This window comes from Pelobates fuscus, chromosome 2 (assembly GCF_036172605.1).
Source record: "Pelobates fuscus isolate aPelFus1 chromosome 2, aPelFus1.pri, whole genome shotgun sequence".
Taxonomy (NCBI): domain Eukaryota; kingdom Metazoa; phylum Chordata; class Amphibia; order Anura; family Pelobatidae; genus Pelobates; species Pelobates fuscus.
In genome coordinates, this window is record NC_086318.1 from 22,106,607 (window position 1) to 22,394,964 (window position 288,358).

General features: G+C 42.3%; 2 protein-coding genes across 3 annotated transcripts; one reads left to right on the forward strand and one right to left on the reverse strand.

The window, feature by feature from the left end:
• Positions 1 to 3,914: 3,914 nt before the first annotated feature.
• Positions 3,915 to 61,020, reverse strand: FBXO16 (F-box protein 16). 2 transcript variants are annotated; one of them, XM_063440806.1, is made up of 9 exons: positions 60,971 to 61,020; positions 47,560 to 47,681; positions 39,557 to 39,592; positions 30,012 to 30,218; positions 28,884 to 29,048; positions 23,001 to 23,224; positions 12,647 to 12,749; positions 6,421 to 6,646; positions 3,915 to 4,372 (listed from the first exon to the last, which is right to left on the reverse strand). In XM_063440806.1, exons 2-9 carry the CDS (start codon positions 47,653 to 47,655, stop codon positions 4,305 to 4,307), a joined length of 1,125 nt encoding a protein of 374 aa, XP_063296876.1. In that variant the 5' UTR covers positions 47,656 to 47,681; positions 60,971 to 61,020; the 3' UTR covers positions 3,915 to 4,304. The 2 variants fall into 2 exon arrangements, with proteins under 2 accessions (XP_063296876.1, XP_063296877.1); XM_063440807.1 differs by lacking the exon at positions 60,971 to 61,020 and adding an exon at positions 59,226 to 59,272.
• Positions 61,021 to 61,514: 494 nt separating this feature from the next.
• Positions 61,515 to 143,286, forward strand: FZD3 (frizzled class receptor 3). The gene is made up of 7 exons (XM_063442002.1): positions 61,515 to 61,578; positions 70,373 to 70,800; positions 105,996 to 106,192; positions 114,101 to 115,118; positions 140,123 to 140,271; positions 142,045 to 142,278; positions 142,924 to 143,286. Exons 2-7 carry the CDS (start codon positions 70,612 to 70,614, stop codon positions 143,132 to 143,134), a joined length of 1,998 nt encoding a protein of 665 aa, XP_063298072.1. The 5' UTR covers positions 61,515 to 61,578; positions 70,373 to 70,611; the 3' UTR covers positions 143,135 to 143,286.
• Positions 143,287 to 288,358: the final 145,072 nt, after the last annotated feature.

Here is a 288,358-nt window from a genome sequence, read left to right on the forward strand (position 1 = left end):
GAAAAATGTGGAAGAAAAAGGTGCACAAGCAGCAAGGATGACCGCAACCTGGAGAGGATTGTCAGGAAAAGGCCATTCAAAAGTGTTGGGGACTTTCACAAGGAGTGGACTGAGGCTGGAGTCAGTGCATCAAGAGCCACCACACACAGACGGATCCTGGCCATGGGCTTCAGATGTCGTATGCCTCTTGTCAAGCCGCTCCTGAACAACAAACAACGTCAGAAGCATCTTACCTGGGCTAAAGAAAAACAGACCTGGTCTGATGCTTAGTGGTCCAAAGTCTGCTTTTCTGATGAGAGCAACTTTTGCATCTCATTTGGAAACCAAGGACCCAGAGTCTGGAGGAAGAATGGAGAGGCACACACTGCAAGATGCTTGAAGTTCAGTGTGAAGTTTCCACAGTCTGTGTTGATTTGGGGAGCCATGTCATCTGCTGGTGTTGATCCACTGTGCTTCATTAAGTCCAGGGTCAATGCAGCCGTCTACCAGGAGATTTTGGAACACTTCATGCTTCCTTCCGCAGACGAGCTTTATGGGGATGCGGACATCATTTTCCAGCAGGACTTGGCACCTGTCCACACTGCCAAAAGTCTGGTCCAATGACCGTAGGATTACTGTGCTTGATTGGCCAGCATACTCGCCTGACCTGAACCCCATAGAGAATCTATGGGGCATTGCCAAGAGAAAGATCAGAGACATGAGACCGAACAATGCAGAAGAGCTGAAGGCCGCTATTGATGCATCCTGGTCTTCCATAACACCTGAGCAGTGCCACAGGCTGACAGCTTCCATGCCACGCCGCATTAAGGCAGTAATTGCTGCAAAAGGGGCCCAAACAAAGTACTGAGTCCATATGCATGCTTATACTTTTTAGAGGTCCGATATTGTTCTATGTACACTCCTTGTTTTATTGATTGCATGTGCATGTAATATTCTAATTTACTGAGATTGTGGATTTGGGGTTTTCATGAGCTGTAAGCCATAATCATCGCACTTATGACAAATCACGGCTTGAACTATCTTGCTTTGCATGTAAAGCGTCTATCTCATATATTAGTTTCCCCTTTTACGTTCCATTAATGAAATAACTTTTGCACGATATTCTAATTTTTCGAGTATTACCTGTATATATATATATATACGGTATATATATTTTTTTTAATGTTTTAATATTTTTTCATTTTTTCCCCCAAAAATTATTAAATCATTTAAAAAGCATATCCAGAATTATTAAATCGAGGCCCTAACGGGGAAGAACAGACACCCGATGTATAAAGCATCATAAAAAAGAATATGCAAACAAGTTAAAATAATTAAATAAAATATTACTACAACACTATCTAAAATGTGTCAGCAAAGTGCTGCAGTAAGCAAGCTCACAGAAGGACGAGTCTGGACCAATTCAGAGCCTGGGATCCTATTTTGTGAGTTATTTACTCCCATTATGAGTTAAGTACAGTGGAACCTCCAAACTAGAACTCTCCCTTACCTGAGCAATTCGATATTTAAACATAAAATAAAAAAAATAAAAAATCTTTCGGTACCAGACCAAAACTCGGTATTAGAACAAAATCACACGGCATTAACCTCGTTGGTATGACGCATCGGCGTCCTAGCACTAGACAAAGCAAACAGAGCTCCAATCTGTCAGAGAACAGAGCTGACAGGTAAAGAGAAGTTACATTTTCAATTAATTTACATTGTGTTTATTGTTTTACTGTATGATTTTATGCATGTAAGGTATTAAACTGTAAAATTTGTGTTGAAATGCTGTAATTTTGGGAGTCTGGAAACGGATTAATCTATTAATCCATGAATTCTTCTGAACAAATAGCTTCTCAAACAGCCTTCTGGAACAGATTAAGTTTGAGTTCTGAGGTACCACTGTAGTTTATTCCACTCATGACATAGAACAAGTAAAATTGAATAAACTGAGAGCTGCCATACTGTGATTGCAATCAGTTTATACACAGCCTGATTAACAATTGTGTATTAACTGAAAAAAAATTGCACTTACAGGTGGTCCTCGTTTAGCGACCTACCTGTGTTATGACGGCTCGCACTTACAACCAGGAGTAAGTGCGAGCGGTCGTGGGGATTCCCTGCTCTGGAGCGCATGTCTATGTTTGGGGAAACATCCCCGAATATAGATTAGAGGGATTCCCTGCTCTGGGGCGTTCGCTTATGTTCAGGGAAGTTTCCCCGAACATAGACAAATGCACCAGAGCAGGGAATCCCTAAACTCTTCACTTACCGACCAATTTGTTCTACGACCGGGTCGTAGGAACGGAAGCCGGTTGGTAATTAAAGAGTGTCTGTATAAGTCACACTCAGCAGGAAGCTCTCTGCACTGTACCTCATACAATTATCACAAGGTGCTTTAACATGATCTTTTGATGTCATACATTTATGCTCACAAATGCCTTTACTCAGAGATGTCACCGGCTATCTGAGCTTTCCAAACAACATGATTGCTACTGCATGCACGCCATTAGTGCTCTGAAATGGATTCTGTTGCTTTGACTGAAAGGCTAAATTCATGATTTTCAAAATTCATAAACCTCAAGTGCGGCGGCTGTATGGAAATGATACCACACACTCTTATGGAAAATAGCAGGAGCACCCTGATTGGCTGAAAGCCTTCAGCCAGTTGCTGGTTTGGGGAGAGCTGACAATAGAAGCTGCAAATCCAAGGGTTTTGCAGCAATACAGAAGCATAATATATTTCTATTTATTTATTTTTGCATTATTTGTATACTGTATTTAAAAACGGTTGACACCGGCCTGGAGTGTGTTTTTAATGCTGATATTTTACAACTCTCACTATTTCTAGCAGACACATGCCTTTGTTTGTTCGGTTTCCCTCTTGTTTCCCACCCCTCGTTTTCATGTGATTGAATAACCTTGCATGTCGTTAGAAAAGCAAAGATCCAGTCTAACGTGAGCACGGGAGATGCTGTCTCTGGCCACTGTTCAGTACAAGATCATAGGAGCTGCAGGTTAACAGCTCAAGACATATATTATTATTATTAATATTTTATTATTTATATAGCGCCATCAGATTCCGTAGCGCTATACAATATACCACTGATATCAGGGGCTATAGGGCAAGAAGCCATTTGATAGATTCAGTAGGCTTGGGTAGTGCAATATCAACCTTCAACATTGACTTAACTTACATTTTCTTGCATGGCATTGGCATAGGCATGCCAGAAGTTATTGTAATAATAAAAATGCATCTCTTTTACAATAAAGGGCAATCCTCAGGCTGCCTGAGCATACTGGGAGCTTCAGTAAAGTTGTAGAGCCGGGTTAGATCAATGAAATATGTATATTAAAAATACTTCATACTTGTTCAACATCCCACTGGCATCCAAATCTCCAGTTATTAATGTGCTAGAATCGTGTGCAATACATTTTACTACAATTTAAAGGAACACTGTATCACTATTTTAGATACCCAGCCGCCCTTACCGCTCTTTGAAAAGGTATTTTACTTGCCTTGTTTCCAGCACCACCTACTCACCGTGGATGGCCCTGTCTCCATGACTGAGATCATGAAATGTGACAATCTCAGCCAATCCAATGTTTTCCCATAGGGAAGCACCTCTAGTGACCGTCTGAGTGACTGCTACTAGAGGTGTTGCTAGGCAGCAGTATAAACACTTCCTTTTCTCTGAATAGGCAGTGCTTACAGTGCTCACACTGCAGAGACAGGCTGTAGACACCATAACCACTACATTAAGCTGTAAGTAATTCCCTTAATAGCGTAATTTTAAAAAATATAAGCCGATAATGCGTATACTTTACAACTTGGCAATTTCAGCCTAAAGTAGAAGTAATTGGTTGACAAGTCAGTGTTTGATAAGTTAAATCATTAGGGTTCAGTGACTAAAAGCCGGCTTATTAGGCAAATCACTCTATATTGTGACAGTCGTGGTATGTAATCTGTCAAGATGAGGTTAATCAATGTACTTTGAGGGTCATTAGTCACCCCCCAGGAAACTCAGACTGAGGCAATCAGGGCAGGTCATGGTGTTGTAATGTCCATTGTGTCTGTACCTTTCTCTTCCACCTTTAGGCTTAATGATGTCACGTCAATGACTGAGGAGGAACAAAACATGCAAGGAACAAGCAGACAGCACATGAAAGGGGAGATTGGATCTAAGGCACTGTAAATAACAAAACATGGTAGATGGGGTCATGTTCTGGGGACCGAGTCATGAGTTAAATCCCAGGAAAGTTAAACATGGCGGCCACCTTGTTCTCTCGAGTGCTGGAGTATACCAGCAGGTGCAGTAATCCTATTCTTCATCCGATCCAGCATTCGATGGGGGCAATTCCCAGGGCTGACTCTCGAAAAGAGGGGCAGCTAAATGGGATTTAAATAAAATATGTTACTTTGCACTGATTGTTCATATTACATGTCATACTTCACCGAAATCTTAACAGGGTCCTGGCAGCTTAATACAAATAGAAATAAAATAAAATGTAATGGCATATCAAATGTTGTATGGAATATACTGGTGCTTTATAAATACCAGTAATAATAAAATTATCATTTGTACTATAAATTGGCAATCTAAAATACGTTTAAACAATAAATGTTCTCTCTTCGAAAATGAATAAATACAAATTACAAGTTCTTTTTCATTTAAAGGGTTTAGAAAACGATTTATCTTCCCTTTTATTGGGAAATCCTGGATCTTGTGAGCTCTAAGTGATATCAAAACAAGCAACAAGGCTGCTTATTTTATATTAAAATTCTGGGTGGGTTTTAATATACGGTTTTTATTTCTTTGTATTTCTCTTTTGTAATATTTTACTTTGGTTTAGATACCATATCAATTGCATTTTTGAGTTTCCTTTTTTTATATTGCGTTTGTATTAAATGGATATGTTGCTTTTCTGTTCAAAAACTGAATAACATTTGTTTAATAAACAAAACACGCTGTTTTGGTTCTTTGTCTGGTGTGAGTGACACTTTACTTAATCAGATATGGTCCTACTTTGTACAAAGGATCAACCTGACCTCAGCTGGTGATAACTACATTCCTCAAAAACAGATAATGTGACAATTCGAGGGGCAAGCCTGGACAGCATGGTGGACAGACATGTTTTCAGTAAGCTCCTCACGATCTGCCATCAAATCCTGATTTTATGCCTATAATCCACCTTCTGCTACAGCTCTCGGGCATACTTACCTGCTCCTGCAAGTTAAGGTGTTCCTCTAAGGGAGTTTGCTACAATATGGAACCCTCGGGGGTTCGAATCAGATACGTGGCCCTGACACTGAAGGCGGCCTCTGGAAGGGAGAAACGGGCGATCTGCGTTTATGTACCTAGTCTACTACGCTTAAGATATGCATTGTTAGCCTATATCTTTCTCTAAGTATGTTAATTTGTAGCCTAGAATATGTCATGAATCTTGTCTCGCGGTAGGTTTGCCTAGCTTGTTACTACTTATTATAAAATGAGGCAGTTTACGCAGGATAAATAAATACAATAAAAAAGGCTGCGCACAAATATAAAATCCAATGGTTAAACAAAAAAGGAGAGAATTAGTCCAGCTATTATGTCCTTACAAGTGTCCTTGGATGTTGAGGTCTTCTACTTGTGTAGTGGTATCACTTGATATGAAAGATAAAAAGGAACAAGGAACAACCAATGGTGTAGTACGTAAAATTCAGGTATAGGCGTGAAAAATAATAGTATAAAACTCACATTTACCAGAGCTAATGTCCAGCTCTGGAGTGAAGTGCGTACAGCGGTTTAATCCCCGCTTATGGGATATAAAGCAGGTTCCTCTCCGTTCCTCACAGAGAGGAACCTGCTTTATATCCCATAAGCGGGGATTAAACCGCTGTACGCACTTCACTCCAGAGCTGGACATTAGCTCTGGTAAATGTGAGTTTTATACTATTATTTTTCACGCCTATACCTGAATTTTACGTACTACACCATTGGTTGTTCCTTGTTCCTTTTTATCTTTCATATCAAGTGATACCACTACACAAGTAGAAGACCTCAACATCCAAGGACACTTGTAAGGACATAATAGCTGGACTAATTCTCTCCTTTTTTGTTTAACCATTGGATTTTATATTTGTGCGCAGCCTTTTTTATTGTATTTATTTATCTTATTTTAAAGGGTTTGAGGGATTCCCTTTTTTTAAGGTTGCTGCCAAAAAGTTATCTAGCGCTGTCTTATTCTTTTTATTTATTAGTTTACGCAGGAGCCTGTTTAGAACTGTGCAACAATCATTCAACCCCTTTGTATATCCTTGCTAACACTACATTTTCTATTTTCTATAATTATACCATATTTGGCCTCAATAAAAGATTAAAAAAAAAAAATTGACATTTCAATTATCTTTTGTATCGGGATATCCAAACCACTAGAAAAGGAGAATGTATTTACTTGGGGAGCTTCTGGAGGTCCTAGTGTAGGCTTTCTTTCCACGTTCAGATATTTTGGGTACAGCAGATGCTACAGGCGCGGGTCGAATCCCAGCATTCCACTCTGTGCTATGAGCCAGACTTTTGGCGTTCGCTTTAGTCACTGGGTATGTTGTAGTCTGGTGGGCTGCCCAGCTTGGCCTGGAGGAAGCTTTAGCCATCTTATCAAAATCAGCAATAACGGACATCTAAGTGAACAAAGCATGTGATAATAAATGTTAAAACCAATGGCCAATTCTGCTATTTTCTCCAATGAGTGACATAATGGATGTTAAAATAACTCTCCAGGACCAAAATAACTTAGGTGTTTTTCTCCACATTCAAACTTATTTATGTTTGCAAAAGCTAGCATTTTTGCAGGTTTCCGCACCATACCCATGTCTCTTTAGACCTGCCTCGACTTTTCATAAAAATGTCTTCCTGCAGTTCAGCCATGAGAGATCAGTGCGCGCTGAAGACTTGACTATAATATTTCAAAGCCTTGCTAAGGGAAATAACAGAACAGTGACAGGTTGTGAGGCGGGGTCATATTAGCAACTCAGCTCACACTGATCTCTCATTGGCTGAGCTGAGTATGTACACCTGTACTCCCAATCAGGAAGATATCTTGTAAAATGTGGAGGTGTGGCTAAGTGGGAGGGTGTATGCAGCACAAAGCTGTATAAGGCATAAACTTGATCAAAACATTATGTTGGTGCTTGGAGTATCTCTTTCAATGTAAAGAATAACTGTTAAAGGACCACTATAGTGCCAGGAAAACAAACTCGTTTTCCTGGCACTATAGTGCCCTGAGGGTGCCCCCACCCTCATGGCCCCCCTCCCGCCGGGCTCTAGGGGGTGGAAGGGGTTAAACTTACCTCTTTCTCCAGCTTTCCTCCTCTTCTCCTCCTCCATATCGCCGTCATCGGCTGAATGCGCATGCGGGGGCAGGAGCCACGCGCGCATTCAGCCAGTCCATAGGAAAGCACTCTCAATGCTTTCCTATGGATGCTGGCGTCTTCTCACTGTGAAAATCACAGTGAGAAGCGCGGAAGCCCTCTGGCGGCTGTCAATGAGACAGCTACTAGAGGCTGGATTAACCTCTGAAACTGCTATGTTTATAGAAGAAAGGGTTTATCCTAGCTGGACCTGGCACCCAGACCACTTCATTAAGCTGAAGGGGTCTGGGTGCCTATAGTGGTCCTTTAATTAAGCAGTAGGGATATTCTATTGATTTCCAGAGTGACTGCTTCACTTTTGCACTTTGCAATATAATTCTGACTGTGTATACACATCATTCTATACACATCATTTTGACTGTGTAAAATGAATATACCATAACAAATGTGTTTTTTCAAAATAGATTCAATTTGTCATTTGATTATAAATTCACTGGTATTTGGGGTTTTGTGAATAAGACTATGTTTTGGGGTTGTTGAGCAAAGGAATTATGAAGCAATGGCAAAGGAATTACAAATTCTAGGCCAAAAGAGACAAATTGGACTAATTCTCCACCTCGGCTATTTTATCCCACAACTTAAAATGTCCTTGTCAATTTTCCACAATTTCCAGTTTCGTGAATAGCCCTGTGTTACCTGCAATCAATAAACCAATAACCGCTGCTCAGGGATAACCCAGCACAATGTTTTAAAGGTTACGTATCTGGTGGATGTCCGGAAAGGTTTTTTATTTGACATGCTTGTGTGTCAGAGGTTAAAAATCTGTATGAACAAAGAAATAAAAGCATTTTTCTGCATGCATCTTTGATGTCAGTGAGCTCATTCAGAGCCGGTAATGAAGGTGTTTGTCAATGACAATCTTAATCCTTCTAAAATATGACGGATGGGACACGGATATGAACAGGTGTGCAAGCTGATCCTGCATGTGAAGAGGGTATTGTGCTCATGGAATGTGGAAGCTGGACACAGTAATGAGCCAACTGGAGGGGTATTATCTATACCTGGTGATCACATGCAGTGCTTCCCAGCAAAGAGTTAAAGGGACACTATAGTCACCTGAAGAACTTCAGCTTAATGAGGTTGCTCAGGTGAGAACTATAGCTCCCTGCAGCCTCTCATGTAAACACTGTATTTTCAGAGAAAATACAGTGTTTACATTGAAAGCTAGGAACACCTCCAGTTGCAGTCACTCATATGCCTCCATCCACTCAGATCTGCTGTCAGCAGAGCACAGGGCAGCATTGTGCACAGCATCCTGTGATTCAGTATCTCCTCCCTCTGCATGCAGACACTGAACTTTCCTCATAGAGATTCATTGATTGGCCAGGGCTGTGTTTGAATCATGCTGGTTCTGCCTCTTTGTCAGTCTCAGTCAATCCTATGGGGAAGCACTGTGATTGGATCAGGCTACCACATGTCAGCAGACTGCTTCTTTTTCTGAGTCTAACAGCATGCAGATTTACAGCTTCTGGCTTGAATACAGTAAGATTTTTACTATATTTATGGAGGCATGAGGGGCCCAGGGGGGCTAGATGGTGGTGTTAACACTATAGGGTCAGGAATACATGTTTGTGTTCCTGATCCTATAGTGATCCTTTAATGTGCTGGATAACATAAATATCAATCAATATTAGCAATAACATAAAATGACAAATAGCGGCCTTGAGTCAAGGCTGCTGTGCTGCTGAATAATATGAAGGTATTACATATATTATATACTTTTATTATATACTGCATGTATTAGATTAAACTATATTATATACTGCATGTACTGAATTACACTATATTATATATAACTATTATATACTGCATGTACTGGATTATACTATATTATATATTACTAGTATATACTGCATGTACTGAATTACACTATACTATATACTACACCTCTGAAGTGTATCTATCCACTAGCCAGGCTGCAATCCAGACACCTTTAAAGTGTATCCTTCAACTAGCCAGTCTGTGATCCAGACACCTCTAAAATGCATCCACCAACCAGCCAGGCTGTAATCCAGACACCTCTAAAGTGTATCCATCAACCAGCCAGGCTGTAATCCAGACACCTCTAAAGGGCATCCATCAACCAGCCAGGCTGCAATCCAGACACCTCTAGTGTATCCTTCATCTAGCCAGGCTGTAATCCAGACACCTCTAGTGTATCCTTCATCTAGCCAGGCTGTAATCCAGACACCTCTAAAGTGTATCCATCCACTAGCCAGGCTGTAATCCAGACACCTCTAAAGGGCATCCATCAACCAGCCAGGCTGCAATCCAGACACCTCTAAAGTGTATCCATCCACTAGCCAGGCTGTAATCCAGACACCTCTAAAGTGTATCCATCCACTAGCCAGGCTGTAATCCAGACACCTCTAAAGTGTATCCATCAACCAGCCAGGCTGCAATCCAGACGCCCAGCTCTGATCACTGGAACAGATAGCAAGATTCCTGATATTCTGGTTACACATAACCTGAGGCCACAAACTAGTCAACAAGTAGTAATATATGTATTATTCTATTATGTCAAGAGGTTATACTATGCTCATTTTATTTTAATTATGTTTTGTTCAGTGCTTTCATACTCTGACATTTAACTCTAAACCTCCTAGGGCACCGCACATTTTGATCCTTAAAACAAAATAAACAAGTATATAAGGCACTAAAAATGAATCGACAAAACGAAAATATAAATTGTGCAAAATACAGCAAAAGTGCAATATTCAAAAAAAATGATGCATACATTTCAAACACAAAAAAATGCTTAACCCTCTTTGTGCAACACAGCAGTGGCGGATCCAGAGCCTGATCTCGGGAGGGGCACTTGTAGATTATTTAAAAAAAAAAAAAAATCCTGGCACAATAACCACTACAGCTCAGTGTAGTAGTTATGGTGCCAGTAGTGCCAGGATCCCACCCCAGCGTAAGTAGTCATACCGTTTAAGAACAGTTTGACAACTTACCTGGGGTCTGCTGGGATATAGGGCATAGGAGAAGTGGTGTGTGTTAGGGGTGAAGTGTGTGTGAAAGGTGCAGTGTGTGTGTGAGCGGTGAAGTGAGTGTGAGTGCGTAAGGGCGGCAGTGTGTGTGTTAGGGGGCAGTGTGTGTGTGTGTGAGCACTGTATGTCTGTGTGGAGCAGTGTGTGTATGGGGGGGGGCACTGTATGTATGTGTGGGGCAGTGTGTGTATGGGGACGCACTGTGTGCAGGGCAGTATGTGTATGGGGCAGTGTGTGTAGTGTGTGTATGGGGACAGTGTTTGTGGGACAGTGTGTGTATGGGGACAGTGTTTGTGGGGCAGTGTGTGTATGGGGACAGTGTTTGTGGGACAGTGTGTGTATGGGGACAGTGTTTGTGGGGCAGTGTGTGTATGGGGGCAGTGAGTGTATGGGGGCAGTGTTTGTGGGGCAGTGTGTGTGTGGGACACTGTCTGTATGGGGGCAGTGTTTGTGGGGCAGTGTGTGTATGGGGACAGTGTGTGTATGGGGTCAGTGTGTGTAGTGTGTGTATGGGGCAGTGTTTGTAGGGCAGTGTGTGTATGGGGCAGTGTGTGTATGGGGACAGTGTTTGTGAGGCAATGTGTGTATGGGGACAGTGTGTGTATGGGGGCAGTGTGTGTATGTGGGAGCAGTGTGTGTAGTGTGTGTATGGGGACAGTGTTTGTGGGGCAGTGTGTGTATGGGGTCAGTGTGTGCAGTGTGTGTATGGGGGCAGTGTTTGTGGGGCAGTGTGTGTATGGGGACAGTGTTTGTGGGGCAGTGTGTGTGTGGGGGCAGTGAGTGTATGGGGGCAGTGTGTGTGTGGGACACTGTCTGTATGGGGGCAGTGTTTGTGGGGCAGTGTGTGTATGGGGACAGTGTGTGTGTATGGGGTCAGTGTGTGTAGTGTGTGTATGGGGCAGTGTGTGTATGGGGGCAGTGTTTGTAGGGCAGTGTGTGTATGGGGCAGTGTTTGTGGGGCAGTGTGTGTATGGGGACAGTGTTTGTGAGGCAATGTGTGTATGGGGGCAGTGTGTGTATGGCGGCAGTGTGTGTATGTGGGAGCAGTGTGTGTAGTGTGTGTATGGGGACAGTGTTTGTGGGGCAGTGTGTGTATGGGGTCAGTGTGTGCAGTGTGTGTATGGGGGCAGTGTGTGTATGGGGACAGTGTTTGTGTGTATGGGGGCAGTGTTTGTGTATGGGGTCAGTGTGTGTATGGGGTCAGTGTGTGTAAAGGGGAAGTGTGTGTAGTTTGTGTATGGGTCAGTGTGTGTATGGGGTCAGTGTGTGTAAGGGGTCAGTGTGTGTAATGGGGAAGTGTGTGTAAGGGGTCAGTGTGTGTAATGGGGAAGTGTGTGTAGTGTGTGTATGTGGGACAGTGTTTGTATGTGGGGCAAGGAGGGAAGGGACGCTTTTTAATAAATACATTTTTTTTATTTAATAAAATTAATATATTTATGTCCCCCCTCCCTTCTTACCTTTATTGAGGACGAGGGGGGGCATTTCTGGATCCCTGGTGGTCCCAGTGGGGAATCCCCGGTGGTCCAGTGGTTACAGTGAACTCTAGCCCGCGCTCCAGGGCTAGAGTTCACTCTCGCGAGATTTGCACTAGACGGCAGGGGGGAATCTCGGGGGGGGGGGGGGGGGGTGCAATTGCCCCGTTGCCCCTCCTGGATCCGCCAATGCAACACAGCAAATAGTGTTTCACTCACAATACTTGATTAAGTTACAATATGCAAAAGAGAAAATATAAAACCAAAATAGTGTAATATTGCAAGATTCACGTATTAAAAAATCTAATATAATTTATAAAACTCACAAACATTGAGCAGGTAATAGACTGTTCAGGCTATCTGCTCATGACACTGTACTCTCTCTCGTACTTTGTGCTCCGAGTAGCTGTCAGTACTTGGTGTGTTGGTGCAAGACACAATATTGCAATATTACACTATTTTGTTTTTCTCTTTTTTCTTTTGCATATTGAAAAGCAACTTTTAATTTAAGTATTGTGAGTGAAATACTATTTGATGTGTTGCACAAAGAGGGTTAAGCATTTTATGTGCTTCAAATTTGTGCACTTGTTTTGCAACAGATTTTTTGGGGGGAATATCGCAATGATTGCATGTTTTTGTGATTCGGCACAATCACAATACGTTATGCACTTTATTGAAATAAGTATTGTATTTAATAGAATATTTTAAAGGTATAGCGCACTTTATATAATTTATATTTTTTTACAATTTGATTTTGCCAAATAGCCAAATACAGGGATGTATACCAGTGACTTTGCTTTCCGTAACTTGTAGGAAGTCGGTGAAGATTTTGTCCTTTTCTCTGAGTCCTGATGGTTGCGGTTGGATGTTCCAAAGCCAGACTTTCGTCTAAAGTTTAAAGAAATGTAGGAAAAATGTTACAAAACTTTATTATTTTGTTTCTAAAATGGCTTGTTTTAAACGTTATGTAATTTAATACAGTGTAGAATAAACAGTTAATATTAACAGACAATGCACATCATACAAAGGCTAATAACTCATATATAAAGGAGGAATTAACCCCTTATTATAAGGACGGTTGAGACATTACTACGTTCTTGTAAGCATCAATAAAGAAAGTTGGGCTTATTAGAGGTGTAGATGATTCTATAATTTATTCTGTACATTTTAATTAGTTAGCTGGAGGCAGGGGTTATTCAGACCCTCAAAGAAAGTACTTCCTGAGGATGGGTGAGATTTCAGTCAAATACCTAAATCAGGGAGATAATAAACCACTACTACTGCAGAACCTCTTGGGGGGAAATTATCCCAAGTATACTCTTATTGTTTGTGGACTTCAACACACCAATCCACGTAGAGTGTGATAGGATTTCTGCTCCTCCTGAGTTAGTTTAACGCTCACAGTCAGTTCATAAGCCACCTGACAACACTTCAGAGGACTTATGGTCACAATGTAAGCCACAACGAATATACCAGGTGCTTGTACAGCACTGCAGTTGGGATTCTGAATACAAATACTTGGCTCATAAGACGCTGACTCAGGAATCAAGTGCAGGAGATGGCTAGGACTGCTGATGTAGTGGTAAAGTGTGTGCACTTAACTAGTAAAACTACACCTTTTATTATCTCTCCCCTAGGAGCAACACGACTGCACTCTGAGCCTGCCAAGCTGTGACAAATCTGTCCAAATCTGTCTTTCTGGGACCTGCTACAGTTACTGCGTGATGCCTATACTCTTAGTAAACGTGGCGTGCCGGACACGACTTCCACAGATCGCATTTGATTCTGTCCTTCATTGTAAGTTTTGCGAGGCCTGTAACGAGCTCAGCCGTGCAATAAATAAAACCAGTTTAGCTTTCAATCCTTAGTTTGAGTGATCTATTTCAAAGCAGTTGAAAGTCCAAAAGATGTTGGCAAGCTGTGGCTAGGTGACTGTTCTACGCCTGGCAAGGTCTAAAGCTGAAGTAGGCAATAAAATGCTTTGTTCAGTTTTATTCAGTTAGTACAGGCTTGGAGGGAATTTTTGGGTAGGCTCTTCACCTACTGTAGTATATTAGCTCGGATGATGCTTTGCTAGCCTTTATGTAGCTCTTTAACCTACAGTCAAGGAAAGTATCATGGAGATTGTGGCTATGTGAAACAATGTGACATACAGGATAATCCCATTTTGCACTGATAATAAACCCTATTCTGACACAGCCTATACGCCTGATTAATAGGTGGAGCACTCCATTGGGCTCCCATGGGCTGTATGGATGTGATGATAGATACAATTTGTATAATTTGTAACATTCTGTCAGAAGGCAAGACACAGCCAGATTACCCCTGTGGAATCTCTGTTCCTTTGCCTGAACTGAAATCGCGTACATCATCATCGCCTGAATGTTCTTCGAGGTCTAAACATATATTATCCACATGTCACATAACATTTAAACGTTGTTTTTTTTAAAACAGTCAGTGCAAGACATTCTTAAAACAACACGAACGATAAGATCTTGTGGAGAAAACAGGAATGCTGATAACTATATTCATGGGCCAGTCCTTATGTCTCATATGGAAGAGAAATTATGACTGATTTGAGTAATTTGTTCCCGCTTAAGGTGATATTATCATTTAAAACTAAGTGAGGAATGCGTACAAATTCAAAATGGTTTAACCTTTTAAAGAAAACATTTATCTATCCATTCTGACCGTCAAAGACCTGTAATATAATAATTAGTACCCTTCATTCTAAAAGCCTTGTTATAAAAAATATTACATCTTTCTCTCCTAATATATCTTTGACTCTTCATTTTGAGCAAATGTAAATGTTTTTCTTTATTATTTATTAAATTTACACAAGTGCTTCCCTGATTGCTTGGTATCTCGGCCTCCATTGTCCAAGTGAAATTGAATATCAGTTCTACAAGATGTGATAACTTTCACCCGAACTGAGCTCCTGGTGCACAAATGGGGCTCCATCAGGACACGGTTGGAGCTGGTTAGTAAATCTGAATTCATTCAAAAGACAAGAGGTACTCGGAGGTGCGCAATGCCAATGACATCCAATATTTAGGCACCTATCTCATTACCTAGCAGGGTCAACATGTAGAGCAGTGTCACATTTTCAACTTTCCAAACTATTAGGAAAAAGTAGTTAGAATGGATCATAGTTATCGAAATACAGATACTAGGCTTAATTGTACACATTCTGTAAACGAACCAATGGTTTATTAAGAGACCTCAACCTGACATTAAGAATTTAATAATAATCAATTTAGCTTGTGAAACTAAGAAGGTACAGATCACAATTCGTGCCGATCACCACCGAGTAAAATGTTTTATAAAATGACCACGATCTCTCGTTTCATATTTGCAAATCCCAAATTTTATTCATTCCATCCTTCTACACATGTCTGACTCTGACTGGCACTACATCACCTTCCAACACACAAAAAGGTCCTCTGTGCTACTATCACTTGTACATCCATGATGACGAATTTACTCTCACTTGTACACCCACATTTACCACTTGATTATCCCAGCAGATTCTAACATTTCCCAGATCTTTCCATTAAATCATAATCTTTACTCACATCAATAAATAATAAAATGTTTCCAGAAACCACCTATTACGAGACGCATCTAAAACTAAGGTATTACGCTTATTTTGACCCTGACAGGAAATATTGTCTTAAAGTGCTAGATTCATAGCCTTTGGTCATGCAGTCACATCCATAAATTCTTGGATGAGATTAAACCTTATGCTGCTAAAAAAAAAAAAAAAAAACCCTAAATGCAACTTAGCTTGGACTCCAGAACTGGCAACCTTGGGCTGTGGTGGAAGACCAGGGATACCTTAGACTGCAGACAGAAGCCAGAAAATGAATCAAATGTCCAAACAAGGGTACCATCAGAACCCCCATCTAGCAATATTCTTAATGCTAAACGCATTAATTGGCTGGAGACTAGTGGTCATAATGAATAACTCCCAGGCAAATTCTTCAAATCATGGGGCGCTTTTTCACTAGAACCCCAATTAAAACTCAAATTAAAAACAATGTCTCAAAACACAAACTGGTATTTGGTTCGTACCCTCAGAAACGACATCCCAGTGACGCTTTAATTCCATACTGTGACATGGAGCTGGAATATTTCCATATTTGGACCATACACACCTTACAGTCTTTATATGTACATGAAGTGAGCCACCTAATTTATGTTTTATTAGGATTGTTGGTTTCTTTAGAATGACACTGGCATTGAAAAAGTAATTTCTCATATGTCATATGTTGATTTTTTTTTTTTACTTTTTCAGTCATTTTATTTTAGTTATTATTTTCTCATGTGTTTTGGGGGCTATATGTACACCCATACACTAAGGATACACTTATGTGTATTATGAATGTTCTGTTTTCCCATATACTTTATATGATTGAAAAACTCAATAAAAATTTTAGAAATTAAATATACGTTTAGACATTTTATTTTCCCAGTCCTAGTTTCCTCTCCCAACTGACAGAGATCAGAGATGACATTGACACCAGCCTTTAATTATTGCTGAAATGGTGTCACATTTCTTTTGAAAGCCAGGTCGAAAGGAGTGTAAAACCAATCTGACAGATGATACCTTCAGACACTGAACAAACTATGAGAAAGATCCACACTGAATGGCACAAAAGGAAGCATTTAAAGTGGTTAAATAGGTAATAATGCATTTCAACATGTGAAAAGAAACATCAAATTATCAATTACGTTAAAAAAGTAAGCAGGTAACTTCAGTAGAAGTCAATATACATTTTATCGGCCACAAATGAATATTGTCTGTGGTGCAGTGTTGTATGGCCAGTGATGCAGAATGTGAATACCAAATAGGTGCATGAACTTAGCTTGTCCAAACATTGCAAACGTCCAGGGACCAGGGATCATGTAAAGAATGTTGCACTAGTGACAGCAATATCTGCTGATAGATCGAGCATAGAGACATCCAGCTACCATCCATCATCCTTATCACATCAGTTTAGTTTTACTAGCGGCTGATTAGAGAACCTTAGGAATCCATCACTAGCCTCTTCTCACCTATACACTACATGTAAGGCACGCTCCATTGAGAAATAGCTGTATAACTATGTTTATGAATGGTTGAGTGGAGCGGTTTCCTTGATAATCTGCCGACAAGCAAGCAGTGAATTCACCAGTGATACATAATAAAATGCTGCATTTTCTATTCATATGGAAGTGTAATGATCTATATGGCTAAGACCTCTCAACATCTATGTGTTTTCATAAAGAAATCAATTAATTCAGCTAAAGAAATGTTTTTGTTAGTGGGTGGATTCAAAATGAAATTGAAAGGGACACTCTAGGCACCAAAACAACTTTAGTTTAATTAAGCAGTTGTGGTGTACAGATCACCAGTCTCATTGCTCAATTCTCTGCCACTTAGACATTAAATCACTTTGTTTATACAGCCATAGTCACACCTCACAGCATGTGACCTCCACAGCCTTCCTAAACACTTCCTTTAACCCATTAAGGACCAAACTTCTGGAATAAAAGGGAATCATGCCATGTCACACATGTCATGTGTCCTTAAGGGGTTAATGTTTAAACTTCATTTATTGCACAGTCTGTTCAATTTAGAATTCTTATCTCCTGCACTGTTAATAGCCTGCTTGAGCCTCCAGGAGCCTCTTGTACGTGATTACAGTTTACTTTACAGAGTTAAGAGTAAAGTAAGTTAAGATCTGATTGAATTGTTTCCATTTTGTCATGCAGGTTGTGTGAGTCACAGCCAGGGGAGGTATGGCTAGGGAAGCATGGACAAAGACAAAAGTGATTTAGCAGTGAGACGTCAGAGACATAATCTATACACTAAAACTACTTCATTAAACTACAGTTGTTTTGATGCCTATACTATCACTTTAAAGTCAAAATAGCCAAACTGGAAATATTCTCTAAGTCAGCTATCCTTTCAGTTCGTCTACGCTGGCATTAAATCAGAAATTTACTTTGAATTCATTATCAATTCTTACTTTAGTAAAAACTGCGGTCAGTAAAATCTGTACCTAGTCTAATGGAATCATAATCCATTGAGCTTTATCTTGAGCCTATTGGAAACATACGGGACACTAATGTGGAGGACACTGATCACCTAGTAAACATCAACCCCTCCCTTGACCTCTAATCTATTAATGGACCTTTCATGAATGCAGTCCCTTGGGAAACACCCTAACCTGCCCTCGGGGTAACTTGGACAGGTCAATAAACACACCTAATTACTTCCCATTCTTAATGGATGAGGTCTCTCTGAAATTGCGTGGGATTTCATATTTATCTCTAGGTGCAGCTTAGATCACCCCTCATTGCACTCTGCACAGAGACGTATAATTTGGAACCCACAGACGTCTCATCCCCCAGAAAGTAAAATCCTGGGTGTTAAGATTAACTTTGTAATGTGAAGGACTGTCTGTCAATATGTGGCTGGAATTCAATGGAGGAAATGTCACTCTGCATCCTGATGGAGATTTATGGCTATGGATCAAGGTGACTGATCTTGGTAAGTTACCTCCAACCCTGCCTAACAGGTGTTTATCAGTGATGTTATTTACTTATCCCACCATATCTGCATATTTTGTAGCATTGTGTGTCAATTTAGATACTGATCGAGGAGAAAAACTGACTCTGCTTGTTTACAGTTAAAGGTATAGTAACACTTACATTTGAAAGGTACAGTGACTCTAGTAGTTTAAAGGTATTTAAACTACTAGATGTGATATTTAAACAGTAAATGTCACCCACCTCCCTGGAAGGGAGCTCTGGTTGTGCCAAACAAGTCTCAAAGCTGTGTTAAGATACAGAACTCATTCTCTATGTAAGTTTGCTATAACCTCACTTCAGAAACAGCAACGTGTCAGCTCCAATTAAACTTTATTAAACTTTACATAAAGAAGGAGTGTTTATTGTTACGTCATTTATGCTTTATTTAAATATAAACACAAATGTCGTACAAAGCACATTTTGAGAGGTTGTTAAAGGGTAAATGTCACTTACCTGGAATCATTACACCTCAGCACACATGACTTATGCAGCCTGAAACTCTGTTCCGGGCAGCCTAATGTCAATTCTGAGCATATTTTAAATGTGTTTTCAGCGCACTGCAAACGTTTGTCATCCCTTACTTACTTTATGCGCTCCCTCCCTCCTTTCATTGCCGGTTACATTTTAAAAAATAAATAAATCCCTTCCCTCTTTCCCCCGCTTGCTGTCTCAGAGCGTACAAATGGAAAACGGTCCAATCAAAAGTCTCTATGTAAAGCCTAGGTCAATATTATTTGAAGTTCCAGAATGTAGAATGAATGTATATGTTATGTACACTATGTATTAATGTTCAGATAAAGGCTTTTCAATCCAATAAATGACTGTACACTAATAATAATAAAAAATGATGGTATAAAATGCCATGTGAATTTATTCCAATGTGGTGTAGTTTGTTTCTGTTACCTTGTTTCGTTTCTTGACCTAAAGAAAGGGTCCACATCGATGCACCCACAAAACCACACAGGGAGAGATTCCAAGTGCTTGTTCCTTAACTACATATTAGGCATGTTCATTCATCGACTCGTTAAAAAGAATCAATTTGTCAGGATTTGTCCAGTATAGAACCCCTTTGAATTCCTTTTTAAACTGATCTGTTTAAAATGGAAAGGGGTTCTGTGCCAGACAATTCAATTCATCAACAAATCGACACATGCACACCTATGTATATATTTTAATTAAAGCTATTCTGAACACTAGCCTGTCCTTGGCCAGAAGTCTTATCTGTGATGGTCCACCCTTGACATTCAAAAACCCTTTAGTGCATTCTCAAACATGGCCTTTCTTTCACCCTTGGTGTAGTTGTATCCAGGTTCATATATAGTTCTCTAACATGTCTCTCTCAGTAGTAGTATTGCAGAAGTCACAATACTTCACATGGTATATCACTTTTTCCATGGATCATGTCATGTCTTATCCAGAGGCTCACAGAGATAATTATAGATACATTGATCATGGACTGCATGACACTTTTTAAAACATCCAATGTTACGAACTCAGGGCACGCTTATCTCCAAGGCATCTTTAGAAAGGATACTGTACTAGTGAGCCACGTGCTCTGTTTCACGTTGGGAAGCTGTGATTTATTGAAAGGTATTAGTACAGTATATATGATCTCTTTGTCAGACTGAGCATATTTACTGACTGCCTGATGATTTATTGTACCGTGATAGGATACATATCAGTACATACATCTGCAACTTTTCAACTTTCAAGCATATATCACAAGTCATTCTTAGTCTCAAATGTTTCATTTCAGTGTTAGTGATTGTTAGTTACGTAGAGTTTACTGTTAGCAACGTGGACTTGTTTAGAGAGATGAAAGTCTGATAGATTGACCTACAGATACAGAGAGAGATAGAGAAAGAGACAGACAGATTAAAAAAGGTAGAAAAAGAAAAACATTGATACAGTGTAGGAGAGAAGAACTTAGAGAAGAAGAGAGAAAGAAATATATCAAGACAGCGTGACGCCATGTACGCCACAACAAGATTCATCGTGTCTCTGTAAGTTAAAGTCTTCCTTCATATAGCCCAGTGCTGGCTGTGCAAGATACAGTGCAGAAATTAAATGTATCATATCTTTCATCGCACAGAATATATAACGAATATACAGACCTAGCAGCAAAGGCAAATGTGTAAATAAATAATGTGATTTAAAAGCAAAGCAAAAACGGTTTGGCAGAGAAAGCTCGACTCCAAGAAAACGTTCTATCAGACAAGAAGCACAGAGACCCAAAGAACACTAAACTAAGCACAAAATGTCTCAAAAACATTATCACAAAGAATAAATACAACAATATAATGGACAAGTTGCAGGGAATCAGTAGACAAGTAGGTAAAAACTATTTTTGTGATACGTGGGATCATATTGGTTTACACAAATACTCCAAACCACTAGCAAATGAAAATAGGAGTATCTGGAAAAACTATTTTGAAAGTCTCCTCAAAGATATGCAGAAAGAAAATCTGGAAAAATAATATGACCAAATTCATATAAAACATGCAGTGTTGGGATATACAATCAAAGACAAAGAAAAGCCTTTGGATATATATATTGCAACCAAAGGAAAACAAACAAAAAAACATTACATTAATCAAACCCAGAGGATGGGTCTCCACCACAAATCTAAAGAACAGCTCCCAAGAAATACAAAAACTCTCTGTAAAGTATTTAACCTGGTCCTGACTGCTGGATATTACACAGGAGGAATGTGTGTAGCGTCATTGGGTTACTGTTCATGCTGACTAACCCGTTCCTATCTCAACAACATGTACTGAGCAAGTGTCCGGGAGGATTCAAGGCAAACCACAGCATATACCCAGCACCGTCTGATCAATCACCGAGTACACCATATTCAACTATGCGTGCCAACCAAGAGAAGCATGGTTTAGTTTATAAAAGAGTTATACAAGGTGGTGCTAATCATGGCTTTGAATTTATATTTTTGCATAAGCTTTTCAGACGATTCAATATGTTGAAAAATAATTTAAGAAATTGATTTTATATAGATATATAGGGTGTTTCAAAAAGATGGACCCGATTTGAAATCACTATATCTCTGCAACCACAAGCCGTCCATGAATGAAACTCTTACCACTTGAAAGGTAAGGGCTGGATGGGTGCAAGTTCGGTAGCGTGGTCTGCAGCCGCCATTTTGCTAGGCGCTGTGCGGTCTGTGCGCGGGCTGTGGCGGGCCTCAGGTGCCAGTGGTAGCGGGTGAGCCAGGCTGGTGGGGTCCGGGATAACACTGACAGGACCATAGGGAGGGGACGGGGATTCCTCATCAGGTAAGTCGAGGATCGTGGCGGCGGGGGAGCGGCCGTCTTAAGCTTTTCACCTTTGGACATTGGCTAGATACGATGTCAGATCAAAATCGGCGGCCTACTGGTTATTTAATAAAAAAAAAAAAAAGCTTGCTGCAAACCTAACGTAAAAAATGCTACCTAGTAGTTACCCTACCTTATAGTCCCACATGAGTGTGCAAAATGTCTGCCATCACTGGCTACTTGATATACCTTGCTCTTAGTGTGTCCCACTTTATTACTTACCAGGCAGTCTGCCTCCTGGTGCCCACAGCAATGTTTAGCAAGCCTGCTGTATACAATCGCATAGTATAAGCTACTACATTGTACCTATCATCTAACGGAGCTCCATGTTAACATTTTATGCTACCCATGCTTATCTTATGCCTAGCGGAACTCTCCAGTTGCAACTAAATGGTTAAAACCTGTTATATATATAAAAATGTGCATGATCCTCAAATGTCACTTCACGTTTAAACATATTGAACTGAAGCTTGTCCATGATGCTGTGACCTATAGAAAGCTTGTTTGTAATTTTCATAACTGCACGACCAAAATAAAGAATAAAAAAAAAAAACCAAAAAAAAACAAAACATACATTTATAAAAACATTAGCAGGTGTAAAAGGCCCTGTCTATGACATCACTTGCTGCTGCAGCCTGGCACAGGTCAGAGTATTTTGGCGGTTGCCATCTTCAAACGGTCGTATTTTAAAAACTATAAATCCTACAGTGAAGAGCTTTATATTGTGAGAATCAAAAGACCCAGACCTACATTAGGGTTAGGGCGGTAAATGTGGCTATAATAAGAATAATAATATATATGTGAGATAACAGTAAGTGGTCTTGCTATACAAGAACACTTAATTACAACAATATTTATAGAAACGATAGGTTGAAGAGGGCCCTGCTCAAACAAGCTTACAGTCTATAGGAGGTGGGGTGTAAAACACATTAGGACAGGAAATAGCAATAAAATAAGGTGGGAGTGAGGCAGAGCTGGAGGAGAGAGTATAGTGCTGCCCTGTAGGAGAGAGCAAGAGACATATGCCAATTTTTTTAAATTTTAATACTGTGGAAAATCCCTTTGAAAGAATTTCTAAGAAATATAAAATTATTTGAAAAACTTATTCAAACATTTAATCAATCTTTCTATCTGTTTTAGTGATCACTTATAAGTAGATAAAGTTGTTTTGATGTTTTTCTTGCCCAGATTGGTTTTACTATTCAAGGTGTAAAATAAAGGATGTCTTACTTACGCTTGGCGTGCTTGCTCCATAGGGTCGTAGTTATCCAAGTAGTTGAATCTTACGGTGTCTGTTGGGTGTTTATCAGAGGAGCGCCATGGTGGAAGATCCTTTCCTTTGCTCTGTTGTTTGATAGATAAGGATCGGTGGTTGAAGGCCGATGATGACTTCATATCCAAGGCTTCTTTAGCAATTGGCTGAACGTCAGTAACCACAAAGTCATCTCTTGGAGGAGTCTGTGGGAGAGAGAGCATCCAATCAACATAACATGACAAGCAAAATTCAATAGAGCCCATAAGTGAGCTACCTACAGAGCCAATTTGGAGGTGCATTGGGGATATAAGATACAATTTAAGCCCAACTCCCATCACTCCCTGCCCTTGTACCAAGTTCTGTCCCATGTCTATGACATGAAACTTTATTGGACTGTAAGTGCAAAGAGGATCACAAAACAGTGTTGCTCACGTCACATTTTAAGATTTGTGTAGATTATATTTTATGCAACAAAGGTAGAGAAAGACGTTAGCTAACATTTCCAATATACTTGAATTCATTATTTGATTAATCCATAAATAAAAGTATGCTGATTACAAATGAAACAGTTAGAATAATTGACTGCTTAACCCCTTAAGCACACATGATATGTGTGACATGTCATGATTCCCTTTTATTCCAGAAGTTTGGTCCTTAAGGGGTTAAAGGGACACTCCACTGCCAAAATACAAAAGAAAGAAAAAGCACTTTTTAGTAGATATACCCCAAATGAAAACATGCATACATAGAATTATGTATTTTTTCATTGGGAATATATCTAAAAACAGCTTGCAAAAGTTGCAGTTCTTTTGTCTGCTGCCTTTGCAAACCCTCCCCTTCTAACCCCACCCAGACTTTCTGTGGCTGTCCAATCACAGACTTCCCAATGGAGTCTGAATAATCTGATCTATCTGTTCCAAATAATGGGGATCAACTGAATCCAGTTTCTGGCCCCTGAGCAAAGAGTGCAGATTGGGTCTTCCTATTAAACCATTGGATGGAGCTTTGTGTATGTGCTGCAGAAAAAGCACAGCTAACCAATCTGAGCTTCATATTGTCATGGTTAACCACCCCAACACGCAGATTGTAAAGCTACCAGAATTAAATGGGATAACTGGTCCTTAGAATGGCTGGGTTTATGGCATATAAATAAGAGAATAATCAAGGTCAGTCCATGTACAAATGGAACCAGAAGATGAGAGAACGAGAGACAATAGCCAGGTCAAGGATACCAGATAATAGAGTCGTCAAAGACAGCCGAGTCTAAACCAAAGTAAACAATGAGACAATAACGCACTACTGTATTGGGAACACTAAACAGGGCACAGAAGAACTAACCAACACTTGGCACTATTTACATGCTACCAATGGTTGTTGAAAATGATGCAATTCCACATTACTAACCTGATGATGTCAACGCACAGGCGATACGTCATAAAAGAAAGGCAGGGATGCACCGTCTGGCATTCAAATTTCCAAAAGAGGAGTCAGATGCAGAGAGGAAATTTTGACTCCAATTTTGAGCACCAATTGACCGGCGCAAGGTAAGTATAGATATACAAACACAAAGCCATCCTTACAAATATACAAAGAGCGATACCTTAGATCAGGGGTTCCCAATTATTTTTCCTGTGGAACCCTTTGACATAGTATACCAACATCGTGGAACCCCCGAAAAAAAAATTGTGCCGTAGCACAAACCATTTAATAAGTGGCTTTTTTATTATCATTTTTAAATATTTTGCTCATAAACTGTTTAGTCTTATGATACTCCTGAAGCTTTCCATTGAAAAAGGCAATGTCTTTATCTTAGTACGCTGCGTGGTTTTGCTCAAAATAATTTAGCAGGTGCGAACGATCTGTTTGGAAATATTTTATTGCAAAGTAAGCATTGTGCTTGAGGAATATTTTTATTTCTGGCACTTGTGAATCCAAATGATAAGTAGCTGTCATTATATTCTCTTTTCTTTGTTTGAGAAGAAGATTGGGTAGCATTGTGTGTCACTTGTCTGTTATTTGAGGAACAGTAGATTCAACTATTTGGGACCTGTTTTCTTGATTTCTTGTTGTATCTTTTATCTCAGTTCAGACGAATAGTTAGAAATAGTAATACTTTTATCCCCCTTTTCTCCTGTTCCTTTTTTCTCTTCCTCTTTTACTTGTTCCCCTCCCTCTCCCCCCTCCCCCCCAACTCATTAATGGAGTACCGTGATGGAACAACAATGTGAAATACGCTGTAATGTAAAATGTGATTCCATTGCTGAATTGAGCTTTAATATTTATGATGGGTATTTTTTCTGTTATTTTTTGTTATTTCTAAAACTTTTCAATAAAAATAAATTACATTTTCAGTCAGTCTTGGAGTGTAAAAAAACACTTCAGTACAGATTTCACTACCAGACTGCAAAGTAAGCTGTTTTAACAGCTTTTAGAAAGAAATGATTTTTTTTGGTATATCACTGATTTCTACAGATAGTAAGCAGAAAAAAAAGTACCGGTATATGTAAATAAGTTTAACCAACAAAAAAATATGAGAAGCCCAATCCAAGTAATTTGATTTTAGCTGCAAACCTTTAACACAATCTCTACAAAAAAATTTAAATAAAGAAACCTATCCCCACATGCCACAATGGGCTTCTCTAAAGGGCAATTATCTGTAAATCCTTTCTCCTGTGGCCTGTGAAATGGCTGATGGAGGGCGGGCTGACAGCAGGCATGCATAACGGCACAGTCTTGCGATCTCTTTATAAGATCGCAGTTGCGCAATCTCTGCTGTTTACGACCTTCCGGGAACAGCAGGGAACGATGGCCATCTTGAATGTGGCAATTCACGGCGGAATCTCAAATTTATTCTCTCGGAACCCTAGGATTCCGCGGAACACCAATTGGGAAACAAGGCCTTAGATATTTCTAATTCTATTGCTCAATATTTCTATTGAGTTCATTTTTCACCTTTTCATGAACTCTTTCACAAATAGAGTCCCAAGTCTGTACTTGTTATACAGTTGTTATACTTAATATCTGTATTAGTCCCATGACCTAACATTTTTACAAATCTTTATTTTCTATTAAATGTATTTCATTTTTTGCCTGAGTGAAATGCCGTACTCTTACATTGTATAGGAGAATGTACTGTGAATGACATTTTTATATTTTTTTTAAGTGCTAATTAAGTGGCATTAAACATTGAATCTATATTTAGAATTTTTAATATTAACAAAAAAAAATATATTAAAACCACAGATACAGGTTTTAAATTCTCTGGCAAGCACCACTTGTCCTCCACAACTTTACATTTGTTCTAATACACCTTCACTGACCAACTCCTGCCCTGCGTAGCTCACTCCTACAAATCATCAATGACCACAAATGGCTTCTACATTCACTACCACATTCCAATAATGACTACCAAGCACCCCCACACCCCACATTCACTCCTACATACAGTTGCAAGAAAACGTATGTGAACCCTTTGGAATGATATGGATTTCTGCACAAATTGGTCATAAAATGTGATCTGATCATCATCTAAGTCACAACAATAGACAATCACAGTCTGCTTAAACTAATAACACACAAAGAATGAAATGTTGCCATGTTTTTATTGAACACACCATGTAAACATTCACAGTGCAGGTGGAAAAAGTATGTGAACCCCTAGACTAATGACATCTCCAAGAGCTAATTGGAGTGAGATGTCAGCCAACTGGAGTCCAATCAATGAGATGAGATTGGAGGTGTTGGTTACAGCTGCCCTGCCCTATAAAAAAACCACACACCAGTTCTAGGTTTGCTTTTCACAAGAAGCATTGCCTGATGTGAATGATGCCTCGCACAAAAGAGCTCTCAGAAGACCTACGATTTAGAATTGTTGACTTGCATAAAGCTGGAAAGGGTTATAAAAGTATCTCCAAAAGCCTTGCTGTTCATCAGTCCACAGTAAGACAAATTGTCTATAAATGGAGAAAGTTCAGCACTGCTGCTACTCTCCCTAGGAGTGGCCGTCGTGTAAAGATGACTACAAGAGCACAGCGCAGACTGCTCAATGAGGTGAAGAAGAATCCTAGAGTGTCAGCTAAAGACTTACAAAAGTCACTGGCAAATGCTAACATCCCTGTTAGCGAATCTACAATATGTAAAACACTAAACAATAATGGATTTCATGGGAGGATACCACAGAGGAAGCCACTGCTGTCCAAACAAAACATTGCTGCACGTTTACAGTTTGCACAAGAGCACCTGGATGTTCTGCAGCAGTACTGGCAAAATATTCTGTGGACAGATGAAACCAAAGTTGAGTTGTTTGGAAGAAACACACAACACTATGTGTGGCGAAAAAGAGGCACAGCACACCAACATCATCCCAACCGTGAAGTATGGTGCCTGGACAGATTGCTATCATCGAAGGAAAAATTAATTCGCAGGTTTATCAAGACATTTTGCAGGAGAACTTAAGGCCATCTTTCTACCAGCTGAAGCTCAACAGAAGATGGGTGTTGCAACAGGACAATGACCCTAAGCATAGAAGTAAATCAACAACAGAATGGCTTAAACAGAAGAAAATACGCCTTCTGAAGTGGCCCAGTCAGAGTCCTGACCTCAACCCGATTGAGATGCTGTGGCATGACCTCAAGACAGCGATTCACACCAGACATCCCAAGAATATTGCTGAACTGAAACAGTTCTGTAAAGAGGAATGGTCAAGAATTACTCCTGACCGTTGTGCACGTCTGATCTGCAACTACAGGAAACGTTTGGTTGAAGTTATTGCCGCCAAAGTAGGTTCAACCAGTTATTAAATCCAAGGGTTCACATACTTTTTCCACCTGCACTGTGAATGTTTACATGGTGTGTTCAATAAAAACATGGCAACATTCCATTCTTTGTGTGTTATTAGTTTAAGCAGACTGTGATTGTCTATTGTTGTGACTTAGATGATGATCAGATCACATTTTATGACCAATTTGTGCAGAAATCCATATCATTCCAAAGGGTTCACATACTTTTTCTTGCAACTGTACCTATAATGACCACCAACTATCCCCACCGCTTCCTCATTCATTCCCACACACCTATAATGACCACCAACTGCCTCCACACCTCAATTTACTTCTGCATACCTATAATGCCCTCCAACTGCCCCCACACCTCACATTCAATCCTACATATCTATAATGACCACCAACTGCCCCCACACCTCACATTCACTCCTACATACCTATAACGTCCACCAATTGCACCCACACCTCACATTCAATCCTAAATACCTATAATGACCACCAACTGCCCCCACACCTCACATTCACTCCCACATACATATAATGACCACCAACTGGCCCCACACCTCACATTCAATCCTACATACCTATAATGACCACCAACTGCCCCCACACCTCACATTCACTCCCACATACATATAATGACCACCAACTGCCCCCACCGCTTCCTAATTCACTCCTACATACCATAATGCCCTCCACATGTCACACTCGCTCTTATACACCTTCATTGACCACCTTTGTACACCTCACTCTCACATATCTCCACTGATCAAATGCCTTCAATACCACACACTAATTTCCACATACATTCACTGACCACCAACTGATCCCATCAACACACATTATTTTCCATTTCTCTCATTGACTGCCAACTGCTTTCCACATGTCACACTAGTTCCCACATATCTACAATGGTGAACAATTACCCTTTACACCACATTAGGTCCACATACCCTCTGTGAACATATCTTGCCCCCTGTGTATAACAATCTGCCCTGTACTAATCACACTCACAAAAGAATGACTTATTTGGCTTAGAAAACAGTTATAGATAACAAACATTGTTTACAGATATACTCACCCTTGGTCTGGTGACATTCAAATCTTTTACCATCTCAATGTACTGCCTCTTCCAAATACATTGTTCATATGGTGTGGGGGTAAAATTAATATACCATCCAAAACGCAGGCACTTGGGCATCCACAGCTGATCTAGTTCCGTTAGGCTCTTCCAGTGCCAACTCACCTATATAGACAGGAGAATCAGATATACCTAGATATGTTTACCAGACAGACAGTGACAGCCATGTTCTGGACATGACACATTGAAATCATGTTAGTGGCTAATATTCCTAGTCCCAAGCAAGTCTCCAAAGAAGTGACACTTGCCTGTCAGAGAGCTCTGATTGTTTGGCTTACAATTAATATTATGCATCAGGTTTTTTTTATTGCTTTTTTTGTGATTCAAATATTTTTTTTTATTAGTAGCGTCAGGAATCAATGGACTTTTCTTTGGCCTTTTATGGGGCTGAAAATAAGAAGAGGAAACAAGACATCTGACAGTAAGATATGTGCTATTTATTTGCCCCCCAGCCCCCTCACTATTATTAAGGTGAGAGGTGACAGAATAGTTTTATATTGGGGAGGGATTTGGGGACACCAAGCCTGCCTGGGGGGACTAAACACAATTTTGAAGGGGTGGACAATGGTATTTCCACCCCCTTTCTATGCATTACAAATAGCCTCCAGAGGGCTGGGGGGACATTAGCCCACCATTTATCATATAAATTATAGCCAACACATTTATCGGATTCGGCTGCTTGAACTTCTGCTGGCGTTAAATGCAGCCGAACGTTTATAAAAATCAGCCGAGAAGAGGGGATAATTATAGACTGTTTTTGCCGACAGAATTAAAACAGGGCCTAAGCTCAAACTTTTTCCCTTTTCTCCGGGCGATAGTTTTACTTTACATAAATCGTGCACTAACAGCTACGTTCCATCTGTCAAAATCGCACCATACCTTGATTGTAATAAATACACCAATAAATGTACAGTCTGTTTACAAATCATTATTCTCAGACGCAATCCATGATTACACATTCTGACAGGGACAAATTGCACGTTACTTTTGCAGGCTTTCAGTTACATATTTTTGTAAAGAAATTGTGACATGATCCCTTTCACTCTGCGAGGTTCAGATTGCACGCACCTGGGCGCAGCGGCAGAGGCTCCGAGGGTCTAAGAAAGAAAATATGTATAAAGACAATACTCTGGGGAGAAAGGTTGTGAAATCCACAGACTCCTTCGGAACTTTGCCTTGCAGGTGATTGTTACAAAATCTCAGCTGCGATATGGTACATCTTTCAAAGAGGTCACAAAGGATCCTTCGCCTTTGGGCATCAGACCACTTGTCAAACTAAAAAACAAAATAAAACAAAGAAAGACATTAGTGCTATTAATAATATGGGATTAGTCCAGTTATCTCCTCCCGATCATTCATTTTCTTAGCATTACACCTTCCCTTTTCTACTGTTAACATGGTCTGTGAGAGAAGGTTTTTATAGTGTATACATATGTTTTCTTCCCGTACCCCTTATTTCGGTAAAAATATTTTTTAAATGCGGACTTAAATACAGATTTAGATTTAAAGGATCACTATAGTGTCAGGAAAACAAACTCGTTTTCCTGACACTATATCATACTTGGGGGACCCTCACCCTCAGGGTCCCCCTCCCGCTGGGCTGAAGGGGTTAAAACCCCATCAGCCACTTAACTTAATCCAGCGCCGTGCTCCCTCTGCGCTGGTGACCTATCCTCCTCCCCAAGTGGAGCGGAATGAGCATGCGCGGCAGGAGCCGCGCGCACATACTAACAGTCTATAGGAAAGCATTTCTCAATGCTTTCCTATGGACGTTCTGCACGCTAGATGCGAATTTCGCATCCAGCGTCGCAGATGTGCCTCTAGCGGCTGTCAGGAAGACAGCCACTAGAGGTTGGATTAACCCTGCTATGTAAACATAGCAGTTGCTCTGAAACTGCTATGTTTACATCTGAAGGGTTAAAAACATCTGAAGGGTTAAAACCTGGGGGACCTGGCACCCAGACCACTTCATTGAGCTGAAGTGGTCTGTGTGACTATAGTGTCCCTTTAATATAACTCTTCGCTATATGCTTACTGGGCAATGTTATTAAAGGGACAATTCACTGCCCAAAGACACAAATCACTGTATAGTAGATGCATCCCCAATGAAAGCGTGCATGCATTTAATTAATATTGTTTTTACATCGTTATTATATTGGTTTAAACTTGTAATAAATAAATATTGCACTATAGATTTGCCGACTGATCACTGCACTCCTCTTTTATCTCCTGTTATCCTGCTCTTGCTGCACTCGTCGAGTCACCTTAAATGTGTCTGTTAGTTTCGGGCACTGCCAGTGGAATGGAAATGGCGAGCTATGTACAGAAACGGTTTGCCAGTCTGTGTGAGATATCATGTAGATGTTACTAACACTGTGGGAACAGTTCAGGATGTGTCAGACTTGTTCCAATGGACAGATTTATAAACAGCAAACATATGTCTCTTGAAGTAACAGCTTCCTCTTCATTCACTGAAATAAATGGCATTAAAGGGCTGACTGGAGGAAAAATAGAAATGTTCTTACTTCTACAGTATCTCAGTGTTTAGGGCAGGCTTTCCCAAACTCCGGCCCTCCAGATGTTGCTGAACTACAACTCCCATGATTCTCAACCCATCTATTTCATTCATAGAATCATGGCAGTTGTAGTTCAGCAACATCTGGAGGGCCGGAGTTTGGGGAAGCCTGGTTTAGGGTGACGTCATTGTCTACAGGGGTCCAGACAAACCCCTAAAAATGCTCTAGGAGTGCATGCACGTTATATGTGTACACCTTTCATAGCATGCACAGCACATTTTCATTGTAAGTAGCTGTATAGCAAGTGTGGATGTGGGAAATGGAAGCAGAATTAACAATGGCCATGGCTCAATGGTGCGTCTTCTACAATGGCTGCATGTTTACCTGTCGGCCCTTCCTGGAGCAGAGGGCCATGTTTCTAAGAGCTATGGATCTGTAATGCTGAATGTGCCCCCCACTGTTCTGCATTTGCAGATTGTACGGTACACATACTGCATGTATTGTATATTCGTGTATTTAAAGAATGCACAAATAGAACAAGACTTAGAGTGGGAGCATCATGCTGTATAACTGGGTCACTTGGCTGGATAGAGTTACAGCCCATCCCATATCATTCACAGAACTAAGTATCTTAACTTCTCTTTAATTGTCTGCAAACATTCCAGCACTGTTACCCTCTCACCTGTGCAGGGATGTTACAGGGGCCCCTACACAGAGCGACTCTATCACTAAACATGGAAAGAAAGGGAGTATTATTTGCCGATCCTGCAACTAGATCTCATGTTTAGTAATGTGATCTGTTTATTTAGCTTCCGAGATGAGGTGGATAGGCTTAGAGTACTTTGACAAAGGAAAAAGCCTGTCATTCATCCACAAACAGTAGATATTAAAACAAATCTCTTATGTCAAATAAAGCAAAATGAAAGTATTAAAAAAGGAGTATTATACCCTCTCAAGGGGTTTCTCAGCTGGAGGAGGGTTTTGGGGTGGTGTTTTGTATTCACTGTGTATATTAAAGTTCACAAATGCTTTACCGGCAGAAACTAAAAGGAAGGAAATAGCAAACGCATATTGGCAGCTTGCTAAGTAAAGTGTACTTTGTGAGTAGTGATGTCCCGAACTGTTCGCCAGGAACCATTCGCCGGCGAACATACCTTGTTCGTGGCGAACGCGGCAGGCGAACATATGCGATGGTCGGTCCGCTACCTATTCGTCATCATTGAGTAAACTTTGACCCTGTACCTCACAGTCAGCAAACACATTCCAGCCAATCAGCAGCAGACCCTCCCTCCCAGACCCTCTCACCTCCATGACGAATAGGGGGCGGGCCAACCATCGCATACGTTCGCCCGCCGCGTTCGCCACGAACAAGCTATGTTCGCCAGCGAACGGTTCCTGGCGAACAGTTCAGGACATCACTATTTGTGAGATTAATCACATTACATGTAGGATCTTTACCTTACTTTAGATGAAAGGACCCTGTAAACACCTCGGCCAGGTACACGCATGTTAAATCCATACCTTGTTTAACATACACTGCCCAGACTTCTTTGATTATTTTTCTACATAATGCTTTAAAAATGGGGGTTCTCTTTAACTGAGAACTGATTTCACAATGTAGTTAGACAGGGATAGTTATATAGGACAACAAATAGGAAAGCACGCATTCAAGCAACCACCAGAACACTTTGAAAGGTGCTCAGTAATGTCCACACTTTTGTTCACAGAGCATTACACACTATATTAAAACATAACACATAGGAGCACACCATATGCTTAATAAAAAATATAAATCTTTATTGCCTATATTAAAAATCACTCTCAAGGATAAAGTCACATAGCAGCTCATCACATGACCGTCCGTAACAACAGTATTCATATAGCGGACACAATATATTTAACAAGCATACGGTGTGCTCCTATGCCTTATATATATAACATGGAAAGGAAGACAGTCGAAGTACAAATGTAACTGCCTTTGTCTTTGGAGAGAAAAATCAGTAACAACTGCAGGTTAACCAGGTGTAAAGAAGATGTCTTTGAAAAACTAGGGGCAAGCAGAGTATATTAGAACCAAAATATAAGCAGAAACAGTGCATGTCATGAAAGAATCATGACAGAATCATGCTTAAACTACAGATTGATCGGGAATGGCCAGTGGAATATGGGGCTTTTTAAAAAAAAAAAAAATCGTAAAGAAGTCCAGTGACTGACACTTAAGTTCACCTATACAAAGCATCTATACAGATGACAGGCTGTAGTGAAACTTAAGAAAATGCCAGTTAATAGACTTGGAAGCCACAGTTTAAATAGGTTTCCTGGGCAAACATTTGTTTGCATTTTATAAGTCAAGAGACCTTTTTGGCTGTTTGGGATGGGTAGAATGCAATGGTTCAAAAGACAATGAAACTCTACAATCCTTTAAACTAAGTGTACGTAATCCTCGACTCGGCACCTAAAATCAGTTGAGAAGTCATTTTAGTGGGTCCTGATTAGCAGGATTATACACAGCATATTCATCAGGTCCCACATTGACTTATTGCCTACCATAATTTACTTACAGAAACAGCACTGTCTCCCTCTAGGCCGGCATTAAAGACCCCTTTTAATAATGGGAAGGCCTAACTACATTGTGCAATAGTTATTTTAAGGTTAGTTATGTTCCAATTAAAATAATGTGCCTCAAAGCTAATGTCATGTAAAATATATATATAGAAGTATCAGTTCCTTAAATACTTCATTTACAGCAGTTTTAAAACAAAGCTATGGGATAAAAATAAACCCAAAATTTTAATGTGTTATATGAATAATAATAATGCAAAAAAATACATTAAACAGGTAACATAAAAAAATAAATAAATAAAAAACACCCTCAAATTTGCCAAACCAATATGAGAGGTTTATGGTATCAGTAGTTTATCCCCAAAGGGCTGTTCAACTCATCATATCGGATGATTGGAACTACTTTGTAAGCAGATAGCAGCCATACTAAGTTGTGTTTATTGGAGCGGGCTATGTGTCACTCTCTTAATAGCCATATCACTTACTGTTTATTTTAGCGGGCTATGTGTCACTCTCTCTTAGTAGCCATACCACGTAATGTTTATTGGAGCAGGCCTATGTGTCACTCTCTCTTAGTAGCCATACCACGTAATGTTAGTATCCATACCACGTAATATTTATTGTGTATCACTCTCTCTTAGTATCCATACCACGTACTGTTTATTGAAGTGGACTATGTGTCACTCTCTCTTAGTAGCCATACCGTGTACTGTTTATTGGAGCGGGCTATGTGTCACTCTCTCTTAGTAGCCATACCATGTACTGTGTATTGGAGCGGTCTATGTGTCACTCTCTGATAGTAGCCATACCAGGTACTTTTATTGGAGTGGGCTATGTGTTTTAGTAGCCATACCACGTACTGTTTATTGGAGTGGGCTATGTGTCACTCTCTTTTAGTAGCCATACCAGGTACTTTTATTGGAGTGGGCTATGTGTTTTAGTAGTCATACCACGTACTGTTTAGAGAAGTGGGCTGGTCTATATGTCACTCTCTGATAGTAGCCATACCGCGTGCTGTTTAGTGAAGCAGGCTGAGCCATGTGTCACTCTCTGGCTGCCTGATTGACAGCTCTTGGAGACAGGAACAGAGATGCAGTAATTCTTTCAATATGCTGTTATTATAAGACACTCTCAGAGCTGAGAGTTGGCACTGTGTGCTCTGTGCAATTTGTGACGGTGCTTTAAGAGACATTTTAAAAGAATGCCTGGGCACAACTTTAGGATATTTGCATATTATTACACCTCTTCTATTACACATGGGCAAATTCAAAACCAACCATGTAATCTGTAATAATACCCCCAGCATGACTCCTGTGCCAAGACTGTCAGCTGCTAAGGCTTAATCCTACATTAGTAAGGCTGGATGTGCGTCCTTGTTTTATAATTATCTGTGAAATCAAAATGTAACATTTAATAATAAAAGAGAAACGCTAATATTTCCCTGCACATTGGGATCAGGCTATATTAATAAAATTACAGAAGGAACCAGTCTCTGCCCCCCAGCAGGGCCGGATTAAGAGCACACTGGGCCTGGTGCTGACAATTATGATGGGCCTAATTACGGAATCTTATCGACCAAAAACATTAAAACAATCATACCTCCCAAGCGTCATGTATCTGATGGAGATGGTGCTGGAGGGAAACTCATAGGATGCAGCTATAAGAAAACACATACTCTATGCTAATATCTCTCTAATTTATATCTTTCGATTAAATCAATAACCCTTAACAGCAGTGTCCAGTGAAGCAGGCAGTCAATGGGCGGGATAAAAGGGTGGCCACCGGTGCGAATCACGTGACCAGACCTGCCAAAAGGGGAGAACATGCCCAAAAAGGGGGCATGTCTGTCCAAAGAATTTGAAGGACAGCCTGGCATGAATGCATGTCAGGCTGCCCGCCAATCATGCAGGCTGTCCAACTAAGGGCATACTATGCAGCACCCTGAGCTTGACATAAATGCGTCTAATGATGCGCTCACTCAATGCTTTCTAAGGACTGTCCCCTAGCACTCGCTGGTCCACTTGTCTCCTTACCTTCTTACTAGCAGGCAGAAGTTCCTGGTATATAGTCTGAGACAGATAAAAGGTGTATGTAGTGAGTGTAGCTGAATGGGGACATGCCACAGTGTTAGAGAGACCAACGTCTGCATTACCTAAACTAATTTTATTGTCAGCCAGTCCACACAAGTTTTGTTCCCATACATCCCTCTTAAGCTTCCAAACTTAAAGGGACACTATAGTCACCAGAACAACTACAGCTTATTGTATTTGTTCTGGTTAGTAGAATCATTCCATTCAGGCCTTTTGCAGTAAACACTGTCTTTTCAGAGAAAATAACTCCACTGGCCACTCCTTAGATGGCTGCTAGAGGTGCTTCCTGGGGCAGTACTGCCTAGTGTGCAGCACTGCTATTCAGTGTCTCCACCCTCGGCATGCAGACACTGAACTTTCCTCATAGAGATGCATTGATTCAATTTATCTTTATGTGGAGATGCTGATTGGCCAGGGCTATGACTTGTGATGGCTCTGCCCCTGATCTGCCTAGTTGACAGTCTCAGACAATCCTATGGGGAAGTATTGTAATTTGCTCAGACCACCACTTCTGATGATGTCAGCAGACAGTCAGTTCAGAGGCAGAGCCAGCAGCTGCAGACTTGAATACAAGTTATATTTTACTATACTTAGGGAGGCAAGAAGGGGGCAGGGTGGTGGTTTTAACATAATAGGGTCAGAAATACATGATTGTGTTCCTAACCCTATAGTGCTACTTTAAGCAAGAGTATGTGAAGAGTAGTTAAGGTTGCCACCTTTCTTGGAACAAAATACTAGCCTTAATCCTTTGTATAATCACAAGGAGTGACATCAGAGTGACATCTGTAAAATCACCAACAAACTACTCACAGTTTGATTCTGCTGTATAGATGGATTGCTCCCAGTGTCTCAGTCTCGCAAGTCACCCAGTGTCTCAGTGTCCCTATGTACCACAGTGTCAGTGTCCCCATGTTGCCCAGTCCCCTAGTCTCCCAGTGTCTCAGTGTCTCAGTGTGTCCCCATGTCACTAGGACACTGAGCGACATGGGGACACTTAGACCTGGGGACACAGAGACCCGGGGACACTGGGAGACATGGGGACACAGACATTTAGGGAAACTGGGAGAAATGGGGACACAGACACTAGGGACACAGACACTGGGAGACATGGGGACATTGAAACATTTGGGGACACTAAGACACTAGGGACACAGAGACATGGGAACACAGACACTGAGAGACTATGGGACACTGGGAGACTAGGGGACACTGGGAGACTAGGGGACACTGGCTGGGTGACAGACACTTGGGGACACTGGGAGACATGGGGACAGTTGTGGACATAGACATGGTGACACTAGGCACACAGAGACATGGGACACAGCCACTGGGAGACTTGGGGACACTGAGACACTAGCGACACTGGATGGGGGACACTGGGAGAAACAGCGTCCCCATGTGTCTCAGCATCCCCATGTGTCTCAGTGTCCCCAAGTGTCTCAGTGTCTGTGTCCCCATGTGTCCTAGTGTCTGTGTCCCCATGTGTCTCAGTGTCCCCATATGTTCCCTAGTGTCTCAGTGTCCACATGTGTCCCCTAGTGTCTCAGTGTCCACATGTGTCCCCTAGTGTCTCAGTGTCCACATGTGTCCCCTAGTGTCCCCATGTGTCCCTGCTGCCTTTCCCCCCCATCCCTCACTTATCTGAGCTGTCGAGCTGATGTCTGGACTCTGTGCTGTGTTGCTGGTCCCCACGGGTCAGTGAGTAGTACAGAGAGGCAGGGATATGCATAGACATAAAATACTAGACGCCGCATTGACTTGGATCGGTCACAGTGTGATCTGCAGCATAGACATGTCTATGATCTGCAGAGCAAGGTCCTCAAAGTAAACATGGTTAGTCTTAAAATCCACCTGGAGGGTGTATAGATCCAGTAGCATGATGTTTAATCCTGGGATATTAAATAAAATTAACTGACATTTGCTGCTTTAAGACCTCTGTGGTTATTTACGTTATCGACTAAGTTTACTCAATACATTGAAATTATTTGAATTTCCTGATTGAAACTATGCGTTGCATTCGGATTTAGGTTTGCTAAAATTATAAGTTTAGTGAACTAACCCCACAATCTATCATCTTAATATACATGTTTTAAACTGGGACTGGATCTTTGCCTGATTTCTAATGTATTTACTTTTCACCTATTTTTAACTAATATGGATTTTGGAACTGTGCAAAATAAAATGTAGATATTTACAACTCTTTATTATTGTTAGCTCTGTCTTTTGCCCTTTGAAGTCCGCATGGAGATAGCATAAAGAGAATAGGAGAACAATCACATCACTATTTACTAAAGTGAGATTTGTCACTAAGGCAAAGTAAATTAAAAAAAATTAGGGACAGAAGTCCTAATATATAAACATATAATACCACACCGGGTGACCGGCCCAAAATGGCGCCCGCATTTCATGGCCCCCCGAGGTCAATGCGGCGTCTAGGTATTATATGTCTATGGGGATATGCTGTAACTTCCTATCCCTGCCTCCCTCCACACACAGTGACCCCTACTGGCCGGTGCTGGTATTGCAGAGTAATCTCCACTTATTCTGAGAAAAATACCTGCATTTGTATTGCCAGTATTACTGCAATACCGGCACGGCCAGGCAGTCTCAAATACCATCTGTGCCAGTAAAATACCAGGCAGGTGGCAAACCTAAGAGTAGTGTGTGTGTAAAAAAAAAAAAAAAATTTAAAAAAAAAAAAAAAAATTTTTTTTTTTTCAATGGGCCTATTCCATGGGCCTGGGCCTGGAGCTGCAGCTCCATCAGCCCCTATGTTAATCCGGCCCTGCCCCCCAGTCCTCACCCACGGTCAAAATACGGTGGGTTAAATAAGTCATCTGTAACTGCCCACTGTTTAGCATAAAGTCGTTCGATGGGGGACTTTAATTAATAATGGACAGGAAGCTGCCAGTGATTCTGCACGTGCTACTCATAGCAGACTCAGACCTTTAACATTAGCATTCCTATATGAAGCGCTAAAGGTTGAGCCTGCTATCAGTGGCTCAGCAGTATGTGAGTGGAACCAATATACTCTTTATGTACGTCTATGTGAATATGTGATATACTGCAGTATGAATTGTTCTATGATCTGAATTGGTGGTAATATTTTGTGCAGTTTTGTGTGCGCTTATATTTGGTTCATTGAAATTGTATTTTAAGATGTTTAGTAGCTGTCAGTCTCTTTCCATGAGTGGACTGATACTAATAAACAGAGTTATGCACTAACGTGTCAATTGTTTGGAAATTCAAAGTGAATTTAACATTTTAAGTCACAAGAGCTGAATTGGGAGCTTTTTCCACATTTGGCTATTTTGTCTCTAATGTAAAATGTGCTTTGAATTCCTGATTATTCACACATTAGTGATTAACCCTAACAGACGCCAACAGGGTGAGTGAACGTGATAGATTATAATTACAGCTTTAAGCAGGACACATTGCAGCTTACCCACTTTCCGAGTAAGGATCCTCTTTCTTCAAACACCTATGGAAACACAGATGTACAATTAGCCGAGATGGATCGCGCAGAGTTAAAATATCTGTGATGGCTTTCACCTTTCCCGTAATACATGCATTTTGAATATAGCTTAAATTAAAAAAAAAAGCTTATTTCCTCAGTTCGGGAAACACGGGGGGCTAGCAAAGAGATCTTTACAAGTTGTTGTTGGAAATACCCCCTAATGAAAAAATAAATGCATGCATGTTTTCATTGGGGTTGTATCTCCTAAATAGGTTTATTGTTATTATTTTTGCACTGTGTGCAGGAAACATGTCTTGTCATCAAAATGTACCTTCATCAGGAATCCCTCATCACCTGTCGGCTGAACGTTTTGCCGTAATAATGTGTGTCTTGTATATCCCCTGTACAGCATTGTAACATGTAGCATTCCTTATACACATTAAAGAAATCTGTCATAATTTGTTTACTAAAAAAAACTGAAAATGAAATATTACATGAAATATGGTCATTGGTATTACTTTGCTACGGTGTATGCTTATAACTAAATACCAAGCTTCAGTGCATTTACTGGTTAATCCACTGTTTTGCACATATAAGGCTTATCAATAAACTGTTTGGATTCCAATATTGTTGAATGGGTAAGGCAGTGGCTGAGTGACAGGCAACAGAGGGTTGTAGTCAATGGAGTATATTCGAAGCTTGGGCTTGTCACCAGTGGGGTACCTCAGGGATCTGTACTTGGACCCATTCTCTTTAATATTTTTATTAGTGATATTGCAGAAGGTCTTGATGGTAAGGTATGTCTTTTTGCTGATGATACCAAGATTTGCAACAGGGTTGATGTTCCAGGAGGGATAAGCCAACTGGCAAACAGTGGAGGATCCAGGGGGAAGGGGTGGCAATGGCCGGGGCTATCCAAGCGAGCACAAAGCATTGCCGTGGTTACCATGGCAATGCTCCGAATGTCTAGCCTCAGGAACTGCAGGTTAGAGTTCACTCTCACCACTAGGACCACCAGGGATTGCAGGAAATATCCCCCGTCCCACAGTAACGGTAAGAAGGGAGGGGGGGATATAAGGTATTAGTATTATTATAATTAAAAAATATATTCATATTTGCTTTAAGCTACATGTTCTCGCACACACTGCCCCTCCACCCAAAACACACAGTGCCTCCCCCACACACACTGCCCCTTCACACACACACACACATTCTGCCCCCATACACACTGCCCCCCACACACACTACTCCCTTCACACACACAAACACACACATACTGTGCCCATACACAAACACTGCTTCCTCACACACACCTATACTGCCCCCATACACACTGCCCCCCACACACACACTGTCCCTATACACACACTGCACTCCTCACACACACACACACACACACACACACACACTTCACCTCTCACACACACTCTCACACACACTCTCACACACACTCTCACACACACTCTCACACACACTTCACCCCTCACACACACACTTCACCCCTCACACACAAACACACACATTGCGCCACTCAACACACATTACTGCCCCTATCCCCTGCTACAGGCCCTATCCTGGCAGACCCCAGGTAAGTTGTCAAACGGTTCTTAAAAGGTTTGACTGTTTACTCTTGGAGGGCGCCACAGCACTCCTGGAACCATAACCATTATAAAGATATAAAGAGCTGTAGTGCCTGGACTGTGCCTGTAAATAATCTCCAAGTGCTCTTCCCGAGATTCGGTTCTTAAACTGCCCCTGCTGGCAAATGATTTGGGTAAACTACAAAACTGGTCAGAGCTGTGGCAACTGACATTTAATGTGGATAAGTGCAAGATGATGCATCTAGGCCGTAAAAACCCAAGGGCAGAGTACAGAATATTTGATAGACTCCTAACCTCAACATCTGAGGAAAGGGATTTAGGGGTGATTATTTCTGATGACTTAAAGGTAGGCAGACAATGTAATGGAGCAGCAGGAAATGCTAGCAGAATGCTTGGTTGTATAGGGAGAGGTATTAGCAGTAGAAAGAGGGAAGTGCTCATGCCATTGTACAGAACACTGCTGAGACCTCACTTGGAGTATTGTACGCAGTACTGGAGACCGCATCTCCAGAAGATATTGATACCTTAGAGAGAGTTCAGAGAAGGGCTACTAAACTGGTTCATGGATTGCAGGATAATAGGAAAGGTTAAAGAATCTTAACATGTATAGCTTGGAGGAAAGACGAGACACAGTGGATATGATAGAAACATTAAAATACATAAAGGGAATCAACACAGTAAAGGAGGGGACTATATTTAAAAGAAGGAAAATAGGACATAATATTAAATTAAAGTGGCAAAGGTTTAAAAATAATTTCAGGAAGTATTGCTTTACTAAGAGGGTAATGGATGAGTGGAATAGCCTTCCAGCTGAAGTGACACACAGTGAGGGAGGTTAACAAAGTGAGGGAGTTTAAGCATGTTTAAGCATGCGTGGGATAGGCAAAGGGCTATCCTAGTTATAAGAAAAGGCCAGTGTCCAGGGACTAATGAAAGTATTTAGAAAATTGCGCAGACTAGATGGGCCAAATGGCTCTTGTCTGCCGTCACATTCTATGATATTTCACTATACAGTGAGCAGCTGTAGAAATATAAGATCAAGATTTTATATTTGATTTCCACTATTTCTTAACAAGTGTTTTAACACATATCACCTGGCTTACCCTGCCTCGCTAAGAGAAGCCATCTTTAAATTCTCTTTGGTCAGATACACTGATTTGATATTGATTATGCACAACCTGAACTGGATGAGCCACAATATGCACTGAAGAAGTATTTAGTTATATGTAGGCATTACAGGATATTACAGGACAGCAATCCTTTACCAGAGGCAGACTGGCCCACCAGGATACCGGGAAATTTCCAGAGGGGCCGCGGTACTTGGGGCCGGGGAGAGAGCCCTGATACCTATTACTAATACCATTTGGTAATTTTCCCCTCAGACTGTGAGAGTCCGAGGGAATTATGAAGGGAGGAGCTTGGGGCCGGAGGGGGCCGGTGCGGCCAATGTGGCGGCCGGAGGGAGCAAGCAGGGAGGGAGCTTTCCAAGCCCCGCCCCGATCTCAAGCTGCTGACCTTAGGGCAGTAAGAGGCCAGGAAATGGAGTCCTCACCTTCCAGGGCTTCCACAGCAGCAGCCTGCAATGCTAGGTAGCCTTCAAAAACACTGCAGCTAGTGAGTGAGAGTGATCTTTTGTGTGTGTGTGTTTGTGTTTGTGTGTGTCATGTGTGTGTCAGTGAGCAAGTCTGTAGTAAGCATGTAAGTGTCAGTGAGCATGTCTGTAGTAAGCATGTAAGTGTCAGTGAGCATGTCTGTAGTAAGCATATATGTGTATCAGTGAGTATATCTGTAGTAAGCATATATGTGTATCAATGAGCATGTCTGTAGTAAGCATGTATGTGTGTGTCAGTGTGCATGTCTGCAGTGAGCATGTATGTGTGTGTCAGTGAGCATGTCTGTAGTAAGCATGTATGTGTGTGTCAGTGTGCATGTATGTTTGTGTCAGTAAGCATGTCTGTAGTAAGCATGTATGTAAGTGTCAGTGAGCATATCTGTAGTAAGCATGTATGTAAGTGTCAGTGAGCATGTCTGTAGTAAGCATGTATGTAAGTGTCAGTGAGCATATCTGTAGTAAGCATGTATGTGTGTCAGTGAGCATGTCTGTAGTAAGCATGTATGTGTGTCAATGAGCATGTCTGTAGTAAGCATGTATGTGTGTGTCAGTGTGCATGTTTCTAGTAAGCATGTATGTGTGTCAGTGAGCATGTATGTGTATCAGTGAGCATGTCTGCAGTAAGCATGTATGTGTGTCAGTGAGCATGTCTGTAGTAAGCATGTATGTGTGTCAATGAGCATGTCTGTAGTAAGCATGTATGTGTGTGTCAGTGTGCATGTTTCTAGTAAGCATGTATGTGTGTCAGTGAGCATGTATGTGTATCAGTGAGCATGTCTGCAGTAAGCATGTATGTGTGTCAGTGTGCATGTCTGTAATAAGCATGTATGTGTGTCAGTGAGCATGTCTGTAGTAAGCATGTATGTGTATCAGTGAGCATGTCTGTAGTAAGCATGCATGTGTATCAGTAAGCATGTCTGTAGTAAGCATGTATGTGTGTGTCAGTGTGCATGTCTGTAGTAAGCATGTATGTGTGTCAGTGAGCATGTCTGCAGTGAGCATGTATGTGTGTCAGTGAGCATGTCTGTAGTAAGCATGTATGTGTATCAGCGAACATGTCTGTAGAAAGCATGTATGTGTATCAGTAAACATGTCTGTAGTAAGCCTGTATGTGTATCAGTGAACATGTCTGTAGTAAGCCTGTATGTGTATCAGTGAACATGTCTGTAGTAAGCATGTATGTGTGTGTCAGTGTGCAAGTCTGTAGTAAGCATGTATGTGTGTGTCAGTGTGCATGTCTGCAGTGAGCATGTATGTGTGTGTCAGTGTGCATGTCTGTAGTAAGCATGTATGTGTGTCAGTGAGCATGTATGTAGTAAGCATGTATGTGTATCAGTGAGCATGTCTGTAGTAAGCATGTATGTGTGTCAGTGAGCATGTCTGTAGTAAGCATGTATGTGTGTCAGTGAGCATGTCTGTAGTAAGCATGTATGTGTGTCAGTGAGCATGTCTGTAGTAAGCATGTATGTGTGTCAGTGCGCATGTCTGCAGTGAGCATGTATGTGTGTTAGTGAAAACAAAAAACAACAAATACAGGGTGCGCTGGATAAAATAAACGAAAATGATAACACAAAAAGGAAAGTCTCTATAGGTACAGTGTAGACCTTGAGTAAATGTTCTTCTGTTCTCGCTTTGGAATCGCAGTGGTTGGATATGAAACACAAAAGCAGAGAAGGGGGGGACCAATAGTGCAAAACCGTATGGTAGAGAGGATCACGAACAACACAGACGTAGAGAAATGCCAACTTACAATTTTTAGAGCTAAGCCCAGCTCTAGGTAAAACAGCTTACAGTGGTATTTGATACTCCCCACATGTAGGATATAACTGGGCAATTGGAGTCACCACACGATTCTTTAAAACTTCTGAGACAGACGTCAGCATATAAAATATATAAAAGAAAAAAACCCAATGGTGCAATAACTTAGGTAGTACTGCAACAACAGACAACACAGAGGTCCTAAGAGTGCCAACTTACAATTTAGAGAGCTATAACCAGCTCTGAGTAAAACAGCATACAGTGGTATTTAAACTCCCCACGTGTAGGATATTCCTCTAGTGATGCTTGTAGTGCCGGTCTTATGAAAAATAAAATCACAAGAGAGGGCCCATAGTGTTTTCCTTATGTAAAAATGACAGTGATAAAAAGAAACGTACTTACAGTGTTCAGAGCAGCCACACTGCTCTATGAACCAAGCGTAGGTGGAATAATCCCCACCAGGGATTTCTTTTGCAGTACTGGATCTTGTTAAAAATGATGATAAAAAGATCAGCCAGGATAAAACAGCAGCATATAAAGTAAATGAACTAACCCAAAGTAAAAGTACAAAATACTTTAATATAAAAACAGAGTAAAAATACACAACGCGTTTCGCCAAACAGTAGGCTTTTTCAAGTGTAGAAAAAGCCTACTGTTTGGCGAAACGCGTTGTGTATTTTTACTCTGTTTTATATTAAAGTATTTTGTTACTACCTTTTACTTTGGGTTAGTTCATTTACTTTATATGCTGCTGTTTTATCCTGGCTGATCTTTTTATCATCATTTTTAACAAGATCCAGTACTGCAAAAGAAATCCCTGGTGGGGATTATTCCACCTACGCTTGGTTCATAGAGCAGTGTGGCTGCTCTGAACACTGTAAGTACGTTTCTTTTTATCACTTTGTCATTTTTACATAAGGAAAACACTATGGGCCCTCTCTTGTGATTTTATTTTTCATAAGACCGGCACTACAAGCATCACTAGAGGAATATCCTACACGTGGGTAGTTTAAATACCACTGTATGCTGTTTTACTCAGAGCTGGTTATAGCTCTCTAAATTGTAAGTTGGCACTCTTAGGACCTCTGTGTTGTCTGTTGTTGCAGTACTACCTAAGTTATTGCACCATTGGGTTTTTTTCTTTTATATATTTTATATGCTGACGTCTGTCTCAGAAGTTTTAAAGAATCGTGTGGAGACTCCAATTGCCCAGTTATATCCTACATGTGGGGAGTATCAAATACCACTGTAAGCTGTTTTACCTAGAGCTGGGCTTAGCTCTAAAAATTGTAAGTTGGCATTTCTCTACGTCTGTGTTGTTCGTGATCCTCTCTACCATACGGTTTTGCACTATTGGTCCCCCCCTTCTCTGCTTTTGTGTTTCATATCCAACCACTGCGATTCCAAAGCGAGAACAGAAGAACATTTACTCAAGGTCTACACTGTACCTATAGAGACTTTCCTTTTTGTGTTATCGTTTTCGTTTATTTTATCCAGCGCACCCTGTATTTGTTGTTTTTTGTTTTCTCCATTTTCTGAAGGGTTTGAGGGTAGCCCTTCCTTTCAGGTGTGCAGCTTTTTTCCCCCTTGTGATCAGTACTGTAGCGCTGTTCCCCTCCCACCTTTTCTCACATGTGTGTTAGTGAGCACATCTGTGTATCAGTGAACATATTTGTAATAAGCATGTATGTGTCAGTGAGCATGTCTATAGTAAGCATGCATGTGTGTCAGTGTGCATGTCTGTAGTAAGCATGTAAGTGTGTCAGTGAGCATGTCTGTAGTAAGCATGTATGTGTGTCAGTGTGCATGTCTGTAGCGAGCATGTATGTGTGTGTCAGTGTGCATGCCTGTAGTAAGCACGTATGTGTCAGTGAGCATGTCTGTAGTAAGCATGTATGTGTGTGTCAGTGTGCATGTCTGTAGTAAGCATGTATGTGTGTCAGTGAGCATGTCTGTAGTAAGCATGTATGTGTGTCAGTGAGCATGTCTGTAGTTAGCATGTATGTGTGTCAGTGTGCATGTCTGTAGTAAGCATGTATGTGTGTCAGTGAGCATGTCTGCAGTGAGCATATATGTGTGTCAGTGAGCATGTATGTGTATCAGTGAACAAGTCTGTAGTAAGCATGTATGTGTATCAGTGAACATGTCTGTAGTAAGCATGTATGTGTGTCAGTGAGCATGTATGAAGTGAGCATAAATGTGTGTCAGTGAGCATGTATGTGTATCAGTGAACATGTCTGTAGTAAGCATGTATGTGTATCAGTGAACATGTCTGTAGTAAGCATGTATGTGTATCAGTGAACATGTCTGTAGTAAGCATGTATGTGTGTGTCAGTGTGCAAGTCTGTAGTAAGCATGTATGTGTGTGTCAGTGTGCATGTCTGTAGTAAGCATGTATGTGTGTCAGTGAGCATGTCTGTAGTAAGCATGTATGTGTATCAGTGAGCATGTCTGTAGTAAGCATGTATGTGTGTCAGTGAGCATGTATGTGTGTCAGTGAGCATGTCTGTAGTAAGCATGTCTGTAGTAAGCATGAATGTGTGTCAGTGAGCATGTCTGTAGTAAGCATGTATGTGTGTCAGTGAGCATGTCTGTAGTAAGCATGTATGTGTGTCAGTGAGCATGTCTGTAGTAAGCATGTATGTGTGTCAGTGTGCATGTCTGTAGCGAGCATGTATGTGTGTGTCAGTGTGCATGCCTGTAATAAGCATGTATGTGTCAGTGAGCATGTCTGTAGTAAGCATGTATGTGTGTGTGTCAATGTGCATGTCTGTAGTAAGCATGTATGTGCGTGTCAGTGTGCACGTCTGTAGTAAGCATGTATGTGTGTCAGTGAGCATGTCTGTAGTAAGCATGTATGTGTGTCAGCGAGCATGTATGTGCGTCAGTGAGCATGTCTGCTACCCCAGACTGAGTAATTCTAATTCATAAACATAGATTTTATATATATATATATATATACACATATATATATACACATATATATATATATATATATATATATATAGATAGGCAGTCACCTTGTCATTCATGAGCTGGTGGTTTAATGGAGTCCATGTGCTCATTTTGGTTTGTAACTTGGCTCCATCTGTGTTCTTCGGTGCTGCAAACGCCATAACTGTTTAAATACCTCCAATGCAACCTGGAAAGAAAGAAAAACTAAATTACAAATCAGGTCAATGGCAAATCATTTATTTAATCAGTGAAAGTGTTTACAGAGTGAGCATGCACGCCTTTGCTAAGTTTATACAAGTAGAAGATTTTCTTTTCCGTGCAGACAAAAGAGGAATTTTGCTGGGTCATCCTTCACTGATTTCCCAAGCCGTAACAGTAACTTATCTCAAGTGACATGTTTGGATATACCACGAAGTGTAATCGCGAACATGGTTAATGTAAATTTACTGAAATGGAAACAAGGCCATAGAGACAATCTGGCCATTTTTGCCACAAATTTGCAATTTTCATTTAATTTTCTATAGTTTGGTTTTTTAGTGAATAATCTATTTGGGGGTTGGCAATACATTGAAGCCACTAGAAAGACTTCCTGGATGAGGTCCTACAAAGATTGCAGGACTGACCTCTGGCGCCTCCATGCTCTGCATGTAAACAATAGACACACCCCTTAGAGATGTATTGAGACTGACGCAGCACAGCAATCGCCACGCAAGTACACTATGGGAAAGCATTGGATCGGCTGAGATCATCATTATTGTTGATCTTAGCCAGCTGAGGAAGGGCAACTACCAATACTTCCAATACCGCAAGATAGAGCAAATCTTTTTCTTCCTTATGCTGTTTTTTACGTGCACTAATAGACTGAGCCTGGTTAAAGAAGGGCACTTGTGTTTTCTTTATAACTGAGGGATATAAAGCATTTATTTTTGTATAACTAAATGCACATGTTAAAAGGTTAACCTTGCTGACAGCTATTCCTGGGTAAATCAGCAGCTGTGGTTTGTAATGTGAGACTTTATTTGTAGCAAGGAATGCATTGGAAAAGCTTCCACAGGTGTGTGTGCAACATCCATTACAGACTCTTACCGTGCAGTCTCTACACCATTTAAATGCTCTTTGAGCCTGGTAACAAACACACCAGCTGACAGACAACATGTTCAGCAAGCTTCTTCCTCCCCCCAACCCTCCTCAAGAGACCACTCCAGATGGATTAACCTTGCATTTGTGAGACCTGCATCTGTCAAAAGATCACCATATCACCATAGAAAAAGAAACCACACTGGACAGCGTTAACAAACCACCAGAAGGGGGCAGTGCATACTGACCTTTAACATATATGTATAGCATTAAATAGAGAATTTGACATATTCTAGAACGCAGTAAATCAGCACCAAACTACACAGGAAGGAAAACTATTTATTTATTTTTATAAATTTTTATTGAAACATTTTCCTTTTTCACAATGAAAGACAATTATGGTGGGCCTAAGAGATTCAATTCATATATAATGTTACAAACAAATATTTAGATAAATTATTACACATTATTTGGCATTATACAAAAACATATTATCACAATAATCCCCTAGGAACCAGCATAAAATAACACTTAAAACAAAATAAAAGACAAGAACCATGACCAAATTTTAGAGCACATAATTTAGAGCACATGATCAATTATTTTTTTTCAACATTGGTCTATATATCACCACGTCTCTTTTATATTCTATTTAATTTGTCCCTTAGTGAAACCAACAAATATATCGCAATAGAATACAGATATAAAAAACTATCTAGATAGAAGGATGTCCAAATAAGCCCTTATATTTTTTTAACCAATCTTTATACCATTGTTTCCTCTTTGACATAAAAGTCGAATTGTGGATCAGATCATATTCCATTGTCATTTGAAACATGATCTGGTCGATCAATAGCCGCTTATCAAACGGCTTTGATGATTTCCAGTGTCTCGCAATAATAATTTTAACAGCGACTAGGCAATGAATGGCAAAACAAACATCCTTCTGGGAGTTGAAAATCAGATTTAGATGTAAGAGGTCCGAAGCGGCATTCTCCTCAATTCTAGTTGTCGTCATAGCTGTGAAAATATTAAAAGCCCATGACCATAGATATTTAACAACAGGACAAGTCCACCATATATGTGTATAAGTACCTGGGTGACTTCCACATCTCCAACACGTTGGATCAGTAGAATCATATATTCTGGCCAGTCTGGCTGGAGTGTAGTACCATCTATATAAAACTTTAAAATGGCACTCAGACAGGTTAAGGCAGTGTATATATTTGTTTACCAGACTTAGAGAGGAATTCCACTCTTCTACAGAAATCTGCAAATCTAATTCTAATTCCCACGTTTTAATCAGTCTATGAGGGGATTCTTTGAGCAGCTCCAACAAGGACGCTGCAACAGACGAAATCTTTCTAATAGATTGACTTCGAAATATAAATTCCACTTTCTTTGCAAACATATTAGATGTTTTAATAACGTTTTTATAGATGACATTTTTTTTTTTTTTTTTATAATTCTTTATTTTGCAATGACAGACATAAATGAATAGTGCAGTTACGTGGCTTGCGCAGAAGCCTAAGTAAAGTATTAGAGAATTGCATGACAAGCCGTTTACATCCATTGTATAAAATATCAGTCTGTCATCGTTTTTCAATAATGTGAAAAGATCAACACTTAGAAACATATATAACTTAACATGTAACTTTAGATCAAATAACAAAGTTGTCGTTTTGTTGGCGTGGTGTTAGTGTGTCGAACCTATAGGCCGGGTTACCGGTAAACTCGGCCTATAATCAAGGAAAGGGGGTAGCGGAAAACTGGGTGTAGAAAGGAGGGGGTGGGGGGGGGGGGGAAGGGGGAAGGTCCTGGACGTTACCTGTGGCTAATCAGTCGTCGGTGTAGTTATCCCATGGTTCCCATACCTTCGTGAATGTTGTCATAGTGCCTCTCAATTGGGCCGTTAGTTTGTCCATGAGATGGCACTCTTTGATTTTGTTGAGCACTGTGGATAATGGGGGGGGGGAATAGGCTGCAGCCAAGTTTGGGCTAGAGCCTTTCTAGCAGCTAAGGCTAATCTTGTTGAGTAATTGTTGTTCTGATCTGGGTAAGTCGTCTAGGGGTCTGGCCAGGAGGAAGGTCCAAGGGTTTAGGCCTATCGGTCTGTGTAGAATCCCTGATATAAGCTGCTGGATATTTTTCCAGAATATTTTGATTGTGGGACAGAACCACCACATGTGTGCATAAGTCCCTTTTTCTCAGCAGTTATGCCAACAGAGATCTGTGGGTGATCTTTTCATATGATAAAGTTGGACCGGAGTAATATACCACCTCATCATCGTCTTATATGCCTGTTCTTGCATCGTTACACAGATGGAGGTTTTGGAATTGGCTTCCCAAATATCCTGCCAGTCTATACCCTCTAGGGTTTCCCCCAAGTCTGTTTCCCATTTCTCTGTGTAATGTAAGGTCCCCCATTCCCGTTTGGTTGAACAGAGGTGGGAGTACAATTGGGTGATTAGGCCTCTCTGATATCGTTCTGTGAGGCAGATGCGCTCAAAGAAGGTTGGGTTGGCTTTGGCGGCTGTTTTCACTGTCGCTTGGGTCGCGTAATGCTTAAGTTGTAGGTATCTAAAGAAGTCGGCTGGCTTTAAGGTTGCTTTGGCTTGTAGGTCGGGGAAGGTGATTATCGTGTCCCCGTCATAAAGTTGGTAGACCCTCTGGAGTCCGGCATGCTCTAGGCCTTTAAAGTCCCAGGGTCTCATGCCTGGTGTGAATGCCTTATTACGGTATAATGGAGTGAGGGGGGAGGATGTGGTGGTGAGTCCGTGTTTGATGGCGTAGATGTCCCATAACTGGATTGAGTTAGTAATAGCTGGGCACGCCGTTCTCGGGAGCGCTCTGTGCTCCTTCGGTGTCCAGATATAGAATTGTGGGAGATCCGATCTCATTAGTGCTGATTCTAGATCTACCCAACGTCTAGTCTCTGGGGGGGGGTGCCATAGGGCTATTTGTGCCATTTGTGCAGCTATGTAATAAAAGTGCAGGTGGGGCAACCCCAGACCTCCTTGCATTCTAGGGCGATACAGTATGTTACGGGCTACCCTGTGTCTCTTATTTTGCCATATAAATCTATCTATTGCTCGTTGTAAGGGAATGAGGTTATGTTTCGCGATGGGGATGGGTAGAGCTTGAAAAAGGAATAAAATTCGGGGTAGAACATTCATCTTAATTGAATGTATTCTCCCTATCCAGGATATGGGTTTGTCCGCCCAGGTCTCCATGTCCGAGATGAGTTTTTCTATCATTGGTGTGTAATTCAGTCTATGGAGTGCGGTGGTGTCTGCTGGTAATTTTATGCCCAGATAGGTAAGGTATGTTGGTGTAACACGTATGTGGTAGTCTGAGGTGATTCTGTGTATGTCCGTCTGCGTGAGGTTAATTGGGAGTGCGCTGGATTTGTCTACGTTGACTTTGTATCCCGAGATCGTCCCGTACTCACCCAGGAGTGGTAGTAGGGCCTGTAGTGTGGGGGTGGGTTCAGTGATGGTCAGCAGGATATCGTCTGCATACCCCGAAACCAGGTACTCCTGGTTGTCAACCGTGACCCCTTTGATTCGTGGATGTTCCCGAACGGCTTGGAGAAGCGGTTCGAGTGTCAGTACAAAGAGTAGAGGGGACAGGGGGCATCCCTGTCGGGTGCCATCGGTAATTGTGAAGGACGGGCAGGCCGTCCCCGTAATCTTTATTTGCGCTGAAACGGAGGTGTATAATGCGCGAACGGCTGTTATGTAAGTATGGGGCATGCCTAGGTGTTCCAATAGGGTAAACATATAGGGCCATTTCACACGGTCGAAGGCTTTCTCCGCGTCGAGAGAAAGCGCTAAGGATGGTGTTTTTGTGTCAGCTAGCATCCCTATCAAGTCGATGTTGCGTCTTGTGTTCTCGAACAACTGGCGTCCGGGTATGAACCCCACTTGGTCTGCGTGGATTAGACTTGTCAAGTATGGGTTCAGCCTACCCGCTAAGATCTTGGCGAAAATTTTGCTATCGTGGTTTATGAGTGAGATAGGTCGGTATGCTTCTGGCTGTGAGTGGTCCTTGCCTGGTTTCGGTAGGAGGATAATGTTTGCCCGAGTCATGTCTCTGTCTGGCGGAGTTCCCGTCATTAGGTCCCTGAATAAGGATTCTAGATGTGGGACGAGGGTTTCTCTGAAGGTCTTATAATAGCTGCCCTCAAAACCGTCAGGGCCGGGGGCTTTGTTGCTTTTAAGAGAGGAGATGGCTGAGTCGATTTCCTCTTTTGTGATCGGTGCTGCTAGTTCCGTTATGGCTGTATTATGCAGTTTTGGTAAATTTAAGCGGGTGAGGATGTCGGCTATTTTCTGTTTCTCTATTGCATTTGTTGCGTCGTCTTGTGGGGAGTGGTTGTATAGTGCCGTGTAGAAGGTTGTGAAAGTTCTGGCTATTTCGGCCAGGGAAGTTTTCAGGGTACCGTCAGGGGCTCTTATCTTGGTGATATGTGGGTGATGCGTTCTGGGGCGTAGTGTGCGGGCCAGAAGGTTGTCCATTTTATTGGACTTGTCATAATACGTTCTTCTTGTCCAGGTGAGTGCTCTGGCTGTGTCGTCTATGAGCAGTTGCCTAATCGTAATGCGGGTGTTCTGGAGAAGTTGTAGTGATAGATGAAATTTTTTAAGCGAAGATAAGTAAAGATTTCTCCATGTGGAATGTGGAGAGTATCTATAATGATTTGGAAAGGTACAATTTTATCTCCCTGCATAATATCTGCAATCCTAAGTTTATCAACATTATTCCAATACTTTAACGAGAAATCTTCTATCAGAATTTCCAATATATCAAGTGTACATGTTTTGGGTATAAGATTATTTATGCCTAGTTTTTTCTTAATATGAAGCCATTCTTCCAGAATCTGAGATAATATCAACGAACTGGTTAGGGGTGAGTTCATAAGGGTGGTCCTTGTGATTGTCCACATAGAATGTTGTAATTTATCCAAATGATCCACTTTAGATTCTATAATATACCAGGGCTCAGAAACCTGTTTAGGATCCTGGAGAAGATAGATATGCCTAATAATATTCGCTTGATAACTGTATACAATACTAGGGAAATTTAGACCGCCGTTACTCAATTTTTTGGTTCGAATCTTTTGAGTAATTCTAGGTTTTTTGTAGTTCCAGATAAAATTATTAAAACTTGATTGAATCATTGCTAACCAAGGTACAGGGACTTTAAGTGGAATCATGGAAAACAAGTATAGCCATTTAGGTAGAATATATGAGTTAATAATATTGATTTTGCCTTGCCATGAGGTTTCTAAATTTCTCCATTTTTTAAGTTTGAGATTCATGTTACGAATGAAAATCAATATATTCCTCTCCATTATTCCAGCCGGCTTAGCAGTTATAACTAGTCCCAAGTAGTTTATTTCTAGATCTGTCCATATGAATTTATAAGTGTCGGCTAAGAAAGTGACTTGTTCACTGTTCATATTCATGAACATTACTGTGGATTTGTTGATATTTAATTTGAAATTTGAAATAATGGAGTATCTGTCAATTTCAGACATTAAAGATTTCAAAGACGACTCTGGAGAGGAGAGGGTAAGTAGCGCATCATCCGCATAGAGAGATATTTTAACATCCAGAGTATTCATTTGAACACCTCTAATCAGTGGATTGTTCCTGATATTAATAGCCAAAGGCTCAATGGACAGAATATACAACAAGGGGGAGAGCGGACACCCTTGACGCGTGCCATTTTTGAGTGCAAACCACCCTGCGGTAATATTAGGGCCAACAGTGCGTGCAGAAGGGGCAGAATACAAAGCCATTATGGCCTTGTGTATCCAGCCTGTAAACCCGAAAGCAGTAAGAACTTCAGCTAAGTAACCCCACCCGACCCTGTCAAATGCTTTTTCGGCGTCTAGAGACAGGGCCAGGAGGGGAAACTGATCTCTATTAGCCAAGTCTACGATGTCTATTATTCTCCTAGTATTGCTGGATGCTAACCTACCCGGTACAAACCCAATCTGATCCGGATGGATCAAGTTCGTAATTATGGACTTGATTCTCTCCGCGATTATAGCCGCATATATCTTCATGTCTACGTTAATTAACGCTATAGGTCTATAATTACTAGGATCGGTGCTAATTTTATTTTGTTTTAGTATTGGAATAATATTTGCTTGTAATAGTTCAGTTGGAAAGGACTCATTTATGGCTATTTGGTTAAACATTTCCGTTAAAGGTTTGGTCAATAAAAACTGCATATGTTTATAATATAAATTTGAAAAACCATCCGGGCCCGGGGTTTTATTAATGGGTAATCTGTCTATTTGAAACTGAACTTCGTCCTCCGAAATGGTTTTATTTAAGTTTAATAAATCCTGGTCAGTAACTTTTGGTATCTGCGTATCGAGTAAATAATTTTTAATATCATTAACCTTGTATGGAAGGAAAACTATTTATATGTATAGTCCACCACCTAGTCTCTTCACAAGTGGTATGTGTACCCCAGGGGGTATGCAGATCGCATGCAGGGGGTAAGCCAAGAGCAGGCCGGCTGGCCAGCTCGGCACCCACGCCAGTAGTAGGGCAGCTGAGGGAGAATAGAGGCGGAGAAGCAGCTGGACTCTTCATCATCTTCCAGCACTGCTCCCTGGCGCGCCATGCTGTGATGCCCCGGCATCACAGCATGTGTTTTTTCAGACTCAGTGACAAATATTGAATGCTAGAATGTTATGATGCAGTCAGAATGTTACTACTGTATACGTCAGGGAGTTAGAATGCTTTTGTGACGGACCGCCTGGCACCCCGACCGGGTACCTCCATCAATCGCTGCTTCCTAGTACTTGCGAGCACCATAAGCACTGCAATGGAACACCATAACCACAGTAAACCCCACAAACCGCCGCAGCTTGGTTGGGATCTCGCTGTCCTCCACCCACCCTGGACCCAAGACCAGGATCCAGCTTCCAGTGGGTAAACCTCTACTAGTCAAGAGAGCGAAGCAGGCTGCTCTTATAAGAGCAAGTGTTGTGATCCAAGGGAGTATAGTGATTATAGCAATCCCCAGAGCAATCCCCAATCCCCCAAATATGAGCCTAGACTTCATGAAGGGTGAAACAAATCTCATTTTAATTGTAGCCACAACTGGCCTTACATGCAGGTCTCCATGCAAGGGGCACTCCCCCCTGGACCTGTGACTAAACCACAGTAGAAATAAATGCACAATCACATTGGCTCTCAGGTCCTGGACACTCCCATACAAAATCAGATAATCCCTCCTCTGTGCCTGGGAGATAATTGGATCAGGAACTGTAATAATCTAATCCAATTATCTCCAAGAACAGAAAAAACACACTTTTTCCCAAACACCCCAAAAGTACCCTGAAAATACATAAAAACCCCACAAATCTGATCTGGGTGACCAACATATCCAAAAGTCACCCAGATCAGTTCAGGAATTTCCTGGAAGTCATAGTTTGGACTGCAATTAGTCTTAACCATTCGGCTCCAGGAAGGAGTGGTTCCAGGGCCCCAGTCAAGCTATGGCGACTGTGGGCAGAAGTGCTGCAGTTTGTCCGCTCTTCCAGCTAAGAAGTGGTCCTTGGCGGAGGTGCCCAGTCGGGGTACAGGGAGCTCCGTTACAATTACTATAAGTTATGATGTTATGATGCAGTTAGAATGTTACTATAGGCCGGGGAGTTAGAATGTTATTAGGCAGTCAGAATGTTACTATAAACCGGGGAGTTAGAATGTTATGATGCAGTTAGAATGTTACTATAGGCCGGGGAGTTAGAATGTTATGATGCAGTTAGAATGTTACTATAGGCCGGGGAGTTAGAATGTTAGGATGCAGTTAGATTGTTACGATAGACTGGAGAGTTAGAATGTTATGATGCAGTCAGAATGTTACCATAGGCCCAGCTAGTTCAAATGCTACTATAGGTCAGGAAGTTAGATTGTTATTATAGGCCAGGGAGTTAGAATGGTATGATGCAGTTAGAATGTTACTATAGGACAGATAGTTAGAATGTTATGATGCAGTCAGAATATTACTATAAGCTGGAGAGTTAGAATGTTATGATGCAGTAAGAATGTTACTATAGGCCAGGGAGTTAGAATGTTACCATAGGACAGAAAGTTAGAATGTTATGATGCAGTCAGAAGATTACTATAAACCGGGGAGTTAGAATGTTATGATGCAGACAGAATATTACTATAAGCCGGGGAGTTAGAATGTTATGATGCAGTCAGAATATTACTATAAGCCGGGGAGTTAGAATGTTATGATGCAGACAGAATATTACTATAAGCCGGGGAGTTAGAATGTTATGATGCAGTCAGAATATTACTATAAGCCGGGGAGTTAGAATGTTATGATGCAGACAGAATATTACTATAAGCCGGGGAGTTAGAATGTTATTAGGCAGTCAGAATGTTACTATAAACCGGGGAGTTAGAATGTTATGATGCAGTTAGAATGTTACTATAGGCCGGGGAGTTAGAATGTTATGACGCAGTTAGAATGTTACTATAGGCCGGGGAGTTAGAATGTTAGGATGCAGTTAGATTGTTACGATAGACTGGAGAGTTAGAATGTTATGATGCAGTCAGAATGTTACCATAGGCCCAGCTAGTTCAAATGCTACTATAGGTCAGGAAGTTAGATTGTTATTATAGGCCAGGGAGTTAGAATGGTATGATGCAGTTAGAATGTTACTATAGGACAGATAGTTAGAATGTTATGATGCAGTCAGAATATTACTATAAGCTGGAGAGTTAGAATGTTATGATGCAGTAAGAATGTTACTATAGGCCAGGGAGTTAGAATGTTACCATAGGACAGAAAGTTAGAATGTTATGATGCAGTCAGAAGATTACTATAAACCGGGGAGTTAGAATGTTATGATGCAGACAGAATATTACTATAAGCCGGGGAGTTAGAATGTTATGATGCAGTCAGAATATTACTATAAGCCGGGGAGTTAGAATGTTATGATGCAGACAGAATATTACTATAAGCCGGGGAGTTAGAATGTTATGATGCAGTCAGAATATTACTATAAGCCGGGGAGTTAGAATGTTATGATGCAGACAGAATATTACTATAAGCCGGGGAGTTAGAATGTTATTAGGCAGTCAGAATGTTACTATAAACCGGGGAGTTAGAATGTTATGATGCAGTTAGAATGTTACTATAGGCCGGGGAGTTAGAATGTTATGACGCAGTTAGAATGTTACTATAGGCCGGGGAGTTAGAATGTTAGGATGCAGTTAGATTGTTACGATAGACTGGAGAGTTAGAAATGTTATGATGCAGTCAGAATGTTACCATAGGCCCAGCTAGTTCAAATGCTACTATAGGTCAGGAAGTTAGATTGTTATTATAGGCCAGGGAGTTAGAATGGTATGATGCAGTTAGAATGTTACTATAGGACAGATAGTTAGAATGTTATGATGCAGTCAGAATATTACTATAAGCTGGAGAGTTAGAATGTTATGATGCAGTAAGAATGTTACTATAGGCCAGGGAGTTAGAATGTTACCATAGGACAGAAAGTTAGAATGTTATGATGCAGTCAGAAGATTACTATAAACCGGGGAGTTAGAATGTTATGATGCAGACAGAATATTACTATAAGCCGGGGAGTTAGAATGTTATGATGCAGTCAGAATATTACTATAAGCCGGGGAGTTAGAATGTTATGATGCAGACAGAATATTACTATAAGCCGGGGAGTTAGAATGTTATGATGCAGTCAGAATATTACTATAAGCCGGGGAGTTAGAATGTTATGATGCAGACAGAATATTACTATAAGCCGGGGAGTTAGAATGTTATGATGCAGTTAGAATGTTATTGGAGGCTGGTGGTTTTGGGGGGGCGGGGGGAAGGTTAGAATGGTATAATGCAGTCAGAATGTTATTATGGGCCACGGAGTTAGAATGTTATGATGGATGGTTAGTATAATGGGTGGAGCGCAGCTATTTTGACATGAAATTTGCAATTTGTGAACCCGCCAGCCAATTCCTCCATGCACTATACAACACAGAGGAACATAGCAACGATTGACACAGGTAAGCAAACGGATTTAAAAGCTAGAGTAGTGCTTCCTGCTCAGAAAGCTTATTATGTAAAGCCAATAAGAGCAGTTTATCAGAGCCAATTAAAATGATCTTACTGCTAATGAAGATGCTGCTCTAGTAAATCCAATAATATAATTAGAGTGGTTTGGGAAGTTTATCTTTTAACATAAGTTTAATATCCTTCATAGGTCAACTTAGTGTAATATGAAGGAAATGCAGAAAATGTATTGAAATATAAAAAAAAAATGCCAATCACTGAACTTCCTGCAAAACCGCAGCCTATACAGGGACCAGAATGTAACTAATCCTTGCTATTCGACTGCTTTTCAAATTATGCTGAGTGCATTCCATAAACCTCTGACTAAAGGAATTCTAAGACATGAGTTTACCAATCCAAAATTGCTCAATTCATGAAAATGAATAAATGAAGTAAGAGCGCTGCTTCAATTTGCTTGTTGAATAGCTGTATTCTTGTTTTGTTATTTTTTTATGAATGAAATTATTTGCCACTCATGCATGTGATTGAAGCACAGACAAGCCCATTGAAACACCAATAAGAGTTGCTGCTTAGTGCTCTAGTTGGTTACCTGATCTCTTCTCTCTATACCTGCAAGCACACTGACCGAGGAGAGTTGCTCAGAGATGTCCTGATAGGAAGTTAATCTAAGGTTACAGCGAGGTTTAGGATTAGGGAGTATGCTGCAGCACAAGGAGTTTGGAAATGTTGGGTTAAAGTTAGGGTTCAGCTTAGGGACTAACTTTAAAGGGAAATTCTAAACACCAAACACACTTCATCTTAATGTAATACTGTCTATAACCTTGTCTCAGGATCCCTATTACAAGTTATATTATTAATGAGTAGTAATAAGGTAATACAGTGCTGTTCCGGGATCCCTATCGTAATAATAAGGTAATACATTGTATTACCCTGTCTCAGGATCCCTATATTAAGTAATAATAATAATAATATAATAATAATAATAATAATACTGTCTATTACCTTGTCTCAGGGTCCCTATATTAAGTAATAATAATAATAATAATAATAATAATAATAATAATAATAATAAAAATAATAATAATAATGTCTGTTACCCTGTCTCAGGATCCCTATATTAAGTAATAATAATAATAATAATACTGTCTGTTACCCTGTCTCAGGATCCCTATATTAAGTAATAATAATAATAATAATAATAATACGGTCTGTTACCTTGTCTCAGGGTCCCTATATTAAGTAATAATAATAATAATAATATAATAATACTGTCTATTACCTTGTCTCAGGGTCCCTATATTAAGTAATAATAATATTAATAATATTAATAATAAAATAATACAGTCCATTACATTGTCTCAGGATCCCTATATTAAGTAATAATAATAATAATAATAATAATAATAATAAAAATAATAATAATAATGTCTGTTACCCTGTCTCAGGATCCCTATATTAAGTAATAATAATAATAATAATAATAATACTGTCTGTTACCTTGTCTCAGGGTCCCTATATTAAGTAATAATAATAATAATAATATAATAATACTGTCTATTACCTTGTCTCAGGGTCCCTATATTAAGTAATAATAATATTAATAATATTAATAATAAAATAATACAGTCCATTACATTGTCTCAGGATCCCTATATTAAGTAATAATAATAATAATAATAATAATAATAATAATGTCTGTTACCCTGTCTCAGGATCCCTATATTAAGTAATAATAATAATAATACTGTCTGTTACCTTGTCTCAGGGTCCCTATATTAATAATAATAATAATAATATAATAATCATAATATAATAATAATAATACTGTCTATTACCTTGTCTCAGGGTCCCTATATTAAGTAATAATAATAATAATACTGTCTATTACCTTGTCTCAGGGTCCCTATATTAAGTAATAATAATAATAATAATAATAATACTGTCTATTACCTTGTCACAGGGACCCTATATTAATAATAATAATAATAATAATACTGTCTATTACCTTGTCTCAGGGTCCCTATATTAAGTAATAATAATAATAATATAATAATAATACTGTCTATTACCTTGTCACAGGGACCCTATATTAATAATAATATAATAATAATAATACTGTCTATTACCTTGTCTCAGGGTCCCTATATTAATAATAATAATAATAATATAATAATCATAATATAATAATAATAATACTGTCTATTACCTTGTCTCAGGGTCCCTATATTAAGTAATAATAATAATATTATAATAATACTGTCTATTACCTTGTCTCAGGGTCCCTATATTAAGTAATAATAATAATAATAATATAATAATAATACTGTCTATTACCTTGTCTCAGGATTCGAAGGCGGCCATTATACAGTTCCCATTGCGTCGTTACTATGGAAACAGAAACACACCACGCCCCCAAGCTGGCAAGCGACCTGCCTGTCATCGCGCTCATTGGCACGTCCTGTTCTCATGGTTACCATTCATGGCGGCTCCGCCCTCACATCCTGGCAGTTTTACTGGCTCCCGAGCCCCGCCCTTAATGAGCTCGCGACATGCGCGCGTGCCCGGGGGATGGAGGGCGGGTAGTATGGTAGTATGGGCGGGGTTCTGCAGACAGATAGTCTCGGATTATCCCAGCAGGCAGGGCGCGGTCTCGATTGAAGGCAGTGAGGGGCGGGGCCTACAGCCTTAGAATAGGGGTGGGACTTCGTAAGACTGATAATGGGCGTGCCTAGCTTTCAGGAGGCGGGGCCTGGTCATAGCATTAGAAGGAAGACAGGGGTTTGTTAGGCAAGAGGCGTGGCTTGTCCTCCACGAGGCGTGGTTACGTGCTGCCAGGGGGCGTGGTTTGTTCCCTGAGCTGTGCTTGGAGCTCGGTGCCCGCAGTGTGTTCCAGCTGCCGTGAGGATCGCAGGGTGTGAGGGGAAGGTGGCCAGCCAGCCGGGGTGAGACAGAGAGAGAGAGCTATGCACAGAGATAGTGTACCTTACTATATAATATATAACCTGCATGAGGACATTATTATATTATACACTGTGACATAATATGATCTTATTATATACTGTGACTTCATTATATTATACACTGTAACATAATATGATCTTATTATATACTGTGACTTCATTATATTATACACTGTAACATAATATGATCTTATTATATACTGTGACTTCATTATATTATACACTGTGACATAATATGATCTTATTATATACTGTGACTTCATTATATTATACACTGTGACATAATATGATCTTATTATATACTGTGACTTCATTATATTATACACTGTGACATAATATGATCTTATTATATACTGTGACTTCATTATATTATACACTGTGACATAATATGATCTTATTATATACTGTGACTTCATTATATTATACACTGTAACATAATATGATCTTATTATATACTGTGACTTCATTATATTATACACTGTGACATAATATGATCTTATTATATACTGTGACTTCATTATATTATACACTGTGACATAATATGATCTTATTATATACTGTGACTTCATTATATTATACACTGTAACATAATATGATCTTATTATATACTGTGACTTCATTATATTATACACTGTGACATAATATGATCTTATTATATACTGTGACTTCATTATATTATACACTGTGACATAATATGATCTTATTATATACTGTGACTTCATTATATTATACACTGTGACATAATATGATCTTATTATATACTGTGACTTCATTATATTATACACTGTGACATAATATGATCTTATTATATACTGTGACTTCATTATATTATACACTGTGACATAATATGATCTTATTATATACTGTGACTTCATTATATTATACACTGTAACATAATATGATCTTATTATATACTGTGACTTCATTATATTATACACTGTGACATAATATGATCTTATTATATACTGTGACTTCATTATATTATACACTGTAACATAATATGATCTTATTATATACTGTGACTTCATTATATTATACACTGTGACATAATATGATCTTATTATATACTGTGACTTCATTATATTATACACTGTGACATAATATGATCTTATTATATACTGGGACTTTATTATATTATACAAAGTGACATAATATTATCTTATTATATACTGTGACATTATACTATACTGTGACATTATAATATTATACACTGTGACATATGCTCTTATATAATGTGACATTATACTATACTGTGACATCATAATATTATACACTGTGACATAATATGATCTTATTATATACTGTGACATTATACTATACTGTGACATCATAATATTATACACTGTGACATAATATGATCTTATTATATACTGTGACTTTATTATATACCGTGACATTATAATATTATACGCTGTGACATAATATGATCTTATTATATACTGTGACATTATACTATACTGTGACATTATAATATTATACACTGTGACATATGCTCTTATATAATGTGACATTATACTATACTGTGACATCATAATATTATACACTGTGACATAATATGATCTTATTATATACTGTGACTTTATTATATACCGTGACATTATAATATTATACACTGTGACATAACATGATCTTATTATATACTGTGACATTATAATATTATACACTGTGACATATGATCTTCTTATATACTGTGACTTTGATATATACTGTGACATTAAAATATTATACACTGTGACATAATATGATCTTATTATATACCGTGACATTATACTATACTGTGACATTATATTATACACTGTGACATAATATGATCTTATTATATACTGTGACATTATAATATTATACACTGTGACATAATATGATCTTATATACCGGGACATTATAATATACTGTGACATTATAATATTATACACTGTGACATTATAATATACTGTAATATATTATACACTGTGACATTATTATATTATATACCGTGACATTATAATATTATACACTGTGACATATGCTCTTATTATATACTGTGACATTATGATATACTGTGACATTATATTATACACTGTGACATAATATACTGTAATATATTATACACTGTGACATTATTATATTATATACTGTGACATTATAATATACTGTAATATATTATACACTGTGACATTATTATATACTGTGACATTATAATATACTGTAATATATTATACACTGTGACATTATTATATTATATACTGTGACATACTGTGACATCATAATATACTGTAATATATTATACACTGACATTATTATATTATATACTGTGACATAATATACTGTAATATATTATACACTGACATTATTTAATATACTGTGACATCATAATATACTGTAATATATTATACACTGTGACATTATTATATTATATACTGTGACATCATAATGTACTGTTACAAATTGAGTAAGGAGCACAAAGTCTTTATTCAGTGGGTACACAATACTGGAATATCTCATTACATGAGAAACCAAGATATAAAGTCATATCATATTATAAAGTAACAGCCAGTACAATTCTGGATGTATATATAAACGCCAAATGCGCAATGTATAAATAGCAAAGTATCAGTACAATAGGTAGTTAAATGAAATACCAATACAATCCATTCCCACAAATATAAGTACATATAGAATAAATACAACAAGCATACCAGACCCAGTGAGAAGCAGGGACAGAGTCAATCACCAAAGCACCAACTGTGACATTATAATATACTGTAATATATTATATACTGTGACATTATAATATTATATACTGTGGCATTATAATATACCGTGACATTATATTATACACTGTTACATTATATACTGTAATATATAATATACTGTGACATTATTATAATATACTGTGACATTATAATATACTGTGACATTATTATATTATACACTGTGACATTATAATATTATATACTGTGGCATTATAATATACTGTGACATTATATTACACACTGTTACATTATATACTGTAATATATAATATACTGTGACATTATTATATTATACACTGACATTATAATATACTGTAACATTATACTGTAATATATTATACACTGTGACATTATTATATTAAATAATGTGACATCATAATATACTGTACTATATAATATACTGTGACATGATAATATACTGTACTATATAATATTATACACTGTGACATTATATAATACACTGTGGCATTATATACTGTTCTATATAATATACTCTGTGACATTATATTCTACGACATTATACATTGTGACATTAATATACACTAAACAGAGAAAGGATAGGGGGCACTCCCAAGACCTGAATTTTGCATGAAAGGTGCTGCCGCTGTGACCAAAATTTCATGAATGATAAAATAAATAGTTGCGGCGCACTCAGACTACAAAAAAATACCAAAAAACAAAGAAGGCTACTAAAATGCCTAACTAAGTATAAATATGGGGATTTGGTTCCACCATATGGCCATATGTTGTTAAGCCCACCACTACTTTCAAAGTACCCCATTATTGGTGGGTCCTACACTACAATGTGGGAGACAAATAAATAGTAATAGTGTTATAAATAAAACAGTGTTAAATACTAGTAAGAGCATAGTGAGTATACAAACATAAGTGATGAAAGCAATTAAAAACAATTATTATACACTGTGACATTATATCTTATAATATACTGTGATATTATCTATCTTGCATGATGCCATCATATAATATACTGTGACATTATTTTATATCCTGCATGATGGCTTCATATAATGTACTGTGACATTATTATATAACCTGCATGATGGTTTCATATAATGTACTGTTGCACTATTATATAACCTGCATGATGGCTTCTTATAATATACTGTGACATTATTATATAACTTGCATGATGCCATCATATAATATACCGTGACATTATTATTTACCCTGCATGATGCTATCATATAATATACTGTGACATTATTTTATATCGTGTATGATGGCATCATAACATATACTGTGACATTATTATATATCCTGCATGATGGTTCCATATAATAAATATACTGTGACATTATTTTATATCCTGAATTATGGCTCTATATAATATACTGTGACATTATTATATACCTGCATGATGCCAACATATAAATATACTGTGACATTATTATATGCCTGCATGATGCCATCATATAAATATACTGTGACATTATTATATGCCTGCATGATGCCATCATATAAATATACTGTGACATTATTATATAACCTGCATGATGCCATTATATAAATATACTGTGACATTATTATATACCTGCATGATGCCATCATATAAATATACTGTGACATTATTATATATCCTGCATGATGCCATCATATAAATATACTGTGACATTATTATATACCTGCATGATGCCATCATATAGTATACTGTGACATTATTATATAACCTGCATGATGCCATCATATAAATATACTGTGACATTATTATATACCTGCATGATGCCATCATATCAATATACTGTGACATTATTATATATCCTGCATGATGCCATCATATAAATATACTGTGACATTATTATATATCCTGCATGATGGTTCCATATAATAAATATACTGTGACATTATTTTATATCCTGAATTATGGCTCTATATAATATACTGTGACATTATTATATAACCTGCATTATGCCATAATGTCATATACTGTGACATTATTATATAACCTGCATGATGCCATCATATAAATATACTGTGACATTATTATATGCCTGCATGATGCCATCATATAAATATACTGTGACATTATTATATACCTGCATGATGCCATCATATAAATATACTGTGACATTATTATATACCTGCATGATACCATCATATAAATATACTGTGACTTTATTATATAACCTGCATGATGCCATCATATAAATATACTGTGACATTATTATATAACCTGCATGATGCCATCATATAGTATACTGTGACATTATTATATAACCTGCATGATGCCATCATATAGTATACTGTGACATTATTATATACCTGCATGATGCCATCATATAAATATACCGTGACATTATTATATATCCTGCATGATGCCATCATATAAATATACTGTGACATTATTATATACCTGCATGATGCCATCATATAAATATACTGTGACATTATTATATATCCTGCATGATGCCATCATATAAATATACTGTGACATTATTATATATCCTGCATGATGCCATCATATAAATATACTGTGACATTATTATATAACCTGCATGATGCCATCATATAAATATACTGTGACATTATTATATAACCTGCATGATGCCATCATATAAATATACTGTGACATTATTATATACCTGCATGATGCCATCATATAGTATACTGTGACATTATTATATACCTGCATGATGCCATCATATAAATATACTGTGACATTATTATATATCCTGCATGATGCCATCATATAAATATAATGTGACATTATTATATATCCTGCATGATGCCATCATATAAATATACTGTGACATTATTATATAACCTGCATGATGTCATCATATAAATATACTGTGACATTATTATATATCCTGCATGATGCCATCATATAAATATAATGTGACATTATTATATACCTGCATGATGCCATCATATAAATATACTGTGACATTATTATATAACCTGCATGATGCCATCATATAAATATACTGTGACATTATTATATACCTGCATGATGCCATCATATAAATATACTGTGACATTATTATATAACCTGCATGATCACTATTATGTGACACAATAATCATAATGTAAAGTTACAAGGATTTCAAACAGTGCCGGGTCAGACTGGGTGCATTTTAGGACAATCATTGTAATTGTTATGTTAATTATATACGAGTAGTTCATAAAATATAACTTTGAGTAAAAGGAGAATTTACATTATGGAATTTAATAAGGAGCATTTTTATTTTATTTTATTTTTTACTTTTGTACAAATCTAAAAATGATTTTAAAAATAATCTTTTTGTCCATTTTTTTTTCAAAGCCAGTATAATGTACAATTATTGTAAGTGACATAATTGTGTGCCAAGAAATCAAGCCCTTAACTCTTTGGATTGTAAAATACAATCCTCTGATAACTGTAGCCAAACTTTATCACTGGTGTTGTTCAAACATGTCTTTATTAAATCCATTGGTACAATGTGCTTTTAAAGTGTTAGATGAGAAATGCATCCATCTGCCATGTTGGCTCACCCTAAACTGAAGCCATCGTGTCATTAGGATGCACTGGTTAATCATTTCCCATGATGCTGACCCAGCCTCCCTCTAATTGGTGCAAGCTGTTCTCATTTTTGTTTTGTTTAATTTTTCCAACTTATTGGAGGCCAAAAATTGGCCCCATTGCATTATATGTTTTTCAAATAGGCAGCTGTCACATCGAAAACTTTAGAATAATTGTAATTATTAAATATTATTTAAGTCTTCCAAAGAGGACATCTGCGAAGAATGGTCAAATCCTAATTTTTTACAATGAGTCCCGTGACTGATCGGGCCAGAACTCAGTCTATTAATGCCGCCCTGATTGCATGTCATTTAATATAATCTGGAAGTTAATATAATGTGTTAATTCCGCAATATCAGCGTGGCTTTGAAGTGAAGTGTCTCTTTGCGTTTTCTATAAATCGCTATTCCCAAACGTGTACGGTTTCCAAAAACAGAACAATTTCAGGATTCGGTGACATTATTAGTCCACTGATCTCTGATTGTTTCTTTAAAACGTCATAATGACTATTCCTCATGCACCTGTACACTTTGTTTACTAATCCTTTCGTGAATAGGTTTCTCAATGATCCACAAAGACTTTTTTCTTTTTTTAAAAAAAACAAAAACAACCTCCTTTGCATGTAGCAATTTGTAATGTGATACTCAGGCAGCCAAATATCCATTTATGTGCTGTGTTTGGCCTGATCAGACCCTTGCTACTAACCATTGAGCAGAACGATGAATCTCATACCAGTGAAACCTAGCATACCCTCCTCCTAAAATGTCATTGCTGACATTGTATCAACCAGTGGTTCTTAAAAGGACATTCTAAGCACCATAACTACTGCAGCTTTTTGTATTGATTATGGTGCAAGGAGACTTTGAGCACAGACCCCCGAAAAGTTTGAGAAAGTAAATAATGTGGTTGGGCTAAAAACATGACCCAAAACCTCTCCCCTCTGCTTCCGCTGAGATAATGCAGAATTTTTACTTCCACATTATTTGCACAAATCTGTGTATGCAGAGATGGCAATGATAAGCTGCAGGCGAGGGCATTGATAATATTTGCCGCTTCCCTGTTTCTGTTATTTGTGACTCAAATGTTACCCTACAGCTTTGTGACCCTTTGTCAGCCACAGGAATAGGAGGGATGTTTGATAATACAGTATAATCTGTCAGCACGCTTTATTCCATAGTGAAGGGACAGCGAAGGATCACTGAGGATCACTGTCACTTTATGGTCTCGTATTGAGGCTTTTTTTATAGACCGCCATGCTATCGTCTCCCCTGGCTGTAAATAAAGCTCAGTGAAACTAACATGACTTACTCAGAAGGTTGTGTCCCGGTGCCCAGACACATGTCTTGCTTGCTTGCAATTCTTCCCACATGGCGTATAGATTCTTTACATTTATGAAATAAATCAATAAAAAATATATGTATTGATTAATTTTTAAAGGAAAATTTATGAACAATATTTGTTTTTTTTTGTGTTTGTTTTTTATATGATTTCTGGAGACACGTTTGGAAGAAGCTGTTGCTTGAAATAGTTTATGCTGCTTATTTTTTAAGTTGAAAAGGCCCGAGGCTCTTCGAGCCATAGATGAATCAGTTCTGTAGTGCTTGCATGTCGACAGACCATCATCACCCTGATGTCATTCATCATTTGTACAATTGGACATCAAAATGTACGTTGCACTTTGGTGTAAAGCCTGGAGCCGCCGCTGTAACCCTTTAATTGCCAGAGGAAGATTGGAGTAGGGCAAAAGTCTTCCTGTCAGAACTAAAACATTATTAAAGCTACAGTCTAAGCTGCAAAATCACTTTAATTCTGTTTCCTTAAAGGAACACATTGGGCATCATAACAACTTAATCGGAATGACGTTGTTTTGATGTGCGTCGGCCCCCAGTGGCCAGAGTACCTCATCGGAATGACGTTGTTTTGATGTGCGTCGGCCCCCAGTGGCCAGAGTACCTCAAGAGGTTAAACCGTTAACAAATTGTTTGACCCACAAATTTGAAATCCTCGGCTTTTAGCTCTTCCTCCCAACTTCCACTGCAGTCCGAGGCTTAAAACAGGAAACCTTGGACAGGGGCGCCGCTGATTGGCTAAGAGCATCAGCAGTTTAGGAACAGTTTAATCCCGTAAGGTAAAACGGCACCCGGGGACTGTCTCACACCATAACAACTTAATTCTGATGATGTTGATGTTTATTATGATGGAGTACCCATTTAGATGGATGTGATTTAAAATTCACTTTAAAAAAGAGCTCTAGAAAGACTAATTTAATATTAGTTAATTTAATATTATTAATATTAGACTAATTTAATAATATTGGACTAATTTAATATTCTTAAAGAAAGTGAGTGTGTGAAGTAGTTAGGGTACACAAAATAAAGCGACTACTTGCTAAATATTTGGAATATAGAGGCAAACTGTTCAGGATTAGGACATTCTGATTTACCTTATTTATTAAGATCTCATAGTATCGTTCCATTTCTTCTTTTTCATGTTGTATTTTTTTTTCTCCCCCTCTCTGCTTCCAGTTTAGGAAGACATCGTGGGCAGTAAAGGAAGATGGATACTGTTGTTTGGGAGTGTGGCTAAATAAAGGAATAATGCAGCTAACACGAGCCAAAGATGATTGGCATTTTAAACAGCTTGGAATTGGAGAAGAACTCTACCCGATTTACAAGCATTTAAAGAGCTCTCTGTGATCAATGCAAAAGGGAAAGAACATCGCGATTCAAGCTGTCTGTGAGCCGGCGTCCCGTGATTCCACATCATGGCCTATTCCTGGATTTCACGCTATTTCTGGATATTTCTGGCTCTCATTGAGCACACCTTGGCACACAGTCTCTTTGCTTGTGAACCTATTACATTGAGAATGTGCCAGGATCTTTCGTATAATTCCACATTTATGCCCAATCTTCTCAATCACTATGACCAACAGACAGCAGCGCTAGCAATGGAGGTAAGGAATGGATATAATAATAATATGACTTAAAGTTTCATAGAATGTCATCATTCTATGCCAACAGGGACATTGGAAAGTGTCCCGAAGTCTTCTTCTGTCCTAGTTCTAGTCGTTTCATGGTCCTTGGAGAGCTGTCCGTGGTTTATTGTCTTTGGGTCTGGATATTTCATTGTTTAAAACTTTTTGTTTGAATAAACTTGTTAAATCCGGCGCTGCTTAAATGGGAGGTTGATTTCGAGCTGATAGAACACATTGCATTGATGCTTTTTATAGGAGGACATTGAGCAATGATCTAAAGGTTAAAGGTGAAGGGAGAGAGGTAATGTTTTACAGAATTCCCTGAAATTTTAATGGATTTTGGATCAAATGACACTAAAGCCTAACAGTTGTGCGACCTATTCCTCCAGAGAAATGACTAGTCGGCAACAAATTGACGCCAGCCCTCCAAGCTTCTACATTATACAAATATTGCATTAAAAAGATGCAGAAATAAATATATAAAAGTGGCCAATCTATACATTTGCAACTCTGCAGCCTCTCCAATGCTGAGAGTTTTCAGCCAATCCTGTCCTTTTCGATGTTCTGAATAGGAACACTGAGTATATCCAATAAACCCCTTTAACCTCCAACATGCATGTCTTTTACATATACTTTAGATATGTAATGAATTTTTCCCTGGGCTGTTTTTGGGTTGTTGTTGTTTTTTGTGCTTTATGAAGTCTTATTTATTACTGTCTGTTACACTGCTACCCAGCAATTTAGTTTTCTTTGCTTTTATTTGTAATGCAAATGGCTCAGTTGAACTCCCGTCTGCCTTTTTCCCCAGCCTGGCCCACTCCCTTGATACCGGGACGACACGTTTTATTTTCTGTCTATTGTTTCCTGGTATGTCTGATCTCTGATGTTTGAAGGAGCCTGTAAGAGCTTTAGGACATCTCTAATCAAAGTGTAATAAAACAATTCACTTTGTGTGTCTTTGCAGCATTGTCTCTTACCTTGAAGCTAAGAGTGTTTGTTGGAAACCATGATTAGAGGCATACAGTGCTGCTATATTATCTGACTATTTGTACGGCTTTCAGTGTTGATTCTGGTTTGGACTGGCCGGAACCTGTGCACCTGCAAAAATGATCAACTAGCCAATGGGGGCAAGTGGCTAGTTCGGTACACTTGGTGGACTCACACTATGTGCGTTTCCTTGGTAGGGAGCCATTACAGCATAACGGGTTGCAGACTGCTCTTGTAAGAGTTCATTTAAAGGGACGCTCCAGTCTGAGTTAATAAATTTTTTTATTTTTTTTTAATCAAATCATCGTGCAGAAAATGCATGAAACAATGCGTGCAATAACAATAAATTTCATAAAAAAACAAATCAATTTCCTATTTCTAGTTTCTGCATTTACTGTAAATGCTCAGGCTTTGCCGCTTCTGTAATTGTTGTTTCTGAGAGTTAATTTTTGGTCGTCCGCTTCCTGCTGTAGTGATGACATGATGTACAGCTGTATTACTGGCGCAAAGAGAACACTGCTGGTTTGGGGAGGTGTGCGGAAATGGTGAGCTTACAGAGCACAAAAAAAAACTGATTCATTCAAACACGTTCAGCCTCTGGGTTTTGTAAAATCCTTTTTTTGAGTCTGTCCAATCACCCAGCTTATGGCCTTTAAAGGGTTAATCAAACCCATCAATTAGCATAGTTCTGCATATGCAATGCTTAGTACAGGCTGGCCATCCCCTGTATTAAAATGCACTCGCTTTGAAGTCTGGTCACCAATATCCTGGGATCTCACCCAGTTCGGTGGAATGTGTATTCCATAAACTCGAAGATCACCAGACTGGGGAGGCTGCTCGAATACGATGATTGGTGATGTCTTCGTAGTGCGTCAGTCTAACAAAGAGGTTTGGATTGGCTCCACTGTCGTTAATACATTACAATGTATCGGCAAGGGCTATAAGAATATTCTATACATTATACTGTTTATCACTAGGGATAATCTATAAGACATTTCTTGTGCATCATATCATTGATAAAACTTTGCATGTATGGTGTCATCAATCATGTCAGTGACGCGTTCATGTACATTCGTGCCATAAATTGTGGATTACTCAGCCGACCTAAACTGTAGTCAGAATAATTTTATCAATCCCTTAACATAAAAGTCGGCTCATCATAGGGGCAGGCTGGGAAAATTGAAATGTATGCGTAAAATATCCTAAACTACCGAGAACTTCCACTGACAAAACATATGCGTGTTCTATGTAATACTGTGTTATGTTGCTACCCATTACATGTATATCATTGCACAGGATGTAGATGATTAATTAACATAGGCCTTTGTAGAGTACGCCATGGGTTAATGAATTGTGTATCCTCAGAGCAGTCATTGTTTATGTGGCCAATTTTCGAAGTTTCCCCATGGGAGGAACGTTAATGCACAGATGGAAGGAAATCGGAGCATCCTTGCACCTGTGTCATTAGTAATCCTGAGCTGGGTGCGGCTGGGGGCTGGTCAGAATACAAGGAGAAGGCCTCAGTCAGCGAGGGGTTATTAACCCGGCATAATATTTTGGGCTACATCCGGAAATGCTGAAAGTCAAACCTTTGATCATGGCCCATACTGGGTCACTGCATTTTACTTACCAGAATCAGCCAATCTCTGAATTTGGGACCATTGGTGGTCATTGAGGTTTGGTCTAAGACCCATATAAACATATCTATTGCTGAAACAAATTTACCACGTGGCCTTCTTACACAAAGGAGGCGGCAATCATTGACAAAGGCAGATCTGTCACATAAACATGCATGCATAAAACTCTAGGCCCAAATGTCTCTCAGGGTTATTAATTAGAGTGTGAATTGCCAGAGATTCAAATCGAATTCCACATTGTAGGCCGCAATATTTAAACTGAAAATCTGATTGGGAGAATATTTGTTGAATCTGTAAAAATGCCTAAAGATCGCGTTTCCGAGTACATCATGCACTAGCGCCGTTCCAGTAGTACAATGAATGGATGCAATGCGCTGCGCTATAACGCTATTAGAATGTGAATTGTGGTTGGCTTTTTGGTACCGGGTTATTCTTGATATCGAGTTGCATTTGAACCTGCTCAATCTTGTGTTTGTAACTCTGTAAAGCCCATTCATTAGAAAGCTGTTAACCCTTGCGTGTGTTTATTCCTCCGTATACGTTGATTTATGAATTAAACGGCTGGGTGCCTTGCCCATCCCCAGGCTGTATGATCCATAAAATACACTGTATAGTTTGCTGCTGGCTGGACATAAAACAAGGGAAAACCGTGACTTGCCAGAAATGGGGATTTAATGGCTTTTGTTCTGTAAAACCTTAAAACAAAGTAATCGTGCAATTATTAACCATTGCTATAAAATAACGTTAAACTAATTAGGCAGTTCATTATTAAGAATCTCTGCTCTCTATTTGGGTAATTCCTAGAAGGGCATTTCTCCTGCCCCCCCCCCCCCCCCCAGTTATAGTTCTGCTGCACTTTGCACATGTAGGAGAGCGGCCCATGAAACTGACTATTAATTGAAATATGGGTTACAGGGCACTGATCATCTAAATATTACATTACAGGTAGATAAAATATTGCTTGTATGCAATTTTTATAACATATAAAATGTAATTCCAATTTGATATATTTTAATGAGGGTTCCAGTTGGTTTAGATATATATATTTATATATATAAATCACTACAGCTGGCTCCTGAAAAGGTACAAACATGGCAGTTCATGCAAATACATTTTAATTCTCCCCCAGTACTTGCCTGAAAATGTGCCTGGCTCTTATGGTGTTCAATTAAAGCAGCTATGCCACCCGAAAAGAAAATGAAACATTTCATGAAATTTAAAGGAACACTATGGTGTTAGATATATGCAAGCGCTGTAGTTTTCCCCGTTGGGTTAATCACCGCTTTCCTACGGGAGATTTGAAGACGCTGGATGTTCTCATGCACATTGTATCACTGAGTCAAACGTTGTGAAAGAGCAGGAAACATCTCTAGTGTTTGTCTGGAACAGAGTCACTAGACGCAGTCTAAACCATGCAATATAACGCCGTCTAAACCATGCAATATAACGCCGTCTAAACCGTGCAATATAACGCCGTCTAAACCATGCAATATAACGCCGTCTAAACCATGCAATATAACGCAGTCTTAACCATGCAATATAACGCCGTCTAAACCATGCAATATAACGCAGTCTTAACCATGCAATATAACGCAGTCTTAACCATGCAATATAACTCCGTCTAAACCATGCAATATAACGCCGTCTAAACCATGCAATATAACGCCGTCTAAACCATGCAATATGACGCAGTCTAAACCATGCAATATAACGCCGTCTAAACCATGCAATAAGACGCCGTCTAAACCATGCAATATAACGCAGTCTAAACCATGCAATATAACGCCGTCTAAACCATGCAATATGACGCAGTCTAAACCATGCAATATAACGCCGTCTAAACCATGCAATATGACGCAGTCTAAACCATGCAATATAACGCCGTCTAAACCATGCAATATGACGCAGTCTAAACCATGCAATATGACGCAGTTTTTAACGTGCAATATGACGCGGTTTTAACATGCAATATGACGCAGTTTAAACCATGCAATATGACGCAGTCTAAACCATGCAATATAAACATTGCCATTCCTCAAAAAATGCAATGTTTAATTTTGCAGGGTTAAGGGGACAGGAGCATTGCAGTTAGACCTTCAATGAGATTAAGTGGTCTGGTTACCTATGGTGTCCCTTTAAGTCTATGAAATGCTCGTGAAGACCTGAGATTCAAATTCCAGTGCAGTCAAAATCTATCCTAAAATTAAGTAGGGGCTACTTTGTGTAATGACAAATTCTCAAATTGACAAAACCTGACAATAGGCAGAGCTACCACCGTCAAGCTTTGTCACTCCCCACAGTCTGTTAGACTAAGGCATTATGTTGCTCATCACATGTGAACGCGTACAGCTCCGACATGGGCATCTGGCGGATGAAGCACCAGGAGCTGAAGGTTGAAGATGGCGGCACCTGTGTGTGGTGACATTGCCTGTGTGATATACACCAAGAGGCAATGTCAGCATCGGTGGTCTTGGCATAATAACAGATATTTTCCTTCAGTTGGAAAGATGCTAAAGCATTTTTATTTGTACCCAATGAAAGGGATACTGTTAGTGCCAGGAATACAAAGCTGCATTCCTGGCACTATAGCTCCCTGGCACCCACCCCCAGTTGGTGCATAAATGGTTAAAACCCTTTATTTATTTACCTTACCCAAGCGCCAATGTCCATTGGCACTGGGTCGCGGCTCCGCCTTCTTCTGTCCTGCGATGAGCAGGCTCTAATGTGCATGTGTTGACAGCCACTAGAAACAGACTAAGTGCTGCAATGTAAACATTGTAGCACTAAGTGCAATAGGGACACTGTACCCAGACCACTTCAATAAGCTGACGTGGTCTGGGTGCCTACAGTGTCTCTTTAACCTTGGTAAAAGTAAAATATTATTTACAAAAAAATGGCAGCATCCATAATGCCACTCAGTCAGCAAATTAAATTTGATATTAAGTACACCAATAATGTATCCTGGAATAAATATACAAACTGAGATTTGCTCTTTGTACTTATTATTATTATTATTTTATTATTTATATAGCGCCAGCAAATTCCATAGCGCTGTACAATGTGTGGACTAACAGACACGTAATTGTAACCCAGACACGTTGGACACACAGGAACAGAGGGGTTGAGGGCCCTGCTCAATGAGCGTACATGCTAGAGGGAGTGGGGTATAGTAACACAAAGGGTATAAGTAGGGGTAATGAAATGGGTTGCTAGAAAAGTATTCACTGAGAACTTAGTAGGTTATTGTGAATCCAAACCCCGCTAACAGTTTAAATGATGTGCTTTCCTGAAGAAGTGAGTTTTTTTGAAGGTGTGGAGACTGGGGGAAAGTCTAACGGAGAAGGGACGGGAGTTCCCCAGAAAAGGTGCAGCCCTGGAGAAGTCTTGGAGGCGAGCATCAGATGTGGGAGTACGGACAGAGGATATACGTATTTCTTCGGCAGAGCGCAGGGGCCTTGATGGGACATACTTGTGTATTAGGGAGGATAGATAGGTTGGAGCAGCATTCTGTAGGGGCTTGTAAGCAAGCACCAGAATCTTAAATTTAGCCCTATATTCACAAGGTTATAAACTAAATCTTGAAATGTCAGGCATTCAAAGTAGATGTCACATTTTAGTCCGAAATTCTCCTATGCGGCTGTGCTATTATTTCATATATTTTTTGGGCCTGATATTTGAAATTAACTTTTAATTTCTAACAATTCACTCTTTAGTGAATGACTGTTAGTGTTCATATTAGTGTTATGATTTATTCAATAATTTGTGAGTTACATATTTTCCCAAACGGACTATTTTGCAATGAACAACTCACTCCAAAAAAATTTATTTCGTCTGAAAGTATATAAGGGGTCGAACCCAGTATAGGCACAGCTGTGTTCTTTCCCTAAGCTCTGCATTGTGCTCCAGAGTGACTTTCTCTTCACTCTCTCTAGATCAGAAGTGTAGTCCTTGTGCAAAGAAAAGGTTTTCTGCACGGTTTGCATTTTATTTACCATTTTTCTGAAATGTGAAAGTGTTTTTAAAAAAAAAAAAAAAAACTTTAACACATCTGTACTCTGCTTTCCCACATCTAGTTTAACAAAAAACAAAACTTTTTCACATGATTATTTTGAAATCGGGGGTTTAACTTTTTACTGCTTCAACGAACTCTAACAAAGTCTAGCGTGACCACTCTAACCATAATTAATGGCTTCTTTTTCAGTGTGTCGTGTGAAGGAGTTTCTAGGACTACAAAAAAATGGAAATTCAACTAGTAATTTATCAGATCTTTTAGTTAGTAAATATTTGCTCTCCAAACCACATCGGACACAATATTTTGTGCTCATATGGCTCAAGTTGTCTTTCACTTGCAGTCTTTTCCATTCTCGAAACAATTGTAGACACTATTTATGTTGTGAGATCTTGCCGTAGCTGGGTGTAACCAACCGACTGATCCAGAAGACTTTGAAATAGAAAAAAACAATAAAAAACAAGAATTCTCATTTTTCGCCTTGAAGGCAACCTGTTCTAAATATTCGCTGCCAGTGGCTACTTCCAAAGACAGTTGATTCACAAGATATTTGACACTGGTTAATTCGCTGAACAGCACGTTGACATCTAAAGAAAATTGTTACAGGGTAGATAGAACAAACAAGAGACTGCACAAAAAGTTGCTGTGTGCACACCAAGGTGCAACTGGTATTTATTTAAAGAACAGAATATCACAAACGTTTCGGGTATTCCCTTTCTCAATGCACCATGTCCCTAAATTCTACAAAAGCAATTAAATAATAAATAATAGAATTGTTACATTTAGAACTCAACAGCGAAAATGTGGAAAAAAAATAAATTTTCTATTAATTGCAATTTCTCTTCAACTGCAATCTTCTTACTAATTACTGTTAAAAAGCCCCACTTGTCTGAGTCCACATAACCTTTCTAAAGGAAGAAGACGTTGCATTAAATTTACTAAACTATGCACTGTGACAAATCGTAAACCAAACTGAAAAAGTTGGGCTAAAAAAGGAGATATTTAAAAAAAAAAAAAAAATCCCCCTAATTTTGAATCTGGCATGAATTTATTCTTGGACACATTCATCATCACATTTGTAGAAACGTTGTTAAATGCAAATTTGCACTTGCTTTAGGCGTTAATATTAAAAAAACAATTTCATTCCTTTTATGTATTTTTTTATTGTTTTATTCAGAAATAGTGCTAGAATTAGGTTAGTTGAGTTACTCCTGAAATTAGGTTTCTGTTTGATAATTCTGGTCTCACCGGTTTGCTAATTGTAGAATTTGTTGTGACTTCACAGCTACATTATCTTTTTTTTCTGTGCATTCTTAGCTTTGCTTTGTTCTAAAAACAAATAACCCACTTGTCTTCGGAATCTATCTTGTCGTGTGGCTGTATGTTTCCGGTAGCAATCTTGGACTTTTGCACTTCCTTTTTTATCCTTTTCCACGTGACTGCTGGACCGTTCTGTTAGGTCTTTTCTGTAGAACCGTTGGACTACTGCTAGATCTTTTTCATAGCACTGCTGAACCATTGATCGGTCAGCCAAATTGTTCTTCTAGATCTTTTCCATCATACTAGTGGAATTCCTCCATTCCTCTTCTGTAGTATTTTATGTATTTCCACCATATTGTTTTCCTAAGTGTTCCCTTTGCTGGACCGCTCATCCTGATGCTGCCCATATCTTGTCTGATCTGTTCCTTTCATGTCGGGTTCTAGTCAATAAAAGCAAGTCGTTACAGATTTTTTCCAAGTCTGCTATTCTTTAGTAAATAAACCCTTTAGATCGTGAATAGGGTTATTATCTTTTCTGTCAATACTATATAGTCTTGGGAATGAAGGCTCTTGGATGTTCCATTTTACTTTGAATTCTAAGAATCATTGAAAATTATTGTTTTAATTCTTTCTTCGATTTTTTTTTTTTTTTTTTTTACGTTCTCATTTTTGTTTCTCATCTGTATCTTTAATATTTTGCTGTTAATACAACTTACTTTGAAAAATATTGTAGTAAATATCCATCACACGCAACATATCCCAGCGGATTGGCCTATCCTAGAGGTTTTGGTTCCGACAGTGTCACTGCAAGTCTAAATCCTAGTAAAATTAAGGATGTTTCAAATAGAACAAGTTGGAAAAAAATAAAAGTCACAAAACATGAAATCTTTATTTATCCCTCAAAAAAGAATGAGATGTTTGGGAGCCACCAATTCTCACCCATGTTAGGAGGAGTTTTGTACAGCGTTCCCTTTTTTCCTCTTTAGTGAAAGGGCTTATTGAGGGGGAGATGTTTAAGAAGGAAGCCTTTTGTTTGGTTAGTTTCCCTCCTTTGGTGATGAATTGTACTTGCCTGTCATGCTGAGCCTAGTCAGAGGTCCCCGAGTCATTGTGGAAAAGGATGGGGTGTGAGGTTTCTTTTCTTCTCGATAGGAGAATCAGGCTTTGTGTCTTCACATCTTCCTTGCTTCGATAATTCCCTTCTTTGTGTAGCCCCTAATCAATACCAAGAGCGCGCCTAAAATCGGTAGGAAAGTCTTATGTCCAAATAGTGATGGATGTTACCTATTCAGCAAAAGTGGGATTGCAACCCCTTTCTGAGTTCTCATGCTGTCAATGAAACACTTTCTTCAGCTGAATTACTCAACCTATCGTTCCTGTAAGTTTTCTTGTAGTGGTCCTATTTATAGTTATATCCCCCCACTCATAATATTGTACGCTGCGGAATCTGTTGGCTCTATAAATGGCAATAATAATAATAATTGGTGTCTAGCTTTGGAGCAAGCAATGTTGCTGGGCTTTAAATAAACCACCAGGTAGTCATGGCTTCAAGGGGAAAAATTAGGAAAAACATGAATCAACCTATTCAGTTCAGGTATAGACATCTATTAGTCTGACAGGGGTTTCTGAATGTTTTTTTATTTCTTCCATTAGTGTCATTTGTGACTACTAAAAAAACATATATTGGGCTTTGTGAGATCTTTGTAGGACCAGGATTGGCCGCAGCCACTTCCTGGTCACTGCAGAGCCTGAAGATTTGAAGAAAATGGTGGACATTCTTTGGGAAGAAAACCCAAACCACACTTACATTTTTTTTTTTTTCTTGGGTAGATTTATTTTCTTTTTTTTGGCATAATAGACTAATAAAGGGAATCAGACACTTCCTGTCCTAAAAATGCTTTCAATTATTGTTGTCCTGCGGCATTCATCTGTAAAAAGCATCCTTAGTTAAAGGGCATCTCACATTAAAGGCAGCTTTTAATAACAGGTGAATGTGACTGTATTCTTTGTTTATTTAGTTAACTGCATGGTCACCCATAATCTCTACTTAGTAAATTGTGAGAGACATCAGCCACCTAAAAGATCATTTCCTTAATCGCAGGGTAAATATCCTGCCGCCCACATGCAGGGTGGTTTACCGGTGTTGTTTAGCCAGTGCAGGTAATCATTTAAAGACTAGGTAACGCCAGCAGCGTTTTACAATGATCCATTAACTAACAAACATACAATTACCTGCTTTATGGAACACCTTCTCTCCATTGTAGGGAAACAACTCGGTATCTTAGCTGCCATACCACAGAGATTACTAGAGATTGCTTTACGTCTGCATTAGGACAACACACTGTATAAATGTGTATAAATTAAATAAAAACTATAAATGCACAACTTTACCAGTTTCCAAAATATTGTTTTTGGAGTTTTTTTGCAGGCGGTGAGGGGGGTGGTGGGGGATTCTCTCCTCATCTAATCCAGCTCAACAGACGGATATGCAAAGTGTTCTTAAATGGCTAAATAAACGCTAACATTAATATAATGTTTGGGGGTGCAAATTACATCATTGACTGCAAGTCTTTTCCTTGTATCTACTACTGTTTCAGTTTTTTGATTCCTTACTTGTTAACTTATCATAGCATATGCGACCAATTGTAGAAAACGTGTTCTTAAGAAATGGTAAAAAGCTATTTATAAATATTTAACAGGTTTTTACAGGTCTGTGTGTGTTTATCTAAGAAAAGTAGCTATACATGGGTAGGTAGGTAGTTAGACAGACAGATATAGGTGTAATGGGTTAGTATCTATAAATGGTTGGTAGGTAGACAGATATTGGTGTAATGGGTTAGTAGCTATAAATGGTTGGTATGTAGACAGATATATGTGTAATGGGTTAGTAGCTATAAATGGTTGGTATGTAGACAGATATATGTGTAATGGGTTAGTAGCTATAAATGGCTGGTAGGTAGACAGATATAGGTGTAATGGATTAGTAGCTATAAATGGTTGGTAGGTAGACAGATATAGGTGTAATGGGTTAGTATATATAAATGGATAGGTAGGTAGACAGATATATGTGTAATGGGTTGGTAGCTATAAATGGGTAGGTAGGTAGACAGATATATGTGTAATGGGTTAGTAGCTATAAATGGTTGGTAGGTAGACAGATATAGGTGTAATGGGTTAGTATCTATAAATGGTTGGTAGGTAGACAGATATATGTGTAATGGGTTAGTAGCTATAAATGGTTGGTAGGTAGACATATATTGGTGTAATGGGTTAGTAGCTATAAATGGTTGGTAGGTAGACAGATATAGGTGTAATGGGTTAGTAGCTATAAATGGTTGGTAGGTAGACAGATATAGGTGTAATGGGTTAGAATCTATAAATGGGTAGGTAGGTAGACATATATTGGTGTAATGGGTTAGTAGCTATAAATGGTTGGTAGGTAGACAGATATAGGTGTAATGGGTTAGTATCTATAAATGGGTAGGTAGGTAGACATATATTGGTGTAATGGGTTAGTAGCTATAAATGGTTGGTAGGTAGACAGATATAGGTGTAATGGGTTAGTATCTATAAATGGTTGGTAGGTAGACATATATTGGTGTAATGGGTTAGTAGCTATAAATGGTTGGTAGGTAGACAGATATAGGTGTAATGGGTTAGTATCTATAAATGGGTAGGTAGGTAGACAGATATATGTGTAATGGGTTAGTATCTATAAATGCTTGGTAGGTAGACAGATATTGGTGTAATGGGTTAGTAGCTATAAATGGTTGTTAGGTAGACAGATATAGGTGTAATGGGTTAGTATCTATAAATGGTTGGTAGGTAGACAGATATATGTGTAATGGGTTAGTAGCTATAAATGGGTAGGTAGGTAGACATATATTGGTGTAATGGGTTAGTAGCTATAAATGGTTGGTAGGTAGATAGATATATGTGTAATGGGTTAGTATCTATAAATGGGTAGGTAGGTAGACAGATATATGTGTAATGGGTTAGTATCTATAAATGGTTGGTAGGTAGACAGATATTGGTGTAATGGGTTAGTAGCTATAAATGGTTGGTAGGTAGACAGATATTGGTGTAATGGGTTAGTAGCTATAAATGGGTAGGTAGGTAGACCGATATTGGTGTAATGGGTTAGTAGCTATAAATGGGTTGAAAGATAGTTATAGGTAGATGGTTATGTATGGATTAAGGACTATGGATACATCTATATAGAAGGTTATAGACGGTTATAAAGCTAGCTATAGATAAATAGATAAATAACTAAATCCTTTTTTTTTTTTTTTTTTAGAATTTTTCAGAAAATAGTTTGTAACATACTAATCAAATAATTTTTCATGTATAGGTTATTTTGTTGTTTTTATTTGTGTTACCCATGGAAACGTAACCTCTGCACCAGGAAACATTGTGAGAAGATTTATTATATTGTGAAGTTACTGTTCCTATAGAGTTACTATATACCACCAGGGTGCCTAGAGCAGGCTACCCTCCCTGAAACTAAATATATCGCAGAGTTCTGCCCACTGAAACCGTACCTCAAGGATGTACGTTTATTAATGATGGGTATGTTAGTGTAATAAAGAGCTGTGTTGTTCGTCCAGTGATATCTACAGCGTCTGCGGGGCGGGTTTCTGTTATATATCCCGGCGGGATTATATGTACAGCGGGAAATATCCAGCCAGGCCATAAAACAAAAATAGGATGGGAGCAACAGCACGGTGGGGGCACTGCACAGGGATAGGAGTGGGCGCAACAATACGCCACTCAGGATTGGCGCAACAGCGCGCTGGGGGCATGGCACAGGGATAGGAGTGGGCGCAACACTCAGGATTGGCGCAACAGCACGCTGGGGGCACGCCACAGGGATAGGAGTGGGCGCAACACTCAGGATTGCCGCTTCAGCACGCTGGGGGCACGCCACAGGGACAGGAGTTAAATGGCAATCTGACTGTGCCATCCCAAAACGGAGGAGCAACTACTGAACTACTATTGCATTGCGTTCTACAGAACAGAATCATTTGTCCTATGTGTAGGATAGAAAGTTAGAGCTTCATGGATCTAATAAACAATTACTTTTTTCTTAAATTATCCTATAAAATTATTATTATTTTTCACGCTTGTTTAAATGTTTGTACTAATTGCAGTAGCATTTTCTAGTATCCATGCTTGTATTACAAGTGGTTAGAGCAAACCAAGTCTAATTATTAAGCACCTTTTGTGCAACGAGACACCTGCTAATAACACTGTAGAGTGAGACTGTCCCAACTGCTTGTGCTGTTTACTAGGCCCTGCATTGTAATCACCTGCCCTGGGCAAGATAACATCATGATACGGGCAGAGATAACAGGGGAGACAATAACAGCAGCTCTAGACAGTCACAGACATCACACTCTGCTTTGTAAGCAGGAGTCGTACTATAGAGACAGGTCAGACTGCCCGTGTCTCATCTACAAACCAACCAAACCTGCTTCGAGCCTCATGATGACCAAAGCTGGGGATGTCTGTCTCCTCTGTACTCTAATACACTCGTTTAGGGATTGAGAGATTACACTGTAAAGCAACTGACAGTCAGACAAATTGGTCACACCTTGTGTTTTTATTTTTGTCTTTTGGAAAGATTTAGAGTAAATAAGGGTCTGCGGCCGCTGGTGCAATGGATAAAATGTGAACAGGCCAATGTGCGTCAGACATTTTTCTTAACAAATATTTTCCTTTATCATCGAAATAACCAACATTTATTAATTTATGAATTCAGTTTTTACTTTTTCTTTGAAATATGTTGGTGATTTATTAATAAAGGGAGATTGCCATTTTTATTATGTTACCTCCCCCTAGCAATCCCATGCGCAATATATGTCTGTAATTAAAGTGACAGCAAGAGGCACTGCATACTCACTCTGCCCTCAGTGTTAATAAATAAAGGCCTCAGACCATATTGCCATTTTATTACCTATTTTAGTGTGCATTTCCGTTAAAGGTCATTTTGCACCCCTTACAAAATGCCATACTACTGTTGCCAACTTTAATCTACACTTCTTGCTTAATACGCTACCATGTCCCCTTCAGGCAAAACGTTGCTTTTTTAATTTGCAGAGTTACATACTGTCATCTTTTGTTCAGTTACCTAATGTAAATAACAATCCGCCATCAGAAACTGATAAATGGCAAGTTAGGACGTTTGGCTGGAATTCTACAGTTTTCAAAGAAGTAATTATATTATACTCATGGACAATTATGCTGGCTCCGCCAGTGTGGCCCCTCTGTCCTGCTCGAGCTAAGCCTTGTGCGTTAGCCAGACCAGAGACGGGTGGCAATGATTGTCTGAGAGTGTCATCTAAGCCAATTTAATGTAAAAATGATGGAATTTGTGAATGATTTTAAAAGACTAGTCATTTAGTCCTCGAAAACACTGATTAAAGGGGAGCTGTAGGTAATGTTCCGTAACTTCTCTAGATTAATCTTTAAAGAGCAGATTTTTAAATAGTTTAATGGTTTTAGAGTTTGTAGTATATACAGTGTATTGAGGCAGTGAGATAATCTAATTGGAGGAAAATATTGCAACTCAGATGAGCTTCCCCACGTTCGGCCTAAATCTTGGAGTTAAATAAATTCATTCTACTGTATTTGAAGCTTAATTTTACACTGTTTGAATCGGATACCATTCACCCAAATCCTAAACAGAAAAGGCTATTCCCCCCCCCCCCCTTTCTTTTGAGGCTTTAAATGGGATTAAGACACCCTTACTTATTTTTCCTCCTTTTAATTATATTTTTAGAAATGTTAATTCTTATCTTTCCAGGTCCAGACTCTATAAATGTTATATATTGCTGTTTGGGTCGGTGATGAAGAACACGTTAATCAGCGTCAGGCCCTACTTTCACCCCTCTGTCTCACATAAAACGTGAATGAGTTAGCTGGGCATTGTGATGCACTGACAAAGAAAATCTACATTTCAGGCCAAAATAGCTGAATTGGATCATTTATCCAATATTTCTACCCTAAGAGGTAGCATCCTATCCCCTATGCTCGTCTTCACCCTCCCCTAGATTGTAGGCTGTTCAAGCAAGGTCCTCATCAACCTATTGTTTCTGTCAAAATGTGTAATACATTAGTTTGTCTTGTTTGTGGTTAAATGTTCCCCTTTAAAATATCGTAAATCACAATATAAATGCCAATAGTAATAATAATAATACAATTCTGATGAAGCCATTTTTAGTGCACCCCAATATTCCTACTTTGGTCTAAAGTTTCCAATTCTCTGTCCATGTCATAAAGTGTACATGTGAGAAAGTCACTGATTATTTATATATATATATATATATATATATATATATATATATAGCAGGACAGGGAGATTAAGGGTTTTATAGCTGTACGTGTAGCATGTGTAATATGTTTATATCTCTGATTGTTGAATTTCCTCTCGATAGATTTAACGGGGATCGGGTACAGAACATGCAGTGCTTGCATTTTATGCTATTTTTGTTGTACGGTTTCTATTTGCACCTATTTATTCTGTTAATTGCACCAAAATAGTCTGTGCTTGGCATCTTCCATCACTTTATTTTCCTGTTCCATCCATCGTTTGTTTTTCAGTTCATAAATGTGTCACACTCGATATATAAAAAAAAGATGTGCAAGAGAGTGCCTTCTTGTTTCTTTTTGGGGGGTTTTCAACAAATTTATGGTGGTTTTCAGAAACCGATAAGAAGATATCTTGGTCTTTGTTTAGTTTCAAAAATTCTTCAAATTGCTATGTTTTTATTTTTTAAAAGAAAAAATAATATATGAGAGAGAGAGAGAGTCTTATTTTGTGAATATAATCAGTGTTAAAATTATAAGGGGGGAAAATGGAGCAGAAACTCTGCGAGAGGAATGACAGTGGGTGAAAGTGGGATGTACACTTACAAAAATGGCGCATGCGCACAAAACTGCTGCTAATGTGACAATTTTTATACATAAACCCAATGTGTTCAAATCAGCTTGTGTATTTCACCTCTGGTTTTTATATTTTTTGGTTTGTTTTGTTCTTAACCCTGACCTTTGTGCCAGTTTATCTATCAGCTTGAATTTTATTAAAGACACGGAGGCTCATATTATGCATAACTCTTTCTTTATTTCCTCAGCAGCAAAGATAGAGGAATATAAATATTGTCAAAAAAATTAAAGAAAAACTGTATAGGCATAACGGGTAGCCAATCACATGGTAGAGGAAGTGGCTATATAAGTCCTGTGTCTCCCACAATCCCCCTCTTTCTTTGCTGCTTCCTCAGACAGATAAGTGCTTTTGTTCTCTCTGACTCAAATTTGATGATCGTTTATTTGTATGATATTTCATTGTATAATATTTACGATTGTTTAATTATCTGTTACCACTAGCGTTCCCCCTGGGACCCCCTTGGTGCTTTTCTCCCCCTACCCGGGGATTTCTGTAACCTGCCTGTTCTATCCCCCTCGTGCTCCCGCACGACTCCCGGCTCTGTGCTTTTGCCGCAACTGCTCTGTTGTCGACCGCGGCTGCGCACGCATCCCTCCCCGCTCGCGGGCGGGCTCGGCGGATCGGGTGCACGAGCCCCTTCCCCCGCCGGGTGCCCAGTCGCGTGCGCCTTCCCTCACGTGCGGCGGCCATCTTGGGCGGACCTCGTTCCTTCCCCTGTGCTGCCGTGCGGTCACCTTTGCTTTGCCGGGTCCCCTGGGAACGCTAGACGGTCTGTGTGTTTCGTTTTCTGTGGGTTACTCAACCCTTTTGCTCTTCTTACCACCTTAGTGTCATTTAGCAGTATTTAATTGCCCACTGCCACTTTGCAGCATGCAGGATAGGGAGGATGGGCCTGCGGGTCCCCCTGGGGACTTCCGCTCAGACAGCGCTGAGGGCGCTATGGCCTCCCAAGAATTTCAGGCCATGCTGGAAGCCACTATGGCCTCCTCCATTCAGAAGGCTATTGCCTCGGCCATGGGAGCTGTTACTACTTCATTTTCACAATCGATGCACTCCCTGGTTTTGCCTACTCTGGCCTCCCCCGCCCCTACGGGCGTGGGGTCCCCCTCCCCTGCTCAGACTGTGCCTGGAGCCCGTAAGGCGAAGGCCAAGTCAAAACACGTCGGCTCCCACTCCTCGATGCAGGTTTTACCTGCCATGACTGACACGCTTGAGGCGGTCACAGATGGCGCGCACCCCACGCGCAAAAGAGCCCCTGGCCGGGCTAAAAAGGCTAGATTATGGAAACGGGCTAGAGCCCTTGATGATGGGTCGGATACCGACCGGAGTGTGGAGGAGGAATCCGACTATATGGAGTATGACTCCTTTGGTGATGATGATGTGTCTGGCGAGGATTTGCCCCTTACGGGCGCTAACCCATCAGAGCCCTCCGCCAAGACCCGGGGTCCAGTCTTAGGCCCCTCCGGGGTTGACGACACTATTCTTGATCCTCAGGGTAACCCCCTGTTCGACCCAGACGACCTACGTCACCCCCGGTCCGCTGAATGGGTTCCCCCGGATCATATTGCCCAGTATGTGGCCAAACGTATCCGCACACCCCTTTCCAAAGAAGGCCGCAATAAGCTGCGGGCCGAATGCCCTCGCCCTTCTCTCCCGGGCGCTGCGGGTAAAACACCAGATATTGACCCACAGATTGCCCAGTTCCTGGGTAAGTCGGGCTGGAAGCCCAAAAAGGGCCTTGACAATTCCCTGAAGGGATGCCAGGACAAGATCCTGGACACACTAGGGCCCCTCTCGAAGCTCTATGAGCTTCTAGATACTGCTAAAACTGGGGATTCAGTTTTGGACGTGGACGTGGCCATTGGTTGGGTCCAACGGGCCATTTGCTTGCTGGGAAACGCCAATACGGCGATATCTGCGGAGAGACGTAAGGCGATATTACTAAAAATCGACCCTAAACTGGCCACTATGACTGTGGCGGAGCCTGACCCGACTGAAGAGGGTTTACTGTTTGGCACCTCCTTCGTTAAAGACATGGGGTCATATGTCAAGACCTTCACGGCGATTGACAAGGCGCAGGCGAGCATGAAGCGTGTGTTCGCGCCTAAGGTTTTTGGAGGGGCCGGGCGTAACAGGAACCGTCCACCCGGCCGGGGTTTCCGAGGCGCATTTCGCGCTACCAGAGGTTCCTTCTTTCCCTCCCGGGGATTTCAGGACCAAAGAACCCCTCCTTTCTTCCCAGCCAGAGGTCGAGCTTGGGGCTCCAGATACCCCCGCAGCGGTGCCACCAGCAGACGTCCTTACGGTGAGTACCCTTTCTTCCCCTCCCGTTCAGGTAGCAGGGAGACTGGCCTTATTTTACCGAGAGTGGGCTCAGCTCACCTCGGATACTTGGGTTCTACAGTGTGTAAAGGGGTATCGCCTAGATTTTGTTTCAATGCCTGTCCAGTTCTACTCCCCCAGAGAACTGTCCCTTCCACGGGAACAAGACGAGATGATCTCCGCGGAGGTCGGAGAGATGCTCTCCAAGGGCGCTATAGAGGAACTGCCGTTCGCCGCCAAGGGCTTTACGAGCAATCTGTTCCTGGTGCCCAAGAAAGGAGGCGGAGTTCGCCCTGTAATAAATCTTCGTCCCCTCAACGCCTTCCTACGTTACCAGCACTTCCAGATGGAAGGTATTCACTGCCTCAGGGACCTTCTGCGCCAGTCGGACTGGCTTGCCAAACTAGACCTGAAGGACGCCTACTTCACGGTCCCCATCGCTATAGAATTCAGAGATTATCTCCATTTCACATGGCACGGGCGGCGTTGGCGTTTTACCTGCCTGCCTTTCGGTCTCTCTTCAGCCCCTTGGTGCTTCACCAAGCTTCTGAAGCCTGTGGTGGCGTTCCTCCGTACCCGAGGGGTTCGCCTCATTGTTTACCTGGACGACATTCTGATTTTGTCCCAATCGAAGGAGGATCTCCTTCTACACCTAGAATGGACTACCACCCTGCTACAGAAGTTGGGTTTCCTGATCAACTGGGACAAATCGGTCCTAGATCCCGCCCAGTCCATAGAGTTCCTGGGGTTCAGAGTGGACTCCGTCCAACAGTTCCTGTTCCTACCAGGTTCCAAAGTAAAAACCATTCAGAAGGAAATTCGAAGAGCTCTGCGCGTCGCAGACTTGTCCATCAGACAGCTGGCGAGAGTAATTGGCCTTCTCGCGGCCTCTATTCAGGCAATCTTCCCGGGCCCACTACACTACCGGGCCCTCCAGCGACTCAAAGGGTCACACCTTCGGTCAGGTCACTCCTACGAGTCTCGGATACGCTTGGACGCAGAGTCCAGAGACGAGTTGGTGTGGTGGTTAGCACACATGGAGGCGTGGAATGGGAGAGCCATCTTCGGCTCCATCCCGGACGTGGTGATCGAATCAGATGCCAGCTTACACGGCTGGGGTGCTCGTTGTGGCGACGTTTCCACAGGAGGCAGATGGTCCGACGTGGAGAAATCATTGCACATCAACTGCCTAGAGCTCCTGGCTGGAGCTTTCGCGATCCGCAGTCTTACCCCAGGACGGGCGAATTGCTGCGTTCTCCTCAAGATGGACAATGTATCAGCGGTCCGCTACATAAACCACCTGGGGGGTACGAAGTCCAAGATGTTGGCAATTCTGGCGAAAGACTTCTGGCAATATTGCCTCTCCAACAACGTCTCGGTGACAGCGGAACACATCCCGGGACTAGACAATTCGGGAGCAGATTGGAATTCCAGACACTTAAGAGACTCTGGAGATTGGCGTCTACACACTTCGGTGTTCCGAAGCCTGGACATGTTGTGGGGAAAGTTCCAGATGGATCTGTTCGCATCTCGCCTGAACACTCAGCTGCCGAAGTTCTTCAGCTGGAGGCCGGATCCGGCAGCGGTGGCGACCGATGCCTTCCTTCAAGACTGGCCAGGGGGCCTGCTATACGCATTCCCTCCATTCAACATGATAGCTCGCACGATCTCGAAATTGGTTCGCCACGACTGTCGTGTAGCGTTAATCACCCCGCTTTGGAGATCTCGACCATGGTTTCCCCGCTTGATGGAGTTGTCGATCGATTATCCTCGGTTGATTCCAATCTTCCAGGACCTCCTTCTGGACCCGGATGGGAACCCGCACGAACTAGTATTGCAACGCCAGCTACCACTGATAGCATGGTTCCTTTCAGGGGACCTTGGATTGTCCCAGACGTTCCGCAGACAACTCTCCTACTCCTCGATAACGCTTGGGCCCCAGGCACTCGAACTGCCTATCGGGCTTCATGGAGATCGTGGTCTGGTTGGTGCTTGGAACGGGCAGTGGATCCCGTATCTGCCCCTTTACCTTTGATCCTCGAGTTTCTCACGTCCCTGTTTGACTCGGGCAAGGCGTACCGCACGATTAACCTCTCCCGCTCGGCTATCTCGGCCGGACACAAGGGTTTGGATGGTTCCCCTGTCGGCAGGCATCCTTTTGTGTGTCGTCTTCTCAAGGGTATCCGCCTTGCGCGCCCTCCTCGGCCTCGCTTCTCTGCCTTTTGGGACGTTAACATAATGTTGCAGTTCCTCTCCTCTTGGTACCCTAATCAGGAGCTGTCTTTGAAACGCCTGTCATCCAAGTTGGTGATGTTACTCTGTTTGATCTCTTGCAAGAGGGTCTCCGACGTCAGGGCCATGGATTGGGACGCCATTGCATTCACCCCTGAAGGTGTTACTTTTGATATATCCAGGAGGACTAAATCTGCATCCAAGTCCTTTTCGTATCCCAGGTTTTCTGGCTGTCCGGCGCTCTGCCCGGTGGATTGCCTCAGAGTTTATCTGGATGTCACGAGTTCCCTTCGCTCTGCTGATCTCCACGATTTATTCGTATCTTTCAAGTCACCTTATCGACCGGTTTCTACACCTACCCTGGCACGTTGGATTCGGGAATTATTATCCTCTGCGGGTATAGACACCTCTGTGTTTACGCCCCATTCTGTACGGGGAGCGATGGCTTCTAAAGCCTCCTCGGTCGGATGTCGTCTGGAGGATATCATGCGGGCGGCAGATTGGTCCAGCGAATCGACTTTTAGAGATTTCTATTTCAGACCTATTGAACACATCGCATCTCGAATAGTTGCACAGCTTTGAACTTGCATAATATGAGCCTCCGTGTCTTTAATAAAATTCCCAGATTTTACTAGTAACATGACGTAAAGTCATGATTTTATTAAAGACACGGAGGCGAGTATTATTCCCTCCCGCCCTCCCGGTGTGGAATGGGGATACGAGATGCTTGAGACTCTACGGATTTGTTCTTGTTCAATAGGTATGTATTGATTATGTATTGATTATGTATGTTTATTTATATGATTGGATGGTTTGATACATCTTTTATGTTCACTAAATTATTTATCCTTTGTATTTCAGAATCCAGCTTCCTTGTTTGTGACTCCTTATGATACTGTTTGGTAAGTCTACAGTTTTGAGTCTGGAAATTACCATATTTCTCTGTCTTTTTTAGCTTGATGTTGTCGCATTGTTCCTGTTTCCTGTGCTGATCAAGTAGGACATCGTTTCTTCTTACCTGGTCTTCGGTTTTCGCAAGAAAGAGGGGGATTGTGGGAGACACAGGACTTATATAGCCACTTCCTCTACCATGTGATTGGCTACCCGTTATGCCTATACAGTTTTTCTTTCATTTTTTTGACAATATTTATATTCCTCTATCTTTGCTGCTGAGGAAATAAAGAAAGAGTTATGCATAATACTCGCCTCCGTGTCTTTAATAAAATCATGACTTTACGTCATGTTACTAGTAAAATCTGGGAATTATTTTACATACAAAAGCGACTCTTACTAGCCAAAATGCCATTTACGTTTGTATTGTAACTCATTTGATCAAAGAGAATTTCTTGTGACAGCCATCATTAAGCCATTTACTCATCATTACACTGATTGCTAATTTCATATTGGCTTTTGTGAATATGTTGTAAGAGCTATACAAATTGTTTGTTTTTAATTTTTTTTTAAACCAAATTAGATGCTTTTTTATTTTGCGGTTTCATCTTTTTTTTTCATTATTAACATTGTAAAATGTATGAACAATTGTCTTTGCTGCAGGGCATCCAAATGTAGCTTTCTTAACAAACGTAATGTTTATTCTGTGTAAAAAGAAAGCGGCAAAAGACTAGCAAATAGCGTCACCTCGTAATTTGGGAAATATTAATAGGTCATTTACATACACTTATGCACTAAAACCAAAATTAATTTTTTTTTATATACAGTATTTTTTTTTTAAGCCAGATTACAACACGATACACTTTCCCTGCAAATATTGCAATAATGATTACATATACCAAAAGCAATTAAATTCAAAATCTTTTTTTTATTTTATTTTTATTGTCAAATTGAAAAGAGGGCACAAGACTGTTGAAGGGAATGCGTAGAAGCCGTTTCTGGATTAAAGCAAGCTTCCTGACGGCGTTTCTGCTTTTTAAAGGGGGAATCCTTTTGTGTTGCGAATCCCCAGTGCTCTGCAGAATGGTGGTTTCTATGGTTACGCGGCCCTTTGTGGCCTGACAAAAGTTGGCATTCGGATTCTCAGAAGCCAAATCTGGCCTTTGACTTGGGTACCCTTTTCACATCCCTCGCTAAGCTTGGCCTGCTGCAATGCATGGAGGGGCGGCAGTGGGGGGTTCCCATGGCTACCGAGGTGGAATTGTATAGGGAGGAGGTCTGAATAGGGAGTACAAAGACTTGGTTAATTTGAATCTGAACAATCTGGGCAGACTCCATGTCCCTCATCTTTGTACCAGTTTGCGACTAATAATTTCGACTGGACGGTTTGTCCTTCCATTTGTTTTAACGTCTTCAATGGTGACTTCTTTTAACTTTGCCAGGACAAAAGCTGACAACCGCCAAGGCGTTTATAAACAAAAAGCCTCGTTTGTGACCTTTTTATAAGCAAAACCGTATTCTTTTGCAGTACGTTGCTTGGCCTTCCACAGTTATGTTTTTTTGATCAGAACCTCTGTTAATTAGTTAGGGATTTGATAAATAATACCCTGAGCCAATATTTACGTAGCAGGAATGATGGGAGGCGATGAATGCAGAATTGTCTTTTAGGGCAGATTCATCATGATTTTACAGGAAACCTTGCTGCGTGTATTGCTGCCTGGGCTTGTTTTAACGATCCATAGGGATTGTATGGTTAGTCACTGTATTTAGCTCTGGGTTGGAGATAGAGGTCACGCAGGGCGCTCTGTCAGGGGCTCCTGGTTTTTCCGCGCCCCTGTCACTGTATGCAACACTGACGTCACTAGCTGCCAGGATTGGAGAGAACCATTTTATTGTTTCCTGGATTTAATATCCAGCACAGGTCCGTGATGTATTTTGAAGCAAATAATAAGTGCTTTATTCACTAAACTGCGAGCTATCGCAAGCTTCAAGCCAGGCCTTTTTGGCCTAAAAATGTAAACGTTCTTGTTAATTCTCCACCGCTCCCATTTTAATTCGCTGGTTATTCAAACTGTGAATGCTGATGGAATGAAAACAGACCTGCCAAAGCGTCAGGGTTACACAGCATTCTTTTTTCCAAATCATCTATTACAGGCTACATTTTTTTGCTTTTCAGTTAGCCTCGATTCTCTGTTTAATAAATAACCCTGTCCTGAACATTTCTTTCATATGCAAATTAAGCACGTTAAATGTGAGGTTTGGGGAATGTTTGCTCCGGCATTACATAGAATTGTACCTTGTAAACGTAAAGTCAAGAATATTTTCTCAGAATCTGTATTATTCTTTATTTGTACAGTGCTGAAAATGATAGAGATGCAAACATAGAAAATCCTCAGATTTGTATGGTGCCAACATCGCAGTAGCGCTGTAAGAAAGGTGGACACATGGCATTAGTCACTCATCCTGCCTGAGATTGTTAGTGAATCTCTCCAGAAAATATGTGCTGGGTTCACTTTAAATAATTCCTGGAGATAGTCTGAGCACGCTATATAATTAGTGGATTTGTATACACCCAGAGGATAAAGACTTTATTTTGTGCCAGGTAGATATATAAGTAATTGATTAGTAATTGGACACTGAAATGCAGGGTGAGGCGGATTTAGAATGCTCCACTCATTGCTTAATGCAAATAATTGCAACTTTACATCATTAATCCTATAAGGACCTGTGATTGTCTGCATCTTCAGCAATCCGCTCCTTAGTATCTTAGTATCAGCTGGAGTTTTGCCCTGACACTCAAAGGGTTAACGATCCTGTTGGAGTATTCAGTGACACATTAAAGTGTTAATGATATGACTGTGCAATCCATTGTGTGAATCACTGAGTGCAGGCTGCTAATACATGGACTGAAAGGGAGCAAAGCACTGAAAGCCATTGTGTGAAGCTGGAGGAGCTGCACATTAGGGGGTTAATTCGTTGTACAGAGCTCTCATAGATTGCAAGCTCATTCGAGCAGGGCCATCTATATACTGTATGTCTAATATTCCCAATCTATAATTAAATATGATGGTGCTTTATGAATGTTAATAATGGGAGAGAAACACATTACAGGGTTAATCAATTGTAAAAACTAAAACGTAAATCTTGTGTCTGTGCCAGCTCATCCTGCATTTTAATCAGAGGAGGTACAGGGCTTGTCTAGTTGCAGTGAGGGGTTAATCCCCAGGGACCCACTTTACCGGTCACTTGAATGTCCTGCTGGTACCTTAGATTAATTGCTGTCTGATTAATTTCTAGTAGAACTAGTTAATCAAAGTGATTGTAATCAGCATATGAATTAAGTGATTTACATATGAATAGCCAGGGTGGGAGATACTGAACACAAATCTTCAATAGTCTGAGACACACAGCGTAAACATCCCCTATAGACTGAGACACAGCATATACATCCCCTATAATCTGAGACACAGCATATACATCCCCTATAATCTGAGACACAGCATATACATCCCCTATAATCTGAGACAAAGCATGTAGCTCCCCTGTAGACACAGCATATAGATCTTGAGTTGACTGACACATGGCATATAATTCCTATAGATTAAGACACAGCGTATAGATCCTCTATAGATTGAGACACAGCGTATAGATCCTCTATAGATTGAGACACAGCATATAGATCCTCTATAGATTGAGACACAGCGTATAGATCTTCTATAGATTGAGACACAGCGTATAGATCTTGAGTTGACTGACACATGGCATATAATTCCTATAGATTGAGACACAGCGTATAGATCCTCTATAGATTGAGACACAGCATATAGATCCTCTATAGACTGAGACACAGCGTATAGATCCTCTATAGATTGAGACACAGCGTATAGATCTTCTATAGACTGAGACGCAGTGTATAGATCTTCTATAGACTGAGACGCAGTCCTTATAGACTGAAACACAGCGTATAGATCCTCTATAGATTGAGACACAGCATATAGATTCCTTATAGACTGAGACATGGCAAATAATTCCTATAGGCTGAGATACAGCAGATACAGCGTATGGGTCCCCTATAGACTGATACAGCGTATGGGTCCCCTATAGACTGATACAGCGTATGGGTCCCCTATAGACTGATACAGCGTATCAGTCCCCTATAGACTGATACAGCGTATGGGTCCCCTATAGACTGATACAGTGTATAGGTCCCCTATAGACTGATACAGCGTATAGATCCCCTATAGACTGATACAGCGTATAGATCCCCTATAGACTGATAAAGCGTATAGATCCCATATGGACTGATACAGCGTATAGGTCCCCTATGGACTGATACATTGTATAGATCCCCTATAGACTGATACAGCGTATAGGTCCCCTATAGACTGAGACCATATAGACTAGTACACAGCGTATAGCTCCCATATGGATCAAATGTATTAGGCTATTTCTATAAATGTACGGCAGACATTTTTGTCTGTATTTTAGGCCTGGGGTTCAGTATATTCCCGTTATTTATTTCACAGCAAGCAAAGTTTAAAACAAATGGTAATATGCTAAATAGACATATTCATCCAAATTGCAGATTTACGTCAGGATTTTGTATACCCTGTGACATTCCTTTATGTGGCTGGTGTCAGTACCCAGGCCTGTCTGATCTGATTCTCTGCCTATTTTTCAGTAAATTCAAGGAAGATAAAGCACTGTGCATGTGGCCAATTGGGTTCACAAAAGAGCTTGCATTCTATGTGCAGAGCCAACATTAGTGACACACGTTTCAGGGACAGAACTCCTTGCTTGGTGCAAATGCCCAAGTGTGTAACCACATTTGGGAGTCCTGTTTACAGCCTTTACCTGTATGCCGCCAGTGGGCTCTGTTTTGGGCACGGTGCCCCCATACTTTTTTTTATAATTTTTATATACGAACATGAGGTTCTAGACATTCCTTTCATATAAGGGAAGATTTCATTCCTCTACATCGCCTTCAAACAGCCCTCTTACTGGCCATTGTGTCAGTTTAGGATTTAGGGTTTCTTTCATTTTAGATTTATCCAGATAAGAACAATAGATTTAACCTTTCCCTTTTCTCAGTTGTGATCCCTTCAGTCCGCTCAATGCCTGAAGTTTAGAATAAAAGCTATTTTGTAACCTTTTCAATGCCAGCTCTTCCTCCCTCCCTAGGAGAAGGGCTATTTTATTTCATGAGTAATGCCAGCTGGGCTCCTGGCTACCGACACAGACAGCTAAATTATATCTATATTAAGGTGGGTCAACCCTCTTCTTTGTTTTTCCATAAGACCTATGGATACAGATTGATTGATTTATGAGCTGTATGTATACATCAAATCAGTCTGTACACTGACAGTGCCATCTTTTTCTTTATTCTGGAAAAGGGTTTCTCTGAAAATGACACGGGGCGTATTCACTAAACGGCAAATTGTAGCATACTGAAATCCAAATAGCCAAAGGTATGCTAATATTCCAGTTAGAGAATGTTTGTTTGTTTGAGGCACAGCGATTATGCCATTTGGCTATAATTAAGAATTTTGCAAATAACCGTGGACAGCAAGTGTCACGTTTTTATTTAAAACCAAACTAATAATAATTAAAGGATTATTCTAACATTGCTATTTAGGCCTCAATGTGAAGTATACCGTAGTTTAAATTTGCTTTGAATTCCAGACTATTCGTACGTTAGCGATTTAACGAGATCTGTATATGAATAAAGCTACAGAAAAAGATTTGAAGGGAGGCAGATGCAGGCTGAGATCATCAATTGAATAGGTTGCCTTCAGGTAGGTTTACATTTGATCTATACATCGTAATGATGAAATTACTACAAGGCTTTTGTGCATTTGGAGCCATGTTTGTAGCCTTTGCCTCTATGGTAGCAGCATTGGACGTACACAAGGAAAACCCAATTTTTTAATAAAAGGTAAATCTAAGAAAACAAACAATTCAGGTTGTAAAAATAAACTGTAAAAGTAAATGCTTGTTTAGTTAAGCTCACAAACAGACATCATTACTTATTTACTTTACAGAATTGTCCAGACTACTTTTTAAGAGAACTTGGACGATTCAGAGAAATCGCAGGCTCGTGTTGCTTTTTGCAGCATACGTCTTTTACTTTTTAATGAGCTCGACATTTTGGGGGAAATTTTGCTATTAAAATGAATTGATGGAATTTTTTGTTGTTGTAAAAATTCTACATGTACTCTAGCTGTTAAGAGTAACGGTCACTAGTAAAATGTTTGCACAACCGAATAATTAGCCAAACGTTGGCTGTGGGATGTGTTACTTAGTCGTTTTCCGTGTGTCACTGTTCATGCACGTCACGATATTAGTTTAACCCTTGTGGGGCTGTACTGTACAACTGAAGAAATGGCGCATGCGCTTTTAAGGCATTTCTTTGTGAATGTAGAAACACGACTCCGGCGTTGTGGGCTGCTGTAGGTTTTTACTTACCTCTACTGTTTTATTCACCCCAATAAACAATGAAATTACATTTACTGACATGAGAAGTGAAGGTGATTCTTTAAATCAGTAGATTTGTCCTGGCTGCCTCTGCCCTCGCTGCAGGTAAAGGCAAACGTTTGTAAGCGTTTGTGTGTATTTTCTTTGTATAAACAACTCTTGGCACCCAGCCTTAACAAAGGATTTGTTTGACATTTTTTGTTTTAGTCCAGAAAGTTGATCATACACTTTAATTCCTGCATACACGGCATTAAATCCTAAAGACAACCAAAAGCTACTATGCCTCGGGGTCCGTTGGTTTTGGAGCGTATTTTCGGGGTCATTGGTGCGCGGGGGAGTGGCCGGAGGAATGGCAGTCTTCCCCATTTCGAAGGAATTTGACCTTTTTGGAACTGTTTCCGATAGTGGTCGCACTGGAACTGTGGGGTGAGGAGCTGAGAAATCACACGGTGGTCTTTCACACGGACAACATGAGTGTGGTCCATGTGATTGCCCGATCGTCCTCCTCGTCCCCACCAGTTTTGGCTCTTCTCCGTCACCTCGTGCTCCTTAGTCTTCAGTTTAATGTTTGGGTGCGGGCGCAACATGTCCCGGGTGTGCAAAATGTGGTGGCTGATGCATTGTCTCGCTTGCAGTGGGAACGGTTTCGCGAGGCAGCGCCGGAGGCGCGGCGGATCGGTCTGCAGTGTCCGGACTCCTTATGGAAGCTCGATTTCGAGGCCTGATGGGCTTGGTATCGGACTCCTTGGCGGAGGCTTCCTGGAAGGCATACCGGGCAGTGTGGAAACAGTGGCTGTCGGCAGCACGGGACGGGGATGTATCCACGGAAATGGGACGTACGGAGGCGACTCTTGTGTTGCTGGATGACTTGGTCAGGAGAGGTAGGTCTTGCGCAGTAGCGGAGAAGGCGCTGGCTGCCCTGTCTTTCTTGTTTCGATTTATGGGCTGGCGGGATGTTACTAAGGAATTTGGGATCCAGAGGGTGGTGAAGGGGTGGCGACTGCGGCGTCGCCCGGATCGTCGTCGTCCGATTTCGGTGGAAATGTTGCGGCGGATTCTTTTAGTCTTGCCGCGGGTCTGTGGCTCGGATTATGTATCGAAGTTGTTTCGCGTAGCCTTCTCGGTCTGCTTTTTTGGAGCCTTTCGCATCGGCGAGTTGGTAGCCCCGAGCAAGGGTAAGGCCTCGCCTTTGGCATTGTCGGATGTGCGGTGGTCTACTTCCTCCGTTGACATTTTTGTGCGGCGCTCTAAGACGGACCAGGCGGCCCGGGGTGCCTGGGTTCGTTTAGGGGCCACGAGGGATGTCGTCTGTCCTGTCGGGGCTTTTCACGATTTTCTGGAGGTGCGCCCGGAGCGGGGAGGCCCTTTGTTGGCGCAAGCGGATGGGTCTCCCCTAACACGCTATCAGTTCTCGGCAATGCTGAAGAGAGCATTGGCCACGGGTGGTATGGAAAGTCAAGGGTTTTCGGCCCATTCCTTTCGGATTGGGGCGGCTACCCAGGCAAGTGTTTTGGGTTACTCGGCTGCGGGCATTAAACGCATTGGAAGATGGGAGTCGGGGCGTTTTAAGTCTTATGTCCGACCTCATATGCTGTAACCCTCTTCTCGTTGTAGGTGGGCGGCCCCGGTACGTGTGGATACTAGGGCATTCCTACGTGTACTGGGCAGCTAGACGAGCTGAAGACCGGGCCTATGGACGAAATTTGGGGTTCTCAGTGGACTTGGCCCGAGTCAGGTGGAAGGGCATTAGGGGCCTCCGATGGCAGCAAGTATATCCTGAGTTCGTGGAGCTCCGTAAGTTTGTGTCAGGGCCGGTGGTGGTGGTGGTCCATGCGGGCGGGAACGACTTGGGGGTATCCAGGACTGTGGACCTTCTCCACGCGATTCGGCACGACTTGGCGAGGTGCATGGCGCTGTTTCCGGACATGACCTTGGTTTGGTCGGAGGTGGTTTCCAGGCCGTGCTGGCGCCCGCTGCCGCACTCGCGCGGTTTGGAGAAGAGCCGGCGCAAGCTGAACATTGCAGTGGGGAAATTTGTCCGGCGGCTAGGTGGGGTGGTCGTTCGACACGTGGAGCTGGAAGGGGAGAACCAGAACTTAATGAGGAGGGATGGGGTCCACTTAAATGAGATAGGTTTGGACATCCTGAACACGGGTTTGCAGAGTGGGATTGAGGCTGCGCTGTCGGCGGGGTGACGGCAGGAGGCGTGAGGGGAAGTCGTCATCGCGGTGGCGGGAGTCCTGGCCAGCGCAGGCAGAAGTGATGGAGTTGCCGAGGAGGCTTGGGGAGTCGCAGCCTGTTGGGAGCTGATGGCGGAGGCAGGCTGCTCATGGACTCATGGTTTGTGGGGATAGACCTGTCTGTTGGGCAATCACCCCAACAGCTGACAGTATTTATGTTGCTGGCATGGAAAAATTAAATAAAGCTGTGGCCGATGCCCTTACCCAACTTTATACGGTCTCTGTGTGTCATTGGGAAAGGGGGGCACCGGGTGGGTGGTACAGTCATCTAGACAGCAGTCAAGACACCTCCCTGGACTGACAAGGAAGGGGGGACATGACTGCGGCTAGGATAAGGAGTCTTAAAGGAAGAGCAGATGGGAGGGGGATATATGGATACATAGTTGCTAAGATGGAAGACAGTTATAAGGACAGTGAGGGGAGGGGACTTACCAGTCAGCTCTTGGAAGTGCAGGGATCCTGACTTTCCCGCCCTCCCGCCCTTAGGACATTTGGTTATTGAAGGAATGTGGGTTTTGTTTCTGGTGCTTGTTGTTGGTTGCCTTTTCTTGTTTTGTCACAGCATGCGGGAGTCCTGGCCAGCGCAGGCAGAAGTGATGGAGTTGCCGAGGAGGCTTGGGGAGTCGCAGCCTGTTGGGAGCTGATGGCGGAGGCAGGCTGCTCATGGACTCATGGTTTGTGGGGATAGACCTGTCTGTTGGGCAATCACCCCAACAGCTGACAGTATTTATGTTGCTGGCATGGAAAAATTAAATAAAGCTGTGGCCGATGCCCTTACCCAACTTTATACGGTCTCTGTGTGTCATTGGGAAAGGGGGGCACCGGGTGGGTGGTACAGTCATCTAGACAGCAGTCATGTTTGCACAACCGAATAATTAGCCAAACGTTGGCTGTGGGATGTGTTACTTAGTCGTTTTCCGTGTGTCACTGTTCATGCACGTCACGATATTAGTTTAACCCTTGTGGGGCTGTACTGTACAACTGAAGAAATGGCGCATGCGCTTTTAAGGCATTTCTTTGTGAATGTAGAAACACGACTCCGGCGTTGTGGGCTGCTGTAGGTTTTTACTTACCTCTACTGTTTTATTCACCCCAATAAACAATGAAATTACATTTACTGACATGAGAAGTGAAGGTGATTCTTTAAATCAGTAGATTTGTCCTGGCTGCCTCTGCCCTCGCTGCAGGTAAAGGCAAACGTTTGTAAGCGTTTGTGTGTATTTTCTTTGTATAAACAACTCTTGGCACCCAGCCTTAACAAAGGATTTGTTTGACATTTTTTGTTTTAGTCCAGAAAGTTGATCATACACTTTAATTCCTGCATACACGGCATTAAATCCTAAAGACAACCAAAAGCTACTATCTGCCAAACGTCTTAGAGGTTTATTTATTATAAACAATACATTTCGCACCAGTCTAATAAACTACACTGACCTCTGGTATGTTGACATGTTTTTATTAAGGGTTTATTAGGGTAGTGTCCCTTTAATACAATTTCTCCACAATTCCCTTTTTAGTGAATAAAGCTCATGGTGGTTTGTTTCCGGCTATTATATGAACACTGTTTCTTTCACCGCCTGCTCTTTTCCCCTCAAACTGTATCAAATGCTTTGTCTGTGTGCCCTGTGCTTGGTATTAATATCACCCCAAATAAAGGCGTACATAGAGAATTGATTGATTGTTAATTATGTACATTTAACGGACATGATGTCCTGGTATTTATGGTGCTGAATCAGTAAAATAACACCGAGGTGGATCTACGCTGAATATTTATTGTATCGACTCTGTAGGTCACTGAGTGCAAATTTCGATTTTTCCATATGTGTAGAAAATGAAAGGTTTGCCTTGTTATGTACTATGCCTGTTTGTCAGCCTGCTTGTGTCCAGGTTGGACATAGTCACATTTTTGGCTTTTTGTCTAAGGAGACGCTGAGGGAATATTTTTTGGATTTTTTTCTCATGAGTTGAAGTATGGGCTCTGTATGACCTTGACAAGAGACTCTGCTGGAAAAGATAAACTGGCAGCTGTCAGGTCTCCAACAGCGTAATGACAAACAGTGGGGGGTCTATACCTCAGTTCCTCCCCCCCTCCCATACGAATATCCAAACACAGACCTGCAGAACTGTTTGGAGTAGTAACAGCTACACCCCCTTCTGTTGCTGTGCCAGTGTGTTTCACACGGAGTGTAGAATATCTCTGTTTTTATTCCTGATGTCCTCTGTAGCAGCACTGAATTCTATCTAGATTCCTAATAACCTCCTCGTTACCCGGCAGTTTGTATTTATTGCTCTCATGTAAAGCATGTCCAAAATCACTGATAGCCTCCTCTACTTTTGGTCAGAAACCCCTGTTGCCCTCACCCCCATAGCTTGTTCAGAATTTCCAGTACTTGAGTAGTTATTGCCTTTTAAATACCTTTATGCCATATACGGTCGAAAAGTATTAATGCCTTAATCCATAGCTGTTGATGCCTCCCTCATTTACTGGTCCACAGTTCCTGATTCCTTCCTCCATAGCTAGTCTAGAATTGCTGAGGAATTCCTCCATAGCTAGTCTAGAATTGCTAAGGAATTCCTCCATAGTTATTCTAGAATTGCTGAGGAATTCCTCCATAGCTAGTCTAGAATTGATGGGGAATTCCTCCATAACTAGTCTAGAATTGCTGATACCTTCACCATAGCTAGTCTAGAATTGCTGAGGAATTCCTCCATAGTTATTCTAGAATTGCTGGGGAATTCCTCCATAGCTAGTCTAGAATTGATGGGGAATTCCTCCATAGCTAGTCTAGAATTGCTGATACCTTCACCATAACTAGTCTAGAATTGCTGATACCTTCACCATAGCTAGTCTAGAATTGCTGAGGAATTCCTCCATAGTTAGTCTAGAATTGCTGGGGAATTCCTCCATAGTTATTCTAGAATTGCTGGGGAATTCCTCCATAGCTAGTCTAGAATTGATGGGGAATTCCTCCATAACTAGTCTAGAATTGCTGATACCTTCACCATAGCTAGTCTAGAATTGCTGAAGAATTCCTCCATAGCTAAGAGAGAATTGCTGAGGCATTTATCCATAGCTGATCCAGAACTGTTTGTTTGCTTTCCTCCATAGTTGGTCTACAATTCCTGATACCTACACTATAGCTAGACTAGAATTTTGCTTCAATGACATAATAATAATAATAATAATAACCAATACTCCAAACACCAAATGAGCAGAAATGATACGGATCGGTTGTCATGATCCGTACATTTTTTTACACAAAAGTATTGCACTATAGCGCCTTCTTATCACTTCTAAGAGAAAATGATGAGACACGTGTGTGTTGCACCTGTCTGCAATATAAACACAAACAAGGGTTTTTCTGGATTTTTTAGCATGTGTGAGAACTCAGAAAGCTTTCATTGCACATTTGTGTTTTTGTTTTTTGCTCTTCCATATAACTTACAAGCATAGCAAGTGCACCTTCTTTTGATGGTGAATTCTACATCCCAAAATGCTTTGCATACACTGCGTGCTGTAATACCATTTTATATCGTGGTTTTAAGCAAATGTCAGGTTTTTGTTGTGTGCAGTTTTGTTAAAAGAGCGAATGTGTAGTGCGCATTATTAAAGGCGTTGGGAGTGTCTGCATTGAGATTTTAGTTTTAGGGCAATTTAACATCGTAATTAAATGCTTAAATTTTAATATATGAGGCAAACAATCTATATATCTTTCTGTTCAGGGGGCAATAGAGCAAACCAGTAACACATGTCACATAGTGAAGCCATTAACATTTTAAAGTACCCACTGGTACTGCAGCTTTACATTCCGATTTGTATATGCATTTTGCTGTTGGACCTTTGTCTAAGGTCTTACACATTTAATGTATTCAGGAGTGAACAAATGTGTAATCTCAATGATTTCAAAGACTGTCAGACACTCCGTTTTCTTTGCCTCGGGTCAGAGAGGAACGCTGGGATAGTTCCAAACTAGACCATACTTTTTCAATGACTCTCACTTATGTATTTTAAGAGTCTTAAGCATTTTTGTCTAGACAGAACGCACTTACATACGAACCACTCTGCTTTCAAATAATTTTCGTACTGATAATGTGCTTTATTTTAACTTTTTGCTGCCAGGAGATTTTTTAAAGAGAGTCCGTTTTCACTTGTTCTATGTATTAAACTCCACCTTTCATCTACAATTGAGTGTGTGGTAAATTTTGGGTAAGTATTGTAATTGTAATCAAACCAGTATATTCTCTAAAGTGTGAACCTGTGCCTTTCACATGTCTATTTCATGTCTTGTAAAGGAACACTCCGACCCCTATAACCACTTTAGCATATTAAGTTGTTATTGGGGCAGGAGTATGTGGTGCCTGTCGCCACTACCCTCCAGTACTCACACCCCATAATGATTTAGGCTAATTTAAGCCAGCGGTTAGATGAAATTCTCAGCCAATCAGTGAGCTCAATGCTCTACTTCGTTGTGGTGGCCTAGCCAGAGTAGGATCAGGATAGGACAGACAGAAACCCGGGGACAATCTTAGGTAAGACTGTGCACAGGGACTCCAGCCTTAAATCAACTTTATTGAGGGAAAGAGACCCATTAAATATTAGAAATTTAGCAAAACCATTACAATGCAGTTTAGTCCATGCACAGCCACGGCACACAATGCATTTGAGGGAGAGAAAGACAACATTGGGTCTTCCCCTTGACATTCCATGTTAAATTATAGAAAATAGCCAAGCTTATAGCAATGATTGACAGGGGACCAAACGAAAGGAACTCACTACCAAAATAGGAGTAAATACAGCAATGTGGATTCTACATGCTCAGAAAAAGAGACTTGTTAAATATAGGGGTTACTAATTAATCTTTATTTTTTACCTGTATTGTCTTGTAGACGATGCTCTCACTGTAAAAACCGGCCATAATGGAAATATATCTTATTAATTATAAGGGGCACACTCCATTTGCTTGCTCAGCAGTGGCGGCTGCATGCATAATATTTACTTCAATATAAAGGGTTTTATTTTTAATAACTCCCTACTCCTCAAACATTGGTTATAATTCTGAGTTTTATGCCATTTCTATCCTTCCCACAGTCTGCTTATGAGATTCTAATACATTGAATAAATGTAGTATTTGACACATTTTATGCAGACATTGACCTACGTGTTCTTTATTTTTCAGCCATTCCACCCCATGGTGAATCTGGAGTGTTCCCGTGATTTCCGTCCCTTCCTGTGTGCGCTCTATGCCCCTGTCTGCACAGAGTACGGGCATGTTACGCTGCCCTGCCGTAGATTGTGCCAGAGAGCCTACAAAGAATGCTACAAGCTGATGGAAATGTTCGGAGTGCCTTGGCCCGAGGAGATGGAGTGCAGCCGGTGAGAGCATAACGGGTTCACGGGAAACATTAGTTAAAAGGAATGTGTGTGACATTTGCATACTTGATTTATTTATAAAATATTTTACCAGGAAGGATACATTGAGATTTCTTTTGTTTTGAAAGTATGTCCTGGGTCCACAAAACATTGCATTGTACAATAGGATACAATATTACAAAAACTTTTAAATAATACAATATACCAGGGCTTGACAAATTTGTTTGAAATCTAGGAGCCAGCTAAAAAAGTTAGGAGCCAGTTGTTTTTAAGGGACACTGTAGTCACCAGAACCTCTACAGATTAATGCAGTTGTTCTGGTGCCTATAGCCTTTTCAATGTAAACATTGCCTTTTCAGAGAAAGACCGTGTTTACATTGCTGCCTACTAAGACCTTTAGTGACAGTCACTCAGACAGCCACTAGAGAGTCCCGTGTCAGTGCTCTGCTTGGAGGTGCTGAATGTTACCCATAGAGATTATGCGTTATATCCTCCCAATGCTTTCCTATGGGAAAGCATTGGCTTAGCTGAGATCATTAAGAATTCAGCTATGGAGGCGGGACAAGGCACGGCGAAACCAGCATGGCGAAACCAGCACAATGTGAGCAAAAACACCAATCATGTGATCGGAGGGGGGCAGGTACCTAAACAGACACACACTCCCTCACAGACATAGACACGCACACACTGACAGAGGCTTACACACACACAGACAGACAAATATATATATTATGTATACACACACACACACACATACAGACATACACACTTTCCCTAGCACATTTATATTTTTAATTCTAATCCTCACAGCCTTTGGGAGAGCTGAGTGGATTTTCCTGGGGTCCAGTGGGGCTGTTATCTTCCTGGGTGCGAGGGAGCAGTGATCTTCCTGCAGCTCCTCTCTGCTTCCTCGCACTGTCTGCAGTGATGCCGGGGCCGGAATGACATCATATTCCGGTTCCCGGCATTTTTACACAGCGCGAGGGAGCAGAGAGGAGCTAAAGGAAGACTGCTCCCTCGCTCGCTGCCCCAGCCTGCCGCCTCTATGCTCTCCAGGGCGGTCGCTACATGCTCCCTGAGCCAGCCACCTCCATTCCTGCCAGGGCGGTCGGCTACATGCTCCCTGAGCCGGCCGCCTACCTACCTCCCAGGGCAGACGGCTACATGCTTCCTGAGCCGGCCGCCTACATACCTCCCAGGGCGGTCTGCTACATGCTTCCTGAGCCAGCCGCCTACATACCCCCCAGGGCGGTCGGCTACATGCTACCTGAGCCAGCCGCCTCCATACCTCCCAGGGCAGTCGGCTACATGCTTTCTGAGCTGGCCGCTTACATACCTCCCAGGGCGGTTGGCTACATGCTCCCTGAGCTGGCCGCTTACATACCTCCCAGGGCGGTCGGCTACATGCTCCCTGAGCCAGCCGCCTCCATACCTCCCAGGGCGGTCGGCTACATGCTCCCTGAGCCAGCCGCCTCCATACCTCCCAGGGTGGTCGGCTACATGCTTCCTGAGCAGTCCGCCTACATACCTCCCAGGGCAATAAGCTACATGCTACCTGAGCCAGCCACCTCCATACCTCCCAGGGCAGTCGGCTACATGCTTCCTGAGACGGCCGCCTCCATACCTCCCAGGGCAGTCAGCTACATGCTCCCTGAGCCGGCCGCCTACATACCTCCCAGGGCGGTCGCCTACATGCTCCCTGAGCCAGCCGCCTCCATACCTCCCAGGGCGGTCGGCTACATGCTTCCTGAGCCAGCCGCCTGCATACCTCCCAGGGTGGTCAACTACATGCTCCCTGAGCAGTCCGCCTACATACCTCCCAGGGCGGTCGGCTACATGCTTCCTGAGCAGTCCGCCTACATACCTCCCAGGGCGGTCGGCTACATGCTCCCAGTCCGCCTACATACCTCCCAGGGCAGTCTGCTACATACTCCCTGAGCACCCTGAGCAGTCCGCCTAAATAACTCCCAGGGCGGTCGGCTACATGCTCCCTGAGCCGGCCGCCTACATACCTCCCAGGACGGTCGGCTACATGCTCCCTGAGCCGGCTGCCTACATACCTCCCAGGGCGGTCGGCTACATGCTCCCTGAGCCGGCCGCCTACATACCTCGCAGGGCGGTCGGCTACATGCTCTCTGAGCCGGCCGCCTCCATGTTCCCGCTGGCTCCATTGTTGCCCAGCCGGCCACTTTTAGGGAAAAGGATGACAAATCCCAGCCCTGCAATATACTATATATATATATATATATATATATATATATATATATATATATATATATATATATACACACACACACACACATATATAAATGTAATACATAACAGGTAATCAATATATTTAACCATAACAGGTGCATCCTGTATTGAGGTATATTGCCATAGATCTCTTAAAAGATTTTAGATTGAATGAAGATTTGACTGTGTCCCTGAGGTTATTCCATAATTGCAGTGCTCTGTAGGAAAATGAGGAGCGAGACACTTTATTTTTATATTGCGGTATGATAAATATCGTGCTGGTACTGGATCGGAGATTATAGGAGATGGGAACAGCCGGGGAGAGCATTCTACTCAGGTAGGGTGGGAGCTTCCCAAAAATGCTCTTATGCGCAAGGCTGGAAAAATGAAGAGTGCGTCGGGATTCCAGCGACAGCCAGTTTATATCCTTACATTCGTCAACATGGGGGACCCAAACAGCAAGCAAAATGTTGTATACTTATCCAATACCCACGTGTCATGGACACAACTCTTCCCATTAAAACCTGAAACCGCAGTGAGGCTGCTGACTGTAAGTCTTTGTCGCTCAGGCAGTTACACTTCCTTGTTAATTCAAAAATTCCATTCCAAACAATTATTTACCAATGTCTATGGAGTTTGCCTCCAGTACACAAACTCAGGTGCTCCTTTCTAGGTAACACGTGAAATGTGCTGCCAAGTACGAGAACCACCAGTAAACCGAACAATGGGGGAACAGGGTGAATCCATACTACCAACATATATAGTATTTCCTGACAAAGATTATTAAATGTGTAGGTGACTATCTGGGAATTTCGCAAAATTCATCAAACACACAGGGAACGTTAATTTAAAATAATGGCTGTTTTTTCTGGTTGTGTTGTATTTTCACTTTATTTTACCGTAAGGAACATATCCAGGGTTATTCATTAAATCAGGAATTCTCTGGAATTAAATCCAGAACCCCCAAAAAAGTCCAAAATAGCGGAGCTGGAAAAATACACAAGCTCCCAGCTTAATTGCCAATTTATTGAATAACACTTTATTACAAAGTGTATTCTGTGTTGTATTATTTTTCTTATTATACATTTTTCTGTAGTTTGTGCAGTTATTTATATTATTTAACTTTAAAGCAACTTGGATATTTTACAGCAATATTAAAGCAATCAAATTAAAATCCAAAAGAAAAATTCTTTAAAAAATAAAATAAACGTGGGCGTCGGATGATATAAAACATTACAGGGTGACACTTATTTCAGTACACAATATCTTCACATTGCAGGAATATTACAATTACATGAGACGGTCAGATTGGTGGATTGTCTGCCTAGGGGTGATGTATTGGCGAAAATGGGGGCATGCATTGCTGTATAAATATGACAAATTAAGTCAGAGGCCAATTGAGGTAAGAGTTGACCTGGAAGGAGACAGCTGGAAGACAACTTGCTGCTATAAATTAAATCCGAGGGAGAGGTTGTGACAGGAGTAGTATACATGTAACGTTCACAAATTCCCGAGATATTCATACTTTTTATAGAGAGAGAATGTACGACTGGGTCTGACGAGTGTCTGAAATCAATAAGTTAGTGTTCTGGCTTCGTTTCTCTGTATTCCATATCCATTAACATTTTACTAACCCATAGCGTGCTAATTAATTACCTAATGAAAATAACTACACAGAAGCTGATAAATTAATATCCAACTGCCAGAAACAAACATAAATCAGGATTAGCCACAAGCTAAAATATTATTTCACGGATGGGGCGGGACTGCCATGCTAGACTGTCGCAAGAAAGATCAGCTCCTGCAATATACCAATCTAGAAGCTTATAAACTCTGATTTTTTACCTATTTGCCGACCAGCAGCTTTGGCCCTCAGTGTGAAGGGGGTACTGGATCCGAGGCAAGGCTTGCTCCTTGAGTTTTAGTCCCTTGGAGGAGAAATCTTCGTTGTCCCAGATGAGGCCTACTCCGGCAGTGAGTGGAGCAGATGGCCGCTGCTCTACTATCCTGCATAACAGTACCCAGCCAGAAGCCCAAAGCAACGTGGAAATGGCTCTCTGGACTGGTGGGGGTGATCCCCAATCACTAAAACGCATCCAAGACCCAGTGATAATGCCATCCCGACCTGCAGCCCAGGCTCTTCACCTAAAATGTCGGAGGCCATGTGCGCAAGTGCCGATGCCAGAGGGACTACCAACGTTCCCCCCTCACTCAACGCAATCAGCGTGGTTTCTTGGCACAGGCTGGTCCAATATCTGCAGCAGCCGGCTACACGCACAAAACATAGTGCCCCAGCTCGATGCTTACCCATGGAGATTCAACGCAGGGCCTCACTCCAGTTAAGGGCAGGCCCGAAACAGGCGGAAGAGATGGAGACACATCAGGCCAGCACACGCAACTCAGCAGCTGCCATCGGAAATTTACCCGCGAAAACCTACCCTCAAGTCGGTCCAGGGAGCTGGTTTCCAACACAAGACACCACTTCCTCTCCCTGGATTGCCATACAACACCTCCTGGGCAGCCGTGATGGAACAGCGACACACACGGATAGCCGACTTGCAGCAGGACCACGCTAAGCCCATAGAGGGTATCGGCTAAGCCGAAATTCACGAGGACACTCTGCATGTATGTCTCTATGCTCCAATTCTACACAGTATGTGCATTGCATTACCGTGCTCTAAGTTTCTGTGATAAGCCAACCTCACTGATCATACCCATGCTTAAATACAGGGGTCTATGGGGTGAATTTATCTCCCACAGTTATTTCAGCTATCCAGCTTATTACAAATAACATGCATTGATCCTCTTCTGTCTCTCTAAGCTGGAATGTTTAACCTAACCTATCTAAGTCTTTTTTACTCATATTCCAATCTACTCCCAATACCTATTAAACAATAGACACTCGATATTGCCTAACGCTAGCTTGCTTAAAATATAAAATTGTGCATGTGTTCTCGATTACCCCAAATGTAAATCGTGATAATATGCCTGAGGATTGCCATTGGGGTACCTCAAGCTTGTTTGTAATATTCTTATGCACTACAAAAATACTACATTTAAAAAAATAAGGGGGCGGAGCCTGGCTTCCTAGCAGGGTGGACGTGCTACACGATAGCTCCTGCAAACTAGCCGCAAAAACGGGGGATATACCTCGAATTATTGCACACACACTGCTGCTGGGAAGGTGACTACAGAGTGGGGGAGACCCAGGCAAACGTAGTGATACCACACATGATCCCGAGACTCACCGGGTCCCCTCGAATCCAGCTTGCGGCCTACCTGCAAACGAGCCAGGGAGAGGCGGCCGCTCTCCTCGTTGGTAAACCTGCAGATGGCAACCTTGACGTACTCACCTCTAACCCCCCCCCCCCTCTGGACCGGCGGGGGTCATCCCGGTCCTCGCTGCGGACGATCACCCCCAAGCCACGACCAGCACAAGAGACAAGTCCTCATGCGGACCAAAGCGACCTAGGCACAAATAAAATGGTGGCACGGACTCAGTCCATACTGAACCGCACACTTAACAAGCCCCCTAAATGCACGAGAGAATTCTACAACCGGCTATGTGCCAATCTATGGATCAAGCTGCACGCCCGGGGACAGGCATTCAAGCAGGCGATGAAAATAGTAATGGCATGGATCCGCCCGGCGACTCGACGCCAAATAGGCGGGAATCTCCCCCATACCTTCACAGCAGCCCCGCGTCAAAGCAGAACCCATGAACCGGCACGGAGGACCAGCACCCATATCCTCATGACCCAGCAGGCGACCTACCAACGAGCATATTCTGCTCGCACCTCAGCGTTTTTAACAACTCTCAGCAGGCAGTGCACGGATCCACACACGAACACCCACGGTGCCGACCACGATACTGACCAGGAGACAGCACAGCATCACACCAGTGGGGCACACAGACGGAGACCCCCCACACGGACCGCAAGAGAGAAAGCATGGAAAAGTGGGGTAGAGGTGCCAACCATGAGACCTTCACAGCGGGACTTTGCGCAGATGCACCACCCACCGCAGGGATTACTCACCCAGTCCCGTCAAGGCATCGGCTGATCCCACGGGGACTGAAACTATACCACAGGCATAGTAACCTCAGACACTTGACTTTCTTTGCCCCTCTGGAACGCACACGCATGCCTGCTGATGTGTATCATTTATTTTATGTTTCCTATTTTGTGCAGCCTTATTTTCCTACATATCCCATCACTCGCAGCCATAACAGAGGCTATTAAGATAAGATGCTAGGGTAGATAGGGGTTTTTACTTATAACTTACTTTTTAAATCGATACTCTCATCTCATGTTCCACACATTCAACCCTCTGGCACTGCTCTTGCTTAACGTGCATATTTTTCATAAACCACGCGGAGTTAGCTACCGAGTTTAATTATAACTTGTAGTCAAAAAATGTCTATACTTTGTTTGCATATTTAATTTAAAATGACCTGCACTCGCCACTGAGAATAAGCATTGTGCAGCCTGTTTCCTTTATGTCTTTATGCCAGTCAGGTTATTCTAGCATGCCATTCATGTTTTTGTCTGTATAATGTTCCGAATTGTGTGACCTGGGGCGAAGCGGTTCTGCCTCTTTGGCCCCTCTTTAGCCAGCATGTTCACGTTGAGCACATTACGACAACGCCAACTTAAAATCTGCCTTCATTTTATGAATAACATCCAGCGGCTTCTAAGCTACAGAAATAGATATAATTCATAGATTCACTTATTTTAAACATTATTATCGCTAGTCTTCTCGATATGTTTAACTTGTGCTTCCTACCATCTCATTATCTGACTTACTTTGTTTCTGCTTGTTTGTTACTCTTGAGAAAAAAAAAAAATGTGCACCCTTTCTTAATTGCCACAGAAATATGTCTTTTGAAATGCCTGTAACTATTGTCGTGGCAAATTAACATGTCTGTCAAGCTTTTGCACATCAAAAATAAAGAATTTAAAAAAATAAAATAAAAAATATATAATTTCACAGTAGTATATATATTTTTAAATAATAAAAAAAAACTTTGAAAGTGTTTTTGCTTCGGTTCATCAAACACCCCCTTTTTAAACTTTTTGTTAATGGTGTAGATTTTTTATTTATGCGCAGTCTTTTATAACATATTTATAAGCCTTCCAAGTCTGATCTGGCAGTGTTTGGCAGGTTTGAAATAAGATCCCACCTGTTGTATGTATATGCTCCTGCTGCACTGTAAGCTAACTGCTTATAGAAGGAACTGAGAAATAAGTCATCATAAATCTCCTGGGCAGCTCGCTGGGCCTGCTCGGGATTGCAGGTCATGGAAGGTATCCTATAGGAGTGTAATATGAAGAGCAGAGCGATCTGTAATGTAATATCCCACAGTAACCTCACAAGTTTATTCACTGAACCGCAAATCATAAGGAAACCAAAGAGAAGTTAACATTTTAGGAAAATATAGCTAGCTCGGAGAATTGTTCAGTTTTTACTATTTTTGCCTAAAATCTGAAAATTCACTTTGATTTCTTAATTCAGATTTTAGTGATTAGCCCAGTAAGTTGGTTCTGGAAATTACTCACAAAGGGGGTGCAGGTACAGTGACCCAAATTTCAAAGTTATATTGTCATTAAAACTCTTCTTTATTTATACATCTTCCATTTGATGCTGATGATTTATCATTTTTCATTCTTTATTTAGATTTCCTGATTGCGATGAGCCATACCCACGACTTGTGGATATCAACCTGCCTAAAGAACCAACGGATAACACTCCGTTAGCTGTACAGAGGGATTATGGCTTCTGGTGTCCAAGAGAGCTGAAAATTGACCCTGAGTTAGGTTACTCCTTCCTAGAAGTACGAGACTGTTCCCCTCCCTGCCCTCACATGTATTTTCGAAGGGAAGAGCTCTCATTTGCCCGATATTTTATTGGCGTAATATCAATAGTTTGCCTCTCTGCCACCCTATTTACCTTCCTTACGTTTCTCATTGACGTTACCAGGTTCCGTTACCCCGAGAGACCAATAATTTTTTACGCAGTCTGCTACATGATGGTGTCACTGATTTTCTTCATTGGCTTTTTGCTAGAAGACCGTGTAGCCTGCAATTCTTCCAGCCCAAGTCAATTTAAATCCTCCACAGTCACACAGGGATCCCATAACAAAGCTTGCACCATGCTCTTTATGGTACTTTACTTCTTCACCATGGCTGGCAGCGTGTGGTGGGTCATCCTTACTATTACGTGGTTCCTTGCTGCCGTTCCAAAGTGGGGGAGTGAAGCAATCGAGAAGAAAGCACTATTATTTCATGCCAGTGCATGGGGAATCCCAGGGACTCTAACCATCATCCTACTTGCCATGAATAAAATTGAAGGGGACAACATAAGTGGCGTGTGCTTCGTTGGCCTCTATGACGTTCATGCTTTGAGATACTTTGTCCTAGCTCCACTTTGTCTGGACGTGGTGGTTGGGGTCTCTCTGTTGCTGGCAGGGATAATTTCACTAAACCGCGTACGGATTGAAATTCCTTTGGAGAAGGAGAACCAGGACAAACTCGTGAAATTTATGATTCGTATCGGTGTATTCAGTGTACTTTACCTTGTCCCACTACTGGTGGTGATTGGCTGCTATTTCTACGAGCAGGCTTACCGCGGGATATGGGAAACCACGTGGATCCAGGAAAGATGTAGAGAATACCACATTCCATGCCCCTATCAGGTAATACTTTGTTTTCTTATATTTATAACCGTGCTCTTTAATAAATATGCCTGTTATAGGTTTATAGACATAAAAAAGTTAAAGAGACACTACAGGCACCAACACAACTTTAGCTTATTAAAGTTATTTTGGTGCATAGATCTTTTATGTAGCACTTGCCACACTTCCCCTAAATACTTCCTGTAAAGAGACATCTAATGTTTAAACTTTATTTATTGCACAGTCTGTTTCATCTATTTTTGGGAATTTCACAGGCCACACGTGTCTCACTACTGCAAAAATAACAAACATATTTGTATTGTGCTATTGTTCTCTCGATCAATGATACCCCACATGTATACATGTTCCCCTAATTCTTCCCTTAGTCTTGTCCTTAATGCAACCTCTAATTCAACCCATAATGCAACCTCTAATCCAACCCATAATCTAAACTATAATGCTTCCCATAATTCATCCAAAATTCCAATCTCTAACCCTACCATAATCCATAAAACATATTCTAACTCATAAGCTAACTGGGCAGCTGGGAGAGCCTGTCGCTGATCCTGCGGCAGGGAGCAAACAGGCTAACCTTCCCAGGGTCTATTCAGACATTGGGGGTCTCTCTGACACAAGGGTTGGACAGTTCCAGGCTGGAGGGGGGCAATGGGATTTTTTAAATTGCCGCTGTAGGGCGATCTTGCTACCTCTGCATTTAAATACTTTAACGTGAGCAGAGCTCACTTTGAGCCAGCTGACAAAGGAGATCCTATTTTTTGATGAATCAGGCTGGGAGCACACTTGCATTATAGCTCAGTTGTGGTATTTAACGGGCTGTGTGCAGCGCTCACTTTGAGTGCTGCTCATGGCTCATTTGTCAGTATGGGGCCACTAATCCTCAGATTTTGAAAGCTAGCAGAGATTTAACCACTGCTGGTATCTTTATTGCATGGCGGTCTATGTCGTCACTGGGCCTTAAAGACCTGCCCTGCATGACGGTAAAGACTGTCACGTGATCCTTACTTGGTTAAGCTAAAGTTGTTTTGGTAAGTGGAGCACTTACGGGACTATGAAACACTTCTATCATTCGTAGATTTAAAAAAGATAGACTGACTTCTTGTGTCAGTGCTCCAGTTTCTGAAGGATTTTTTTTGGTGTATGTTTGGGTGTGTGTATATATAATACACACAAAGACACAATCACATTTATATTTTCTACTCTTTGGGGATTACCAGCACTACCATAAATTAGTGAATTACCAAACAAGCTGCACAGATCCCACTTTGCAATGTTTTAGTTATTCGATTAAAATATCTGCAAGGAATTATGGGAAGATGATATCTTGGAAACAGAGATTCATATGGGAAGGTGGATTTTAATTTACATCTGCTTGATATTTCACTCTAATAATGGGCTAAATAAAACTAATTAAAGAAATATATCACTAAGTTTAATAGCTTCATTCATAAAAATGTGCCATGAGGGTTTTATGTCTGTCTTTTGTTCACCTTATATATTTCCTATATAAAGTGTTTGTACATTGTGTGTTTGTACATTGTAGTGTCATGCAGTTCCGACACACCTTCATAGCCCTGTCTTCTTGTCCGCTTAAACACGATCCCTAGCTATTTCCTCTTCACGCAACATTTTTGTTTTGTTTTTGTGCTGAACCCCTAGCATTGTCATTTATATGATACGGGGGAACATTTGAAAGAAAGTAAAAAATACAAAGCTCTCCTTAAGTGTGTGTGTATTTATATACATATATATATATATATACACACAGACACACTAGTTCTGATTATATTTTCTCAATATCGAAGACTCAGAAGTGTAATAAAATCCTAAGCAAGCTTTTGATAAAATACTAAGCAAACCTTTGGCTTGTTTCCCACGCTGAGGAGGTAAATCACTGAGAAAGGAGGAATTGTTTTCCGTGCCTGGTTATTGAAACACATGCCATTTTAAGGCCCTTTAGGTCTAGAGATTGGCTAAGCCTCTGTATATCGACATCAAGCTTTGAATAATGGACAAACAGAACATTAAGGGAATGTCTGCAGATCTATGCCAGCAAACGCAGGTCACGCATGTTTACTTAGACTGTAAGGGATACGAGCATAGCGCTCTATTCTGTAAAAAGTAGTTACCGTAATTATAGTAATTTCTAGAAGAATTTCCCATTTCTCCCATTGTGAATTTGGCGGTACTACTGCTCAAAGCCCCTTTGTGCAGAGGGCAATATCCAGGATTTGGAAATGTCTGGAGCTGAATTTGTGGATTATAATGGTTTCTAATAAGTTATATTATTGTTTGTTTATAATTTGATATTCAACTAGAATAAAGTTGATTTGTGATTACTGTCACCTTTGCTCTATTCAGATGTCCCTGTCCCCCAGTCCCCGGAGTAATGGAGAACTATAGAGAGCAGGAAGTCTATCTAAGCATATGTCCCACAACCCCCTGGCAGCAGTGGCATATGGGAAATCTGTAGCTGTTACCCATAAACCCACTGTTTTAAATGAGTGGTTAAAAAAACCTTCTTTAGAAGTTATCAGAGTCCCCCTTTCATACTTTAGAAAAATGTCAATTTCAGGAGACATGGGCACCTTTTATAAAGGCACTAAGTTGCACGCTCCCAGCTGTCAGTCAGAGAGCCGGGAATGTGCTCTTCCTGACCGCTTTGTATTATAGCTAAAAGCAGAGGCAATGCATCTCATAGAGAATCACTGGATTCACTGCAGAGATTTCTGTGCATGCGCCCTGCGTAAGAACCATTGGATTGGCCAGAAGATTATCAGAACTGGAGGAGGAGGTGAACTACAGCAAAGAGGCCCTCTCGCTGGATTAACCTCTTTATTTCATAGGTACTAGGGGGGGGAGAGGGGGGGGCCTAGTGCACGTTACAATACTCCAACGTACGAAAATCTTTTTAGAAGTTAGTTTTTATTAAAATCAATGCTTGGATAATGATGGATACAGTAGCAGAAAACAAAAAAGATGGGTAGGGTAGGCAGATGGAAAATGATATAAAGAAAGAACGGGAAATAGTATAAATATAGATTGCATGATTGTTGGTAAAATGTTAAAGAGGCAGAAAGAATCTCAACCCAATATAACAATGTAACAAAAATAAAAAAATTGTAATTATCCGTGTCCGACTGAATGTACGTGACTCGATCTGTTGAAACATATTTCCTTCAGATGGAATTTGTGGCGCTACAAGTCATGTATTCTATCTATTGAGCCTTTTCCAGACTGTGTGCGCGGTGCATGCCATGATAGAATGTCATTCTTGGGCCCAGCTGCTGGCTTGATTGACATTTATTACGAGTGTGGATTAGTCCAAATTCTAATTGATTTGACATGATTTTTGGTTACAGGCTATTAGCTTATATATCAAACAGGTTTTGACAAAACCCATTGCTGTATTCGCCAAGCGAATAATGACAGAATAATTTAATTGAGACAGAACAGTGCTATATCGATGGAAACAAAGTATATGTTAACGTCATTAATACTAGCCTGTCCCATGTGTACAGTCTCCAGATCCAGCATGGATTCTTGGAGATATTTGATAATATCTGCATGAAGTTAGACAATAATTGAAAAGTTCTACCCTGTAGTATGTAGCATTCTGATGCTGTATGACGGAAATCAACCAATCGAAGCATTTCATTTTGACATCCTTCTTTGATACAATTGTTTTTTCTCCTGCAGTGAGTGTACACATTGTACGTACTGCAGTGAGTTCATCACTTTTCATTTACTGGCTTCCAGCATGGAGAAGTGATTTGATGGATTTGGCCATCCTAACCATGAGGGACATGTACGTAGCAGCGAGGAGACCCCCTCACAAAGAGAGACTTGCGTTGACTGACCATGGAGGAGTGATGGTACTGAAGATTGCAAGAGAAACATCGGCCAGTGCTTTAAAACGGTGGACTAATTTTATCCTGGCTATAAATATGAAAATCGAACCTTGCTGTACCAGGAAGAAGTTGAAGATTTTGCACAATTGAGAAGTGAAGACTTGGCAGAATATTGTGTAGATGGTGTTTGGTACAAGGCCTCAGTGTAGTGAGGAATTGATGATTTAACAGAGACAAAAGATGACCCAAAAGCATCGTGCACGGTAATTTGGTGGAATAGTCACGCTGTCTATGTTTGAAATGAGCGATCCATCCCATAATTTGGAGACAAAGCTCCTCCCTACTTGCGCATCATTTATAGTTATTAAAGGGCATTCCGTGACGGGTGTAAAATGGAGAGATTAGTTCCATTTCATAGTGAGAATATTAGGACACCCAGTGATACTAACAATTCTCACACGGGTTTACTTTTTGCCTTTACTAAATGAATGAAATGAAGCTGTATCCAAACCGGTTGTCATGTGTAGACAGCATTAATTATCTCGGTGATGTATTTCTGTGTGCCAGGGGCAAAGAGCGGTTATATCGTGTTGTTTTTATGGCTTCCATCAATGGGTTAATTACCTCTAGTGTGCAGATTCTCCCCTAAGAAATCCCCAAAGGATCGTGGCAGGTGGCAGTTATTTCCAGTGAATATTATTCAGTATAATGATATGGCGTGATAGCAGGGTATGCCTGTTTAATTTCTGATTGAAGTGTAATTAGGGAGAAAAAAATCCAAATATATGATTTGTCACTGTTCCAAGATAACCAGGATGTCATTAATGGTTTCCTGTTTTTTTTCCAGATGCGGTTGCAATGTAATTGGCGTTCTTTATTCATACGTCACATATACAGAATCCTTGTAGTGGGTTTTGGTTTTAACCTTTTCACTGCTGCAGCGAGCGGACGCAGGTTGTTTACATGTGGCTCTGCAATCTCTGCCAAAGATCAGGCTTGTTGAGCTAAAAATTACCTCCAGGCCTTTCTCATCTGAAAAACCGAGTGAACTGGGAATGTTCCCATACACACACGCATGTGCATGTTTGTGTGTACGTGCATATACACACACACACATTGTAGAGAGCTCATCCAGCAAGTGTATAAATAAGTGATAGATATACTTACACACACACACAAGGCAAGCCTATATTGTCTACACCAGCAGTTCCCAAACTTTTTAGGTTCAAGGCGCCCTTAATATTTCAATTTTATTTTTCCAAGGCACCCCAAGTCAAAAAAAATTCTAGGTTATATATATGTACAGCGCTGCAGCATATACTGGGCCCCTAATCTTGGGAGTGGCACTGGTAGATTATTTAAAGAAACAATCCAGGCACAATAACCACTACATTACGTTGTAGTGGTTATGGTGCCAGTAGTGCCGTAGTGCCCTCCCAGGGTAAGTAATCAAACTGTTTTAGAACAGTGTGACAACTTACCTGGGGTCTGCTGGGATAGCGGCTGTAGTGTGCATGTGTGTACAGGGGTGCAGTGTGTGTACAGGGTTACATTGTGTTTGTGAAGGATGTAGTTTGTGTGTGAGAGGAGTACAGTGTGTTTGTGTATGGGGGGGCAATATTGTGTGTGTATGGGGGGCAGTGTGTGTGTGTGTATGGGGGGTAATGTGTGTGTATGGGAGCAATGTGTATATGGGGGGGCAGTGAGTGTTTATGGAGGGGGCAGTGTGTGTGTGTATGGGGGGGCAGTTTGTGTGTGTATGGGGGAGCTATTCTGTGCTGTGGGGTCTGTGGGGGTAAGAGGGCAAATTAATAAATATATACTTTATTTTTTTAATTAAAAATAAAAATGCTGTCCCCCCTTTCCTGCAATCCCTGGTGGTCCCAGTGGTGATAGCGAACTCTAGCAGCCTCGTGAGATTCGGAGCGTTGCTGTGGTAACCGCGGCAGTGTGTGTATGGGGGGACAACGATGCTGGACGTCCTCATGTTCAGCGTGTGACCGTCCATCATCGTTTTATGGAGTTAAACTCGGTGAAACCGCAGGAGGCACCTATTGTGGCTGCCAGGTAGACAGCCACTAGAAGCAGTATTAACATTGCAGTTTCTCTGAATATAACATTGTATACCATTGCAGGGTTAAAGGGACACTATAGTCACCTGAACAACTACAGCTTAATGTAGTTGTTCAGGTATTATCTATAGCTCCCTGCAGGCAATCTAATGTAAACACTGTATTTTCAGAGAAAATACAGTGTTTACATTGATTGATAGGAATACCTCCAGTGGCCGTCACTCAGACGGCCACTAGAAGGACTTCCTATCACGCAGGGCCCTAAAAAGGCCCTGGACACGTCAGACGTATTAAAATACGTCTGACGTGTTCAGGAGAGAGAAGGCACTGTGTGCGCGCCTTCTCTCTCCAGCCTGTCAGCGGAGGAGGGGGCGGGCAAAGACCGCGAGCTGAGCTGTCACTCAGCTCGGCTCGCGGCCGCGCACACCACGCGCATGCGCGGTAGTGCGCTCAGGACTTCAGAGGGCGGCATGAATGCCGCCCTCTGAAGTATGTGCGCATGTGCGGCGATGCCGCGCATGCGCACAAGGGAGCAATGACGCTTCCAAATGGAAGCGTCTGATTGCTCCCTGCTCGCGCCCGCCTATTTCGTCATTTTGACGAAATAGGGGGCGCGGCTTCACGAGGCTCCCGGCGCTGGAACCAGGTAAGTAAAATTGCCTCCCTGGAGAGTCCCTTTAAGTGGACATGGAAGTAACATGGAAACACCACCCCATTGACACATTGTTTTGGGGTGGATGAATGGGATACAGAACTCACTTACCTGCACGGAAGTCACTTACTGCAGCATCAAAAATACAAAAAATATCCAGGTTCCATGTAGCAGCCTAATAAGTTGTGATAAACATAAATATTTATATTTCTAATTCTCTTTCTTTTTTTTATTTTTGTTAATCTTTAACCGGCTGCTAGATTGCACCATGCAATTATTTGTTCTATTGAGTACCTCTAGAATTTTGCTTTGAAATATTCAGAGATAAAAATTTTTTCGTGTGATAGCTTGTTTGCACAGAGGTTGTATGAACAGATTCATTGATATTCCTTAGAACCAAATTTAAGCTTGGTTTTACTGTTTATATAGGGACTTTTGGCTTAGGTTTCTTTGGGTTAAGTTATCTCTAATCACGGAATATGACAATGAGACATGTGGGGTCGACAGCCCCCTCTCCGCCTGAATTTGTGTTCAAGGGGAAGCCAGAAAGGATTAAAATAATCGCCAGCATCGCACAGAAATGTGGAAAATATCTTCCGAACCATCTAATTATTTACAATTGAGCGAAAAAAGAGGTTACCTTGAAATCTATATGTACAGTGTTGCTGGGGTTTAAAGGGAAACTCCAGTGTCAGAAAATCGATCCGTTTTTCTGGCACTGGAGGGTCCCTCTCCCTCCCACCCACCAATCCCCGGTTACTGAAGGGGTGAAACCCCCTTCAGTGACTTACCTGGGGCAGCGGCGATGTCACTCGCCGCTGTCTCCGCCTCCGCGACGCTCCTCCTTGTGATTGCGTTGGCCGGTGGGCGAGACTAATCTCGCTCACCGGCCGAGGATACCTAATGCGCATGCGCGGAAATGCCGCGCATGCGCATTACGTCTCCCCATAGGAAAGCATTGAAAAATCATTTCAATGCTTTCCTACGGGGTTTTGAGCGACGCTGGAGGTCCTCACAGAGCGTGAGGACGTCCAGCGACGCTCTAGCGCTAGAAACTAGGAAGTGACCTCTAGTGGCTGTCAGTTTATGAAAAACTGCAATAATTACACTTGCAGGGTTAAGGGTAGTGGGAGTTGGCACCCAGACCACTCCAATGAGCAGAAGTGGTCTGGGTGCCTGGAGTGTCCCTTTAATCTAACAGTAAGGGAGTTTAAGCATGCGTGGGATAGGCATAAGGCTATCACAGCTATAAGATAAGGCCAATTTATTCCTGCAATGTCTGCTCCCATTCAAAATATCACTGTAAATGTTACATAGTTACATAGGCTGAAAAGAGACACGTGTCCATCAAGCTCAGCCTTCCAGTCTAAACGCTGGTGTCCTATGTAAAGTCCGGTTTGTAAATAGATTTCAAAAACCAACATCCCATATATTTACATAAGCCAGGTGCAAACTATATAAACACTCCCTCAAGTGTTTAAATATCCAAATACATATACAATATAGAATGCACACTATACCAACTTCAATCTTTAAGTATCATACGACTTTATTAAGTAGAAAAGTTCCAATATCAAACAAAAGGCAAAAATAAACAAAGTGATAGAACTAGAGGCAAACAGTAATACAATCATACTTTACCAAAACAATCTTACAAGCACCAAGGCAGAAACACAAGTCACCAACTCCCCCAACGTTTCGTCACCAACTGGTTGCCTTTATCAAGGTGCCCATTACAAGACTTAAAAGGGTTTCTTTAGCAGAAAGTTGAATTTGAAGTGAAACAGTTGTTTTGTGACTAGAACTACTTTAACCCTGTTTGCTCAGCAAGCGCATTTTTGCAAGCTCGTCTGAGTGGGTTAACTGTTGTGGTAAAATACGATAAAAAGCATACCACTCAATAGCCCCTATTAAGGAGGGACAGTCCCTATTGTGGACCTACATCCCTCTGTCCCTCACTCTCACGCCTAAAATTAAAGTGGCTCTCTTTAACAACCTCTAGTGACTGTCTTGCTGAATTTTCACAGAGTTTAACATTGTGAAGCGATGCTGGACGTCTTTACGCTGTGCATTAGGACATCCAGCATCTTCAAAATCCCCACAGGAAAGCATTGATTCCTGAGCCTTTGGGGAAGTCCTAATGTGCATTAGACAGTGCCAACACCGTGGGATCTTGCAGTTGAAATTAAAGGACCACTATAGTGCCAGGAAAACAAACTTGCTTTACTGGCACTATAGTGTTAATAGGTCCCCCCCACCCTCAGGGTCCCCCTGCTGGGCTCAAGAGGGGTTATGGGCTTAAACGCTCACCTTTCTCCAGCGCCGGGCTCCCTCGGCGCTGGGGACTCTCCTCCATCTTCCGACGTCATCCGCCGAATTCAATCAGTCCATAGGAAAGCATTTCTCAATGCTTTCCTATGGACGTTGGCGTCTTCTCACTGTGAAAATCACATTTAGAAGCGCGGAAGCGCCTCTAGCAGCTGTCAATGAGACAGCCACTAGAGGCTGGATTAACCCTGTTGTAAACATAGCAGTTTCTCTGAAACTGCTATGTTTACAGCAGGCAGGGTTAACCATTTATGGACCTGGCACCCAGACCACTTTATTGAGCTGAAGTGGTCTGGGTGCCTATAGTGGTCCTTTAAGGGATATGGGCATACTATAGTTTGGGATTCCTAACACTATAGTGTTCCTTTAAGCCATTATACAGGAAAATGACTTTCTTCCTGTGGTAACCATTTTTACAGGCTATCAAAGACTCATTTTGAGTATGAATTCATTTTAAAGTGTTAAGGACTAAACATCTTCCTTTGCGTTGTCCGTATCAGCCATATAAAGAAATGTTCACCGGAGACGTGTTTGTGTTGACCTTTACAGTAAAATAAATATCATGGCTCCCCATGGGCGCCGCTTCTCTAATGTAAACAAATCCAATCTGTCGAGTGCTTCCTCATTACTAAAACCTTTGATTGTGTTTGTTAATATCGTTCCCAGATATCCTGTAATATTGCAATTTAGAGAGGAAGTTGGATTATTTGGGGTGTTTATCGATACCCCTCTCAGCCAGCCACCTACAGTAAACATGTTTACAGATTGAATTTTTTTTTTTTTGTTCGTTATTTTAGTTTTGTTTAGTGTTTGGACTGTCGATTTTTTGGAAACATTGTTTAACAACAACTGGACCCTGAGTATGTATGTGAGATCTTCTTGCTTTTGTTGTTTAAAATTCCACGAGGCTGGTACAGATTGATGGGAGTTGCAGGCCTCGGCTTTTTTCAACTATTTTTTATTTGTTGATCCAGGTGGCGTTATGAAAAACTGTGCTGGGAATTGTGTAAAACTGACGAGGCAATAGCACCTTCTATATACCAAAATAGCTGGATTCATGTACCGTATATACTCGAGTATAAGCCGAGTTTTTCAGCCCATTTTTTGGGCTGAAAAACCCCAACTCGGCTTATACTCGAGTCAGAGTCTGTATTATGGCAATTTGCATTGCCATAATACAGACTGGGGGGAGAGGGGGGCTGGCAGAGCTGTACTTACCTGTTCTGCAGCTCCTGTCAGCTCTCTCCTCCTCTGCGCCGTCCGTTCAGCACCTCGGTCAGCTCCCAGTGTAAGTCTCGCGAGAGCCGCGGCTCTCGCGAGACTTACAGTGTGAGCTGATAGAAGGAGCTGCACGGACGGCGCAGAGGAGGAGAGAGCTGACAGGAGCTGCAGAACAGGTAAGTACAGCTCTGCCAGCCCCCCTCTCCCCCCCACTGAACTACCACTGGACCACCAGGGAAGGAGCCCCCCTCCCTGCCATATATCAAGCAGGGAGGGGGGACGAAAAAAAATATATATATAAATAAAATAAGAAATAATAAAAAAAATAATAATAATAATAACAAAAAAAAAGGGGTATAAGGACCACTATGGGAGGGAGGGGGGTATACGGACCACTATGGGAGGGAGGGGGGTATAAGGACCGCTATGGGAGGGAGGGGGGGTATAAGGACCACTATGGGAGGGGGGGGATAAGGACCACTATTGGAGGGAGGGTGGTATAAGGACCACTATGGGAGGGAGGGGGGGGGTAAGGACCGCTATGGGAGGGAGGGGGGGATAAGGACCGCTATGGGAGGGAGGGGGGGTATAAGGACCACTATGGGAGGGGGGGGATAAGGACCACTATTGGAGGGAGGGTGGTATAAGGACCACTATGGGAGGGAGGGGGGGTATAAGGACCACTATGGGAGGGGGTGGGATAAGGACCACTATGGGAGGGGGGGGGGTATATGGACCACTATGGGAGGGATGGGGGGGGATAAGGAACACTATGGGAGGGAGAAGGGGGATAAGGACCACTATGAGAGGGAGGGGGTGGGATAAGGACCACTATGGGAGGGGAGGGGGAAGTAAGGACCACTAGGGGAGGGGAGGGTAAGGACCACTAGGGGAGGGGTGAGTCAGGACCACTGGGGGGGGGGGGTGAAGGAACACGGGGGTGGGGAGGTAAGGACCACTGAGGGAGGAGGAGGGGAAGTCAGGACATATGGGGGGGGAGGGGGCGGCAACATTTTTTTTGCCTACGGCGGCAAATATCCTTGCACCGGCCCTGCACACACTGCATTCACACACTGCATTCATACACACACACACTGCATTCATGCACACACACACTGCATTCATGCACACACACACTGCACTCATACACACACTGCACTCATACACACACGCTGCACTCATACACACACACATACGCACACACTGCATTCATTATACACACACTGTAAATAAATATTCAATTAATATATTTTTTTTAGGATCTAATTTTATTTAGAAATTTACCAGTAGCTGCTGCATTTCCCACCCTAGTCTTATACTCGAGTCAATAAGTTTTCCCAGTTTTTTGGGATAAAATTAGGGGCCTCGGCTTATATTCGGGTCGGCTTATACTCGAGTATATACGGGTAATCCTTCTAAAATGTTAAATGCCTTTGTCAGTTCTCTACAATAACGCTTTTCATCATTCATCAATGCCCTCTGTTTGTTTTATTCTTGAATCAATACCCCCCTGCCCCCCTCAGCTTAATGGATTTGTTTTAAATCTGTGGCTGCTTTTAAGATATAGTGTGAATAAGGGTGAACTTCAGATCATACCATTCCAGTGGAAAACATGCATTTTAATTCTTATTCCAGATTACTATTTTTTTGAGTACCAGAATGATGAGAACACATTGCTCAGGTAATATTGAGTAACATATCGCCTCTCCTTCTCTTTTGCGTAAAGCCGCATGGCATGATCTAAATTAGACAATAAATTGCATTTGTTGTATAAAAGAAGGACGACCCGTTTGGAAATATTGTAAACAAATAAAGTAAAATACATTCTGTTATATGGGTTGCATGTTTGTGAATTTACATTTTTGTGCTGTGTATTATTGACACTGTAGAGTGTTTTTGTTTAAACCTTATAATGTAAGCTCGTTAGAGCAGAGGCCTTAACACGCTGTGCATTCAACTCGTCCTGTTGCAAATACATGTCAGTTACTCCTCTCCATTGTACATCACTGTGGAATTTGTTGGAACTTTATAAATAATATTAATCAGACATGCTCATCCTGTGGGGTTTATTTTTTTCTGGGATTTTACAACCATTCCCTTTTGTGCCCTAGGCTTGATTAATGCCGATCTCCTTCTGAAAAAAGCAAATATATCCTGGGAGAATGTAACGGATACGTTATGAGCTATCCTTCCGCACAAGATATACAGTCACGCTAAACAAACACTCCTACTTAAAATCCCTTTTAGGAAAATCCCTTGGGAAAAAAAGCAAATTAATTTAAATAGCCTAATGTAGAAGATAATGCACACTCTAATTCTAAAAGAATATTAGCTGTGAGACAAAAGTGGAAAGACGTGTCTGTGTGCATGCATGTCTCTCAAATGTAAAATGTGTATTTGTGATGTTCTGGTATCTTTAAAAGTTCGAGAAAGATTTCATATTGTAGATTTGTTTATTTCAGCCATAGATTTAGTGTAATGTCATTGTATTACATGTTTCAATATAATGCACTAGCTGTATGTAACAAGAGAGGCTCTGGGGAAACGGGTGGCAACTTAGAAAAACAAAGTGGCCAATATGGCCCAAAAGAAGTGGTGATCGACTATTACCTGGGAACAAAAATATCCTAAATTTGTTACCCAAAATGGCACAAAGGAGTATTTTATTAAGTTTAACTATAAATGTCACAGAATATACATGTTTGCTTTAATTAGTCCAGTAAGCTTGTATTTTATAGCAGACCTAAGGGGGCTATTAGTTTAATCCAAGCTCGTAAGTGAGGTCATTTTAATTCTTGTTGTATTCTGTTTGGCTGAAAGCACATAGACGCTGATCCGATAGAACTCCAAATGTGTCAGTCTTTTTTCAACTATCTTTTTCTGTCAAACTTTTTTTTGACAGATTTCTTTCAAATTCAGGATTTTTTATAGTAAAACCCAGGATTTTCACATCAATCTACAAATATACTAAACAGGAAAACCTGTAAATATCACATTGACATAAGTATTCAGTCCATTAACTCCGTACTTAGCAGCGATTACAGTCTCGATTGTTTTTGGGTGTGATGTGACCAGATTTGTACACCTGGATTTGGGTAGTTTCTGTCGTTCATCTCTGTAGATCCTCTGGAGTTTATGGGGTATTGTGAGTGGATTTAGGTGGAAAAAACAACAACAATTTATACAATTGTAGCAGAAGACTACAACATAAAAATGTGAAAATAATGAAGAGCTCAGAATTCTTTCTGAATACATTGTACATTAATCATCCCTCACGTTCAACTGATCCTCTTTCTCTGAGCTTCCTTCTTCATTCTCGATATGTGAGCATTCTTACGGAGTATCTTACTGGGAGTATTCTTATTTTCTTGAATGTGCATATTGGTAAAATATTATTGATTTACCTCTGGTTTTCTTTTTCTATTACTACTTTCATTGAAGGCCCCATCTGTTTAACCCCGTAAGGACCAAACTTCTGGAATAAAAGGGAATCATGACATGCCACACATGTCATGTGTCCTTAAGGGGTTAAATATTTGTCTGTAACTAAAGACACGGTTCAGAACAGGGACTGGCTGCCTGAGAACTATGGGCATGCTAGTCCGCAGCAGCTAAGCTGCCAAAGCTAGCCATCCCTAGCATAAACTGATGTACTTTGCGGTTTTTAGAGTATTCATCAGGACCCCTAACCCCCTTACACTTTACGTTACATGACATGCCAATTATGTTTAAAGTACAAGGATAGACAAATCAGAGATATTGAAGATTTTAATGCTCTTTAACATCAACGCTGGGCCTCTTGCTACACGGATGGTCGCACGGATTCCACACACTTTGTAACACAGTTTCCTAGCCGGTAACGTGAATGTAGTTCAGTAGAAATCGCTGCTTGCGTCCTATAACACAGCTGATATGAAGTACTAAAAGCCGTTTCCATTGAGCTCATTCATTGTGAGCACTCCTGGGTAATTTGGAGGTCAGCCCCAAACCTGTATTTCTTGTTTGTAATAGTCGTTTTTCTGTTCATTAAAATCACACATATATTCCCTGAAGATACATCTTGCAATATGATATCAGGGATTCATTTTCAATGGGGAACTTTGTTTTATCTCTGAAGCTGACAAATGCTGTCTTTTCAGAAGGCTCAATTAGAGAGCGGTTGTAGTAGGTAGGAATTCCAACCTTGACTGTGCTCTAAATTACACTGTTTGGAGTTTTTTTGTTTTCTTAGAGGGGGGGTGGTTGTGTTTGGGTGCAGTCTGGATAACATTGTACTCTTAGAAAGCTGCCAAATCGCTTCCCTTAACCTCCTTCAATAGTAAGTTTAATTCATCATGTTAGTTGACACTAAGAAAACGCTTTTAAAGGAACACTCCAGGCACCAAAACAACTTCATCAAAAATAAGTTGTTATTGTGCCATGAGTACTCGGGCTGCATTTTTACCTCAAGGGGTGAAATTGTTGTTGTTGTTGTTGTTGTTATTATTATTATTATTATTATTATTATTGCCATTTATATAGCGCCAACAGATTCCGTAGCGCTTTACAATATTATGAGAGGGGGATTTAACTATAAATAGGACAATTACAAGAAAACTTACAGGAACGATAGGTTGAAGAGGACCCTGCTCAAACAAGCTTACAGTCTATAGGAGGTGGGGTGTAAAACACATTAGGACAGGACATTGTTGAACATTTTAACCCCAAAGTTGCCTCCAGCGGCGATGTCCATGCTCCCTTTTGGAAAGAAACGTACCTTTTCCTAGTCAGTTTAGTTAATGGGGAGTCACTGATAGGCTGAGAGCGTCAGCTGACTGCTCTCAACCAAATCATCGGCGCCCCTGCCCTGCCTTAACCTAAAAATTCTGAAGCCGAATCCCGCCTGGGGGGAGCTAACATCGTCGCTGGAGGCAGCTGAACCGGCTACGTAAGAGTGCCTCCATGGGCCCCCTGGCACCATAACAACTTAATATAGATGAAGTTGTTTCGGTGCCTGCAGTGTCCTTTTAAGCAGTGATTTTATTTTATCTTGAGTCCCACTAAAGGCCTAGGTGGCAGTCAGGTCAATTTGAATTATTGTGAATAATTAAAATGTTTTTCTGATGAAGAATTTAAGAGAAAATGCCCACGTTATTGAAAAGAACATAATCAGGTTTCTGGCACTTGTTTTCATCATGTTAACGGGTTACCCTACGAAGATGAACATTTGCTGTTTGCATCTGTACCGTGACCAGAACTGTGTTACATACCAGACATCACTAAATAGGATTAATCCTATAGAGCGTCCCCCACATCTTCCAAAAAATAAATAGCTTCATGGGAATGAAATGCTTTATAGTTAAAGAAACATGACAAAAACAGAAATTGTATCGTGGAGCTAAAAGGTCATTGCACTGTAGAACTCATGTGGGAGTACTGAAAAGTGCTTAGCCAAAGTTCATTGTAAGCGAAACATAAAGAGGACTAAACCACCTTGTTTGTGTAGTTACTGATGATAAAATACATTTATTTAATGCTTTTAAAGTGGCATTACAAACACCTGAATTCTGCTTGTCTTCTAAATGACCACTATACATCCCTCTATGAGATAGAATTTGAGTACACATTGGTCATTTAAGATTAGTGGATTATACTATGAATAAGCATCAATCGGTCACCTAGACAATGGCACTATAAGAGCAGTAAAGCCATTCTTTGGTGGGTCAGCTTGAAATCCACCTTGTTTGCCTGATAAATGTATGGTAATGTACTTTCTTCATGTATACATGTCCTATAAACTTGAGTATGAAGGTCCATGGCACCCATGAGCAGAACATAGATTAGAAACACCTACTAAGATTATTTCCCAATGATCAGTGATGATTGCACTTGGAACCCCTATGCCTTCTGAAAACCATGACCAGGAAATGAGGGCAGCACTGAAGGTCCATGTTTGGACACAGCTTGAATGCCATTATCCTGTTGAGTGGTTAGATTTATCTATCCTTACCTTTTTGTGTCATTTTACCCCACTCCTTCTAGCATGTAAGCTCATTGAGCAGGACCCTCAACCCCTCTGTTCCTGCGCGTCCAACTTGTCTGGTTACAACTACATGTCTGTTCGTCCACCCACTGTAAAGCGCTGCGGAATCTGACGGCGCTCTATAAATAACATAATAATAATTTAAGAACCGGTGCACCTATTCAATCTCTACATTGGACTGGTGTATGGGTGGGCAGATATCACTAAAAATCACTAAAAGTCAAACAGTTGCCCTCAAATTGGGTATTAAATAATCATATTTAGGAGCAAATCTGCTATTTTTACAAGCTATTGAAATGGTACCTCCTTGGAGCTTTGTGGAATACTCCACATGCAGTATTTAATAGCCAATCGTATTGCAGAAGGTTTTCTTGGGAGCCTTGGCATGTGAAGCTTGGCACTCAATGCTGTTGAGTGGTTTCAAGAACTTGCATTACCATAACCCATTCCGTAAAATGTTATTTTTACTTGGGCAACGCTTCTCATCTGAGGTCATCTTCTTTCCAGAACTCATTGATAACTTTATATATCTACTATTACACTATTTCTTTCTCAAATTCTCTGGCAGTCACCGGAGAGACAGGACACTAGTGTTTATATACAGTCTATGGGCCTGCTGCAGATTAATGATATTAAAGGGAAACTCCAGTGCCAGGAAAACAATCCGTTTTCCTGGCACTGGAGGGTCCCTCTCCCTCCCACCCCCCAATCCCCAGTTGCTGAAGGGGTGAAAACCCCTTCAGTCACTTACCAGGGGCAGCGACAGGTCCCACGTCGCTGCTTCCTCCTCCCCCGCCGCTCCTCCTTCTGGTTACGTCGGCCGGTGGGCGAGACTGATCTCGCCCGCCGGCCGAGGAGACCTAATGCGCATGCGCGGCAATGCCGCGCATGCGCATTAGCGCACCCCATAGGAAAGCATTGAAAATGAATTTCAATGCTTCCCTATGGGGAATAGAGCGACGCTGGAGGTCCTCACACAGCGTGAGGACGTCCAGCGACGCTCTAGCACAGAAAACCTGTGCTATGAAGCAGGAAGTGTCCTCTAGTGGCTGTCTAATAGACAGCCACTAGGGGAGGACTTAACCCTGCAAGGTAAATATTGCAGTTTTAAAAAAACTGCAATAATTACACTTGCAGGGTTAAGGGTAGTGGGAGTTGGCACCCAGACCACTCCAATGAGCTGAAGTGGTCTGGGTGCCTGGAGTGTCCCTTTAAACCAATCTCCCGGTGTGTATATTCACTACACTGAATTAATATTTGATCAGTGATGTGCGATCACTGTTTGCTTGGTTAAATTGCACTGCAACGCTTCTGACATCACATGCCGCTGCTTGTTTGGCGTTTATCACTCGGTCTCATTCTGTTTGCCGAGAGATTTGGACAATTCATTACCTCAGTGGTTTACTTGTAGGTGAAAAGAGGTTTAAATGTTTGTTATTGTTAATATGAATAATGCGTAACGACACGGCTTTGCACTTTCCTTACCAGCTTTTTGTTTTGTCTGAATACATTTGGAAATAAAATAAGTTTACATTTCATGGGGTTTAATTTTGGATAAATTGATTAAAAGAAGTCTCTAAGGTGCTGTTTGTGACACAGTTAAATGCAAAACAAACCAAGTAATTACTCAGTAAAATATAAATAAAGGCGATGAGAGACTGTGGTGGAGTAAGGGGTAAAGGGTAGAACAAACATGGACACCAAGAAAGGCATGTCTTTGGCACGGAGCCTTTCAAGGCCCGGCTTGCTAATAATGAATACATTCTGCTGCACGAGAGGTTGATGGGCAGTAAGTACGGTAATACAGATAATGAATGCGTTCAGAACTAGTTGAGTAAAACGTCAGGAGCCACGTAAATGCTTGAATGATGCTTCATTATTTCCATCACTTTTGTGGTCTATGCTGTTATGTACAGAAATAACCAGGACCAAGTACTCAATTGTGTGGAACAGTGTTTTCCAAACCTTTCTGTCCATAGCCCTGAACACAGAATATTTCTGGCCTGGTGACACTTGGCGAATATTTTGTGGTTACCATGATGTTCCTTCATTTTATGATGTAGTTCTCCCAGCTTTGGTTTTATGTTGATCGAGCACAGCACAATTCCTGCTGTGGAGATACAGGCTTTCTGACTTTAGTCCCTGATCAACCACAGATTCACACATTTACAGATTCTAGATATCATTGTAAAATGTCATATTAGCCACCTATATGATCACTTATGCTGCCATGGAGTAGGGATGTGAGAGAAGCCCAGCCTGATGGCAGTTCCATGTGCACTCCAAGCCAACCTACTGGCAGCCGGTGCCCCCTTGAAGTGTTTGCCCTGTCTGGTCGACACCCCAAAGGCCAGCCCTGATCCCGCAACCCTCAGCATGATCTTTGAGACCATCATTTAAATCCCCACCATAAGTTAGGGAAGAACTGGTTGAGAAGGTACTTTATTTACCCAGCCAGGTAAACATTTGAATAAATGCACAGAGAAGCCAAAACATTGTTCTAGTTGGGTGAATACATTACCTCCTGCACCCTGTGAGTGCCTGGTCCTGTCTGTTTCTGTGTGATTGGAGGTGGTACTGCAGACCACCGTGGCACTAGGCAATTGTTGTGTTAGCTTATTGCACAAAATTTGCATTTTTGTACAAGACAGAGCCAGCAGCATATCTTTGATTGAGCTCGGCTATCCTTAGATCCCTAGGTTCTGTCTCTCGGAGGAGACGTATGCTGCAGTCAGAGAGATTTCAGTGTGTTTCTGAACATTCCCAGCACATTATTTAGTATTTGAGAGAGAAATGACATGTAGACACTAACTCCACCAATTTCTTTGACTTGTCACCTTAGCGAAACAGCTTGCCATGTTCCAGGGTTCCATTTAGAATCCAACCCTCGAAGGACATGATTTGGATGATTGGGAATCATTTTATATCCCTATCTCCGGTTTGCCTTTTTGATTTCCTGGTATCACATACAGCCGAGCTGTTGGTGTTCAGGCAGCATTTCTATGTGAATGTTAATTTAAAACCGCTCGTATTTTATGTCCCCCATTAATTACCCCAATGTTACTATAGTGGCACTCCAAAATAATGCTTTTAGGACATTTACAGCTTCAAATATAGCTTAAAACCTGACAGGGTATCAAAATGGAAGAGGTGGAACAGAGCATGGAAAGGGTGGCTGTTTTTGGGAACAGGTCCTCCGCCCCACACTCCCCCAATGGAGCTGGCAAAGCTTGTATTAGGTCATTCAGTAAATGCTCGCCACAAACTTATATAAAAGAAAGGCTGGGATTTGGAGATCTAACGTTGCCTCTGTTCGCACGCATCCTTCACATTTCATTGTTTTTATAAGTTGTTTCTTGGCATAGGTTACGAATTGTTCTACTTTACAGTATCATTAGGTAAATGTATCAAGAGCACAGTAATTAATATACACCAGGCTTGCACAACGGTTCCAGTAAGGAAAAACGTACTTTCATTAATGATTTTATTGTTTGTTTATACAGCTGGCTTTTGGCGTGTGAAATTTTTAATTAAAAAGCTCAATTTGCCTTATTCGGCATTGGCCTATTGAAAGGGGTGCTGCTGCATTGCCATCTAGTGGCAAAACGGAGAGTGACTTTGACAGATGGGTGGATTCTAGCAACCTTAGTTTTCTAGCATGTCATCTCAATGGGCAGGGCCCTCAGCCCCCTCTGCTCCTATACATCCATGTAGTCTGGTTTAACTACATGTCTGTCAGTCCACCCATTGTACAGCGCTGCGGATTCTGTTGGCACAGAACCTGATAGATCTGAGATCTATCAGACTCTGTAATAAATACTCACTCAGATATATGGATGGATAGATTGAGAAACATGGAGCTCTGAGAATGAAAGAAACGTGGAGGCCGTGCTGCTCCCAATGGAGCTCTGAGAATGAGAGAAACATGGAGGCCGTGCTGCTCCCAGTGGAGCTCTGAGAATGAGAGAACCATGGAGGCCGTGCTGCTCCCAATGGAGCTCTGAGAATGAGAGAAACATGGAGGCCGTGCTGCTCCCAATGGAGCTCTGAGAATGAGAGAAACATGGAGGCCGTGCTGCTCCCAGTGGAGCTCTGAGAATGAGAGAAACATGGAGGCCGTGCTGCTCCCAGTGGAGCTCTGAGAATGAGAGAACCATGGAGGCCGTACTGCTCCCAGTGGAGCTCTGGGAATGAGAGAAACATGGAGGCCGTACTGCTCCAAGTGGAGCTCTGAGAATGAGAGAAACATGGAGGCCGTACTGCTCCAAGTGGAGCTCTGAGAATGAGAGAAACATGGAGGCCGTGCTGCTCCCAGTGGAGCTCTGGGAATGAGAGAAACATGGAGGCCGTACTGCTCCCAGTGGAGCTCTGGGAATGAGAGAAACATGGAGGCCGTACTGCTCCCAGTGGAGCTCTGGGAATGAGAGAAACATGGAGGCCGTACTGCTCCCAGTGGAGCTCTGGGAATGAGAGAAACATGGAGGCCGTACTGCTCCCAGTGGAGCTCTGGGAATGAGAGAAACATGGAGGCCGTACTGCTCCAAGTGGAGCTCTGAGAATGAGAGAAACATGGAGGCCGTGCTGCTCCAAGTGGAGCTCTGGGAATGAGAGAAACATGGAGGCCGTGCTGCTCCCAATGGAGCTCTGGGAATGAGAGAAACATGGAGGCCGTACTGCTCCCAGTGGAGCTCTGAGAACGAGAGAAACATGGAGGCCGTACTGCTCCAAGTGGAGCTCTGGGAATGAGAGAAACATGGAAGCCGTACTGCTCCCAGTGGAGCTCTGGGAATGAGAGAAACATGGAGGCCGTACTGCTCCCAGTGGAGCTCTGGGAATGAGAGAAACATGGAGGCCGTACTGCTCCCAGTGGAGCTCTGGGAATGAGAGAAACATGGAGGCCGTACTGCTCCCAGTGGAGCTCTGAGAACGAGAGAAACATGGAGGCCGTGCTGCTCCCAGTGGAGCTCTGAGAATGAGAGAAACATGGAGGCCGTGCTGCTCCCAGTGGAGCTCTGAGAACGAGAGAAACATGGAGGCCGTACTGCTCCCAGTGGAGCTCTGGGAATGAGAGAAACATGGAGGCCGTACTGCTCCCAGTGGAGCTCTGGGAATGAGAGAAACATGGAGGCCGTACTGCTCCCAGTGGAGCTCTGGGAATGAGAGAAACATGGAGGCCGTACTGCTCCAAGTGGAGCTTTGAGAATGAGAGAAACATGGAGGCCGTACTGCTCCAAGTGGAGCTCTGGGAATGAGAGAAACATGGAGGCCGTACTGCTCCCAGTGGAGCTCTGGGAATGAGAGAAACATGGAGGCCGTACTGCTCCCAGTGGAGCTCTGAGAACGAGAGAAACATGGAGGCCGTACTGCTCCAAGTGGAGCTCTGGGAATGAGAGAAACATGGAAGCCGTACTGCTCCCAGTGGAGCTCTGGGAATGAGAGAAACATGGAGGCCGTACTGCTCCCAGTGGAGCTCTGGGAATGAGAGAAACATGGAGGCCGTACTGCTCCCAGTGGAGCTCTGGGAATGAGAGAAACATGGAGGCCGTACTGCTCCCAGTGGAGCTCTGAGAACGAGAGAAACATGGAGGCCGTGCTGCTCCCAGTGGAGCTCTGAGAATGAGAGAAACATGGAGGCCGTGCTGCTCCCAGTGGAGCTCTGAGAACGAGAGAAACATGGAGGCCGTGCTGCTCCAAGTGGAGCTCTGAGAACGAGAGAAACATGGAGGCCGTGCTGCTCCAAGTGGAGCTCTGAGAATGAGAGAAACATGGAGGCCGTGCTGCTCCCAGTGGAGCTCTGGGAATGAGAGAAACATGGAGACCGTACTGCTCCCAGTGGAGCTCTGAGAACGAGAGAAACATGGAGGCCGTACTGCTCCCAGTGGAGCTCTGGGAATGAGAGAAACATGGAGACCGTACTGCTCCCAGTGGAGCTTTGAGAATGAGAGAAACATGGAGGCCGTGCTGCTCCCAGTGGAGCTCTGAGAATGAGAGAAACATGGAGGCCGTGCTGCTCCCAGTGGAGCTCTGAGAATGAGAGAAACATGGAGGCCCTGCTGCTCCCAGTGGAGCTCTGAGAATGAGAGAAACATGGAGACCGTACTGCTCCCAGTGGAGCTCTGAGAATGAGAGAAATATGGAGGCCGTACTGCTCCCAGTGGAGCTCTGGGAATGAGAGAAACATGGAGACCGTACTGCTCCCAGTGGAGCTCTGAGAATGAGAGAAACATGGAGGCCGTGCTGCTCCCAGTGGAGCTCTGAGAATGAGAGAAACATGGAGGCCGTGCTGCTCCCAGTGGAGCTCTGAGAACGAGAGAAACATGGAGGCCGTGCTGCTCCCAGTGGAGCTCTGAGAATGAGAGAAACATGGAGGCCGTGCTGCTCCCAGTGGAGCTCTGAGAATGAGAGAAACATGGAGGCCGTACTGCTCCCAGTGGAGCTCTGAGAATGAGAGAAACATGGAGGCCGTGCTGCTCCCAGTGGAGCTCTGAGAATGAGAGAAACATGGAGGCCGTACTGCTCCCAGTGGAGCTCTGGGAATGAGAGAAACATGGAGGCCGTACTGCTCCCAGTGGAGCTCTGGGAATGAGAGAAGCATGGAGGCCGTGCTGCTCCCAGTGGAGCTCTGAGAATGAGAGAAACATGGAGGCCGTGCTGCTCCCAGTGGAGCTCTGGGAATGAGAGAAACATGGAGGCCGTGCTGCTCCCAGTGGAGCTCTGGGAATGAGAGAAACATGGAGGCCGTACTGCTCCCAGTGGAGCTCTGGGAATGAGAGAAACATGGAGGCCGTGCTGCTCCCAGTGGAGCTCTGAGAATGAGAGAAACATGGAGGCCGTGCTGCTCCCAGTGGAGCTCTGAGAATGAGAGAAACATGGAGGCCGTGCTGCTCCCAGTGGAGCTCTGAGAATGAGCGAAACATGGAGGCCGTACTGCTCCCAGTGGAGCTCTGGGAATGAGAGAAACATGGAGGCCGTACTGCTCCAAGTGGAGCTCTGAGAATGAGAGAAACATGGAGGCCGTACTGCTCCAAGTGGAGCTCTGGGAATGAGAGAAACGTGGAGGCCGTGCTGCTCCCAGTGGAGCTTTGAGAATGAGAGAAACATGGAGGCCGTGCTGCTCCCAGTGGAGCTCTGGGAATGAGAGAAACATGGAGGCCGTACTGCTCCCAGTGGAGCTTTGAGAATGAGAGAAACATGGAGGCCGTACTGCTCCCAGTGGAGCTCTGAGAATGATAGAAACATGGAGGCCGTACTGCTCCCAGTGGAGCTCTTGGAATGAGAGAAACATGGAGGCCGTGCTGCTCCCAGTGGAGCTCTGAGAATGAGAGAAACATGGAGGCCGTGCTGCTCCCAATGGAGCTCTGAGAATGAGAGAAACATGGAGGCCGTACTGCTCCCAGTGGAGCTCTGAGAATGAGAGAAACGTGGAGGCCGTACTGCTCCCAGTGGAGCTCTGAGAATGAGAGAAACATGGAGGCTGTTTTGATAGATGGGGAATTTCTCTCCTGAATCCCATAAAGGATTTGTCGCCAGTCGCAGTTATATCCCAAACCATCTGCACAAGCACAGTACGGGAGCAGCTGTTGGGGGGAGACATGGTAAAAACAAATCCCCCCCAGGGTTATATAGCAGGGGGTCTAAGGGAATTAACCCTTTCATTGTCACATTGAGGATATGCCCCCCTCCCTCACCCACAGTCTATACACATCACCAGCCAGATTCCTATAAGATGTGTAGCGTACAGTTTTTTTTTGTATTCTCTGTGTAGACAGTGCCTCTTGGCACCTCCGTTCTATGCCATTCCAGCTTACATTTATCAGTTATCTAGTATTGGAATGTATTGGTTTGTTTGTTTTTTGTTTTGTTTTAGACATATCGTGATATATTCAGTAATTTACAGGAACAACACACTGATTTTACATACTGCCGGTGAGATTGATGTATTTCAGCATGTCCTTTCTTTTTATATGTATTAGTGGTCCTTTCTTGGGAGAATTTTAGTATCAGGACAGTAAGTGTTTCCATAATAGCCGGCTTTTTTTTAGGACATTGTTTGTGTTGCTCAGTTGAGGCTGTGAATTTTCACAAGGTGCTGTTATATGGTCGGTCTGTCCGCCCACTCTAAAAAGATCATCTAGCATCTCAAAGCAGCCTTCAACTAAATAGCCCTGGATGGTACAGGAGTCCTTATAGGTCACACATTCAGTATTATTCTCCCCCTAATGACATTTTATCTCTTTTTATGTTTGACAATTGCAAAGGAATTTCTTGTTCCCATCATTGATAACGATACATTACTTTATTAACATTTTATTTAATTTTGCTTTTTTTTTTTTTTTTTAACACCATTTTTTTTTTTTTTTTTTTTAACAGCTGCACTATATATTTTCTTACTTGTTTAATTGAAACATTGAAACATTTTCCAACCTGTAGCGCTGCCGGAGTTGGTTCTCTTCCAAAAGGAATGGCACAAAAAAATATCCCTGGGAGACACCCTGTCTAGATTTTTTGCCAACGCTTTTAAAATCACCCTTTGCTTTCTTTACCGTACAATTGCGATTCAACAATAACATTCCCCTTCTTAGAAATGTCGTAATCACCTGTCATCAGAACCTCAGAGAACGTTTTGAAAAATGCACTTTGAAACACTTTGTAATCTTGTTTGGACAGAAGCTTGTAAGCTGGGCTGTGTTTGGAAATTGTCAGCTCACGTATCATGTGAGACGTGGAAGTGCAGTACTTTCATCCAATTAAGCAATGCCTTCTAATCCTTTAACACAGCCATGCAAATGTTAGAGAAACTATTGACTATTCAGACACAATTCAAATATCGTTCATAAATATGTATTTTTTTCTGTTTGCAGGTGTCCCAAACAAGTCGACCTGACCTTATTCTCTTCCTCATGAAATACCTCATGACCCTGGTGGTTGGCATACCTTCTGTGTTTTGGGTTGGGAGTAAGAAGACCTGCTTTGAATGGGCCAGTTTCTTCCATGGTCGCAAGAAAAAAGTGTAAGTCTTGGCATGATTATTGGTTGAGGAGCATCGTTAGTTTGTCACGGTGTAATCATTGCATGACAAAACAGGGGGCTGGCTGCACTCACCTGAATATGCGCAAATAGGGCACTGCTGGGAGCACATCTATACAATAAAAAAAAAAAAAAAAAGCACACTCTATTATCCCCTAAACAGTAACTGTGGTGCTGACAAATTTTAGTTTTTTTTTTATTTTTTTTTTTTTGTTTTTTTAAAACACCTAATCCAGGCAAAAAAATAATAGGGGTTTAGTTACATTATATGATCATACATTGCATAAGCCTGCCACAACGTCAATGTACCCCATCTTTGGCAAGTCCTACACTACCAGCCTAATGTCTGTTTCCTGGGATACGTTGGGGAAAAAATCCATCTGGGGTTGTCTGCAGTGCAAGGCTTAATAGGGCCCTGAGTTGAGACACCAGTGACAGGGAGGGGTGCAGAACCAAGGAGACCACATATTCAATATGCTGTGCACTTTTGGGCACATGTTCTAAAGAAGGATATTATGGCACTAGAAAAAGTGCAGAGGTGGGCTACAAAATTAATAAAAGGAATAGAACATATCAGCTATGAAGAAAGGTTAAGAAATTTAAACCTATTTAGTTTAGAAAAACGTCGCCTGAGAGGGGATATGATATCATTATACAAATATATTCGGGGCCAATACAAACCATTGTGTGGAAATCTATTCACAAACCGGACTTTACATAGGACACGAGGCCATGCGTTTAGACTGGAAGAAAGAAGATTTTGTCTAAGGCAAAGGAAATATTTTTTCACTGTAAGAACAATCAGGATGTTGAATTATCTGCCTGAAGAAGTGGTTTTATCAGAGTCCATACAGATGTTCAAACAGCTACTAGATGCATACTTGCAAAAACAGAATATTTAAGGATATAATCTTTCAATGTACGGTAATAACTGCTTGATCCAAGGATAAATGTGACTGCCATTCTGGGGTCAAGAAGGAATTTTTTTCCTAGCTTGTTGCAAAATTGTGCTTCAAACTGGTTTTTTTTTGCCTTCTTTTGGATTAACAGCAAAAAACAAATGTGAGGAAGGCTGAACTTGATGGACGCAAGTCTCTTTTCAACTATGTAACTATGTAATGAGTTGGCTAGACTCCCAAATAAATATATATATATATATATAATAAACAATACACAATTTGTATATTATGGCCCCCAGCAGCACCCCATTTAAGCATGTTTAGGTGAGTGCAACCATCCCCCCATGTTTCCTATATATATATATATATATATATATATATTTATATTAAAACAGGGGGCTGTAATAATTGAAAGCAGCCTACATTACTTTCATTGACATAGCCTGTGTGATTGTTTTGGACATCAGGCCTAGCTAGATGTGTGATGTATTAAGTTATTGTCGTGATCATAATAAGGAACAGGGCTGAAGTGTGAATATTTTTGGAAATGCTTCTCAAACGATTCAATATTTTAGGATACATTTTTAAAAAATGAAATAAAATAAATATACCGGTATATCAAAAACTATAAATGTAATTATATTTATTTATATTTTAAAAGCTTATCCAAAAAAAATAAATAGGGGTCTATATTACATGACCACTCCTAACAGATGATACGCCAGGCAAATAATGGACACTCAGTAGTCAGTAGAAGAGTTGGAATTTATATTGTTATTTACACTGCGTTCCTCCTAGACGCTCCATATTGGTGCAGTCACTATTAAATTTACTGAGCGTTCTCTCTTTCTCCTTAGAGCTGTAAATGAAAGCCGCCAAGTGCTCCAAGAACCAGATTTTGCTCAGTCACTCCTTCGGGATCCAAATACCCCCATCGTCCGGAAGTCACGGGGAACTTCTACTCAGGGAACTTCCACTCACGCATCTTCCACTCAGCTGGCAATGGTGGATGACCAAAGGAGCAAAGCAGGGAGTGTCCACAGCAAAGTGAGCAGTTATCACGGCAGTCTGCATCGCTCACGTGATGGAAGGTAGGCAAATAAAGCATGGTGGCACAGGATGCATTAATGGCATATTCCATTTTCAGATCCCCAAAATAGCTAACCAGGGGGAAGGTTATAGCGGAGATTGCAGTTAAACTTATACATTCCAACTCATAGCAGAAATGGGTGGAAATGGGTGGCTGTGATAGGCTGAGAGCACTCAACTTGCGCTGTCAGCCTATCTCTGCTGGCCATCACTGTTCATAATAGCCCAAACAGCACAGAGGGACTGGGCTGGGGTGTCCATAATCACTCATTCACCATTCAAAAAGGATTTAACACTGAATGGAGGCTAGGGGACTCCAGGAGCTATATCCATTCCAGTGAGATTAATTTGTTATTGTGCATAGAATGTCCCTTTAAGTGGGGGGATGAGGGCACCAAACCTGGGAGTCTGTAAATATAGTTGGAGTGGTGCTGAGTATATTGGATTTACCTGTACTAATCTGCACAGGATAAAAATGGATACTGTGTGCATATATAAAAACCTCTTCATTGCAGGTCAAATACATAGCAACGTGGATGTTGCCTTTAATCTTACTTTAATAATATCCTCATATGCCTACATGAAAAGCTGTTTATGGTTTTATCCTTCATGTTGGTGAAACTGACCAATGGTTACTGTGTCCTCAGGTACACCCCGTGCAGCTACAGAGGAATAGAGGAACGGATTCCGCACGGCAGTATGTCCCGTCTCACTGACCACTCCCGGCACAGTAGTACCCACAGACTCAATGAGCAGTCCCGTCAGAGCAGCATTAGAGACCTCACCAATCCTCTAGGTCATATTACACATGGTACTAGTATGAATCGGGTCATAGAAGAAGATGGAGCTAGTGCGTAATGGAATTAACACGAATGTAGAACATATTTTTTGATGCACTTCACAAGTATCAGACCTGTTGGAGTGTTGTGTGTGTGTGCTGGATATACACTGGACACGGGATAGCCATTTGACTCAAGTGTGTCTGTGGACCAATGAGAGAATGATAAATGGAAACTTGTATCATGCTGCTCTCTTGATTTGGTCCAACGCTGTTATTGAGGTTCAGCTCTCAACTCAAATCAGTGCTTAATAAGGAAAAAAGTTCTGGGATTTTTTTTATTTTTTAATATTTTGTAAAAAATTATTTATGTAAACCTGAAGACTGCCTAGTGCACAGTACAGGTAAAAATCATGAAAGATTTTTTTTTAATTTTGTGATTGGTTTGTTTTCTCCTTGACACTGGATTCCATCCAACTAGTTTAAGGGATAAACGGGAGGAAGATGCATGTCTACTTGACAAATGCCCCGATGAAGAAATTGACCACATTGTTTAACTTGTGGTCACTGGCACTGGTCACTCATGGTCTCTGGCCGCTTGTACGATCACCCAAGGAGACAATGAAGAGTAATTACAAGTTATGTTACCCACTGTGTTACATTTCATGCAGTTATTTTGTGAACAAATGTAAATATTTTGTATATATATATGTGTATATAAAGAAGCTCTTGTCATTCACTGACTATGACCACAGGTTAGTTGTTGAGACCTTCCATCAATATCTGGTTGTTTCATGTCCCGGAAACACCTATCTGGCATGAGACAAGTTTGGTACATTTTAGGAAAATCTTTATTAATGTAAATGTGAGCCACTCTAATCAATGCACTATAATATGTCAGAGGACCTCTTCTATAGCTCGAGAACAAAGCACAACTATTGGAGTGTTGACTGGTGTGAAGGACCCCATTAAAGGCACTGTACGTGTTCTCTGATTGACATAAGAAGTTTCCTCCTTTCTTATATGCCGACACAGTACTGCAAGGCTCACTGATCAGCATTCTCCGTGTCATTGAGTGATTTTCTGCTTGTGCAGTTCTGGGTGTGTACTCAGACTGTGACAGAGATGTCATCAGGGACCACTTGAATATAACTGTAAAGACAGAACCTTAAAATAATCCCATAAATAACATTGTCAAAATATTAAAACCAGACACCACTTATAGTTTAAACACTGGACACTATAAGATCACAATATGTGATGGTAGAATCACCATGACAGGTATGGCTGATCAGAGTGCAATATACCAAAGGTCCACCAATAATGCAGATACACCAATGGGTTTGATACAGCGTTTGCCTTTTTTATAAAACATTGCATGGTAGGGTTTCTCCAAGCATCATAATGGCCACAGCCCACTGTAATGGTTATGATGCGAGGGGCACCATGGCCCCATTTTCTGGTAAGAGGGCAAACTTACTTGGTCCTGACGGGTGCCTGATCTCCTTTGCAGGAACACTGTAACGTTAGAAATACCAATGTGTATTATAAATAATATATATGGAGCTATTATAAAGATATAGTGTCCTGCACAATCTGTGCTTGCAGATTGTTTTACATTGCAGGGTTAAAATGACCGGGACATGGTATGCAGACCACCTTATTGAAACAAAGTGGTTTGGGTTCATGTAGTGTCCATTAAAGGCTGGCTGTGACATGTGACTGGTTCCTTTAGAGCTGGGTGCCAATCTTTCCGGCCATTCATTGGATGAAAGCATCAGCTGACTGCGCTCAGCCAATGGTTGCAATTCTGTTCATAAAAATTTGGAACACTAGTTCAGGGCTGACGGCTGACACTCTGGTGACAATGCCAGTGCTGGAGTAAAACCCCTCCGGCAGCAGCAGGAGTTAATCTATGTTTGTGCAGCAATTTATAGCAAAACACTGCACATACAGACTCCAGGCACCATAACCACTTCACGCCACTGAAGTGGTCATGGTGCTTAGAGTAACCCTTTAAAAGGTGTCTCACCCCCCAACTCTGTATCTATAAATCACACCTATAAGTTCTCAAATTTCAGCTATCTGGGACTTATCCCATTTTGAAAAAAATCTCTGCGACAATTTATATTATTGCATTTGGAAAATAAAGATAACTTGGTACCCTGACACCAACATTTATTGTCTGGGCCAGGTTTTGGACTGTTGCATACGACAAGTCAGTAAAGACATAACCAGGAGAGTATACTGCCCCTTAACGATCGAGGTCTGCTGGCTTAACGCTACAACTCATTAATTTGGCTGTTTAATAATTAATAATGAAATAATAACACATTGGTAGGTGATCAACCATCCGATAAATAGAATTTTAGCCTTAGTAATAGATTTTAGTTGTGGGTCCTAAAACGAGGAGTTCAATCAGGCAACAGAGCAGTGGGCCCCCCCTCCAATCTCCAGCAAGAGGAAGCAAACTAAAGCGCCCACCACCCTCTAGCCGGGACAATGTGGCTATTGTGCTAACCCTATATGAAGGCCCAGCTCTGCTCTTATTTTTTAAGTTACTTTGTGTTTGAGCACAGGTAGATTTATGACATATAGTAGACATCACTTATCAGTGCACAAAGGTTAGAGCGTACAGGTCTTGAGTGATGCAACTGAACAATCGATTTATGATACATAGTTGGTTATGTTACATCTTCATGTCAGGAAGTATACCTCAGGTACAGTATTTGTAGTGGTGTCAGTTGGCTTATAGTGCAGTCGGGCGGGATAGATACATGGGGTGTTTATATTTCGTATATGCAGGCCATATTAACCACCCGCCATCAGTAGGTTTGTGCCTGCTCTTAGGCCCTCCTTTTGGTAACACTCGTTACGAGCATGGCTGTGCACCGCGTACCATCTCCTGTCTCATTTTTGGTTTATCTAGGGGTAGAAGTTACCTCTTTTTAACAAATTGATCATACTAAGGCTAGCAGAGGTGTCCAAAGTGTAACCATTAGATATTGAACCACTACAATTCCCAAAATGCTTTGCCAGCCTGTCATTCTACAATAGGAATGCTGTGCCCAAAACATATTTATTACATAAGGAGGTACTGTTATATTTTGCCTCCTGTTGTCAGTGTATTCAGTATTACTACTGTATCAAAGGAGCGTTGTAATCACTTCAGTTCTTTTTAGTGGTTATGGTGCATACAGTGTTTGGGTTTGCCTGCCTTATTTTGAGCATTTTGAAAATAAAAATGGTCTTTTTTTGTCACGTAGGAGTAGCCTAGTTTTTGTTTTGTTAATTAGGTTTTTTTAAATTAAATTAAACAATTTAAAGACAGAAGAGGTTATGGTGCATAGAGTGTCACTGTGATTAAAGCTGCTTAAATGAATACGGTGTGGTAAAGACATTCTTACACTTCCTAGTCATGAATTACTATTTCTGCCTCCCCTTGCTAATATTAAAATTATTTTTATTTATAACATTTCAACATATTCCCCAGCAATAAGGATTAGCGACACAGTGCCATAGGTTGTGTGGTCTCATTGTATATTATATGTAAATACATGACCAGGTTATATTGTAGCCCTGTTTTATGTTACACAAATGCCTCTCTCAAGATATGTTGTTTACATTTGGTACTGTAAGGTAATATAGCAAATGCCTATCCCCATATACGTGGATAAAAAGGAAAATAAAATGTGATTGATTTGAACTATATTGGAAAGGGAACCACTGTATTTAAAACTGTTTTACTACTGATAATCCATTATCTCTCTGTATTTTCGAAGTTCTGTCGCAAAGAAGAACAAATGTGCCCTGTGCAGTATAATGCTGTATTTTCTTACACTGAACGCATTTAACCCCTTAAGGACCAAACTTCTAGAATAAAAGGGAATCATGACATGTCACACATGTCATGTGTCCTTAAGGGGTTAAAGGGTTAGCAATGCTTTGTTTTTAAATGGACACTCTAGGCACTATTAACACTTCATCTCACGGTAGTGGTTATGATTCTTTGAGTTATCTACGCATAGTTAAACCATTTTTGAGTTAAACCATTTTAGCACTACCCGTGATGTGCCCAGTCAACTGCTTTTAGCACTAACTAAAGGAAGGACAGCTAAGTGTTAATGTCTTTCAAGTGCTCGTTTTAATATAAGCATTACTGCCTCTTTAAATTCTACCACATTTACATTGCCAGGGCAAATTAACTGATTGATTTTTGTGAAATTAAAAAGGTCAATAGTAATTGCATTATTGTGAAATTGGTGCCTGTCCAACAATTCTCAAATAGTGTTTGCTGGTATTTTTTATTATTTTTTTTATTATTATTATTTAATTTTATTTTTTTTCTGCTCTGTTCTGTAGTATATTACTGTCTGTTCAGTTTACAATAGTTCCTCCTTTGTTTTGTAAAATAAATGCATTGTGTTAGCACTTTAACAATGAGTGTAAAATATGATTCAGATTGTCAGTAGATGTACATTTCAATTTAGAGAGAGGTTGGACTTTTTTAATAAAATAACATAAAATAGTTTTATGGTTTCAGAAATTTTTTTCCATTTTCTATTCATTTCAGATTTCTCCTTTTATATTCCCCACGCATTCCTCCATTTTAGGTTCCTCTTTTTATATTCCCCACGCATTCCTCCATTTTAGGTTCCTCCTTTTATATTCCCCACGCATTCCTCTATTTCAGCTTTCTCCTTTTATATTCCCCACGCATTCCTCCATTTTAGGTTCCTCTTTTTATATTCCCCACGCATTCCTCCATTTTAGGTTCCTCCTTTTATATTCCCCACGCATTCCTCTATTTCAGCTTTCTCCTTTTATATTCCCCACGCATTCCTCCATTTCAGTTTCCGCCTTTTATATTCCCCACGCATTCCTCCATTTCAGCTTTCTCCTTTCCTATTCCCCACGTGTTCCTCCATGTGCGCTTCCTCCTTTTCAATTCAGCCCCCTTATTCCTAAATTTTATGTAATAAAAGACTTTGCCATTCTCATTCTCAGTTAAACTGCCTAATCCAGGGGAAATCAACCTTTTAGTAGCACTGCGACAAAACGCGTTCCTGAAGTCTCTTGGTGTGCGAGTCCTATTTTTTCAAATTGAGGCGTGTATTACCATTTCCTGCTTGTGTTATTTATGGGTGCTGCAGTTGCATTTCAGCGTTGTTTTTGTGTGTATGTGGGCTGTTATAGTGTATATGTTTTGTGGTATTGTGTGTGATATCTATGAATTTTGAGTGTGTGTGGAATTGTGTGGATGATATGTCACATTGTGTGTTTGGTGTGTGCGGTTGCTTGTGGTATTGCATGTGAGAGTCTGTTTGTGGGATTGTGTTGTGTTTGTGGGAACTGTGTGTGGGCTGTTTTTTTATGAGGGGAGGCTTAATTCTGCAGCTCTATCTATATCTAGCATTGTGGGTTCCTTCCCTGGGCTCCAGTGGGGACCGGGCTGGCCAGGTACAGGTCAATTGCAGAAACTGAGATAGCTGCTGTGGGCTGCTCTACTCCAGTGTGGATTCTCATTTACAAGTGCTGGGAGGAAGTGAACTGAGAACACTTCCTCTAAGTGCCGCAATGCGCAAATTGTGATTTGTCCATCACCACCTGCAACCACGGCTCAGTTTAAATTAGCAGATATCTGCGGTCCCACTGGATGCCTTGAGTACCGTGCATGGCACATAGGTTGCTGACTCATGACCTAATCTATAAATAGGATCAGAAATCGGTTCTGGTTTGGGGATTTGAATCGTTACTTAATATGATCTAAAAAAAATAAAGTGTTTAATCCTATTATACCATCCAGAACATGAAAAATCCAGATTAGAGATGGTAAAACAGCTCAGTGTGAGATAGGAACAGTCCCTGTGACTAATTCACAATTACTACAGAAGTGTCAAGAGATAAATGATCAGACTTTTCATCCCAGCTTGAAATTCCATTATTTTGGAAAACATGTAGTGGGAACGCCCGCTTTGTAAAAACATATAATCCTACAGCAAACAATCTCACATAACCAATACATGATGTTGATGCCAGAAAAAATATTTTACTCCGAGATTAATGCCATCATCGTGGTATCGTGCCATCTTCATGCATGTTTGTGGTAAGTATATATGCAATTTAATTATAGTTGACATGAGAGGAAAATTCTACAGATGATGTCTGAACGTGTTTTTTGTGATGTTAGTTTTATTAGTTGCATAAAATGAAATATATTGCTTTACCATGTGTATCAAAAAGAATGTCAGAAAGAGGGCATATTTGGGTATTAAAATTTGTTATATAAACTTGGAAGAAAAGTAACAATCGGAACATAATCCACCTTTATACTTTAGAATGTGCACCGACATATACTCAGTCGAATTCACTTGAAATCAAATTGCTAGATTTAGGTAAAAGTACTGATTTGCCTGGACAGGGATTTTTGGGTATTAGAGACTCTGGACCGATTTGCTGATGGTTCATTTATTTTAGATGGGGACCTTACTGCTGTGCTCTGCCCCCTGTTGAAGGCTCATCTCTGACAAATCTAAAGGCCCTTGCTCGGCTGATTTGGGTGGCAGAGATAAACACTTAGCTTTTTTTTGTCAGGACATTTGGAGAGCTCAGCACCCCTCTGTTAGGGATTACTCATATTTTTTTCCCTTCCCCATTAGTCTTTTCAAATAGATACCTTCCTCATTTCGCACAATGTCGTTCACTCTGACATTGTCTCCAAATCATGGTCGAATCATGCTGACATCATATTGAAGCACGCTCTGCTTGGAGACGCTGAATTTTCCTCATAAAGATACATTGATGCAAAGCATCTCTATGAGGAGCTGCTGATTGGCCAAACAGCGTTTGACCCCACCTCCTCGATGATTTCAGCCAATCCAATGCTCTGCATCCAGGATAGGCTAAAAATAGTAAATTCCGATGATGTCACCAAGGAGGCAGATCAGGAACTGGGCCAGCGCTGGCTGGAAATAAGGTGAGTTTTAACCCCTTCTCTGGGGGCGAATGGGGGACAAGCCACCTAAATGGTGTTTTTAACAGATATATATTTGTGTTCCTGACCCTATAGTGTTCCTTTAAGGATAACATGCAGGTGGACACCGTACGTTTTCAGCATTTGACAAGGGTTGGATTACGTGTGCACCCTGATCTGTCACTACATACTGTTTACTTGTATCCATTCTACCTTATTTCCTTTCTTATTCTTCACCGTCTCCTCTCCCCTCTCTTTTACATTTTATTATTATCCTCTCTTCTTCTTTCTTTTTCTATCCATTTATTTCCAAGTCACTTATCTTTGATTTATTCTATCATTCATTACTGCCCTGTGTTCTTGTGATTAAGTGCTTTGCCGTTTTTCGATAGTTTATGGTGCCTTTTAGTCACTCATTCTGTTAAAGGTTAATGCTACCTCCGCAAAGTCTACCTTTGATGCACGGTGTTTCTGTACATTTGACACTTGCGTGGTGTGTCAGGTATTTTATATTTTTAACTGGAATACATGCTATTAGCCATTGACAATTGTCCTTAAATAAAGAATTTGAAAAATTTGCTGATTTACAAAAAATATCCCAACTCTATTTTAGTGTACATTTTCAATTGACTATCACTGTTTAATGAATAAAGGGGCTAGTTTCTCAAAAAAAAGAAAAAGATAATATGCAACCACGGCACCTCATATACAAGCATTAGCAGTCCATCAAAACCCATCTCTTCAGGAAAGCTTATGGCCTCCCAGAGTAACCTGTATCTCACATCCCTGTCTCTTGCCCTGCTCCACTCCCACCTTGTTTGATTGCTACCTCTTGTCCTATTGTGTTTTACGCCCACCTCCCATAGACTGTAAGCTCAATTGAGCAGGGTCCTCTTCATCCTATCGTTCCTGTAACATTTTGTAATTGTCTCGTTTATTGTTACATTTCCCCCTCCTTTAGTATTGTAAAGCGCTACGGAATATGATGGCGCTAATAATAATAATAATAATATGTATTTTATTGGTTATTATTTCTATGTGCGTGTTAAAAGGTGAGCAATTATCAGTAACCTGGATCTCTCTGGTGTTCTGGGAAAATTACCCAGCTTTTACTCTCTAACATAGTTTTAATTGCTGAGAAGTTGTCTTTTGTATCAGACAGGTAAAGTCGCCTGGGGCCCAGTGTGAAACACGACCCAAACACTAATCCCACCTGGAAAATGTCACATTTAATGAGTTTGACTGAAGTGCAGCAGAAAATACATCTGTTTCCCCACATACCAAAAAGGCAAACAATTCTTCTCTGAGGTCAAGTTATATTTGTCTTTCTGCTCTTCTGACCAGAGCAGCATGTTATTAATCTTATTGGCCCTGTCTAGTGGGAAACACAATCCTGTTGGTTAAACGAAGAAATGATTAAGTGCTAAGATTTGCTAGGACAATAACTCAAAGCTGTAATTTTCATCAAGGCAGGTCAGATGGTGAAACCAACATTTGCATTGTAAATGATCAATGTGGGCACGTCTATTATGGATGGTTAGAGCTAATGGCTCTGACACTGTAAACATATGTATTGCGAGACTTGAAGATCCACGTTGTGTAGACTTTGCAGTCTTACGTTGAGATCTGTCCTTCTCCATTGCAGCTCCCCCATCAAGCAGAAATTTTGGGGTAATCAATTAGTTTTTAAGTTCAGCCACCTTCAACATCTATTCATTCCATCATTTTCCATTAGTTCGCATGAGATCCATTCTATACAATAATTCCACCATGTGACACTACATATCGTAGTTCTATACAGACATCCCACAAGCCACCTTTACCTTGCTGTCAGAGTTTGAGTTAAATATTGATGTGCTCATCTTCCCCAACTCTCATATTATACTCAGCGAGTTTAACAGCTACACAAACGATCCTTTTGTTACTTTGATCATTCCTTAACTATTCATTTCTTTTTGAGTTCGACAATGGACTGAATTAAACATTAGCATGCTAACTGTCTTTAGTTTCTTCTTTTAGACTTCTTCATTCTTCCATTTCCATTCTCTAACCTCCAGCTCAGAAATCTGTTTTAGAATGTTTCCTCTCCTTCACCAAACACAACTCATTGCATTCATGGTCTTAGCTTTGTTGACATTGTAGCACTAGAATCTACAATCCACTCTAACCTTATAGATGTCTTTAATCTCTTTGGCTCAGTTAACACACTTCCACAATTCAAGTATTTTGGGTGACCTGGATAGTAATGTTGAAGTGTATTTTTTATTCCAGAACGCATAGATAGAATATTATTTAATGAAAACAAAAACAGATATTTGTTTGAATAGAAAAACGTTTGAAAAAAGTTGCTTACCAAATAATGAAGTTTCAGAAAAAAGTGTTGTAAAGTAATAATATTTTTAAATATGTAACATAGATTCCCCCAGATAATCTTTAAAATATAATGTGTATATATAAAGTCCCATGTATATTGTATATGTTTCCACAATACTTCCATCTCACCCTAACATTGCAGCCATATTTCCACGCTTAACACACAAACAATAATACAGAGCCCCAACTCTCTGTCCTTGGTCCCCTTCTGTTCTCTCTCTATACTGCCTCTCTTGTCAAACTTATTGATTCCTTTGAATTCCACTACCACCTGTACGCTGGTGACACCCAAATATATCTCTCCTTCCTGGACCTCTCCCCTGCCGTCCTGCAACGTGTCACTGCTTGCCTTTCTTCCATCTCTGACTGGATGTCCTCCCGCTTTCTGAAACTCAATCTCTCTAAAACTGAGCTCCTTGTCTTTCCTCCTCCTAATACTGATTCCACCTCTATCGCTCTCCCTTCAACTCTGTCCTCACGTCCAGTGTGTTGCCACATCCCACCGATCCCAGCTTGAAAACATTGCCCACGTCCGCCCCTTTCTTACACAAGATGTTACTAAGGAGCTTGTTTATTCCTTTGTAATTTTTCGCATTGATTTCTGTAATTGTCTTCTAATTGGTCTACCCAGAAGCCGTATTGCTTCGTTACAGTCTGAAATGAATGCTGCCACATTGGCTTTCTGTAATCGAGGCTGGATTTACCCTGCTTGCTGCACCAAGACCAGTTTTCTCAATACTCCTCCCTCCCCCTGCCCCCACAGTCCTTTCAGTTATACCGTGTATATTAATGCATGTGCGTTATAGTAATGTTATATTCTGCTTATAATATATATTGGAGACAGCCACTAGAGGCAGTCTTAACCCTGCAATGTTTCTCTGAAATTTCAACATATTCGGCTGCAGGGCTAAGAAAATAGGGACAATGCACCCAGACTACTTGAATGAGACCGAGTAGTCTGGGGGCTATAGTGTCCCTTTAATGGAGAGCTGAGCAGATCCCCAGATGTTGTGGAGTGGTAGCTTTCATGATGCTTGGCATTCTAAATGCTGGCAAAGCATCATGTCCGTTTAAAGTTCTAGAGCGTCCGGGTATCTACCTTGCTAAAATATACCTGTCCTACCAGCTTCAGCTGTCCAGATTTAAAGCCTCAGCAGATTCCATCTTACACTGTGCTAAAAGCTGCCCTGTACCAGGTGTGGGGAAACCGTCCGAGGATCCTTAAACTGAGTCAATACATAATGGAAGGTTCTTGCCCTACAAAGGCGAGCTAATGGAGGCTCTGGATCCATTCAGGAGGTAAGTACTCCGAAAAATCAATGAACCTCCATAGAAGGTAAATGGAAAAAAACCCACAATTTATATACCAATAGGAAAGCGTTTACAGATTATTAATATTACACCATGTTCACTTTAAATTGTTTACAACGGACATGCACACGATGGCCAAAATCAAGTATTGCATTTACTATCCCTCTGTGTTTTAGTGAAGTTGTGCTCCAAATGCGTGACTGAGAACTGTGGGGTAACATACCACAATAAAACTGTTCTCAATACTCAAAAATAATGAATTCAAATATATCACCAGATCCCCACTCGTATTATCTTTTATTTGTTTAAGTCACAAACAATCAAATAAATCTGCTAATATTAGAGCAAAAATAGCAATCCTGTTTTAAATGTACAATTTAACCTTTTTTTGCTTTGAAAATGCATCAGATACTCTGCCAAAAGTCTGACCTTATCGCCACCAGACTTTAAAGCCCTCTGCTGCTACACGTTGAATTTGTTCCATGTCTGTTTTCAAAGGGTTGACATTCTGCCAATTATTAGCTCACTTGAAAGTAGATGGGATAAAGCCAATTCTGAATGAAAGAGTTCCTAAATCCACACATTAACCCCAAATCCAGCAGGGGCAAGGATCAGAGACATTGGACTCAATGAGTAATTAGGAGTAGAATGGGCTCTGCAAAAAGGCTCACTGCTCCTTATCTGCCCTTTGTAGTGGACAGGATGAAATTTCAGTATACGGGCTTTGTTACCTTGGGTAAACAACAATGTAACCTCTCAGCATGAAAAACAAAGTAGATCTGGAAAAAACCAAAACCGAAGGGGAAAAAAATGACAATATTTCTGATTATTACATTATTGTACTGATTGGAAATGCTTACATATTGCATTCACTTAGGACCAAACCTTCCATTATCCTGCAACAGTTCTAAAATAAAACATAAACTGACAACATACACAAAAGATCTGCCAATCACTAAGATGAGATCAAGTGCATTCAGGTGAGGATGATGTGATTTGCAGGATGTCATTACCCAGAGGGCCAATACTGACAGGTATTACATTGTGTAATTAATCGCTTTGTTAATTCACTCAGCCGGTAATTGTGGGGATTGGCCGAGAGATTTAATAACGTTAAGCCAAACATTCTCCAGTTATTTTATAACTCCGTTACAGGGATTGTATTTACTCACAATAAGGGTTATTCACTAAGTGGTGAATTATCAGAAATTTACCAGGAAATTGTCAAATTTGAAACATTCTTCAAATCAGATATGTTCCCATCTTTGCCGTCAAATTAAATATATGGTAAAATATATTAAATTGACTTTGAAGCTGCATTCCCAGCGATTCTCAGGTTAATGAATAACCCTGAGTGAATCCATAGTGAGATATTTTTGCTAAAAGGTTATTAGAAGTTATAAGTTCCTCTGCATTCTCCCTATGACCTAAAACACAACAGATAGGGGGTTGCTTCTTTAATCAGTAAAGCAGGGGCAGCCAAATCTTTTGTCACCAGATAAAGCAGAACTACAACTACTTTGATGCAAGCCGCCCTTTATTGGAGGGCTACCTTAAGCTCACATTTGGCTTTTGAAAGTGCAATGAGGACTTGACATCCGAGGCACTATGGTTGTAGCGGGAAGCTCTCCACGTAGAAATGGATTAAGGTTGGGAAGGAACCAATTCATATAAAAGAACTTTGCATTCCCAGACATTAAATATTGTTGAGGCGTTTTAAATGCCAGTGTATTGGACAATCCCATGCTAGTGGACACAGTCTGAGGCTGCCTCTCTGTGGATAAATCCCATTATCAGATTTTATTCTATAATTTTTTTCTCAATAAAGTTTATTAATAGTTTAATAAAATACAAAGAAAAATAGAAATAATAAACGGTTCTGCAAAAAGTATGTAATACCAGGTACAACATTGTGTCTATATATATGACAGGGGTTAGTATATGCGCTCTAAAATAAATGCCCTGGGTACTCAACCAAGGAAAAGGATGTTAGTCTTTCTGATACCAACTTTACTCCTCTCGCCCACTGTTATATGAAATGTATGAAATTATAGAATAAAATATTCTAGCCACTAATCCAAACTAGGTCCACGGGTCTGTATCTTGTGGAACATAATCATATTTTAAGACCTCATGCAATGCTCATAGTTGAGGAGAATGGGAGGACATATCACAGGTCCTCCTGTTGGTTCTAGGGATTCTCTTTCAAATTCACTTATGAACCCTGTGACAAACTCCCCTTTTCCTGTGAGTTTGCCACAAGTTTTTGGAGGGGCTTGGTTGCCAGCCTCTTGCCCCAGGACCATGGCCCATGTATTAGACTGGGATACAGACTGGAGAAAGGGCTTTTGTTTGTGTCTTTTTCCCCCAGTTCAGTCTGTGGGACAGCCGAATGGATTGTCCCTATGGTGTTCGTTTATACGAACAAACTACAGAACAGCCGAACCACACACAAGTGGAGTGTGTCCCTCATTTACCTCCCAGGAGCTGCGGTTAACCGCAGCTAATTGACGAACGACTGGGTGGTCGCCGTTCATATAGTCGAACACGTGGCGGCGGTCATCTTGTTTAGTCGAACGCATTCAGCGGTGTTTGGTCGTCGAGTTCATGGAACTCAATTTGGACACGCAAAGGCACGAACACTGCTGAACTTTACCTTCTCTGAACTCCGACGCTTTGTTGGGAGTCGGATGGTGTTTGACAATTCGAACGCCACTTTAACATTGACATTTGCACGAACGATTGCCGTTCGTCTATTTGAACTGACTTTAACATGGGAAATAGGCCGCACAGCCAAATTCTGTGGAACTGTTTTGTGCAGGAAAGTCATGCTGCGGTCCGTCAAAAGAGACCTCCATAGATACTTGAATCCCATCCCATTTGACTATGTTCGTGGGATCTGAGCGCTGTTAGGATATATTGGGCGTTTAGATCCAAGCTATCTGGGGATATGTGGGGGTTCAGTTCTGTGAAACTTAAATTATGTATTTTAATGTGTTTCTGTTACAGTTTTAATTTAGGAATATTTTCTGTACCTGGAGATAATTGAGTTTAGTACAGTCACTTTAGCCAATTATCTCCAGGATAGAGGGGAGGGATTTTACTGTGTATGTGGGAGTGTTACTATGTAAATTATTGTTCCCATTGGTTTGTGTCTCTTTTGTCCCAGTTTACCACCAGGTCCAGGGGGTGTGCCTCTGGCCTGATAATGTGTATAAAAGAAATGCCTTTGTGCTCATTAAACAGATCATCTTGTACCTTCATGAAGTTTCGGCTCATGTTTGAGGGATTGGAGAACTAGACTCTGGGGATTGCTTTAATCACTATACTCCCCAGGGTATAATCACTAAAGCTCTGTTAAGAGGAAGCTGGACCCTGGTCTTGGGTCCAGAGTGGGTGGAGACGGCGAGACCCCAACCAAGCTGCGGCGGTTCGTGGGGTATGCAGTGGTTATGGTGTCTGGTGGAGTGCTTGGAGCCCTCGGGAAGCACTAGGAGCATCCGACAACGCAGTGTATCCAGTTGGGGTGCCAGGCGTTCCATTACAAACCCCAATCTAATGTAGAAGGAATGGATAATCACCTGTTATCTCCTCACTTGTCACATGTTGACCATTGTGCAAGTTACCTGGAGAAAGGTTTTAAACATTCAACCGTGATTCATAGAAACATAGAATGTGACGGCAGATAAGAACCATTCGGCCCATCTAGTCTGCCCAATTTTCTAAAATACTTTTGAATAATTAGTCTCTTATATCTAAGATAGCCTTATGCCTATCCCACGCATGCTTAAACTCCTTCACTGTATTAACCTCTACCACTTCAGCTGGAAGGCTATACTATGCATCCACTACCCTCTCAGTAAAGTAATACTTCCTGATATTATTTTTAAACCTTTTTCCCTCTTGTCCTTGTGTTGTGGTAGTTTTTCTTCTTTTAAATATGGTCTCCTCCTTTACTGTGTTGATTCCCTTTATGTATTTAAATGTTTCTATCATATCCCCCCTGTCTCGTCTTTCCTCCAAGCTATACATGTTAAGATCCTTTAATCTTTCCTGGTAAGTTTTATCCTGAAATCCATGAACCAGTTTCCTGAAATCCATGAACCAGTTTAGTAGCCCTTCTCTGAACTCTCTCTAAAGTATCAATATCCTTCTGAAGATACGGTCTCCAGTACTGCGTACAATACTCCAAGTGAGGTCTCACCAGTGTTCTGTACAATGGCATGAGGACTTCCCTCTTTCCACTTCCCTCTTTCTACTGCTTATACCTCTCCCTATACAACCAAGCATTCTGCTAGCATTTCCTGCTGCTCTATTACATTGTCTGCCTACCTTTAAGTCATCAGAAATAATCACCCCTAAATCCCTTTCCTCAGATGTTGAGGTTAGGACTATCAAATATTCTGTACTCTGCCCTTGGGATTTTACGTCCAACATGCATTATCTTGCACTTATCCACATTAAATGTCAGTTGCCACAACTCTGACCATTTTTCTAGTTTACCTAAATCATTTGCCATTTGGCTTATCCCTCCTGGAACATCAACCCTGTTACATATCTTAGTATCATCAGCAAAAAGACACACCTTACCATCAAGACCTTCTGCAATATCACTAATAAAAATATTAAAGAGAATGGGTCCAAGTACAGATCCCTGAGGTACCCCACTGGTGACAAGCCCAAGCTTCGAATATACTCAATTGACTACAACCCTCTGTTGCCTGTCACTCAGCCACTGCCTTACCCATTCAACAATAATGGAATCCAAACTTAAAGATTGCAATTTATTGATAAGCCTTCTATGTGCAACAGTGTCAAAAGCCTTACTGAAATGTCTACTGCACCACCCTGATCTATTATTTTAGTTACCCAAATAAGATTAGTTTGGCATGTTCTCCCTGAAGTAAACCCATGTTGTCTCTGATCTTGAAATCCATGTGATTTTAGATGTTCAACAATCCTATCCTTTAACATGGTTTCCATTACTTTCCCCACTACTGAAGTAAGGCTTACTGGCCTGTAGTTGCCCGACTCCTCCCTACTACCTTTCTTGTGAATGGGCACAACATTCGCTAACTTCCAATCTTCTGGGATTACTCCTGTTAATGATTGGTTAAATAAATCTGTTAATGGTTTTGCTAGTACACCACTAAGCTCTTTTAATCGCTTTGGGTGTATTCCATCAGGTCCCATTGACTTATTTGTCTTTACTTTTGACAGTTGAAATAGAACCTCCTCCTCTGTAAACTCACATGTAATAAATGACATATTTGTCCTTTTTCCTAAAGGAGGTCCCTTTCCTTAATTTTCATCTGTAAATACTGAACAAACATATTCATTGAGGCAGTCATCTAGACCTCTATCCTCTTCTACATACCTTCCGTCTTTTGTTTTTAATCTAACTAATCCTTGTTTTACTTTCCTTCTCTCATTTATGTATCTAAAAAATGTTTTGTCCCTTTTTTTTACTGACTGATTCCAACTTCAGGCGGTAAAAGAAGGAGCAAATAGGCAACCACAGCTATACGGTGCCTATAGTGTGAGAAAGTGAGAGGCACCATACTGCTTAGTCCTTCTTGGTTAGTAGAATATCTGTTACCTATTAGTTTTATTTTTTTAAGTAATTTCCCGCAGGCTGGAATGGCAGTTATCTGGCAAATAGAAGAGATTAAAAATGTTTCAATACCGTCCAACCAAATTTGTATAGTCGGGAGATGTTCTAGGTAGAACCAGTGAAATGTAGTATCTTAATCACCAGTATCTGTGGTTAGCCAGGTAGTAGCCTTTATGAGAAACCATCACAAAGAGAGACCAGAAGACTTCTTGACAAACAGCATTTCCAAAATCTGATTAGAAGATGAAATTAATGTTAGCTGGAGGAGTGTGCACCCATTGGGATTGCATGGGATTTGCTGACTGCAATTATACAGGTGTCCTGTGCATTCCCATGGATAACTCAGTAGGGTGGTGAGTGCAGGTTCAGACACGGCCTAACCAATTTATACTAACCCCAGGGTAACCTGCCTCCAGTCAATATGTCAAGGTCCAAGTGGCGCAAAGTGCTTCATTAGGTGTAATCGTCAGAGACATTCCATTGGTTTTATGGTAATTGTGGCAAATTAAGTATGTTGACCCAGAAATGTGCTGAACAAGAGAACTGCCAGTAATATAAATGTATTAACGTCACAAAGTAGATTTAATTGTTAGTCCAGGCAGTCCTTTAAATATTTTATTTTGCAAGTTATCAAACACATATTACAAAAAGTGAATTATAGTTTTAAAGATAAAGCTTAGAAAATGTGATCTGCTTGAATTTTAATTTGAATAGCAGTCACATAATCCAAAACCTCTACACAAAATTATGTTTATAGAAAATAACATCCCCCAGGGTATTTAACAACTAGTGACAAAAATAAATCATGCAAACTCTCCGGACACAACTAGGAGATGCTGTCTGGTTAGGTATGAAGATCAGACAGACACAGTAGTAACACATCTATGGATCACAACACAAATAAGCTAGTGGAAAAAAATTCAATAAAATACCTAAAAAAAAAGTGAAAAGGCACACATAATGATATACAAATACTGTCTAGAATCCCCATAAAGCAAAAAATCCATTATGATGGAGGTTATATACATACAGGCTTTAATAAGTCAACGGCCCTCAACTCCCATTCAACATATCATTGTTTGCTTCTTTTAGTATTTAAGGGTTAAGCCATTGACCTTACCTGGGAGGTAGACTGGTAATTTGGTCAACTTGAGTGGCCAATTTGTTTCTTTCTAATGTATTTAACTAGTGACTTATGCACTTTTCAAATCTGTGTAGAATTTTCAGACCTTGTGTGTCCCACTACTGTAAAGACCTCCAATTTGTATTCACCTATCTCAATATCCTACTTGACCTTTGCCAGAATTTGGAGAAGTTTCAGGTTCACATTACAGACGTGCCAAATTCATTTTTCAAATTTCCAATCTTACCATCTGATTTCCTGGACATATGTCATTTTCTGGCACAAAATACCAGCACTTAACTCACTTCATCCACGCTGATGACATACCTTGTGTAAAATAAGACAACTTCGGTTATTTAAACGTGTTCATTTCTTTTCACTTGGCCACTTCATCACAAATTTCTGATGAATTTAGCTTTATATTTTTTTTTCATATACATATTAAACTTTAAAGGAGGACTCCACGCACCATAACCACTATAGCTTTCTGTAGTTATTATGGTGCCAGGAGTTCCTGGAACAGCCAAACTGAATGTAATCAAACCGTTTTTGAACAGTTTGATTTCCTTGCTTTATCGGCTGATGCTCTCAGCAAATAAGACAGACAAAGCGCTTTGTGCAGACAGAGATCTAACAAATGTTCTTACTTAGGAGCTACAGTCTCTTGCGCTCTGAAAATCAAGGGATTTGGGCCGCTTTGTTGGGTGCTCATGCTGGATTGATCTTCAAAACCCTTGAATGGGGGCAGAGGGTTTAATGGCCATAAAAAAAGTGTATGTAGACAAATTTGATGTAGAAGGTATGGCACCTATTATATTTTATAATTTTATCATTCTTGAGATTGTGGGTCTCAGTTGTGGGGTGTATATAAGTGGGAGGGAAGGGAGGGATATTTTTATGTGTTTGGCACTTTGAACAAGAAACAGTCCCTTAGGAAGTCCCTGAGAGGGATGAAATGCGTAAGATTGATTTTACCTTTATTTGATGCCAGCAGTTTTGTACTTCTGTGTAAGTAAATACATTTTGTACTATATATTTGATCTTCAGTTACTTTATTTTGGTTGCACTTTATCTTTCATGTGATCGAGACCCACAATCTCAAGAATTAAAAAGAGACACATCTAAAGATCTCTAAAGATTCCTGAATGCTCAGTTTTTGACTACAAAGTGTGAGTGACCCATTGGCACATACACATTATCCTATTTGGGCTCCATGGTGTTGCAATGTTTTATTCTTATCTCCCCTAGCTGGACTCACCCTATATACTGTATGCATATTAACTGAAGATTTGAGGAGATCTTCGGGTTTAATCTAATGCTAGAAGGGAAGTCAAGTATATATATATATATATATATATTTTATATGCACCTTCAACTCACTTAAGCACTTTAATATTCTAATCAGTGCTATTATAAGCATAGGCACTTTATTACAGTTACATTATTCACTGTCTATTGTTGTGATATAGTGAAGGAATTTGTACTTTCTTCATAAGAATATTTCAAAGACAAGCTTTCGAGAGTGTTCCTCTCTTCCTCAGGTCTGAAGCAATAATGATCAATCTGATAGAGTTTAACACTTAAAACTTCTGATGTTAGAGAAGGGGAGGGGGGAGGGGGTGAGCGGGTGTCATAAATAGCAGAAGATATATATATATATATATAATAAACAATACACAAGATCCAGCGTACTCTCCTATCTACTAAACAGCAACTTTAATGTTGACAGATTTTATTAGTTTTTAAAAGTTTTTTCAAAAACACCTAATCTAGGCAAAAAAATAATGGGGATTTAGTTACATTATATGATCATACATTGCATAAGCCTGCCACAACGTCAATATATACGTAAGGTTATGTGTATAGTGTATATTTAATGCATTGAATAATAATGGGTTTAACCATTGAGAATTTATTAATATTTTTTTCTTGTTTTTGTTGAGCATATCACAAAGTATACACCCCATTATTACCAAATAAACAGTGCTTATTTTATAACTCTATTCACATGAGACAATAATACGAACCTTGAGGTGCAAATCTGTAATGGAATGAAAGCCAACTGGTCTATCTCATAAGATTGTTATTTTTATTTTACTTTTTTCCTACGCGAATATAATATGTGAGTTTGCAGGTCAGAAGCTTATCTAAAGGCCTAACATAACACTTCGTTGAAATTAGCATAGTAGATATTTCTCTTTGTGTATCAACTCAATAGACAACAACCTTAAAACAAATCAAAGTCTGAAGTTGAAATCGTCATGATTCAAAATTAATCTCTGGTGAGTGACGGCTGAATGGGATATTTAGGGTGATCCTCAATGTTACATTTCCAGACCTGTGTTCTCTTCTCTCTGTGGTCTGGGGAGATCACATTTAAACAAACGCACGCCGCAGTGTTACATTCTGCTCCATGTACCACTTGTTTATGTTGGACACCGCGCTAGTTGTGAAGATATTCAATGACGGGCCGCACCCACGAATACCGACTTGTCAGCACACTGTCAGAGCAAAGCTGAAAGGATAAGAGCATATTCAGCAAGAAAAATGTATCAAAGAGTCGACGCAGGTGTTTGCAGAGTCTTTATATAGAGAGAATGGGAATTAAAAGGTTTTCGGTTTTGTAGACATATGAAAAGTAAGTGTTTTGAAGGGTCTAGTAAGAGGATTACAGCCATCTGTTAACATCGGATAAACACAGGGAAGACAATTTGTTTTTAAAGAGTTTATTCTCTAAAGAAAATAAAAATATTTTTCATACGAGTAGTTTAATAAGTGAAGGTATAGGTGTGAGTCTATTTGATACAGACAGGTGTTTCACCTTGACATAGTCCAACCTAGCAACTTGATATCACACAAACTAGAAAAAAAGAGAATAGGGGAGGGGGCTCACCCGAAACATGCACAACTCAGTAGTGACTCTGCCGTAAACACCAAAATCTATATAAAAAACGAATTAAGGACAACGCACTCACACAAAAATACAGTTTTATACTTTACAACGCTTCTCATCACACAACTAGAACTGTACATTTTTACAAAAGCAGAAGTTGCAGTTATATGTTTTTATGATTTAGTAGTCTGGACCTTCTCTTCATGAGCCATCTGGAGAGTTTCAGGAGTCGGGCTAGAGCTATATGCAAGTAGGAGACATTTTTGGAGCAACGATTTGTGTTGTCAAGTTTTGACCTGAAAATTAAATGCTTGGTTTTATATGTTGTAATGTATCGATCGATTTAAACATAGAAACATAGAAACATAGAATGTGACGGCAGATAAGAACCATTCGGCCCATCTAGTCTGCCCAGTTTTCTAAATACTTTCATTAGTCCCTGGCCTTATCTTATAGTTAGGATAGCCTTATGCCTATCCCACGCATGCTTAAACTCCTTTACTGTGTTAACCTCTACCACTTCAGCTGGAAGGCTATTCCATGCATCCACTACCCTCTCAGTAAAGTAATACTTCCTGATATTTTTAAACCTTTGTCCCTCTAATTTAAGACTATGTCCTCTTGTTGTGGTAGTTTTTCTTCTTTTAAATATAGTCTCCTCCTTTACTGTGTTGATTCCCTTTATGTATTTAAATGTTTCTATCATATCCCCCCTGTCTCGTCTTTCCTCCATGCTATACATGTTAAGATCCTTTAACCTTTCCTGGTAAGTTTTATCCTGCAATCCATGAACCAGTTTAGTAGCCCTTCTTTGAACTCTCTCTAAGGTATCAATATCCTTCTGAAGATAGGGTCTCCAGTACTGTGTACAGTACTCCAAGTGAGGTCTCACCAGTGTTCTGTACAATGGCATGAGCACTTCCCTCTTTCTACTGCTAATACCTCTCCCTATACAACCAAGCATTCTGCTAGCATTTCCTGCTGCTCTATTACATTGTCTGCCTACCTTTAAGTCATCAGAAATAATCACCCCTAAATCCCTTTCCTCAGATGTTGAGGTTAGGACTCTATCAAATATTCTGTACTCTGCCCTTGGGTTTTTACGTCCAAGATGCATTATCTTGCACTTATCCACATTAAATGTCAGTTGCCACAACTCTGACCATTTTTCTAGTCTACCTAAATCATTTTCCATTTGGCTTATCCCTCCTGGAACATCAACCCTGTTACATATCTTAGTATCATCCGCAAAAAGACACATGATTTATAGATGTTAAGACTACAAGTCATTTAACTAGAGAAGACTGAACCCAAATTGGTGCTCAGAATATGTTCTATTCTAACTGACAATATTTTCATATACATATACAGTGCTGACGTTTGGCAGTAGCTAGAAGCCTTTGATTTCGAGTTCCAGAACTCCTGGGAAAAAAAAACGGTACATATTTGGAGAACAAACTCCTGGAAAAATTGGTCCTATATATCTGGACATGGAGAGGTGCCTCTAGCTTGCAGGAGGACAGGAAGTTAGGGTGAAGGACAGAGTGCCCTTGGTACCAGTGTTAAAGTTCTCTGGGGGGCAAAGGAGAAACGAAAATACAGGCAGCGTGATCTGCCGACTCTGTAACTTAAGGACTGTATTTGAATACAATTCTGTTGCCCAATAATACGTTATATGATCTAGTCTCATGCTTCTCGGTCTGAATTCTCTTATCTTTCACAATGCAATGCAAGCTAATAATCGGAGATTGGTGTCCTGTAGGGATGTGCATGGACAAAAAATTTGGTTCGGTTCGGAAATTCAGGTAAGTTAAAAAAAAATTGTCTGCTTCTGCAATTCGGACCAATGTCATTCGGTTCGGCACTACCGAACTTCACCACATCGGACATTCGTAAGCATCCGAATGTCTGAATTTCACGAAATTCATCTGAATGTACATTCGGAACGAAACGAATTGCACATGTCTAGGTTCCTGGCTTCTATTATATGAGGTGCACCAACAATTGGTTACATATATGTGGAACCCTGTGAAGTTACACAGGCTGCATTATCTGAAATGCCCAGTAGATGGCACATGGCTCCAGTATGTTGTTAATAAAACATTGAGCATTGATCACATGACTTGCTGAAATCAGTGGGAGGAGTGTGGCATCATCAGTTCCTGGGAGGATTTCCTGCACAGCTCTGGGGAAGGAGGGCCTAAAAGGATTCTAGAAGGATGACATGCTGAGCTGAAATGGATGACATGTGAGAGACTGTAAAAAAAGATGGAACCTGGCTGAGAGAACTTGTTTCACCCAAGATCACACCAGATGAGAGAGGGACCTGCTGGCAAAGACAAGCATTGAGCCCAGACGTTTGGTGAATCCAGTGAGAGGAGACTGCTACTGACTACCTGGTTAATTGTGTTGTGAGGGTAAGCCAAACCTCTCCCTTCTCACTCACAGTAAAGACTCTGAGGTCCCGTACAGACATTACACATCTGAGGCTGTGTCAGTGACTCTGTGGAGCAGGACTTATTAGGGCTCCAACTCTCCCATGTGCACCAACGGCCACTAGGGCGAAGATAAGGGGGTGGGACGCAGGTGTGCTGGTGGGTGAGTGGGGAAAATCCACATTTGCATTGTTATCTGTTACGCCATTGTATTTTCCTATGTGTGTCGGTTCAATTGCTATTTACCATATAAAGTTAGTTCCAGTTAGGCTGTGTCAGTCTTATTGCACCAAGTATGTTCCCAGTGGGACCCCACATCCCTACCCCGGATGCTCCACTGGGTGGAGGCGCTGCCGCAGACATGTACCCCAGATAGCGGAGGCTCAGGATCCGCCTGTCAGGCATAGTGAATTAACTAGGTTTAAGGACCCCAAAGACACTAGGGGGCATCCCCAAAACCCCGTTACATATGTACACCACATATTGTGTTCGCTTTCATGTTGTAGATAAATCCACGTGACATTATTACATGTCACTCCCCAGTTAATTTTAATATTATGTTGACTTATCAGTATATTTAACAAATGTATTTGTGAGATTTAAAATAAATGAACAAATCTACACCATTTTATCAGCAACTGTGCACCTCATTTCTTAGCTTCCTGTCAATCATTGTTATAAGCTCCGCCCTTTACACCTGGCAGTCAGTATAGAGAGAGCCACCTCCATCTTAGCTCCCTGTCAATCATTGTTATAAGCTCCGCCCTTCACACCTGGCAGTCAGTATAGAGAGAGCCACCTCCATCTTAGCTCCCTGTCAGTCATTGTTATAAGCTCCGCCCTTTACACCTGGCAGTCAGTATAGAGAGAGACACCTCCATCTTAGCTCCCTGTCAATCATTGTTATAAGCTCCACCCTTTACACCTGCCAGTCAGTATAGAGAGAGCCACCTCCATCTTAGCTCCCTGTCAGTCATTGTTATAAGCTCCACCCTTTACACCTGCCAGTCAGTATAGAGAGAGCCACCTCCATCTTAGCTCCCTGTCAATCATTGTTATAAGCTCTGCCCTTTACACCTGGCAGTCAGTATAGAGAGAGCCATTCCATCTTAGCTCCCTGTCAGTCATTGTTATAAGCTCCGCCCTTTACACTTGGCAGTCAGTATAGAGAGAGCCACCTCCATCTTAGCTCCCTGTCAGTCATTGTTATAAGCTCTGCCCTTTACACCTGGCAGAGAGAGCCACCTCCATCTTAGCTCCCTGTCAATCATTGTTATAAGCTCCGCCCTTTACACCTGGCAGTCAGCATAAAGCGAGCCACTTCCATCTTAGCTCCCTGTCAATCATTGTTATAAGCTCCACCCTTTACACCTGCCAGTCAGTATAGAGAGAGCCACCTCCATCTTAGCTCCCTGTCAGTCATTGTTATAAGCTCCACCCTTTACACCTGCCAGTCAGTATAGAGAGAGCCACCTCCATCTTAGCTCCCTGTCAATCATTGTTATAAGCTCTGCCCTTTACACCTGGCAGTCAGTATAGAGAGAGACACCTCCATCTTAGCTCCCTGTCAATCATTGTTATAAGCTCCACCCTTTACACCTGCCAGTCAGTATAGAGAGAGCCACCTCCATCTTAGCTCCCTGTCAGTCATTGTTATAAGCTCCACCCTTTACACCTGCCAGTCAGTATAGAGAGAGCCACCTCCATCTTAGCTCCCTGTCAATCATTGTTATAAGCTCTGCCCTTTACACCTGGCAGTCAGTATAGAGAGAGCCATTCCATCAGTATAGAGAGAGCAGACAGCGAAGAGGGGAAATGAAACAATGTTTCTATTTAAACTACCCGTTTGCATTGTGTGCCCTGGCTGTGCCTGGAATGAACTGGATCGTGATGCCATTTGTTAAATGTAAAAGCGAAATAAATGAAAAAGAAATGTAAAAAGAAAATGGAGCATCGCATGAAAAAAAGGTTAGCACAAGTTATAGGTGATTTTCAATGTTTTAATTAATGGCGTAAATTCCAGTGAAGTGACAGTTGCCCATTAACCCACATTTTAAGACCATATTAAATGTAGTGAGGGCTTATTCACTAAAGTGAGAATTCAAAGTGAATTTAAAGACCCTTTCCAGTTTAAGGCCAAAGTTGCAGAACTCGAAATATTCAGCAATGCTTTAATCAACTCAACTACTTTGGCCTGAATTTTAAATTCACTGAGAATTCTCCTTGAATGCTCACTTTGGTAAATAACCCTGTATGTCCTTTAAGTATAATTACACGGGTGCTATAATTTAATTTCTCCTCTTTAATTTCTTTTGTGTAAAGTTACCGCACACCCTTCTTTAATATTATGTTCAGAAATGATGCCAGAGACTCGAGGGTGTTTCAGTTGTCAAATTGTTTCCCCCAATCAAACTTTGGAAACGTGGACTGATATCTTTGCAAAGAATGTTCCGTACCATCCATACACACCATATAAGGTGGGAAAGACATGCCATCCTGCACAGGTGTGTACATACAATGGGTGACTCATTCTGGTAATTCTAAGAGTGTGTAGGGTATCTTAATGGTGTCCTGGTAGAGTGTAGTACTGGTAACTATAGATTAAAAGCCTTTACTTTGCACAAGCAGGAAACCATCAGGAGAAATGTATTATGGCTTGCTGACGTCTTACAGCTTTTGATCCTGATAAGGATTAGATGCCAGAATGTATTTAATGCAAAAGGAATTACCGGACATGGTTTGGTTGGATGACAAGGCATCGCTGACGGGTCTCTTCTTGAATTTCTTTTTAACAATTAAAGCTTATTATTATGATTTAGAATTTTCATATCCATGAATGACAGGAAAGGTTTAATACATCCTCTGGTTACTCACGTCTGTTTCATCAAACATTAATACAAAGCATTGAATATCCCTGGCCTGCGGGCTGACTATTCAGATACTCCATACAGAAGACCAGTTATATTCCCGGCTTCACATCATCCTGCCCATTAGGGTTTTTAGCAAGACAGGAACCCACTGCAACCAGGGCCGGATTAAGAATCCATCTGGCCTGGTGGTGACTGTTATGATGGGCCTAGCTACAGAATCTTACTGGCAACTAAAAGACATACCATGTGCTAATCTCTCGCTTTTATCTCTCAACCAAAACCATACCGCCTAACATCAGTGTCCGGTGAAGCACGACGTCGGTGGGCTGGGTAAAATGGTGGGCCACTGACGCAAATCACATAACCGGCACCGCCCAAAGGGGCAGGTATGCCCAGAAGAGGCTGTTCTGCCCGAAAATTAGAAGGTCAGCATGGCGTGAATGCTGCCCACCAAGTATGCAGGCTGGCCACTAAGGGTGCACTATGCCGACTGCGTCCTGAGCTTGGCATAAATGCGCCTAATGGTCAGGACCTGTGGTGAAAGGTGAGGGGTAGTAAGGGGGTCAGGACCTGTGATGAGGGTCAGGACCTGTAGTGCAGGGGTCAGGACTTGTAGTGGGGGATCATAGGCAATAAAAGGGGATTAGGGGCTGTAGTGGGTGTGTAGTGGCAATAGTGATGGGTTAGGGGCTGTAGTGGGTGCTAAGTGGCAATAGTGTGGGCTTAGGACCAGGTGAGAGAGCCCTGGACTGTGGCTCTGCCTAAAACTGAACATAGCCTGGTTCACTAAACAGTGAACTGAGCTATGTGAAACTGAGAGCTGCTGTGGTACTATCTGTGTGGTAAATATATATACAGAATGTGAGTATTTACCCCACACACCTATCTTTGTCACCACTTACTTTCTCACTACACTACACTACACCCCTCAGCTGTACCTCTGCCTCCATTAATCATGTATTAATCTCTTCCTTCTCAAGCCCTCACTTGTATTTGTTTTAACTTACCTATTACTTGAGTCTCTTCTCTACACCAGCCCCTGAGCAGCATGCCTCTGCAGTAATCCTGCCAACAGGGTTTCCTCCTGCAAGCAGCTCCTCCTAGCAGGGCTTACTACAGGTGCTGGGAGCACACAGCATGCTGCAGAAGGAGGAGGGATGTCACTCACTGTCTCCTCCTCGTATTCAGCTCTGAGCTCTCCTACCTGCACACAGAGAGTAAGACCTGGCAGGGAGACTTCTAACACTGCCAGGTCTAGCTCTCCAAAGGATAAGGGTGGTGGGGTTGATACTTCACCGGTCAGAGAGATCTTTTGCTCTCCCTGCCACTCTATAAAGGTAAAGGGAGGGAGGATTTACACTTCGGTCAGAGAGATATTTTGAGCTCCCTGCCGGCTCAATCAGCAGCTGACCCTGGGGGAGGAGGCATGCTGAAAAACTCCAGGGGGGGCAAGTGCCCCCTCTTGCCCCCCTCCCCCCCATGCCCCCCTGGCTCATTGAACTTCAAAGAAAACCACAAACTTAAGTGGTCTCTGTGTGGCCGATGTTTTCGTATAACTGAACAACACGTGTGCTGGAAAACGGCAGCCATCTTGTCTCACGAAAGCAGGCAGCGGTACCTGGTCAATGAGTGTCTGGAACTCGAACACAGCCACTCGACCCCGCGAACACCGGTGATTTGGTACAAACGCCTGCTTCTTTCCACTGCAAGCCAGGAGAGGGCTGTTCGGCAGGATTGTTCGCACGAACAAGGTGAACAATTGCATACCTATGAGCCAGGGGAACCGTTCGACATTTGGTTAATTTTGGAACTCCTGAAGGTGACCGACCGCTACCCCTGATTCTTTAGGACTGATTTAGGCAGACGCCACATGTGCGGTCAGTCAAAACTTTATTCCGGTGGCGATTCGGCTGCGTCCGTGGGATCTGAGCGCTATTTGGATACATTGGGCGCTCAGATCCAGGGTATCCAGGGATATAATGTTTGTGGGGGTTCCTATGTATGTTATATGTTTTTGGGGGTATTTTAGGTTTTATGTTTTGTTCCTCTAGTGCCTGGGAAATAATTAGTTTAAGCAAAGTGCACTAAATTATCTCCCAGACACAGAGACCCCTGGGTGTGTTTTTGGCGTGTTTTGCTATGTCTTTGCTTGAGACCCCATGCTGCGGGTCTGTGTATATAAGCTGGCAACTGGGCCAGAATAAAACATTCCTGTTGTACCCTTCATCAAGTCTCGAATGAAGTTTGGGTATGCGAACGATGAATCGATTGATTTGTTCTCACGACTTGCTTGAATTTTAGGAAAGTACAAACTAGCGTACTATGCAAATGTGCTATAATCACTTTAAGCCTCTAGGATTTCGGGAGTGTGAGAACGAACGCACTTCACAAAGTTACACCTAGGTACTTTTTTGGTGAGGGATATTGTCTTTGTACATACTCCCTATGTATAAATGTCCTTACAGTGGGCTGGATTTATATCAATACACCCATAGAATGGATAGGACTGGACATGGTGTTTGCCGGTTAAATTCTAGAGTATTAGTACCACGGCCAGTTCACACCTACCCACCATGTTGGAGGGTATGATAATGGCTGCTGCACCTAATTTTATCAGCAAGCCTTAACATTTTTCCCCTGAAAAACAGGCTAAGTTGTCCTATATTTTTTCAACTCATTTGTCAACTCCCCACAAGTAACAGTTTGTTGAATAGATTGCACCGTACTGCCATGGTTCACACCTTTTTGGCATTGAGTAAATCTCGCTATGACACAGTGCGTAGAGCTCTCTTTGACCAGCTATTAGGCCGTTTCCGTCTGTCATCGCTAGTCCAAAACCCAGCCCACCAGAGGGTGAAATAAGGTAATAAGATGATAAATTAGGCGAATAATAAAGGGCACACCATACCGTGAAACCTAAATCTCTCTGTAACATTCTTCAGGTGAGCTTATCATTCACTCATAATCCAGGAATGTCTCTGTATCTACACCAACAATAAACGTCTTAAATCTCCTGCAAATACTGTCCGCTCCAGCCAGACATGTGCCAACCATCTGACACGCAAACCGTTGATTACTGCGCATGGCACTCAGAGGCAGACAACTTCTATTATTTAACACATCAAGTACCGATACGGCTTTATTAAAATTTCTCTGCCACCAAAAATAATCTATGAACCATCCTATAGTAAACAAAAACTGTCAACACCGATGGCTGATTTGTTTTCAATTTGTTCAGCGGGTTTAAAATTAAAAATAATTCAGAACATCTGCTTAATTCAATTATAAAGAGTGTTGCACAAAAAAAAAAATCACGTAAAGTATGTCTTGCTCACTATGGGCATGTTGGGAACTGTGCGTGATCTCTGAATTCATGAAACAGTTAAAGATGGCTCCCACTTTGTAAATCACAGACTGTAATTGGCTGATGACATCACATGACCTCTCTCGTTTCATTTTTAATCAGTAACTGTATCCGAGGGTTTGACAATTGTGGTACAATTCCAAGATGGCTGCCTCCATGCTGGCACTCCGACAGATTATTGTAGCTAAACTCACTATAACATGCGTTCATGAAAGTATTAATGTGTTTGTTTTATCATTTTAGGTGGATTTTTGAAAAGCAATTTTCAGTGACGGTGTTGAAGGTTATGTTGTTCACTAAAAGAAAGAGGGTTGCTGACAATTTAAAACATCACAGAAGTGTGAAAAAAACATTAAAGGAACACTACAGTCACCCAAACCACTTCATCTCAATGTAATGGTCTGAGTGCAGTGTCCGGTCCTTTTAAACATGGCAGCTTTATAGAAACAATCGAAAAAGCTAAAGGGTATTCAGCGCTAAGCAATAACTGGAACAGTTCAAATGGCAGCTGAATTACCGGAGCCGGGGTCTCTCGTCCACAAACAGATGAAAGTACTAAGAGTGGTGCAGCGCCTAAAGAGTCCTTAATATATATATATAAAAGCAGGGAGAAAAAGAGAAAAAAAAAAAAGGAAAAATATATAGTGTAGTATGTCACTATACAAATAAATGGAATAATAAAAAAAAAGAAATACACTCACAATTTCCTGGAGCTAAAATTGTAGCTCCAACTTGAACACCTGGGCGGAACAATCCCCGCCTATGGATATAGTGTGGTTGCAGTCACTAAAATGGTGGAAACATAAGCAGCTCTGCGGATATGGGCTTAGTATATTATAGTGTAATGCCCATTTGTAAGTATAGATAATGGTCTTTTCCCTCCAGAAATATAGGAGAAGAAGGCGGAAAAAAAGGTAATTAATATAAAAAGGTAATTAATAAAAAAAAATTCTTGTTTTATATTTTTATATTAATTACCATTAAATAAAAGTACTTTTTTATTGGACCAACCTTTGCTGCTATTCTGCTTGAACTACCATATCCGTGGTGGGGATTGTACCACCCAAACCCGAGGGATACAGCAGTCCACATCTGCTCCATCAAATGTGAGTAAATGTCTTATCACTGCAATTGTATGCTGTGCCTTACGATACACACTATTTTGGTTTTTCTTTTTCCTTTTTCTCCTATATTTCTGGAGGGGAAAGACCATCATCTATACTTAAAAGTGGGCACTACACTATAAAATCCTAAGCCCATATCCGTACATCTGCTAATGTTTCCACCATTTGGGGGACTACAACCACCAAGAACCACACTATATCCATAGGCGGGGATTGTTCTGCCCAGGCGTTCAAGTTGGAGCTACAATTTTAGCTCCAGAAAATTGTGAGTGTATTTCTTTTGTTTTATTCTATTTATTTGGATAGTAACATACTACACTATATATCCCCCCCCCCCTTTTTTTTTCTCCCTGCTTTTATATAATTTTTTTAAGGACACTTTAGGTGCTGCACCACTCCTTGTACTTTCGTCTGTTTTGTAGAAACAGCATTATTTACATTTTAGAATTAAGTCCACCTCAAATGACTGTCAATATGGCAGCCACTAGAGTCTGTTCCGTGGCACTGACCGAGTAAAACTCACGTGATGCGTTAATCTTTTATTTTTATTTTTGGAAAACTGTGGGGGGAAAAGGGAGGCTATTTCTTACTAGGGACAGGGACACTATAGAGCAGTGATGGCGAACCTATGGTGGGCACGCGGCCATAGGTTCGCCATCAATGCAGAGTAGGCACCTGCCTGCCCAAAACGGCAGGCGCCTACTCTGCTTCCGTGAGGCAGGGGGAGGGATCTGTGAAGCAGCTCCCCTGTCCTCCCGCGAGCAATCTGTGTGTAGCGTTGCCGCGTGTTTCCATGGCAACGCTCAACACAGCATCGGGAGGCAGGGGGAGGGATCTGTGAAGCAGCTCCCCTGTCCTCCCGCGAGCAATCTGTGTGTAGCGTTGCCGCGTGTTTCCATGGCAACGCTCAACACAGCATCGCGCGGGAGGACAGGGGAGCTGCTCCCTACAATCCTTACCACCACCGGACCACCAGGGATGGCTGTGTCCCCCCCCTCCTTCATGAAAGGTAAGTATAATTTGTTTTTTTTTTACCACCCCCTACCCCCCCCAAAGGTTCACCATCACTGCTATAGAGTTAGGAATACACGTTTGTATTTTAAATATGACTATTGCAACTAACCCCGTCTTCAGGAAGGAAACAAAGTAAGCGTAAGGAGGGCGATTGTAATACCCACCTCCGGGCTGTCCTGAGCTCCGCCACTGTTCTTCTTTGATATGCCTTGCTTGGGACGCATCTCCCAGCAGGGCAAACCTCCTCAGTGATGTTGGCACAAAGCCATTGTTGCTAGCGTGACGGCGTCGGAAGAGAATGGCATCACGTCAATCGGTTCCTATACTCCCTAGCCAATGCTTCTAGCATGCGCTGTGGGTGCTATGGGTGGAGAGAGGTAACTGACAGAAACTAATACAAAATATGTGTGTTAGATATGTTCCCATACATCGACATTATGGCTGTAGTGTAAAAAGTATATTGTTCAGTTCCCAAGGCAGATTTACGACACAGTGTAATCATGTTTTCCTGCTTTTAGCTCTGCATTACAGCTATAATAGTTGTGTGTTTCATTGTGGTCATAAATGCGATAGACTTGATAAAGGTCGAACTCCTGGAAGCTTGGAAAGTCCAATAAAGTGATTTTACAAAAAACTGCAACACGCACAAAACATTGTAAGAGCAGGTTGGCAATGGATTCGCAGTAAAAAATAATTTTACTAAGTAACAGATCGAGAACAGCTACAGAAAGCTACTCCGCTACCCTGAGAAAAAAATAACATTGACCCTCAATTCTAAAAAAATCAAAAATAAGTCAAATTAAAAAATGAGTAATTTTGTTTATTGTTAAAAAAATAAATAAAACATTTTGAAGGTTTTCCCCCTTAAGGGTTTTTCTTTTTTTTTGCTCACAAGTATTAACATGGAGTTGGGAAAGGTTGAATGGAAGGTAAATTCATCCTAAATCACAATGGAGGAGATTTTGCAAAGTGTCACTTCATAGTAGTTGGGGTTTTTTGGGGTCTTTTCCTGCATTATCCAGTCTGGTGTTTTTTGTTCCTCTGTTTCATCCTTTTGCATCTCGCTAGCCATTTATTTGTGTGTACAGCAAGTTTGTTTCTGTGTACAGCTTAGCGCTTATTCATTTTTTTCACCTTTTTGCACCAGAAAAGTATTTTATTTAATGGGTATTTTATACTTATGTAATGCTTATTTTTGAATAAAAATTAGGCTTAAATAGCAAAATATATATTGGGGGTGGGGCCGGACCGCCGAGCTGGACGGTCGCAGGCAAAAAGAGTTCCTGCTACACATCACCAAACATGACAAAAAAAAACATATCTTGCGCCAAACAGCTGACCGACAGCAACAGTGCCCACAGCAGAAAGCCTGCTGGTGCCAGGGAGAGGCTGGCTTGATACGCTGCAGTCCCCTGGAGGAGAGGACCTTGTTGTCCCAACTGGGGCCTTCTCCGGCGGTGAGTGAGGCGGACGGCCGCCGCATCACTATCCTGCCACACGGTGCCTAGCCTGGGGCTCGAACCTGTGCGGACCCGGCCCTGTCCCCCCCCCCTATGGACCAGGGGGGTGATCCCGGTCCTCACCCGGAGGCATGGCGGCCGGAACACAGGGGAACACCGTCACTCTCGAGGACCAGACCGCATCACATAAGATGGCGGCTGCCACGTGCGCCGGAGTCAGCAGAGGGGAGCGCATAACAGCGAAGACGCAGATCTCTCCCTCCACCCCTTGGACCGCTGGGGGTTATCACGGTCCACCACGGCACCCTACAAGCCTGGTACCGCACAAGCGACCCTGCTGCAGCGAGGGAGAAGCGGAAGCCAAAGAGGCTGGTGGCTATCAACCAAAAGCGGCAAGCAGTGGAGAGTGCCCCACGACAGCGGTAGAGAGAAGCCTTACCCACTCCCTCCAGCACTACACGCCGGCACACAGAACACAACGGCAGCTGCATGACAACAATGCATATTGTCCTGGCCCTCTCTAGCCTCGACCCAGGACTGCATGACCGAACCACAAGGGATGACGAGGTCTCGAGTGGCATGGACTGATCCAGGGACTATACCTACCAATAGAGTGCTGAATGCTTCTTACCCAGTCGCAACCATTCTGCCACACATCCCCTCTGCTCTCACCACCTGCTGGGAAGCTCATCCTGGTCAATGGTGCTGTGACTCATAATAATCGGACACTCCAGGTTTAAACATCCTTTACCAAGCTGGTGTACTTAAATCCCTCTCTCTTTTCCTTTTTTTTAATTTTTGTGTCTAAGTTAAAGTTTAAGCCTGTTTGAGCCTGTGTACCAGATAACTACTACATCTCATTTCTAAGCTTGCTAGGGAAGCTTGCCCACCTATATCAGCTTGGCATTCACACACACATACTTACCTGCATAGTTTAGACATTAAGACATACGTTTATTTTATACGCTCGGTCGTAAACATCTGGCTCCCTATGAAGGGTTGCCTCTAAGCCTCATCTAAATTACTACTGTAACCATGCTTAACCGCACTAGCCTGTGTAACTTACTAGTAATATAAGTTTGTACAATTCGTGTTATCGCCAGATGGTCTGACGAACAGACCTAGCCTGTTTGCAGCTTGAATGTACACTTTAAATCGATGCTGTACTGCTTTAACTGATTCTGCCTACTTATATTATAAAATTGTACCTGTAAATCAAAAACCCCGCATGTTCAGCGAGGGAAATGCCTGAGGACTGCTGTTGGGGCACCTCAAGCCTGTTTGTACCATTTCTTTGCACTACAAAAATAATTTTTTTTTTTTTTAAAAATAGCAAAATATTCACACATAAAAAGGTTTCTAAACAATGACACCTGCTGGTGATGGTGAGATATAGCAGTTAAAAATTACTATAAATTCTCACATGCTAATGAAATGTATTTAGCTATATATAAAAATAAAAGGGAAACATTATTTTTAAGTTATGATAATTAATTTTAATGATACTTAAAGAACGCAAGACAATGCAAACTCCTATACAAACCTCTAGAAAAGATATCGTCCGACTGATGAATCCATAAAAGTTCTTTGTATTTTACATGTTTTTGGTAATATTCCCCCCTTTTCAGTTAAAGACCATCCACTAAAACTTGAGATTTTAAAAGTGACCGCTTGTATCTGACCTCGCAGAAGTCATAAATTGTTAGTTGGGTACAGAAAAGAAGTTTGTAGATGCAATAACATCATTGGGTCTACAAGTTCAATAGACAATTTACAATGTACTCTGCGGACTTTGATCAGTACACAAAATGCCATATCCATTAAATGCATACATCCTACTATACGTGAAAGAGATTACTATTGCATAATACCCCATTGTGCAAACTGTGTTGGGTGGATTTATCAGCCGAGTTCCTCTGAGATGGGCATTAATACCTCATGCACCAGCAACCAGTCAATTTGTGAAATCTGGTGCTATTTGTTGTCTAGTGACTCCTCTAGGTTGATACCAATTGTAGAGGTAGCCCAGTTGCTTGATTCCCATTGTCCACTCTTTTTTCTTCCATCTTGGGTAATTGTAGTGATTGTATAGTGGCGGTGGGCTATTTACTATTCTAGTGTACCCTTGTGCCACTCAATTCTATGTACAATATGAATAAACACTGGTATGTCATGTGGGTGGAATCGTCGCCTGGGATCGAGCTCCTGTATGGAGTTCTCAAAACCTATGATGGTTTCTTTATTCACCACAGACATTCTTATCGCAGCCGCGAGGTACGTTGGACAACTCGAGAAGGGTGCAGCGTGGCCCACAGTTCCATGGTGGAGTACCCTATCCATACCTCATCTCTTTGATCTCTTCCCGTTCTTGTCTAAAATAAAGTAATTTTTTCCACCCCGTTCACTCCCTAACCATTTCTTCCCCTCTTCCCAGTTTCGTATTAATCATGGATCAAGCCTAGGCTCGGCCTCGTAGTATCTAGCCATATATGTATCTCATAAAGGCACCCATTAAGTGTTTTTTGGGTCGTATGGTCTTATGTGCCATGGTTTCATAGTCCAAGTTTAAGGAGCAGTGGCGTCGCTAGGGGGGGCCAGAGGGGGCCATGGCCCCCCCTACATCATGCTGTGCCCCCCTTTGGGCCCCCCCAAATGCGAGCAACCTGCTGGCCATGTGTTTAGATTATATTCCCTCGGACTGTAACAGTCTGTGACAGCCCGAGGGAATGCAGGACAGAGCAGCTCAGCTGGAGGCTGTCTGTGGCCGGAGAGAGCACTGACAGGCTCCGCGGCACAGGCCCCACCCCCAAACGAAGCCCCGCCTCCCGTACACAAGCTGCGCCCCCGCCGTTAAGCAGCAGCCCATGCTGCTGCTGCAAAGGCCAGAAGATGGCTGTCTGACCCCCAGAAACAGGTAGGCTTGATGGGTATGTGTATGTGTGTGTGTGTGTATGTGTGTGTATGGACTCAGCAGTCTGTGTGTGTGTGTGTGTGTGTGTGTGTCTGTGTGTGTATGGACTCAGCAGTCTCTGTTTGTGTGTGTGTGTGTGTGTGTATGGACTCAGCAGTCTGTGTGTGTGTGTGTGTGTATGGACTCAGCAGTCTGTGTGTGTGTGTGTGTGTGTGTGTGTATGGACTCAGCAGTCTGTGTGTGTGTGTGTGTGTGTATGGACTCAGCAGTCTGTGTGTGTGTATGGACTCAGCAGTCTGTGTGTGTGTGGACTCAGCAGTCTGTGTGTGTGTGTGTATGGACTCAGCAGTCTGTGTGTGTGTGTGTGTATGGACTCAGCAGTCTCTGTGTGTGTGTGTGTGTGTGTGTATGGACTCAGCAGTCTGTGTGTGTGTGTGTATGGACTCAGCAGTCTGTGTGTGCAGGGCCGGCCTTAGGGGTGTGCGAGCTGTGCGGCCGCACAGGGCGCCATGAAGCAGGGGGCGCCGTGCGGCCGCACAGGGATTTAAAAAAAAAAAAAAAATTTTTTTTTTGTAAAATTTGCAGCGGGGGCGGAGCTTACCGTGCGGCGGGGGCGGAGCTAAAAGCGCCGGAAAACTGCTGCAGGGGAAGCAGGAAGGAGTCCCTGCTTCCCCACCAAACAGTCACCAGGAGCTGCACTGCCTCCACAATGAACTCCACAGGTAACTGTGGGATTGTCAGGTGAGTGTGACTCTCTGCCTGTGTGTATTACTGTCTGTGTGTGTGTGTGTGTATGACTGTCTGCCTCTGTGTGTCTGTGTGTATTACTGTCTGTGTGTGTGTGTATGACTCTCTGCCTGTGTGTATTACTGTCTGTGTGTGTGTGTATGACTGTCTGCCTCTGTGTGTCTGTGTGTATTACTGTCTGTGTGTGTGTGTATGACTCTCTGCCTGTGTGTATTACTGTCTGTGTGTGTGTGTATGACTGTCTGCCTCTGTGTGTCTGTGTGTATTAATGTATGTGTGTGTGTGTATGACTCTCTGCCTGTGTGTATTACTGTCTGTGTGTATGACTGTCTGCCTCTGTGTGTCTGTGTGTATGACTGTCTGCCTGTGTGTGTGTATTACTGTCTGTGTGTGTGTGTGTGACTGTCTACCTCTGTGTGTCTGTGTGTATGACTGTCTGCCTCTGTGTGTCTGTGTGTATGACTGTCTGCCTGTGTGTGTGTATTACTGTCTGTGTGTGTGTGTATGACTGTCTGCCTCTGTGTGTGTTTTACTGCCTCTGTGTGTGTGTGATTGTGTGTATGACTGCTTCTGTGTGTATGGCTGTCTGCCACTGTGTGTATGGCTGTGTGTGTCTGTGTATGACTGTCTGCGTGTGTGTGTGTCTGTGTGTATGACTGTCTGCGTGTGTGTGTGTCTGTGTGTATGACTGTCTGCCTCTGTGTGTGTCTGTGTGTATGACTGTGTGTGTCTGTGTGTATTACTGTCTGCCTCTGTGTGTGTCTGTGTGTATTACTGTCTGTGTCTGTGTGTATGACTGACTGACTGTCTGCCTGTGTGTGTCTGTGTGTGTTTGTGAGACTGTCTGCCTTTGTGTGTCTGTGTGTGTGTATGACTGTCTGCCTGTGTGTGGATGTCTTCCTGTGTGTGTGTGTGTGTGTATGGCCGTCTGACTCTGTGTGTGTGTGTGTGTGTGTGTCACATACAACCAATACACGCATATCACACAATGTTAATACACCCATTACAAATATCACACATAGCATACATATCACACACAGTCATCACACCTACTATCACATACACAGACAACACAAACATTAGAGCATACATGGATGACGGGGGGGGTGGGGGGGGGGCGCTGGGAAGATTTTTCGCACAGGGCGTCTAAATGCCTAAGGCCGGCCCTGTGTGTGTGTGTGTGTGTATGGACTCAGCAGTCTGTATGTGTGTGTGTATGGACTCAGCAGTCTGTATGTGTGTGTGTATGGACTCAGCAGTCTGTATGTGTGTGTGTGTGTATGGACTCAGTAATCTGTGTGTGTGTGTATGGACTCAGCAGTCTGTGTGTGTGTGTGTGTGTGTGTATGGACTCAGCAGTCTGTGTGTGTGTGTGTATGGACTCAGCAGTCTGTGTGTGCGTGTGTATGGACTCAGCAGTCTGTGTGTGTCTGTGTGTATGGACTCAGCAGTCTGTGTGTGTGACTCAGCTGTATGTGTGTGTGTGTGTGGACTCAGCAGTGTGTGTGTGGACTCAGCAGTGTGTGTGTGTGTGTGTGGACTTAGCGCGCACACACACACACACTACATTCACTATACACATTTTGCTCTACACACACACACACACTACATTCACTAAACACACTTTGCTTTACACACACACACACACACTACATTCACTATACACATTTTGCACTACACACACATTATATTCACTAAACACACTCTGCACTACACATACACTACATTCACTATACACTCTCTGCACTCACTACAAACACTACATTCACTAAACACTCTGCACTACACACACACTACATTCACTAAACACACTTTGCACTACACACACACACACTACATTCACTATACACACTTTGCACTCACTACAAAAACACACACTCTGCATTCACTATACACACACCTACATTCACTACACACACACTCTGCATCTAATGCATGCATACAAACATTACATACATTACACAAAACGTACAATCTGCATCCACTATACACACTGCATCCATGACACACATACTGCATCCACTATGTCATGGGACACATACACACATACTGCATCCACTGTCATGGGATATTATACACAAACAGACCTGTATTATACAGAGAGCAGCACTATACGGGGAGCACCGACTGTCCCAGGATATTATACACACAGCCATGTATTATACAGAGAGCAGCACTATACAGGGAGCACTGACTGTCCCAATTTATTATACACACAACCCTGTATTATACAGAGAGCACTGACTGTCCAGGGATATTATACACAGACAGTAATTGATAGCTGTGCTGCAAAATGTCCTTGGAAATTTTCTTCAAATGTTGGCAACTATGGCACTGTATCAAATGTGTTTGGTTTTTTAATAATCCCCGGTGGAAAATAATGAATCCTCCACCAGGGATTCTAAAAAAAAAACCAAAAAAACAAAAAAAACATTTTGTCGGGGGCGGGGCTTAACATGCGGCAGGGGCGGGGTTGAATGTGCCCCCCTTCTTTTGTCCCTGGCCCACCCTGTGCCCCCCCTAAAAATGAATCCTAGAGACGCCACTGTTAAGGAGACTTGTTTCAGTAGTGCAGATTCTGTTGGTATGTCAGTGGTTTTCCATGCCCTAGCTATGAATAACTTTACCGTTACCAGAATATGGAAAAGTAATATTGCTTCTGAGCCCTGGAAGCTATCTGGTGATATGAATAAAAGTCATAATTCAGGAGTGAGTGTAGTGTGTGTTCCTAGTACCGTAGACGTGATATTTTCCACTTTGCGCCAGAATGGTTTAAGTGATGTGCATGTTTACCAGGTATGGTACATTGTGCCTACCTCATGTGAGCATCTCTAACATACGTTAGAGGTGTTGGGAAATATGCGTGATAGCCTATTTGGCACCATATACCATCTATACTTGAGTTTCCACATCAGTTCTAGATGTGAAGGAAGTGCAGCTCGATCGACCTTTATGAGCCACAAACGCCTTTTCCATAATTGGGTTCCCATGCATTTGTTGTATATCTGTGTTGGAAGGTCAGTTAGCACCCGGTATGTCGATGAGAGTAGTTGATAAGTTTTTAGTTTTTGCTCCAATGTCTGAGTTATGTGGGTGGGTTAACTGTGAGAGCCAAGTCTGACTCTGTTCTCACAGTGGAGGCGCCTCTAGCGACTATCAGAAAGACGGCCACTAGAGCCATTTTTAACCCTTCAATGTAAACATTGGTAGATCTGCTCAGCTGCAAAGTTTTATATTATAGGGTTAAAACTAAAGAACCACAGCAGCCAGACCATTCCATCTCAATGATGTATCTCAATGAAGTGGTCTGCGTGCATTTATTCATCCTTTAAATATCAGCTACTCTTGCTCTAGGGCACTATAGAAACAAATGGACTCAATATGCAGTAGTGCACTTGCAACCCGAGAATTTGTATTTTTGCAGTGACCCACTATCACCAGTAGGTGTAAAAACCTTTTCCTCCCCATATTTATTAATTTTAAATATTGGCAGATAGCTTCAGTGATTATATATCATCATTAGTAAATAAAATAAATAAATTAGCTTAAACATAATAAAATGTTATAGCATATTTTTAAAGCTGATTTGTTTAGATAAGGACTGTACACAGTAGCAAAATTATATTATTTATTGAAAAAGAGTTATTTTTATTTGTACCTTAGCTAAACTATCTTATTATTAAATGAACACTTATTTTGTAAAGACTAATGATGAGCCAAATTTCAGAAGTTAATGAGTTCATCTAAATCTCTCTAAAACTGAGTTCCTGGTCTTTCCTCCTCTTAATACTGATCCTCCTCTTTCGCTCTCCCTTCAAGTTTGTGGTACCCACATCAGAACATCCTTGCTATACTTGATTCTGGCCTCAACTTTAACCCTCACATCTGGTCTGTTACCAAATTCTGTAGATTCCATCTTAAAAACATAGCCCGCATCCGCCCCTCTCTTACACAAGATGCTACCAAGGAGCTTGCCCATGCTCTAGTAATTTCCTGCATGGATTATTGTAACACCCTCCTAATTGGTCTTCCCAAAAACCGTATTGCGCCGCTACAGTCTGTAATGAATGCCACCACCAGACTGATTTTCCTCTCTAGTTTGTCCTGACCCCTCTGTCATACAGTGGCTTCCTGTATCCTATAGGAGTCAATTCAAGGTACTAATTCACACCTATGAAGCACTGAACAACTCTAGCCCCTCTTATATCTCATCACAGATCCATAGGTAAGCCCCTCCTCGTTCCCTCCGCTCTGCCCGTGATCTTCTCCTGTTCGTTGCACACACGCGTATGGCCAGGGCCGGACTGGGAGTAAAATTCGGCCCGGGCATTTTTTTAGCACAGCGGCCCACTAAGGGGGCGGGGCAGAGAGTAAGTGTTTCGTCATCACCAATGACAAACACGCCCCCTCTCAAAGTGAGCGTTGGGTCAATGCTCTTCCAGGGCAGAGCTCTGCTAAAGAGCTCTAGCATGAGAAAAAAAGCCCTGTATTTGTTCTGCACAGTGCAAGCAAATTGAATAACATGCTTGTACTGTGTTTCCTTGCAACTTGTCTCTGGTGTCTCTATTAATGGATACCAGGAGACAAAAGGGCCAGGAAAGAGTATTGTGCATGTGTTTAGAGCCTGCTTGTGGGATTGCGTGTGTGTAGAGTGAGCTGATTGTGGTGTGGTATTGTGTAATAAGGTCGGTTTTAGTTGTGTTGTGTTAGTGGTGTAATGTAATGCATATGTGGCTAGGGGCTGTAGAGAATGTGTGTATAGGGGAATGTAGCAAGTGTGTGCATACAGGCTATAGTGTGTGTGTGTGTGTGTGTGTATAGGTGATGTAGTGTTTGTAGGGGTTGTAGAGAGTGTGTGTTTAGGGGTGTAGTATGTGTTTGTTTACAATTAATCTAGTGTATGTTTAAGGGATCCAGAGTGTGTATGTTAGGAATGTAGTGTGTGTGTGTATACAGTAGTCTAGTGTGTGTTTGAAGGACCCAGAATGTGTAGATCTAGTGAGTGTGTGTATATAACGGAATCAGAGTGTATATAGGGATCTAGTGTGTGTATATGATCCAGAGTAGGGTAAGGGATCTAGTGTGTGTCTGGAATGTAATGTGTTTAGGGGTGCAGTATGTGTGTGAGGGGTGCTGTAGTGTGTGTGTGTGTGTATATATATATATATATATATACAGGGGCGGACTGAGAACCCTCAGGGCCCCCGGGCAAAATAAATCAAGGGCCCCCTTACAGGCCCCACCCATACTCCGCAGCAAGCGCCACCCATGTCCCGCCTCCATGCACCGCCTCCAGCCACACCCTACACAATCTTTAGACACAAGGAACAAAAGTGCAATAATCCCTTCAAGGCCCCAGTAGAGACTACAATTGAGGGCTAATGGGCCATGGAGGGGGGTCTTTCTAGCAGAGGCTATCTCAGTGTCCTTTAGAGAGTGTGTTAGAAAGAATCCCCTCCAGGCCCTATTAGAGACTACAATGGAGTCTAACAGGCTTGGAAGGGGGTCTTTCTAACAGAGGCCATCTCAGTGTCCCTGCTGGAAACAGTCGCCTCCAGGCCCCAGTAGAGACTACAATTGAGGGCTAATGGGCCATGGAGGGGGGGAGCATTCTAGCAGAGGCTATCTCAGTGTCCTTTAGAGAGTGTGTTAGAAAGAATTTCCTCCAGGTCCCATTAGAGACTACAATGGAGTCTAATGGGGCCTGGAGGGGGGTCTCTCCAACACTCTGGTTCCTATTCACAATATAGCAACACAACATAGCTGATACCTAGGCCAAGTTGGCTCCTCTTACCTTAATTACTGTTGCTGGCTGGCAGTCTGTGGGCTTGCTGGCTGCGGCTGGCAGGCTGTGGGCTTGCCGGCAGGCTGTGGGCTTGCTGGCTGCGGCTGGCAGGCTGTGGGCTTGCTGGAAGGCTGTGGGCTTACTGGCTGCGGCTGGCAGGCTGTGGGCTTGCTGGCAGGCTGTGGGCTTACTGGCCTCCCTCCCCTGCCGGCTGCCCGCACGGTGCCTGCGGACAGGGGAGGGGGCAATTGCCCTCCTCTTACTCCCTCCTCCCCCTCTTCTTACCCCCCCTCCCCCTCTTCTTACCCCCTTCTTACCCCCACTCTCTTCTTACCCCCATTCTTACTCTCCCCTCTTCTTACTCCCCCCTCCCCCTCTCCTTACTCCCCCTTCTTACTCTCCCCATCTTCTTACTCCCCCTCCCCCTCTTCTTACTCCCACCTCTTCTTACTCCTCCCTCTTCTTACTCCTCCCTCTTCTTACTCCACCCGCTTCTTACCCCCTCCCCCTCTTCTTACCCCCTCCCCGCTCTTCTTACCCCCCTCTTCTTACTCCCCCTTCCTCTTTTTACTCCCCCTCCCCTCTTCTTACCCCCTTTACTCCCCACCTCTCTTCTTAATCTCCCCTCTTCTTACCCCCTCCCCCCTCTTCTTACTCCCCCCTTCCTCTTTTACTCCCCCTCCCCCTCTTCTTACTCCCCCCTCCCTTCTTACCCCCCTCTCTCTTCTTACCCCCTCCCTCTCTCTTCTTACCCCCCTCCCTCTCTCTTTTTATCCCCCCTACTCCCCTCTCTATTTTACCCCCCTCCCTCTCTCTTTTTACCCCCCTCCCTCTCTCTTTTTACCCCCCTCCCTCTCTCTTTTAACCCCCCTCTCTCTTTTAACCCCCCTCTCTCTTTTAACCCCCCTCTCTCTTTTAACCTCCCCTCTCTCTTTTAACCTCCCCTCCCTCTCTCTTTTAACCCCTCCTCTCTCTTTTAACCCCCTCTCCCTCTTTTAACCCCCCCTCCTCTCTCTTTTAACCCCCCTCCCTCTTTTAAACCCCCCTCCCTCTCTCTTTTAACCCATCTCTTTTAACAACCCCCCCTCTCTTTTAACCCCCCTCCCTCTCTCTTTAAACCCCCCTCCCTCTCTCTTTTAACCCCCCCTCCCTCTCTCTTTTAACCCCCCCTCCCTCTCTCTTTTAACCCCCCCTCCCTCTCTCTTTTAACCCCCCCCCTCCCTCTCTCTTTTAACCCCCCCTCCCTCTCTCTTTTAACCCCCCCTCCCTCTCTCTTTTAACCCCCCCTCTCTCTTTTAACCCCCCCTCCCTCTCTCTTTTAACCCCCCCCTCCCTCTCTCTTTTAACCCCCCCCCTCTCTCTTTTAACCCCCCCCTCCCCTCCTCTCCCTCCCTCCCTCCCTCTCTCTTTTTACCCCCTCCCCGTAGCGTGGCCGAGAGGCTCTGCGTCCGCGGTGCCGACCGGATTGATAGGAAGGTGCACACACACTGAGTGTGCACCTTCCTGTCAGTCCGGCCGGGTACAGGAAACAGAAACTCCTGTTCCGCGCGGTCCATGTCCGAAGTGCCCGACCGGTCAGTCCGCCCCTGTATATATATATATATATATATATATATATATATATATATAATATAAATATGTTTGGAAGTATTGTGTGTGTGTGTTGGGGTTCTGTGTGTATGTGTGAGGGGTGCAGTGGGTGTCTGTGAGGGGTGTAGTGTGTATGTGAAGGGCGCAGTATGTGTGTGTGATGTGTGTGAGGGTGCTGTGCGTGAGGGTGCTGTGCGTGAGGATGCTGTGTATGTGTGTGAGGGTGCTGTGTGTGATGTGTTTAAGGGTGCTGGGTGTGTGATTTCTGTTTGAGGCTGATGTGTTTAAGGGTGCAGTGTGTGTGATTTGTGTGTGAGGGTGCTGTGTGTGATTTGTGAGTGTGGGTGCTGAGTGTGATGTGTGTGAGAGTGCTGAGTGTGAGAGTGCTGTGTGTGATGTGTGTGAGTGCTGTGTGTGCTGTGTGTGAGAGTGCTGTGTGTGTGCTGTGCAGGGGAGGGCTGGCAGCCTTAGGCCTGGGGGCAGGGGCGTATTAGCCGCGAGGCAAACAAGGCATTTGCCTTGGGCGGCATTTTTCAGGGGCGGCAAAAAAAGCCGCCCCCAAACGCCCAGGGCAAATGCCTTGTTAGCCTTGCGGCTAACAAGGCATGCTGGGCGGCCGGCGGGCTGCTGGGAAGTGCGGGTAGGTGGCCGGCCGGCGAGGGAGCACTTCCTCTGAGCGGTCTGCTCAGCTCCCTTGCGCGCCGCAGAGTGAGGCTGGGAGCCGGAATATGACGTCATATTCCGGCTCCGCCTCCCAGCCTCACTGTGCGGCGCGCGAGGGAGCTGAGCAGACCGCTCAGAGGAAGTGCTCCCTCGCCGGCCGGCCACCTACCCGCACTTCCCAGCAGCCACTGGACCACCAGGGAGACAGATACCCCCCCCCCCCCAGCATTCCCAAAGGTAAGGAGGCTGGGGGGGTTAAATTTAAAAAAAAAAAGGTTTTATTAAATATGTGAGTGAGTGAATGTGTGTGTATGTCTGTTAGTGTGTGTGTATGTCTGTGTTAGTGTGTGTGTATGTCTGTGTTAGTGTGTGTGTATGTCTGTGTTAGTGTGTGTGTGTGTCTGTTAGTGTGTGTGTATGTCTGTGTTAGTGTGTGTGTGTGTCTGTTAGTGTGTGTGTATGTCTGTGGTAGTGTGTGTGTGTGTCTGTGTTAGTGTGTGTGTGTTTCTGTTAGTGTGTGTGTATGTCTGTGTTAGTGTGTGTGTATGTCTGTGTTAGTGTGTGTGTATGTCTGTGTTAGTGTGTGTGTGTGTCTGTTAGTGTGTGTGTGTGTCTGTTAGTGTGTGTATGTCTGTTAGTGTGTGTGTTTGTCTGTTAGTGTGTGTGTGTTTGTGTATATGTCAGTGTGTGTTAGTGTGTGTGTGTATGTCTGTTAGTGTGTGGGTCTGTGTGTGTCTGTTAGTGTGTGTGTGTATGTCTGTTAGTGTGTGGGTCTGTGTGTGTCTGTTAGTGTGTTTGTGTATGTCTGTATGTGTGTGTATGTATGTGTGTGTGTGTCTGTTAGTGTGTGTGTGTGTGTGTGTGTCTGTAAGTGTGTGTGTGTCTGTTAGTGTGTGTGTGTCTGTTAGTGTGTGGGTCTGTGTGTGTGTGTTTAGTGTGTGTGTATGTCAGTGTGTGTGTGTCTGTAAGTGTGTGTATGTTAGTGTGTGTGTCTGTTAGACTGTGTGTGTATCTGCTAGTGAGTGTGTGTGTCTGTTAGACTGTGTGTGTATCTGCTAGTGAGTGAGTGTGTCTGTTACCTAGTGTATGCGTATTTGTCAGTGAATGTGTGTGTGTGTATTTAGAAGGCGGGACGGGGGAAGGGTTGGGTGGGGGTGGCGCGGGCGGGGGGGGAGGGTTGGGTGGGGGTGGCGTGGGCGGGAGGGGGGCGCCTGAGTTTTGTCCTGCCTAGGGCAGCACAAAACCAGGATACACCACTGCCTGGGGGGCAAAACCAGTCAAGTGGCCCATTGCGCCACCAAATCAGTTCACCATCCATGCCCACCTTTTTCTGGTTTTATAACGGATATTGATGTTATGCTAATCAGTAGCTCTTTGCCATACCCGCTCCTTCGCGGCTCTGACTTTCCATGTTGTCAGAGCACAGGCTGAGAATCTCTGAGCCTGTGCTCTGACTCACTAACTGAGCGCCGGAACCACGAGGGAGAGGATATGATCTGACTGCACCTACTGCTGGTGCGCACCAGTGGACCACCATGAATCGTTTAAATTAAATATGCTGGTGTACCCAACTTGTGAGCTGTGTTGGCCGCCGGGCGCCTCTGTTGTCATGGCACCCTGCGTGACCGCACAGCTTGCCCACCCCAACGGCTGGCCCTGCTGACACACACTGATATTAATACAGAGATGAGAGTAAACACCAATAAACTGTGGAAACAGAGCTGATCCCCAGATGCTTAGAGGATTTATTCAAGATTAAATCATGCCTCCTCCTCTCTCTCCCCCATGCGCTGCTCTGTAGGCTGGGAGGAAGTGAAGAGTAATCACAGTCTCCCAGCACAACGCCACCTGTGGCTGCATGGGGAACAGCTGTTAATGTAATGCTTGCAGGACGGCCAGCTGCCACAGAACCTCTTTGTTTCCGTCTCTGCAAAGGGCTCCAGGCACTGCTTGTGAGCCACTGTAAATTAGGGGCAGAGGGCACTTGCACTGCGGTCAAGACGGGTCTGGGCAGGAGGAGAGTGCAGTGCGATCAGTGCACTCCCCTCCTGTGGGTCACCAGTAGACTGGTGCACCTGCCCAGGATCAGAGCCGGTGCAAGGATTTTTGCCGCCCTAGACAAAATATAAATTTGCCGCCCCCCCATGTGACATCACAATGCCCCACCCATATGATCTGCCATATGAACTAACGCCAGTGCTGCACACAGTGTGTGTTTACATTAAAAAGCCTGCAGGAACCAGCTATAGACACCAGAACCACTTCATTAAGCTATAGTGTCCCTTTAATGTGAGGTAAATTATAGATTAGTGTCACTAATAATATACTAGATTGCCTACTTACAATTAGATGAGGATGATGATGGGCTGCAGTTTGGCTCCACTGGTCTGGTGTAGAACAGGACCTCTGGAGGCTGTTTGCAACTGTGGTCACAAAATTCAACGTTCTGGGAGAATTGGAAGCAGCTCCATTTTTGGGGGGCCTCTTACACAGCTCAAGGTCTGGGCCCCAGGGCCTGACGGTGAGTATGCCCATAAGGCCCACTCATAAGTCCACTTATATGTTCCACCCACCCATGAGCTCGCTCACAGGGAGTGGAGTGTGTAGGGGATGTGTTATCTAATATGTGTGCTTATGGTATGTAGTGTATAGGGATACCAGTTTGTGCAGGTGATGCAGTGTGTTTGTGTGTAGTGGAAGCAGTGTGTATTTGTGTATAAGGGATGTATTATGTGTTTCTGGTTGTGTGTGAGGGATGCATTGTGTGAATCTGTGTTTGTATGCATAAGGGATGCAAGGTGTGTGTCTGTATGTGTGTGCATTGAGTGTAAGAGATGCATTGTGTTTCTGTGTGTATGTAAGAAAAACAGTGTGTGTGTTTGCATGTGTGTGTAAGGGATTGCATTGTATGTTTCTGTGTATGTGTGCAAATGATGCATTGTCTTTGTGTGTAAGGGTTGCATTGTGTGTGTGTGTAATGGATGCATTGTGTGTTTCTCTGTGTGTAAGGGAAGCATGTTCTGTTTCTGTGTATGTATAGGGATGCATTGTGTGTTTCTGTGTATGTATAGGGATGCATTGTGTGTTTCTGTGTATGTATAGGGATGCATTGTGTGTTTCTGTGTATGTATAGGGATGCATTGTGTGTTTCTGTGTATGTATAGGGATGCATTGTGTGTGTGTGTGTGTGCGCGTAGTGTTAAAGAGTTCCCTGTCTTGCCCCCTGTCCTATAGAGCTGTCCCTTCTGTCCCTTAGAGCTCTCCCCTGCCCCTTAGTGGTCTCTCCTCTCCCCCACCCTCCCCTAGCGGTCTCTTCTCACACTCACCCACCCTCCCTGTGCTCTTCTCATCCCCCCTCCACCCTCCCTGTGTTCTTCTCACTCCTCCCTCTGTGTGTTCTCACCCCCCTGTGTTCTTCTTACTCCCCTCCTTGTTCTTCTTACCCCATTCTTCTTATTACTCCCCCCTTCTTCTTACCCCCTTCTTCTTCTTAACCCTCCTACTTCTTATTACCCCCTCTTCTTCTTCTTACCCCCTCCTTCTTCTTCTTACCCCCTCCTTCTTCTTCTTACCCCATTCTTCTTCTTACCCCCCTTCTTCTTCTTACCCCCTTCTTCTTCTTACTCCCCCATCTTCTTCTTACTCCCCCCCTCTTCTTCTTACTCCCCCCTCTTCTTCTTACTCCCCCCCTCTTCTTCTTACTCCCCCTTCTTCTTCTTACCCCCCTCTTCTTCTTACCCCCCTCTTCTTCTTACCCCCCTCTTCTTCTTACCCCCTTCTTCTAATTACTCCCCACTCTTGTTCTTACTCCCCCTTCTTCTTCTTACCCCCTCTTTTTCTTATCTCCCCTCCTTCTTATTCCCCCCTCTTATTATCCCCCCTCCCCTCTTCTTACTCCCTCTCTTCCCTCTTCTTACTCCCTCTCTTCCCTCTTGTTACTCCCCCCTTCTTACTCCCCCCTCCCCTCTTACTCCCCCCTCTTCTTACTCCCCCCTCCCCTCTTCTTACTCCCCCTTCCCCTCTTCTTACTCACCCCACTCCTCTTCTTACTCCCCCCACTCCTCTTCTTACTCTCCCCCCTCCCCTCTTCTTACTCTCCCCCCTCCCCTCTTCTTACTCTCCCCCTTCCCCTCTTCTTACTCTCCCCCCTTCCCCTCTTCTTACTCTCCCCCCCTCCCCTCTTCTTACTCTCCCCCCCTCCCCTCTTCTTACTCTCCCCCCTCCCCTCTTCTTACTCTCCCCCCCTCCCCTCTTCTTACTCTCCCCCCTCCCCTCTTCTTACTTCCCCCCCCCCCCTCCTTCTTCTTACCCCCTCCCCTGTAGCGTGGCCGAGCTGCACTCCGGTCCGCGGTACCCGGCCGGAGTGATAGGAAGGTGCTCAGTGTGCACCTTCCTGTCAGTCCGGCCGGGTACAGGAAACAGAAACTCCTGTTCCGCGCGGAACAGGAGTTTCTGTTTCCTGTACCCGGCCGGACTGACAGGAAGTGCACACTCAGTGTGCACCTTCCTATCACTCTTGCCGGGCACCGCGGACCGGAGTGCAGCTCGGCCACGCTACAGGGGAGGGGAGGGAGGGAGGGAAAAGCAGCTGCAGCCGTCTGAGCGCTCTTTACAGAGCGCTCAGGCGGCTGCAGCATTTAAAGGGCCGGCCCGCCGCGGCCGGTCCTAAAAGAATTTCAGGCGGCCTGGGGGGCAATTGCCTCCCTGCCCCCCGGCCCAGCCCGCCCCTGGTGCTGTGTGTGAGAGTGCTGTGTGTGATGTGTGTGAGAGTGCTGTGTGTGATGTGTGTGAGAGTGCTGTGTGTGATGTGTGTGAGAGTGCTGTGTGTGATGTGTGTGAGAGTGCTGTGTGTGATGTGTGTGAGAGTGCTGTGTGTGATGTGTGTGAGAGTGCTGTGTGTGATGTGCGTGAGAGTGCTGTGTGTGCTGTGTGTGAGAGTGCTGTGTGTGATATGTGTGAGAGTGCTGTGTGTGCTGAGTGTGAGAGTGCTGTGTGTGCTGAGTGTGAGAGTGCTGTGTGTGCTGAGTGTGAGAGTGCTGTGTGTGCTGAGTGTGAGAGTGCTGTGTGTGCTGAGTGTGAGAGTGCTGTGTGTGCTGAGTGTGAGAGTGCTGTGTGTGAGAGTGCTGTGTGTTATGTGTGTGAGAGTGCTGTGTGTGCTGAGTGAGAGAGTGATGTGTGTGAGTGCTGTGTGTGCTGTGTGTGAGAGTGCTGTGTGTGAGAGTGCTGTGTGTGCTGAGTGTGAGAGTGCTGTGTGTGCTGAGTGTGAGAGTGCTGTGTGTGAGTGCTGTGTGTGTGTGTGAGAGTGCTGAGTGCTGTGTGTGAGAGTGCTGTGTGTGAGAGTGCTGTGTGTGAGAGTGCTGTGTGTGAGAGTGCTGTGTGTGCTGTGTGTGAGAGTGATGTGTGTGCATGTTAAAAGAGATTTTGTTTTGGGGGTGGTAAAAAAAACAAATAATAACAACTAATTATGTCCCCCCCCCTCCCTTCTTACCTTTACCCTGGGAGGGGGGGACTGGCATGGTGGTACCAAGGAGAGGCGGGGGGGGACCGGCAGTCGCACATCATCCCTGGTGGCCCAGTGGGTGAGTGAACTCTAGCCTGCGGGCTAGAGTTCACGCTCGTGAGATCCGGTCGTTGCCATGGCAACGCACCGGATCTCGCGAGAGGAACCCGGCGGAGCTGCAAGATAGAGCTCCGCCGGGTCCTCTCCCTCCCTCCCTCCCCAGCCGCAGGTCTATTAAAAAGGGCCGGTGAGGGAGATCTTTGATCTCCTCCCTGGCCCGTCATGGAATACAGCGGGGCCGGCGCTCAGATAGTGCCGGCCCTGCATAGACCGGCAGGGGAGATCCTGGGACCTCCCCTGCCGGCCTCGGCCCATGGCCACCGCGGCCCACCGGGCATTTGCCCGGTGTGCCCGATGGCCAGTCCGGGCCTGCGTATGGCCAACTCACATTTGCAGGACTCCTCGCGGGCAGCTCCCTTCCTATGGAATAGCCTGCCTACAACCATCAGACTCTCCCCTAGTCTTCAATAGTTTAAGAAGTGCCTTAAAACCCATCACTTTAGGAAAGCTTATGGCCTCCCAGAGTAACCTCTACCTCACATACCTGTCTCCTAAAGGGCAGCACTCTACTCTCTCCTCCAGCTCTGCTTCACTCCCACCTTATTTGATTGCTATTTCCTGTCCTAATGTGTTTTATACCCCACCTTCTATAGACTGTAAGCTCGTTTGACCAGGGTCCTCTTCAACCTATCGTTCCTGTAAGGTTTCTTGTAATTGTTCCATTTATAGTTAAATAATATTTAAAGTGACACTATAGTCACCAGAACAACTACAGCTTATTGAATTTGTTCTGGTGAGTAGAATCATTACCTTCAGGCTTTTTTCTGTAAACACAGTTTTTTTCAGAGAAAATGCAGTGTTTACATTACAGCCAAGTGATAACTTCACTGGCCACTCCTCAGATAGCTGTTAGAGATCCTTCCTGGGTCATGGCTGCCTAAAATGCATCCAAACATTCAGTGTCTCCTTCCTCTGCATGCAGACACTGAACTTTCCTCATAGAGATTCATTGATCCAATTCATCTCTATGAGGAGATGCTGATTGGCCAGGGCTGTGTTTGAATTGTGATTGGACCAGGCCACAACTTCTGATGATGTCAGCAGACAGCTTGTTTTTCTGAGGCAAACAGCATGCAAAGCTACAGCTTCAGGCTTGAATACAAGTAAGATTTTGCTATATTTATGGAGGCATGAAGGGCCCAGAGAGGCTAGATTTGTTTGTGTTCCTGACCCTATAGTGTTCCTTCAACTCTTATAATATTGTAAAGCGCTATGGAATCTATTGGTGCTATACAAATGGCAATAATAATAATAATAATAATTTAAATTGACAGATATTTGCAGGTAGGTACCTACACGTAGGCAGTGTTGAAGCTGAACCTTGAGTTAGAGTGGGTCACTTGGCACACTCCTTGCCCAAACAAATGGTGTCAAACCTCTCTGTCCTTTATTATCTATCCTAATGTCCCTCTTTTCCAGGAGCTGCGTTGTACTCAAAGGGTTAACTGAATCCTCTTTCTACTGACAACATGTTAAAATTATGTGGATTTGATTTGTCTTTGGAAGGGCCAGATATTTTAAAAAGACCCCCTGCTGGTAGGTGACTCCAAGATAAGACAAGACTAGAAGAACCGGAGCAGGACAGAAAGCAGAACATGAGGGAAACAAGAACAGGACATGGACAGGGCAGGACAGGACTGTACATGAACTGGGAATACAAGACAAAATAAAACAAGACAAGAGATACAAGGCAAAACAAGAGGAGACATAACTAAGTACTATATATATCTAATAAACATTGGAGATTTAGACATACATAAATGGCCAAGATGTATGCAGCCCACCACTGCGCCAAAGTACTCCAAGTACGGTGCGTAATAACTGCCTAGATATGCATGACTAAAAGTACAACAATAAAACACACACAGTACTTACCTGCAAGGAAAGGAGCAGAGGAATGAGACTACTGCTAGCAGGAACAGGCTGAAACAAAAAGGATAAATGGCAAAGGAACAGGTGTGGCAATAAAAAAACAAACATTTAAAGGAATCCAGGAGACTGGGAATTCCAGGTACGGAATAAAGGAATGAACCCAGAAAACCCAGCATAAAGAAAACCAGACACAGAATAAAGAACCAGAAAAACCAAGAAAAACTAAACAAGAATTGTAAAAAGAGTACTGGATACCAGAAGCCAAGGCCAGACATCTGTGCAGAATAGAACAGGACGTGACACGTCTAGTAATGGAGGCAGGCTGTTCGATAGAGAGAAGTTCCATAGAGAGACGTTAGCAGTATGAGTACGAGCAACAAAAGGACAAAAGAAGGTTACCAGCCAAGTGGAGTAGGAGAGGTTAGAATACCAACAGTCCCAAATATCTTAAATCTTATCTTAAATTATTTGGGATTATCTCAAATTAAAGCTGTCAATCTATCCATTTCTGTAGCCTCATTGCTTTTACGGAAATGGTTTGCCATGGTTGGTAAATGAGGAGATTGTAATTTCTCAACAATATGTCTAATGTTTTAGACAGAAAAATGGCTCGTGGGTCCAGAGAGAATGGTTTGTCAAGTATTATTAATGATAAGGCCAGATACTTCTTTCCATAACTTCTGTAGTTTAGGGCAGAACCACCCAAGGTAGGTCATTTTATGCACATGATATCATTTGACAGTTGTCATATATCAACAAAGTCAGGGTTTTAGGCTTGTTCTTTGCAAGTGACGCATATCACGAAGGAAGCTGCCATATTCAATATTTCCTTACAGTTCATTCGATCCTCAGGTGGGCCCAAATCACAGTCCCAGGCAGCGATGCAGAGGCATAGCGTGGAGAGGGAGGAGGCACAGTGACGGTTTACCAAAATTCACGCCCCCCCCCCTCACAGAAAATCTCCCAATGTTTGAACATTCTGCACAGTTTTTCAATATGACGACATAAATAAACATTGCCATGTAACATTTTACAGTATTTTTACAGTACGGCTTATTATAGCTATACTGTCCTCATGTAATCCTTATCAGTGAATTAAATAATGCCTATTAACAATGTGATGCCGCCGGTATCTTCAAATGGGAAATCACGCTATTAACGTATTCATGTAAATGTCTATTAAGTGGTATCACACCGGTGTGCTGGTAACAGGGGCATAAACAGCCTCGCTCCTCCTTCCCTACCCGCCTCGTCTCCGTGATGTATGTGACACTGAGAGTTGCGTTCCACAATTTTTAAAATCCACCTCAGGCCTAAATTAATAAATAGAAATATAGAATTATAATTCAAATCTGTCCTGGTAAAATAGTCCTTAAACAGGGAGAAAATGAAAAAAATTAACCTAGGGCCAAAATTTAGATATCACAAGGTCTTCTAAAAAAAGGTGTGTAACCCCTAAATGGTGAATATCATAGAGAATAAACAAAAAAAAAAAAAAAAGAAAAAAAATGCCATTCTACCTGTGTATGATTATAGGCTTAAAAAGTAACTTTTAATAAATAAATCTAGAATACAAATATAGAAAAGAAAAATAATATGAACAGCAGGGGTGAGTGTAGACTATACAGCGAGTAAAACTCTGTGACTACTTATATAAGCTGTAAAAGTGTATACATAATAATATTATAACAGAAAATAACATTGTTGAACCATTATCTTTGATCTTTCTGAGGTTAAGTACCATAGAACGTTATCAATTATTGTATGTGGAGTTAACCCATGTCGTTAGTTTTACTATAATGTAGGGATTTACTTATCCATAAATCTTTTAACTATTGACAGCACTGGTTTAGCAGTCATCTTATCTCCCCCCTCTTGTTACAGCTATTAGTGATATTTAATACAGTATCGCCTCTATTACTTGGGAATACACTGATGTTATATTGTAGCAAAACAGTATTGCTTCAGCATTAGTGTTATTATGTATACACTTTTACAGCTTGTATAAGTAGTCACAGAGTTTTACTCACTGTATACAGGGAGTGCAGAATTATTAGGCAAATGAGTATTTTGACCACATCATCCTCTTTATGCATGTTGTCTTACTCCAAGCTGTATAGGCTCGAAAGCCTACTACCAATTAAGCATATTAGGTGATGTGCATCTCTGTAATGAGAAGGGGTGTGGTCTAATGACATCAACACCCTATATCAGGTGTGCATAATTATTAGGCAACTTCCTTTCCTTTGGCAAAATGGGTCAAAAGAAGGACTTGACAGGCTCAGAAAAGTCAAAAATAGTGAGATATCTTGCAGAGGGATGCAGCACTCTTAAAATTGCAAAGCTTCTGAAGCGTGATCATCGAACAATCAAGCGTTTCATTCAAAATAGTTAACAGGGTCGCAAGAAGCGTGTGGAGAAACCAAGGCGCAAAATAACTGCCCATGAACTGAGAAAAGTCAAGCGTGCAGCTGCCAAGATGCCACTTGCCACCAGTTTGGCCATATTTCAGAGCTGCAACATCACTGGAGTGCCCAAAAGCACAAGGTGTGCAATACTCAGAGACATGGCCAAGGTAAGAAAGGCTGAAAGACGACCACCACTGAACAAGACACACAAGCTGAAACGTCAAGACTGGGCCAAGAAATATCTCAAGACTGATTTTTCTAAGGTTTTATGGACTGATGAAATGAGAGTGAGTCTTGATGGGCCAGATGGATGGGCCCGTGGCTGGATTGGTAAAGGGCAGAGAGCTCCAGTCCGACTCAGACGCCAGCAAGGTGGAGGTGAAGTACTGGTTTGGGCTGGTATCATCAAAGATGAGCTTGTGGGGCCTTTTCGGGTTGTGGATGGAGTCAAGCTCAACTCCCAGTCCTACTGCCAGTTTCTGGAAGACACCTTCTTCAAGCAGTGATACAGGAAGAAGTCTGCATCCTTCAATAAAAACATGATTTTCATGCAGGACAATGCTCCATCACACGCGTCCAAGTACTCCACAGCGTGGCTGGCAAGAAAGGGTATAAAAGAAGAAAATCTAATGACATGGCCTCCTTGTTCACCTGATCTGAACCCCATTGAGAACCTGTGGTCCATCATCAAATGTGAGATTTACAAGGAGGGAAAACAGTACACCTCTCTGAACAGTGTCTGGGAGGCTGTGGTTGCTGCTGCACGCAATGTTGATGGTGAACAGATCAAAACACTGACAGAATCCATGGATGGCAGGCTTTTGAGTGTCCTTGCAAAGAAAGGTGGCTATATTGGTCACTGATTTGTTTTTGTTATGTTTTTGAATGTCAGAAATGTATATTTGTGAATGTTGAGATGTTATATTGGTTTCACTGGTAAAAATAAATAATTGAAATGGTTATATATTTGTTTTTTGTTAAGTTGCCTAATAATTATGCACAGTAATAGTCACCTGGACACACAGATATCCCCCTAAAATAGCTATAACTAAAAACAAACTAAAAACTACTTCCAAAAATATTCAGCTTTGATATTAATGAGTTTTTTGGGTTCATTGAGAACATGGTTGTTGTTCAATAATAAAATGAATCCTCAAAAATACAACTTGCCTAATAATTCTGCACTCCCTGTAGTCTCCACTCACTCCTGCTGCTCATATTATTATTTTTCTTTAATATATTTTTATTTTAGATTTATTTATTAAAAGTTACTTTTTAAGCCTATAATCTTCTCAGCAAATCATACACAGGTAGAATGGCATTTTTTTCTTTTTTTTTTTTTGTTTATTCTCTATGAGTCTCAAAACAGGTTACTAAAAACAATCTGGTAATAATAAAGTTTAGAATGGACCCACTTTGATTTCCAGGTTACACATGAAGCTTTACAGCTGTGTAGTGACCAACTGAGCGATCTGATCAGGTCTGCTGTGCATTCTGTGTGTACAAAAGCCAGCACATATGACAGATTGTCTGTAATAGCCTCAACCATTCTGGAACTGGCATTATTTTCTTAGACCACTAGATGGCACTAAAGCTCCACTAGTATATCTTTATAATTTTTTATTTATGAAATATTTTAAAAGGTAGGATATATTGTTTTCAAGTATGTCTTGGGCCCGCAAACATTTCATGGTTATATTAGGGTAAAATACAATATTTAAAAATAAAATAATATTGTATTAAAATACACATATATACATTGAACACAGAACAGGTAAGGAATCCAACAACCACGATTACAGGTGGATTCTGTATTGAGATATGGTGCCAGAGAACTGTAGTTTTAGTAGATACATTTTTGTGTTTATAGATTATCTCTGTCTCTGTAAGTAGTGAAGGTAACCTACCTGTCAATTTTACTATTACTCTTAAATCTATTAACATTGATAATGCAACACAATAGCCATGTTACATCGTTTAGACACTATAAAACATGTACCTCAGATTATTTATTATAATTATTATAACACCTCACTCAGTCTCGCTGTCCCTCCATTTCCCCCTTGTGCCCAACCTCATTCTACTGTACATACATTTTCGTATTGTTCCCTCGTCCCCAGGTCCACCTGAGACAACATACTACAGTGGAAACACCACTGTTACACAGATTAGATTAAATACAATTACTATTTTTTCAGACACCCGATGCCACCTTTTATAGTATATTCACACAGTCTCTGAAGAACACAGGTGTGTGCATAGGGATTTGGGATAGTACACAGGTAACTTATTTTTGCTTTTGTTCTATGTATTTGGGCTGATGCATACTTTTACCATTGCTGCCGCTCAGGAGTAGTGGGAATTTGATAGCAGGGCTTAATTTAGTGTGTTTGTCCATGTAGTTCAGTGTCATAACTCCAGCCCATGTGTTGACTCAATACATCCTCATGCGCCATTTTTGAACCGGACGCTCCCTTCATACTGACTCCGAGCATCGCCCTGTCATAGATATTGAGCTGGGACACTCTCCTGCATGCTCTATTTCTATGTTTTGATACACGTTTCGTTTTTTTATGCCAAACCAATCCGTATTAATTATTCAACTCAGGTCGCGTACATTATTAAATAATCATCATATCAATAATGATTTACATCCCCTGGATGTTGGGCAAAGGTAACATCTCCAGGACGTACATGGAAACCAGGTAATATCTAAATGTACCTTTCTTGGTAAATACTTTGTTATTATTACTTAATCAATGGTATTCTACCCAGGGCGATCTGAAGCCAGTTTGACCACTCCTCTTTGTCCTGTAGTGGTCTTTATTGCCTGAGAGTGCTTTTTTAGTAATCCTGTGTTTTTTCTTGTTCTGACTCGGCTCAGCTCTGTTTTTTGACTATTCTGTTTTCTGTTATCGTCCCTTGGCTTTGTCTCTTCTTTATCTGTGTCTCTGTACTCATTGACCTTGGCCTGTCCCTGTTTATTCTTTGTCTGATTTCAGGGTACATTCTATACTCTTTCACGTTAAGAACAGTTAAGACATATAATTTATTTTGTGTTAGACACTCTATGTCCTAGGTTTGCATATTGGGGCATACATGCCTTGTCACTCCTACAATATGTGACTTGTGGCCATCTCCCTAGTGTTGATCCTTCCCTATAAATATTGACCTGAGAGGCCTTGTTGGACAAAGATATTTCTTCTTGAACATATAACCACCACATCCACTGGCTCCTCCACAGATTGTCCAGTCTTTGGAATGACCGGGCTACATCCCTGTAACCCAGTTTCTATAGCAAATGATCCTCGGTTATATGTATGTAAAGAGATATTCTGGGCAAAGTGCCAGTTGTGGAATACTAATCACTACCCTAACATTCCATTGGTTGCCATGGTGATTGCTCTACTTTTGTGCTGTACATACGGAACCCTTAGGGTCTATAAAACTTTTCAAGTATAACAATGTTTCCTTAGAGAGGGAATTTCACCCACTGAGTCTCTCCATCCAAGCTGCACAATGGGTCATTCTATGGCCATTAACCAAAAAAAAAGCCCACATATTCCAAGTGATTTTCAACGCTGTCATGGGATATTTGTAAACTCTGTGCGCCATCTATGGAAAGCTGACGAGGTGTTCATCTTTAAAACAGAGAGTTAATTGAATGAATGTAAATAGCTGAATTCTCAAAGCTGAAGAGGGCTGCCTGTGAATATATTAGACAGAGTTTCTGAGGTTGATAATTACACTTTTATCTGGGGAAGTGGATGATTCTCTTCGGTGCTGGTAACTCATTGTTGAACTGAATTGATGGAGAAACACTTCACTGATATCTTTCACACTGTCTAGCGACTACACGCCTGTCAAAACGCAATCTATCTCTATGGTGCAAGCAATTACCCACGATGAACATTTTTTTTTTTCCATTTAAAAAAAATAAAAAATTATGTGATTTAGTTAATAATCTCCATATGCCTCCAATCTTGGTTTAAACGGACGGTACTTCTGATGACTATACATCTATGTCCATCCATTTCTAAACAGTAAAAACTGCACGTTTGGCAAAATATATCTCATTGCTACGTCCTAATTCTCCTCCCACTCTCACACTTGGCACAAGATACAAATTATCCCTGGGTAATAATTAAAATAAAATTTAAGTCAGCATATATGCCCAAAAATGGACCTAATTGCTCCTATGAAGACATTGATGAAACTGCATCCCAAATACGCTTGTCGTCAGCATTATAGACGATGAATGTACACGATACTGCAGATTTGCTTAGACAGATAATAAATTGTCTTATCAGGCTGTATTCGTGCCTCATGGGTTTATATCTGTTAGAAAGAGGTTATTTAAAGTAATCATTCCAGCTCTTTTATTCCTTAAATGCCACCTTACAGGTGGATTTAAATGTGAGGGAAAAAGGATTGTGTATTTAATGACAAGAAAGCTTAAACCTGGTGTTGGTTGGTTGAACACTTTCCAACTTCGGTCCCATTACTGGCAGAAAGTGGTTAAGACATTTTTGGTTTGTTATTGTGTTAAAAATAAACACACAATGCCAATTGAAGTTTATAAACCGTTATCTAACACAAACAAGCGCAGGATTGCAATCAAGGCCCAAGACCTGCAGCCAATACATCTTACAAAAGGCACGCATTCAATCAGCAAAGCGACTAATTTACTATAATTACAAATTACCTCCTGTGAAATAAATACATTTAAGTTAGCTGTATTCTGTGTTTAAATTTATGATCACAGCAGTAAAATGTATCACTGCTGTGTGAATGCTCGGAGGCATTACTGTTTAGAAGAATTAAGCGGGTCTAGAAGACAATCTGTGATTTACAGATCTAAAGTGCCTGCGGCATTACATGACGGTCCGTTCCGAACTTCTGGTGGGATGTGCGGATACATGCATCTATCATAGCTGAAGTGCTGTTGTTTAAAATTAATTGTAGTCTTTTAAATTAGTAGAGACTTGAGTATTAGTAATGTGGAGGAAAACTATAAATTGCATCAAATTATACACTGGGGCAATGGCTTCAGGCCTATGACTTATTGCAAAAATCAGAATGTCCAGGGTGCATGACACAAGGGAGAGTTTTCGGTGTTCTTTAAAAATCGTGGATATTCTGTACAGTAAACATGACTCACGCCAAATGAAATTCTAGCTACTGTCAACAGGTCCCTTTTCCAGCTAATGGAAACACGTCACCACGTGTATCTGAGTTTGAGTGAATTCTCCCTCCAGGTGTCTGCATACTGTCTGGGAGATGTACACTACATTAACCTTCTCATTACTTTATTTTTTTTAGTGTAACGTGGTGTTCTAAATAATATAAATGCAACTAAAGCTTATAATGTAAAACAATATTCTATGTATACGTCTCTACATTGCTGGTCAGTTTCCTCCATCCACATACAGATACTAAGCTCCTCTACATTGCTGGTCTTTTTCCTCCATCCACATACAGATACTAAGCTCCTCTACATTGCTAGTCAGTTGGCTTGATCCACATACAGATACTCAACTCCTCTTTGCTGGGCTGTTGGCTCCATCCACATAGAAATACTGAGCTCCTCTACATTGCTGGTCAGTTGGCTTGATCCACATACAGATACTAAGCTCCTCTACATTGCTAGTCAGTTGGCTTGATCCACATACAGATACTCAACTCCTCTTTGCTGGGCTGTTGCTCCATCCACATAGAAATACTGAGCTCCTCTACATTGCTGGTCAGTTGGCTTGATCCACATACAGATACTCAACTCCTCTGCTTTGCTGGGCTGTTGGCTCCATCCACATAGAAATACTGAGCTCCTCTACATTGCTGGTCAGTTGGCTTGATCCACATACAGATACTCAACTCCTCTGCTTTGCTGGGCTGTTGGCTCCATCCACATAGAAATACTGAGCTCCTCTAAGTTGCTGGTCAGTTGGCTCCATCCACATACAGATACTCAGATCATCTATATTGCTGTTTAGTTTCCTCCATCCACATACAGATACTCATCTCCTCTACATTGCTGGTCAGTTGGCTCCTTCCCATATATTTCACTAATTCTCAATGGCTTCTTCATGTTTAATCCATCTCCTTGTAATGCATATACTTACAAAATGCATCATGACTGGTTAACACAGATTCGCCATCAACACATGATATGTTGGTTATGAGCATTTATCAGTATAGAGTTCAATATAAATATTAATTAGGCATAGAGCTAAGATACAGATTGCCATCTAAATCCAACATCAGAGTATGGGTCAGGAGCCAATAGGAAATATAGCAGAGATAGTAAAGGTGATAGCAGAGGGATGTAAAGATGCATCACTGGTCTAGAATGATCAGGAATAAAGAACCATTGCTGGTTCTTAGAATGTCTTGTTATAGAGAAAAACCTCTAACAAGGCAAAACATCGAGTTCCTGTAAAATCATAGTAAAGTAAACTCACCCAGGTCAGTATCTTGGAAATTCTCACAGGGTTATTCACTAAAGAATTTCACGCTGAAGGCCATAGTATCTGCACTGAAAGCATAGCTAACTTAGAGAATTGTTCCAGTCTAGCTATTTTGACCTTCAATTTGTAATTCACTTTGAATTCACCTTTGAATTCTAAATTTAGTAAATAACCCTGTTAATGTCATTGAAAGTAGCAGGCCTGGAGAGTCTTAGCATCGAGGGCCCAAGCCCACATCAAAACCAGAAAAACACAACTGAACTCAGGAAATGTGTTAATGTAACAATAAGAGACGCAAGAGGTTTATTAAGGTATGTTGCTTGGCCAATTTCAGCTCTTACAGAGGGTACATGTAGACAAAATATTGTATTTTATTATCCCAGTTCATTAATGTGTTCGGTAGACGAATCTGGAGAAAACAGTGGCCATCTTGTCGCACCGACGCAAGTAGCGTGACTTGGTCGTCGAGTGTCTGGAACTATAAGTAGGACACTCAACCTCGCGAACATCGGTGATTTTACATGAACACCTGCTTCTTTTCCCGACATGACAGGAAAGCGCTGTTCGGTAGGATTATTTTCACAAACTAGATGAACAATCGCTATCTATGAACTAGGGGAACCGTTGGACAATTTGTTTGTTTGTAAACTTCCGAAAGTGACCGATGGCAAAACCAGTGGCAATTCGGCTGTGTTGGTGGGATCTGAGCACTATTTGCACAACTTGGGCACTAAGATCCAGGCTATCCAGGTATATAATGCTTGTGGGGGTTCAGATATATGTTATGTGTATTTTTAATAATTTATGTTTTATGCTTTGTAACTCTAGTGCCTGGGAGATAATTAGTTTAAAGGGACACTATAGTCACCTAAATTACTTTAGCTAAATAAAGCAGTTTTAGTGTATAGATCATTCCCCTGCAATTTCACTGCTCAATTCACTGTCATTTAGGAGTTAAATCACTTTGTTTCTGTTTATGCAGCCCTAGCCACACCTCCCCTGGCTATGATTGACAGAGCCTGCATGAAAAAAAACTGGTTTCCCTTTCAAACAGATGTAATTTACCTTAAATAATTGGATCTCAAGCTCTAAATTGAACTTTAATCACATACAGGAGGCTCTTGCAGGGTCTAGCAAGCTATTAACATAGCAGGGGATAAGAAAATGTTAATTAAACAGAACTTGCAATAAAGAAAGCCTAAATAGGGCTCTCTTTACAGGAAGTGTTTATGGAAGGCTGTGCAAGTCACATGCAGGGAGGTGTGACTACGGTTCATAAACAAAGGGATTTAACTCCTAAATGGCAGAGGATTGAGCAGTGAGGCTGCAGGGGCATGTTCTATACACCAAAACTGCTAGTAAGCTAAAGTTGTTTAGGTGACTATAGTGTCCCTTTAAGCAAAGTACACAACATTATCTCCCAGACACAGAGACTCCAGGGTGTGTTGTGAGAGTGTTTTAGGAGTGTTTTACCATGTCTTTGCTTGAGACCCCATGCATATAACATTACAGTTGTACCCTTCATCATGTCTTGACTGATGTTTGGGTATGCGAATGGGGAACTGATTGATTTTTCCCACAACCTTAGGATTTCAGGAGAATACGAATCAGCGTACTATGCGAACGAGCTATAATCACTTGAGCCTCTAGCATTTCGGGAGTATACGAACGAATGGAGTATGCGACATACAAGGAATTCGCTACATATAGAAACTTTATAAAATGTCAAGGGGCAGCTAGGGATCGTGTCTAACATGGATGGCAAAGGCAAAGGATTGCAAAAGACACTGAGATACTTGATTTAATATTAATTTGATAAGCTTTATAAATCATTTTTTCAACATTTTAAAATATAAAAATATATATCATACAAACACATATAGCAATGTATCAAAATATTAAATCATTTGAAAAGTGAATCCAAAAATATAAACTTGAGGCCTGAGAATGGGATGGATTGATATCAACAATATCAATACAATCTCAAAAATACCTTCTCTGTGCTTATTTAGAATTTATAACACTTACATTGTATGATTTAATGTGTCACACACTCCACAAACTCACACATTCGCACACTCTTCAAAAGCTGATAATGCTAATTATTTTGACACTTTCCATATGATCATTCAGAAATGATCCAAATTATACAGTTTGCCAATGTTTTTTTGTGTTTGTGTTCTTTTTCGGTATTTTTCACACACATTAAATCATAGCTGTATAAATAATCTAAAAGGTGACTCCAACAAAGCTATATTAAAAATAAGTATCAGAACATATTTTCGGCAGTGTTGGCATTTGATTACAGTGGTGTATTTGTGTGCAGTGTTGCTATTTGTATGATGCGATGTAAGTACATATACATGTATGCTATCATGCACACATACTGACATAGATACACACTGCCACACACAAATAATGCACACATACTGACATAGATACACACTGCCGCACACAAATAACGCACACATACTGACACAGATACACACTGCCGCACACAAATAACGCACACATACTGACACAGATACACACTGCCACACACAAATAACGCACACATCCTGACATAGATATACACTGCCACACACATATAACGCACACATACTGACATAGATACACACTGCCGCACACAAATAACACACACATACTGACACAGATACACACTGCCGCACACAAATAACGCACACATACTGACACAGATACACACTGCCACACACAAATAACGCACACATGCTGACATAGATATACACTGCCACACACAAATAACGCACACATACTGACACAGATACACACTGCCAGACACAAATAACGCACACATGCTGACACAGATACACACTGCCACACACAAATAATGCACACATACCGACACAGATACACACTGCCACACACAAATAACGTACACATACTGATATAGATATACACTGCCACACACAAATAACGCATACATACTGACACAGATACACACTGCCACACACAAATAACGCACACATACAGACATAGATACACACTGCCACACACAAATAATGCACACATGCTGACATAGATACACACAAATAACGCACACATACTGACACAGATACACACTGCCGCACACAAATAATGCACTCATACTGGCATAGATACACACTGCCACACACAAATAATGCACACATGCTGACATAGAAACACACTGCCACACACAAATAATGCACACATGCTGACACAGATACACACTGCCACAGACAAATAATGCACACATGCTGACATAGATACATACTGCCACACACAAATAATGCACACATGCTGACACAGATAAACACTGCCACACACAAATAATGCACACATGCTGACACAGATACACACTGCCACACACAAATAATGCACACATACTGACATAGATACATACTGCCACACACAAATAACGCACACATACTGACATAGATATACACTGCCACACACAAATAATGCACACATGCTGACACAGATAAACACTGCCACACACAAATAATGCACACATGCTGACATAGATACACACTGCCACACACAAATAATGCACACATACTGACATAGATACATACTGCCACACACAAATAATGCACACATGCTGACAAAGATACATACTGCCACACACAAATAATGCAAACATGCTGACATAGATACATACTGCCACACACAAATAACGCACACATACTGACATAGATACACACTGCCGCACACAAATAACGCACACCTACTGACATAGATACACACTGCCACACACAAATAACGCACACCTACTGACATAGATACACACTGCCACACACAAATAACACACACATACTGATATAGATACATACTGCCACACACAAATAACGCACACATGCTGACATAGATACATACTGCCACACACAAATAATGCACACATGCTGACATAGAAACACACTGCCACACACAAATAATGCACACATGCTGACACAGATACACACTGCCACAGACAAATAATGCACACATGCTGACATAGATACATACTGCCACACACAAATAATGCACACATGCTGACACAGATAAACACTGCCACACACAAATAATGCACACATGCTGACACAGATACACACTGCCACACACAAATAATGCACACATACTGACATAGATACATACTGCCACACACAAATAACGCACACATACTGACATAGATATACACTGCCACACACAAATAATGCACACATGCTGACACAGATAAACACTGCCACACACAAATAATGCACACATGCTGACATAGATACACACTGCCACACACAAATAATGCACACATACTGACATAGATACATACTGCCACACACAAATAATGCACACATGCTGACAAAGATACATACTGCCACACACAAATAATGCAAACATGCTGACATAGATACATACTGCCACACACAAATAACGCACACATACTGACATAGATACACACTGCCGCACACAAATAACGCACACCTACTGACATAGATACACACTGCCACACACAAATAACGCACACCTACTGACATAGATACACACTGCCACACACAAATAACACACACATACTGATATAGATACATACTGCCACACACAAATAACGCACACATGCTGACATAGATACATACTGCCACACACAAATAACGCACACATGCTGACATAGATACACACTGCCACACACAAATAACGCACACATGCGGACATAGATATACACTGGCACACACAAATAACGCACACAAACTGACATAGATATACACATCCACACACATGTATACACACAGATGCACACATACTGACATAGGTACCCATTGACAACACTCTGACACAAACACAACTGACTCAGTACCATGGCCCAATTGTCGGTCTGACAGTCGCCCAGTCTCGCTGTTATATGTTTATTTGGAGGTCACTCAATGTAATGAACAGCCACCCTGGTCAGGACCAAGTGGTGCGGGGCAGTTACAATGGACAATTGCTCCATACATGCCCAATCTGGTCAGCCAGCCGGGTACCAGACTGGCCGAGTGAGGTGGTGGGGGTCATTTGTTCGGATAATGTTCGGATAGATAGATAGACAGACAGACAGACAGACAGACAGACAGATCGATAGATAAATAGAGAGATAGATAAATAGATAGATAGAAAGATAGTTAGTGTGACGGTAGTCACAATCGCCAAGAGCTTAAGATGGACAAATCAATTAGGTATAGCCGGGGTACAGGGAGCTCCGTCACAGATAGATATGTCTGGATACAGTTTTGCTTTTTTACAGGCAAGCATCCAAAATTCTAGTTTGCATACACAATACCCCTTGACACTTGATACTCTAAACCAAATTTTAATAATATTAAAAATGTCACCTACATTCATCTATCATCTTAATGTCACTCATACAGAAATGAGGGCAACAACGAGCCGTGCTGTCATTTATTTTTTGTTTCCTGTTATTTGGGGGTTTAGCTAGTCAGCTGACCTGTTTATACCCCGTAGGAAGGGTAGTTACATAGTTACCAGTAACCTCGGCAGAAAATGCGCAAAGACTATGAGGATCAATTCAGCCTTTCACACATCTGTTTATCCAGTGGATCCAAGAGAAGGCAAAAAATCCCACTTTAAGGCGATTTCCAGTTCTGCCCCAAAGAGGGAAACAAATCCTTGTGGACTCTAGAGATTTCCCTGACTTTGTATTTATTTGCTCAGCTGCCAGGTACCTCCTATTAACACAGGATACCCCCCTCTCTCAGATTGGCTCCACGTGTATGTATTGTCTATTGACGGTTCTCCTACTTGAATGCAAAGATACAATTTTCTCTCTCAGCCATGATCATTTTTTTGACCCCACGCCGTCTAATTTATGTCAAATGCGTTCCAGCTGTTCGTTGAACAATCCATTGCTGGGCAGTAGAATGGGCTCAGCACCTCCGAGCCGATCATTATTTAAAATAAATCCTCACTGAGCGAGTCTGCATTAAGTAGGTCACCTATTACACAATTTGATAAGCAGGGATGCTGAGCGCCAGACATTGCATTGCGGCCTCTCTCCAGCCAGAGAAATTTGAAACACTGTAATGCGCTTCAGTTGTGCTTTATTGAAACCACATTTAACTTGAAATAATAGAATCTAATTTTCATTAAAAGCAAACTCTGTGTGTGCTGGAATATTAACGGGACAGTATTTACAAAAAAGTAACGAGCCACGATTGCCCTGTGACACGTGTCTCTATATTAAGAGAATATCACCGATAATAAGTATAAAATATAGCATATCTTTATTCCTTAAAACAAAATGTAATGAAACTGGAACAAACCGGTTAGTCAAAGGGATAACATGTTTCTGAATTCTTAATTTACCGAATTTTAAAACTTTCAGCCAGGCTTTCAAAGCTTGTCACTTCAAGCCAGGAGGGTATTTGGCACACTAACCAGGGGTAACTCTAGTCACCATTGCTACATTTTCACTCACCAGTGTCTAGTGCTCTGAGCATACCTCAAACACACCATTAAGGCTAGAAGTTCATATCTCCTGATTTCAGGGAAAATACAGTGAATAAATGGCACAGAGTAATTGCAATATGTTAATTTGGTACATTCATGGCTCCTGTTGACGTGCGAATATTGGTAAGCTATAATTCCCATAATGCTTCGCCATAAAATGTATTTTCAAGAGTGTTTGCTGACTGCAAGAAAAAAATATCAATAGGTAAAATTTCCCAGATCGACATCATTTTTCTGCCAGTATTGATTGGATGAGTCTCTCATACATCAGTTGATATGATGTCACATTATGGGTAATGGAATTTAATGTATACTTTGTACTGCCTAATGGGCAGGTAATTAGTTTATTCCAGGACAGATGTGTTAATTGGGGGTGCGGGGTGCGGTGTCAAAAATCAGTTATTTGATGTAAGTATTAGATCAACAAATGCTCTCTGTAATTAGGTGCTCCAGATTAATGAGCTTTAGTACATGGCCCACAAAACAGTGTGTAGTACTTTAGATGTGTAGCAATGTGTATGTGTGTGTGTAGTAGGGTTAATGTGTATATAAATGTACGTGTGTGTAGTATGGTGAGTGTGTATATAAATGTATGTATGTGTAGTATGGTGAGTGTGTATATAAATGTATGTGTGTGTAGTATGGTGAGTGTGTATATAAATGTACGTGTGTGTAGTATGTTGAGTGTGTATATAAATGTATGTATGTGTAGTATGGTGAGTGTGTATATAAATGTACGTGTGTGTAGTATGGTGAGTGTGTATATAAATGTATGTATGTGTAGTATGGTGAGTGTGTATATAAATCTATGTGTGTGTAGTATGGTGAGTGTGTATATAAATGTACGTGTGTGTAGTATGGTGAGTGTGTATATAAATGTATGTATGTGTAGTATGGTGAGTGTGTATATAAATGTACGTGTGTGTAGTATGGTGAGTGTGTATATAAATGTATGTATGTGTAGTATGGTGAGTGTGTATATAAATGTATGTGTGTGTAGTATGGTGAGTGTGTATATTAATGTATGTATGTGTAGTATGGTGGGTGTGTATATAAATATGTGTGTGTAGTAGTGTGAGTGTGTATATAAGTGTATGTGTGTAGTAGTGTGAGTGTGTATATAAGTGTATGTGTGTAGTAGTGTGAGTGTGTATATAAGTGTATGTGTGTAGTAGTGTGAGTGCATATAAATGTACGAGTGTGTAGTATGGTGAGTGTGTATATAAATGTATATGTGTGTAGTAGTATGAGTGTGTATATAAATGTATATGTGTGTAGTAGTATGAGTGTGTATATAAATGTATATGTGTGTAGTAGTATGAGTGTGTATATAAGTGTATGTGTGTGTAGTAGTGTGAGTGTGTATATAAATGTATGTGTGTGTAGGAGGGTGAGTGTGTATATAAATGTATGTGTGTGTGTAGCTGGTTGGCTGTTTTGCAGTGTGTGTGTAGTAGTGTACATGTTTAACAGTAAAGTATATACCGGTATGTGTGTGTAGTAATGTATGTGTATCTAACTGAGTGTGTGTTTACCAATGTGTGTGTAGCAGAGTATGTGTAGTAAAGTGTATGTGTCTGTAACAGTGCATTTTTTTGTCAGTGTGAATTAGTGTATATAGCATTTTATATTGTCTGTATCCCTGGTATTTTGTATTGGTGAATGTATGAATAGATCGGCTCTGGCAGTGTGCAACTGTAACCATTTGAGCTATATCTGAGGTTGTGTATGTGTGTACCCAGTGCGTGTCTAAAATGTATATCTATAGATGTGTGTTTGTGTCTCTGAGTGTGCGTCTTTCTCTGGGAGTGTGTGTTAAAATATCCTTGTCTGGTATAGTCTGCGTGTGGCAGAAGCAGCCACCAGAAACTCGTATTTACCTTGTTATTGGTCCCTACCCTATATGTCCATGCATCCTGTATATTGTACCAGCATGTTAAGGAAGAATCAATGTGCACATACCGTTATTGGGTCCGTGGGTGGCCGCCGTTCGCCTAATCTCCACGTGGCGGCGGCCATCTTAACTGCCGAACAGCGGTGTTTGGTCGTCGAGCGTCTGGAACTAAAATCGGACGCTCGACTACCCAGACACCGCTCAGACCTCCAGGATCACCAAAATGTATGATCCAAACTGCCGAACGGCCCGCCGTTCGGTAGTTTGCATTCCCCAGTCTAGGGGATTCATCCGAACCAAAGATTGGGGTCGGATGGCTGAGCTGTTCGGCACTTTCCATGCAGTGAAGTAGACCGACTACAGGGCCAGAATCTATGGAGCCGTTTTCGGCTACTGTGTCCCTGCAGTCGGTCAAATCTTTAAATACCTGTAACTCACGAACCCCTGGTCTGATCTGGGTGAAATTTGAATATGTTACTCACCCAGAGCAGACCTACCAGGGGACCCCTCGTTTATCCTTGTACCCCCCGTATTTAGGGGTCATTCAGAAACTGGGGAAAACTCGGTTCCCTCTAATTAATTTACCTGCTAATCTAAGGGGAGGAGAGAGAGGGGAGGTGATTGTGAGGTGATTGGTTGTTTTGAGTTACCTCCCTTGCATGGGAAAAAGCCATAAAAGAAATTGTGTGAATAATGCTGACAGTTGACCTCCAAGCTATGTGTCGTCTAGTTCTTGGAGGGAAGGGATTGTAACTACGCTACCCGATTGATACCTGTATTGGATTGCTGTTCCTGTCTACCAGCGGAGCTACCTTGGATCGTACCTCTACTCCGCTACAACTGGTGGCAAGCGACGGGATCGTACTACACAGCAAGAGGCATTCAGCAGGAATTAAAAAGGACTGAATGGAAACGGATTATACCCTCTTGAAACGGGATACGCTAAAAGAGTTACTGGAAGCGAGAGGGAGGATAGCAAGCAACAAAACAAAGGCTATCCTAATCGCAGAACTCATGGAAGGAGACAGAGTCGCAGCTGCTGCAGCACCTCCAAGGGAGGGGGAAGAAACTGAGTTTACCAGAGAATATCGGGCCAGGATGGCTCTATTCTCACCAGCCATGGCAGCACAGAAAGCAGACCAGGTGTACAACGATGTACAGGCTCTCTTTATGCAGCGATCAGCGCAGGGAAGCGCAACATCAGCCCCCACCCCGCCAGCGAAAGCTAAAATACCGTACCAGGTATTCAAGGCGTTTAATGATACCGAGGGGGACATTGATGGCTATTTACAGAACTTTGAACTTTTGTGCCAGCTACATGCCATTAGCCCTGAAGAACAGGTACGAGTGCTAGCGGGTAACCTATCCGGCCGCGCAGCAGATGCCTACCGAGCTATGCCGGCGGAGGATATCCGAGACTATCAGAAGGTAAAACAAACCTTGCTCGCACGGTATGCCATTACACCTGAAGCATACCGAACACAGTTCCGGGAATTACCCAAATCAGCAAAAGACTCGCATGCAGAATTTGCACACCGCCTACAACGGGCAGCTAACGGGTGGCTTGAGGCAGCCAAAGCCGTCACGGCCCAAGAGATCAAGCAGTTGATGATGCTGGAACAGTTCTACAACCGTTTGTCTCCACAGTTACAGATCTGGGTAAGAGACCGTAAGCCCCGTACTCTGCATGAGGCCGCTCAACTAGCAGATGATCATCAGGACTCCCGGCGGGAACAGCAGTTCTCCAGTAGAGTGCAACCTACGCCCGCTGTTCCCCAGCTTACCCCAGCAAATCCACCCCGACCAGGGGGGACCTACCAGTCCCAACCCCCCAGGTACAACAACCGGGCGTCTGTCCGGTGCCATGCATGTAACCAGCTGGGTCACATGCAACGAGACTGTCCCCAAAACCGGGCCAGGCCAGCCTGGACCCCTCAACGACCACCAACCAACCCCCGAGCGGCGGTACACTGCTATCAAGGCCGGCCCTGGGCTCAACCTTTCACCTCTACCCAAATAGAAGAACCCTTGGGCACCCTCCATGAGGTAAACCCAGTCCAGGCGGCCTCAGACAACCGCCAGGGCCACCGGCAAGTGGTCCATGTGGAGGGCAAGCGGCTGGAGGGGTTAAGAGATTCTGGGGCCACCATCACTCTGGTACGGAACCATTTAGTGGCCCCGAACCATCTCACTGGGGATTGTATTGCAGTTCGAGTGGCAGGGGGAGCTATCTACAAGGTACCCACTGCTAAACTACATTTGGACTGGGGAGCGGGGGCGGGACAAATTGAAGTGGGGATGATGCAGGATCTACCTGCCGATGTGATTTTGGGGAACGATTTGGGGGAGCTAACTTCCGCTTTTGTTACCCGGCCTCCTCCACAGGAAGCTTACCCGGTCGTCACCCGCCAACAGGCTCGCACCACGGCACCCCACCTTGACTCTGAGGCTCAGGTAAGCACAAACCCCCCTGATCACACTGTATTACCCTGGGCTGCCCCATTAGAATTTGGTAGCGAGGTCGCCCTGGACCCGTCCCTACAGGTTTACAAGGACAGGATAGATAAAGACCAGACTGGCAGAGAGGGGGAGAGATATGCTTGGGATAAGGGGTTATTATACCGGTATGCCGAAAAGGTAGTAGCCGGATCCATTCCTGTACCCATTAAACAGTTAATTGTGCCTCGGAAGTATCGACGAGAGTTAATGCGGATCGCCCACGACATTTCCATGTCCGGACACCTAGGGATCAGCCGAACCAAACATCGGCTATTACAGAACTTCTTCTGGCCAGGGATATCACAGGATATTAAGCAGTACTGTAATACCTGTGATACCTGTCAGAGAGTAGGAAAGCGGGGGGACCGATACAAGGCCAAACTACACACCCTGCCCATTATTGAAGAACCCTTTAGCCGGGTAGCGGTAGACATTATCGGACCACTGAGACAAAAAAGCCCGTCCGGTAAGAAATACATATTGACCGTGGTAGACTATGCCACTAGATACCCCGAAGCAGTAGCCCTGACGAATGGACACGCAGAGACCATAGTAGACGCCCTCATGCGTATATTTACCCGTATGGGGATCCCCCGGGAGATCATTTCAGATCAGGGTACCCAATTCACGGCTGAGGTCACGCAACAGCTGTGGAAAGTATGCGGGGTCCGAGCTATCCTTAATTCCCCATACCACCCCCAGTCCAATGGCCTCTGCGAACGGTTTAATGGGACCTTAAAACAAATGATCCGCACGTTCGTAGCCACTCAGAAGAACTGGGAGCGGTTCTTACCCCATCTCCTGTTCGCCTACCGAGAGGTGCCCCAAGAGTCCACTGGGTTCTCTCCCTTCGAACTGTTGTTCGGAAGGAGGGTAAGGGGACCCCTAGACCTAATAAGGGAACACTGGGAGGGGGGAACGACCATTGACGGCACCCCTATCGTACCCTATGTGTTGGAGTTTCGGAACCGCCTGGAGGAATTGACCCGGGCTGTGCGCAACAACCTCCAGGCGGCCCAGACACGCCAGCGCCAATGGTATGATAAGGGAGCCAGGGACCGCAGCTTTCAGGTCGGCCAGAAAGTACTAGTCCTATGCCCTGTCCCTACTGACAAGCTGCAGGCTTCCTGGCGGGGCCCATTCAAGGTGGTAGAGCAGGTCTGCGATACCACCTATATAATCGGCCCCTGCGCCGGGACCGGGGACAGACGCATGTTCCATGTGAACATGCTGAAGCCCTACCACGAGCGCACAGAGGAAGTATCCGCCATCTGCGCCTCGGCTGCAGAGGACACAGATAACCTACCCCTCCCTGACATGCTGGCCCGAGGAACGCTACAAGAGGATCTCGCAGCCGTACAGCTAGGAGACCGCTTGAATCCCCAAGAAAAAGCTCAGGCCCAAAGTTTAATTAGGGAAAAAGGAGCCACTTTTTCCAACCTCCCGGGGTATACCCCGTTAGCTACCCATCGGGTAGAAACCCTAGACCCGATCCCACTCCGTCAACCGCCATACCGCATTCCCGAAGCAGTGAGGGGGAACATGTACAAGGAATTGAAGGAAATGTTGCAGTTAGGGGTAATTGAGCATTCCGATAGCCCCTGGGCATCCCCCGTAGTACTCGTGCCGAAGCGGGATGGAACTACCCGCTTCTGTGTAGATTACCGGAGGCTCAATGATAAAACCATATCCGATGCCTATCCCATGCCCCGGATAGACGAGCTATTAGACAAAATGGCTAGGGGGAAATACTTAACCACCATTGATCTGTGTAAAGGGTATTGGCAAATTCCTCTAGCCGAGGACGCCATCCCCAAGTCGGCCTTCGTCACCCCATTTGGCCTGTACCAATTCCGGGTCATGCCATTTGGGATGAAGAACGCCCCGGCCACCTTCCAGAGGATGGTGGACCGACTATTGGACGGGTTTCAGGAGTATGCTTGCGCCTATCTAGACGACATAGCCATCTTTAGTTACTCCTGGACCGATCATCTAGACCATATCGGAGCAGTACTAGACCGCATCCGGGAAGCCGGACTGACCCTCAAGCCCAGTAAATGTCATATAGGGATGGCCGAGGTCCAATACCTCGGACACCGAGTAGGCAGCGGCCACCAAAAACCCGAACCAGCCAAAATAGAGGCCGTAGCTAAATGGCCAACCCCCCGCACTAAAACCCAGGTACTAGCCTTTTTGGGGACGGCAGGATATTACCGAAAGTTTGTACCTAACTACAGCGCCCTAGCCAAGCCCCTTACCGACTTGACCCGCAAGAACCTTCCCAAACTAGTAGTATGGGCCCCAGAGTGTGAACAGGCCTTCCAACTCCTAAAAAATGCCCTTGTTAATGCCCCTGTGTTGGCTGCTCCCGATCCGACTAAACGCTTTCTCGTCCATACAGACGCTTCAATGTTCGGATTGGGAGCAGTACTGAGCCAGATCGGAGCCGATGGCGGTGAACACCCAGTAGCTTACCTCAGCCGAAAGCTTTTACCCAGAGAAGTAAGCTACGCCGCCATCGAAAAGGAATGCCTTGCCGTGGTGTGGGCCCTCAAGAAACTACAGCCCTATTTGTATGGACAAACATTTTCCCTGCTCACAGATCACAACCCGTTGGTCTGGCTGAACCGGGTGTCAGGAGACAATGCCAGACTGCTGCGCTGGAGCTTAGCGCTTCAGCCCTTTGATTTCAATATCCAATATCGCCCGGGGAAGCTCAATGGAAATGCTGACGGGTTATCCCGACAAACGGAACTAGACAAGTGATCTGTGGGTACTCCTCCAGACATCCCCAAGCCGATCCGTTGGGATCAGACTGTGTATGCTGGCTTGGTTCTGGGGGAGCATTGTGGCAGAAGCAGCCACCAGAAACTCGTATTTACCTTGTTATTGGTCCCTACCCTATATGTCCATGCATCCTGTATATTGTACCAGCATGTTAAGGAAGAATCAATGTGCACATACCGTTATTGGGTCCGTGGGTGGCCGCCGTTCGCCTAATCTCCACGTGGCGGCGGCCATCTTAACTGCCGAACAGCGGTGTTTGGTCGTCGAGCGTCTGGAACTAAAATCGGACGCTCGACTACCCAGACACCGCTCAGACCTCCAGGATCACCAAAATGTATGATCCAAACTGCCGAACGGCCCGCCGTTCGGTAGTTTGCATTCCCCAGTCTAGGGGATTCATCCGAACCAAAGATTGGGGTCGGATGGCTGAGCTGTTCGGCACTTTCCATGCAGTGAAGTAGACCGACTACAGGGCCAGAATCTATGGAGCCGTTTTCGGCTACTGTGTCCCTGCAGTCGGTCAAATCTTTAAATACCTGTAACTCACGAACCCCTGGTCTGATCTGGGTGAAATTTGAATATGTTACTCACCCAGAGCAGACCTACCAGGGGACCCCTCGTTTATCCTTGTACCCCCCGTATTTAGGGGTCATTCAGAAACTGGGGAAAACTCGGTTCCCTCTAATTAATTTACCTGCTAATCTAAGGGGAGGAGAGAGAGGGGAGGTGATTGTGAGGTGATTGGTTGTTTTGAGTTACCTCCCTTGCATGGGAAAAAGCCATAAAAGAAATTGTGTGAATAAAGCTGACAGTTGACCTCCAAGCTATGTGTCGTCTAGTTCTTGGAGGGAAGGGATTGTAACTACGCTACCCGATTGATACCTGTATTGGATTGCTGTTCCTGTCTACCAGCGGAGCTACCTTGGATCGTACCTCTACTCCGCTACACTGCGTATGCATGGAAGTGTGTATCGGTGGGCCCAATAGCTAGCACCCAATGCCTAGTATCCAATGTAGGAGCTGGGAAAGGCTCCAAGTATTTTGATGGCTGCATTGCCAACTCCTGATACTTAGCGGCAGGGCTTGAGTACCTCCATCTTGCAGTCTTTAGAGGCATCAGACAGCCTCCCTAATGCTGTCTGCTGCTCCCCGACTCCTTTAATGATGCAGAACTCACGCACCAGTGTCATGACATCATAGACGTGGAAGTGTGCCCTCTTTCATTCTGGGCGTGTGCCTACCAAACACCTCCCCCAACATATAAAAGGGGTCTTGTCCTATAATGGTTTCTGGAGTCCCTTACCTGGCTCTGTACCTTGTTTTTCTGATTTCTGGCTTCCTTTTGACTTTGGCTTGTCTTTGACCTTCCTGTTCACTATTTCTATAACGCTCGTTAGGTTTGGCCACTTTAAGGACCGGTATATGTGTTATCTTCCTTTAGGTTTATACTCTGCGTTTTTGGTTCATTTATATACCATAATACGTAGCCCACAAAGCCTGGTGCACCGTTTCTATTACACAATGTCTAGTGTCTACTACTTTATTTCTTATACGTAGCATAAAAAGCCTGGTGCACAATTCCTATTACACAATGTCTAGTGTCTAATACTTTATTTCTAATACGTAGCATAAAAAGCCTGGTGCCCACTTCTGGATTTACAATGCAGAGCACACAATGCTTAGCTCCACTTGACTTGTATGTAATGTCTGCCATGAAACTACTAGTGCCCCATGCATAGTGCCTAGTGCACAATACCCACTCACAGAGCCTAGTGCACAATACCCACTCACAGAGCCTAGTGCACAATACCCACTCACAGAGCCTAGTGCTCAATACCCACTCACAGAGCCTAGTGCACAATACCCACTCACAGAGCCTAGTGCTCAATACCCACTCACAGAGCCTAGTGCTCAATACCCACTCACAGTGCCTACTGCCTAGTGCTCAGTCTTGAGATTACAATGCTTAAAAAAAAAAAAAAAACACAACTAGTACTTAATACCTAGAATGCAATGGAAATAAAATAGAAATATAGACGACCCAGGTGCAGTGAATATACAATAAATCAAAAAGGTAATTACCCCTTTTTTTCACGGTATGGTAGAAGGATTCCTCTTAATCCTCATATATAAACAACAAAAACAATGAAACCTAAAAATATAACATGGAAAGAGAACTCATAGGGTAATAACGTTTTAGAATGCAATGCCGTGTGCCCAATGTCTAGCACACAATGCATAGGGTCCAATGACACAATGCCAAGAGTTCAATGACTAACACACAATGTCTACTATCCAATGACTAGTACACAATACCTAGAGTCCAATGACTAGCACACAATACCTAGAGTCCAATGACTAGCACACAATACCTAGAGTCCAATGACTAGCACACAATGCCAAGAGTTCAATGACTAACACACAATGCCTAGAGTTCAATAACTAACACACAATGCCAAGAGTTCAATGACTAACACACAATGTCCACTGTCCATTGACTAGCATACAATACCTAGAGTCCAATGACTAGTGCACAATGACTAGTGCACAATGCCTAGAGTCCAATGACTAGTACACAATACCTAGAGTCCAATGACTAGCACACAATACCTATAGTCCAATGACTAGCACACAATGCCTAGAGTTCAATAACTAACACACAATGTCCACTGTCCAATGACTAGCACACAATACCTAGAGTCTAATGGCCAGCATACAATACCTAGGGTCCAATGACTAGCACACAATACCTAGAGTCCATTGACTAGCACACAATACCTTGAGTCAAATGACTAGCACACAATGCCTAGAGTCCATTGACTAGCACACAATACCAAGAGTGCAATGACTAGCACACAATACCTAGAGTCCAATGACTAGTGCACAATGCCTAGAGTCCATTGACTAGCACACAATACCAAGAGTCCAGTGACTAGCACACAATGCCTAGAGTCCATTGACTAGCACACAATACCTTGAGACAAATGACTAGCACACAATACCAAGAGTGCAATGACTAGCACACAATACCTAGAGTCCAATGACTAGCACACAATGCCTAGAGTCCAATGACTAGCACACAATGCCTAGAGTCCATTGACTAGCACACAATACCAAGAGTGCAATGACTAGCACACAATACCTAGCGTCCAATGACTAGCACACAATGCCTAGAGTCCATTGACTAGCACACAATACCAAGAGTCCAGTGACTAGCACACAATGCCTAGAGTCCAATGACTAGCACACAATGCCTAGAGTCCAATGACTAGCACACAATGCATAGAGTCCATTGACTAGCACACAAAGCCTAGAGTCCATTGACTAGCACACAATGCCTAGAGTCTATTGAGTAGCACACAATACCTAGAGTCCATTGACTAGCAATTCCTAGTGTTCAACGAATAAAGACCCGTATCAACCGCGGCACCATCAAATATTTTATATCACATTAAATCACGCTTTAAATGGTGCAAAGATGCAGCATAGCATGTACTTGTATTATAAATATGACAGTATAATTATCCAATTGTTATTAATTTGTCTGTTAGTATGTCCGTGACATGTTTGCATGATACACACATGGACCTTCGGAATAACACGTGCACTTTAAGCTTGACATAAAAATATAGCATTTTCAAGTCATGCACCTGTTATATCCCTTCAATTTCCAGGTAACAAAATGTAATCTGTTCCTGAAACTACAGACACACACAAGGGACAATCATTTAATATACATGACGTGAGGGTGGATTTAAGCTCTGCGGCTCATGTAACAGATGCTTACACATTGGAAACATCGACTGGGTAAAGTGGTTTTTAACATCGGCTCATCTTTAGAACCCAAAGCTTGTGTCAGTTTCTGAAACCAAAGATTAAATGGATGCAACAGTGAATCATTCACGCGCAACAGTTCATCAGCGAGTTACTTTGGCTGCTCGTTGGAAAGCAATGCATTTATACACTACGCAGTGTTTATTGTCTTCAATGTGGAATTTATCCCTTCAGTAATGGAAAGGTTAAATAATGTTATAGAACTTGCAAAGATCAGCAATGACGTGGAGATGAATTTAAAATAGATCTGGATCCACGCAAATTCTGGGAGATTAAATGCTCAATAGCCCCACTCGCTGTGCTCACAAATCTCCTGTATATTGTTGCATTAAGACTTTATACTTGATTTATTTTCTCTTCAAGGGTAATAGTAGAAAGGATTAAGCACAATGAGCCAGAGGGAGCAAAGCTGGCTTTTGTTCCCACTGTCTTCTGTTATGTGTTACTTCTCATCCATAGGTAATCTTAAAATTATGCATTTTCAGAACCCTGCTCCCCTTTGTGTTCTGCCACTATTAGGGGAGTATCGTCTGTCACTATTAGGGGAGTATCGTCAGTAACTTGTTACGAGGCCCGGCAGTACTCTGGGGCCTGCAAGGAGTCCTGTAGCGCTATGTGGTGTGGTTGGGAACCAGACAGTATTGCATGTTTGTGACAGCTTAGGCCCCTTAAAAGTACAGCCACTCCCCATTCATTTTTGGGCATGGCTGCACTGGGAGGAAGTGATGTCCATTCACTTCCTCCCAGTGCTCAAAGGAACCACATGGGAGGAAAGAAACATGGGGGTGTTTTTCTGCTAAGGGAACAGGACAACTGTACCGCATCAAAGGGACGATGGACGGGGCTATGTACCGTCAAATCTTGGGTTAGAACCTCATTCCCTCAGCCAGGACATTGAAAATGGGTTGTGGATGTGTATTCCAGCAAGACAATGACCCAAACGCACAGCCAAGGCAACAAAGGAGTGACTCAAAAAAAAAGCACATTAAGGTCCTAGAGTGGCCTAGCCAGTCTCCAGACCTTAATCTTATAGAAAATCTGTGGAGGGAGCTGAAGGTTCGAGTTGCCAAGTCAGCCTTGAAACCTTAACGACTTGGAGAGGACCTTCAAAGAAGAGTGGGACAAAATCCCTCTTGAGATGTGTGCAAACCTGGTGGCCAAGTACAAGAAATGTCTGACCTCTGTGATTGCCAACAAGGTTTTTGCCACCAAATACAAAGTCAAATGGGTCAAATACTTATTTTACTCATTGGCATGCAAATCAATGTACCGTATATACTCGAGTATAAGCCGAGTTTTTCAGCCCATTTTTTGGGCTGAAAAACCCCAACTCGGCTTATACTCGAGTCAAGGTCTGTATTATGGCAATTTGCATTGCCATAATACAGACTGGGGGAGAGGGGGGCTGGCAGAGCTGTAACTTACCTGTTCTGCAACTCCTGTCAGCTCTCTCCTCCTCCGCGCCGTCCGTTCAGCACCTCGGTCAGCTCCCAGTGTAAATCTCGCGAGACTTACAGTGTGAGCTGATAGAAGGAGCTGCACGGACGGCGCAGAGGACGAGAGAGCTGACAGGAGCTGCAGAACAGGTAAGTTACAGCTCTGCCAGCCCCCCTCTCCCCCCCACTGAACTGCCACTGGACCACCAGGGAAGGAGAGCCCCCCTCCCTGCCATATATCAAGCAGGGAGGGGGGACGAAAAATAAATAAAAATATAAATAAAATAAGAAATAATAATAAAAAATAATAATAATAATAATAATAAAAAAAATAATAATAAAAAAGGGTTTATAAGGACCCCTGTGGGAGGGGGGGGGGGTATAAGGACCACTATGGGAGGGAGGGGGTGGGATAAGGACCGCTATGGGAGGGAAGGGGGGGATAAGGACCACTATGGGAGGGAGGGGGGGGATAAGGACCACTATGGGAGGGAGGGGGGGGGATAAGGACCACTATGGGAGGGAGGGGGGGGATAAGGACCACTATGGGAGGGAGGGGGGGATAAGGACCACTATGGGAGGGAGGGGGGGTAAGGACCACTATGGGAGGGAGGGGGGGATAATGACCACTATGGGAGGGAGGGGGGGGGGATAAGGACCACTATGGGAGGGAGGGGGGGGATAAGGACCACTATGGGAGGGAGGGGGGGGGGATAAGGACCACTATGGGAGGGAGGGGGGGGATAAGGACCACTATGGGAGGGAGGGGGGGATAAGGACCACTAGGGGAGGGGAGGGGGAAGTAAGGACCACTAGGGGAGGGGAGGGGGAAGTAAGGACCACTAGGGGAGGGGAGGGTAAGGACCACTAGGGGAGGGGTGAGTCAGGACCACTGGGGGAGGGGGGTGAAGGAACACGGGGGTGGGGAGGTAAGGACCACTGAGGGAGGAGGAGGGGAGGTCAGGACATATGGGGGGGGGGCAAATATCCTTGCACCGGCCCTGCACACACTGCATTCATACACTGCATTCATACACACACTGCACTCATACACACACACACTGCACTCACACACACTGCATTCATACACACACACTGCATTCATACACACACACTGCATTCATACACACACACACTGCACTCATACACACACTGCACTCATACACACGCTGCACTCATACACACGCTGCACTCATACACACGCTGCACTCATACACACACGCTGCACTCATACACACACACGCTGCACTCATACACACACACGCTGCACTCATACACACGCTGCACTCATACACACACACGCTGCACTCATACGCACACACTGCATTCATTATACACACACTGTAAATAAATATTCAATTAATATATTTTTTTTAGGATCTAATTTTATTTAGAAATTTACCAGTAGCTGCTGCATTTCCCACCCTAGTCTTATACTCGAGTCAATAAGTTTTCCCAGTTTTTTGGGGAAAAATTAGGGGCCTCGGCTTATATTCGGGTCGGCTTATACTCGAGTATATACGGTATAACTTTTTCGACATGAGTTTTTCTTGATTTTTTTGTTTGTTATTCTGTCTCTCACTGTTAAAATACACCTACCATTAAAATTCTAGACTGATCATTTCTTTGTCAGTGGGCAAACGTTCAAAATCAGCAGGGGATCAAATACTTTTTTCCCTCACTGTATATCATTTAGGTGTTTTTTTTAGCCACAGGATCTGTGTGTTATTTTCAGCGATTTATTTCCCTGTGATGTAAAGTGAAAGCTGTGAAATCTCCATGGGAAAGTATAGATTTAAATATACATACCTTTAATATGTCGAGACAAATACATTTTATAATGAATGTTGGCATTAGCTGTCTGGTATCACAGATACAAACAAACATTAAAAAAGGAAAGCAAAGCTACACAATATTGTCTATGAAATGCTTGATGATGTTTGCATTTAATATGCCGAGATAATTGTGTTTCTGCCGTTAGTCACGATGATCTTTATGGAATGATGAGGACGGCTTTATTGTCTTATTCCGTCAGATGACGTTACTGTCACCTACCGAGACAGGAAGTCACATTGAAAAGCAGAATATTAACATATTCAGAAAGATTATTATTTGTTATCATGCAAATCAAGAAAGCCATTGTCCCCAAAACACAGCCTTCTCTCTGTGTCAAACTATTAACCAGCTGATAGACTTGCTCCAAAAAGCTCCCCGTCTGGAACTGCAACCACAGGGGGTTCTGTTAAGCGCTCACTTGGGTTGGCAATACTTATGCAATCAATAAATTGCTACTTTTTTCTGTTCAAGCACATTTTGCATAATAAACAAATATTGCAGTGTTCAGTGCTGCGGAAATCACATTTACTTTAAAACCAGTTGTATCCTTAACCCAGATAGAAAGACAGACTGACAAACAGATAATAGATAGATAGATAGATTAGTGCTGTATTTGCCGTGAGCAAACAAGGCATATGCCTTGGGCGGCACTTTCCAGCGGGCTGCAAAAAAGGCTGCCCCCAATTATCTTGTTAGCCTCGGGGCAGGCGGCTAGCTAAGGTCCAGGTAGGCGGTAAGGGAGCGCTGATTTGTGACACATTCAGGCTCCCAGCATCACTCTGCGGCTCCACTCATAAATCAGTGCTCCCTCGCCGCCCGCTTGGACCTCAACTGACCGCATGCCTTCATGCCTTCCTGCCCAAACAGCCTGGCCGGAAGCCCCACTGGACACCAGGAAAAAAAAAATCCATGCAGTTATCCCAAAGGGAAGGGGGGGAGGGGGGGAGGGGGAGAGGAAATGTGTGTGTTTTTGTGTATGTATGTATGTCTGTCAGTGTGTGTCTGTCAGTGAATATGTGTATGTCTGTCAGTGTGTGTCTAAGTGATTGTGTGTATCTGTGAGTGAGTGTCTGTGAATGAGTAAGTCTATGTCTGTCAGTGTGTGTCTGAGTGATTGTGTGTGTCTGTGAGTGAGTGTGTGTGTATGTCTGTCTGTGTGTGTCTGTGAGGGAGCTTGTGTGTCTGAGTGACTGTGTGTCTGTCAGTGTGTGTCTGTGATTAAGTGCGTGTCTGTCAGTGTATGTGTTTTTGTGTCTGAGTGATTGTGTGTGTCTGAGTGTGTGTGTGTGTCTGTGAGGGAGCCTGTGTCTCTGAGTGATTGTGTATGCCTGTCAGTGATTGTGTGTGTGTCTGTGAGTGTGTGTCTGTGAGTGAGTCAGTGATTGTGTGTGTGTCTGTCAGATTGTGTCAAATCAGTGAGTGAGTGTGTGTGTGTATGTCAGTGTAGCGGAACCCTGTTGTTGGCTGCCCCCTTCCTGTATTGTTGATTGCCCTCCCCTACCCTACCTTGCCCTGTGTGAGCGGTGATACCCCAGATAGCTATGCCATGGAGCCTATTCATATAATGAAAGACTATGGGAAAGACTTTAGCTCCATGGCAATTAAACTGTATGAATAGGATCTGCGCGCTATTCGGTAGTTTTGTGCGCTCAGATCCCAGCTATCTGGGGATATGTGAAATGTCTGTGTGTTATGTGTAAAAGGGGACTTTATGTATTTTAAAGTGTTTTATGTCTTTTTGTGTCCCCATGTGCTCAATGGAGTCTGTCTCTGTCCTGGGAGGTAATTGGATTACTTCTACCTTGTCTCCAGGAGAGAAGACTCTGTAAAACCGGCCTAAACTGGAAAGCCATGCCGACAGGGGTTTTAAAAGATACTTTACTAACTGATTCATGCCATTTTTTCATATGTTGTTCCCCTGAATGGATTGATTGTGGATATGTATTTTTATGTGAATGTGATGTATGGTTTTAAAGTTACAGAGTATGTGTGGAAACTGTATTTTTACTGTATGTAATAATTATGTTAATTGCTTATCTGAGGGGAGGGAATCTGTGGGTTGCAACCGTTATGCTATTGGCTATTTTACACCTCCCCTGGGGGCGGTCTTATATGTGTGAGATGGAAATAAAAGGCAGGCTGGATGTGCCAGCCAGCAGTTCTGCTCCTGAAACTGTGTGTCGTCCAGTTATTGGGATTGCTGTATTGGGATACTGCTGTATTACTTTACCTGCTGGAAACCTTGCCTGTGGATTTATCATCACTTTGTTCCTGAGCCTCACTGGGATCTTTAGTGGAGAATAGCTGTGAGATATCGGCTCTCCGCTACAGTCAGTGTATCTGAGAGTGTGTTTCTGTCAGTCAAAGTGTGTGTTAGTCTTTAACAGGAAGAGGTGTGGTCTTGACAGGAAGGGGTAGGGCAAATGTAAATGACTGAGTTCCGTCATGCCTAGGGCAGCACAAATTCAAAAAACACCACTGAGATAGATAGATAGAAAGAAAAGACCATTCCATAAAGCATCTTCCAGAAGCAATTATCAACCTGTTTCCTAATCTTTCAATGACATTAATTTCCATGTATTTATCATCTATCTACTGTATTTATATATATTTGCCCAAAGTGCTTGCTTTCTATAATTTAGAATCTTGCTGTAGGGAAAATAACAAATCATTTCCTGTTTAAGAGCTTAAATATTTTTTTTTGTTTACAACATTCTCAGGTCTTGATCACTTCTTATTACGAATGTATTTAATGCTTGGAAGGATATAGGGCGCTCAGCAAGGTTCTTTAATATCCATTTTGAAAAGTAATGTTTGAAAATATATTTTGTTTAATGCAGGCTTTACAGAGACTCCCGCTGCTATAGTGCTCTGTTGTATTCACCGAATTCTACATTCTGCTGATCTTTGTAGTTACTAGAATAAACTGCATTAAAGTTCTATTCATTATTTTATTACAGTATGAAGTTGTTTCTTATTTCTTTTTATGCACACTTTTTTTATTGGAGCAAATAAATGTTTTTTGTAACAATTTTATATTTTATGCAGACACTTGACAGGCACAAAGCCGGATTTACCGGCATATGCGCTAACCTTACCCTGAACCCATTAAGACACGGACACACGTTATACTGTTTGAAATATTAGTCCACAGCTTTATTAATTATTAATTAATTAAGGAATAACTAATAGGGTCATTGCCAATAAATATTATCAAAGCCAACATCCCTCCATATACATAACATACCCCTGGAAATGACCCCACGATAATAACAATAAATAACAATCTAATTAATATAGTAACACAGAAACTGGCCATCCAATATGACCACATTTCCACCAGATTAAATTGTAGGGGTGTACCAAGACACCGCTACACCCCCAGGTTTGGAGCCACCGACGGGCTCGAACCTACCAACCAAGTGTAACACTGCCTAATCCACACTAAACCTCCAGATGCCCACTTCCTCTTTCATCTACCCCCCCCCCCCCCCGATTTAACCTGGCCATTCCCCGCCGCTGAGAAAAAACAGGAATATTTTCTAACCTAACCAAAGTCAAGGAGGGTGGGAGAAGCAACTAATAGGTAAGTTTAGGTTTAGTTTAGATGGCCACTTGACAAAATGGCCGGTATAAATACTACCATCGTAGCTCCGCCCCCCTTCAGCTTTCTAGCTGTCACTCAACTTCTGCCTACCTCCTGGCTCTGTCGAGGTCCACTCCCCTAGCTGCGCTGATCCATGGGCTACGTTACACTCACAGACTTCCTCTGTTTTACCGTAGTATTGCTGCACACCCTTCAAAACGATTGTGTTTTGTATTCCCCACCTATGTAACCTATTCTGTCCTGAGTTATTTCCACTTTATTCCATAACTTCCAATATTGGGGGGTATAAATTTGGCACTGGTGCAGACTGCTTCAAAAGACTCTCCTCAAATTTCATCCAGAAGATGCTGTAAAGTCCTCAATATGTTCATAATACAGGTTAGGTAACAGCGCACACTTAAAGAAATATACTCCACTTTGACACTGGCAACTCCCAAAATGAGCAGTACTGCCTAGGAAGAGTTGCCCAAAAACCTGGCGCCCTGGCTAGCCCAATTCAGGGAAGACTATGCACAGACCACTGCTAAAGCACCCTTTGCATGGTCCTTGTGCACTCACCGCAGCGCAAGTGCGTCTACTTATGAAATCACAGTAATGAGAGTCAAAGACTTTTGCTATAAAGTGTTCTGTTTTACTTTTTACTAGACAGAACATGCGTACTTGTGTTCTTCTTAAAGCGTCTCGGTCACCACCCCTACTTCCCCCCCCCCCCCCCCAAAAAAAAAAAATAAAGGTCCGTGTTGGACTCTCACCGAAATTCTTACCCAGTCAAAAGATATCATAAGACAAAGTAGATACAACTTAACAAAGCTCGACAAAAGGCAGAGCTACCACTGTTAAACTCTGTCAAGCCCTCAGCTGTCACTACTAGAAAAGGCTCCGGTTTTGGAGGATCACAAGTCTCGCAGGATCCCCCGTAGACACCAGTGTTGTGCTCTTACACTTACGCAAGAGTGCAGATCTGATTCTGGCTCCAGTAAGTCAACCACCAAAAGCAGAAGAGGACCTTGAGGAAGAAAATGATGGCAAATGTGAAGAATAGGTAGAGGTAAATAAAATCTATATTTCCCTGCAAAGCAGTCACGAACTGGGTTCTTGGCAAAATATGCAAAGACTGAAGAAACTGTCATTCAAATGCGTGTAGGGATGTGGAATAAAACTCTTTTTGGTTTCTGTTTTATGATGTAATATATAACAATAACATGTTTTGTGCAGATCATCATGCGTGATTAATTTATATACTGTGTCATCAAGAATATATTTGTTTCTGCATTGTGACTGTAGCATGTCGTTTTATTGTCTTGCTGAAGGCCAGATATTTTCTATGCATGAAGATACCAAACCACATCAGTCGCTAGAACTCCAAACTCCACACTATTACATGGCCAGCTTGCACGGAACTAGATTGGACATTTTTATCTCAAATCTCTCTCTGGATTCACAAGATTCCCTCTATATTCTAATTTAACATTTGTGACGAGAAAGATTAATATTTTCGTAAGTCATGAGATCAAACTTACAGGAGACGGAGACTCTAAGTTGGTAGGATTTGGTTTATTTGATCTGTCTTCCAACAGAGATTATTGTGTAGTTGATACTAAGAGATTAGTGTAGATTATTAGTTCTGAAGGTGTAAATGAGTGAGCGGAGAAGGTAGTGATGAGAAAAAGAAAGGAAATGTATATAGTAATTGAGAGATCTGAATTGTGAGTGTAGCATGAACCTCTAGAGTAGAAATTCAGGAGACTTACTCCTATATATTATTCTACCAATTGTAAGGATGTGATACATTGTGTGATTGCTTAATACAATTCTCTGCACTCATAAAGGCTTTTACAGACAATGACTCATCACGTACATTTCTGGATATCAAACGGTAATGTGTACCGTAATCCACCAAATGTAAGATAAGCACCAGTCCAACACTTACATGTTAATATACAGCACTTGCATTGCATTTCTATTTTTCCAAAATATATTTACCCACAATCCTGTCCTGAGGGAAAACACCTAAACATGACATGGAGACAACGGCATCGCAGAGGGAAAGGAACAAAACACAGAAAGCTTAGATGGTAGGGAAATTAGATGTGTAAATAAAAGAGATGATAAATTAGAAGAACAGGTGAAGTTGGGGTCCCGTGCTGCTGACTCCGTCACAATCCCACGATCAAGGAGTTTTAAACTAGGTGGCAGAGTTTGTCTTCATGAATCCGGTGGTTCCTCTGTTGATATAACAAGTCCAGAAATCAAAAAGAAAATACCAGGAAACATAAAAATAAAATATTTATATTTCCTGATTTAGCACCGAGAAACTGAATACCTCAAAGTCCCAAAACTCTCACCTGTACACTGCTCAGTCAGACTATTAGATATAGAAGTTCCCCTCTAGGAGCCATTTACATAATATCAAAAAGTATATTTTATGTAAATTAGACCTACAACGACTTATAACAACTGTCATTGATTAATTTCTGTTACACTTTTTACAAATGACTTCATACATACTTATTGTGCTGTTAGTATAGTTATCCAAAAATGCAAAGCAATTGTATAGTATGATTATATACACTTTATGGACAAACATATTGGGACACACCTCTTCATTATTAAATTTGGGTGTTTCAATCTGACCTATTGTCTCATGTGTATAAATCAAGCACCTAGCCGCTTACAAACATTTGTGAAAAAAATGAGTTGTTCTGAAGAGCTCAGTGAATTGAAGCGTGGTACTGTGATAGGACGCTACCTTTGCAATAAGTCAATTCATGAAATCTCATCCCTGCTAGATATTCCAGGGTCAGCTGTAAGTGGTTCTGTTGGAAGTGAATAGGAACAGCAGCAACTCAGCCACGGAAGACCATGTAAAGTCACAAAGCATGGTCACTGAGTGCTGTAAAAGTTGTGTAAAAAACGCCAACACTCTGCTGATTCCATAGCTTAGGCATTCCATTGGCATTAATATCATCACAAAAACTGTGGGGCAGGAGCTTTACGCAATTCTCACATCACCAAATACAATGCCAAGCGTCAGATCAGGGGGTGTAAAGCATGCCGTCACTGGACTCTGGAGCAGGGGAGTGGAGTGACGAATCACCCTTCTCTGTTTGGCAGCCTTATGGGTCTGGGTTTGGCAGATGCCAGGAGAATATTACCTGCCTGACTGCATTGTGCCAACTGTAATGCATGGTGGAGGAGGGATAATGGTACGGGGCTATTATTCAGGGGTGGGGCAGGTCCATTATTTTTATTAAAGGGAAATCCTAATGCTCCAGCATACCAAGACATTTTGAATAATGCCGTGCTTTCAGCTTTGTGGGAACAGTTTGGGGATGGATCTTTTCTATTCCAGCATGACTGTGCCCCAGTGCACAAAGCTCGGCCCATTAAGACATGGTTGGAGTTTGGTGTGAAAGAACTTGACTGGCCTGCACAAAGCCCTGACCTCATATCCATCGAACAGCTTCAGGATAAAACGGAACAGAGATTGCGAGTCAGGCCTCCTCATCCAACATCAGCCTGAGCCTGATCTCACAAATGCTCTACTGGATGAATGGCCAAAACTTCACACAGAAACACTGATATCTTCCATCTACTTTCGCTTAGTGTCTAACCTGCCTGTTTGCGCATTGTCTTACGTGTTATCTTGGGAGAGAGACCTTGGAACTTTCGATTGGCAAGACACTTGGGATTGCTTTAATCATAAGGAACAAGCTTATAAAACCCTTGCACGTTGGTTCCTCACCCCTGTTCCGTATGGGTAGGTTGGACTCAGATATTTGCCCACCTGTGGTGGAATTGCTCATCAGTATCTAATTTGTGGAAAGAAGTAGCAAGTGGGCTACAAATCAATATCCCCTTGGACCCATGGATCTGGCTATTATCAAAACCATGGGATGCAATTACTAAAGCACAGAAAAAATTTGCCAAACCATAGCCAAACTCTGGGACACACACAACATTCCAACACTGAACGCAGTGATTTGAAGTCAAAAGACACAGCTGAGATGGACAAAGTGACAGCTACGAACCATGAGTCTTCCAAACTGTTAATAAAATACCAAACACTTGGCTTAAGGATCCTCACATTATAACATTATTAATGGATAGAACATCTAAGAACATAGCAGGACTGAATCACCCTCCACCCCTCCCAAATAGAGCCAGCACCTTTATCTGAGGGATGTTAGGGACTGGATACCTAACCCTTCCTATTTGGTTCTATCTTTGGTTTCACCTGTTCTCTTTATCTTTAAACATTCTTAATTCAGAACATGTAACAATACAATGTAGTCAGATATTATTAAATAATTATGAATAACACCGCTAATCTCCCACAGAGACTCACTCTCCACAATTAGCTAACAAAAAACACACAAACTAAGAGAGCAAAGAGGTTAGGCTAGATCTCGCCAATTGACCTACCGCCATCTCTAAACTGTAAAATCCCCTGAAATATCATCACCCGACTCTTATTGTTTACATATTGTATTAACATTACACAGTAATCCAATGTAAAGTATACTATAGGCACTACTGTAATTAGGCCTTCAGAGCTGGAAGCTCTTAGTTATGTTTGATTGTATACAACATTGTTCTACCCTTCACAAAACATGCACACTCTACAATGTGTATTCCTTTTTCTCAAAAATCAATAAAAAGAGAATTAAAAAAATTAAATAAAAGGAATGCAATGTCAAATTGCCTGTTGGAGACGTGGCTAAATGTCCCAATACTTTTGCCCCATTTTTTTTTTTTGTTCCCCATTTTGTTCTTTTGATGAATGTTTGTTTTTAAAATATTTTAAAAACATTTTCATTAAAAACTATTTGAAAATATGTCACTTTCTACTAAACCAAATATAAATTTAGACTACAGTAATAGCAATACAGAAAGCTGGTAAAATTGTATTTGCTCATGAAAGTAACTGACAAATGGTCAAATGACAAATGAGTCTTGATAAACAGCGCCTTTAATTTACTTTTTCTATCAGCTCACGGAGCCATGCTATCTTACAGCTGTAATAATAGAATCGAGTATTGTGTAACCCCATGTAAATTATGTATGGCTTTTAATTACAGCCTGAGAGGTATTGAAATGATTATGACAGTATCACAGAAGCCCATGATTAGCATAATCTCAAAATGCAGTGGAAAAGGCAGAAAAATCACAATTATGAAATATATTTAATATATTTAATTCTATGGAAAAACGGATGAAAACATTGTACTCGGGAGGCCATTGAACGTGTTCTTTAAAAACACGTTAATATTACATTTTTTTGTTAACCACTTTTAAAATCTCTGAAATAATAATATTATCTTACTGAACCCGCCCAGGGATGTTTCTTTGAAGGTATACAATTAAAATTCCAAATATATATTCTTTAATAATCCTATAAGGATCAGATTAACCTTCCATAACAAACCAGCCATTTTACAGGAAGATTTGTTTACTAACGTGAAAGAAATAAAAGTATAGTCAGCGCAGTCAACAAAATGCTGTCACATTGGCGGAAGTAGTCGATTTTTTTTTTGCTTATTGGCATAATTGTTGCCCAGTATATTTTTATTTTTCCATAATCCTGTTAAAGCCAGCATTAAGGTAGCATGTTTGTGTGTTTATATTTATCATGATCGGCTGGTGTGGTCTGACTCCGAACTGACCATCGGCTGACTGCAGGTAATGATTACGGAGACTATGACGGAAAGCTAGGAATGGGGGAGAGATAGATGTTAGGGGTAAGGTCTGGTGTGGGGAAGTTGGTAGGGATGGGGTGAGGGGTGTTGAAAGTGAGAAGGGGTGAGTCCATGCCATAGTCCCTCCCATATCCTCCAGACTGTTTTTTTTACTCCCTGTACGGTGTACGAGTGTGCTGCGTTGGGGCTGTAAGGGACAGGCTGATCGCATATGTCTTAACAGATACGATGCATTTACCTTATGAGTGTCTAACTTTGGCTATTGTACTCAGGCAGGGCCAGTGCAAGGATTTTTGGGTACACAGGCAAGATGGTTTTGGTGCCCCCACCCCCCACACCCAAAAGCATCTTCACCTGTGTGCCTCTTAACCCACCTTTTGTTTCTTTTCCCCTTTTTAAAATGTCTTATCCCGTTTAGTGTATCTTATCCCCTATTTTTCTCCATTGTGTCTTACACCTCCCTTGTGTATCTCTTACAACCCCCCTTTGTGTGTCTTACTCCCCCAAGCCCCTTTTTTGTGTCTCCTCTCCCAGCCCCTTTGTGTCTCCCTTCCCCACCCCTGTCCCATAGTAGTCCTTACCACCCCCCCATCCCATAGTGTTCCTTAACAACAACCCCCGTCCCTTAGTGCCCCTCTCTCCCCTCCCCCCCCCCGGTTTCCGGTAAGTCTCCTACCCTTATTGCAGCGTGGCCGAGCGAAGCAGACCACGGTACAGGAGCTTCAGTTTCCTGTACCCGGCCGGACTGACAGGAAGTGTTCTCTCAGTGAGCACTTCCTTACAGTGAGGTCGGGTACAGGAAACAGAGGTTCCTGTACCGCAGTACACACTGCTCCACTCGGCCATGCTACACAGAGTGCATGACAGGAGGGAGCGCCCACCAGTGCCGCCTTATAGACACACGGACTGGGACACAAATTTGTCTTGGGCATTTTAAGGCAGAGGAGCCCATTAAGAGGGGACACACTGTGTCCTCATTGGCACACTCACCTCAAAGTGTGCTCACCAGGTCGATGCCCCTCCAGCGCAGCCAATTTGCAGAGCCCTGCTGAAAGGTTTCACATGGGGAAAAATGGCCTGTGCTTAACGCAGGGCAAGCAGTTCTAATGATACGCATATTCTGTATTTGCTGGTGACTTCTGTGGTTTCTCCATAAGTGGGACACAAACCAGAGAACCAAAGAGGGTCCGTGTTAAAAGATGGTAAAGTGTGTGTTTGTATGTGTGGTGTTGTATGTGTTTGGAGGTCGCTTGTGGTGTTAATGAGTATGTGGTAGGCATGTGGGGTTTTGTGTGTGTGTGTTTCTGGACAGGGTCAATAGTGTGTGTTTGTGTGGGGGGGGGGGGAGTAATAGGAAATGTGGATAGGAACCATACTGTGTGTGGAAGGGACAGGGACTGAAGTGTGTGTAGTGTATGGAGGGATATGAGCTACACTGTGTGTGTGGATGATATGCTGTGTAAGGGCAATAGAGGCTGTACTGTGTGTGGGGGGGGGGGGGTAGGAGGCTGTACTGTGTGTAGGTGATAGGGGTTGTACTGTGTGTGTGGGGGTAGTGGCTGTACTGTATGTGGGAGATAGGGGTTGTACTGTGTGTGGGAGGGTACTGGCTGTATTGTGTGTGGGGGTAGGGGCTGTACTGTGTGTGGGGGGGATAGTGGCTGTACTGTGTGTGGGGGGGATAGTGGCTGTACTGTGTGTGTGGGGGGATAGTGGCTGTACCGTGTGGGGGGGATAGTGGCTGTACTGTGTGTGGAGGGGGGGTAGTGGCTGTACTGTGTGTGGGTGTACGAGCTGTACTGTGTGTTGGAGTAGATGTTGTACTGTGGGGGGAATAGAAAATATAATGTGGGAGGGATTGGGGCCTTAATGTGGGGGGTATAGGCTGTACTGTAGTGTGGGGGCATAGGGGCTGTACTGTGTCTGTGGGGGATAGGGATAGTAATGTGTCTATGGGGAAAAGGAGCTGAGTTGTACGGGATAGGGTCTGTGCTGCAGTAGGTGCTTAAAAAGGTAGTTATAATTATTATTATTATATTAAGTTAAACCACCTCCATTTGGCTTATATTGGATCTGGGAGGGGGGAATAATGATTCCTGGTGGTCTTGTTAGACACATGCTCTGCACAACCAGTGGTGCATGATGCTCCTTTACGGGGGTTATTGGGAAAATATAAGATTGTTGTTGTGGTACCGTAGTAACCCATGCCAATGTTCTGAATTTCATTGCATGCTCATTGGACCCCTGGAATTACAGAGAGCTAGCCAGTGAGGGAGATTTTTTTATCTCTCCTCTAGACATGGTGTCCTCTCTTTGGGCCTGCGCTCAGGTAGCATCAAACCTGCAGGGACCAGCTGGGTAGAAACATAGAATGTGACGGCAGATAAGAACCATTCTGCCCATCTAGTCTGCCCAGTTTTCTAAATAATAATAAGATGCTGTGATGTCCATGGTCGGCTTCAGCCATGGCCCGATGGCCAGTCCAGGCCTGCTCATGCCCTTATAATAGTCACAGCAGTCATATGGATCCTAACTTAAAAAAAACCAACAACATAATATAAATATATACACATAGGCACACTACCTCTCCATATTCTTCTCTGTGATGCTGTGTAGTGACCTAGCATAGAAGGGATGCAGAAGAGTCAATCTGTTGTTGACTGGTCAGCTAGTCAATGCTGATGTTGTCAGACTAAATGCAAGGAGGGTATAAACTTACACCTTTATACATTTCTGTTGAGATTGATACTTTCATAAATTGAGCAAGTGGAAGCAATCTGTTTAATCCAGACGTAGTTCAACAAACAGAAATACTTTGCGTGTGCCTTTTAAATGTGCAATTCTCTGGTGAATTCCTGACAGTTCATGGTTTAGCATATCTCCAACCTCCTTCCTTTGTAAAATGGGGCATGCATTGAGAATTTCCCTTAATTTAGGTAATTGCTTGTTTTCTTCTAGACATTTATTTTTTTCGGTATTTTATTTTAGATATTTCACTCTGGATAGATGCCACATCCTTTATCTGCCAGCCATTTCCATCTTGCCATCAGAGCTCTATTTGGATCTCATTGTTCTTCAAAGTTTCCTACTGCCGATATCAGCTTTCCTTGTAGAACACAAATTGTAGCAAGTAGGGTCCTCCACATGATATGTTCCTGGTGCTTAAACATCTCATTTGAAGAGCTGTCGCAGCTTTGTGCTGTTTTTTTTTTAAATTTGTTCTTTTAAATATTGGCCATAAGAACATGTAGTTGTTTTTTTAGGACCAGTCTATATCACTGATTTTCTACTTTTACTTTTGGCGAGCCAGCCTACGAGGCTTGATGCTTTATTCCCTCTGGGGTTATGCTTTGTTAATATTTCCCTTTTCTTTTGACGCAGTTTTTTGAAAGCCTTATATATATTTTTTTATTTGGACACAAGTAATTTCCTCAAGCAATGAAATAAAGTGCTCAAAAAAGCCAGATCTTAAAAGGCACTTAGAAGATAAGAAGAAGCAGGATGAAAAGGTTGCATTGTTACAAGCTGAATCTTTTGATTCCTGAATTCAGCGAGTGATTGCCAAAAAGTAGATGTACTGATTGCGCTGGGTTTAATTGAACGCCCCATTAGTGAGTAAAAATAATATCGAACCAAAGCTTTTGTTTCCTTGGGGATGAAAACAAATACCATTTGTATTTCATATAGACTATAATCAAGATGTTTTTCTGCCATGTATTTTTCTTCTTCTCCTGAATCTATCCACGACCACTTACCAGATGACCAATAGAAATAAGGAGAGATGAGATAAGGGCTTTGTTTATTGAACCTGTAAGCGAAAGACTTATTCATCTCACAAGAAGATACAGTGAAGACAAATCGGTTTTCCCCCCCATTTCTCTAATTACAATGTTTACTCACAAAAAGTACAGATAAAAATAGCCGTTTTCATCGCACCTCATTACTAACTTTCTATAGCGAATGTCCTGCTGTTGTGTCTGGACGTGTTCATTCATTCAAGTGTTTCAAGGCTAACGCTTAAAAGGTTACTAAAAAAATTACACTTTCTGGTTTCGATCTATAAAAAATACATCACATGCTGTGCTTTTAGGCTTTAAGCATCAGAGGATATTCTAAGAGTTAAGATGTGATGTACAGCAACAATGTATCTATATACTAGGATTGGAGTCCAAGGGAGCTAAACCAACATTCTGTTTTTCGCGTGTGCCCACAATCTACTGTCAAGGAAACCAGATAATCACTTGCTGATGTATCTTCTATTTGCATTGAACATTTTTTAATGTCACCGTAGGTCTAATCGCCATCTGTTTACTGCAAGGAGAGACCTTGTGATAGTTTCCTGGTAACGTATGTGATTGTGTAGAATAAATGGTTCTCCATATGAAATAAGTTACCGCTATGATTTTTTAATCAGATCTGCTTGTAACGTTGGCCTGAGATAACACCGTGAGACAGACGTTTGCAAGAATTTAACATTTCATGTCTTTTACCAAAAAATAGCTGTCTTGGGCATCTGATGAATAAAACACTCAAATGTCCCTTGAAAATTAGGACCATGGAGGTTATGAAACCTGACACATTGAGAAGCTTCCACAAGTTATGCTTTTTAGTCAGATTCCCTCTGAAACTAATAGGCCGTAGTGTTTAGAACGTTGGGGAACCTTGAATAAGTTTGCTAGATTCCACAAGAAGTCACACGATGTCTGTGATGTATAATAAACGTCCAGGTCCAACAAACCTTAATGTGAAGCACATCAAAAGTCAGGGCTTTGTATACAGTCTGCTGTAAGTATTGCTTATTATTTAAACATGTTACTAACAATTCATTTACAAAAAATATGATTTGCAATAAGAGTAGTAATGATTATGTCCTTGAAAATCAGGGGGAATCTAACATTTGCAATTCGGTGTTTCTCAGCTACTCTTTGATACTTAATGGTACATACATCATGTACTCAAGAAATACTTAAGGAGATAATGGATTTAGTATTTGAGCAGCATTTCAAAACATACTCAAATAATACGCAAATGAAAAAGGTTTTGGAAAATGTAGACATTAGACTTAGTTAACAATCTGCAATGTCAGTCAGTGGCTGTAAAGACGTGTAAGTTGTTATCGTCCTTGTTATATTTAAAAAGCGATGTTGTTTCATAAGATGGAAATCTAATTTTACCTCCTTATAAGAAACCACAACTTGAACAGGCCAGCCAATTCTGGGCACTAATTCTCTAAAGGGACATGATTAAACTGGCAAAATTACATAGGTGGCTACAAAAAAAGAATAATGGAGTACTAGCCATTCATGATTTAGGGTATGAACAAAGGATAGAAACATGAATAAGTTACACTGGAAAGATGATATGATTACATTAAGCAAATATATACGTACAAGACCACTGCAATCAGCTCTCTGATGACCTGTTTTTAAACAGAACTCTGCAAAAATAATAAAGTCACTCACAGAGACTTGTGGAAAGGAGATTTCATCTGTATGAACAGTAGTCTGCTATGAAATGATGGTTGCTACTTTGGAGTACTTTTGGAATTATTCCTACTTTTTAAGGCACAATTCATTTCATTCCGGTAGTTTTTTTTTGGCTTATTTTTGAACAGCAGCAACAAAAGTTGTGCATAAAAGGCTGACGTTGACAAATTAGTTTATGTTCTAACCTAAATTAAAATGTCACTATGTGATTTCCTAGATCACCAGCACTTTAGAAGATCACTTTAGATCACATCGCTCTTTCTCCCCACCCCATATAAAATGCTGAGGCAGATCCAGAGCCAGAATTCAGGAGGGACAATGCTGGATTTTGTGACAGATTCTAAAGGTGGACACAAACGCAAATATACTTTCATTGACAAATACCTACACATATTTAAGCATACAGTTTCTGCAATGACACTGAGATGGTTTCCCTGCATTATAAATCCATTAAATACCTAATTTCCTCTGTATGTGTAACAGGCTCACTGAGTGTCGGCCTGGCAATATTTGTCTAAGTACTTGGATGTAGGCTTTTTGTGGATAGAGCGAGGTGAGGAGACCCCTCAGTTTGCCCTCAGTTCCCTTGGCTTTGTGCGGGTGCATTTGGCCTGTGCTACCTCCCCCGTGGATCTGCCACTGATACAATGTCAAGGGGTACTGTGCATAAGAAAGCAGCAGGTTTGCAAATAGTGCACAGGTCTGTCTATCATGGAGTAAATGAGCCCAGGACAGTATAGTCCAGGAGTTCCACAATATAGACAAAATATATCTCCAGAGAAAAAAATACAGTAATAAAACCTAAATGTACATTTGTTGGAAAACAAATAAAAATGGCTCCTTGGCAGGTAGTGTATAATGGAGGGATGGTCACTGAACAAACAATTAATGCAAGTATTTACTATAACTTTTGGTAAGAGATAACTCTAAAAAGGAAACGTGACCGAGTTTTATCTCTGACGATCAAGTCCATTAAGCAATGGACTCGCTGTGTCTTCTGATTACTTAAAAACTCCCCCTCCACTCTATTATGCTCCAGTTACAGCATATATCCTCCCCTGATTTATCACTTTAAGGATGGCAAGGCTGGTATACACAAAATCTCACAATTGTTTGGGGAAGAAGAGCGTCTATCCTTCATATCTCGTTCTGAAACATACCTATTACCCTCTGGTAATAGGTGCTGTTCACATATCAGTGCTTGAAACACATCCTGTATTCCCACAAGGTGGCACCCCCAGGTAAAAAAACACCTTACACCTATCAACAAGATATGGTTTAACAAACACTACAGCGTTAGAGATATAAAACTGTATTCCTAACGCTATAGTATACCCCTATCCCTAACTTCCTACCATGGTAACCTGAGCTCCATTGAGCATTGCCACCCAAAAGCCATCAGCATGCACAGAGTGCTTCCTAACATTTTTAACTGGGAAACTAGCCTCAAGCTCCTGTTTCTATGGAACCCGGTCCAGGCCAGGTTAGCTCTCCTGTTCCTAGGAGTCTCAGATATCTGTTGGAGAAGTAATTCTCACTGGCGGATGCGGACCCTACTCCACGTTTTCTGGGAAGGCCACTGCCTACATTTTGGTGTTTTATCGAGGATCTTCTGTATAAAGTCTCCAGAGTGCACACCCTAACATCTCTGCATCATTTCCTGCTGGACAGGCTCCCAAGCTCCATGCAAGCCCCCATGAAACATTTAGTTCCAAATATCTCAGTTGCTAAAAAAAAACAACCCTATTGCAAGACATTGCAAGACTGCCCTTCAACTCAACTGGTGATGAATTCACTTTTCTCCATCTGTAACTATGATAGGAGCTGGTTGCGATGATATTTACCCCATTATTTCAGCTACTATGACACCTTCTTCAGGATTCATCTGCCCATTACTGACAGCTTTCCTTGGCTCACCTGCACCTCTGCCCTTTACCAAGTACCCTCTTGAGCCACCTCTTATTTCTAACTTTACCTGTCTCCATAACATCTCCTACTTATGTTTTTTCTCCTTCTCTAATTTCACGCTTGTTCTCTTTCTCTTCCTAATTTTTCACTTTTGCTTCTTCTCCCCTTATAATTACCCTCTTACCCAATTCCTCTCAACTTGTGCCTCGACCCCTTGGCCGCCTTGTGTCTCCCTCCTTGTGCTCCCACTTGTGTCAATTTCTCTTGTGCCCCATGTCCACCACTTGTGCCTCTCCCCTTGTGTCCCCCATTTGTGCCTCTCCCTTGTGTCCCCCTTTGTGCCTCTCCCCTTGCCTTTGTTTTTTGCCCCACAGCAGCTCAACTTCTTACCTTGTACCAACACAACTGTGTCTCTCCCCTCGTCTCCTCCTCTTGTGCCTTTTATCTTATGCCCCTTCACCCCACCCAATTCCCCTCACCTCAAGCACCCAGTTCACCCAATTCCTCTTACCTCATGGTAACCCAGGTTGTTGTTGCCTGGCCCGATGGGTGACTGGTAGGTATAGCTGCGACAGTCGTATTCATGTCTGTGTAGGGCAGACTGATGGGCCACAGGTCCAAAACTAGTAAGGGGCCTGGAGACTTGCCAAGTGTGCTGCTGGGACCGCTCCTAGTGTCGGACTCTTGGTTCATGACAAAGTGCCTGAATGGTCAGTCCACTGTTAATTGCTTAATTAGTTTTATATTTCTTTTGGTCAACATTTGCAAAGGGTAAAGAATTTTAACCTGCACAAATATGATAGAAGGAGGAAATTCTATTGTCTAAGGACTGGATAGCTTGGCTCTTGGGTCATGTCACAATCAGAGAAGTGATAGTGCCACTTGATCAATATCCAAGTTCAATACAGAATGGGTTTTATTTAGAATACATGACTCCTCATTGTATCCATTTAAATGGCAATGGAGCGCAATATTTTATTTCATCATATGTCTGTCAATCAGATTTACTAATGACCGTCAGTGATTGGTTGTAAGTGAGCTGTACAATCCATATTTGTTAAAGGCTGAGATAACACATTGTAAAGTTGTAAAGAAGGAATAAAAAGACACTTATTTGTAATACCTAGAGATATTCGGAAAATGCTCATATAAAGCAGCATCGGGAATATCAATTTTATAACATGACAGGAGGCTTCGTATTTGCTTAAGTCTCTCTTTACTAGAACTCCACAGCAGCACAGAAAAAACAACCAATCAGAAAAAAGTTAGGTACTATAAAACTCCCTTCCCCATGCATCATTTCCTCTTTCTTTGCTGCTCTGCAGACAGTACAGGTCAGAGTACCTCTGCCTCCTGCTTATAGTGGGTGGCTTTGGGATTTATTTATGATATATTGATGATTTATTTTATTATGTTTTACTTATGATTTATATTACCTTTATTTAACTTTTTAAGGACTTATTTACGATTTATATCAGTTATGTTATGCTTTATATTACCTTTATTTTACTTATTTGGGACTTATTGATGTTTAATTTAATTATGTTTTACTTATATTTATTTACTTTTATTTAGATTAGCTGGGATTAATGTTTTTTTGTACATTCTGCCTCCCATGTTTTCTCTGTGAGGTCTTCTATTGTTGTGGTGGTTTTAAGGGGGGTCCTGTGCGTAGCTTATGTCAGTGTGCCTTTCCCATTGCTTCACCCCCCTCCCCCTTCTCCACCCCGGCTAGCCCACTTTCTCATCCTCGGCGGATTTCCCGCCATTTTCACTCGCGGGCTGCAAGTGCTCCGCTCGGGGTTTCAGGTGGCTAGTCATCTGGCTGCCTCCCCGGATTCCCCGAGCGGCAAGGTGAATCTTCCGGCGCCTGAGATACTCGCGGTCAGACGCGAGTACTCGGCGGCCGGATCCGCTCGCACACGTGGCCATGCCGCTACCGGCCCGTGCTGTGAGCCGCGTGCGTCCAACCGACTAGATGAGGGGGCGCTTACTCACGGCCCCCTCCCCCGCCCGCGGAGGTCTGATCGCGGGGTTGTTGTCCCGCTGGCTTGCTGACTCTGTAGCATGGCGTCTACAGAGTCAGTTTACTAGTTTAGCTCTAGTAATATTTTCTGTTCACTGCTTGCTCCTGAACCTACTGGGGAGCCACAGGCTCTTTAGCTGTGGAGTTTGGAAGGCTGTCCCTTCCAAGCTCAATAAGGAGGTTCATAATGACAATGATGCTCCTATTCTTGGTATAGAGCATGGTACATTAACCTGCAGGTGATATGATGAGGTTGTGTTTCTACATATAATAAAGGAATCTCTATGATGAATATCACTGCATGGACATAGTCATTCATTATTTAAGCACTGAATCACCCTATATCTCTTGATTTATTGAGCAATATAATCACTGGAACAACAGCTTGGATCCCCTACAGCTGGACTACCACTATTTTGCCTGCTGGGCATGAAGGGACCACGAGTTCCTATTAAGGCTTATTCGCACAGCATTACGCTGTCTAAAGGGGTGTCAGGATCGGGACAGGGATCCAACACGCAAAGTACAAACAGGAGGTAGGTACGTATACCGGACCTTAGAATGGCCGGACTAACGTAAGGAGTAAGCAAAGAATGGTCTAGAGACAAGCCGAGGTCGAGGGAACGAGAGAGCAGATAAGCGAGAGACAAGCCGAGTCAAAGGGTAATAGAGGTAAGCAGGGTAGAACAAACAAGCCGGGTCAAAACCAAAGAGACAAATAGATAACAAGAGCACTGAGTGACTAGACAAGCTAGAACCACGACAGGGCAATGAGCAAATGCATAAAGCCCTACTTTATACCCTGGTTCTAGATAGGTAATCACGCCCCCGACGAGTCCTGATTCGTGGTCGGGACTTGATTGACAGGTCGGAACGGATTGTCGTCATGACGTCGGCTACTGAGCGCCGCGTCATAAAAGGAAGCGGGTCCCTCGCGGCCGGCGTGTAAACGGCCGAGAGAACTGCGAGGAACGAGTGAGTCAACCCCTCTGAGAGGATGAACGTCTAAGTATCTCACCTCCTCTGAGGTAGAGACAACAGGTACCCTGACAGTACCCCCCCTCTCAGAAACGCCCACCGGGCGGAAGGAACCGGGGCGAGATGGAAAACGAGAGTGAAAAGCCCTGCGGAGGCGAGGAGCATGCACATCCTCCTGAGGCACCCAAGTCCTCTCCTCAGGACCATATCCCTTCCAGCCAACAAGATATTGTAACCTCCCCCGAGAGATTCGAGAATCGAGGATGGAGTCGATCTCATACTCCTCCTGACCCTCAACCTGAACAGCGCGAGGAGAGGATACAGCGGAGGAAAACTTGTTACATACTAGAGGCTTCAACAAGGAAACATGAAAGGAGTTAGGAATGCGTAAGGCAGATGGAAGGGCCAGACGATACGCAACTGGGTTAATTCGAGTCAGAACCCTGTAAGGGCCAATGTAACGAGGGGCGAATTTCATAGAAGGAACCTTCAAGCGAATGTTTCTGGTACTCAACCATACCCTATCACCTGGAACAAAAGCCGGAGCCGCCCTTCTACGCTTATCAGCGTGTTTCTTGAACAACGCGGAATTATGCAGGAGAATTTGTCGAGTTTGATCCCACAACTTCCTCAAATTGGCAACATGAACATCAACCGACGGTACCCCTTGGGAAGGAGAAACCGAGGGAAGAATGGAAGGATGAAAGCCATAATTCATGAAAAAGGGGCTAGAACGAGTAGAATCACAAACGAGATTGTTGTGTGCAAACTCCGCCCAAGGAATCAGACCGACCCAATCGTCCTGGTGTTCGGAAACAAAACAACGTAAATATTGTTCAATCTTTTGGTTGGTGCGTTCAGCAGCTCCGTTAGACTGGGGATGATAGGCAGAAGAGAAATTCAATTTGATGCCCAGTTGAGAACAGAAGGATTTCCAAAAACGGGAAACAAATTGGGAACCTCTATCAGAAACAATTTCGGAGGGTATCCCATGTAAACGAAAAATCTCTCTCGCGAATATCTCAGCCAATTCGGGAGAAGATGGCAGTTTAGGTAAGGGCACGAAATGAGCCATCTTAGTAAACCTGTCAACCACCGTGAGGATAACAGTCTGTTTTTTAGAAACAGGCAAATCGACAATGAAGTCCATAGCCAGACAGGACCACGGTCTCTCGGGAATTTCCAAGGGATGCAAAAGCCCACATGGAAGCGTATGAGGCTGTTTAGTCTTCATACAGACCTCACATGCTCCGACGAAATCCCTAATATCCTTACGTAGTGAAGGCCACCAGAAATCTTTGGAAATCAAGGCACACGTCTTGCGAATGCCAGGATGCCCAGCCACCTTACTGTTGTGAAAGCACTGTAACAGTTCCAGTTGGAGTTCAGGAGGAACGAAATACCTTGCCCCAGGACCCTGTCTAGGAGCCAGATGCTGTAACTTCATGATCTCGGCCAGCAACGGAGAATGAATCCTGAGACTCGTGTTGGCGATAATATTGCACTTGGGAACTATAGAAGACAAAACCGCCTCAGATATAGTAGAAGGTTTATGTTGGCGAGACAAAGCATCGGCTTTAGAGTTCTTAGAACCAGGTCTATAAGTGAGCACGTAATTGAAATGAGTGAGGAACAAGGACCAACGAGCTTGCCTGGCGGACAAGCGCTTGGCCTCCCCAATATAGGACAAGTTCTTGTGATCCATAAAAATAGTAACAGGATGCAAGGTCCCTTCCAATAAATGTCTCCACTCCTTTAAAGCCATGATGACCGCTAGTAGTTCCCTGTCACCAATGTCATATCTGCTTTCAGGCCCAGATAATTTCTTGGAAAAAAAAACACATGGATGTAACGGTTTATCCACACCTAACCTTTGAGACAAGATAGCGCCTACCCCTGTCTCTGAGGCGTCTACCTCGAGTAGAAAAGGCAAAGTCGTATCAGGGTGAACTAAAATTGGTGCAGAAGCAAAAAGTTCCTTGAGTGTCTTGAAAGCAACGAGAGCTTCAGTAGACCAAGTCTTAGTGTCAGCCCCCTGTCTGGTCATATTGGTAATAGGAGCAATAATAGAAGAGTATCCTTTAATGAAACGCCTGTAATAATTGGAGAATCCAATAAACCTCTGAATGGCTTTGAGACCCCTGGGTAATGGCCAATCTAAAATAGACTGGAGTTTATCCGGATCCATTTTAAACCCGTCCCCAGAAATCACGTAACCAAGAAAGTTTATCTGAGATTGGTCAAAACTACATTTCTCCAATTTGCAGTACAACCCATGTTGTAGAAGTTTGCGCAATACCCTTCTGACTTGTCTGTGGTGGGTCTCAATTTCTCTAGAGTGTATTAGTATATCATCCAAATATACAATAACGCAATCCTGTTGAAATTCCCTAAGAACTTCATTGATCAGGTCCTGAAATACTGCCGGTGCATTACAGAGCCCAAAAGGCATTACCGTGTACTCATAGTGCCCATATCGGGTATTGAACGCTGTTTTCCACTCGTCACCCTGCTGAATTCTCACCAAGTTATACGCCCCTCTGAGATCTAACTTGGTGAAAATCTTGGAGCCTTTTAGACGATCAAAGAGCTCAGTAATCAAAGGAATCGGGTAGGAATTTCTAATCGTTATTTTATTCAAGCCTCGATAATCAATGCAAGGCCTTAACGTACCATCCTTCTTATTCACAAAAAAAAAAAACAGCCCCGGCAGGGGAGGAGGATCTCCTAATGAATCCTTTGTCTAGGTTCTCACGAATATACTCCTCTAAGACTAAGTTCTCCTTAGTGGATAAAGGGTATACCGTACCCCTCGGAGGCATGGTCCCAGGCAGGAGTCTGATCTTGCAGTCAAAGGGCCTATGTGGAGGTAAAGTGTCAGCATTCTTTTTGTCAAAGACTGCCTTTAAATCCAGGTACAGAGGCGGTATTTGTACGTCTGTAGACTGGGTAGAATTAGCCGGTGCGTTAACTACGCAAACCGGTGAGACTTTCTGTAAGCACCTGCTCTGGCAACCCTGACCCCATGAGACTATCTCCCCTAGTTCCCAATCAATAATAGGGTTATGTTTCTTTAACCACGGATACCCCAGGACTATAGGAACAGAAGGAGACGAAATAAGCATAAGAGATATACCTTCCTCGTGTAGGATACCAACAGTTAAGTTAACAGGTATGGTCTCACGAAAAATAACAGGTTCAGATGATGGTCTACCATCTATGGCCTCAACGGCCAAGGGTGTATCCCTTAGCTGGGATGGAATAGAGTGTTTAGTAACAAAAACTTGGTCAATAAAGCTCTCAGCAGCTCCGGAATCTACCAACGCCATAGTTTTTAGTACTCCCTTCTCCCAAGCTAAAGAAACAGGTAGCAGAAGTCTGATATCTTTATAATTATGTATAGAGGACAAAATAGAAACACCCAAGGCCTGTCCTCTAGAGAAACTTAGGTGCGAGCTTTTCCCGGGCGATTAGGACAATTTAGGCGTAGGTGCCCTCTTACTCCACAATACATACACAACCCCTCCCTTCTCCTGTACTGTCTCTCTTCTTCTGAGAGGCGAGTATTGCCTATCTGCATAGGTTCTGGAAAAGCTGAGGTTGTGGATTCAGGACTTTGAAATGAGGGAGCTAGTTTAAAGGAAGGTCTACGGGTTCTATCTCGCGTGTTCTGCCTCTCTCTTAAACGTTCATCAATACGAGAAATAAAAGAAATTAAATCCTCCAAATTTTCAGGAAGCTCTCTTGTAGCAACCTCGTCTAGAATTTCATCTGATAGTCCGTTTAAAAATACGTCTATATAAGCCTGTTCATTCCACTTAACTTCTGCCGCCAAGGACCTGAACTCTAGTGCATAATCCACAAGGGTTCGGTTATCTTGTCTAAGGCGCAACAATAATCTAGCTGCATTGACCTTTCTACCTGGAGGGTCAAAAGTTCTTCTAAAAGCAGCGACAAAGGCATTATAATTATAGACTAACGGGTTATCATTCTCCCACAATGGATTGGCCCATCTCAGAGCCTTATCAATGAGTAGTGTGATAATGAATCCAACCTTCGCCCTATCTGTAGGGTAGGAGCGGGGTTGTAATTCGAAATGAATACCTATCTGGTTTAAAAAACCACAACACTTATCCGGAGAGCCACCATAACGTACAGGAGGAGTAATACGGGAAGAAGCACCTACTGTGGCTACCTCTAGACCTGAACTTACAGGGGAGATGGATGTAGTACGCATCTCTTCTGGTTGATTATTAGAACGAGATAAAGCCTGCAGCGCTAGAGCCATCTGATCCATTCTATGATCCATGGCCTCAAATCTAGAGTCGGAAGAACCAACCTGAGTGTTTGTACCTGCAGGATCCATTGGCCCTGTCGTAATGTCAGGATCGGGACAGGGATCCAACACGCAAAGTACAAACAGGAGGTATGTACGTATACCGGACCTTAGAATGGCCGGACTAACGTAAGGAGTAAGCAAAGAATGGTCTAGAGACAAGCCAAGGTCGAGGGAACGAGAGAGCAGATAAGCGAGAGACAAGCCGAGTCAAAGGGTAATAGAGGTAAGCAGGGTAGAACAAACAAGCCGGGTCAAAACCAAAGAGACAAATAGATAACAAGAGCACTGAGTGACTAGACAAGCTAGAACCACGACAGGGCAATGAGCAAATGCATAAAGCCCTACTTTATACCCTGGTTCTAGATAGGTAATCACGCCCCCGACGAGTCCTGATTCGTGGTCGGGACTTGATTGACAGGTCGGAACGGATTGTCGTCATGACGTCGGCTACTGAGCGCCGCGTCATAAAAGGAAGCGGGTCCCTCGCGGCCGGCGTGTAAACGGCCGAGAGAACTGCGAGGAACGAGTGAGTCAACCCCTCTGAGAGGATGAACGTCTAAGTATCTCACCTCCTCTGAGGTAGAGACAACAGGTACCCTGACAAGGGGTTGGTGTCGGAGGTCTTGTGTCACAGGACACCGTGAGGATTTACAGATTTTCATGGGACCCTGCCCAAACACATGGATCCCCTATTACTTACTTAATACACCACCCATTGATTGGCCTGCTATATCTGTGCCCCATTGATTGGCCTGCTATGTCTGTGCCCCATTGATTGGCCTGCTATGTCTGTGCCCATTGCTTGGCCTGATCTATCTGTGCCCAAACCCTTTTGGCTGCAGGCCTGGGGAAATATCACAGAGGAAAGCCCAGTTCCCACTATTGACATGGAGATAGGTGGGTGTCCAGGCAAGCACTGCTACCATACTATCCAAGAGAACACCAGTATACGGGCACCTAAATGTGATTGGAAGGGTGAAGGCCCTAAACCTTATGCCCTAGAGGCAAGACTTTTATGAAGACTCCCGGACGTACAACCACGGTCTATGCCAGCACGGCGGCGGCACACCTCCGAGGAGAATTTCACACATGCAGGGACCAGTGCTCAGAAGACAACAGGGGAGCACAGTGTTTTCCTTGTCTTTAGCAATTAACCCTTTAACTGTTTTTTCCGGTATCCATATTAGGTTTTGTAGTTATTCCTGCGTCGTGTTTAGCTCCTGGCCCTTTCAGTTGGATTTACTTGACTTGCTTTTCCTGTCTGCCATTTAACTTCTATCTGAGGTACGTATTTCCCTTTATCTACATTATTGTTGTTTCTTTGATTTTCGTGCCTTCCAATTTTCCTATCGCTCGGGTCGTCGAGAGGCCTGACTTGGCCTCCTCCGACCTCCCGGGCTCTCATGGATTGTGGAGAACGTCTCCAGCTTTCCTCAGGCTGCCGACGGTCATCCTGGATCCCGCGCACGGGCTCTGGGCGGTCCGTTGGTAGATTTCATCATTATTTCAGAGGTTGCATTCTCTCAACACCCCTTTCTGTTATTAAAGACGGGCACGGCCCGAGGTTGTATATTACTCCGTCAACCATCTGTCTGGTTTTGCGCTAGTTGACCCCACCTCTCGGGTGAGTGTTTCAGAGAGTGGTCTCATGGTCAGAGAGGGACCCTCCTCAGGATTTCAGTCCTACACTTTATTAAGTGGTGAACCCCGTAGTTGGTCACCCTGAGTCTGATATGGACTCTAGTTTGGATTGCAAGAGGGTACGGCCCTCCATCACCTCGACGGAGACTGATATTTATTTACATGAGTAGAGAATGAACCCCTCTCGTATACTGAACTGCACACTAATTCGTTATTTAAGGACGCGGCCCTCCTCCAACTTCAGTCCGATACTGAGATGGATACGGGAGACAGGTTCTGAGTGTGGCCCACTCTCATAGAAGGAACCGAACACGGAGGTAGACACTAACTTTTGTTAATAACGGGTTCGGCCCGCTCCTGCTATCAGCCTAATGATGACACAAAGTCCAATTTACATTATTAGAGAGTGCGGCTCTCTCATACACTAACGCACTATGGTGCCTCCCCTCGTTCGTCACACAGGCTAGTACCTGTACAGTACAAAGATGCCTGCATAGAGGGGCGTCCCTCCTACATTCAATTCAATTAGAGGTAAATGCCACATACGGGGTTTACCGCTGATGCTTCAGCTCTTGTACAGGGTATAGTACCTCATCGGTATGCAAGGGAGACGATACGTCACAATGACTGGGCAAGGGGAGAGAACCCCTCCCTTTAATCTGAAGTCCATGCTACTGACTTCGTTATAGAGGGCTACCTGATCGTGCAGGGTATAAATGTTTAGACTGGATTTCTGTATTTTACCTCCTATAATGGACCTACTGGGTCGGTACCACTGTATCCCACCCGAGATATACCCCCACTGAAGTATTACTAGGGGAGGTTCCGCACCTTATTTACATGCTCCACTGAGATGTTACGGACAGTGTAGGGGCTGTTTGAACTGCCCATCTTGGGTACAGCCCCCAGGATCGACCCATTTTGTTGGTGACCCTATACCTCCCTATTGGATGTGCCCCTGGAGACGGTACGGAGATGCCTCAGTCATTACAGGATTGCAGGTTTTGGTATGATCTACGCTATACCAAACATACAATCGCACTCTGTCTAGGTTATACAGACCATTGCGTACAAACGGTTCAGACTGTTTTTACCCATGTCAAGGTGACATGAGATCCTGAGGCCTTCATAGAGCAAATGTACATTGCCTTACGCGGGTGACAAGAATGGGGAAAGCCCACTACCCGGGCTGCAGGCACACCGTACGCATAGATCGCATGGAAAGAACGGAATCTTCGGTCAACTTTCGGTTCCCTGTTTGTTAACAATCTTGGGATAGGTGACAGGACTACCTCTACTCCTCTGAGAACATGATTCGGTTATGGAGGACCCTCCTTTTATGCTTTTAACCCTCATGGGAATCGTCTTGGTTGTGGGTTAAACCACCTATTCATCTACCATCAAGGAAACCTGCTTGGAATCTATGAGGGGAACCCTGTGTACCCTGACTCCTACACAGACGTCACAAAGTCGGAACGCAATTTACAGCTAGAGTAATGCTCAGGATCTGTAGCAGACTCAGATATGACTGCCGACATCCCCAAACTGGACGACCCCTACTTCGGGCGGTTGAAGCTAGGACCTTGTTTTGTTAGCTATTTCTGTTCTCTGGAATCACCTGTTAGTGTCGGGACTTTACGTCTTCCTGCCTATTTGATAACGCTGTGAGTTCGCGGGACTCCAGGCTAAGAAGGGAGGTATAACTCGTTTCTCTGATTCATTCCGGAGTCCCTTGGCCTAGGGTCTACTCGTGGAGATACATACCCGGATGGGTATACAGGGATACATATTATACCCTACTTGGAGGTGGCATACTGACCATGAGTTCCTCCACGAACGTGGACAGGTCAGGCATGGAACAGGATCATACAGGCGATTAATCAGATTATTCACTCTCTCCCTAATCAGTCGCCAATCTCATGGACGGAAGTCCTGCTCCAGACCCACTCACCAAGGCTGTTTCATTTTCCGTCAGCCAGCCTACACTTCGGTCTGATTTCGAAGCCCTTGCGGTCCACCATGGAAATCCAGCACGGAGGACTCTTTCTTTGTCTATGCTGGGCCCTATTTCCCTTGGATTCAGACCATTTATCACTGCCTGACGAGGATATATTTGGATGGAAATCTCATCCTCTACTTTCGTTTCCCTCTTCTGGTTAGATCCGGGATTCACATTCCCCCAGAATAGTCGATCAACGTTTCGCTATGTTAGTTCAGTGTTGGGACTCGGATTGGACATCCCTTAGGAGTACCTTTGTTCTACCACAGTTGCGGGTTATGCAGTCCATTTGGAGTACTGGAAACACTCTTGCCGGCATAATGGGTTCATTCTCGGACAAGACCACTTACCGGATAGGTCATGAGGGAACGATAAGACTATTCGGTTCGGCTACGGAATTGGTGGTAGGCTCAGACACATTACCTGAGGTTGGAATTTTGTCTACAAGGCTACATCACCTGGTGATTCCGGCACGATCGAAGAAGCCATCTTCCACATCGAAAGTCGAGACCTGGTGGCAGTTTTTCTCGCCATCCTAAACCCACGGATAACCCTCTGTGTTTTACACCTACAGGGATATGGCTAATAGGTCAGCTTGGCAGTTCATGGATGTCTGCTAGGAAACAAGTCGTAACCCCACGTACAGTGGATCTAACAGCGGATGGAGTTTTTCCCGTATTTTGGGGTACATTGACTGCTGGCATCTTCATTGTTCTAGTTATCTCTCGGAAGAGGTACCAGCGAAACAAACAGCGTTGGATTTGTTGGCTGACCGTTAAAACAGCAAATACGAAGTCTCCTGTCATGTTATAAAATTGTAGATTATGCTAGCTTTAGTGTACCTATAATCTTAATTTTATTAATGACAGGAGGCGAGTATTTCCCACCCATTCTTATCCCTCCCTTGTTTTATGTTAATAGTTTAGATTTATCAGGTACGTATGCAACTCTGCTTGTTGTCTCTGCTACCTGTCGCCTGTTCTTATGTCTGTTTTTTTCATAAGTAGGATTGGGATATCTATATATTAAGGTTAATTTTGGTTGCTACATTGGGTACCTACATGTTTATTCAGAGTACATTTCATTGGATAATCAATCTGTTCGATTCTGTTTTTCTCTCGTTTCAGTTTACAGTCCATCAACGCTATCTGGTTTGACAGTTCTTCTCGGATGGTGGACATCGTTGTTTTCATCGTATCTAGGACTTTGTTTCTTCCCCATTATGTTTTCTGCCTCTTGTTCTGTTTTGTCGCAGCTTGAAAGAGGAAATGATGCATGGGCAGGGGAGTTTTATAGTACTTAACTTTTTTCTGATTGGTTGTTTTTCTGTGCTGCTGTGGAGTTCTAGTAAAGAGAGACTTAAGCAAATACTCGCCTCCTGTCATTAATAAAATTCCTAGATTTTACTAGTAGCATGACGTAAAGTCATGATTTTATTAATGACACGGAGGCTCCTATTATGCTTCTCTTTCTTTTATTTTCCCTCAGCAGCGAAGAGAGAAATGAGTGAAAGGAGAAAAAAAAAAACATATCATTAACATATATACATATTCAACATATTCCACAGTGCTACATAAGGGAACCTCCCCCTTTCAGTATATAAGGTGTAGCACTCTCTTCCTCTTCCTCTTTCGTAGCGATCCGAAGACCCGTAAACCGAACCAGAACTTGAATTTGAACTGTAAACTCGGGAAGCTGAACATATCTTCCTGGGAATGCGGAGTCAACCTTGAAGCTCCTGTTAGTTCCATTGTAATTTGGAATCATGCTAAAAAAGAGAGGAGAAATATGGTAAAATCTCAACTTACAACTGGGTGTAACATTTTCCAGTATATTTAGTAATCTTGACTTCTGAAAAGGAAATAAATGTCATACTAAATAGACATAACATTAAATACGCGACGATCATGATGAATTAAAGCTAATGTAAACTAAGCCTGAAAGACAGAAACGTTAAATAATAAAGCATAACTTAGTAGAATATGGGCCAGGAAGACCCGTCCTAAAGATGTAAGTCGTGAGTCAGTCCAGAAAAACAGGTTGTAAAAGAAAAACATATCACCACCTCCAACCTAGGGAGGGAGGGAGGGAATAATACTCGCCTCCGTGTCATTAATAAAATCATGACTTTACGTCATGCTACTAGTAAAATCTAGGAATTTTATTAAAGACACGGAGGCTCCTATTATGCTTGTTCAAAGCTGAGCAATAACTTTATCTGAAAAATGTTGTATCGGTCTAAAGTAAAAGTTCCTGAATGTGGATTCCGTAGACCAATCTGCAGCCTTCAGAATGTCTTCCAAGCGGCATCCGGCCGCCGATGCTTTAGAGGCCATGGCGCCTCTAACAGAGTGTGATGAGAAAACAGAGACGTCGATCCCGGCCGTAGCTAACAGCCATTTGATCCATCGTGCCAGCGTCGGCGTGGATACCGGTAGATGGGGTTTCTTCAGGGAGATGAACAGAGGGCCGTCATTGGACGGGCGCAGTGCAGAGGTGCGAGACTCGTATTCTTTTAGGCACGCTATTGGGCATAAGTTAGGTAAACACGGTATCCGTGGATAGCAGACCTGTTTGGTGGCCGACTTCGTTCTTCGTGAGATATCGAACGACACCCCCTCCGGGGTGAATGTACGGGCTCGCCAGTCCAAGGCTCTCACATCTGATACCCGTTTGCAGGATAGAAGGCAGAGCAGCATCAGTAGTTTTGCCGATAATTGTTTAAGTGAAAGATCCACGTTGGTGGGCCAGCCATCTAGGAGTCTGAACACACAGTTGACGTCCCAGAAGGACCCGTATCTGGACGTGGGGGGACGTGAGAAACGGACTCCCTTGAGCAAACGACAAATTAGAGGATTCTGCCCCAGTGGGAGGCCGTCCACCTGGTCGTGCCCGGCTGAGATGGCCGAGCGGAAAACATTGACCGTGCGGAAGGCCTTGCCTGACTCGAACAGGTGCGTAAGGAAATCTAGTACCGACTTCACAGGGGCTGATATCGGATCCAGTGATCGTCACAAGCACCAATTGGCCCACTGTCTCCATGCTGCAGCATAAGCTTGTCGTGTACCAGGTGCCCATGCGTTTGCCAGGAGCTGCATAGTCGTGTTCGAAACCTCCGTGATCTCCCAGGGTCCCCGGAAAGGAGCCATGCCATGAGACGGAGAAGGCCCTGTTCCACCAGGGAGTGGTTCTCCCCGTCTGGGTTGGTCAGTAGAGATGGATGGTCCGGCAGTAGCCGTGGGTGGTCTATCGCCATCTCCAGTAGGTGTGGGAACCAAGGTTGAGATCTCCAGCACGGGGTTATCAGTACCAATGAGCTCTTGAAGCGTCGGAGGTGCGCCAGACAACGAGCTATCAGATTGAACGGTGGGAAGGCGTAAGCCCTGCCCTCGGACCAATCTTGGAGGAAAGCGTCTGTCGCTATGGCCTCCGGGTCTGGTCGCCAGCTGCAGAACTTCGGTAGTTGTGTGTTGAGTCTGGATGCGAACAGGTCCGTGCTCAAAGGTCCCCACAGGGACGAGATTCTGCGGAATACTTTCGGTAGCAGTCTCCAATCTCCCGAGTCCCTCAAGTAGCGGGAGTTCCAGTCCGCGGTGTAGTTGTCTAGGCCCGGGATGTGTTCCGCGGTAACGGACACGCTGTTCTGTAAGCAGTAATTCCAGAAGTCTCTGGCCAAAACCGCTAGGATGCGGGACCTGGTTCCCCCTAGATGGTTTATGTATCGTACCGCTGAGACATTGTCCAGCTTGAGAAGAATCGAGCATGAGATGCCTCTGGGAGACAGACTGCGAATGGCGAACGAGGCCGCCAGCAGTTCCAGAGAGTTTATGTGTAAGAAGGACTCCTCCGTGGACCACCTGCCTCCTGTGGATATATTGCCGCAGCGCGCGCCCCAACCATGTAAGCTGGCGTCCGATTCGATCACCAGATCTGGAGTGGACCCGAAGATCGCTCGGCCGTTCCAAGCCTCCATGTGGGTTAGCCACCAGTTCAGTTCCTCCCTCGACTCCGTGTCCAGGGAAATGTGAGATTCGTACGAGTGGCCACTTCTCAGGCAGGCCGCTTTCAGTCGTTGTAAGGCTCTGTAGTGTAGCGGACCTGGGAAAATCGCCTGGATAGAGGCTGCCAACAGGCCGATGACCCGTGCCAGTTGGCGCAGGGATATGTCCGGCCGTTGCATAAGTTTCCTTATTTCCCTCTTGATGTTGGACATCTTCTCCGCTGGGAGGCAGAGAACTTGTAGTACAGAGTCGATACGGAATCCGAGGAATTCCATTTGTTGAGAGGGGATCAGAACCGACTTCTTCCAGTTTACAAGGAAGCCTAGGTTCTGTATGAGGTGTAGGGCCCACCCCAAGTGTTCTAGTAAGAGGGATCGAGTCCCGGAGAGTATGAGGATGTCGTCCAGGTAAATGATAAGGCGGACTCCGTGCAATCTGAGGAAGGCCACCACTGGTTTTAGTACTTTCGTGAAACACCATGGGGCGGAGGACAGACCGAAAGGTAGGCATGTGAAACGCCACTTCTTGCCTTCCCAGCAGAACTGGAGTAGGTTCCTGTGAATTGAGGCTACTGGGATCGTTAGGTAAGCATCTTGCAAATCTAATTTGACCATCCAGTCTCCGGGTAGGAGCAGGTCTCTGAGGCAATGAATGCCCTCCATCTTGAAGTGCCGGTATTGTATGAAGGCATTCAGGGGCCGTAGGTTGATAACCGGGCGTACCCCGCCTCCTTTTTTGGGCACTAGAAAAAGGTTGCTTACGAAACCCGGTGTGTCTAGAGGGACTTCTTCTATGGCCTTCTTGGCCTGTAATTCCCTGATCTCCGTAGAGATGAGATCTAAGTGTGCAGATGGCATGTGAATCGCCCTTGGGGGAGAGGTCTGAATGGGGGAAGCGGTCAGTTCTAGGTGGTAGCCCTCTATCGTCTGTAACACCCAACTGTCTGACGTGATAAGTGACCATGCCCGGGTGAACCGGGTCAGTCTGCCCCCTACCTGTATATGGGAAGAAAGGGGAAACATGGTACTCACCATAAGGGCGTTTTCCCGTGGGTGCTCCTCGACTGCTGCGGGTATGCCAAGCCCGTCCTCGTGAGGGGAAGAATGGGGTGAAGGACCGTTCCTGGGTCGGTCTCTGTTGGTTGAAGGAGCCTCTGCCCGGTCTTGAGAAACCCCGAGGGTTGCGGCCGGGTAGACGGCTCCTACCTCTACCGGCCCCGCCAAAAACCTTTGGGCTAAATACCCGCTTAATGGAGGATTGGGCCTTGTCCAAAGCCGTGAATGTCTTAACGTAAGACCCCAGGTCCTTTACGAAGGACTCTCCAAATAGAAGGCCTTTTGCAGAGGCACCGGGCTCATTGGAGGCCATGCTTGCGAGCTTGGGCTCAATCTTAAGCAGGATGGCTTTCCTGCGCTCCGTTGACATAGCCGTGTTGGCGTTGCCTATCATACAAATTAGGCGTGGCGTTGGAGCCAGCCGAACGCCACCTCAAAGTCTACTGGAGCCCCACTAGACTGAGCCGTCTCTAGCAGCTCATACAATTTGGTGACCGGGCCCAGGGTGTCAAGGAACTTGTCCTGACAGTTACGCATGGAGTAGTCCAGGCCCTTTTTGGGTTTCCAACCCGACTTGCCCAGAAATTGTACAATCTGGGGGTCTACCTCAGGGGTCTTGGCTACCGCATCGGGTATGATCGGGCGGGGGCATTCCGCCCTCAGTTTGTTCCGACCCTCCTGTGAGAGGGATTTCCGGACCCAAAGGGCCAGGTATCGGGCTATATGGGTCGCAGGCTCCCATTCCGCGGAGCGAGGGTGCCTGAGGTTGTCTGGGTCAAAAGCCAGGGCATCCTTATCGTCAGAGGTTAGCTCTGCATCATGGGCCCCTGAAAGGGTTTTGGCCTGGGTTGGCCTGGAAGGGAATTGTGACCCTGGGAGGTCATCGTCCCCTGAAACCTCGTCCCCGTAGGGATCCGAGAACTGGTTGTCTGACTCCTCGTCCCCATCCTCGTCCGAATCGGACAATAAATCATGGGCACGTGCCCGTTTCCATTCTCTGGCCGCCGTAGCCCGGCCAGTAGCTCTACTGCGCGGTTGTTGCGCGCCATCATCGACAGCCTGAGGCGTGTCATTCAAACCAGGCTTTACCTGGGTGTGGGGAGGGTCAGCAGTGTGTTTGCGTTTGGCAGGCGCCTTGCGCCCTGGGCTAGTCCCTTCAGGGGAGCTGGGAGAGGGTCCTGTGCCAGACTGGGCGGGGAGGGTCTGTCTAAGGGCCTGAGAGATGGACAGGGAGATACTAGAGGACATAGCTCCCATGGCCGAGGAAATGGCCTTGTTAATGGAGGTGGACATAGTGGTGTCCAGGAGGGTTTGGAACTCCTCAGAGCCTATAAGGTTGGAGTCAGCCTGGGAATCAGATGCTGTGGTACCCCTAGGGGGGACAGGGTGGGGACTCAAATCACCACAGGCAGACTGCATAATCACAAACAAAGTAGGTAATGTCTAAGGCTAAAGGACAGAGACAGGTGCTGGATTGCTTAACCCACGCACAAAGGACAGAGCAGGAGAGAAAATACCCGGTAGGAGCAGGAGCAGGGATCAAGCAGCCTCCTCGGAGCAAAAAACGCAGAGTAATGAGGCTTAAAATGGCCGCCGGCACTACCGGCGACAGGAAACCAAGAAAATGGCCGCCGCGAGTGTCCACAACCGGAGAAGATGAGAAACCGCCGGGGAACAACGTTGGCGGGATTCTAAGGGTGCCGAAAACGACAAGGGTGGGGTGGGGAGATTGCCAGGGGCACAGAAGAGCCCAGGGACCCGGGTGAAAACGGGTCGGGTCAAAAACAGCCCAGGGTGAAGAGGGGCAAGAGCCCACCCCCAAAGGATAGAATAAGTAGTATATATAGGAATAAATTAAACATAAAACAAGCCCTGCAGAAAAACTGCAGGCAGTGTAGGTATAAATGACAGTAGAATGATATAGTCAATAAAATGTACTTAGCTGGTCTGAGGGAGCAGCGAAGAAAGAGGAAGAGGAAGAGAGTGCTACACCTTATATACTGAAAGGGGGAGGTTCCCTTATGTAGCACTGTGGAATATGTTGAATATGTATATATGTTAATGATATGTTTTTTTTTTTTCTCCTTTCACTCATTTCTCTCTTCGCTGCTGAGGGAAAATAAAAGAAAGAGAAGCATAATAGGAGCCTCCGTGTCTTTAATAAAATTAAGATTATAGGTACACTAAAGCTAGCATAATCTACAATTTTCTGTTACGTATTCCAAGGGAAAGAATAAAAGAAACAAATTGCATGAAAACCATATAAATAATAAAGATCCTTTACAATTCAATAAATTCAACAAATCTTATTGAAGGCAAAACACAAAAGATCTTAACATTTCATTGTATAATACAATAACTACATAATCGGAAGCAATTACTCTAAGACACGTTTCAGTCAATTATCTAAATGATCTAATATTTAATCTGACAGCAAATTAAGGAACAATATTTAAATCAAGAAGTAATTATTCACTAGACGGGGGCTTAGAAATCCAATTTTATAAAAGTGAACGAAGATGCAAACCCTGGAGAGCAGCGACCGCGCACAGCACAGTTTAAAGAGACACTACAAACACTATAACCACTCCAGCTCAGTGCATTATTATAGCTCAGTGTGTTACAGCTTAATGTATTATTACATCACAGTGTATTATTACAGCTCAGTGTATTACAGCACAGTGTATTATTACAGCTCAGTGTATTATAGCTTATTGGATTATTACAGTTCAGTGTATTACAGCTCAGTGTATTATTACAGCTCAGTGTATTATAGCTTATTGTATTATTACAGCTCAGTGTATTATTACAGCTCAGTGTATTATAGCACAGTGTATTATAGCTTATTGTATTATTACAGTTCAGTGTATTACAGCTCAGTGTATTATTACAGCTCAGTGTATTATAGCTTATTGTATTATTACAGTTCAGTGTATTACAGCACAGTGTATTATAGCTTATTGTATTATTACAGTTCAGTGTATTACAGCACAGTGTATTATTACAGCTTAGTGTATTATAGCTTATTGTATTATTACAGTTCAGTGTATTACAGCACAGTGTATTATAGCTTATTGTATTATTACAGTTCAGTGTATTACAGCACAGTGTATTATTACAGCTCAGTGTATTATAGCTTAATGTATTATTACAGTTCAGTGTATTACAGCTCAGTGTATTATAGCTTATTGTATTATTACAGTTCAGTGTATTAAAGCTCAGTGTATTATTACAGCTCAGTGTATTATAGCTTATTGTATTATTACAGTTCAGTGTATTACAGCTCAGTGTATTATTACAGCTCAGTGTATTATTACAGCTCAGTGTATTATAGCTTATTGTATTAATACAGCTCAGTGTATTATTACAGCTCAGTGTATTATAGCTTATTGTATTATTACAGTTCAGTGTATTACAGCACAGTGTATTATAGCTTATTGTATTATTACAGTTCAGTGTATTACAGCACAGTGTATTATTACAGCTCAGTGTATTATAGCTTATTGTATTATTACAGTTCAGTGTATTACAGCACAGTGTATTATAGCTTATTGTATTATTACAGTTCAGTGTATTACAGCACAGTGTATTATTACAGCTCAGTGTATTATAGCTTAATGTATTATTACAGTTCAGTGTATTACAGCTCAGTGTATTATAGCTTATTGTATTATTACAGTTCAGTGTATTAAAGCTCAGTGTATTATTACAGCTCAGTGTATTATAGCTTATTGTATTATTACAGTTCAGTGTATTACAGCTCAGTGTATTATTACAGCTCAGTGTATTATTACAGCTCAGTGTATTATAGCTTATTGTATTAATACAGCTCAGTGTATTATTACAGCTCAGTGTATTATAGCTTATTGTATTATTACAGTTCAGTGTATTACAGCTCAATGTATTATTACAGCTCAGTGTATTATAGCTTATTGTATTAATACAGCTCAGTGTATTATTACAGCTCAGTGTATTATAGCTTATTGTATTATTACAGTTCAGTGTATTACAGCTCAGTGTATTATTACAGCTCAGTGTATTATAGCTTATTGTATTATTACAGTTCAGTGTATTATTACAACTCAGTGTATTACAGCTTATTGTATTATTACAGCTCAGTGTATTATAGCTTATTGTATTATTACAGCTCAGTGTATTATAGCTTATTGTATTGTTACAGTTCAGTGTATTACAGCACAGTGTATTATAGCTTATTGTATTATTACAGCTCAGTGTATTATAGATTATTGTATTATTACAGTTCAGTGTATTACAGCTCAGTGGATTACAGTTTATTGTAATATTAAGGCTCAGTGTATTATTACAGCTCAGTGTATTAAAGCTCAGTGTATTATTACAACACAGTTTATTATAGCTTATTGTATTCTTTCAGCTCAGTGTATTATAGCTTATTGTATTATTACAGTTCAGTGTATTACAGCACAGTGTATTATTACAGCTCAGTGTATTATAGCTTATTGTATTATTACAGTTCAGTGTATTACAGCACAGTGTATTATAGCTTATTGTATTATTACAGTTCAGTGTATTACAGCACAGTGTATTATTACAGCTCAGTGTATTATAGCTTAATGTATTATTACAGTTCAGTGTATTACAGCTCAGTGTATTATAGCTTATTGTATTATTACAGTTCAGTGTATTAAAGCTCAGTGTATTATTACAGCTCAGTGTATTATAGCTTATTGTATTATTACAGTTCAGTGTATTACAGCTCAGTGTATTATTACAGCTCAGTGTATTATTACAGCTCAGTGTATTATAGCTTATTGTATTAATACAGCTCAGTGTATTATTACAGCTCAGTGTATTATAGCTTATTGTATTATTACAGTTCAGTGTATTACAGCTCAATGTATTATTACAGCTCAGTGTATTATAGCTTATTGTATTAATACAGCTCAGTGTATTATTACAGCTCAGTGTATTATAGCTTATTGTATTATTACAGTTCAGTGTATTACAGCTCAGTGTATTATTACAGCTCAGTGTATTATAGCTTATTGTATTATTACAGTTCAGTGTATTATTACAACTCAGTGTATTACAGCTTATTGTATTATTACAGCTCAGTGTATTATAGCTTATTGTATTATTACAGTTCAGTGTATTACAGCTCAATGTATTATTACAGCTCAGTGTATTATAGCTTATTGTATTATTACAGTTCAGTGTATTACAGCACAGTGTATTATAGCTTATTGTATTATTACAGTTCAGTGTATTACAGCACAGTGTATTATTACAGCTCAGTGTATTATAGCTTATTGTATTATTACAGTTCAGTGTATTACAGCACAGTGTATTATAGCTTATTGTATTATTACAGTTCAGTGTATTACAGCTCAGTGTATTATTACAGCTCAGTGTATTATTACAGCTCAGTGTATTATAGCTTATTGTATTAATACAGCTCAGTGTATTATTACAGCTCAGTGTATTATAGCTTATTGTATTATTACAGTTCAGTGTATTACAGCTCAATGTATTATTACAGCTCAGTGTATTATAGCTTATTGTATTAATACAGCTCAGTGTATTATTACAGCTCAGTGTATTATAGCTTATTGTATTATTACAGTTCAGTGTATTACAGCTCAGTGTATTATTACAGCTCAGTGTATTATAGCTTATTGTATTATTACAGTTCAGTGTATTATTACAACTCAGTGTATTACAGCTTATTGTATTATTACAGCTCAGTGTATTATAGCTTATTGTATTATTACAGTTCAGTGTATTACAGCTCAATGTATTATTACAGCTCAGTGTATTATAGCTTATTGTATTATTACAGTTCAGTGTATTACAGCACAGTGTATTATAGCTTATTGTATTATTACAGTTCAGTGTATTACAGCACAGTGTATTATTACAGCTCAGTGTATTATAGCTTATTGTATTATTACAGTTCAGTGTATTACAGCACAGTGTATTATAGCTTATTGTATTATTACAGTTCAGTGTATTACAGCACAGTGTATTATTACAGCTCAGTGTATTATAGCTTAATGTATTATTACAGTTCAGTGTATTACAGCTCAGTGTATTATAGCTTATTGTATTATTACAGTTCAGTGTATTAAAGCTCAGTGTATTATTACAGCTCAGTGTATTATAGCTTATTGTATTATTACAGTTCAGTGTATTATTACAGCTCAGTGTATTATAGCTTATTGTATTAATACAGCTCAGTGTATTATTACAGCTCAGTGTATTATAGCTTATTGTATTATTACAGTTCAGTGTATTACAGCTCAATGTATTATTACAGCTCAGTGTATTATAGCTTATTGTATTAATACAGCTCAGTGTATTATTACAGCTCAGTGTATTATAGCTTATTGTATTATTACAGTTCAGTGTATTACAGCTCAGTGTATTATTACAGCTCAGTGTATTATAGCTTATTGTATTATTACAGTTCAGTGTATTATTACAACTCAGTGTATTACAGCTTATTGTATTATTACAGCTCAGTGTATTATAGCTTATTGTATTATTACAGCTCAGTGTATTATAGCTTATTGTATTGTTACAGTTCAGTGTATTACAGCACAGTGTATTATAGCTTATTGTATTATTACAGCTCAGTGTATTATAGATTATTGTATTATTACAGTTCAGTGTATTACAGCTCAGTGGATTACAGTTTATTGTAATATTAAGGCTCAGTGTATTATTACAGCTCAGTGTATTAAAGCTCAGTGTATTATTACAACACAGTTTATTATAGCTTATTGTATTCTTTCAGCTCAGTGTATTATAGCTTATTGTATTATTACAGTTCAGTGTATTACAGCACAGTGTATTATTACAGCTCAGTGTATTATAGCTTATTGTATTATTACAGTTCAGTGTATTACAGCACAGTGTATTATAGCTTATTGTATTATTACAGTTCAGTGTATTACAGCACAGTGTATTATTACAGCTCAGTGTATTATAGCTTAATGTATTATTACAGTTCAGTGTATTACAGCTCAGTGTATTATAGCTTATTGTATTATTACAGTTCAGTGTATTAAAGCTCAGTGTATTATTACAGCTCAGTGTATTATAGCTTATTGTATTATTACAGTTCAGTGTATTACAGCTCAGTGTATTATTACAGCTCAGTGTATTATTACAGCTCAGTGTATTATTACAGCTCAGTGTATTATAGCTTATTGTATTAATACAGCTCAGTGTATTATTACAGCTCAGTGTATTATAGCTTATTGTATTATTACAGTTCAGTGTATTACAGCTCAATGTATTATTACAGCTCAGTGTATTATAGCTTATTGTATTAATACAGCTCAGTGTATTATTACAGCTCAGTGTATTATAGCTTATTGTATTATTACAGTTCAGTGTATTACAGCTCAGTGTATTATTACAGCTCAGTGTATTATAGCTTATTGTATTATTACAGTTCAGTGTATTATTACAACTCAGTGTATTACAGCTTATTGTATTATTACAGCTCAGTGTATTATAGCTTATTGTATTATTACAGCTCAGTGTATTATAGCTTATTGTATTGTTACAGTTCAGTGTATTACAGCACAGTGTATTATAGCTTATTGTATTATTACAGCTCAGTGTATTATAGATTATTGTATTATTACAGTTCAGTGTATTACAGCTCAGTGGATTACAGTTTATTGTAATATTAAGGCTCAGTGTATTATTACAGCTCAGTGTATTAAAGCTCAGTGTATTATTACAACACAGTGTATTATAGCTTATTGTATTCTTTCAGCTCAGTGTATTATAGCTTATTGTATTATTACAGCTCAGTGTATTATTACAACTCAATGTATTTCAGCTTATTGTATTATGACAGCTCAGTGTATTATTACAAGGCAGTGTATTACAGCTTATTGTATTATTACAGCTCAGAGTGTATTACAGTTTATTAAATTATTACAGCTTAGTGTATTGTACCTAAATATACTATCACTACTCAGTGTATTATTACAACTTGATATATTATTACTGTATTGTCACTGCTCAGTGTATTATTACAACTTGATATATTATTACTGTATTGTCACTGCTCAGTGTATTATTACAACTTGATATATTATTACTGTATTGTCACTGCTCTGTGTATTATTACAACTTGATATATTATTACTGTATTGTCATAGCTCTGTGTATTTTTTTCTAGGCTTGAACATGGCAGAAATGTTCAGTTCGTCCTAAGTATATGACGTCCATTGAGCGATTCAGTTTGTACCAAATATGACCAATATTTTCAGATCAGAAATAGTTTTGGACGAATCAAATGACAATATCCACGGCTACATCTCACAACTGTTTTGTAGATAAATCCCTAAACTGGTACCCTTTTAGATTGCCATATTTAAGGGTGCCAAATTGGGGAGCTGTTTAATAGATAGCTATCTAATGTAATATCCTTATTGCACCCTACATAAGGATACCAATCGAATTAGGGAGCTATCTACTAAGCAGCTGAAAGAACAAAATTAACAAAAGCCATTTTCTTAATGTTGGTCTTTCAGCTGTTAGTAAATAGTTTAAGTGAGGCTTAAATCCTTTCTATTACTGCCAGGTCATTAATACAATAAAGGGGGAACCTGGCACAGGTCCAACATGCCACTTGGTGGGGCAATTTATAAAATAATAAAGTGTATAGGGGGCACAGAGGTATTAAAATAGCAGCAGGTGCAATTCTTACAAATCTTGTCAAGATTAAGACAGATTTGATTTGGTTCTGCCTGAGCTTGCGGCCTACCAAACGTCATCGAGGTGGCATATCTTTATAGGGGATCGCTTGCTTTCAGTATAAAATGCGTTCAATACGTTGAGTCCATTTGTAATGTGAGAGGCAGGAAAAGTCTTCTTAGGAAGTCACTTTGAATGGATTAATGTCCTTCTCTGTGTCAGGTTTACAGGAGATACTGACAAGGCGCGCTGACAGACAGTCACGTCTTCTGTTATAAATGTTTAATCACCTGATTCCTGTTTAGAACCGGAGGACAGATCAATGGAGATACTCTTGTAGGATGGTTAAGTGAAAGTGGCAGGGAAACGATGAAGGTTCAATATTCCGTTTTGTCCTTTTTCTTTTTCATTTTCCATTTTTTTTAAGCTCCTATAAGATATGGCAGATTTCGTGTGTGTTATAAATTATTCAGGAGCTTAGCCTTATATCTGTATATTAAATTGCTGAAAATATTTTCGGTGTACTGGAGGAAAACCCAGCTTTCTGCTTCACTTTTATGAAAAATAACTCTATTAACGAACCATGTAATTTTGCTCAAGCAGCGTCTGCATTGATTAAATGTAATTTTTATTTAAATACCAAAACATCACAGTAACCTAGGCTGCAGGAAAAACACAATTACAAGGACACTCTGGGCACCAATACAACTTTAATGCATTTGATAGATTTTGACCTAATAAATATGGTGTAATTTTTTTTGCATGCTTAAATCTTTATAGTTTTTGCATAGAAAATAAATGCTTTCCAGAATGCTACACCATAAACCACGCCCCCTCATGCCAGAAAAAAACGACTTTATGAAAGATATGTACACAGTCTCAACCCCAACAGTGAACGATTTTTAATTCACAACCTGGCTGCAGTCAGAGAAGCTACAAACAGGTAGAAAGATCATTACTATATATCTCCCCGGGTGTCCTCTCCTTCTAATGCAGGTTGATTTGTAGTTCAGACCATTCAGTGCTGTCAATGACTGAGCTGTGTACGTACTCTGATAAGGAAGTCATTTTCTGGAGTGAGAAGGTGTGGCTAAGGAGGCGGGCTTATAGAGCAGCGTTTTGCAAAACAGGTATTTGTGGATGCAATCCATCTTGGTGTGGTACAAGTTATACTGTGTGTGTCATTGGCTTTTAAAGTGTACAACGGATGCATCCTTATATAGCATATTAAACACAATAAAATTACATTAATGTATGTTTTACATAGAGAAGAGTAAACATAAAAAATATAAAAACAAATAATATAGATAATATTAAAGCAAAGAATATAAAAATATTATCGGTACTTATGTCATTTTGTATTCCAAGTGGTAGGTACAGTGTAATATCCATTGTTGGTGTAGGAAACCCGAGCTCCCAGATTGCCTGGCACCTACTTTCTCTGGACATGAACCATGTCAATTCTGGCGTTCGCTCCTGTAATTAGCTAACTAGTGGTAGCAGTGAATGTCATAGCTCGGGGGTTAATCTAGAAACCATGAGATTCGAATCACCTCAGACTCTGAGAATCTGCTCCTTCACCCAAAGACCATGAGATTGCAAGCATTTTTGCCGCCCCATTCCCTCCACCCACTCATGTATGTGGCGAAACCGACCTCGCCACGTGTCCTTGGAGGGGGCTGATTGCCCGCCTCTTGCCTTTGGACTATGGACCAGACTTTATGGGAATGTGATACCCCAGATAGCCATACCATGGAGCCTATTCATATAATGAAAGACTATGGGAAAGACTTTAGCTCCATGGCAATTGTACTGTGTGAGTAGGATCTGCGCGCTATTCGGTAGTTTTGTGCGTGCAGATCCCAGCTATCTGGGGATAGGTGAAATGTCTGTGTGTTATGTGTAAATGTGACTTTATGTATTTTAAAGTGTTTTATGTCGTTTTGCAACCATGTGGTTAATGGAGTCTGCCTTTAGTCCTGGGTAATTGGATTACTTCTCCAATTAACTCCAGGGCAGAAGGGAGGAAACCAGGGTGCATTGTGGGGATGTTTTTCTGCCAGCCAGAAAGGAACAAAAGATATTTTTAGTAACTTTTGAACCCCTGGTCGGATTCATGCCATTTTTTAATATGTTGTTCCCCTGAATGGATTGATTGTGGATATGTATTTTTATGTGAATGTGATGTATGGTTTTAAAGTTAGGAAAGTTGTGTAAAAGTATATTTTACACTGTATGCATAATGGGATTATGTGTCACACTAAGGGGAGGGGATGTGTGGGAGGTAACATCTATGTCATTGGTTCTTTTATGCCTCCCCCTGGGTGTGGCCTGTATGTGTGAGTTGGAAATAAAAGCCAGGCTGGATGAGCCAGTCCAGAGTTCCTGTTTTACCCTCAAAGTGATGTGTCGTCTCATTATTGGGGGAAGGATTTAATGTATGCTGTTCCAGTTGACTGCTAGGAGTACAAGCCTATTCATATGGTTCCTATTCAATGGTCTACAGCATTCATACGCTTGGGAGAATTTAAAGGTTTCTCGGATTCGGTGATTATGGTGTCTGCCAGAGTGCTTGGAGTCCTCAGGAAGCGCTAGGAGCATCCATTAACGGAGGTACCCAGTCGGGGTGCCAGGTGATCCGTTACATTGGTGGCAAGCGGTGGGATGGCGTCCTAGTGCGAGGTAAAGCAGCTCAGAGACACTGTTTGGATTCACAAATTGAGGGCAACGCTAGCAGTCGTGCAGCGCCCCTGGGAGCAGACAAGTATGGAAGGTTCTGGCTCTGGAGATGATTGGCTGGCCGAGGTGAGGCAGCGAGTGGCCGAGTATGGGGATGATATACCCATGGAGACACGCCGGGTGATCTGGAACCAGGTCATGGCTGAGCGAAACACAAGGCTGGACCGAGAATTCCGGTTGGCAAAAGAGAGGAAGTATGCTCAGCAGCAGGAGCGGTACAGCAGCCGAGTAGAGGCTGCATCCGAGGAGGTTAGCCGTCTTTCCCTGAGGCGGCGGGAGGAACCCGAAGTGGGGGTCCTCATAGACTGGTCCTGTGAGAAACCACAACAGGCAGGTAGAGATGGGACCAAGGTCTCTCCACCGGGCCCTTACTCACAAATGTTGCGGGGCCTCACGGATTGGTCCTGGGAAGACCCACAGATGGCAGGTGGAGATGGGACTGCGGTCTCTCTACCGGCCCAACAGGGATGCTGGGCAGTCGGCCCAGATCCCCAGCGGCAGTGTGCGTTACAGGGAGCTGAAGGTGCCGTTCTTGCTCCCCAGCGGCAGTCTACGGTGCAGGGAGAGGAGCCTGTTATCCCCTCTCCCCAGCGGCTGAAGGTGTGTAAGGGAGAGGAGTTTGTTATTCCCTCTCCCCAGCGGCAGCGCAGCTCACCAAGGGGAGACAGTAAGCCCCTCACCAGCGCAGATGGGACCGTGGTCTCTGCGCCCTGCCTACAGCGAGTACAGAGGGTCAGCCCTGCTCCCCAGCGGCTGAAAGAGTGTAAGGGAGAGGAGTTTGTTACCCCCTCTCCCCAGCGGCAGCTTAGCACACCAAGGGGAGACAGTAAGCCCCACACCAGCGCAGATGGGACCGTGGTCTCTGCGCCCAAGTTACAGGGAGCTGAAGGGGCCGTCCTCCCTCCCCAGCGGCAGTGTGATTTGTTGGGGATTGGGAGCCCAGTCTCCATTCCCCAGCGGCAGAGTATCCAGCAGGGAATGGAGAGCCCAGCCCCCTTTTCCCCACAGCAGGACTCTGTGCTGGGAGGAGAGACAGTCGGTCTCCCTCCGCAGAGACAGGAAGTATGTATGGGAGAGGAGATTGTTACCACCTCTCCCCAGCGGCGGATCATTAATGTACAGGGAATAGAGAGCCCAGTCTCCATTCCCCAGCGGCAGAGTGTTCTAATGGGAGAGGAGCTGGTTACCACCTCTCCCCAGCGGCAGCTTAATGTACCAGGGGGAGACTGTAAGCCCCACACCTGTGCAGATGGGACAGTGGTCTCTGCACTTCCAGCACAGGGGGTAGGGACGGTCGGTCCTGCCCCCCCACGACAGGGCTGTTTAGCCAAAGGGGAGACAGTCTGTCTCCAGCAGCAGAGCGGTGTATTTAAAGGGGAGACAGTCTGTCTCCAGCAGCAGAGCTGTGTAACTAAAGGGGAGACAGTCGGTCTCCAGCAGCAGAGCTGTGTAACTCAAGGGGAGACAGTCGGTCTCCAGCAGCAGAGCGGTGTAACTCAAGGGGATACAGTCGGTCTCCAGCAGCAGAGCGGTGTATTTAAAGGGGAGACAGTCGGTCTCCAGAAACCAGGCTCCAACCAGACTACTCCCGTGGTAGTGCTGGCAACAGGACAGAGTACCGCTGGTCTCTGCCCCCTCAGCAACCTACCAAGGCAGCCTACCAGTCCCTCACACAGCCGTGGTGAGGCACCTGAACCTGGACAAGATTCTCCCTCACCCAGGTGTAGTAACTGTTTATTGTGGGTGGGCTGCTCTGCTGTTTCTGTCTTGTGGGTGGGCTGCTGGACTAACAAGGGCACTGACCGGCAGGAGGTCAAGTACCCTGTTAGTCTGGGGGGTAAAGGGGAGAAGTGTGGCGAAACCGACCTCGCCACGTGTCCTTGGAGGGGGCTGATTGCCCGCCTCTTGCCTTTGGACTATGGACCAGACTTTATGGGAATGTGATACCCCAGATAGCCATACCATGGAGCCTATTCATATAATGAAAGACTATGGGAAAGACTTTAGCTCCATGGCAATTGTACTGTGTGAGTAGGATCTGCGCGCTATTCGGTAGTTTTGTGCGTGCAGATCCCAGCTATCTGGGGATAGGTGAAATGTCTGTGTGTTATGTGTAAATGTGACTTTATGTATTTTAAAGTGTTTTATGTCGTTTTGCAACCATGTGGTTAATGGAGTCTGCCTTTAGTCCTGGGTAATTGGATTACTTCTCCAATTAACTCCAGGGCAGAAGGGAGGAAACCAGGGTGCATTGTGGGGATGTTTTTCTGCCAGCCAGAAAGGAACAAAAGATATTTTTAGTAACTTTTGAACCCCTGGTCGGATTCATGCCATTTTTTAATATGTTGTTCCCCTGAATGGATTGATTGTGGATATGTATTTTTATGTGAATGTGATGTATGGTTTTAAAGTTATGAAAGTTGTGTAAAAGTATATTTTACACTGTATGCATAATGGGATTATGTGTCACACTAAGGGGAGGGGATGTGTGGGAGGTAACATCTATGTCATTGGTTCTTTTATGCCTCCCCCTGGGTGTGGCCTGTATGTGTGAGTTGGAAATAAAAGCCAGGCTGGATGAGCCAGTCCAGAGTTCCTGTTTTACCCTCAAAGTGATGTGTCGTCTCATTATTGGGGGAAGGATTTAATGTATGCTGTTCCAGTTGACTGCTAGGAGTACAAGCCTATTCATATGGTTCCTATTCAATGGTCTACAGCATTCATACGCTTGGGAGAATTTAAAGGTTTCTCGGATTCGGTGATTATGGTGTCTGCCAGAGTGCTTGGAGTCCTCAGGAAGCGCTAGGAGCATCCATTAACGGAGGTACCCAGTCGGGGTGCCAGGTGATCCGTTACAATGTACACTAACGCACACGCACTGACCCATGCAGACTGACGCACACTGATCCATATACTCACACTGATCCATGCAGAGACACACATATAGACATGAACTGACCCATGCAGACACACAATGACCCATGCAGACACACACTGACCCATCCAGACACACCCAATGACCCATACAGGCACACAATGACCCATATAGACACACATTTACCCATACAGACACACACTGACCCATACAGACACACAATGACCCATACAGACACACTGGCCCATACAGACATACAATGCCCCAACACAGACACACACTGACCCATACAGACACACAATGTCCCATAGAAACACACACTGACCCATACATACACACAATGCCCATACAGACACACACTGACCTATCCAGACACACCCAATGACCCATACAGGCACACAATGACCCATACAGGCACACAATGACCCATATAGACACACATTGACCCATACAGACACACACTGACCCATACAGACACACAATGACCCATACAGACACACACTGACCCATACAGACATACAATGCCCCAACACAGACACACACTGACCCATACAGACACACAATGTCCTATAGAAACACACACTGACCCATACAGACACACAATGCCCATACAGACACACAATGACCCATACAGACACACACTGACCCATACAGACACACAATGCCCATACAGACACACACTGACCCATACAGACAAACATACACAAACATATTGACTGAAGCACACTAACACATTCTCTGACACACATCTTACCTTCCATGCTGTTTCTTGCCTGTGCCTGATGGCCCAAGTACTTCTTTTTTCTGCACATTTCCTGACATGCTCCCGCCCACTGTCCCCATGTACAGGGGAAGTGGCGGGAGCGAGCAATTGAAGTGCCATTGCGCTGCTGCCGCCTTCCGCAAAGGATGACTGGGAGGGGGGTCGGGAAAATGGTCTGCAACACGCTAGAAATAATAGAGGGGCGGCACAGACAATCATAAAGCAGCAGGGCTGACGCCCCCTGTAACGGAGCACTGGGCACCCCGACTGGGCACCTCCGTTGACGGATGCTTCATAGCTGACGCCGAGGACTATAAGCACTGCACCGGACACCACAACCACCTCAGGTCCCACAACCGCCGTAGCTTGAGTGGAATCCTTCAACCCTGGATCAACCTCTGACATCCAGAGCCATGTGGGGAACAGCTCTTAAAAGAGCTAAGTGATTAGGGAGTATACAACGTATAGGGTGATTATAGCAGTTCCCCTCCAATCACGAGACAAGACTACGTGTTGAGGGTCAAACAGGAACTGCAGATCTGAGGGTTTATTGAACAGCTTGGTCTTTTATACAGCTTTCCCCACAGGGTTACCACCCAGGTGGACCTTGTGGGGCACAGGGACACAGGAACAACAAGCCAATAAAAACATAGTTTTACATTCAGTCACTCCCATACAGTGTACACAATCCCTCCCCTCTGCCTGTGATAACATTAACGAAGACAATAGACTAACTCAATTAACTCTAAGCAGAAAAAAACATACATATTTACAAACCCCCAAAAGTACCCCAAAATACAACATATCCCCACATCACCTGATAGCCCCGATCTGGGTGAACAACATATACAAAAATCCCCCAGATCAGTTCAGGGGTTCAGGAATTTCCTGGAAGTCTTATTTTTGCCCCACCGTGCACATGGTCCCATGCCCAAAACAGTTCCATACACTCGACGACAAAACACTGCTCGGCAATTTAAGATGGCCGCTGCCACATGTTTGAATCTGTTCCAGTCAAAAGTCCAAGGGGCAGAAACAGTACTTTTGAACATGGGTTATCACAGGGCCCATAGTCCCAGAGGAGGAGGCTGGCAAACAGGCCCCTCCAAAAACCAGTTTCGAAGTTGCTTTCGTCACAACCCCCTTTCAGCAGCGCCCTAGGCGGCCGCCTAATTGGCCTATAGGAAGCGCTGGCCCTGATTCTAATCACTCCAGACTCTGAGAATCTGCTCCTTCATCCTGAGCCCTTGAGATTCTAATCACACGATACTCTGAGAATCTGCTCCTTCACCCAGAGACCATGAGATTCTAATCACCCCAGACTCTGTTAATCTGATCCTTCATCCTGAGACCATGAGATTCTAATCACCCCAGACTCTGGGAATCTGATCCTTCATCCTGAGACCAGTGGAATGGCAACCCCTTGCAAACATGACATTCCGAGTTGCCTGAGAGTTATACAGGAATCTGAGAGATCTGAGAGGTCATAGGTGCCTTTATTTACAGAGGATGTGGAGATGCCAGAAAGAAGGAGGCAGGAAGCGGTGTCAGGTGGTCCGATGGTCAGGGCTGACAGCAATGAAGCAAGGTCATAAGATTCTACTCATCCCAGACTCTGAGAATCTGCCCATTCACCATGAACACCTGCTCATTTACTCTTACAATCTGCTGCTTCACCCTGAGACCGAAGGATTCGTATCATCCCATTCTGCCCATTCATGCAATGTTCTTACCCCTTCACCCTGAGACCGAGGGATTCTGATAATCAAAGTCTGCCCATTCATGCAATGTCCTTACCCCTTCTAACTAAACATCTCAAGGATCCATTATTATACAAGTGAATATACCCACCAATCCAGACACTGCAATTATTTGCCTAGTCACCTTGAAAATCTGCCCATTGAACTCTGCAAATCTGTCCATTCACCCTGAGATAATGAGAATCTGCCCATTCGAGAATCTGGAGAATTCAAGAATATATATATGCTTTTGTCTGGTAGATTTATGTATTTATTGAAGATGTCTATACCATTCAGAAAATTATGTTCTGAGCTAACTGATGTAAAAAAAATCATTTGCTTTTTCTTTTGTAGTTGAGTAATCACGTGTCTTGTGTCACAGAGATAATTTACTGTTTTTTCAACTGTAAGTGGGAGCAGCTGCGTTTTCTTATCTGAATGTCATCTTTACAGACCTCGCAGATAATCTGCACGGGGGCACACTAAGACTGATTATGGGACTCTCATATTTGAGCTCTTTGGTAAAGAGAATCATTAATTTGCAACATAACTAGAGGTTATATAAAACACACACATGCAAAATCCCATCCGACACAATGACACTGTGATAATGAACGATAATATGACAAAACTAGCAGACTGTAAAATTATACAGGGCACAAAATGTTACCTAAAGCCAAAATTTGTATTAACAGAGAATGAAGCGAGAAGGGTTCACACTAAAACTACCTATTGTAATATAATGAGAAATGGTAGTTTAAAGATAAATCAAATAGCATGGAATTAAAGACATACACACAAACCAATAGCATAGTAAATGTGATGGACAAGTTGAGGCCGTGCCCAGATTCTGGGCTTTTTGCTGCCATCTTGCGTAGTGTTACCCCCTGTATAAATGCTAGCATTATATGGTGCCCAGGCCGCAGGTTACACTCCTTGATAAATGCATATTACGTGGATGACTTCTCAAATTTGGAACACAAGAGAAGATTCTGTTTGGTTTGATTCGAGAGGAACTCAGTGGAACGGCAACCCCTTGCAAACACAACATTCCGAGGTGCCTGAGAATGATACAGGAATCTGAGAGATCTGTGAGGGCATAGTGGAAGTGGAAAAGCCAGAAAGGAGGAGGCAGGAAGTGGTGTCAGGTTGTCCGATGGTCAGGTCAAGAGTCAAGCCGAAGGTCAGAAGCCAGGAGATCCACAAATAGAGAGCAGAATGTCAGAAGCGAAGGGTCGGAGACAAGAAGCATGGTCGGGGTCAAAGCTAAATGGTCAGAAGTCGAGAAGTATTACCGGGAATCAGGAACCAGGAACCGGTAATCAGGAACATGGACCAGGGTCAGGAAAAAGGATCAGTAACAAGGACCAGGATCTGGATTAGGAACCAAGAACCAGGGTGCCAGGTGATTGGAGCAAGCACCAGAACAACCAAGCACTGACTAAGGACCTCTAGAACGCCCAAGGACTTCTAGAATGCCGTGGGAGTCTCGAGGAAGGTAAGTGCCAGCCAGGGCCGTCTTTAACAAGGGGCAAACTGGGCAGCTGCCCCGGGCCCTGTTGCTCCTGGGGGGCCCAAAGCAGCTGCCCTGTGGGCCCCCTGCCCGCAGCCAGGTCTGAACAGCCCACGGGATACTAAGAAATATTCCGGTGGGCTGCTGCAGGTGAGGTAATCAAGGGCCCCCGGCCCTTTAAGAGAGCTCCAGACCGGGCCTCTGTCTTCCTGCCTGCTGGGAGGAAGTGTTGTGAGGTCACTTCCTCCCAATTAACTGAGTGCCGCTGGGGAGGAGGAGGCATACAGGGAGAGAAGGTGACCAAGAGAGAAGGTACAGACCAAGAAGAAGAAGACTCCCATCAATCTCAGCCATCCAGCTCCCACTGGACTCCAGGGAAGCCACACTTCTGTAAAGGTAAGGAGGGTGGCTAAACTATGTAAATTGATATGTGTGTGTATGTGTATCTGACTGTATGTGTGTATGTGTATCTGACTGTATGTGTGTATGTGTATCTGACTGTATGTGTGTATGTGTATCTGACTGTGTGTGTATGTGTATCTGACTGTGTGTATGTGTATCTGACTGTATGTGTGTATGTGTATCTGACTGTGTGTGTGTGTGTGTGTGTGTGTATATATCTGACTCTGTGTGTGTGTGTGTGTGTATCTGACTCTGTGTGTATCTGACTGTATGTGTGTGTGTGAGTATCTGACTGTATATGTGTATATCTGACTGTGTGTGTGTGTATCTGACTGTATGTTTGTATATCTGACTGTGTGTGTGTGTTCTGACTGTGTGTGTCTGACTGTATGTGTGTATATCTGACTGTGTGTGTGTGTGTGTATATATCTGTGTGTGTGTATCTAACTATGTGTGTGTGTGTGTCTCACTGTGTGTGTATGTATCTCAGTGTTTGTGTGTGTATCTCACTGTGTGTGTGTGTGTCTGTATCTGACTGTATGTGTGTATGTGTATCTGACTGTATGTGTGTATGTGTATATCTGACTGTGTGTGTCTGACTGTGTGTGTGTGTGTGTGTCTGACTGTGTGTGTGTCTCACTGTGTGTGTGTGTGGGGGGGGTGTATCTCACTGTGGGTGTGTGTATCTCACTGTGTTTGTGTCAGTGTTTGTGTGTATATGCGTGTGGAAATGCATACATCCCATCTAACATTGCACACAAATACATTCCGGGGGAGGGGGGGTGGCGGGGGGGAGGGGGGGTGACGGGGGGGGGGGGGCAGGAAAGGGGGGGCAGGGGGGGGGGGGGGGCAGGATCCAGGGGGCCCAAGCAAATGCATGCCCAGGGTCCAATCAATGTTAAAGACGGCCCTGGTGCCAGCAGGGAGTGTGACAGATTTAGAACAAATTTAAGGAGCAACATTATTTATTAAAAACAAACAAAAAAAACCCAATAAAAATATGATCCACTTTGATAAAATGTACTCCTGTTTAATATATCATTTTCTGTACTGTGAAAATCTTTAAAAAAAAAAACATGGAAAACTGCATGTTATCTAACTGTACCTTCAGTTATGCCTTAATCTAACAAACACAGGTGTCATTTATTAAAGAAAAAGTGCAACATTTTGTATGTATTATGTACCTTATAACTTTGCTATTTGCCTTGTGAATAACGCATCACAGGGGTTAAACATTTCAAAACATAAAATTCCATGTAGCGCCCCCTACTGGCAGTACCAGCGCACGCACCCCTGTGCAATGCTAAATTTATTCTAATTGATCTATTCCAATCTGAGCATTTAACGCAGCACTCAGGAGAAAATACATATTGACGTTTCATAAGAGAAATGTTTAAAAACAAGACATGCAGTGGCTTTAATCAGGAGTGAAATCTCAATTTCTATTTCACACCTTTTTGAATCTTATCCAATTCATGTTTTATTTTCACCATTCCTCTGTGCAGCTTACCACTGAATGTTCTCTGCCAGCTGGGACATAGTTTTATAACATTACATTGTGATATGATTACCACCACCACAGGCTGACTCTCTGTAAGCAGACGAATCTCTAAATGTATATTTATATAGAGAGAGAGGATACGTAACTGTGAGCATGTAGTATGGGGAAATAATGCCATTGTAGGAGTTCGGGGGTGTAAGGAAGTGGGTGACCAATGCTGTATACTCGTAACAGATTAAACATGTGCTGTTCACCAAGACCTATCTGAAGAACAGGGGGATGAATGTTGGAAGTAAAATCCTCAGAGAATATAAAGAGCAGTTTTCCTGGTTAAACACTTTTTTAAATTTTATTATTATTGTATCATAATAGTTGATGAGATTTATGAATGTTTTAATGCATTGTTAGGACATATACATCCAGGTCAACTCAAGATTGGTGTGTGTTCCTTAAACTCTTTAGGTTACTGCCCACCTCATTTTAGCATTGGAAGATTTAAACTCAATTTAACTCACTTTTACTCCATAAAATATCCTTACTTATCATTCCGACCCGCCTTCTGTGATGTCATCAGTACACATAACTTGTGTCCAATCAGATACTAATAATAGAACATGAAGCATCGTTATAAAATAATCCTGCAGGGATATGCAATGGACCTCTAAACTACACTGAACAAAATTATAAACGCAACACTTTTGTTTTTGCCCCCATTTTTCATGAGCTGAACTCAAAGATCTAAGACTTTTTCTATGTACACAAAAGGCCTATTTCTCTCAAATATTGTTCACAAATCTGTCTAAAGCTGTGTTAGTGAGCATTTCTCCTTTGCCGAGATAATCCATCCACCTCACAGGTGTGGTATATCAAGATGCTGATTAGACAGCATGATTATTGCACAGGTGTGCCTTAGGCTGGCCACAATAAAAGGCCACTCCAAAATGTGCAGTATTGGGTGGGTCCGGGGGAGGGGGGGGAGGGGTCCAAAAAGCAGTCAGTATCTGGTGTGACCACGATTTGCCTCACCCTGTGCAACACATCTCCTTCGCATAGAGTTGATCAGGTTGTTGATTGTGGCCTGTGGACTGTTGGTCCACTCCTCTTTAATGGCTGTGCGAAGTTGCTGGGTATTGGCAGGACCTGGAACACTCTGTCTTATACGCTGATCCAGAGCATTCCAAACATAATGGGTGACATGTCCGGTGAGTATGCTGGCCATGCAAGAACTGGGATGTTTTCAGCTTCCAGGAATTGTGTAGAGATCCTTGCAACATGGGGCTGTGCATTATCATGCTGCAACATGAGGTGATGGTCGTGGATGAATGGCATAACAATGGGCCTCAGGATCTCGTCACGGTATCTCTGTGAATTCAAAATGCCATCAATAAAATGCACCTTTGTTCGTTATCCATAACATATGCCTGCCCATACCATAACCCCAACGCCACCATATGCCACTCGATCCACAACGTTGACATCAGCAAATCGCTCACCCACACGACGCCATACACGCGGTCTGCCATCTGCCCTGTACAGTGAAAACCAGGATTCATTTGTGAAGAGAACACCTCTCCAAAGTGCCAAAGTGCCAGACGCCATCAAATGTGAGCATTTGCCCACTCAAGTTGGTTACGATGATGAACTGCAGTCAGGTCGAGACCACGATAAGGACGACGACAATGCAGAAGAGCTTCCCTGAGACGGTTTCTGACAGTTTGAGCAGAAATTCTTTGGTTATGCAAACGGATTGTTGCAGCAGCTGTCCAGGTGGCTGGTTTCATATGATCTTGGAGGTGAAGATGCTGGATGTGCAGGTCCTAGGCTGGTGTGGTTACACATTGTGACAAACTCCCCTTGTTACAGGAGTTTGCCATGAGCTCCTGGAGGAGCCTGCTTGCCAGCCTCCTGCCCACAGACTACGGACCTGGTGAAATATAATGTTAAAGTCTATTATATATATTTCTCACCACAGTGTTATAATTGTTCGTCTGGGTGGCCGCAATTCCGATGGACAACCACGGGGCGGCGGCCATCTTGTTCGCATGAACGCAGGCAGCGGTGTTTGGGCATGAATCTCATGGAACTAAAATCGGATACAGAAACTCCCGAACACCGCTGGACTTACATCATCGCCTGCGTTCAATTCTATTCAACTTAGAAGGGCATTGTTCGAGATCATTCGTCTGGATGAGGGGAACAAGCTCCAGGGTAAGACTATTGACTCGGTTCGGTAGTTTGTTCATTTTCAATTCGAACTAGACCGACCGCAAGCCCTGATTCTCTAGAACTGTTTTGGGCATGGGACCATGATTGCGGTCGGTCAAATAAATGACTTCCTTAGAATTCCTGAACCCCTGAACTGATCTGGGTGATTTTTGGATATGTTGGTCACACAGATCAGTGGGGATATTATGTGTTTGGGGGTACTTTTGGGGCTTGATAGAAATGTGTGTTTTCTGCATGGATATAATTGGGTTAATATGGTATCTGACTCAATTATCTCCCAGGCAGAGGGGAGGGATTGTGTCCTGTGTGTGGGAGTGTCGTACCTTGTAACCTCATTGTCATTGGTTTGTGACTTTGGGCTGCAGTCCCTCACAAGGTCCAGATCTTTGAGTTCTGCTCATGAAAAATGGGGGTAAAAACAAAAGTGTTGCGTTTATAATTTTGTTCTGTGTATTTCAACAAGTTAAAGTGTTTTAGGGAACTGCAGTGTCCCTTTAATTCCACCCCTGTACAATAACCACTACAAGCAGGAAGAGGCGCTGGGGAGACAGAGGAAGTATGATTCTCTTTCCTCAGCTCCTGCTTCAGCAAATCACTACTAGGAGAGAGACTGAATTCATGGTACCAACTCTATTGTCCTGAAGCAGCTTGGGACTTACATTGTGCTGCCCTGGTATTAGATGTGGAGTCAGACCTTGCGCTACAGGTATCATTGCTCCGTGTGATGTCAGTATGGCATTTAGAAATATGTTTGGCATGGGACAACTTTTCTTTTTTGGACAATAATGAAATACTCACAGCATTTCCTTTTCAGCTCAGTAAATAAAGCAGCAAGCTGAACAAGCTGATTTTTTGTTAAAAAAGTGTCAATTTCTAGCACTATATCTTTCACTATAGTAACCTTAGGGCATTTCATTGCGCATGCACAAGAAGGCTATGGGGGACCCTGTAGTCTGTAAGTATCTTCTATTTGTATTCTCCCTCAAGGATAAGAGAAAACAGTGACTGTGACTTTTGGCTTTTTCTGCCGGGAGCTGAAGATGGCACTGAACTTGTTATCTCCCTTTCAGTGGGAGCTGAAGATGGCACTGAACTTGTTATCTCCCTTTCAGTGGGAGCTGAAGATGGCACTGAACTTGTTATCTCCCTTTCAGTGGGAGCTGACGTTGGCACTGAACTTGTTATCTCCCTTTCAGTGGGAGCTGAAGATGGAACTGAACTTGTTATCTCCCTTTCAGTGGGAGCTGAAGTTGGCACTGAACTTGTTATCTCCCTTTCAGTGGGAGCTGAAGATGGAACTGAACTTGTTATCTCCCTTTCAGTGGGAGCTGACGTTGGCACTGAACTTGTTATCTCCCTTTCAGTGGGAGCTGAAGTTGGCACTGAACTTGTTATCTCCCTTTCAGTGGGAGCTGAAGTTGGCACTGAACTTGTTATCTCCCTTTCAGTGGGAGCTGAAGATGGCACTGAACTTGTTATCTCCCTTTCAGTGGGAGCTGAAGATGGCACTGAACTTGTTATCTCCCTTTCAGTGGGAGCTGAAGATGGCACTGAACTTGTTATCTCCCTTTCAGTGGGAGCTGAAGATGGCACTGAACTTGTTATCTCCCTTTCAGTGGGAGCTGACGTTGGCACTGAACTTGTTATCTCCCTTTCAGTGGGAGCTGAAGTTGGCACTGAACTTGTTATCTCCCTTTCAGTGGGAGCTGAAGTTGGCACTGAACTTGTTATCTCCCTTTCAGTGGGAGCTGAAGATGGCACTGAACTTGTTATCTCCCTTTCAGTGGGAGCTGAAGATGGCACTGAACTTGTTATCTCCCTTTCAGTGGGAGCTGAAGATGGCACTGAACTTGTTATCTCCCTTTCAGTGGGAGCTGAAGATGGCACTGAACTTGTTATCTCCCTTTCAGTGGGAGCTGAAGATGGCACTGAACTTGTTATCTCCCTTTCAGTGGGAGCTGAAGATGGCACTGAACTTGTTATCTCCCTTTCAGTCGGAGCTGAAGATGGCACTGAACTTGTTATCTCCCTTTCAGTGGGAGCTGGAGATGGCACTGAACTTGTTATCTCCCTTTCAGTGGGAGCTGAAGATGACACTGAACTTGTTATCTCCCTTTCAGTCGGAGCTGGTGATATTTAAAGACGACTCCCCTCCCTCTCCCCACCCAACGACTTGTTGGTCCTGCCCATTTAGCCCAATGTACTCAATCCCTGAGCCAATGAGACATCATGCCATGCTAAAAATGGTAAACAAAACATTAACATTGCATCTGCAAGTGATAAATAAAAGGGAGGGGTGGGAATGGCAAAGTTTGTTTAACAGACTCACCATTAGTCTTTACAACAATACCAGCCCCTATGAAACAGCCTCCACTGACCGTCTCCCCAAGTACCGGCACCGCGCAAAAATGTAAAGACCCACAAGTGACAGCGCCACTTTGAGAAACGTCAAGGAAGATATATTTAGCCGCTTAAAGGTTATATTTAATTTAATACTTACTGCTCCTTCCAATGTATTCACTGTGTCTGCACACCTGGGAGTGAGCGTGCATTATTTATACTTTAAGACAAAATGGGAATATATTATTAAAGGACAAAAAATATTTCATACAAAGCGTTTGGCTGTTTTGTTTAACTCAGTTGTATTTAAACTGAACGGAATTTCTGCAGGTTAAGTGAGCGCAGAGAGTTGTTAAAAAGGTACAAGGCGTAATTAGGGTCACATTTAAATACCACGAGCGTCTACTGATCTCTGCAGATTAAAGGAACTATATAGAGCGCATGCATATTATAAACGAAACCTATGTGTAATTATATCATTCAAATGAGATGATTATCTGCTCTAATGAGGGTTTTGTGACACCATCTATGAATCCGCAGCCGTATTATGGGATTCTCTAAAGCCGATTACCCAGAGTATTTCTCAAAAGTACTCCTTAACCCTTTCCATGTTAAATTATTTTCATTAAAAAAAGTCTTGCTGATGACAAAATCTATCAGCAATCGCAGTGTGATATAAAAAAAATGAGCAGAATTCTCTAGATTCCCTTTTTAATATGAGGGGAGCCGCTTGTTTTTTTACAACAATCCGCAGGATCAAAACTACAGTGTGTCATGCATTGAAGCTCATAATTAAATCCTACATAATTTAATTCTGTAGATAGTCCCACCAATTTTTCACTCCATGTGCTCGACCAATTCCCTCACTCAATGTGTCCCCCATTGGTTTATTCATAGACTTCATCAATTTCCTCGCTCAATGTGCCCTTCCACTTGCCAAACCCCATAATCCCTTCTTCTCTTACTCTATATGCATGTCCTCCCTCCATTTGTCCCACCAATTCCCTTCAGTCATTATCCCCCACCAATTCCCTTACTACATATACTCTGCCAATTCCATTACTCCATATACTGAACCTATTTCCTTAATTTGTATACTTGCCACTTCCATAACTCCATACACTCCACCGATTCCCTTACTACATATACTTTGCCAATTCTCTTACTCCGTATACCTGGCCAATTCCTTTACTCCATAAACTGAACCTATTTCCTTAATTTGTATACTTTGCCAATTCCATAACTCGGCTTCGTATACTCCACCAATTCCATAACTCCATATACTCCAACAATTCCATTACTCCTTATCCTCCACCAATTCCATTACTCCATATACTGAACCTATTTCTTTAATTTATATACTTTGACAATCCCTTACTCCATATGCTCCACCAATTCCATTACTCCATTTCCTCCAACAATTCCATTACTCCATAAACTGAACCTATTTCCTTAATTTGCATACTTTGCCAATTCCATAACTCGGCTCCGTATACTCCACCAATTCCATAACTCCATATCCTCCACCAATTCCATTACTCCATATACTGAACCTATTTCCTTAATTTGTATACTTTGCCAATTCCATTACTCCATATCCTCCACCAATTCCATTACTCCATATACTGAACCTATTTCCTTAATTTGTATACTTTGCCAATTCCTTACTCCATATCCTCCTCCAATTCCGCTACTCCATACACTACACCAATTTCCTTACTCCATGTACTCCACTAATTTCCAACTATTATGCACCACTAATTCCCTTACTCCGTATGTCCCACCAAGGTGATGGTTAAGAATGCAATGAGCTTTCCCCCATTTCATGACTTTTGGGAAGATGATTTTTTGAAATAAATATTTGTGTTAACTGATACCCTCACAACCAAAAGCAAGAAGGCATCCCTGTGCACCATCATACGCACTCATCTGTTAATGTAATGAAGCCGATGAACCTGCTGATGCCAAACCATTCCTTTCCCATTCCCCTAGCTGATAAATATTGTTACGGTTACCCCCAGGCTAGCTGAAGGCTGGACCGCTTGGCTGTCCTTGTTCCCGAGTGTGGAGAGAGAGAAGCACTGTTCCGGTCGGCAGACCACTAAGAGTCCTGGTAATATAAAGCAATCCCACTAGCTCTAGTATAGCTAGGATACCCTGGTTCCCACAAAACGAGTCGAGGCTGCGATTTGAAGGTCAAACACGAACTGGCTTTAATGGCACAGGGTTAGCAGTATTTATGCAAAAGCCCAGGTCCAGGGACAGCCCCCCCTGGACCTGATGGGATACAGGGACAATGCATACAGTTGACCAATGAAAATACACTGCATCGTTTGAAATAGTCCCCGCCCAACTTGGAGATAATGATTCCAACGGTTATGGCAATGCAATTATCTCCAAGTGCACAGAATCCCACATGCATTTCCAACATGTAAAAACAGAATAAAATATATATTTATAACAATTTACACAATATCCCTGATATTCCACCATTCGTTAGATAGCTCGGGTCTGAGCGCATCAGATAGACGAATAGCGCTCAGACCTCACAAACGGTGTGGCTAGTCTCTGAGATATGTCTTTTCGTGACTCATTGTCCCGAACACGAGATGGCAGCCATCTTTTCCGCTTGTGAATAGGCGAGCGGGTATCGGTCCCAAAACTCCTGGAACTAAGCACGGATGGCCAGCGTCACGAATACCGCTCTCTGGCTGGTTGTCCCAACCCTTCGGGAACCGAACGTTGACCGCCCTGAAGGGACCAATTAGCCTGCGGTTAACCGCAGCCTCAGCGTTCTAATTACGGACACACGCCGTGGTGTAGGTGGTCCTCATTCGGGAGTTTGGATATGGTGAAAATAGTCGAAGAACGAGGCCACCCTAAAGTAGTCAATTAAGGTTGTGGTTAACCGCAAACCGCAACCTCCCGGTGGTCATCCGTTCGGTTGTTTCCGAGGTCAACAGCGTTAAGTAGCGGCATACACCAGGGGCCGGGTGGTCCGAGTTAGTATGCGCAAATTTGTAGTCCAAGGGGTTCGTGTAAATGGGTAAAAGTATTAGAAATACCGAAGGAATCGTCTTCGGTGCTTTAACATAGGGTAATCCAATATGAGTCTGTGGAGTGTCCGTAACAAATATAAATATGAACGCCCCCTTTATATAGATCCTGCGGATGTCTAACCTAATGCAATAAATTGTGCCCAACTTTTCATAAGGACAATTCCGGGGAATTGGTTCATTTGAAGACCACTTGCCCGCTCGATCCTGTCCCATCTCACCTTATCAGATCTCTCTCCACTTGTCTCGTGCCTTCTCTAACACACATCTTCAACTGCTCGCTCTCTTCTGGCATCGTCCCTGCTGACCTTAAACATGCCACTGTAGTACCTATACTAAAAAAAACATCCCTCGACCCATCCACCCTCTCTAACTACTGTCCCATATCCCTGCTCCCTTTTTCCTCAAAGCTTCTGGAAAGACTTGTCTTTACCCGTGTGTCTCATTTCCTCAATTCCAACTCTCTCCTTGACCCCCTTCAATCTGGCTTCCGCCCTCTCCACTCTACAGAGACTGCCCTTATCAAAGTCACTAACGACCTAATCGCAGCTAAATCCAAAGGCCACTACTCCATACTAATTCTTCTTGACCTCTCAGTGGCCTTTGACACCGTTGATCATGCTCTCCTTCTTCAAACTCTTCAATCGCTTGGTCTCTGTGACTCTGTCCTCTCGTGGTTTTCCTCTTATCTCTCCCAACGCTCATTCAGTGTCTCCTTTTCTAATGATACCTCCTCCCCTCGCCCTGTCTTGGTTGGAGTCCCCCAAGGCTCCGTCCTTGGTCCCCTTCTATTTTCTCTTTATACTGCCTCTCTTGGCAAACTTATTACCTCTTTTGGATTCCACTACCACCTGTTCACTGATGACACCCAGCTATATCTCTCCTCCCCGGACCTCTCCCCTGCCGTCCTGCAACGTGTCACTGCTTGCCTTTCTTCCATCTCTGACTGGATGTCCTCCCGCTTTCTGAAACTCAATCTCTCAAAAACTGAGCTCCTTGTCTTTCCTCCTCCTAATACTGATCCTCCTCTTTCGCTCTCCCATCAAGTTTGTGGTACCAACATCAGTCCATCCTTGCAAGCTCGCTGTCTTGGTGTCATACTTGACTCTGGTCTCACCTTTGAGCCTCACATCCAGTATGTTGCCAAATCCTGTAGATTCCATCTTAAAAACATAGCCCGCATCTGCCCCTTTCTTGCACCAGATACTACCAAGGAGCTTGTCCATGCTCTAGTAATTTCCCGCATGGATTACTGTAACCCTCTCCTGATTGGTCTTCCCAAAAGCTGTACTGCACCCCTACAGTCCGTAATGAACGCTGCTGCTAGACTGATTTTCCTCTCTAGTCGTTTCTCTCACACCTCACCCCTCTCCCAGTCCTTACATTGGCTTCCTGTATGCTATAGGAGTCAATTCCAGGTACTAACTCACACCTATAAAGCACTGAACAACTCTAGCCCCTCTTATATCTCCTCACAGATCCATAGGTATGTCCCTTCTCGGTCTCTCCGCTCTGCCCGTGACCACCTCCTGTCTGTTGTCCGCACTCATACGGCCAACTCGCGCTTGCAGGACTTCTCGCGGGTGGCTCCCTTCCTATGGAATAGCCTGCCTACCGCCATCAGACTCTCCCCTAGTCTTGCATCTTTTAAGAAGTGCCTTAAAACCCATCTCTTTAGGAAAGCTTATGGCCTCCAAGACTAACCAATACCTCACATACCTGTCTCTTGCCCTCTCCTAAAGGGCAGCCCACCGTATTTGATTGCAAATTCCTGTCCTAATGTGTTTTACACCCCACCTCCTATAGAATGTAAGCTCGATTGAGCAGGGTCCTCTTCAACCTATTGTTCCTGTAAGTTTATTTGTAATTGTCCTATTTATAGTTAAATCCCCTCTCATAATATTGTAAAGCGCTACGGAATCTGTTGGCGCTATATAAATGGCAATAATAATAATAAATAACTAATCACGAGAAGCCATGGATCGCCTCAACTCGAGGTCCGGACTCCATAGAGGTCGGGCCTCTAACTTCCATTATACTCCTGTTTGTTTCTTGTTTAGCATTTCTGAATTCCATGGCTATGTCATGCCAGGCTATGCCAGGAATCTGCTACATGAATATTACAGTGAACATTGGACCAGAGGCAGCACAGGTGGTGATATAATTTAAGCATATTATGTGAATTTTGTTTTGCAGGTTTTAATTTGTGCATGTGCTCCATGTGTGAGAGACTGGCTGTGCTAAATAATTTTACTTGGGTTTCCTTCACCCCTAGGACAGCCTCTGAAAACAAGACACAGAACTATATAAAATAGTTATGGGATGTAATCACATAGATTCAATTGAGTCTGCCTGTATTTTCCAATAAACCCTTTAAAGGAATAATCCAGGCACTATAACCACTACATCCTACTATAGGATGTTGGAGTGCCCTGGTGCCCTCAACAGATAAGTGTCAACCTGGGGTCCACAGGGCACCAGTCTCCTTGTCCTCTGCTGTTGGAAGCTGCAGTAATATGCTAGCCCCAGTGGTGAAGGACTTAGCCCAGTGGAGATAATGGAAGCTACTAGCAGGAGCCTCTAGAAGAGGCTGCCACTGACAAAAAACAGGTGCCAGGTAAGTTGTCAAACCTATTGTAAATGGCTTGTCTGCTTACCTTGGGATTGCTCCAAGACACTCTTGGTATGAGTTCTCAATATGACAGGAACTAGGTGTATTTAACCCTTCAGGTAACCACTGCCCCTTCTGCAAACTGCAATGTTTTACCTTGAAGGACTTTATTGGATGTTTAACCCCTTAAGGACACATGACATGTGTGACATGTCATGATTCCCTTTTATTCCAGAAGTTTGGTCCTTAAGGGGTTTAGTTAAACACAAAGTATCTCTGTAAAAACCACATAGATGTATAAAAGATAAGGTTGTTTTAAGTATGAAGTCAATGAATGTTCAGTGGATTGGAGGACAACGTTGTATGTTTAATAATGCATAGCCAATGTCATCTAAGGAATAAAATCTGTCTGTGTGCAGACGCTAAGAGCTGTACAGTCATCCGATGAGTCTTTCCTAAAATTCTCAGGAGTTATATTTAGCAGTCGTCAGTAACCCAATCGTAGCTCTCTGCTCCTTGACAGACTGTGAAGGGAATCGGGGGTGTAGGCCCTGAGACTGCGGAGAGACTTCCTCTCAAATTGTCTCTTTAACAAATAGTGGAACTATGGAACGATTACAGTGCAGTATAGAAGACTTTATTACACTTTATTATCATTTTCCATATATATAGTAATACAAGCATGTTATTAAAAGCAATTATATAGAAACCATTTAGAAATCCTACTGGCATTAAACAGTGGATTGG

Coding starts and splice junctions, on each gene's coding strand:
- FBXO16 (XM_063440806.1), bottom strand. CDS start 47,655: ATGGCGTTTGCAGCACCGAAGAACACAGATGGAGCCAAGTTACAAACC. Junction 39,593..47,559: donor ACCAGCTCATGAATGACAAG/GTGACTGCCTAT, acceptor GTGTTTCCATAG/GTGTTTGAAGAAAGAGGATC. Junction 23,225..28,883: donor TGAATGTCACCAGACCAAGG/GTGAGTATATCT, acceptor TCTCTCCCACAG/ACTCCTCCAAGAGATGACTT.
- FZD3 (XM_063442002.1), top strand. CDS start 70,612: ATGGCCTATTCCTGGATTTCACGCTATTTCTGGATATTTCTGGCTCTC. Junction 140,272..142,044: donor CATGGTCGCAAGAAAAAAGT/GTAAGTCTTGGC, acceptor CTTTCTCCTTAG/AGCTGTAAATGAAAGCCGCC. Junction 142,279..142,923: donor CATCGCTCACGTGATGGAAG/GTAGGCAAATAA, acceptor CTGTGTCCTCAG/GTACACCCCGTGCAGCTACA.